General features: G+C 36.1%; 28 protein-coding genes, 1 long non-coding RNA gene and 1 other non-coding gene across 43 annotated transcripts; 9 read left to right on the top strand and 21 right to left on the bottom strand.

Annotated features, from left to right (window-relative positions):
- Nucleotides 1-6,160: 6,160 nt before the first annotated feature.
- Nucleotides 6,161-13,688, top strand: LOC140776406 (alpha-galactosidase 3-like). The gene is made up of 15 exons (XM_073120113.1): nucleotides 6,161-6,396; nucleotides 6,588-6,646; nucleotides 6,773-6,829; nucleotides 6,917-6,951; nucleotides 7,392-7,495; nucleotides 7,654-7,726; nucleotides 7,871-7,929; nucleotides 8,037-8,102; nucleotides 8,174-8,257; nucleotides 8,335-8,399; nucleotides 8,488-8,570; nucleotides 10,160-10,250; nucleotides 11,435-11,493; nucleotides 12,406-12,546; nucleotides 13,350-13,688. The coding sequence occupies exons 1-15, from the start codon at nucleotides 6,218-6,220 to the stop codon at nucleotides 13,455-13,457; spliced, it is 1,263 nt and encodes a 420-aa protein (XP_072976214.1). The 5' UTR covers nucleotides 6,161-6,217; the 3' UTR covers nucleotides 13,458-13,688.
- A 4,237-nt stretch (nucleotides 13,689-17,925) lies between these two features.
- LOC140776679 (uncharacterized) lies at nucleotides 17,926-19,386 on the bottom strand. Its single transcript, XM_073120470.1, has 4 exons — nucleotides 19,293-19,386; nucleotides 18,872-19,003; nucleotides 18,594-18,787; nucleotides 17,926-18,331 (listed from the first exon to the last, which is right to left on the bottom strand). Exons 1-4 carry the CDS (start codon nucleotides 19,380-19,382, stop codon nucleotides 18,274-18,276), a joined length of 474 nt encoding a protein of 157 aa, XP_072976571.1. The 5' UTR covers nucleotides 19,383-19,386; the 3' UTR covers nucleotides 17,926-18,273.
- LOC140775647 (uncharacterized) lies at nucleotides 19,383-23,563 on the bottom strand (the record flags this gene model as incomplete). Its single annotated transcript, XM_073119032.1, has 7 exons — nucleotides 23,351-23,563; nucleotides 22,088-22,273; nucleotides 21,299-21,391; nucleotides 20,965-21,147; nucleotides 20,730-20,832; nucleotides 20,436-20,621; nucleotides 19,383-20,320 (listed from the first exon to the last, which is right to left on the bottom strand). Coding segments are annotated over exons 1-7 (1,902 nt in total), but the record flags the coding sequence as incomplete, so codon positions are not given.
- Nucleotides 23,564-32,564: 9,001 nt separating this feature from the next.
- On the top strand, nucleotides 32,565-36,143 carry LOC140775568 (tRNA (guanine(26)-N(2))-dimethyltransferase). The gene is made up of 6 exons (XM_073118947.1): nucleotides 32,565-33,061; nucleotides 33,773-33,973; nucleotides 34,054-34,153; nucleotides 35,196-35,399; nucleotides 35,492-35,554; nucleotides 35,785-36,143. Exons 1-6 carry the CDS (start codon nucleotides 32,565-32,567, stop codon nucleotides 35,890-35,892), a joined length of 1,173 nt encoding a protein of 390 aa, XP_072975048.1. The 3' UTR covers nucleotides 35,893-36,143.
- A 1,378-nt stretch (nucleotides 36,144-37,521) lies between these two features.
- LOC140775569 (superoxide dismutase [Mn], mitochondrial-like) lies at nucleotides 37,522-40,503 on the bottom strand. Of its 2 annotated transcripts, XM_073118949.1 has the most exons (7): nucleotides 40,124-40,503; nucleotides 39,492-39,538; nucleotides 39,261-39,386; nucleotides 39,102-39,158; nucleotides 38,492-38,569; nucleotides 37,916-38,021; nucleotides 37,522-37,692 (listed from the first exon to the last, which is right to left on the bottom strand). In XM_073118949.1, the coding sequence occupies exons 1-6, from the start codon at nucleotides 40,449-40,451 to the stop codon at nucleotides 37,929-37,931; spliced, it is 729 nt and encodes a 242-aa protein (XP_072975050.1). In that variant the 5' UTR covers nucleotides 40,452-40,503; the 3' UTR covers nucleotides 37,522-37,692; nucleotides 37,916-37,928. The 2 variants fall into 2 exon arrangements, with proteins under 2 accessions (XP_072975050.1, XP_072975049.1); XM_073118948.1 differs by lacking the exon at nucleotides 37,522-37,692 and having other exon boundaries at nucleotides 37,784-38,021.
- Nucleotides 40,504-41,031: 528 nt separating this feature from the next.
- On the bottom strand, nucleotides 41,032-45,169 carry LOC140775309 (UDP-xylose transporter 3-like). Its single transcript, XM_073118528.1, has 7 exons — nucleotides 44,848-45,169; nucleotides 43,818-44,002; nucleotides 43,338-43,405; nucleotides 42,674-42,806; nucleotides 42,267-42,428; nucleotides 41,914-42,186; nucleotides 41,032-41,459 (listed from the first exon to the last, which is right to left on the bottom strand). Exons 1-7 carry the CDS (start codon nucleotides 44,966-44,968, stop codon nucleotides 41,343-41,345), a joined length of 1,059 nt encoding a protein of 352 aa, XP_072974629.1. The 5' UTR covers nucleotides 44,969-45,169; the 3' UTR covers nucleotides 41,032-41,342.
- Nucleotides 45,170-46,504: 1,335 nt separating this feature from the next.
- On the top strand, nucleotides 46,505-51,145 carry LOC140776746 (reticulon-like protein B16). The gene is made up of 5 exons (XM_073120573.1): nucleotides 46,505-46,894; nucleotides 49,519-49,699; nucleotides 49,792-49,933; nucleotides 50,035-50,104; nucleotides 50,751-51,145. The coding sequence occupies exons 1-5, from the start codon at nucleotides 46,744-46,746 to the stop codon at nucleotides 50,915-50,917; spliced, it is 711 nt and encodes a 236-aa protein (XP_072976674.1). The 5' UTR covers nucleotides 46,505-46,743; the 3' UTR covers nucleotides 50,918-51,145.
- Nucleotides 51,146-51,387: 242 nt separating this feature from the next.
- Nucleotides 51,388-55,007, bottom strand: LOC140776747 (uncharacterized). Its single transcript, XM_073120575.1, has 7 exons — nucleotides 54,630-55,007; nucleotides 53,665-53,713; nucleotides 53,494-53,596; nucleotides 53,309-53,404; nucleotides 53,156-53,230; nucleotides 52,993-53,062; nucleotides 51,388-51,532 (listed from the first exon to the last, which is right to left on the bottom strand). The coding sequence occupies exons 1-7, from the start codon at nucleotides 54,867-54,869 to the stop codon at nucleotides 51,464-51,466; spliced, it is 702 nt and encodes a 233-aa protein (XP_072976676.1). The 5' UTR covers nucleotides 54,870-55,007; the 3' UTR covers nucleotides 51,388-51,463.
- Nucleotides 55,008-57,533: 2,526 nt separating this feature from the next.
- On the bottom strand, nucleotides 57,534-62,647 carry LOC140775750 (uncharacterized). 4 transcript variants are annotated; one of them, XR_012106804.1, is made up of 8 exons: nucleotides 62,347-62,646; nucleotides 61,640-61,688; nucleotides 61,469-61,571; nucleotides 61,285-61,380; nucleotides 61,134-61,208; nucleotides 60,973-61,042; nucleotides 60,607-60,698; nucleotides 57,534-57,806 (listed from the first exon to the last, which is right to left on the bottom strand). XR_012106804.1 is itself a non-coding variant. In XM_073119165.1 (8 exons), exons 1-8 carry the CDS (start codon nucleotides 62,608-62,610, stop codon nucleotides 57,686-57,688), a joined length of 804 nt encoding a protein of 267 aa, XP_072975266.1. In that variant the 5' UTR covers nucleotides 62,611-62,647; the 3' UTR covers nucleotides 57,534-57,685. The 4 variants fall into 4 exon arrangements, 2 of the variants coding, with proteins under 2 accessions (XP_072975266.1, XP_072975268.1); XR_012106803.1 differs by lacking the exon at nucleotides 60,607-60,698 and adding an exon at nucleotides 57,904-58,433; XM_073119165.1 differs by lacking the exon at nucleotides 60,607-60,698 and adding an exon at nucleotides 58,408-58,433 and having other exon boundaries at nucleotides 62,347-62,647.
- Nucleotides 62,648-64,002: 1,355 nt separating this feature from the next.
- LOC140776035 (expansin-A4-like) lies at nucleotides 64,003-65,364 on the bottom strand. The gene is made up of 3 exons (XM_073119577.1): nucleotides 65,116-65,364; nucleotides 64,700-65,012; nucleotides 64,003-64,620 (listed from the first exon to the last, which is right to left on the bottom strand). Exons 1-3 carry the CDS (start codon nucleotides 65,255-65,257, stop codon nucleotides 64,317-64,319), a joined length of 759 nt encoding a protein of 252 aa, XP_072975678.1. The 5' UTR covers nucleotides 65,258-65,364; the 3' UTR covers nucleotides 64,003-64,316.
- Nucleotides 65,365-75,116: 9,752 nt separating this feature from the next.
- On the bottom strand, nucleotides 75,117-95,335 carry LOC140775905 (nardilysin-like). 2 transcript variants are annotated; one of them, XM_073119396.1, is made up of 20 exons: nucleotides 94,854-94,961; nucleotides 94,635-94,719; nucleotides 93,888-93,963; nucleotides 93,205-93,251; nucleotides 91,210-91,322; nucleotides 90,941-91,014; nucleotides 90,742-90,837; nucleotides 90,546-90,665; nucleotides 89,945-90,178; nucleotides 89,319-89,467; nucleotides 88,189-88,345; nucleotides 87,658-87,813; nucleotides 86,701-87,077; nucleotides 85,540-85,689; nucleotides 83,617-83,799; nucleotides 83,263-83,466; nucleotides 82,776-82,882; nucleotides 82,450-82,603; nucleotides 80,679-80,800; nucleotides 75,117-75,560 (listed from the first exon to the last, which is right to left on the bottom strand). In XM_073119396.1, exons 3-20 carry the CDS (start codon nucleotides 93,949-93,951, stop codon nucleotides 75,314-75,316), a joined length of 2,754 nt encoding a protein of 917 aa, XP_072975497.1. In that variant the 5' UTR covers nucleotides 93,952-93,963; nucleotides 94,635-94,719; nucleotides 94,854-94,961; the 3' UTR covers nucleotides 75,117-75,313. The 2 variants fall into 2 exon arrangements, with proteins under 2 accessions (XP_072975497.1, XP_072975496.1); XM_073119395.1 differs by lacking the exon at nucleotides 94,635-94,719 and having other exon boundaries at nucleotides 94,854-95,335.
- Nucleotides 95,336-95,932: 597 nt separating this feature from the next.
- Nucleotides 95,933-100,278, bottom strand: LOC140776355 (protein ACTIVITY OF BC1 COMPLEX KINASE 3, chloroplastic). Its single transcript, XM_073120023.1, has 7 exons — nucleotides 99,833-100,278; nucleotides 99,535-99,762; nucleotides 98,170-98,505; nucleotides 97,223-97,778; nucleotides 96,887-97,073; nucleotides 96,415-96,781; nucleotides 95,933-96,250 (listed from the first exon to the last, which is right to left on the bottom strand). Exons 1-7 carry the CDS (start codon nucleotides 100,211-100,213, stop codon nucleotides 96,125-96,127), a joined length of 2,181 nt encoding a protein of 726 aa, XP_072976124.1. The 5' UTR covers nucleotides 100,214-100,278; the 3' UTR covers nucleotides 95,933-96,124.
- Nucleotides 100,279-101,142: 864 nt separating this feature from the next.
- Nucleotides 101,143-105,518, bottom strand: LOC140775360 (transcription factor RF2b-like). Its single transcript, XM_073118606.1, has 4 exons — nucleotides 104,840-105,518; nucleotides 102,544-102,676; nucleotides 102,034-102,118; nucleotides 101,143-101,826 (listed from the first exon to the last, which is right to left on the bottom strand). Exons 1-4 carry the CDS (start codon nucleotides 105,445-105,447, stop codon nucleotides 101,468-101,470), a joined length of 1,185 nt encoding a protein of 394 aa, XP_072974707.1. The 5' UTR covers nucleotides 105,448-105,518; the 3' UTR covers nucleotides 101,143-101,467.
- Nucleotides 105,519-106,443: 925 nt separating this feature from the next.
- On the bottom strand, nucleotides 106,444-117,101 carry LOC140775780 (B3 domain-containing protein Os07g0679700-like). Its single transcript, XM_073119211.1, has 12 exons — nucleotides 116,530-117,101; nucleotides 115,586-115,667; nucleotides 115,388-115,489; nucleotides 114,538-115,280; nucleotides 113,985-114,081; nucleotides 113,210-113,384; nucleotides 111,906-111,982; nucleotides 111,256-111,663; nucleotides 110,117-110,166; nucleotides 109,106-109,219; nucleotides 108,583-108,650; nucleotides 106,444-107,435 (listed from the first exon to the last, which is right to left on the bottom strand). Exons 1-12 carry the CDS (start codon nucleotides 116,643-116,645, stop codon nucleotides 106,663-106,665), a joined length of 2,805 nt encoding a protein of 934 aa, XP_072975312.1. The 5' UTR covers nucleotides 116,646-117,101; the 3' UTR covers nucleotides 106,444-106,662.
- Nucleotides 117,102-123,093: 5,992 nt separating this feature from the next.
- On the top strand, nucleotides 123,094-125,322 carry LOC140776511 (vicilin-like seed storage protein At2g28490). The gene is made up of 5 exons (XM_073120242.1): nucleotides 123,094-123,580; nucleotides 123,757-123,938; nucleotides 124,051-124,131; nucleotides 124,223-124,588; nucleotides 124,678-125,322. Exons 1-5 carry the CDS (start codon nucleotides 123,244-123,246, stop codon nucleotides 125,119-125,121), a joined length of 1,410 nt encoding a protein of 469 aa, XP_072976343.1. The 5' UTR covers nucleotides 123,094-123,243; the 3' UTR covers nucleotides 125,122-125,322.
- Nucleotides 125,323-125,722: 400 nt separating this feature from the next.
- Nucleotides 125,723-131,276, bottom strand: LOC140775793 (vacuolar-sorting receptor 1-like). Its single transcript, XM_073119226.1, has 12 exons — nucleotides 130,359-131,276; nucleotides 129,175-129,867; nucleotides 128,933-129,021; nucleotides 128,759-128,828; nucleotides 128,593-128,676; nucleotides 128,402-128,478; nucleotides 128,224-128,305; nucleotides 126,991-127,073; nucleotides 126,844-126,910; nucleotides 126,582-126,710; nucleotides 126,304-126,410; nucleotides 125,723-126,094 (listed from the first exon to the last, which is right to left on the bottom strand). The coding sequence occupies exons 1-12, from the start codon at nucleotides 130,648-130,650 to the stop codon at nucleotides 125,996-125,998; spliced, it is 1,872 nt and encodes a 623-aa protein (XP_072975327.1). The 5' UTR covers nucleotides 130,651-131,276; the 3' UTR covers nucleotides 125,723-125,995.
- Nucleotides 131,277-136,342: 5,066 nt separating this feature from the next.
- On the bottom strand, nucleotides 136,343-138,439 carry LOC140776073 (uncharacterized). Its single transcript, XR_012106832.1, has 2 exons — nucleotides 138,169-138,439; nucleotides 136,343-136,524 (listed from the first exon to the last, which is right to left on the bottom strand). It is a non-coding gene; the product is annotated as an uncharacterized lncRNA (long non-coding RNA).
- A 900-nt stretch (nucleotides 138,440-139,339) lies between these two features.
- On the bottom strand, nucleotides 139,340-143,326 carry LOC140776780 (rhodanese-like domain-containing protein 7). The gene is made up of 5 exons (XM_073120636.1): nucleotides 142,858-143,326; nucleotides 141,053-141,304; nucleotides 140,850-140,948; nucleotides 140,466-140,756; nucleotides 139,340-139,921 (listed from the first exon to the last, which is right to left on the bottom strand). The coding sequence occupies exons 1-5, from the start codon at nucleotides 143,281-143,283 to the stop codon at nucleotides 139,541-139,543; spliced, it is 1,449 nt and encodes a 482-aa protein (XP_072976737.1). The 5' UTR covers nucleotides 143,284-143,326; the 3' UTR covers nucleotides 139,340-139,540.
- A 2,185-nt stretch (nucleotides 143,327-145,511) lies between these two features.
- On the bottom strand, nucleotides 145,512-146,842 carry LOC140776358 (transcription factor WRKY45-1-like). Of its 3 annotated transcripts, none has more exons than XM_073120032.1 (3): nucleotides 146,507-146,842; nucleotides 146,204-146,308; nucleotides 145,512-146,095 (listed from the first exon to the last, which is right to left on the bottom strand). In XM_073120032.1, exons 1-3 carry the CDS (start codon nucleotides 146,794-146,796, stop codon nucleotides 145,666-145,668), a joined length of 825 nt encoding a protein of 274 aa, XP_072976133.1. In that variant the 5' UTR covers nucleotides 146,797-146,842; the 3' UTR covers nucleotides 145,512-145,665. The 3 variants fall into 3 exon arrangements, with proteins under 3 accessions (XP_072976133.1, XP_072976131.1, XP_072976132.1); XM_073120030.1 differs by having other exon boundaries at nucleotides 145,513-146,119; XM_073120031.1 differs by having other exon boundaries at nucleotides 145,517-146,107.
- A 3,513-nt stretch (nucleotides 146,843-150,355) lies between these two features.
- On the bottom strand, nucleotides 150,356-151,875 carry LOC140776351 (uncharacterized). Of its 2 annotated transcripts, none has more exons than XM_073120016.1 (3): nucleotides 151,530-151,875; nucleotides 151,095-151,199; nucleotides 150,356-150,973 (listed from the first exon to the last, which is right to left on the bottom strand). In XM_073120016.1, the coding sequence occupies exons 1-3, from the start codon at nucleotides 151,820-151,822 to the stop codon at nucleotides 150,502-150,504; spliced, it is 870 nt and encodes a 289-aa protein (XP_072976117.1). In that variant the 5' UTR covers nucleotides 151,823-151,875; the 3' UTR covers nucleotides 150,356-150,501. The 2 variants fall into 2 exon arrangements, with proteins under 2 accessions (XP_072976117.1, XP_072976118.1); XM_073120017.1 differs by having other exon boundaries at nucleotides 150,356-150,961.
- Nucleotides 151,876-156,688: 4,813 nt separating this feature from the next.
- Nucleotides 156,689-157,755, bottom strand: LOC140775646 (uncharacterized). Its single transcript, XM_073119031.1, has 3 exons — nucleotides 157,751-157,755; nucleotides 157,525-157,678; nucleotides 156,689-157,168 (listed from the first exon to the last, which is right to left on the bottom strand). Exons 1-3 carry the CDS (start codon nucleotides 157,753-157,755, stop codon nucleotides 156,689-156,691), a joined length of 639 nt encoding a protein of 212 aa, XP_072975132.1.
- Nucleotides 157,756-162,517: 4,762 nt separating this feature from the next.
- On the top strand, nucleotides 162,518-170,607 carry LOC140776625 (uncharacterized). The gene is made up of 6 exons (XM_073120383.1): nucleotides 162,518-162,846; nucleotides 163,442-164,375; nucleotides 165,736-165,831; nucleotides 167,926-168,062; nucleotides 169,512-169,734; nucleotides 170,302-170,607. The coding sequence occupies exons 1-5, from the start codon at nucleotides 162,629-162,631 to the stop codon at nucleotides 169,684-169,686; spliced, it is 1,560 nt and encodes a 519-aa protein (XP_072976484.1). The 5' UTR covers nucleotides 162,518-162,628; the 3' UTR covers nucleotides 169,687-169,734; nucleotides 170,302-170,607.
- Nucleotides 170,608-173,261: 2,654 nt separating this feature from the next.
- Nucleotides 173,262-183,300, bottom strand: LOC140775414 (phospholipid-transporting ATPase 1-like). 2 transcript variants are annotated; one of them, XM_073118692.1, is made up of 10 exons: nucleotides 182,976-183,300; nucleotides 180,394-182,448; nucleotides 178,634-178,961; nucleotides 177,619-178,477; nucleotides 177,280-177,403; nucleotides 176,820-177,039; nucleotides 175,154-175,612; nucleotides 174,771-175,058; nucleotides 174,564-174,615; nucleotides 173,262-173,633 (listed from the first exon to the last, which is right to left on the bottom strand). In XM_073118692.1, exons 2-8 carry the CDS (start codon nucleotides 182,153-182,155, stop codon nucleotides 174,857-174,859), a joined length of 3,954 nt encoding a protein of 1,317 aa, XP_072974793.1. In that variant the 5' UTR covers nucleotides 182,156-182,448; nucleotides 182,976-183,300; the 3' UTR covers nucleotides 173,262-173,633; nucleotides 174,564-174,615; nucleotides 174,771-174,856. The 2 variants fall into 2 exon arrangements, with proteins under 2 accessions (XP_072974793.1, XP_072974792.1); XM_073118691.1 differs by lacking the exon at nucleotides 174,564-174,615.
- Nucleotides 183,301-188,661: 5,361 nt separating this feature from the next.
- LOC140776293 (transcription elongation factor TFIIS-like) lies at nucleotides 188,662-193,465 on the top strand. The gene is made up of 2 exons (XM_073119954.1): nucleotides 188,662-188,989; nucleotides 192,117-193,465. Exons 1-2 carry the CDS (start codon nucleotides 188,840-188,842, stop codon nucleotides 193,134-193,136), a joined length of 1,170 nt encoding a protein of 389 aa, XP_072976055.1. The 5' UTR covers nucleotides 188,662-188,839; the 3' UTR covers nucleotides 193,137-193,465.
- Nucleotides 193,466-197,001: 3,536 nt separating this feature from the next.
- LOC140775300 (uncharacterized) lies at nucleotides 197,002-218,245 on the bottom strand. 5 transcript variants are annotated; one of them, XM_073118502.1, is made up of 20 exons: nucleotides 218,107-218,245; nucleotides 216,669-217,534; nucleotides 216,084-216,275; nucleotides 214,756-214,817; nucleotides 214,131-214,638; nucleotides 212,143-212,343; nucleotides 209,907-210,162; nucleotides 208,273-208,516; nucleotides 208,046-208,200; nucleotides 207,325-207,942; nucleotides 206,581-206,747; nucleotides 205,868-206,081; nucleotides 205,592-205,783; nucleotides 205,004-205,120; nucleotides 203,573-203,818; nucleotides 201,118-201,322; nucleotides 200,051-200,268; nucleotides 198,660-198,811; nucleotides 197,835-198,096; nucleotides 197,002-197,754 (listed from the first exon to the last, which is right to left on the bottom strand). In XM_073118502.1, the coding sequence occupies exons 2-20, from the start codon at nucleotides 217,472-217,474 to the stop codon at nucleotides 197,482-197,484; spliced, it is 5,088 nt and encodes a 1,695-aa protein (XP_072974603.1). In that variant the 5' UTR covers nucleotides 217,475-217,534; nucleotides 218,107-218,245; the 3' UTR covers nucleotides 197,002-197,481. The 5 variants fall into 5 exon arrangements, with proteins under 5 accessions (XP_072974603.1, XP_072974604.1, XP_072974605.1 ...); XM_073118503.1 differs by lacking the exon at nucleotides 218,107-218,245 and adding an exon at nucleotides 217,997-218,093; XM_073118504.1 differs by lacking the exon at nucleotides 218,107-218,245 and adding an exon at nucleotides 217,796-217,978.
- A 129-nt stretch (nucleotides 218,246-218,374) lies between these two features.
- On the top strand, nucleotides 218,375-218,448 carry TRNAI-AAU (transfer RNA isoleucine (anticodon AAU)). Its single transcript has one exon. It is a non-coding gene; the product is annotated as a tRNA-Ile (tRNA).
- Nucleotides 218,449-219,089: 641 nt separating this feature from the next.
- On the bottom strand, nucleotides 219,090-223,191 carry LOC140776784 (uncharacterized). Its single transcript, XM_073120640.1, has 7 exons — nucleotides 222,543-223,191; nucleotides 220,715-220,795; nucleotides 220,220-220,294; nucleotides 220,053-220,097; nucleotides 219,845-219,934; nucleotides 219,654-219,755; nucleotides 219,090-219,517 (listed from the first exon to the last, which is right to left on the bottom strand). Exons 1-7 carry the CDS (start codon nucleotides 223,134-223,136, stop codon nucleotides 219,335-219,337), a joined length of 1,170 nt encoding a protein of 389 aa, XP_072976741.1. The 5' UTR covers nucleotides 223,137-223,191; the 3' UTR covers nucleotides 219,090-219,334.
- Nucleotides 223,192-226,946: 3,755 nt separating this feature from the next.
- On the top strand, nucleotides 226,947-232,437 carry LOC140776648 (serine/threonine-protein kinase AtPK2/AtPK19-like). Its single transcript, XM_073120422.1, has 7 exons — nucleotides 226,947-227,078; nucleotides 228,493-229,427; nucleotides 230,835-230,917; nucleotides 231,011-231,131; nucleotides 231,221-231,394; nucleotides 231,749-231,856; nucleotides 231,943-232,437. The coding sequence occupies exons 2-7, from the start codon at nucleotides 228,768-228,770 to the stop codon at nucleotides 232,234-232,236; spliced, it is 1,440 nt and encodes a 479-aa protein (XP_072976523.1). The 5' UTR covers nucleotides 226,947-227,078; nucleotides 228,493-228,767; the 3' UTR covers nucleotides 232,237-232,437.
- Nucleotides 232,438-233,502: 1,065 nt separating this feature from the next.
- LOC140775526 (receptor-like protein kinase FERONIA) lies at nucleotides 233,503-236,874 on the top strand. Its single transcript, XM_073118879.1, has one exon. The coding sequence runs from the start codon at nucleotides 233,951-233,953 to the stop codon at nucleotides 236,609-236,611; it is 2,661 nt and encodes an 886-aa protein (XP_072974980.1). The 5' UTR covers nucleotides 233,503-233,950; the 3' UTR covers nucleotides 236,612-236,874.
- Nucleotides 236,875-243,858: 6,984 nt separating this feature from the next.
- LOC140775800 (pathogenesis-related genes transcriptional activator PTI6-like) lies at nucleotides 243,859-245,555 on the bottom strand. The gene has a single exon (XM_073119240.1). It carries the CDS (start codon nucleotides 245,335-245,337, stop codon nucleotides 244,594-244,596), a length of 744 nt encoding a protein of 247 aa, XP_072975341.1. The 5' UTR covers nucleotides 245,338-245,555; the 3' UTR covers nucleotides 243,859-244,593.
- Between the last annotated feature and the right edge of the window lie 3,765 nt (nucleotides 245,556-249,320).

Here is a 249,320-nt window from a genome sequence, read left to right as displayed (position 1 = left end):
TCTACCTTCACATAAGTCACCAAAATGAGGTAGATATCCATCCAATGTCCCGTCCCATTCACACCATCAATTTTATATTTTTCATAATACACTCCAAAGCAAACTCAAGATACATATATCTAAAGGAAAACAATGTAAGATGGAGCTGGCTTCTTAAGGTACAGATCTAGCAGTATCTGAAAAAGAGGGTCTGAACAAGATAAAAGGAAGTGGGGGTTGCTTTTAGAAGCCTTGGAGGCTACCATTCAAAGATTGTAGGGTCTGAACTCCTGCTTGTACTGCACTCACTGTGTCTAAAGTGAGTAAAAGAAGCTTTTGAGAGATAACAAAAGAACAGAAGTAAAGGTAGAAAACCTTAGTTCTTACTCAATGTCTGTGAAGGATAGGGCTTGTAGGTCAACATATTATTTTGCCAATGAGGTTTACTTTTAAGCTTGTTCTTAATTGCTCTCAATGTTTCAAATTATGCTTAAATTTTTCTAATAAGTTTGAAAAACAAATTTATTATTATCTATCAGCTTAAGTTTTTATTGTAGTCGGTGCATTAGAATGATACGAGAAAGTCTCGAATAGCTAGTTAGTGGTCGGCATAGTTAGAGTTTTCTAAAAAAAAAGTACAAAATCCAAATACTCAATAATTTAAGATGTGGAACAAAGTTTTGATGCATAATTAATCATCTCTGTTGTCTAATGTCTTAATGCAAATGCCAATAATTGCAAGAGCAGAATCAACAGGCTGAAAGGTACAAGCTCCTTATTTTTGTACATTCCCTCTTAAAAATCCTCTCAATCATTAATAGAAGTTAACACCTGAACTGGTGCATGTGATCTTAATCACATGCGACACCATTAATCATATATCTCCTTGGTCCAATTTTCCTATTTTCTAGATAATTTGATATTTATTCTTCTTAGGAAAATGTTCAAATATTCCTCTATAGTTTAGTGATTTTGTAATTAGCATCTGTCTTTTACTATCTATTTGTAATTCATATCTACTTGGTCCATTTTTCTAGTCAATTTCCTACAGAACAATGTCGAAATAATAATCTCATAAAAGTTTATCTATTTTAATATACCCAAAAGTATTTATCCACAAGATAATTGCATTTAGACCTCGTGAGCTATTTGTTTATCTTCATAGACTCATTTTCAGAATAAGATAGTCATTTGATATTTTTTTGGTTAATATTATCGAGGGGCGAAAGATATTAGATAGTTGAATAGGTTGAAATACCACAAAAATAAGTAAGAAATGAGCTATAGTTTATAATGTCCCAATGTAATCAACCTAATGAAAATAAATAAAATAAACTGGTCAAATTGTGCCAATTTTTTTCTATCACAATTTAATACTAGAGAACTCTATATGGTCCAATCCATTTGTTAATCTCATTGTCCTACTATGAGAGTCCTATTAGGGATCAATAGTTGAAAAGGATTTGAAGGAATTTTAGGTTAAGGGTCGATGTCCAAATTAATTTCATTTGTTGGAGACAAGGATAGATGCATGTTGGTAGGGTTCATATTTGGCACATCTTGTTTTAATTTTTTTTCTCTTTATTTTTTCTATGGTAGTTGAGTTGGACCCAAATATTAGAAGATGTACCAAACTTATGGCTTAGATCCACCATATTAAGATCTTTCAATAGATTAAGATACCCAGGGTTCAGTGCAAGGTACTCTAACCTTTTCAAATCATCAGAAAATAAATAAATAAGTGCAAGGGGAACACACAATTTTGGCATCATGTGAATCTACAAGGATGTATATATTCAATCTTTTCAAGTACTAACAAGTTTAATAGTCTTGGTTGTACACATCATAAATAATTTAGAAGCAATTCTAACCAAAAAAAAATGTACTACCACTAAACCAAATGCACTATTTTGGGGTCAGTTTAATTTGTTCCTAGATAGAGTTGGGCCCAACAACAAAACTAGTTGAACAATCTTTCTTGGGACTTAGTTTTGAGGTGTAAAACAAGGGTCTGATATGAAAGGACTGGGACACGATCCTGGCCGATTAAGCATTGTTAGGTGCACACTATTATATATAAACCATGCATATTCGACGATCTTAATCATGTTAACTCGAATCCTATATACCTTATATTTACGAGGCACTAGCTCATTAACATATCTAACTAGTGCAAGAGGCCATAGTTTGAGATACATTACATGAGTATGATATGAAGGGTAATTTTATTAGAATTAGTCCGGCCGCTATTAGATGCACGCTAGCATATCGACCATATGTATTTGATAGTTTTAATCGTGGCAACTCAAATCCTATGCATCTTATGTTGCGGGATATGTATTAGATATTAACTTATTACCATATGTAACCAGTATAAAAAGCTCTAGTTTTAGTGTAAAAAATATGGATCCGATGCGTAAGGATTGAGATTTGATGTGACTGATCTTATTAGAGTCAGTCTAGGCATTCTGCCAATCATGTGTATTTGGGACACTAGCACATTGACATATCAAACTAGTATAAGAGGCCAGCCATTTAAGCCTATATAGGAGCTGGGCCAAACCATGGGCCCAGACCATGTCAAATTGTCAACTCATCCTAATGTTCTTTAGGACCTTGATAAAACTTTATCTCTATCTTACCTCTTAATAATTTCTCTACTGGAATAGAGTGAAATTGTCTTGTAAACTTTTGCATGGATGGTGAGTTAATGGATGTTCCTTAGGAACAGCATATAGATTAGATGAGTATGTCTTTGTAGTAATCTGAGAATATATATATATATATAATGAAACCATGTCGAATTGAAATATTCCTCCAAAGAATAGTTGATGATAAGTGGTTATGGATGACACCAATCATATTTTTCGTAGTTATATTGATGCACCATATCCAACTTGATTATTGAAAGAGTGGACTAATTTAAATATCCCAATAGAATCTTTTAGGGTGAAATACATTTTATCTCTTTACTTTGGATTATAATTACTATGCCTTTGGGAATTTTGTTTCGTATCATAATGCCTCGCTAATACAAATGTTGGTAATAGAGATTTAAAAAAAAAATTTAAATGATCATGTTTCTATAAAATAATGTATTCAAATAGAAAGTTTGGAATGACTTAGTAAACAAAATAAAAATTTATAGGGGTGAAGTGATTTTTATAATAATTTTTAGTAAAAAATTATCAAAAACACCATATATTTTATGTTTAATATCATTCACAACCTACCATAAGTTAAGTAAAACACAGTGGATAGTATGATAAAGTTATGCAAGTTATTTAGTAGAATTTATATTAGTAGAAAATTTATAACATTTTGTGAAAAAAGAAAGTGCATGCTAAGGCATGTGCGCTGCTTTCTTCCTTTGTTTTCTCGTCGCACCGAAGTGCCCCTAGAGCTCATCGACCCCGTGACGTGCACTATCAGCGAGTCATCTACACCCTGTAAAATTAATATTAGTTTAATTCATTCTTTAGCATTTTCTCTCTTCCTTTCTCCTTTCGGTTAGCCAGCCAACAACTTCAAGTTGACACTATGCTAGATGTGGCCCTTTTATGGAATATTTTCTTTATTGAGTTTCAACATTGAACACCCCTTTGATTCTTCCTTATGATAGATACCTGCCCAAGCCACCAAAGCTGTTCAAATTAGGAACGGTTGTTCACCGTCTTGGGTTTTAGAAGCTTCGGATATCAGATGCCGAGGTTGGCTTTTGGATGGGCTTTCTACCTTCAGATATTCAGAACCACTATCGTCCATATTGGACTCAGGCCCCTCCTCGTCCTTGGTAAGGCCACACCAAGTGGTCTCTTTCCGCCAGCTTTCAAGGATGATTTCGACCATCGCCATCATTGTCTTCTTCTCTCGGTTGGTCGAGAGCTTTTCTCTTCACGAGATGAAGCTTCTAGTGCCATCGGCCATGGGTATGGGGCTTGATCGTCGTTGACCGTTTCAGCTAGTGTCACGCCACCTTGTGTGGTCTTTGTGCGTCGTGTAGGGTGTGATGGGTTGTGGGTTGGGACAGTCAATGGCGAAGATTGTTGACAACCTCTTGCTGTCAAGCTCTTTCGTCGAGGTGGACCCGTGCTTATCTTTAGTCAGGCTTGCACTTCGTGTGTTGTTCCTACCAATGATGTCGACATTTGCTACTAACGGCGATGTTCGCTGGTAGCCACTACTTCTCTCCCTTAGTTGTCTCTAGTCGAGGGAGGGGAAGGATGTGTGTGGTAGTGTGAGGCTGGGTGCGGCCCAGCTTAGCTTGGGTTTGGCAAGATGCAGCACATCGCATGGTTTGGTGGGTTGGGCTACTATCAACCCAACCCATGTTGAAATTAGGCTACGACTCAGCACATGTTCGTTGTCGATTGGGCTGCTGCCCAGCCCAAGTGACTTGTTTAGCTTATTTTGGGTTTGAGCTTTGTGCCCAACTTCAACGAGTTTTTATGGTGGTCTTTGGGTTGGTTGTAGACTAACCCATTGCTTTCGCCTTTGGCTAACCTAAGTAGATTAATTACTCTTTAATCTATTTTAATTTACTTTAATATTTTTATTTAGTTAATTATATCAAACTTGAGCTATAATATTAATTATTATTAGAAGATAGCTTTGTTAGTTATAATAATTATTGTAAACCGAGATTATTAAATGATGTGGTGTTCTGAGAGTGTTATACTAATGGATCATAATGAGAATTTAGCTCTAATTAGAGTTTGGTAATATTAAACATGCTTTAATATTCAATAAAGTATGCTAATTAAAAGTATCTACTTTAATTGCTCTAAATTGGCAGTAATTGGTGGAGTGATAATTTGAGGTAAATTATTCTAGTTACTTTTAATAACGTATTAGGTCTTAGTATAGCTATACCAGCTCTACCTGATTAATAAAAATAAGAATTCTTATTAATTGATTACTAATAGGAACTTAATGCTTATGCTTTTATTACTTCATTATCAAGGTGGATTTCATACTATGCGAGGATAATCCCATGGCGCAATTATAGTTAGTTATCTGGAAAGCAATGTTAGGCAAATGAAACTTTCATGATATGGGAGTAATGTATATAATGTAATATCGTTTTTTATGACATCATAACATTCGTATCATGCATGTGTAATATTTCTTTACTTTTATTAATGTAAGTAGTACATATTAACTTTACTTACTATTTTTTTTATAATTTACTTACCATGATTCTATGCATATTCATGCGCATGATTATGTATGATAGTATATAATATATAATAATATGTGTTTTGTTATGTTTATTTGTGTTGTATAATATCATGTCATTAGCACATGTATACTACTATAAAGAAATGACTTCTACGTCTTGATAGTATTCGACACCTCCTTAGTAAAAGATAAAAAATATTATTATATTTATAGATTACGCCCCATACTTGAGGTCTTAATATATTAATATTAAACAATCAAATAGTCGTTTTGCTGAGCGATGAGCAATTTACTATCACTTGATGAAATAGTATTTAAATTAGAGAGAGAAGGAAAGGATGATGTAGATCTAGCTCGATGACGTAGGGTGGCGCCAAATGTGAGGGACAGCTTATAATTTTTTACATGGTGGTACGATGATGTGGAGCCGAGGCCTCAGGTGGTAGTATTGATATGAGATGCTAACTCATATGATGGGCTTACGTTAGCCTATGGTGACGGACAATCATGCTATTTGCTAGGTGATGGGTATGTGATTCTATAGCTTCAATAACTATAAATTACGTGATAAAACTATTAATATAATATACAAGTGTCTAATAACTATGAATTATATAATAAAACTATGAACTATAATTTCTTTTTTATCTAGACTCATTGATTGTGGATGCTCTATCTGCCACCCCATCCGATCATAAATATAGAATTGTTGAATAACCGTAAATTAAATTATGTAATAAAATTCAAACTTATTAATTATAAAATGCTTTGACTATGGCCCATCCCATCATAATAGAAAGAAAACTTAAAAATAAAAATAAAAATTAAAGTGGACAAAATAAAAACAAGTGTCTTTTTTTTTTCTTTTCAATGCAAATCACCCGTTTGTAACTTTGGAATCTTTGTGGTAATCTTCGTATCAATAATTCGCCACGTGGTTGCATAAAGCTCACGTGCGAAGCACGCCTATAAGGAAACGGTCGGGCCACAGCTCTCCTCTTCTGTTTACCCTCTCTAGGCTTCCTCTCTAGGCTTCCTCTCTAGAGAAAGATCGGAGATGGAGATGGGTTTATTTGGATTCCTCCTCCTCCTTCTCTTCGTCTTTCCCACGGCCATGGCGGCGAGAATCGCCTCCATTCTGGAGGAGAAGCCCAGTTCAGGAATCCACCCTTTCGACACTTCCAACTACGGGAAGTTGCAGCTCAACAACGGCCTGGCTCTCACTCCTCAGATGGGGCAAGTTTTCCTTTTTCCCACCTTTCTGTATTCTCTTTGCAACTTTAGGTGATTAGTGATCTGAGTTTTTCTTGACAGCAAGAATTATTGCGGCAAAAAATTGGATGTTTTGAGTCCTGTTTAGTGTTTATTAGTGTTTATCAAGAAGTTTGTTATTTAGTTAATTAATTTAGATACTTTATTGGGTGCAGATGGAATAGTTGGAATTTCTTTGCTTGTGATATCAACGAAACTGTCATCAAAGAAACAGGTTTGAATGTCTCAAATTCAAGTATAAATAGGGGATTATTGACTTCGTCCATGCAATTTAGTAAACGATTTGTACAATGAGACTGCCAAATATTGGTTATTAATCTTTGTTTTTGTTCCTGTACAGCTGATGCACTCATTTCAACTGGGCTAGCTGATTTGGGCTACGATTATGTTAATATCGGTAAATCATGCCAATGGCGTTATGTACAACTGACACTGTTGGCTTTTCTTCCGCTTTTTATCTCATTTTATTCCTTTTGTGTTTCAGATGATTGTTGGTCCTTTCTTACAAGAAATGTGAAGGTGAGGTTGAATTTGATGTCTCCTATTTTCTGTTCCTCGTCTGATAGATTATGTTAACAATTCTTTTGAAGCCTTGCCAACTTTTGATTCAATAATGGGAGTCATAAAAGTGTAATCTAAAAGGGTGTCCCAGTACACGAAATCCAATTTAATCTAATAAGAATAAAATGACTAGAAAAATTAATTTCTTTTTTCGGACACCTTTGCTGGATTAGTTGATACATACACTGAAGCGCTCAGGGTCAAAATATATGCATTTTTGGAATTTAGTAGTCAAGGTCAAAGATCAATCCTGCATGTGTTGGTACTCTGTTGTCTGTATCTTATATGAGTGTGTGCATGAAGATTAGATAATCATTCTCACAGACCAGTTTTTTATATGTGCTTGTGCATGTTAAGTTATTTTTAAGAAATTTATAATATTTGCCTTTAATATGTAGGGTCAATTGGTACCTGATCCAAAGACTTTTCCGTCAGGCATCAAAGCTCTTGCAGAATATGTACATGAAAAAGGCCTCAAGCTTGGTATTTACTCAGATGCAGGGTAAGATATCTATAGACTTTGTGACTTTTCATGTTGCTGTTAGTCTTGTGAGTTCATGTTAGCAGAAGAAAAGGCATAACACATCTTTCTGTTTATTTGACATGACTTCAGATTTGATACATATGGCTCAGATAATATCAAATTTTCTTCTCCATTAGGGTGTTTACATGCCAAGTTCGACCAGGATCCCTCTATCACGAAGATGCTGATGCAGATCTCTTTGCGTCATGGGTAAGGAATAGTAGACCTCCCCTCTCTAGTGATAATGGAAATGATGGACGCATGGGAACATGATAATGGAATTAGACATATGCTTTGTTGACAGTCATTGGTTGATCAGTATACTATGTCACCTATTTTCCTGATCTTGTTCAGGGTATTGACTACTTAAAGTATGATAATTGTTACAACTTGGGAATAAAGCCAGAAAAACGGTAATGACTACTCTTAAATTTCCTACACTTCTGTTATGTTTTAGATCATTGAGGTTGCTTCATTGATTACTTTAATTGGCTTTCCATTTGATATATTTTATTTGTAGTTACCCTCCAATGCGTGATGCACTAAATTCAACGGGACGCATGGTATTCTACTCACTGTGTGAATGGTAATTCATCTCTTTGTCATTTAATTCATGATTTTCTTGTCAATCCATGTCTTACCTTTCCTTCTTCACAGGGGTGTTGATGATCCGGCCTTATGGGCAGGTAAAGTTGGAAATAGTTGGCGGACAACGGATGACATTAATGATACATGGGCAAGGTAAGCTTATCTCTATGCTTCTATTAGATTTTGTTCCAAGCAAAGATTTTCATTGTACTAACTTACCTACTATTAAGCATGACCATGATCGCTGATCTCAATAACAAGTGGGCATCATATGCAGGACCTGGTGGATGGAATGGTAATTTGGTATTTCTGGAAACTTTATAAGATCCTTATTTTTTTTTGGTCTTTGTTTATCTACATTCACAATTTGTTTCTCTTTCCAGACCCAGATATGTTAGAAGTTGGCAATGGGGGAATGACTTATGCAGAGTATCGTTCACATTTTAGTATTTGGGCTCTGATGAAGGTATCCATCAGTCCTCCTAACAGTTGGACTTTTTTCCAAAGTTTGAGATGTTAATTTCCATTAATGCAACTAAATATATGTAGGTCACTTTATTCTTGTTACTACTGGTTGATGTAGGACAACCTAAAGGCCCTAAACCATATGAGATGCAAATTATATGATGTAGAGATACAAGGAAAACAAAATTCAGCAATAAGAAAATAAGATAGCAATCGAGCAACTATTTTTCCAAGGAAATCAGAATAGTTACCATGGTATAATCACTATCCTTCTTTGATTAGTTCGTTAAGATCCGTTCCAAAATCTGTACATTGAACATTTAGTAGGTTCTCGGTATCTTAAGATCTACACCTGGCAGTACAGTGTGACAGTGCCCAACAGTATGGTGCTGCAATCGACTGTACAATGCTACAGTGTCAAGCCTCAAAGAACATTGAAGAGCAAGAACGGGAAAGGAGGTAGCCCAGATTTGCTTCGGAGGGTTTCATGTCTTATTCCACGCTTCATGAATAAATTGGAGAGAACTTTTGCGGGCTCTTCTTTTTTTAAGAGATCAATAATATCTCGTACAAGTAGGGTTTGATTTTTTTAAAGAGAATAATAATTCTCATTATGACTAGTTTACCCTTGACTTATATGTCCTATTACAAATAAACCAGAATTGAACCTAATACAACTCTAATAGACTCAAACTAAACCCAAATCAAGTCTACAAGAAAACCAACTTGACCCAACAATGAAATGAAATCTAATACATGATTCTAGGCCTTAATTGATTCAATCAAAGACCAAATTCAGATCCGAGAAGGATTAAATTGATCACCATAAACAAAATTCGTCATTGCACATCTAGAGACATGGATATTTCTTCCAACAATACACATAAGTGTGAAAACCATCTCAATCTTCATTCCTGGTAATCCGAAGAACAAAAGGAATCTTATACTTTGTAATAGTGTAGATCTTTTGTTTCCTCTCAATTACTTCTTGCTTTAGTTTGATTCTAAAATTGGAAATTTGTTTCTTAAAATAGTTTAAGATACTACATCAAGCATGCCAAGAGGGAATGTTGTCTGTAGCATCATCCAGTCCACTTGCTTTTGTTAGAAAAATGTTGAACTTTTAGGATTTCACATCAGTTTCTGGAAATGCAATTTAATGTGAGGTCCCCAGGAGTGTCTGAAAAAGTTAGATAATGTTGTCTTGTAAATGAGAATAGTGATTTGTAGTTTCTACAGCATTATAACAACAACAAAGCTTGTAGGCCCAACTATTTGAGTTCGGCTAATTGAATTCTTCTCCGTTCATCTTTATTTAGTGCATTGGTTAACTGCTTTACATAATGGGTTTAAATTGTTGATGAACATAGAGGAATTAGGTCCATAAGGAGTAGTTTTATAGATATAGTCCTGAATTTTAGGATGTCTGTCCTGCATTATTTTTGGAGAGATGGTTGTGAATAATTATTGTTGTTGGCAAATATTTGATTCTTGCTCCTTACCTTCAATTGGAGAATGTATCTGTATTGCATGCCCTTCAGGCTTCAGCATTTGTCTTTTCTATTTTTGATGGGTCACATATAATTTCAGGCTCCTCTTCTAATAGGATGTGATGTGAGAAATATGACTGCAGAAACAATGGAAATTTTGAGCAATAAGGAGGTCATTGCAGTAAACCAAGGTAGCACTTGCCTATCTCATCACTTCATTTTTCCTGCATTATGTGTAGATGTGTTTCTGTTCCTTTATTCTTTCTGGAAGTAGAAGTTTAAATTCTAATGGTCTATAAAGTCCTGGATGCATGTTAAGCAAACTGATCCCTTTAGCCTATCTAATGGATACAGGCATAATGTTGGTTTGTGTTCAACATGTAGTCTCACTTCTATAAGAGTAGATCATATCATGTTTTTAGGGTTGGGTGAATCTTATATTGCACATAAACATCAATCTTGATAAAGCTGGTAAAACCATGTCAGCCTTCAGAATAACCTCTGTTCCAAACATCTATAAGACTAGTTCAAGATGAACTCATGTTGTGGCCTTTTTAATGATTGACAACTGCAAGCACATTAAACATTCCTGAAGAATGAAGATACATATGCAAATATCAAACTGCCTTTTCCTTTTTCCTTATGATTGAGTAATCTATTGGGAAAATATCTCTGCAAAACCAGAGCTTATCTGGTCCTGATGTGCACCTATATTAAGGTATCACTAGATCAAGCAGCTTGAACTTCATGCTGATCAGGCATGAAGTACATGGCAGAAGTGATTGCCACCAAATCAGAATCTATCAAAATGTAGAAAAGATTCTTTGCTGCCAGATCAGAATTGGTAATTTTGCGTGCAGTCTTTTTTAGCACATGTGAGGTCAATAAATGAAAGGGTTAATTCCAATTGGACTACCTAAATTATTACCTTCTTCCACATACCCCTTGAATTTTTTTTATCCACATAAATTTCCTGAATTAAGAAAATTCTTAAATATAGGGAATACTTGTAGTTAGTTTTTTTCTTAATTCAGGGAGTATATATGAATAAAAAAAGAAGTTTATAGAACACATAAAAAACAATAATAGTTTAGGGGATCTAAGTAGATTTATATGAAAAATTATAAGCTAATTTCTTTTGCATCTTATATGAAGATCTTTCTGTTTAAGAGCTGAATATAGAAGTAGGGTCAGCTTTACCTCTATATAATCAGGATGCAAATTTTTCTTCTTACTCTTTCTCCTCAAAATTGGAGTCTTTGTGTTAATCATAGCTAGAGCTTGGTATCATTTACGAAAAGTTAAATTTTCTTGGAATGGGCTGTTCTAGTTGTTGTATTGCGACAACCAAGATGTATTATGTTGTTTCTTGTAGATCCTCTTGGAGTTCAAGGAAGAAAAATTTCAGTTGAAGGAAATGATGGTTGCAGCCAGGTCTGCTTAATCTCCATTTTTGTTATTTGCCTTTTATGTGCTTAACAGTAATTATAATTCTTGAACTTTAACTCACTTCTTTTTCATTAGCTCAAGCAGCAGGTGCATTATTGAAATTGTTCAGGTTTTATGTATTTTTGGTGTGCATATGTGTCATAAGAAGTATTATGCAGATGTCGAACTTCGTTTGTCTCTTAACCCTTCTGTACTAATCAAAAAGTCATTACACTTAGCTTATATTGCAGAAACAGTTATTTATTATACATATATTTATGTGGATTCATCCATGTCTTTCATCTTTATTTAAAGTTCATGTATAATCTTCGGTATGCTTTGGACAATGTATATACTAAAATAAAATTCATCTCTAATTTGTCATTTGATCTTTACTGCTTGGTTTCTCGATGGAGGTTGCCTCATGTTTAGGAAATATCTCATTTCTTCCTTTTGAAGTCTGTCTCCTCTCCTTGTTTTTGACCCTATTACGGGCAATCTAAATCACATTTTTATCATTTTTTAACTTGCTACAAATGGAAATGCAAATATTCTATTGTACACTTATATTCATTTCTGTTTTGCTTGTGTTGATTTTTTTTTTTCAGTTGCTTATGCTTAATTTTCTACCTCGTGGATTTAATTTTTGAGACATCTTGGCATCCTTGTCTTAGAACCAACTTGCATTTTGTAGTCTGGTACCCTCTGGTGCATCACTGGATGTTACTAATCAGCTTTTGATGTCACTATATAGACAACTCTGACATCAAAGGTTCACACAATAAGCCAGATTATGATTTTTTTGTTTGATTTCAGCATCATATTTCCTCTGATTACTATTGAGTTTTTAGATAATTCCAGCATCATGGAAGTTATTGTTGAAGATTGTCATTCAAATTCTTGTCTTGCAAATTCCAGGTGTGGGCTGGTCCTCTCTCTGCGAACCGCATGGTTGTGGCTTTGTGGAACCGCTGTTCAGAAGCTGTCTCTATTACTGTCAAATTGGAAACTCTTGGTCTTGACACAACAACAAGATTTTCTGTGAGAGATTTGTGGAAGGTGAGTTTCCAGTTAATTCTTTCTGTGGAAGTACAAAATAATATTAGTACAAGAAAGGTTTGGGTTTAAAGTAATAAAATAAAAACAAAATTTTGCTTCCTGTTAGATAACGGTTCGAATTTATCTATGTGGAATACTTATCTAGAATACCCAGTATAGCTTGATCAATATTCCTGGACATGATAAGAGTATGACATTTTACACATGCTATCTCTGACCAAGTATTAATGTTTTTGATGACTTGAGTTCATCCTGATCCACTGTGTCCATCAGCCTTGCTGACATGGTATTATTTCTTCCTTTTCCTTAGCTGTATATGATTAACTTTGATCATGTGTTTAGTAAATTATACTCCCAAGTAATTGTTGATGCAAGTTCAATTGATACCGCTTTATTATTAGTGTAAAGTTTTACATATTGCAACTTGCAAGAAGTTATTAGATTAAGCAATTAGAATTGCTTGTTTGTAGACAACTAATAAATTTGACAATTATGGAAATCAACAGAGCTGGTTGAGAAATACTAATAATGTGAGAAGCAACCCAAAAAGAAGTGTTGGTTGATGCATCTTCTGCTGGACGAATTTGATATTTGTGATATTGGCTGGCTAAACAGCTAATGCTTTATCGATATGATTGCCCTCTAAATAATGAATTAATAATCCATATTGTTAAGAGTTATTTCTGAAGATTTTGAACACCAATGATGTGAATATTAGGTTTGAATCATTTCGTGTTTGTGAAGTCAGTCAACAGCTGTTTCGTGAATTGGAATCAATCATCCTGACGAATTTAATTTTCCAGCATGAAACCTTGCCAGAGAATGTTGCTGGAACTTTTGGCGCTCTAGTTGATGTGCATGACTGCAAAATGTATATCCTCTGTCCTGCAACTTCGCTTTCTGTAAGTTAGTTATAAGAGCAATACGTAAATTTTCATTAATCATTCATCGTGAATACCTGATGCCCTTGTATCATCTACAATGTGAAGAACCCAAAGAACAAAGAACTTATAGTGTAAATGGCAGTCTTCTATGACATGATGTGATCCTCTTCTATGGGGACAATCTTTTCTCCAGAAGTTGTTGTCTATACATCTTATATATAAAGTTGGTGTCTAGAGACCATACTGATTAAAATCTCAGTTTGAAGTTTACACAGGGCAAGAATATGTGGATATTGAGTAACACTTGAGATATATTCTGCTGCTTGACCAAATCATTTGCTATGATGCTCCTATTTCTTGAGAATTATATTTCTAGAAGAAATAACTTATTGTTTCAGATCATTTTATATCTCTTCATCAAATTGAAAGACATTTTGAAAATTTTTAAGTCTCGGTAAGCGTCCACAGGCAGAATCTCGGAAAGATTTCACTTTTCATTTGCTACAAGTGTTTGGGAATACACATCTGCAGGAATTTCTTTCTCAAATCTTCTCTGTTTCCCTTAATGAGTGCATATAAGTTATCTCCTTACAGGAGGTTTTGTAGCATCCTTGTCAGTCTTAATCCTATTTAGCATATGGGACATTAGTACCATATTAAACCTTGTAGAATTTTTGAACTCTCAGATAACATGACCAGCTCTACAAAGCACTCAGAGAAATTATTGGGTCTCTTTATATTTTGCCACTGAAAACTTTTAAAATACTATAATTATAATAGTTATGAATCTAACGTTGATTTGGTCGGGTCATTAGGTATTGGTTCAATTGATAGGTCACCCAAATCTGTTAGTTTATTTAAGAATTTTTTAAATATTTAAATGATATATTTATAGTTTTAAGTAATTCAAAAATAAAGAATGTTTAAATTATATCTAATTTACACTTTTATTTTTAAAAAATATAATTAATTTAGGACTAGAGTACTGTTAGGATAAATAATAAATTAATTTAACATTAATAGGTAATTTTAAAATAATGAGCAACTCAGTCTGTTTGTAGAAATCTCTTTGATGTATAGTTCATTAGTTGAACTATTGGGGCAGTCGATTTTTATTAAGTCAATCAAATTTATGGCCCTAACAAAATTAAACCTATTGGTGGTTGGTTTATCGATTGCTATGAATAAGATCTGGACTGATCTAGATGTAAAAAAATTATAAAAATTTATATGAAGGTAGCCTCTGAAATTAGAAAAATTTTACAAGAATCTGATTTTTAGATGAAAAGATATGAATTAAATAGTAGAGTAAAATAGGGCAAAAACGGTAAATATTTGATGTTGCGGTGGTTGTCAGAGGGTGCTGGGCGGCTGTAAGGTAGGGTAGCTGTTAGAGGCAGATGGTTAGGGTTTGGAAGGTCGGAATATTTCTACTGCTATGATCTACTCCTAGAAAGATAAGGATGATTTAATAGCTACAGTAAAAGATAAATAAAGATAAGATGATGAAATAACTTAGCTTAATCTTCATTTCACGACTTCCCTTAATCAACACATGACTAAAAATCCCTAGCATGCGAAGTATTCGATTTATTTAAAATTTAAAATAATAAGATAGAGTTAACTAACTTAACTTGATTACCCATGTGGTCGGACCGTAACACCGATCTGACTATCCGGTTCAGTCCAATATTGATTACTATAATAATCGTCATATCATTTTTTTTAAATATTGTCACTAAAATCTTTGACTTTTAGAATAGCTATTGGGGTTAGTTTCTAATAAAATATTTGTAACAAATTATTGTTAAAGATAATAAATGCATGTAAAACGACTAAAATATATTTTCTTTTTGGAAGTTTAAAGTATGAAATATTTATCAATAATTTTTGTCTTGCATAAAAGAACATTATACATATTGGGTAAAGTAGCTTCTTTTAAACCATTTACGTAAGGGCAAAATGATATTTTTGAGTCTAAATTTGGTTTAAATCATGATTAGTTAATGTAACTACTGGAATAACAATTGAGTCCGGTTAGCGTATTTAGGAGGGTCAATTTAATGCTAACAGGAACACTACCTGTTTGTTAAACGGATTGAAATTTCTAAACATGATTCTATTTATCAAATAATTTATATGAGTTAATCTGATGATATAGGTTACTTGAATTTATCTAAACTTTATAGAAAAGTGGGCAGAGCCTCCTTACATTTATTCAAAAGCAAGAAATGAACGGGAGAGGAGCAGTAGGGTTACTCAAATTTATATAAGTTATTTGAGTTTGTAAATGAGTTATAAATGGATTATTTGAATGATAAACGGATTATTCGGGTCGTAATAAGATATCACTTCATCGATGGGCTATTGTATTATAAACGAATAATTATTTTATAAATGAGTTGACGGATTAGATCATAAACAGATTAAAAGGTTGAGGTAACAAACACCAAGCCAATCTAATTTTGACTTGTACCTGATTATAGTAAATCCAAACCTGTTCAAAGTCTTTGATTTCCTGTCCGGTTAAAAATTGTCACTCCTATTTCTGGAAGAGCATAATATTTTCGATAGCAATCATAGTATTTAGAAAATGTAGAAGTAAGTTTGATATTTTGAAAGACATCTAAGTTATTTGAGGAGCTTTTAGCTCAGCAGCACTGAGATGTTTACCTGTTCATGTATCACATTTTGCCGAGTAATAATCTTCACATTCTTATATATTATGCAAATGCCCAAGTGCTCCCACTGTATATAGTATACATACTTAATTATCAACAGCTTCATGAAGGATGCTACATTAAGAGTCAGTTATAGAGTATTCTTACCGCTTATCCTTCATGCAGTTCTTTTTCATTTGAAAAAGTACCTGAGTTAGTTTGTTTGTGTTATTTGTGGTTATTATTATTATTATTTTGAGAGTAAAGAGATGGCGATTATTGATTGTATTATTTAGTTAGTTATAAAAAGTATCACAAAGAATATTTTAAAGTATTTAAAAAGCTTTTTTTTTTTTTTTTTTTCTTTATGTGGTTTCATTCAGATCTACCTTTTTATCTTATAATTATCTCCAAACTATGTTCACGTTTCTCTGGGGGTGTCTAAATGGTGCCATCTCTGTGAACACATATTAGCTAAACGCCTGCCTAAAGCGGATGCCACTTGCACTGTGTGCCAATCTGCTGTTGTAAGTATTGAGCACCTCCTCTTGGGGTGCACTTTTGCTCGTGCCACCTGGTTTTTGAGTGAGCTTACACTCAACAACGCGCCGGACCGCCTAGATAGCTAGTTGACGTTTATGATGGAGAAGATGAACTCGGACAAGCTCGCATATATGTTCACGTTGATATGGGAGGTCTGGAAAGCAAGGAATGACACGGTTTTTAGAGGGATTGATTATGCTTTCTCCTTAGTTCGAAGGGCTGCTAAGAGGAGTGGCGTCGGCACCAACACCTTGCAAACTATAAAGTCCCCCTCCACGCAAAGCTTGCATCCCTCAGAGACGCATTAAACTAATGATCTGGTCTGCTGGGTGGATGCATCATGGAGGAGAAACTACAATGGAGGGCTCGACATTATTCTCTACAAACATCCAGACATGTTATGTGTAGCCAAAAGTATCCACCTGCGAAATGTTGTAATGCACTAACCGGTGAGGGACCGGAGACGGTGGCTAATTATTTGGAGGAGGAGGATTGTTGGATCTTTAGTGATTCTCTCAATGTGGTGCAAGCTGTGAATAGGTGGATCAACAACACTGAAAGGTCTATTTATCCTCTAGTGCTCGAATGTAAATGGTGGATTTTTATCTACATTAGGATTAAGCTCTGTTTTATAGAATCGTGTAACCAGTCAGTCAGTCAGGCTTCTCAAGCTTGTATGATTAGAGTCTGGACTGTATGTGACACAGCTCCAGATGAATATTAAAGATCTACGGACATCATTTAAAAAATTTAAAAAAAAAAACCTTAATTTTTCCTCCAAAAATTCAATAAACATTTGCTGCCGTTCTCCAGCATTTGATCTCATATTTTATTGACGTCTATCACCCTTTTGGCCTTTTCGCTATTTGCAGAAATGACACATTTCAGTTTGAAGATATTACTCAAATAATGAAAAGTTAATAAAGGATGAAAACAATCTCTGGAATAATAAAGAGGTTCTCTTTGTATGTTCTTGCAAAATAGACAGCACAACCTTTGGCCCACTGTTTTCTTCTCCTACGCAAAGGAATTTAAATCCTAAAGTTCTTAAAATTTTTTTTTGGTAACAACAGTCAGTTATATCACATAGAATATAATGGTAAATCTTTTTATCTTTTCACGAAATCGACGATCGCAACTGTAATTCTTACAGAACATTCAAGACATTGAGAGCATCTGTTGCAGTTCTTGAATCCTGAGGTTGCTAATGCAATCCACAATGAAACTATGCTGAAGAATTGGTGCGATAAACTAACAGCAGTGTCACATCTTTACCAAAATGATTGCTTTCTTCTATGTATTAGAATATGATCAAAGGATAAAAGTTTTACACCTACACACATTAAAACAGAGACCAGATTACTGTCTAAACTACCTACAAGGGGGAGGAGATGAGCTGGGAGGGTAAGGAAGACTCCTCCTTATGCTCACCTATGATAGACTGAAGACGGGGAAGGAAATTAGAATTCACATACAAGAACTAGACTCGATAATTGAGAAATAGAATTACTCCTCAGCTTGATTATGACTGCTCTGCGCATGGTTATGCTCTGAATTGTTAGCATTTTTTTTCTTTCTTTTTCTCTGCCTCTGTTACATGTATCTCTTTTATGTATGAAAAAAGACATCTCCTCATCGCCTTAGCCAGACAGAGGAGGGAAGTCACCATCATCTTTCAGTTTGTAGCTCTGTCTAGGCCTGCATGTAGTTATTCAAAGAAATTGTTGGAAATAATTCTGCAACAATGGTATTGTCAACACAGTCTGTATTCTGAAATCCTCTTGGTTCATAAAGAGTGTTATTGATAATGATCGATTTTTTTTCAAAATCATTGATGTTCCTACATCATAATTCTAGTACTTCAGGCTGAGGAGATCATTTGATAAAGAATATGAGTGAGTGACGCGAAGCTATATATTTTAATTGTCATGAAAATTTAGAGGTCATAAAGTAGTGTTACCTCTCCTGGCCTGAAACTACCACTGAGCTATAAGGTAATTTTGCAGCAGCTTCTGTAGATCCTTGACATTGGGGACCAAAATTGGATCTTGTGCTATGCTCATTTGGTAAATCTCTCAATGGAAGAGGACCAAGAGACCCAAATTCAATGTTATCTTTGGCTCTCATGTTGAATCCAATAGCTTGAGAATTCCTCTGCAAGAAAAGGCGAGAAAATGGCAAAGCATCAGACAGTGGAACCTTCCTGCGGCCATTGCCACCATAGGGAGAAAGATGAACCTTTGATGAAGGTGGGGGCTCACGGTTCCATTTGTGCCGCAAGTTTTTATCCGAGTACATATCCTCATGCATTTTCTTGTAAAACCTCGGTGGCTTTCGAAGTCCCACGCGTTCTATGTAAGTCGAATAACTCTACAAAATTCATAGATGAAACATGCTGTTTGTTAATTAAGAACTCCTATGAAGCAATTGTTAATAGGCTGGTGAGACATTCAAAAGAGAAATTATATAAGACATGAGAACAGAAAACTGGCTTCCTGAACGGCGACGAGTCTAAATTGAGCTGCAAATTAATCAGATAATTAGACGATAGATAATTGGAAGGAAGAAGAACTAGTTCTAGCCATATTCAAATCATTATGCAGCAAAAGCAAAATGAGAGAAGAGAAGATAAATAACAAAAACTTCTATAATTGCATACCATTTGGGGAATGTATGTGCCTGTTCCGCGCCGCGGCCAGACATATTCCATGTTATAATAAGGGTAATAAACATGAAATGGCTTCAGCATTTCAGCATTAGGAGATGGATATGGTGCAGAGACCAGTGCATTGGCACCCATATGGAAGAACATACTCTGCTGAGGAGATTCACTCGGCTGACAAGATTCATCCACTAAGCTCTCCCTCTCATCATCCAACTGAATGGGAAATACTTCTTGAACAGACTGAAGGAGTCCTCCAAACATGCACTCTAAGTAATACTGCACACCTCGAAGATATCTCAAGTTGGACTTGAGATCCCCTGCGAATTCTGATAAACTTAATAATGGAGGACTTTGGATGGTTCCAAAATGTGAATCAGTTAGTTGGACAGAAAAGTCGAAACTCGATCTTGTTGTTGTCACTATATTAGTTGAACCATTCCTGTTTCTGAAATCTGCTGAACCTACATCACCAAATCCATCTCTGTTTTCAGGATGAGACATCAAATAAGGCCCATATTGAGCTTCTGCTGACGAAGATGAACATGTTTCAGTCCTAGTTGATACGTCACAAACTTTGGTTTCACCACCCAAACTTCTGCCTGATTCAAGATGTTCATCTGTTCTTCTAACATCTGACTCCACTTTGCTTAGGATCTTCACAGGATGTTGGGGACTATCCATTTCATACTCTATATCAAAAGTTGATACCTTCATGCTGGAAATCCTTCGACACAGTGCTTCATGAGGATAAATGGATTGTGCGCATGAAGTCAAGTCATCGCCCTTCTCAATCTCTAATTCACATGACATAGTGCTAAAGCCTGTGGCATCTAATTCTGCATCACCTGAACCAGAAGGAAACCTATCTTTCAAGTCTGGCCTTTCTCCAGTTCCATGTCTCTCCAAAGTGTTCATAAAAAACAGAGAAATTTCGTCGGCGATACGTTCTTGAGGTAACATGAGAATTTGACCAAGTCTTCGAGCACCATATGTGAAAGCACTACGTATACGATAGAAATTACCTACAATTAAAAAAAAATATCAGTTGAGGCCTGTCAAGAATGTATAGAAAGAAATATTCTTTGTTCTATGTCTGTGTGTGTTGTGGTATTTCAATGCAATATTGATGGTAGTAACCTTTGCTAACACTTCTGCCCAGATTATTGTGCTCCCTCAGTGGGTCAATTATGTTCAGATTCTTCTGAACAAATTTGGCAGAGCTTTTCTCAGAATCCCCTGGAGGTACAGAAAACCTTTCCAGAGAGCTTTTAAGGAACTCTTTGCTAATCAGTAAGTCACTACTATCTATGTCTCGCATTTCAACTGCAAAACAGACAAGCAATCAATTACCCTACAGAAGATACATGCAGAGGAGGAGAAATAGGGGGGCAGATTGCTCCATGAAGGCAAAGATTATAGGAAATAACTCACCAACTAAGTTTGGCAAAGAAGACAAGACAACAGGACCATACAAACTGATGCCATAATTATTCCAATCAAATTTGCTAAAATATTCTAAAAACCTGTACAAAACCTGTAAAAAATGTCAGTTGCGTAGATAAGAACTTGAGGGCAGCTTGCAACTGGAATATATATATATATATATATATATATATATATATATATATGCTCATATTTCAGGACACTGTTCTCATTTGAGACTCACCGCCAAAGGGCCATCCAGAGATTTATGGAATAGATGAAATATATAGAGAATCAATGTCTCCAATGCATAAGTAGATATTAGGCCATGATGAGCACCAAGAATACGGCTTTCATAGTAACACCAAGCTTTGATCAATAGAATACTCCTTTTGAAGAGATGATCCTTTCCAATCTGATGGTCAACCTGCAGGAGAACTTATCAAATTGTCTTCTTAAGACCTTGTATTGATGGTACATAGAGCACATAGCAAGTGTGGAGAGTATGTCCAAGGACTGAACCATATATACATATCAATGAAGATTGGAACAGCAAAGATAGGTTTATAGTACCATACCAGCTCAAGAAAACAGAGTGTACAGAGTCCACCAATCTGATTGAATGAGATGTCTACAACAATATTCTGAATAAGGCATTTAATGAGTCTGACCTGCCATAAATTTTCCATTGTATAATGAAAGAGAAAGAGAAAGAGAAACCAAAGAAAAGAAAAGAAAAAACAACACATTACATTGTGCAAGCAACAATAGAATCAATTTAAATCCTCCTTGTATGATGCATGCTTTCCTACTTATATTGAACTAAGGAGAGCTACTGAAATAGAAAACAAACAACTGCTTGGATTTTGGAATGTTTACATCTTGATAAACATTTTCTCTATCCACTTTTACAGTATAAATTCCAAATCATGCCTGGACTGCAGTGAACTTGCCATGTCAATGTCTGACCCGAGGAATATACCGTTCACCGTTTCACAGCACTACTGCTGCAAATCACACCAAACTTTTGCATAAAATGTACAGAAAACTTCCAAGAAAAATTGAAGTTTGCCTTCTCGTTTTTATCAGAAATTTAAGAAGTAAGGTGCAAGATTTATGTTCATTATCAACTTAGAGAGGCCTAAAGTAAAAGCTTGTGTAGAAATGTAAGGTGCATGATGCAGGATAATAGGAGGAAAAGTAAAAAGGGAGAAGTTAGAAAACACAAAAAGAAATACGCAACTAGGCATGGAAAACAGGAAAAGATAAGAAAAGAGATGCTACACAATAAGATTGGCTGAAAATTCAGTAGAAAATTATCCACATAATCAACTAATTTAAGAATGAGCATTGATAGAATAAACGACCTCAGCATTAATGTACTGCACATCCTTTATTTCAAACTCCGCATCCTCGTCATCTTCCTCAGATTCAAGTAAACAACGGACATCACTGACCAAAGTGCTGTCAGAAGATGAACTACCAAGCGCAGTCAGATCAATATCTCCATCAGGAAGATAAGTCTTCAATGGAACAGATCCAAATGGAAATACCTGAACATATTCCAGAAAATATTATCATCCAGCAGTATATGGAGAGAGTAATGTTCATAGAGATAGCCCAGTTGACATATGGAAAGGGGACAGTAATGTGAGGCCTGAGACAGAGTTGCGAATTTCTATCCTGATTGTACATTAAATTACTTAGAATATGCAATCAGAAGATTCAGAATTGATCAAAAGATCATATAACATCTGCATTTTAACTAGTGAGTCATAATAAGATCAATGTGGAATGCACACTGGTGTATACGCATATGTTTCTGTAGGAATTTTGTCTTCAGCTGGATAAAGATACAAACAAAGAGGATGTTTAAATCCCCCATTTGTATGTGCAAGCTCCTTGATACTTAAGAGTGCAATTTTTAGGAAATTCACTTACATAAACGAGATCCGAATACAAACTAAATGAACTACAAAATATAAACAAAGGGTAGGTTTAAAACTATAACCAGACTGGTAGCCACTTGTCACAGACCTCATCAGAATGGAGTAGTGTGCTCTATATATATAAAAAAAATGCAGCAGATTAAAGAATTATTCCCAAGTATCCTGCCACTGTTCTATGTTGACATCTTATGAGTTATGACAAACAATAGAAAAGATGCCCACATCGGTACCTTATTCTATAAAGCACTGCACATCTTGAAGTTTTGGATGCAGCCCAAAATAAAAACTTTGATCTTTGAGGCAAGCAACTGATGACCTTATCACCAGTCCTGTCCTTGATCTTAAGTTTTTTCTATCTAATAATATAAAGACCTTAACCTCTTTGGTCAAAAACAAGGCTCAAGCTCTAGCTCATTTCCGCCTTCAGATCACCAGAGCATGCCATGCATGACTTAAATTATGGAAACAGAAAGCACGCAAACATCATGCTTTAATAAGCTAATAAAAAATATATATTTAAAAAAGAAGAAGAAGAGAGATGGCGACTCCAAGGTCAACTTCTATAAAGAACAAAGAACAAGAAACAGAGACACAAGAATAGAGCGTACCCACCACTTTAGAAATACAAAATCAAGAAACATTAGCAAGAGAAAGAGATAGAGAACAAAGAAGATGTATCACCTCGCAGTCAACAGCAGACCCAATAAGTTTCCGGACGTATTCTATTACTCTATGCCTCTTCTTCTCCGACTCCTTCGTTGGCTGAACGCAATATATGATCTCCTGCGCTCTTCCCTCGCCCACTCGAAGAGCCTCCGATCGCATCGCCGATGGGTTGGGAAGAGACCGGGCCACCGCCTCCGTCAAAGCGAGCCGTGCTCTATACTCCCCCATTGCTGAGGATTACGACAAGTTAGAAAAGAATGCGAGATTTCTAGCAAGAAAAGCGAGGAAATCTTTGATTTTTAGAGCAAAAGCTCATGCGGGTCGATCGGGATCATTGGTGGGGACAATGGGAGTCGATCGCCATGGGATGATTCGAAGGAATTCCCATGTGGGTCGGGAAGAGATCGATGGGCGGAAGCGAGGGGAGGGAGAAAGATGGGATTTTCTTTTTCCGGGGAGGCGGGGAAAGAGTTTTTTCGGGGGATGGGCCCCTACGCGAGTGGCTTGCGTATAGGTTTCAGGACTTGTCCGAGAAACCCCCGGATAAAAATTAAAACAAAATCCTCTCTCCTCTCTCCTCTCACGGACTTATCTTTCAGCAACTGCAGTGGCCATCCCTTTTATAGGGGAGGAGAGAGAGAGAGAGAGAGAGAGAGAGAGAGAGAGAGCCAAAAACTCTTATGACAAATGCACACTGCCCTAGGACAGATTATAGGCATGGGAATATGGAAAATGGAGAATATGCTTTGTTAATTTTTCTTTTTCTTTTTTATTTTAGGAAAATATTATTATTGTGTAAATAGTATAAGAACTAAAGAGATAACAAAAAGGAACAAAAATTGCAGAGCTAACTGCACGTGTGATCGTGTTCTCCGTGATCGAATCTTATCGATAAAGGTTAATTTAATATGGTGCAGTGAAAGCTCTGACACTATCGATAGACGCTAATCAACCGGTATATACCGTTAGACTGTATTAATAAGTCCAAGCTTCAAATCGATGTCGGATATACTTTTTTTGACGCGTGGTGCTCAAAAAACTCTAAATAAGATGGGAAACATTTAATTACATAACGAACATCTTGTGCTTTCAGTTTTTAATTATCAAATTTTGTTATTCTCAAATATGTAACATTTTTCATCTGGTGCGGTGAGTGAGCTGAATAACCCTATATAGAAGTGCACAAAAATGATTAGGGTTCGGAAAGAAGGAACACTTTAATTTTATCTAAATTTAATAATTTTTAAAAAGTTTATTCATACATTATTTTCATAATATAATATAATATATCCATCAAAAACCTAAAATATTCCAGTTATTCTTTCCCATATATATAACGGTACTTATTATCACATCTCAATCCTCCAACAATGATATGCTTATAATAATAATAATAATAATAATAATAATAATAATAATAATAATATTTTAAACAATCGTGAGATTTACTTTATTGTTTTTGATTTAACTAGTATACACATAATGGCATGCATATCCACTGCGCTATCCTCTTGGATAGTGGGATTCTCCGTAAGCAAATCCTCATAAATCCACTAGGATATATACTGCTTGACTTATTTCTCAAAGTAAAATATATAGTGGTATAATATACTTTACTACTTTCCTTTTATAGGACCTCCCCGAAAGCCTATCATTGGCAACTCCCCTCTTGTCCTTTTACGGGACTTTGGACAGCAAAAGTATGGCCAAAGTGCATTCTGACAGGTAACCTCCTCCTCCTCTAATTCTCCTTTACAAAAGAAAAGAAAGAAAGAAAGAAACTCTAACGGCCAAGACGGATGAAATTACTAGAATGCCCATCGTAGAGGCGCTCGCATTTACTAACCAAATCCTCGGCCTTAATGGCAAGGGGGGGAGGACCAGTGAGTCCGACGAGGAAGATCTTCCTCGTGGCTGCAATGCCCGTCGCAGCCGTTTCAAACTGGCCCCCGTCAGTGGGGTTCCGCCACGTGTCCCCAGAGCCTTGTCGAACTCGTGGACCTCGAGGTGGACCGTAACGGCAGTTTCGGCTCCGGACCCACATGGGCGTCCCGGTTGGTTTTGTCCCTTTCGGCGTGACGTGGGGTCCACTGTGTCGGGAGAGCGGTGTTTTGCTGTTCCGTGCCGAGTGGGGGATCGGGAGAGGGGTATTCAGGGAAAGTGGGAGCGTCTGGGGTACTTTTTGGGTAGGTACGAGGCGGAGAAACGTACGACTGACTGCGGCGCGTGTAGGCCGTCGTGTCATTCCGACCGTACTCTCGGTTTAGTCGTCTAAAGTACCTTCCGCCAACCACATGACGTCAGATGACGTGGACAAAGTACCTCGCACCTATTTTTTCTGTCTGAATAAAAAATATTTGACTTTTTTTCATTTTCACTTTCTGAATAAAAAAACATTCGCCTTTTGGTCGGTCACATCAGGTCGTACGAGTTTACCAAGGCCTGTCTGCAATCCAGCAGCACGAACGTGCTCTTTGATGGTGGCTGAGAATGATGTTGATGTATAATATTCTCTACTTATATATGAAATTTTAATCTCCAAATCAACAAAATGTTCTGAAACTATTTTGTCGAGTACTAAGTTTTTTTAATCTATCAAGTAGTTAAATTTTAATTTTTATTTTATATAATAGAAGTACTAAGCATGTTTTGATTATAAAGAAAAAAAAAAGTTTGGTTTGGATTATAAAGTAGTCTTTCAATATATAGTCTACACCGGTGGGCAAATTCTCTTAAAAGATATATTATATTGTTAAAAATTGGTTCAAATTCAGTTTCAGTAAAAATTCAGCAGGTATCAGCATTTCTGTGCTGCGTGTTCGAACGGGCCCTAGAGGGCGTTCGAACTCGGGCTCCAGATAGAGAGCAATCTATGATGCAGCGAGCCAACCCGAGAGCAGACTTTCTGTAAGCGTTCGAACGGCCCTAGTCGCGTTTGAACGCAGACCAACTCGAGAGCAGCTGTTTCTGTAGGCGTTCGAATGGACTCTTCCTACGTTCGAACGCCCCTTGAGTTCTGTTGTATTGACATAGGGCGTTCGAACATGACACTAAAAATCCCATAATCAGAATTTGACTATAAATACTAAAGTGGGTTTTTAGGGTTGGTAGTTGGAAGAACATTAATGAGGGTTGAGCCACCATTGTATTGAGAGTGATTAGAGTTGTTAAACTATTTGTAAGTGAGAGATTTGCATAGTAAAGAAGATTGCTCCGTCCGTGAACGTAGGCATATCGCCGAACCACGTAAATCTTGTCTCTCTCTCTATTATCTCCATTGTTGTTATTGTTGGTATTTGCTTACATTAGGGTATTAATCCGTGATTAGAACTTGCTTAGGGCTTTTCTATCACCATTAACATCTCTTTGGAATTTGTCCAAGCATTGCATTTGTTTCTCTTTCACTATTCCCATTTGGGCTACTTGAGGGTAAAGATCTTGCTTCTGCTCCCTTCACCCACTTGGGTCTTTTGTACAACATATATGAACTCAAACCATATGAGTCCCATATACTAAATATCATTCCTAACATTTATCTGAAAGTTCAAAACCTGGTAGGCCAACTGCTCAGTCTATCAAGTAGTTAAAAATTGATTTTTACTATGGTAAGAAATATTGACATGATCTGATAATCCAAGCTTTAAATAGATTTAGTTTAATGTAATTGAGTTTGGATAATAAACAAGTTAAATCGTCTAACCCAATTGTTAACTAAGTCAGTTCGGGTTTAAGTCACTATCTCACATAACCCGACATGACCTGTTTAATAAGGTCAAATCAGCTTTGTTAGGTTTGTTTGTACTATACGATTTTAAATTTTTTCACATAAATTTTTTTGTATTTGTAATCGTCTTTTCACGCTTTATTTACCGCATATTATTATCAATAGCGTGTGATAAATCTTATTTACTATGACGTTTTTGATGTTTTTCAATCAATATAAGAACATACTTAAGTATTCACGTAAGTTTTAATTTGTTCAAACCCGCTAATTATTTACCCGTGATGTATATACATCTAAATAACTTACCTCACCGTATGTTAATTTATTCCAATTCACAAATCCTAAGTCCTTTCTCTCTTTTTTTTTTTTTAATGTGCTAGGGTTACACGGTGCTTCCAAGTTTTTTTCTTTTGGCTAGATGGCAACATATTTTGTTCAAGTTCTTCTTACTGAGGAAATTGACATTCTTTCCATATGCACGATAAAATGAAAGACACATTTCTTTTTATAGGAAGTTAATGTGGAAACAATTAACATATTGAAATTATACCAACCTAAGCAAATAATCACTTTAAGATTTTTTACGTGAAATACCCAAATTGAAAAGAACCATGGAGTCTTGTCTTAGCAAACTTTTCTACCACATTTAGGAAAAATAAATCTTCTATATATTACACTAGAGACAAGCATCCTTGAGTAACAATCTCGCCATTTGGTAGAATACCAAAGAGTAAAAGATAACTTAAAGAAGTGTATGAACATTGGGATCGAAATCCTCTTGCAAGGTAGCAAGATCTCATCCAATGGTTCATTCTTCTTTTTCTACCCACTTAACACCTCTAGATAGGGGTGAAAATGGGTCGGATTAACTTCGACCCGACCCACTATTCGACCCGACTCGGATCGGATTCAGATAAAAAAATTCTATCCGACTCGGATTCGGATTCGGATACGGATAGAATTTTTGAAAAAAAAATTCGGATACGGATTCGGATACGGGTCGGATAAATTTTTCGGATTCGGATACGGATATCGGATATCCGTTTACCCGCATATTTTTTTAAATGATTTACAGTTTTTAGTTTGCTTATTTAAATAGTAAGTATTAATATTATTACTAATAATACGTTATATATTATTTATATAGATTAATTTCTCTAATTTTATATATTTGACATACAAAAAAAAATTTTGTTGTAAAACTCTTAATAATTTTGTATTAATTATATTTAAATAAAATATTATAATTATTTTAAATTTAATTAATATCCGTTTAAGATCCGATCCTTTATCCGAAAATTATCCGTATCCGTTTAGTTAGGATATGGTTTTAAATTTTGCTATCCGTCTAATATCCGTATCCGAATCCGTATCCGAACTAAAAATACGGATCCGGATATGGGTTGAGCACTATCCGATCCGTATCCGATCCGTTTTCACCCCTACCTCTAGAACAAGACATCGATAAGACCTTTCATTCGAGTTCCTTAGTAGTGTGGCAACATGACAACGTGACCTTCTAACTTCCAAGTTCATTTTCAGCAAGAGGGCAAAACCCTTTCCTCTTGACCTCACTCTCATTCTCACTCGCAAATGCTAATACATTGAGTCTTCATATTCTAGGTAAGATTTAGACTTGTATCCACACTTGATTAATATATCGATAAAAATAGCTACAAGGCATCTAGGTTTTATAAGGGTTAAATATATACCATTATGTACTTATGCCCAAAATTACTTTACCTTCGTATACTTTAAATTTTTTTTAAACAAATCCTTATATTTATGATTAAAGTAATTCATTAGTTTTCATGTAGCGTTTTAAGATAATGCTACAAAATAACCAAAATAGCTATGACATAGTTAAATTTGATGGAAAAACTAACTGTCTTATTTTAGTCATAATTAATTTAAGATTTTTTAAAGTATAGTAGGATAAAGTGATTTTAGTTATAAGTACAGAACGATAAAATATATCTAACTCATTAACATCGGCAAAATAAGCTCACGTCGTGTGTCAAGATTTTAAATGTGAAATCTTACCTCTCATTTATTTATTAAAGAATAAAAGTCTTAGCTCTCCAGCTAAGAAGTAAGAGTTGATGATGAATTAAGCATTTATGCTAGAGTTAGCTAATTATATCTTATTTTTTTATATGAGAATTGACTCAGTTGTCTAATTTAATAATGTGCTCTTGAAATTAAAAAAGAAAAGGATAAAAAATCGTAACCGCAGTGAGGCGAGTCGATTCGAGTCCGCTGCTCATCTGTCTCTCTTTCTCGGCCACACCGCGAGATCAAAGGATCCCTCGTCGCACGTCGTCTTCCTTGTTCTAGATCGCGTTCGATGTCCTCGATTTCGATAATTCTATTGCTCATAGATCCGTCTACATAGTTCGGAAGAGCAAGGTGGGCAGCAATATGATGGGGTGAGAACTCACAGCGGAACCCTAGCTTCCTCTTTACTTACCCCCATTTGATGCGCTTCGACTCCAATCGCAGACAAGATCCCTGCGGTATGATCTTAATTGCAAGGTACAATTGTTAATTTTCTTTTTTTAGCTGTCTCATGTGCTTTTGACTTCGTTCCCGTCTCTGTTTCCATTATAATTTCCTTCTTGACCTGGTACTTTTAGTTCAATTTACTAGTCGTGCGCAAGTATTGATTCGAACACACAAACCTAATCAGTAATTGGTGCAGATATCTATAGATTGCAATCTCTCTTCTATATTTCTTTTGATTTAGTGTTGTGAATTAGAAATCTTGGTGAAGGTAATGATGAAAGCTCTGAAAGATACGAAAATGTTTGGTCCCTAATCTTAAAGCATAGTCTAGTAATTATTGGAAGGTAGGAACTGAAGAGGAAATAAATGGTAAAGAAAATATTTGCTTTGGAGGAAGTGGATGCATTATTTATGAGGATCAAAAGAATTACCGTTCAATAATATGAATGAATTGTTGATGGGTTATACAACAAAGAGACATGTTAATCACCTATTGAAATGTTGATCTAGATGACTAGATGCTATAACATATGTCAGAACTTGGAGAGTTTTAGGTCAAAGGTGATTCAGATTCTTAGAAATGAAATGGAGGATGCAGTCAAATTTAACGGGCACTTGATTGATGTTTGAGAGTGCTTGGTTTACCAGCTTATTCTTTAAAGCAAGTAGCTTGGTTACCAACTAATTACCAAGGAGATTAGTCAAGTTTTCCATATAATACCATGTCAGATTGAAGAAAATGTCTAGACATATAGTCTGTGCTATATGGAGTATATATATTTTGCTGATCTACTTGAGATCACTTGAAGTTTGATCCAACCTGTTAGCTCACAAACTTTGGTAAAAGCTTAAGTTGTTAGAGAACGATGTATTTTATATTCTAACATCTCCTCACTTCTGAGCTGAAATATTTCAATTAGCCTAAAGAATATATTTAATTTGACTATGTATAATTTTATATTTTTCAGGCTCAGATACCATATTAACTTACCAACCATTTTAAAAGCTTAAGTTGTTAGAAAAAAATAATTTTTATAATTTATATTCCAATTCAACAATGTACATGTTACTCTTATAAAAATGACATTCAAATTTTAAACTTAATAATTTCCCCATGTACTTTTCTTAATTGGGCTTTTTAATCAGAGTATAGTTGATGATATTTTATCATTACTGCAAAAAGCTAGTCAAATGGAAATATAGTTGCCAGATAAATAAAATACTTACCTGGCTTAGACTTTAGACATGCTGCTCCTCCATGGCATCTAATGAAACCATATTTTGAAATTTCACTTCTTTTTTTCCAAGATTGTTTTGCACATGGAATTCCAATTAGTAGAAACATAGTAAAAGGCAAATCATTTTTAGTGTACTGTTGTATAAGTACTCAGAAGATTCTGGCATTATCATGCCTGCCTTATTGTAGGTAGGTTCTGCTATTTTGATAATTTTGTCTGTAAGAATGCAGATCTTTTCTGTATGTTTATTCTTGCGATTTATTTCTTCATGATTAACTTATTTATGATACGGTTACTTATATTTGTTTGCATTAGAACATTAGGACATAATATTCTTAGCATTCATGTCAATGCTGGGCTTGTTAATCCTAGATCATGAGTTATTATTTCCATTCAGAAGTGTAAATCTCAAACAATAATATGCTTTGCAGGTTTGAGGGAGAGCGCGTTAATCCTTGCAGGGTTGAATGATCTTTTTCTAGTTGACAGGTTGATAAATTGATCAAAAACCTTGAATACCCAGATCTATCCTTCACCTGAGTCTTATGAGGTACAGCCTTTGTTTAATAGAAATGAAAATTCTCTACTAGACCTTCCATCTGACAGAAGATTTTACTAGTCGAATGAAATTGTAACAAAGTGAGAGAACTCCTTCAAGCATTTAGAATGCCATGGATGGAGCCTCCCTATCTATGATTTCGTCCAAATAAACACCAAATTCGTTACCTACCGAATACATGAAACCATATCGATGCCCTGTAGTCCGGCCCGTCACAAATTTAAATGGGATTACATTATAATTGATCTTGTCAGATGATAATTCTTTTTGTAAATAAGTACTCTCTATGGAGTCACTAATGGATAATAGAAAAGCAAGAAAATTGCAGTAGTATGTAGTTCTCGCCAAACATATTATCTTAGCTTTTGTTAATTGGAATTTTTTATATATATATGTTTTCTTCATTGTTTAGGAAATATAAGATCGCTCATGCCAAAAAGTTTAATTATTGTTGAGACACTTTTTTGCAATATAATAATGATTGATTCTTTCTACCAAAATATCTAGCAAGTAGCAACTGGTTGTGAAAAATATGGGTCTCTATTCTTAATTGGGTGACGAGATATTCCAGTGCTGTAGCTATTAAGCAAGCCCGACGGCTTACAGTACTATCGCCTACTTCTTCTTCTTTTTTTCCTTTCAAAATTATAGGATTCAATTACGTATTTTTCAAAAATATTAAATTATAATATCGCGGGGCATTAGCCCAAAGAAAATATTGATTATTAATAATAGCAAGATTAAGTTCTTGGAAATGGACTGTGCCACATAATTTATATAGAAGGTGCGAATAAAAGTTGTATCTTATTATTAATAAAATTTAGGGGGTTTTAGTGTAAATGTCCCTAATATTTCATCTACATTTTCTACAATATCATATTTCTTTTTTAAAAACTCTATGTTGACGGTTGATTGCTTATACAGAAAATATGGAATTTTTGGTGGAATTTTCGAGAAATAATTTTCAATTTAAAAATATTTCTTTCTTGATAGCTGAATGGATAATCTGAATACGTTTCTTTGAGGTCCTCTTTCTCTTTCGTCTCCACAATGACCGCTCTCTTCACTTTCAAAACCCTATCACCTCTTCCTCTCTCGCCCCACCTCCCAAACCCTAGCCCTAACACTAACCCTCCCCCTCCCCCTCCAAGAACCAGTAGTAGTAGCCACCAACGTCGGCGCACATTATTCGTAACATGCTCGATGGAGGTGGAGCGAGGCGTTGCGTTCGACACCGGCGACTCCTTCTTCCGCCGGGAGAGCGCGGCAGGCCGAGACCTCGGAGTTCTCGCCGCCGCGGTCCACCGCCACCGCCGCCCCTCCTCGTCGGGCCTCCGCGTTCTCGACGCCATGTGCGGCTGCGGCGTCCGCTCCCTCCGGTACCTGTCGCATGGCGTCGCGGACTTCGTCTGGGCGAACGACGCCTTCGAGGGAAACAACTCCCTCATCCTCGCCAACCTCTCCGGAGAGCCACGTTTCGATGCGTCGGGAGAGAGGAGGTGGGTTGTTACTCATCTTGACGCGAATAGGGTTCTCGCCGAGTGCTATCTCCGTAGGAATTTCTTTGATTTGGTGGATGTGGACTCTTTCGGGAGCCATTCCGTGTTCTTGAGATCAGCGATCGCGGCGGCTAAGATTGGAGGATTGCTTTATGTTACGTCGACGGATGGGAGGTCTTCAGGAGGGCATCGGCCTACCTGGTGAGCGTGAAGTTTTATTTGGTCACGTTATTTGCTATATTTGGATTAAATGCATTTCTTGCTTTAGTCTTTTGATGAAATAGTGAGGTACCATGTATTTGTTCTCAAATCTTAAAACCAGCGGAAAATGCAAATGGGTTATGTTCTTGACTTCTAAGTGCAAGATAAACTTGAATTATAACCTAAGTGGGCTTGATTTGAATTGCTGTTCCATTTTATGGCATGTTTGACTGTGGGAAAACATTGTTGATCGTTTGAAATAGTTCATGATATCAAGAGTGGAAAAAGGAAAATAGAAATGGAGCTAGATGTACTTGGGAATGATAGATTATATCCTTCTCATTCTTCTGTTATTTTCTTTGTTAAGCATGTGTGTCTTTAGGGTTATTTGGTGTGTATCTGGAGCTTGGGGTTGGGGGGTTAATTCTGATGATATTACATCAATTCAGTTTTGGTCTTTAATCTTCTCAATGGAAAGGTTGGTGCAATATGCATGCTTTGCCAATACAGAGACAACTAGTAGGAAACTGCTGAGCGGCACCTCTTCCAAATGTTTTTAAGTTCATCACGTCCTTAGTCTTTTTATTTGTACCGTTTTTGTGCATTCCTTTATGTGCTTGAAAATATACTGACTTTGTGTACCACAGATGGGTTGCTAATTTAGTAAGTGTGTTTCTATCATCGTGTATGTAACTTCTTCTTCCCTTCTAGTTCTTTAGCTTCATATGGAGCATATGTTCGACCAATGCCATATTCGAATGAGGTTGGTTTGCGAATGCTTATAGGTGGTGTCTTGCGGGAAGCAGCTGCTTTAGGTTTTCACATATCACCACTTTTCTCATACTACTCATATCATGGACCTATATTCAGAGTGATGCTACAGGTGGATTACGGAAAGGATCATGATGTCAGGTGATACCTCATAAGCTGGTTGTTTATTGTCATAATCAATTATACCAACATAACATCATATTTCTTTCTGATCTTTGCAGCCGTTATGGCTTCATAAGCTATTGCAGCATATGTGGACACTCTCAAACTTATTCCTGGGATGAACTCGGGCAGGTTTCCTGCCCTTGTAGAAACGGAGAGGTATATATGCATATACTTTTATGAATGATTACATCTTGGCCTTTAAACTATTGTCCATTTTATCATAGACTTCTTTGACTAAAAGAAAACTTCAGTTATCCGTTAGATTTTTTCGTTAAAAAATTTCATAAGTGTTAGGCAATCAATTTTAGGCTCTTTAGAGACCATTTGACTCTTTTTTTAAAGGAAAGTTGAGAGTAAGATGAGCTTTTAATGTTTTTATTTTAACACCATCAGGAGGGTGAGAGGCTTTTCATAGTTCTAAAGATGAGACAGTGCACGTGGAAATAGACAACAGATCAGAGGCCATAGTGTGATAATCCCTAAGTAGTTTATCAGAATTATCAGTATATTTGATCAACTTGAATAGTTGGATGTGACATGAAATCATTAAACTGTGTGATTGTCTCTGTTAGTGCTGGTATCTACTGGCAATTTCATTCCTTCACTATTTGCAGATAATCTTTTAAATCCCTCTTCATAAATTCTGAACTCCATTCTATCCCAGCCAAAAGCAGCACACTTTCTTTTATGTTAGATTTCTTGTCAGCATCTGCCAAAAAAGGATCACTTGTACTCACTTCTAACCACACCTAGCTCATAGTGTCATGCAGGGCCTAGATGTCGTAAAGAGGTTGCTGATTATGTTTGTACAATGGACTATTTTCTTTTCCCTCTGTAAAGACTTCCACAACTTAGTGCAATCAAATAATCGATATTCTCAACATTAAATCTCCTATTGTTGAGAATTCTATATTGAGAAGAACTTACTCCTCTTGTTAATTGAAGAGAATCAAATTGCAAAAGTGTTTGAATTATAAAGTGCAAATTTGAAAAATCTATCATGGGGATTGATTACTTTATTTTGTTCTCTTCAACAGAATGTGGTTGTAACTGTACTCTGCAATTTATTAAGTTTGCAGAACCGTGTGTCATAATAAAACATAAATAAAACATTTGAAGTAACTATAGGTTCAAATCATCAGATTGTCAGTTGATTTAGCATAGATAACCTTCAATTCCTGACTATTTTTTCATGCAGGTTTCTAGCTCTGTAAGTGTCTCAGGTCCTCTCTGGATTGGTCCTCTTCATGATCCTGCATTTGTAGCTGAAATGCTACAGTTAGCTGAGGAATGGGGATGGGCACACACTGACAGGAAAGATGTTGATTTAGAGAAGCTTCTAAATAGAATGATCGATGAAAGTGACCCTCAATTGCCTCCTGGATACATCAAAATTGATGAGGTCCTACTAAGCATCATTTTTGTTTTGCCCTTTCCATTGATTTTTGTACCTCCATGCTCTTCTATCAATATATGTTATATTCCTATTTGCAGATTGCTAGCAGAGCAAAACTGAATTCTCCGGCCATCAGCATCATTATTGATACCTTGCGAAAGGTAATCATCCTCTCCATCTAGATTCACCTTTTTAATGCATTGCAGAGTATTTTTCACTGCCCGTACATTTAAATAATCAGTAAGATATGGCAAGGTATGATTCTGTCATGCAAAACTAGCCCATACATGCATCCATTTAGATTGAATTTTACAATGAGTCCTCTGTATCAATTTCCCTAGTTGCCAATGAAAAGAAATAACCATGCGGAATTGTTCGAAATTGTTTGCAGGAAGGGTATGCTGCTTGCAGGTCCCATATTGAATCCAATGCTATCAAGACAAATTGCCCGATGGCTACCTGCATTCAGATTGCTTTGAGATATGGACATTGGAGATGACAATTCAGGAACTTGGATGGCGGGACCATCAAAAGTAGATGGGATTGTGGAGTTGTGCTGTACGAACACGTACAGAACTGAAAGCTCACTCTAGCGCGGCTTCTTCATAAGGTAAGCCACCCCTCTATCCTATCCTTCATAGACAATTGAAGCGAAACGGCAGTGGCTTAGCCAAAAAAGCAGATTTTAATCTAGCACACATGAGCAGTCCTTATACTATAGTCCATTTTTTTTTTAAATTTTAATCAAGTCATTTATATAGATGGTGTGGGGTTCGTAATTGGTTGGTATGCATGCCTCTTCAAGAACGACCAAACTTAGATCCGGTTTGTCTCCATTTATAGAAAGAAATGTGAAGGCCGCCAACTTCCGCTCAAAGCTATTATTTTGGTTTCCCTAGAATTTATATTTTTCTTGGATGCATTAAACTATTAAATTTAGAACAAATAATATATATTTTGTTAAATGTTATCTTATTATTATATGTGGTTAAAAATGCATTACTTCCAAATACTTTTAGGTTCCCTTTTAGAACTGTGCCAATTCTAAAAGAAGTATTTAATTTTTAATAGTAAAAAGGGAGATATAATATCAACTTTAATATATAAAGTTGACATTAAAGTAATAAAAAAATGTAAAAATATCCTTGATATTAGATGTATAGACTGGTAATAAGCTTTGTTTGATTTGAGTTCAGAGGGATCCGTCAACTTGGCCAAAACCCGTAGCCAACCCCTAGCCAAGTTAATAACAACTTTTATCTTTTTTAACTAAATTCACTCTAACAAATAAAAAACAAAATAAAATAAAATTTCTAATATAAATTCAAATTGATTTAAATATTACTGTCGATATAACTTAAATTTATTAATTTTATGTCTTGTTAGCGTTTTTCCTCCTCTTTCCCTCCCCTCTTTAAAAACGTACATCGCGCACAAAAAACAAAAAAAAAAAAAACTTCTGGAAAATTTGTCCGTACGCACTAGTGGAAAAGTTAAAAATTTATCATTTAATGTAATTTACTAATAGGTTTTATATGGGTCTAAAATGACCTGACTTTGTAATTGTATTTGTATGATATGCACTCATATTTTCTTAAAAATATACATATTTTTATTTCAGATCAAAGTAATAATTATACCCTTTTCATCGTCTCGTCCATTTTAAATCTCTCCAAAAAAATTTTAAAATGCTTGCAACCTTGCGGGATTTTAAAACTATAATCACTCACTTTTTAAAAATATATAAAAAGGTATTAAAAGAATAGTCTTACTACCTTCCAGCAAGCCTTAATTCTTATTGGGAGGGTTAGAAAGGCAATTAAGTCAGATTCCATATTTTGAAGAGTGAGACTAAAAAGCCTCTTTGTCTGTGGCCTTCAACTGTGGATGATATTAATACACTAACTCATAATTATTAAAATTATAAAATTACTCACTTATAAAGATGCCAATGGAACTGTTGATTGATTGACAAATTAAGGTATCTTAAAATACAGGTGTACTTGATTAAGATAACGTTGCGATCTACTAGAACTTTTGGCATCCAATTATAAGGGGGCGGTACATTTTATAACCGTGATAACTTAACTTATAAAATTATTTAATTTAAAAAAGAAAGAGGGAATAGTGATCCAGACAGAAGAGGATACCATCATACCACGCAAAATCAGAGGAATTTGAGATAAGCACACAAACCCCTCAATTATTTCTGAGCGACACGTGGAGTCTGCTTGTTGCCTTTCCATTATTAGTGACTCGTGCAGGCTGTCAGGCTGGTCGGTTCGAGAACAGCCGGAATCTGTCAAAGACGTACACCACTTGGCATAGAAAATGGCATAGGAAAGGTGAAAAGCAAGCAGTAGAAGAACAAATTATACGAAACAGAGATGGGGGCTGAAACTTCTACGGGCTTCGTTATTAGATACATTAAAACAAGCAAAGCATCCGTGCTCGGAAAGGCCTCATTATTTATTAGATACAGAAAGTTCCCTTACAAAACTACATGAAGAGAGACAACTCACATTAGATGGCACGTCACGCAGTCTCATTCGCATACACTTCGCCGGCGTATTTCCAATTCATAACCTTCCATATGTTCTTCAGGTAGTCTGGTTTTACATTCTTGTACTACAGAAACCAGGAATTCAATAACAATTAAAAAGAAAAGGGAAAAACAGAACAAAGAGAGCACGTAGAAGATAATTCAAAGAACATATTTTCAATTTGCAACGAGAACGTTAAGATAAGTGCAACTACGTTTCATTAAGTGAATTGGCTCAGAATTTACCAATCTTCCAGTGGCACATAGACAGTTCTATATAGAATATAAGCAAAGGAAAAGCATCATATATCGAAAGATAAGTCTAACATCAATTTCTTCTACAGATATTGTTCTATGATTGTTGCTCCATTTGAACTACGAAATCCAGTACTGACTGTTGGGTTCCCTAAACAACAGTCAGTACTGATTTATTATCCAATAATTTGAACTAAACAAGTGAATAATTCTTTTGTGGAGAGAGAAATAGAATTGATAAACCCAACTCACAGAATAAATATAGATGAAGTTTCAACTTTCAAATGGCAACATAATTTACCTGAAGGTAGTATGCGTGCTCCCATACATCTATACCGAGCAAAGGAACCAAGTTTGCACCTTTCGTCACCAGAGGATCCTGGGGGAAGTATTAGCCAGACATTTCATGTATTTGATTACAGCTTGTTGTCAAGTACAAAATATATGGATGTATGGATGTATGGATGTATGGATGTATGTGTATTCAATGTTGCACAGGCACAGAGTTCGAGTGACTAGAAAAGACAACTACTAGAGAAATAATGCACATATACTTTATTGGTGTTCAAGATCAAAACCAATAAAGGTACTGCATGAGTTCAAATCATGTTATGCCATCTATGACTCATATCCTAAAAATTAAAATCTCTACCATTTAAGTTAATGGGGCATATTAAAATATCTCAAGCACAGGGGAGTAAAAAAGAATGTTCAAATATAAAATATAAAAGATACTATAAAAGGCTAGTTAACAAGTATAAAATGGATGGATTTTAAACTCATTTAACATACTCAGCAGCATAAATAAAATAAAGTGACAAGAAATACTAAATTGTTCACATTTAGAATACAATAAACAAATAATAAATTGGTTCGAAAAGAAATCTTGTTCAAATAAATATATCAAGAACCTGATTAGCAGTAGTTTCAACTTTCAGTTTCTTCATCTCCTTGTCAAAAGCTAACCACTGTTCCAAGCGTAGGAAAGCATTCGTGAGACATGCGCCAAAATAAAGATTAGATATAAATTTGGAACCAGAAGGGCATTGTAGTTGGCCTGACAAACTCACCACCCATCCAGATCCTTGAAGAGCAGCACCTTCTGCATTCATTTTCTGGATAAGAACCTCCAATGAACCAAAATCCTCATCGATTGCCCAACCTAGTGAAGCATGTGGTGGCTCACCCCCACCCTCCTGTAAAATTAGGCTCGCTCTGGTAGATTATTTCATAATTGCCTGCCCAAAATGATGATAATCCAACAAAATAAGGAAATTGCAAAAGTATTAGGTGAAGCTTACACTGATGGGGCTGAGATTTTTCCAGAAGATTGAGTGGTTGACATGTCCTGAGGTAATATATCATGTTAGCTACTTGGATCAGAGAAAGACCTATCAGACATCAAGAGATGCCCAATTCCGAATCCTTTGAGCAATGCTAAGAACTACAAATGCAATAGGCAAGAACGACCATATCAAATGATCATTTTGCTTAAACAACCTCTGATGAAAGCTGCTCGATTGAAAATTTTTGTTAGAACTCCGAATCTCGAAAAACCCCACAAAATTAAGGAGATATCGATCGATTCAACAATCAGCAAAACTCGATGAATTTAATCAAACGACTCCATATACATTTCTCCTCCAAACTTCGAAATCGAATTACCAAGAAATCAATCGAGGTCATATGATTAATAAACGCACAAACCCTCACCGTTAAACTTGGCAGAATTCGCTTTAATCAAACAAGATTTGGTGATTCTCCAAAATCTTGCAACTCTTACAGGAAAGAAATATCAATCAACAGGCATCCATCAGAAAACTCTAGAAACACAATAAGACAACTCCATACATGATCAAACAGAAAAATCCCCAATCCAAAATCCAAGATGCTAGAAACCAATAAACAACAAGAATGTTATAAGCCCACGAACCTCCACCGTTAAACTTGATGGCGCTCTGGAGTTGCACGACTTTGGGGGTATCCCCCTTGGCCATGGCGGCGTCGAGCTGCTCGAGGGCCTTGTTGTAGTTGGTGATGTAGGTATGGTGGTGCTTCTGGTGGTGGAGCGTCATGATCTCCCCACTAATGACCGGCTCCAGCGCTCCGTAGTCATAGGGAAGATCCGGAAGCGTGAAGGTGACGAGGCCACGGCCATGACGGAGCCCTAGATTGCCGGAGGAAGAAGGTTGACGAAGCCCTAGGACTAGGGTTTGGGTTAGGGTTAGGGTCTTCTTGGAAGAGAGGGTTCGAAAAGCCATGGCCGACCGGGTCGAGAAGAGGAGGCGGAATGCTACCCACTCTAGGAACAGCAAAGCCGTCAGTGTTTTATAGGGCGGCAGAACAGAGCGTAGCAGATCGTTTGCAGATCCAGTAGCAGAAATTTGCTACCATCCAGGCTTAAGAGCCAATCATCAGCTGCCAAGTAAATATCGTCATTTTCATGCAATATGGGATGTAGTCTGTAGCCTGTAGGTGATTCCGTGCCGTCCATGAAGTCGCTAATTTTGTACATAAACTCGAGATTAACTAGGTTTAAACAAGATTTACCTCGTAAACTGAGAGGTCCATATAACTTTGGTATATTTATATTCAATAACTTCATTGCTGCATAATATATTGTCCAATAATAAATCACTACACCTCAAAGGTATAAAAGCTCAACTTATCAGTAGGCGAAACGCAACTGCTGGAAATATTAGCTGGTGCGAGAGCAATGATGTAATTATGCAACATAATTTATTAATTTGCATCAGTTCACAATGTGTTCCTTGATGCATAATTTGGAACAGAATCTGCAGGCAAGGTAATTCTCTGGAACATATACATGGCTTCTTGATGGAATATGAACATATATGGATTATATTATCGCGTGTATTGATACAGTAAATAATAACCATGAAGAAGAATACATATACAATACATTCATTTCTTGCATATTACATGAAGATGCAACGAGGGGCAATTCCCCTTAGGAATGAGATTCTTTACTATCCAGTTGGAGTAATAGCCAAATCGCAATGGGAATACATAGTAACGATATGCCTGGCAACTAAGTTGATTTTGTAAAGCAGATAGGGTCATCATCAGAACCCTATAATGATGTGGCACGAACTTATATTTGCATATGATTGTGTCAACCAGGACGAATTTCATGCATGTAAGTCTTTGTTCGCCTTCCACGCTGCAGCTTTTGGAGCAACACCATCAATAACTATGTCTGATCCATTTTCGATGTTGATCAGAGGTTGCAACTCACTTTCTTTTACCTGCGATATAAGCATAAAAAGAGGAGCAAACGAATTAGCAAGTAAACATGATAGGCCAGTCATGAGATTCAGTTCCTTGCACAGATCATCTTTAACTATACATCTTTAGTTCAAAGAATTTGTGTAGTCGAGGAGTATTTTGTTTTAATAGTTTGCATATTGGAGTAATTCGATGTGTTTAAAATATACACCTTATTCTACATGTGATCAATAATTTCAATTATGTTCCATTTTAATGAAGAAGAAATATATTCTAGGTTACACAATTTTCTTTGTTATAAACAAGAGGTCCTGAATTCAGGTGCAACAAGAATGAGATTTGAAGATACTCTTTGTAGATAGGTTTTTTACAAATAAAATAGTTGGTCGGATTATTAAACAATAATCTGTAAGTATATTTTGTAGAAATAAATCCAAAAGTGATGAATTCTATGAGAAATTTCAGTCAGTGTACCTGTGATATTTGAGCAGATGCTTCACTACATTTTTGCTGGCTCTCAGATGTGCAGAAATATGAATATGAGACCATCCCAATCAATGCAATTAAAATTCCAAGTATATTTCTCCAGCTAAATGGATCATGAAGTAAAACATAGCCGAACGCCAGTACAAGGCATGTTTTGAGATGACCTAAGACTTGATAAGTGACAGGAGACGTCTTTCCAATTACAAGAAATGTACTGAAGTTGACCGAAACTGATATGAGGCATGACAGCACAATGAAACACTGAAGCCAAGCAATAAAGTTAGAATTTTAAGCAATAAAGCAAGAGAAAAAAGAGGAATTTCTCATTATTCACTACTCACCAGAACTTGCGGTGTATACTGGAAAGCAAAGACATTTTTGTTTGTTAAGAAGCCATCAAGAAATGGGCCGGTGACAAATAGGGTTAATGCTTGATAAGGGCATGACTGATAAAGCAGTTGGGTTGAAGATACCTTAAACTTTTTCTGAATAGTGTTTGTCATCTGCGAACTGGTTAAGGAAATAAATAACTGTACACATAATTCAAATAGATTGATGCTAGAAAAGTTCCTTAAATTCCTTTGTTTAAGTGGAAGCATGCATAATAATATCCCTCAAATTTCTAAAACAGGCTTCTACACCTTAATGCAAGAGTACATCGAGTGGAAACTCCTAATGTGAAGACTTGGCATTTCTTCTTTAACTTTGATGGTTTAATTGCAAAATTTGCCATCATAATCAAGGATACAATTTGAGCTATGCAAGTTGTAACAACTGCAAGCAGAGACAATACAGATCCCAGAACATTGAGTTGCAGATCTGTCACAGTAGCAACACCAACACCCATAAGGAGCACGCCAAGTGAGAGCTGAATTTTCCTACTGCATTGACAAATGAAAGAACAATATTTCAAATAACTTGACAGAATTTGTATAGAAGAATCAACATGAACTTGATGTGAGTAGTAGTCCCAACAAGGTGGTATTATTACAAGGTAACAGTATGGGAAAAAAAAAGAGGAGGAAAAACATATCCTGCTCCTTGCCGTATATACATGCACCACCCACCAAGTATCTATAATACAGTCAGTGTCAGTTTGCTTTCAGCTAATATGTTACATGGTTATGTTCAGGCCTATCAAGGGAGGACATTAGAAAGGTAGCAAGCTATTCTTTATACAACTGACTGTGGATGAAGTCTTCTAGTTTGATAAGTAACAGCCCTTCATTTAATTATTTATTTATCATTCAACTCTAGGATTGGAACATCTATTCCTGAAAATTGGTTCTGAGGTGATAGAAAAATTAACATAAAATAAATTGCTTCGAAAATGAAGTTAAGAAGCTCTCAGCCAAAATTGTTTGTTCAAAATAATCAAAACTAAGCAATATCGAGATGAATGAAACACAGACCTGAACTTTTTGAGGAAGAAAAGAGTCTCCAACAGAACAGTGCAAGGAATTATAGCCAGCTTTGTCATCTGAAATATAAAGTAAATTTAGAAATAACCCAAAGAGGACTATCGTTAAGTTCAAATATCATTAGAATTATACTGCTAGGTTACAACTGAAAAGAGGCATAAAATGGTTGATCTGATGTAAGTCAAGTCATATATCATCAGAATTATTATGCAAGTTATTATTTTCCAAGAGCATAGGACTTAAGGATATTTCACAATTGATGTGCTCCCACCTTCCATTGTATCTCCTACTAGAGTAGACTAGCACAAAGTAAAAGTTACACAAATAACTGCATTTGGTTGTGAATTTCTTTGATGCAAAATAGGTAAGATTTATTTAATAGTTGCCACTATGATGAGGGAGAAATAGAAAATAATACATATGAAAAATGGTATGCAGGTATCCAGTACAAGCATAAGAAAAGATGTGCACCTGGTAAAAACCAACCGAGTTAAAACCAAGGCTCAAATTCAATAGACCAATAGAGATACCGTTGAGTATTCCAAAGCTGATAACTGTCCTCGCATCAAATGGCTTGTGTTCAAATAGTTTGATCCATAATGCCACATGAAGAGAGCAGAATGTAACTAGGAGATGCCAGCTTGTCAAAGTAGTGGCTGCAAAGCACAGATTGGAGAAGAAGAATCATTATCTCAACAATTATCAGCTTGCTAAATGATTAATATACTAAATTTGTATAGAGAAATGCAACTTCTACGTAAATGCGGTGCAGGATATGGAAAAATGACACGGATATGAGATAATGAAACACATATAATTATGATAGGAAAATTCTTAAGTTCCTGTGGACGATATTTTTGTCATTTTATAATAGAAAGGGAATCACGTGTACATACCATCAGGACAGATATTTTGATCTTTTCATGACTGAAGTTTAGTGCAAAAGTCAAAATTACACATCGAGATAGAGTTGTTAACCTCATTTGCTAGGATTTTTACTGAAGTGATGTTATTGATATACCGTATGAACATCATTCAATGCCAGTTTTATCCTAAATTGGTGGTGAATTGGTATTAAATGAGTATATATAGTTGCCAGAAAAGCATCCCTCATCAGAATCAAAATTTTCTTAGGGCTCATGCCTATTTTTAGTTCTTGCTGCCTAACATAGATGTATCAGCATAAAAGGTTCTCTTTGAAAGGTCCACAGACCACAAAACCACCAGTCAGCTGAAAATTAAGCATAAGAGTTAGAAGAATAGAATTATAGCAAATAAACTAGAAACAAACAAAGTTAACTAGTTAGAGATATCTATCATTGGCTGCATGCTTCAGGACAAATAGCCAATAACATAGATTGGCTAAAACCATACCACTTAATCATCAAGTTATGACCAATTTGATGTCTTACCCAAACAAATATCATTACTCTAAACCCCTATTACAACAAAAACAGAAAAATGTGTGGAATTCAAGAAAAGAAATGATCAGATCTCTCACCAAATGTGAATCCCAGCGAGCTAATGAGCGCTTTATTGCAGATAACGATCGAAACCGACGACACCACCGACAAGCTTAGCGCCCCAACCGTCCCCAACTGGAACCTCTCCCCTTCGCCCATCTCCACTCCAATCCGATCTCCTCCTCCTCACTTCCGCTCACCTCATCCCAAAATCAAATCGAAGTACAAACGCGAGTCCAGCAAGCAATCAAAAGAATGGTGCGCTTTGATCAAAATTAACGAAAATTCTCAAAAAAAATTAATTGAATCTTGGATCCGAGCGGGGGTGCAGAGAGGAAGTGTAAGGGTTCTTGTCCGAGTGCGAGTGCGAGTGAGTGAGGATTGGTCGTGCAATTATATGGTTTTGACGGTGATTTTAGTTATAATCAGAATGACAGCTAAAAAGATAATCTGGTGATATTTTAGACAGTAATAAATTAAATATTAAAAGGTTACGTAATTTTGGGAGAAAGCTAGTTAGGTACCTAATCAGTTATTAGGGGACAGATTAAAGTAATGGGCCCCAGTTCTTTATGTCCAAAGGGCAGCATCGCCAGATGCATAGGTTTACTAAGGTTGCATAAGGGGTATTTAATTATAAATTATAACCCTTTTAAATAATTTTAAAATTAAATAATTACTTATGTATATTTTGATAAGATAAGCTAAATTATCCTTAAAGCCCTTTCTTAATCTCGACCTACAGAATAATATTTAAAAAAAAGAGAGGGCTAAATAACCACTTTAGAATCATTTACTAGTATTATTTTAAATTGATCCAAGCATTTGCATGATTGCATCTTAAAAAATCATGACAAAATACATTAATATTAGTCATATTAAAACAAATGATTTATTTTTTTCAAGCAACTTAGAATAATTAAACTATAAAGCATATTTAGTAGAGTTGGATAAACCTTTTACAATCATAAATCACAGGTAATGAAGGGAAATATATAGAAACTTTATCCAAGCATCATCTTTTGGATTGAGTATAGGATTATTTTTAAATCAGTTTAGTGAACACTAAACTGATTAAACCTAGTCTGCTCTCTCCTCTTCTTATTTATCCAACCTATTTTATATTTATGAACAAAATTTAATTACTATTTTGCTCTTGAAAGAAAATTACTCTAATAAACTATTATTCAATCATTCTATCTTCTCTATCATCTCCTCATTCATCCACTTTTAAATAATAAAAATATTTATTACTCAGACATAAGATATTTTCTAGATCAAATAAAATCTCTTTTGGTTAGAGGATAAGCTTTTCTTATTTAAGAATCTACTCTCCCTTAATTATAAATAATAGATAAACATAATTTCAAACTGTGGACTCAAATTAAATGAGGCTTAAATATAGTCATGACACTATTAAATCAGTTTATAACCAAATAACATAGTTTTGTACACCATTTTAAACTACATTGTTCTACTTAAAAAAATGAGATTAACTAAGTGGAATATAATAAATATATAATTCCTACCGTAGATTTTTCTATTACGCCGAAAGGCGAAAACATCCTTAAAAAATTAAAATAATTAATAATAAAAAGGCCAAAACATCCAATAGATTCTTTTTTAAAAAAAAAATTAATAGAATTATTTTAAAGCGACTCACAGTGAGAGAGACGAAAGAGAAATAATTCAAAGTACAAAAAAGTCGGCAAGTGCGTGTATCTAGATTCCAGTACCTTTCCTCGTCTGCGAAATCGTCCAATTTGCTTCAATTTGGACCCCAAGAAACTCGAATCTTCTCCTTCCTCGTCCTAAAATTTCCCCAATTAGGGTTTATAAATCGACGAGAACAGTAAAGAGGAACTGGGTTTTTGTTGCGCTTCTTGTCTTCTCGTCCGATTCGAGAGCTTTTTGGCTGGGATTTGAAGGCGTAGATGGACGGAAGTGCGCAGGATTCATCGAACGGGGAGGTTGCCGTGGATGCGAGGAAGGAGAGGTCGGCGGATCAGTGTAGCTCGTCGAGCGGCGGGTATCGCCTCTTCGATCGGCAACGGCCGATTCATCAGATCATTGGGGGTGGAAAAGGTGAATTGTCAATCCGTTGTTTTGTTTCTAAAAAGTTTCCAATTTAAGTAGAAATTGGAAGAAGAGACGCTTATTATTGTAAAATTTTGTGTTGTCTTCTAACTTCGATATAGAATTAGCTGGAACTTAGTTTTGGTTGCTGGATTACAACAAAGATCGACCAAATAGTGTGGAGTAAAAGTTATTTATCTCCCTATGGTGTCAGAGATATGAACGCTAAGAAATCTATGTACAGCAGCGATAAGAAAGATACGGTGATATCTTCCAGACTGAGAGGGGAATACCTTATAAATGAAGCTTAATTGTGGAACCGATTCATATCCGAAACCCAAGTAGTTGGGATTTTATGAGGAAATTCTTAGATTATATTGTGAAATTCTTCCTCTATCTACACATCATGTCATATAGTAAGTAGGCAAAGTGACTTAAGTGTAATATCTGGTCCTATTGTACCTTATAGCTGCATACTTCAACTGAGTGAAACATCAGCTTGAATTGCATGCCCATGCTCCAAGTAACACTATATTATGCATGGCCCACATTTCGACGAAACTTCCAGCTACTAGCTGATGACATTAAGAACTAAAGTGGCTCACCTAATTATGACACCTATATTTCACTCTGTCTGAATCCATGTAAATTATGCTTCTCATGAACTATTATTAAAGGAATTCACTATAGAAGAATCAGAACCAGCTGTTCCCTAAATGTATGTTTTTATTTTCTGTATAACAATTAGTGACCATTTCTTTGGGCATCCGAATTCGTTCCAGCACTTGATCCAGATTCTTATCTTTTTCAGCTGTCCACCTTAGTCTTTTTGGTCTAGGTCCATTAACTTAATTTATTCTCTCAAAGTTACATTTTTGCACTTCCACGTAGCAGTTTATTGGCATCTAGTCCCCCCTTAATAAAACTACTGTTGAAGAACCCTTCATATCCAGCTTTCTTCACAAATTCTATGACTTCTTTTTTTTTAACTTTATCACAATTCTATGGGCATCTTATATTCTCTGTAATATTTCTGTAATGTTTCATTATAAGTTCTTTGCCAAAAGGCCATTCCTACTCTTTAAACAGTAATTTGCTTTTCCACGGATGTAGTGTTGCCGTGTTGACAAACTTAAGTTCTCTGAAATGCTATAGAAACTATGACAATCAGATTGGTTGAGCTAGACAAATGATTGAATGACTAATTGCCTTTCTTTCTTGTTTCTTGGATGTCCCAATTACAGTATCTCTTGCTATATCAGTCAACAAATTCTTAGTAAATCTCTAAGATAAATTATGTATTTATGTACGTATAGTGAAGGGCACAAACAAAGGTATGGATGACACAATTGAGTTTGATGGGGTTGATGCTTGATACTTGATAAGCTTGGCAAGTTATCTTCTATTGAGTGCATCTTTTGGACATCCAATCTGAAAAATGATAGGTAAGAACTTGAAGTTATATTGATTTATGATTTCTGATAAGAACTTAAACTGGATACAAAAGAAAAGGGTTGCTTGCTTTGAGACTAACTGTTTCAGCAAGGCATTTCAAAATATAAATGTGTTGTCAGGGAGAGCCTGAAGCAGGACTTCTTCATAGAGAACCTAAACTATTAGTACCTGAGTTTTCTTCTTACTGTAAGAATTATGTAGTGGATGGCTTGACACAAATTTTCTGTTGCATGGTTTCATGCTGATGTGCTTGACCTTTGCCATCCATTCTAAGTCTAATGGATTGCAGGCGGTCACCCCACCACCTAGGGTGCAAAGACGGTATAGTATTTTGATATATAAAAAATAAAAAATAATTATATATGATATATAATATATTCTAATATAGCTAAAAATTAACACTAAGATTACAAGTAGCTAAAAATTTAGAATCATAACTAATCTTTTTTCTCTTTGAGATTCTAGAAAACTAGAAAATTAAAAATCCCACATACTATCCTTCAATACTACTCTCAAATGTCAGCCTATCATCTATTTATAGTAGGGGCAAAATTAGAAGCATAGGAAAAAAAAGTTGGAAAGGCGGGAAGAGAGCTAGAGATAGATCAACATCTTTAGTTGTTTCTGCTAGAGAGCTCGTCGATGACAAGATTAATATCGTCAGAGAGGGAGAGAAGGCCACAGTGGAAGAGGGACGAGGCAAGAGATGTAGATGAGCTCGTGCTCCCGTTGTTGCTCGAGAGATGGATTTAGGGCAGAATAGGAGGATCGATTGAGAGAGGAGATTAAGGAGATCAATTACAATTTTTTTTTAAGTTAGCCAAAACTCTGCTCGCATCTATCGACTTGACCAGTCTCTATTGACCCGACCCTCATCTACCAAATTAGCGGCCCCCTCTAAGCGCCAATGCAGCCTGTCTGCCTTTGGTAGGCCATATTGCTACTTTGCAGGGCAGCCGCCAAGGCGGTTGCTATTACCGCTTTTCAAAACATTGAATCTCCCACATTGTCAAGTATGTTTTACTAATAGTTTCTTTAATTACTCATCAACTTAACTAACTTAGCAAATAATATGGCTTCCACCTTTTGGCTCATGTTTCTTCTTTCTTTTCCTCATTGGTTCTTATTATCATCCCCTGATTATATTTTCTGCTAACTGTGATTGGCCATCATTTCAGCTGCTGATGTCATGTTGTGGAAACGCCGACGTGTTTCTTGCGGCGTTGTCATGGTTGCTACTATTGCATGGCTTTTATTTGAAAGATCTGGCTTGCCATTCCTGACAATCTGTTCAGACATACTGCTTATTTTGATAGTAGTTCAGTTCATCTGGGCTAAAAGCGCTGCTTTACTAGATAAGTAAGCTGATTATATATCATCCTTTGGAGGTGTTATTTGGTTTTTCTTATTTAAAGAAGGCACTCCCAACCGTCCTGATTGTGTTTGAGCAGGCAACTTAAGCCACTACCAGAGTTGGTCTTATCTGAGGAAATGGTCAACAATGCCGCAGCTTCTTTTCGTGTTAAAGTTAATAATATGCTGATGATGGCTCATGATATTACCATCGGAAAGGACTTCAGGCTCTTTTTTCAGGTAAGAAATTTTCAAACTGTCAATATGTACAAACAGAAACAAAATGCTGCTCTCCCTTCTGCCCACCAAGTTTCAAGACTAGTCTTTGTTCTCCTGAACAGGTGGTGATCTGTCTTTGGTTCTTGTCTGTTATTGGCAGCTTCTTTTCATTCTTCACTCTTGCTTATATAGGTACATTCTTCACTCAAATGTCAGCACTTTCCTATACTTCTCTTTTAGGCATGTCAAAATTGTGGGAGTAGTGAATATTTATAGTCAGCCTTCTTTGTTGTTATATCTGTTTAAGATCTCTCCATGATTGACGTCTATATACCCTGTTAGTTGTGTTCTGGAGTTTCTCTTAATTTATATATTCTGCTTCTGCATTCAAATAGCACATATGTTTATATCTACTGGCTGTATGCCATGTCACCATTTATTAGTAGGGCTGCTGGTTTGTAGTGGGATCTGCTTATAATGTAAGTGAAACTATGAACCCAAGGTTATTTGCAGGTGATGGTGATATTTTTCATTGTGGTCTTTCATGGACAAAAGTTGCTAAGGTTATTGCCTACTGTAAACTGATCACTTTATGAATCGTACTGCATCATGTGCAATTTGTGTTAGTTTAGTGCCAGAGATGAATGGACACTGGTTTATAGCAGGATTTTTGCATGCATTATCCTGCAGAATTTGCTCAGTGGGATTTAATTTTATTTCATTTGAATAACATGTTGATTGTATGGTCTTATTTTTGGCATGTAATTGCTTCAACGCTTTGTGGAAAGACCATACAATAATTTGCACTTTGCTGATCTTACATATGGGTGGATCACAGGTACCATCATCTCAATTACGCTGCCAGCATTGTATAATAAATATGAAGAGAATGTGGATAAGTATGCTGGGTTAGTCCACCAGAATTTCTCCAAGCATTACAAGGTAGTGGATGAAAATGTGATCAGCAGACTGCCGAGACGTTTCATCAAAGACAAAGATGCATAGTATATTTGCATGGGAAGTTCGACATTCTTTAAGCAAAAATCTGTGTCTCTGCTTCTTGTAAGGCAGATATTTGACTGTGCTAAACAGTGCACACTAGGGAATTCATGTACTGCTGGAGACTCCAGTTCTCATAGAGGCCATTTAGTTTTATGTTTCAAGATGCATGAGAAACAAATATAAACATAAGTCTTGCATCTTTCTATTATTTCGCTCATCCCTTGAAAAGTATATCGTAGACTAAACTTTTTCTTTTATATTACATCTTATATGTATAGATCTGGTTTTCTCAAATACAATAAACCAATCGACCAATAATATGATCTTTCCCAGTAAACCATTTTATGATGCTGCTGCTTCTATTATTGCCATCAGAGTGTAGCTCTTCACTTCAGAGTTTCTCATTCAAGTAGTAAGTGCAGTTTACAGTAATGCTGCAATAATGAAAATCCCAGTTTGACTCTTCTTCATCAAATGCCCACTTATTTGTGGTAATCTCAAGTCGCATCAAGTTTGATATAATTTGGAAATAACTGTTGATTCCAGTCGTTAAAGCAATTCACAGGAAGTCTCAAACCAAATATTATAAGGTTCATCTTGAAATAAAAATAAATGCACCTGCAAGCAGAGTTCACTGTGAGTTATCTTAATCACTATTTAGCTAGTAACAAAAATTAGCATCCCATGTAGAGTTGCCGGGATAAAAATTCACAAAACGTTTTCAGTATAACATCATTCAATGTACTCTATATAGTGAAGCAGAACTTTTCAACCAAAAGTGGGCTTTAGTGTTAGGCAATAGCAAACAAATAATGGACTGAACTTTTCCAAAGAGCTTGAAACTAAGTCAATCCTCCCCCAAGTTAAAGAAAGAAAATAAAGTTTAACTCCTTTGATCATCATTTGACCTATTTTCATTACTCATTATAAAGATTGAGTTAGCACTAGTCAACCGTCAGTATAAAGAAGTGCACTCATATATTAGAATACCAATTAAACTATGATATTTAGCCATTTAGGTAACACTGGAATATTTTTGAGTTCTGAACAAGAATTACTTCAAATGAATAATCGAAAATCTTCTTTCCAACAAATCTATTGGCTGCAAAATCATGTCAAAGAGGCTAAGACCCTTTAAGGATTCTTCATACATGATCTATGAACAACCTAAAATTGATTTCCTGAGTGCCTTTTGTGAAATATTAGCAACAGTTGGAGTTTGTTCTGTAGCTAATAATATGAAATGGCCACCTTGTGTAAAAGAATTTTGAGGATATACATACATATATATATATATATATATATATATATATATATGCATCCTTTGAAAAATACTTGAATAGACATGGTCTCAAAATTACCCAAGTAGGCATGGTCAGAAAATGCTTAGAATTTCAATGAAAACACTAAAGTATTAAGCACTTTCAGGATGTTTAAGAGGTAGAGAACAGTTTTCACTTTTCACATGAGGTAGAAGTTTTAAATATGTTGATCTTTTAATTCTTTCCAAATTAAAATACATATTATGACATAAGCTCTAAATTTAGTCATTCTCATTGTCTTGGATCATGATAGAAGTTTTTAGCAATCAAAAGATATCCAAAACTCCTAATAAGAAACAGGAAAAAAAAAACATTGTTAATGAACTTGATCTAGGGGTGTCTAGGGAGTGAAGAGTGAAGATATATGCAGCCTTACTCTTATCACTGAACTCTTTTCTATGACTTGAAATCATGACCACTTGGATGTCTCTTTTTGCTAAACATGATTCAACATGTATTAATAAAGAATCCTACGAGTGTCTCCACATTGACTCAGCTTGTGTAATAAAGAATTTGTGCATCATAAATGACATTGAAATAGTGATATTCATATTAAAGACATCACTAGACATTTAAGAAAGCTAAATAAACGTAAAATAAGGCCCTATAACTTCTAAGAAACAAGGGAAGAGTGGAAAAAGGAACATGCACTAAACAAAGTTTATGGTGTGAACAATTGCATGACTGGATAATACGGTACCAAATTTTGTATGAGAATTCAATATTGGATAAAGCAATAAATAAAGTGATGCATACCTCCTTAAAGTCATTTGAGAAATCCTTTACTGTAGATATAGCTATTCTGGATGCTTCTTTAAAAGGATATCTGCATAAAAAAAATGGAAGTAAAGCATAAATCCAGAGAAATTAACAAAATACCATGAGTGAGTTCAAGTTAGTTACTGAAGCCAATAAATACCCAAAAACACCACATGATATTGCCGGAAAAGCAATATACTGTATGTTGTTCTCTTTAGCAAGCTGCAAGCAATTTCTGCAATTGAAATAGGTAGACTTCTTGAGGATAGAGTTTAGTGACAATTTAAAAGTGAATATATGAGAGACAGGTCACCTGTAAGCATTCCTCAAGGAAGCCTCAGGATTCTTATCTGTATCATAAATGGGTCCAACAGTGTGTATTACATGAGAAACAGGAAGCTGAAAAGCTCTGGACATGTTTCAACAAGAAGATATTTTTATCATTAGTTCATCATAGTCAATGTAACAACTTAATCATCATCCAGTATATATACTAACGGAGTAATCCTGGCTTCTCCAGTAGGGCAGCGAACTCCATGTCTAACCTCCGGGACTTTCCTACATGCCTCTACGAGTTCTGGTCCGGCAGCTCTATGTATGGCTGAGACAGGGTGTTTCAAGTCATATTAGATATTTGATGATGACATCAAGAAAGTGCAAAGCAATTACCTCCATCAACCCCTCCACCTCCTAGCATTCGCTCATTAGCAGCATTTACCTGCAAAAACAACCAATCATGTTGTAGCCAAGATTATAGAGAAGATGGAAAAAATAAAGCACGTCAAACTATAACAAGCTGTTGCTGTGAATTATCTAGCTAATTCATAATTGATGGTTTTTACTGGAATTTTGAACAGAACAGGCTCTCTTTCTCTTCACGGCCAGCATTTACCTGCAAGTCTATATATACTGCCTGAGCTATGCTCAAGAATCTTAAAGAAGAAGGGGTTTAGCAGTGCTCTCACATTGTTAACACTAGCTTGTCAGGCCCAGTGAAAGAGTAACATGAGTCATGGGATGAGAAGTCAGCGGGCTATTAAAGTTAGAAGCTATTGACTACAGCCATGCCCGGTTGGCACGGATCCATGCCAACACACACTATGCGGCTATGCCTAGCATGCTTGCGTAAATGCACACAGAACAGTAACCAAGTTCTGAAACAAGTATTGCTACTAAAGGAAGATCTAAGGAGGGAGAAAAGCCTCTCCCCTCCCTTAGCCAGGCGACCGGGTAAGAGAGGAGACGGGAGGGGAGGAAGACGCCGACGACGACAAGGAAAAGCTCTCTAGAGGAGAGGAGAGCTGCGACCGAAATTCTAGCAGAGGTAAGGCCGGCGCAAAATAATCTTTCTTCTGTCACATAGAGAACAATAAGCCGAGCCATGTCAAGATTCAGAATTCCTTCTCTAAATAACGATATCTAATCTTCTTCATATCTGGAAAAACAAATTCTGTAATTCAAACGGCATCTAGTAGCTACAAGAATAACATACATGCATCATGATCAGGAAAATTCAAGATTATAACCCAAAATTCAAGCTAGAAAACACCAATACGACAAGAAATTAGAAAAATCAAGAACTAAGAGCTCTAAATCACAAAGCAATGGGAGAAGGATGCTCCGATCTCACTCACGATCGCGTCGGTAGATCCGTTCACGGACCACTGGGTGATGTCTCCCTTCTGGAGCTTGAGCACGGTCAAAGGAGAGAGCTGGAAGCAACCCCCCGCTCCACCCGAGGAGTTCGAAACCATAGACTGCGCCGCCGCCGGGGTATTGCTCGCTCGACGGATCGCCGTTAGGATTCGCGGTAGCCTGAGAGCTTCAAGAAATCGAGCGGACTTCGTTGAGAGCGAAGAAGAAGCGCGTGCCATCTTAGTCGTCTATCTACTCGAGTTTCGAGGGTGAATATCGCTTATATAGTAGCATGGAAGTGGATATTTCCTTATGGGCCCCACCATTCAGCCCAAAACTCGCACTATTATTTGAATTCGACTCTACTTTATATTTTTAATAATTTTAATATGAAAAATTTATAATTAGTAGCACGTTCAAAACCGCCTCGTCTCCTTCTTTGCTTCCTTTCTCCCTCGTCCAATCAAAACTATCCTTTCTCTCAGTATCATCCAACTCTCTTCCTCTCGTCTCGTCTCGTCTTGTCTCGTCTCGTCTCGTCGTCTTCCATTCCTTTCCCATTCCTTTCTCGCTCTCTTGCACCTACGATGACCATCGGATTAGAGAGAGGGGGAGGAGAAGAGAAGAGGTAGAGGTGGGTGGGGATGGAGTGGCAGAAGAACTTCTGGGGTAGGCGGGAGAGAAGAGATTGTTTTGATTGGCTGGGATAGGGTAGAGAAAGGGAATGGAGAGAGAGAGAGAGAGAGAGAGAGAGAGAGTGAGGAAGATGATAACGTGGTCAAAATGGATGAGGTGGCAGATGATAAGGAGAGAGAGAGACTTAGATATTTTAATAGTTTAGTAGTGATACTATTCTTAAAATTTTATATTAAAATTTATTAATATATAACTAGTAGTCCTATTCAGTCACCTACGTAACGCTTGCAAGTATGGAAAGTTGGCGATACTTTCAAGCATCCAATCAGAAGGATACTGGCTATCTACTCATGATATTTAATAGATAAAATAATTTGTTTCTATGAGTGGAGTGGGGATCCAAGTGGAAGAGAGCAGCTACAACCACTGCAGAGGGAAAATAATGCTAGTACATCATGACGTCTTATTCCAATGATCACATACAAATTAAAGGGAAATCCTTTTAACCCTGAAGCGTTCAAACTTATTTTTTTTAGAAAAAGCGTTCGACCTTCTCTGTAACTAATCTATCCACCAAAAGCCGTTTACATCACCCACTTTTCTTCTATGTTAAGCTCTTGTCTTTTATTTGCAGCTTCTTTTCAGTGTTCACTCTTGCTATATAGGTTTCTATATTTCTCCTTTAGATGTGAACTTTTTTTAATGAGATAATTAAAAATTTAATGCTATACAGTTGAACTGCCGCTAAAATTTGAATCGGAGTATGCTCATATATTATATGCCCCTTTAACTAACTGAACATTATCTGATTTTTAGATTTCCAAACTTCTTAAATATATGAGTTGATCAACGTATAGGTGTAAACAAGCTGAGCTTGAGCGAGCCAGCTCAGGCTCAGGCTTGACTCGAAATTACTTTCGAACCTCATAATTTTGCTCAGGCTCGGTTCAGCTCAACTCGAGCCAAGCTCGAGCGGAGCCTAATCGAGCCTTAGCTGAGCCTGAGCAAAGCTCTAACTTGATTAAAGGATGAGGCGGTGACGACATGGACGGCGGCTTGTCGAAGGAGTTGGAGACGAATGGAGGAGGAGGCGACGACAAGGAAATGGTAAATGAAGGAGGAGGAGGAAGCCGACGGAGTGGACGAGGAGGAGGCCGACGGAGAGGAAGGTGTGGCGCCGTGGTGGTGGCTTACCGACGGGAAGGAAGGTGGACGCGTGGGGTGAAGTTATGAGTGGTGATCGGGTGAATGAGGGTGGGATGGGTGAGGGAATTGATGACGAGAAAGGTGACGTGAGGGTGGGATAGGTGAGAGTGATGAATATTAAATGGGTTATGGGTGAGGATGGGTTAGTGAGGGACACTTGGCAATAGTTCTTTATGTCACGTGTCCTTAGTTATAGCTAGTCAGATTATTGAGTCGAGCCTGAGCGAGTCGGCTTCAACTCAGGCTCAGCTCGATATTAATTTTGAGCCTGTTATAATGGCTCGGGCTCGACTCAGCTTTGACCGAGTTAAGCCAGACTCGAGCTTTACCCGAGCTGCTCGTCAAACTTGACAGTCCTAGATCAACGTCTATAAATACCCGGTCAATCAGAGTGTTCCGAGACTTGATTAAAATTTGATTACCACAAGATTTAGATCAAATTAGAGATACATAAAAATTGATATATATATATATATATATATAAATTCGAACCTTATTAGCCTAAATTTGAGCGAGCCGGCTTATAATTGGACTCAGCTCAAAATTAGTTTCAAGCATAACTATATTTTAGTTTAGGAAACTATTTTTTACTGGAGGCTTTGAGTCAAACCTGCTCGCTTATATTGATATCCCAAAGTATAAAAGCTTTGGTCCTTGGTCCACATTGTAGCGGTAATTGTGGCCTAATCGATGACTGCATCTTTGATGCAAGCTAGTACATCTTCTGAGATTTCTTAATTGGCTATAGTGAGTAGTATCCTGCACTTCATAGAGATGTACAAGGAAAAGTCATTATCCTCGTTCACAGATCGAGTCAGCTTATGATAAGAGTGAAAATGCTTTAATGATATGCTGTAGGGTTACAAGGACTGCTCTCGTCTCTGCTAGGCTGCATGCCATCTTGTAGAATTAGTATCAGCCAGCATCAAAACATGAGCTGAAAAGGAACAAGCTCCTCCACCAGCAAAACAAAAATACTGGAGAACAAAAACAAGATGTAGCCCTTGCTTCCCCAGTAAAACACTATATGATGTTGCTGCTTCTATTAGTGCCATCAGGTGTAGCTTTTAACTTCGTGTTTCTCATTTAAATAATAGGTGCAGTTTACAGTACTCATGCTGTACAAACAAAAATCCCAGTTCGACTCTGTTTCACCAAATGACACTAATTCTATAGTAAGATGGATGTGCACAACTGCAGACTTGTAGTAACCTCAAGTTGCACCAAGTTTGATATAATTTGGAAACAACTGTTGATTCCGGTCATTAAAGCAGTTCACGGGCAGTCTCAAACCAGATATTATAAAGTTCATCCTGAAACAAAACAAAATGCACCTGCAAGCAGAGTTCATTGTGAGTTACTTTAATCACTATTAGCTAGCAACAACAATTAGGATCCGAAGTAGAATTGCCAGGATGAGAATGTACTAACATATTCAGTGTGACATCATTCCAAGTAATATATAGAGTGAAGCAGAACTTTTCAACCAAAAGTGGATCTCAGCTGCTAAGTAATAGCAAACAAATAGTGGACTTTTCCAATGACCTTGAGAGTTGAGACTAAGGTCAATCCTCTCAATTGTGAGATAAGTTTCTGTAATTGTGTTAGGGCTACAAGGATATATCACAAGTTAAACAATGAAGGTAAAGTTTATGTCCTTTGATAATGCTTTGACCAATTTTCAGTACTCATCATAAAGCTCCAGTCCATCATCAGTATAAAGAAGTGTAGTCGTATATTAAAATACAGATTAAATAATGTTTACACTGATATTTAGCCATTTAGGTAACACTGCAATATTTTTGAGTTCTGAACAAGAATTACTTTGAATTGTTAATCGAACATATTTTTGCAAACAAACCTACTGGCCACAAAATCATATCAAAAAGACTTAAGGACCAGGAAGATTCTTCATACATAAGTCTATTAACTTACCTGAAACTGATTTTCCTGAATGCCTTCTGTAAAATATTAGCAACAGTTAAAGATTGTTGTATAGCGAATAATATGAACTTAAACCACTTTGTATCTTCAAAAGAAGATTTGCATATATATATATATATGTGTGTGTGTGTGTGTGTGTGTACACACAGGGTTATAGACCAAAGCAGGCATTCTTAAAAAAATATTTACATGAATAGACATGGCTTGAAAAAGCTTAGAATTTCACTAAAAATATTGAAAGTATTTATCCCTCCTTCCTCCTCCTGATACACATTGCTGGAGTCTTTTCTTATTACATTAGTTGTTTATTTTCAAAAAAGTAAAGTTTCTATAGATCGCGTTCGAACGAGGAAGGGGGCACGTTTGAATGCCTGCAGGCATTCATATCAACAGAGAACGCAAATTGCGCGTTCGAACGCGCTCCGCCACGTTCAAGCGCCCACATGCGAACGTCTGCATACATTCACATCGACAGATGACGTATTTTGTGCGTTCGAACGCGATCGACAAGAGCCCACTATATTTAGGGTTAATAATTATCATTTTGACTTGTTTCGTTAGCCTCTTAAAGTATGGATGGCAACCAAAAATCATTATGATGAATGAATCTTGATTTCTATTTTCCTCTATCCTCTCTCTTATCTCTCTACCATAGCCTCCCTCCTCCCTCTTCACTAACCAGCCACCTCTACCGTTGGCAAGGTCTCATTTATCTTCTAATCTCCCTCGTCCGTCGAGTCCTCCCTCCTCCTTGGGATCTCAGCCACTTATCCTCATTCATCCTTATCCCTTAAACTCCATCAACCATCCACCCTCATCTCTACTATCATCCATAATCATATCATCACTTCCACCCGTCACCGCCACCACTACCATTACCCCCACTCTTACATATTTTCGTCCTGGTTGCAGTCCGAATCTACGAAGGATGTAAATACCAAAAGTGTAGATTAGGAAGTACGGATCGACCACCCCTGGTTTCGTAATTTTTTGACTACGGGAGAATATCTAGTGAATATTTTTTCTTAGTTGCGCGAACTGCTTTCCTGCAACTGATCTAAATATTGAAGAGGACGTTCCATACCTAACACCTCCCTCTTCCATCTTACATATTTTTCCTTCTCTTTAGCATCTTTCATCTCTTCACCCCCACACCTCACCTCAACTAGCTAGTATTAAGAACCTCACTAGAGAATTTCACTAGAGAAGACTATAAGGTGGAGTTGAGATTGTGTAGTGGTGGTGGTCTCTAGCAAGGTTCCCGGTGCTCACGAGTTGAAATGGGCAGGAAAAAGAAGGAAAGCTAGATGCCAAAAATAAGATATGATAAATATGAGTTTAATAGGGTAGAAGAGAAGAGAGAGAAGAATAGAAGATTAAGTATTGTTAATAAGATGATGAGGTGGCTCATGAGGGGTGTTTTTAGTATTTAAAGTTCTCAATATTGAAAGAAATAGAATATTCTATAATTTATATTTCATTTATTATTATTGGGTTAAATTTAGCTCAGCAAGATAGGGTGTAAACAATAATTAAAGCAAAATGTACAGTGTTTTCGAATTTTGATCAATTTCACAAAGAAATTAAGCATTTTCTAGATGTCTAAGAGGTTAAAAAAAGTTGTTTCGTGATGTATAACTTTAAATATGCTGATATTTTAATTCCTTTTATCTTAAAAATCTTAAGGTTAAGCGTGACATCTATTCTAATAAATTTCAGGGTTGTCCCTATTCAAGTAAATAGATTGTAATGCACAGATGCCTTGTTTGGTCAATAAGCCTGTACACATACATTTATGTACACATACAAATGTACATATTTTGTATCAAACCACCAACAACATTAATAGAAAGTAACTAACTAAATAACAAGATATAGGATAAATGACATTTATTTTTACGACACAATGACATAAGCTCTAAATTTAGGCCTTATCATTGTCTTGGATCATGATTGAAGTTTTTAGCAATCAAAGGGTATCCTAATCAAAACATTTTTAATGAACTTGGTCTATCTTAATAGGGATTACCATAACCTAATATATTCACAGCATTCTATACCTGTGTATCGAAGAAATAACATATGATCAGAAAAAAACTAAGCCAAATACATAATTTCTTTGTGTATGCATTCCAATGCACAAGGTTTGCAATGTGGGGGTTTGGGGAGTGAAGATATATGCAGCCTTACTCTTTTCATTGAACTCTTTTCTATGACTTGAAATCATTACCACTTGGATGTCTCTTTTTGCTAAACAACATGATTCAACATGTGTGCATGTCCTGTGAGTATGTTCACATGGAATCAGCTTGTGTAATAAAGAATCTGTGTATCATAGATGACATTGAAATAGTAATATTCATATCATAGACATCACTAGACATTTAAGAAAGCTAACTAAATGTAAAAGACGGCCCTATATCTTCTAAGAGCAAAAGGGTAGAGTGGAAAAAGGAACATGCAGTAAACAAAGTTTATGGTATGAACAAATGCATGACTAGATTATAAGTATGAGAATTCAATACTGGATAAAGCAATAAACAAAGTGATACATACCTCCTTCAAGTCATTTGAGAAATCCTTTACTGTAGATATAGCTATTCTGGATGCTTCTTTATAAGGATAGCTGTGTAAAAGAAATGGAAGTAAGTTAAATCCAAAGAAATTAATGCAAGACCATGAGTGAGTTCAAGTTACTCAGTGAAGCCACTACATACCCAAAAACACCACATGATATTGCTGGAAAAGCAATATACTGTATGTTGTTCTCTTTAGCAAGCTGCAAGCAATTTCTGCAATTGAAATAGGTAGACTTCCTGAGGATGGTTTAGTGACAATTTAAAAGTAAACATACGAGAGACAGGTCACCTGTAAGCATTCCTCAAGGAAGCCTCAGGATTATTATCCGTATTATAAATGGGTCCAACAGTGTGTATTACGTGAGAAACAGGAAGCCGAAAGGCTCTGGACATGTTTCAACAACAAGATAATTTTATTATTAGTTCATCATAATGATGTAACAACTTAATAATCATCCAGTATATATACTAACGGAGTAATCCTGGCTTCTCCAGTAGGACAGCGAACTCCACGTCTAACCTCCGGGACTTTCCTACATGCCTCTACAAGTTCTGGTCCGGCAGCTCTATGTATGGCTGAGACAGGGAGTTTCAAGTCATCTTAGATATTTGATGATGACATCAAGAAAGTGCAAAGCAATTACCTCCATCAACGCCTCCACCTCCTAGCATTAGCTCATTAGCAGCATTTGCCTGCAAAAACAACCAATGATGTTGTAGCCAGATAAAAGAGAAATGGAAAAAATAAAGCAGGGCAAAATATAACAATATGCTACTGTCCATTATCTGGTTAATTCACAACTGACAGATTTTATTAGAATTTTGAACAGGTCAGGCCCAGTGAAAAACTCTAATATGAGATAATGTGATAAGTCAGCAGGCTATTATCTGACTGGAATCGTAAAACATATTTTGTTAATGTTAGAAGTTATTGACTAAGTCTACAGCCATGCCGGTTGGCAGAATAAAATTGTCAACACATAGTGTGTGCCACGACATCGCATGCTTGCATAAATGCATACAGAAAAATAACCAAGTACTGCAGCAACTAGTACTACCAAAGGTAACCAGCAGCAACTACGATTCTAAAACGACAAAACCTCGATCTTCTATCGTATAAAGAACAATAAACTAAGCCATGTCAAAATTCAGAACTCGTTCTCTAAGGAACGAAATCTAATCCGGCGAAAACAAATTCGTGTACTAAATGCTTGCTTATCAGAAAAACTCAAGATAATAACCTAAAAACCAAGCTAGAAAACAACAGGACGACAACAAATTAGACGTATCAAGAACTAAAGAACCGTAAATCACAAAGAAAATCTGAGAAGGATGCTCCGATCTCACTCACGATCGCGTCGGTGGATCCGTCCACGGACCACTGGGTGATATCTCCCTTCTGGAGCTTGAGCACGGCCGATTGAGAGAGCCGGAAGCAACCCCCTGCTCCGCCCATGGAGTTCGAAACCCTAGAGTTCCGATCGGTCTCGTCCATTTGAGATGTGGTCGTTAGGGTTTTGCTCGGCCGATGGATAGCCGCTACGATCCGCGGTAGCCTGAGAGCTTCGAGAAATCGAGCGGACTTGGTTGTGAGCGAAGAGGAAGCGATTGCCATCTTTTAGCAGAAGTGGTTTGATTCGTATATATGAACGAGGTTTCGGAGGAGGAATCCGCTTTTCGAGTCGACCAAAATATCGCCAATTTAGCGTGCAAATGCTAATTTACTTCTCGGCCCAACTATTCGGCCCAAGGACTCTAGCTTAATGGCTCAATTTTATTAAATTTCATTAACTTAAGCACTTAATTTTTATTTTTTTTATGCGATCCTGACTAAATATAATTTTTATTTTTTTAATAATATTTGATAAAAGACAGATTGAATTTTAATATTTTTATTGGAAATTAAATTGCAGATAATTAGATAAAATTTTAAATGACAATGTATTATAAAAAATATACATCTATTTAAATATATTTATTATATATTTTTATTTAAGATCCACTCGGTATTATTTTAAATACGTTGAAAAAATTTCTAATATTTTATAATTATATTTTTAATAAATATCTTACCTCTGACTTAATCAAATATAATAATAAAAAATAACAATTAAAATTGATTAAATCCTGAATCAAGCTAGCCTGATCTAATTTAAGTTTGATCGAGCTCAATTTAAATGTGAATTGATTCAGATTTAAAATTACTTATCAATTAGCTAATTCAAACTCAAATCCAAAATTGGCTGGAAGTAAAATAATTTTGATTAATTATATACTTAGACTCAAAATTAATTTAAATTTAAATTTGATCGGGCTCAATTAAACTCCGTTCGGTTACACTCTTAATCTATACGCATTCCATATTGCTCAAACTGAACTGCTACACTCCAAATTTCAATACAAAACTAGAGATTAAGTCTTAATTCTATCCCTCTTTAGAGCAATTTTTTTGCCCGATCACAATCATATCTAATATGTGTTGGGTAGTGTTATGCAGAAATTGCAGGGAAAATAGGTCTTAGTCATGTTTGATTCACTTTTTATGTTGAGTAATTTAAACTAAACCTATTAGGTAAGTCCTCCATTAAGAAGCACCTAATAGTTAAACTTTAGAGTTCGTTTGGCTTCATTTCTAATAGGCTAAGTTTGGCTCATAAATTCTGACATCCACTTCAACATATTTGGATGTCAAAACACATAATCTTTCAAACTTTAATTAGAAGAATAAAAGAGTTTTATTTAATACTACAAATATTATACCTTAAAACACATATTCTAGCCCATATGGAACTTGGAGGCAATAACCCCTTCCTACTTTGCCACAGGAAGTAGAGTGGAAGTAATATGATACCTTCAAGCATCCAATGAGAAGGAAATTGCCTATCTGCTGCTTATGTTGTTTATTAGATAAAAATCATTTATGCTGTACATCTCAATCATTGTTACGACGAGTGGAGAGAATCCAAGTGGATGAGAAGATGCGGTAGAAGTAGAGAGAGAAATATAATGGTAGTAAATTATGACTTTCTTAATTATTCCATTGATCAAAATACATATAAAGGCAATTGCCTTTTAACCCTGAAGCATTTAAACTTCTCTGTAACTTATCTATCCACCAATTCCATTCACAATACAACCCTATAAATCTACCAATAGTAAACAACCAAATTTACTCATACATTTAGGCCTCAGCGGGTGCTAAGAAACTAAGCTACCTCAGCTTTAGACCAGGCCAAGACTAAATTCTTTCTCTCTCTTCAGATAGAGAGAGTTGCATATAACTTTGTTGACACAATATATATATAGTTATATATATGTAGTTTAGAACTGGCCACCCTCAAAGGTCTGGCCAAACTGCCACCCGGCCGGCGCGACGTTGTTGCTCATGATGGTCCGGCCGTCGCTGGTGGTGACCTGGAAGGAGAGGCTCTGGCCGTCGAGGTTAGCGTTGCTCTGCCAGTTGGCGCCCCAGTTGCGCGACATCGCCTGCCAGCCCGTCTTTGACCCCTTGATTGACACCGACCGGACGTCGCCGGCGCCGCCGACGTTGGTGATCAGCACCAGGTTGAAGTATGAGTGACCGTTGATGGTGAACCTTATCCCTCCTTTCTTCACACATGGGACCCTGTTATTAACATATACAAAAGTTACTGCATCATTCTAAACGTAAACAATTACTGACATCAGCCGTTAATAAAATTTACCTGCGGAACGAGATGGGCACAATGCCGGCACGATACTGAGCTATCTGGAGGAAGGCAGGCTCCGCGAGGTCGAAGTGCGCAAGGGGAGGATTGCACCACCCACCATTGTCGTTAGGTAGCGCATAGTTCGGGGGGCAAAAATTGGTAGCCGTCACGATGATGGAGCCCGGGAGGCACCACCTCGGATCGTCGGCGCATCGCATCTCGTAGCAGGAGCCGCAGCTAGCGCCATCATTGAACAGTGCGGTGCTCAACGCCGCGGTATTAGTCCCGTACCCCTGGCTGTAGAGGTTGCCATATCCACAAGCCCCACCTGCAACCCAAAAAAGTGGTAATCCGTTAGATAACAGATCGATAATATATATATATGTATGTATGTCATACTTTAATGCCTTGAAAAAGAAAAAGGAACTAACCCATTGTTCCAGAGGCATCGCCGCCGCCGTAGAATGTAGCGTGGGCAGTTTGCCATCCATCCCCCAAGGCTCCTGACACGAAGAAGAGGAAGAAGGAGAGAAGAAAGAAGAGAGCATTGGAGATGCACTTGGTGGTTGCCATTTTGGATGATAGAACGAGTAGTAGTAGTAGTAGAAGTAGTAGTAGCTAAGCTAGCTAAGAAAGGGGAGAAGGGGGGGGCGGGGGTGTGTGTGTGGTGCTTGGAGGAGTAAATGGGAGGGAGCTAGGTGGGTTCTATTTATAGAAAAAGGGAGGGAACTTAAATTGCACAAAGGGACGATCGAGTCCAAAATTGTTCTCATGCTTAATTGTCCCAACAACCGTAGGATTAGGGATTGTGGGGGCCCCTTCAAACTAGTTGATTCGATTACGGAATCAGAAGCACATGCAATTGTTTCGGTTGAAGTACCCAATGGGCCCTCACTCACATGCATTTCTATCTCTCTCTCCCTATTTATATCTATCTATCTATCTATCTAATTATCAGTATGTCATTTTCTAATTGCGGCCAAGATAATGGATGACGGTGGCACCCAACATCCCTTTCAATATGCGGATATATTTAGAAAGAAATGTGTCTGTGATTTTCTACAATGTAATAGGGGAGATGTTACTTTAAACTTACTAAAATAAATACTGGTTTTTATTCATATATATATATACTCTTGTAAAATATCTTTTTCTTTTTTCCATGAAATTTAACCTAATGAAAAGACTTAACGTACTCTCGATTAAGGGCATTCTCTATCTTCTTATCATCTATTATTAAATGGGGCCAATGCTTCAATGCTCTTCTAAGAATTAAAATCATAATCTAATGGTCATAATCTTTCTTTTCATGCTCGATTTCAATATCACATTACGTGAAAGAAAGGACATATTAATTTTTTTGGGGATAATTAAATAATTACCTCAACTCAACGGAAGGTTACAGGAGGCATCATTCTCCATTCATTCTTTTGAATCTCTCCCTCTTGGACTTTAAATGTCATATAATGCTTTAGAAAATAACAGTTAGTACTATGAGATTGAACTCCCTCCAAAATTCTTTATTTATGTTGATATCCTTTTAAATTTCATATTTGTATGTATGTAAATATTAATTTAAAAGGGTGTATATACAAAATAAAAAAACTATTTTTTAAACTGTAATTATAATTGAGAAATGAATAATATCTGGTTGAACTAGTTATAGCACTTAATTTTGTTAATATTTCTATTATATATATCGAACATCGGATCTCTTTCGCAGAATAAGATAGATAGGTATGACGGGCAGGAAGGATTAAATTTTACTAGTTACCAAAATATAAACAGGAGAGTATCTATACAAAAACAATAGGATTTTCGAATAACAATCTAAATAAATTCAGTGTGAAACATACATTTGGTGGAGGCAAACAGAAGGCTTGCTAAACTATTGAGTCTAGTTTGATTCCTAAATCAATCCATCATTTTAATTAAATTATTGTCCAATTATTTGTTCCTCATAATTGAATCACTCGAGAACTGCACTTGATTATTATATGTAGCACTTTTTAGAAGAAGTTGTGAGATCCTTTCAAGATGTCCTTGCAAACTTTTCTTGGTGTGGTGATCGGCATTAATGAATCCTTCTACAACTTTGTGGCGTTTTTCTCATGTGAACTTGCCAGGCTCTGGAAGACTTAACGTGGCATGAGCTATTGGCATAAGAGTAGTTTTTGATCACATGAAGCACCATTTCATTCAGTTGGGAGTGGTAGGTGAATTAAGTGATCAGTTGGAAGAGCAAATAAATAAATAGAAGTGGTTGGTCATATGTAGAATAACTCTGCACTGTTTCATTGAGGCTAACTCTTGTGCATAAGAAGAGCTCTAAGGAAGAAGGCAAAAGCGAGAATAATAACATTTTATTTACACAGCATATTTGGGCAATTTGTAGGAAATTATATCTATATATATATAAGGTTTTAGTGATAGTAAAATTGGACTCTTTAAAACTGAATACACTCATTATTAATACTAGATAGACACCATTTTAGATCAATAGCTTTAATTTTTAGATCAACTAATTATCTGTTATCCTTGTGTGATATGCAGGGTCGCAGATCTATTATCCTTTATTTATCCACCTATTAGGATGTTATCATATAGGTTATTAGTCTTTTTTTACATAGTGGGTTAAGCTATATTAACTCGCAATAGATTCTTCATTTGTTTATCTAATCTTAAGGCTTAGCCTAATAATTTGAGCCTCCATTCTTCTTGGTTCTTCACCTATTAATTGTCGTCTTCTTTTTGCTTAACTACTATACCCCTAACCAACGTTAGTTGTATATGAAAAGCATCTTGAATGTATCATTGTCGTTAAATTAGTGTTAATTTAATCTCACCAGCTTAGGAATCTTATGTTCTGGAATACTAAACAAGCCACACTTGTCCATTAGCAGATAATATTATAACAAATGAACTCTATTAACATATAATACTTCATTTTTAATGCATAATAATCGGTTGATGCAAATTCTTCTACAAGCCTAGGAAGAGAGCTAGAATTAAACCTACCAAACTAGAAAGTGATACATGACCCACCACGTTACTAGCACATGACAACCCGGGCCTTATGGGTCGTTAGAGTCATAGAGTTGTGATCAAATCTTCTCTATGCTTCCTAATTCTTAGATCAATTAGGATGTGAAATTTGTCTACTAGTTGATGAGCTATGCCGAGGGGAGACAAAGGCAACCATGTCTAAATTGCCATACAAAGCTAAACGTTGGGAGACCCCCCCCAAGTCAAGAGATTCTTTCCCCGTATCGGTGCTGGTACAATTCATCGAACACCTGGCATGCTCTAAAGATTTCAAAGGATATGCAGGGAAAATGTGTTAATAGTGAGGATAATGTAATCTTCATGAGCTCTTCTTGTGTTCATATTTCTTTTTCTCACATATAAGTGTTTGGACTTTGTACTACAAATATAGGAAGTCCACTTTGGAGGGAGGAGAGAGAGAGAGAGAGATTTGAAGAATAGGCGGAGCACATGTTAAGTGTAGAAGAGGGAAAGGGAAAATGTGTCACTCAACTGTGCTCATTGGAGCGGTGCAAGTGGGTCCTACAATCTTCTTTCACGGAAGATGTAGTAAATTTTATTTTTTGGTCAATTTGTATAGAAAGGAGTCTTCCATGACATTTGATGTGGCTTTGTGAAACAAAAATGTCAATATTTGTGAGGTAAAGAACAAAAGTTATTGTAGTTTATTGTGTAGCCTCATAGGGAAAACCATATTTTTATCCATTAATCAGAATATATATGGATACAAATAGTGAATGAATAGTGATAGTTTGGTTTCATTTTCTCTACTAGGTTTTTTTTTTTCTTGGTGCTATATTCGCCATTTTGAGTTTATTCCACCTAGGTAGTGAGGGGCTTCCGTTAGATAAACAGACTAACTTATATAGAGTGGCCGGTGGTCAAAATTTTCAACTCGCCTTTGTTTGCTGTATGCATGTTAGAGTGTCGTGCCTTAGGATATTGGCTGTTATGCACGAAGATGGTTATGTTTTAAAAATTCGAGGGGTAAGGTTACCCAGCTTGCAAGGTATAGAAGTTTTATTCTAGCTCACAAGGTGTAGCTAACGCTCTCCTTGCTCTATCGAGGTTACTATTTAGATTCTCTCTTAGAGAAAGATTTATTTAATGGATCTCCTCTTATTCCTCAATCTTCGAAAAATGTGGAAAAACCAAAGCCAAGTCTAGATCAGTCTCCTTGATCTTTTCGAGAACTGAGCATCAAATGAATGGAAATCAAGATGATTCTTCTATAATTATCATGGCGATTTCTAATAAAGAAACCTCCACCTAATAGACCCTAGTTTGAGAGACAAGTTCTCTAATGTGGACTGAAAAGGTCTTGTGAAGCTGATCCCCGCATGGTCTAAGTCCCTCTCTAACTTGAAGAGCTATAAAACTCATCATGATCTTTCCACTCCAGTAGAAGTGAAGAACCCATTTTAAATGATGGTGTAGTGCGATCCAACAGTCAATTCGCTAAGGGGCTCTTCTAAGATAACAAAAACTATACCAAAAAGTTTAGCTTGGAATGAGTCGATCCCTTCAATGAATCCCCTGATTGGGGGTGGGGAAGAGCAAGTGAGCAAGCAATGACCCAATTCACATAAAAAGAAGTACAATGCTATGTGTTTGACTCTATTGGTCATAATTCCTTGCTGTTGCAGTCCCTTATCCTATAGAAATTTCCACGAAAGTTCGGTGATGTGGTCCACCATGACTATTGAGATCTAGGTTGAGAAGAAAATGTGAACTGACATGAAGTCAAGAACCAAGTTAATGAGCATAAAGTGCCCTACCTGAGTAAGCTAGGCTCGCTTTTAGCGCACCAACTTGGCTTCAACTCTAACCATAAAATCTTCATGATCCTTGATCAATAGTCATTTAAGGAAAACTTTAGGTCCCAAATACTTAAAAAGAAAGGACCTTGCTGGCATATTTAGAATGAGCAGGATGTCCTCCCTAATAGAAGTAAGAAAACGCAAAGAAAAGTGTATTGTATATTTGTGTCTATTTATTTATAGAGTAGTGATGCTTTCATAAGTTGGTTTTGAAAATTCTCGTAAGAGAAGAGCGAGAATCAACATAAGCATTCATTAGGAATTAACAAGTCAGCATTGATTGCTCAATTTGAAAATAATAATTTTTGTGTTAAACCTCCATTTATGTTTAAATGGTTTTGGTTTGAATACCCCGATATTAAAATATTATTGATAATGTGTGGACCACAAATTTAAAGTTACATATTTCTTCCCCATTCTTTGTTAAATTATGACATATCTCTTATTCGGCATAAACTTATTAATTGGAACCTATCAATGCAATGCAGAGTTTGAGAGAAGTATGAAATTGCATATACCTTTAGAGACCCAACAAACTAGCTTACAATAATACATCTTATTGCTCCATTTCTCAAGACAAAAGTCCCCTTCCAGGTTGGTCTCATTCTGCAGAGAAAAAAAAAAAGGGATTCAAGCAAATTAAAAATATCTGGGGAGTGAGGAAAGAACACTAACAAAGATGAACAACCTTCCCTTATGGATATTCCTCTATAATTCCAACTAAGAAGATGCATTATTCCACCATAGGTGTGATTGCACTAGGGTCTTATTCCCTAACTTCCAAGCTAGTCCAATGCTTATTCGGAAGCCTTAAAGGCTAGCCTCTTCATGGTCATGGTCGCTAAGTTAGAATTTGCAACCCTACTTCCTCCTTCTTGGTTTTAAAAGCGTGACAACTTGAACTGGGAGGGGAACACTTAGCCAACCTCTTCTATCAATAGGACGTCAATTATGATCTAAGTCAAGAGGTCCCTCCAGGATGTGGATGTCTTTTGCCCTCGCCTATTCTTGTGCTATGAAAATCACAATAGAGGCGAGGTAGACCGTTTCTTCATGAACGAGATCAAGAGCGGTGTGGTCGATTAAGGTAAGGGAAAACCCAATATTTAAATATGTTGAGGGATCCGAAAGACGGGGAGCGGCAAGAGTATCATCTAGATCTTGGGCACCACAATGCTGAGCAAGGTGAGGGAAAAAGTCATTAGAGACAAAATCAAGTGATTACATGGGATGGGTCTCAAAACGGGTATGTGCCCTAGAAAGGTCATCACTGGCAACAATAGTGCTAATTTCATCTCACGCATGGATACAAGTGTCAACCATCGTTACCTCAGGATAGGCCATACTCATTAATTGCTCGTGACTCAAGGAGGCCTTTGCTACAACCACATCAGCCAACTCAAGCGAGCCAAAATTTTGAGTCATGTACAAGAAACATAAGATAACTTCTTCCCAAAGAGACATGGCCAACTCTCTAACCGAGGCATTAGTGGGCTGAGCTCAAGGAATGACGTCAATAGGGGCATTAATAACTCTCTTACCCTTATGGAGATGTTGCATCCGAGAATGGATGCGAGCCCTAGCCACATCAATGCTTGGGATGGAGTAACCAATAGGATCATAATGGTCAGAAGAATGGGTGTCCCCGTTAGTAAGTTTCATCCCTTTGGCGGTGGTGTGGTCACCTTCCCGTTCTAGAGAGACATTTGTGGTAATCTTATTACCAATCTCTAGAACCGCCTTTGCCATGAGGTGGCCCCCAACCTCCTCAGCAGCACTAGTAATAACAGCAAGCAACAAAATGTGCTATCTGCATCCCTTGCCTTGTTCCTTTCTTCCATATGGCCTTCTCTCCCTCTTTGGTGACGAGATGCTAATCTATCTCTCGCTCTCTCTACTTCCCTCTTTTCAACATTTCTTTTCTATGTCCCCAATTTTGCCCCAACTATAAATAGATGACAGGCTAGAATTTACAGTAATACTGAATGATACTATGTAATTTTTAATTTTCAAGATTTTTAGAATCCTAGTGATTGCTAAATGAGAAAAATAAATGTTATTTATGATTCTAGAATTTTAGCTATTTGAAATCTTAGTATCAGTTTTTAGCTATATTAGAGTTTTTTTATATATTATATAATTATTTTTAATTTTTATATATTAAAATACTATACTGCCGTTCAATAGCCATATTCAGAGGTATCGGAGGCTCCAAGGAAAGAAGGTTTTCATGAGATAGCGAGATAAATTCTTCCATTGAACATATAAGTATATAGACTCGATAATATTAATGATTGTTTCCTACAAGCTTTCCTCCTCAAAAAAAAAAAATAATAATAATAGAATAAGAAAAAAAAAACACGTAAACAAATTTATTTTGTCGAGCCATAAGAAACAACAAACTACTCATATTTCTAACACAATTAATATGCACATAACGTATGAAAAATTACATTTCCTAAGTTTAGATGAAAAAGTAAAACCAGATATCTTCTTCTACTCTCATTTCATTTCTTGTATAATAAATATAAATGTTATGGATAACCGGACATTGATTCGACCAATAAAACTCGAATACGGAGCCAAATCGAATCTGACTCTTATATGAACCTTTTCCGTTTCATTCTGCTCTGGGTCAAATTTATCACTTCAAAAAAAAAAGAAAAAAAAAAAGAAGTACCCATCAAGCAATTGAAAGCTAGGGAGTCGCCCGCAGGACATGTGGGATTCCTGCCACATTCCCTGTAGGATGATGGCGTCCTTCACAAGGGCGTGTCTCTTCTCTTAGCCCCACTATCAAACACCTTGCGCGCGGCCCAAAACCGAGGCAAATGGGTCTACGAAGGGTTGCTTTCTAAGGAAAGGATTAGGAAGGGGGGGGGGACAACCGCATGTGTATCCTGTCGGTGGGACCACATGGCCTAGCGGATCCTCTACGGACCCAGTTGTAGGAATTTTACTCCCTATCTAGACGATCCGAAGCCGACGGTGGAGGCATACAACTGCTGTCTGCTGTTTGCCTGTTGCTTGCAACCAAGATATAATTGATGTTCTTTGGCTATGATAAAAAAAATCCCCCAATTTTCTTATGGGTCCGAGCAGCCATGATGGTGATGTTGGATTTAGAAGCATGCAAGAGAGAGAGACAGGGACTTGGTGGGGAGGTATAACTAACACTTTGTTGTTTTAAATTGACAACTGCTGCGGTTGGGCTGTGGCCCATTTAGTAATTAGTAGGTGGTTGAAGCTTCAAGCTCGGTGCTTTTTCGCCTACAGGTTTGTGGCTAAAGATTTCTTTCAATAAATTATAGGCATAATTTCATACATATAGTCCTCTAAACTATTACCATTTTCTAAATATACTATAGTTACTCTTTCCTTTTTAGTTCAAGAAGAATAAAAGTCTAAGTGAAATTAAGTGTAAATTATATGAGGGCTAATATTAGAGTAGGTGAAGTAGATATATCTATTTAATAGTAGATGGTAACATCATCATGATATGTTGTCTTAAATTCTTAATTGGGTGGCCTCTCTGGGAACCACTTTTAATACACTGTGCTAGATTGGATATCACAAATTTTGGCTTTTATTACTTAGTGCAAGAAGATAATATGGATTAGATCTTTGAGATGCAAAGCACTTGATAGTTACTTAGATGAACTTACCTGGAATTGGATTTTTACTTGCATGAGCAGCAATTCTTGTACGCCAGTAGAGATTGAGTTTATAAACAATATCTTTAGCTTTATCTTTGTAGGGATATCTGAAAAGTTTTGAATATTATGGAATAAGGCAAATACTTTTTGATGAAAATCCAACCTCAGATCAGCAAAGTCTAACCTGGAGTATTGAGTTCTCAGACGTCTGATTTCATAAATTATGAATCTTAAAGCATCCACTTCATGAAGATGGCTTGTGTAAAGCTTGTATATTCACTATTCACTGAAAGAAAGATGTGCAGTAGATTGGCTGCCCAACTCCAGGATAGTGGAAACTGCTGCTAAGACTTCCCAACTTTCCTGACCAGCTCTTACTGTTAGCTGCGTGTTAAATCTCTGACCAGAAGAACGGCATAAAATAAGAAGATTAGCCATATAAGATGTTACGTTAGATGACATAAAAGTAATCCTTTTTACTGGCTGTATAATAAGCTCATGAAACCAAGAAGTAGATCCTCTCAATAGGTCATCTAGACAAGGAAATATTCTGGTGAGGAAGGATGACTACTACTTTTATGATGTCTTCTTCTCTTGGGTGAACCTTATCCAATACAATTAAAAGGGCAAACTTTGGATAGAAAATAGATTACAACTCTCTCTCTCTCTCTCAAATATAAATATATACAGAGAAATTATATTTTAACCATCTGTGGTTAGATTTAAATTCACTTCAATCCCCTATAGTTTATTTGTACTGCTTTACCCTCTTATGATTATATCCAAACTGAAGCAGTTATTTTTTTCCATCATAATTTACAATATCACTTGTCGAATTTAAAAATACTCATTAAAAACAAAGCTACAGATGATTAAATAAGTTTTGCAATAAATTCAATATTATATTGATTGAATTTCAAGAAGTGCTGCCCCACCTACGAGGGAGTTTTTCCGAGGAGAAGAAATGATATATGGACTCACATAGACTAAGCCCCGTGGCTATCCAGTACTGCATATAAAGCTCAGCCTGTAGATTGTCCGACCATGGAGTCTTACCTCTAGGCATGCTCCAAGCTCGGCTTTGTTTTTCTTAACTGTCACTAAGATTGTCAAACTAAAACTGTTACTTTTCTTAATAATATTTGACTATATCAAATGTATAATTTAAAGATTCTAATAAGACAAAGTTATAAAAAATTAAATAAATTTTCTAATGCATTCAAAGTAATATCGATCGAATTTCAAATAACAAAAATATTAATAAAATATACATATATTTATCATATCTTTGTTATCTAAAATTAGATCAATATTATTTTAAATACATAGAAAAATATATTCAATTCTTTATAACTTTGTCTCTAGTAAGAATCTTTAAATTTAACATATAATTTAACTAAATGTGCTGAATAAAAAATTAACTGTTACACTTTAATCTAAACCACAAGAAAATAAGTCGATACAAAGAAAATTATTGGAATTGGAGTTAATTTAAGCCTAAAAACAGAAGAGGTAAAATATAAATACGTAGCAAATAGAGGTATATATACGTATTCATATTTCATACAGGATAGAAAATTCAAGTATATGAACATAGGTTCGACTGATGTATCCAAAACAAACTGATGTATAACCAATGCCAACCCAGTCTGAACCTAGGTTCGACTGGAATGTTTTTTCCCTGGGTCAGACTGGACTGGAATTCATTCTACAAGAGTAGGGAACAATACAAAACTCATTAAACAATTTTCAAGCTACAATATGTGGCCGAAGCTGTGTCAACTAATGAGGAAGACAAGTGCATCATTACTTCCAAGGATCACCATCAATTAACTGCTGATGCATAAAGTGGCACATGCATAATGTCTCCCGTTGATTAAATCACAATAAAGCACACATGGCACAGAAATGTACAGCAAAAATGAAATAAAACTCTACTATTTCATTGAAGAAAATAAAAATTTCTATGAATGTATCAAGACAATAATAGGTCAATATATCAACAAACGAATGCTTCCCAATTTTCCTTTTTTCTTTTGGCTTGGGAAGAAGCATAACAGTAAAAATCATCAAATCAATTTTCGATATACTGAACCACCTATGATACCTTAGCAGAGGCTAGAATAGAAGTTAGATGATGTCTTTAAGGCATTGATGTCTTCAATGACTTCCCAAGGTTTCTCTTGCAATTTAGCCTCCTCGGTAATATTGGTATTGCAGCCCCACACATGAATGGTAAGTTGTCTGCATTTCGATGATGATGGTTTTAAATATGTATTGTACCAGTTGATAACATCATTCTTTTGAACTGTCTTGAGCTCTTCAGCTTCCACTTTTGACATATCAAATGAGTACCTGTAGGTGGAAGTAAACTTTTAAGACATTTAACAAAATACAGATGGAAGAAAATTACATTATCATCACTAAAAAAGAGCTTGCAGTAACAAGTCATCATAACCTTGACTATAAGCAAAGAGAGCTTGTGTCTAGTGCACAAAGAAGAAAAACGAGCCATATTTCTTGCTAAGTGAGCATCATTCACCTTGACAATCTTAATACTAGAAACATCATTTCTAAACCTCAGAGAGAAATGAATGACTTATCAACTCCATCTGCTCATGGCAAAGCAAGAGAACAGAGAAAGAAACAAGAGCAGAAAGAACGAAAATTTAATAGGGCTATTGCTATACATGCTGGTGAGATTAATCGTGCCGAGTAGTGTTTGTGTGTCTGTTTTTTAGGCCCATTTGCTGGATCATTTCTCACAGATTCCTGTACTTTTCCTACTCCATCCTTGACACCCTTGCTACATAGGGAAAGCAACAGTGAACATTCACTGCTAAAATCAAGACTAAACACATATCCTTGAAGGTGTCAAAGCATGTTCATCATTGCCTTTGTAAGAATAATTTCCGATGCTCATGACTAATGAATAATGATGTATTTTCAAATAGTAGAACACCTACTTATCCCACCTAAATTGCATCATTTGGCAACTGAATGAACTCAGGGCAGTTATCCTACCACAACACTCCAATCCAATTGATGTTGAAATTTTATTTGATCAAAGACCTAATTGATTCTTCTGACGGAATACCCTCCAGTGGTGATTTGCTAACACATACAGGCTTAGTGGAAAGATCTGTAACTAACATAAGAAGCATATTGGTCTCAAGCCCATCACAACTGTAACATCCAGAAAAAAACAAATAAGGAGAGGATTGCACATGCCTGGCACGTGCGGCATTGTTCTTCTTTCTCCCTTTCGGAGACGGAAGGAGCAAAATCTTTTTATATCGTCACCGAAAGAATCCGTAATCTCTAACAACTCTTTCCTAATATAAATTGGGGCTTATTCTCCTCCAGGAGAGTCATCGGATCTAGACATCGAGGAGTCGCCAGAGTGAGAGATTAACACCAAAAGCATCACAGGTAAGTCCTCCCCCACCCCACATATTTAATTAGAGATTAATAGGTTAGATTATAAAAACCTAATTTTAGTGTTCATGGCCTTGTCGAAGCAATCCATTGGCCAACCGGCATTATCTGGCACATTCAATCGGAAGTATTATACAATGCTGAGATCCAAATCTGTTCAATAGCTTCACGTTGACGACCTCGTATCGTGGGTGTATTTTCTTCTTGTTCTAGAAGCCCCAATAGTGCTCCACCATGGACGACGACCATTGTGGTGATTCACTCCCCATCGACCAGTTGGAGCTGTTTTTCCTCCATTGTGGGTCCTCGAGATCATAGGGCCAGTGTTGGTGTTGGCATCGATGGTGTAAATGCAGACAGTGAGGTCATTAGCAAATATCTTCCCTTCCTCTTCATCTTTCTCCTTTGAAGCAGGAAGAAAGAACATGGGTTGGGATCCGTGTGTGAGTGAACTTTAGTTAGTGGGTTAATGGGTTAATGGGTTAGTGAGTTAGTGGTTAAGTTGGTGAATTGGGCTTTAGTTATTGGGCCATATTAAGGTCCAATTAATAAAAGTAGGTGGGTTGTGACCTTTTAACCAAAGGCTCTCAGTATCAAGATCGGAATCAGTATTGATCGTCCAATAAAAAAATACGTATTGGAAATATCGATCGTATCTGCTGCTTATATTGGTTCAAATTATTTTTTAATTACGTAAACTTCTAAATATTATTAAAAAATATAGAAAATTTCTAAAAATTAAAAGAAAAATGAGAAATATAAGAAAATAAAAATTACTCACATATTAAAATTCAAAATGGATATCAAGTTTTCTTTCTCTCCTCCCCCCTCTCAAAATTCGAAAACTTACTCACATAGACAAGGTTTCCATTTTTTCTCTCAGGCTCTCAGCAATTGATGCTGCTACTTCACCGCAGCTATAACAGTAGAGGTCGTCAGATCTACTCAGTGCAGGAAGAGAAAAAAAAGAAGGAATGAGGAATTAAAAACTGAAAAAATTTATAATAATAAAAACTTATCCGACGTCGTCGAATCTTCGTCGAATAATGTCGTCGGAGGTCAAGGTCGCCGGAGATCTACTCGAGCACCGATGGAAAAGTGAGAAAGAGGAGAAAATGAGAGAAGAAAGAAAAGAGAGATAAGAGAGAAGAGAGCAAATGGAAGGGCAAGGTCCAGGTCGGATCCCACCCGTTCTTGCTTGCTTCGAGCAAGATTAGCCGATACAGCCGATCCCGCCTGAAACTAGCCAACCGACTGGTTTTGGCCAAGATCAAAATCGGCGAAAACTGGGAATTATGCTTTTAACCCAATCCATTTTGGTTTGGGTTAGGTCTTAGCCCAACCAATTGTTTAATATTTGGGGCTGTGGGCCAGCCCAAGTATTGGGTTTTGTTTTAGCACAATTAGGGGGATTTAAGTTGTTTTAAAATTTGAAAAATACCATTTAAGTTTGGAATTATTTATGGAAAAATATAAAGATTTATACTTGTACTTGAACTGAGAATTGAGCTATCCCACGCGGAGTTATAGTGAGTGAATTTACTCACATAATTATCGTCTCGTATTTCATACTATGATTCCTTTGTATTATTATTTGTGTAGTATTATACTCCGTGCATTATCATCTTTTTATATTGTGTTGTATTTCGTGTCATACTCTACTACATGCAATACTTTAGTTTCTAAAATGTTGATCTTCGTGCAAATAGTAAAATATTGGCTATAGGTTAGTAAAACTTTAAAAATACACATACTAAATATTCTTCGTGTATTTCTCTGTGGTCACTTAAGTCTACTTCAAAGTCTAGAGAATAGATCTATACCTGATCAACAAATAATCCATTTAGGTGATTCTAGCATAGTTAGAGAACAGTCTAGATAACAAACCTATACCCGATCACCATATGATCCGTTTAGGTGACTCTAACATGGTTAGAAAAAAAAGTCTAAGGAATAAATTTATACCTGATCAGCTTATGATCTGTTTAGGTGACCCTAGCACAATTAGAGAACAATCCAGGGAACAGACCTATACCTGATCAGCTTATAATCCATTTAAGTGGCCCTAGCGCAATTAAAGAACAATCTCAGGCTAAACTAGGAGTCTCCCTAAGGTGATCTTAATCTCTATGGTTAGTGGAAAAGACAGGTTGCGTTTATCTCATAGTGACACATCCTGATAACTCTAACTGAATTAGTTATGAAAAGACTCGAGCACATCTCGAGATGGCTTTTAGTTGACATAGACCCACAAGATATTAACCTAATTGAGACATGACATTTATTATTATTAAGAAAAATTCAGTATATTGATGCTAAGCATTTTATGAGATATAACTTACTCTGTTATTACTTGTGTCATTACTATTGTTATCATAAGAATGCTTAGTAAGAGTTTCATTTTATATTATTAAACTTGTATTTACTAAAAGTTATGTTTATGGATTTAGATTTATTTAACTTTTGAGTGGATTCCATTCACTAAGCCATAGATATTGGCTTATGAGATCCCTCTTCTAATATTTCAGATACTAATCAACGTGGCAATTGAGCGTGACGCACCGGGACCTCACCTCCACTAAAGATTTACCTCTTTTATCTTTTAATTGCCATAGTTTTTATATTCTTAACATTCTATTATTTTAATTTAATCGGAGACACATTAGTGGTGACATTGGTCATTTTCCTTATTATTGGATTACATTTATTGAAATCAGATATTTATATTAAATTATTGTCATAATAGACTTAGGAAATTATTTATTAAGGCTTCGTTATCTCAAGTGTATTGAGATACATAGTCGGTCATGATTAAGGGTATAAACAAGTTAAGCCTGAGCGAGCCGGCTTCAACTCAGGCTCGGCTCGAAATTAATTTCGAGCCTTAGAATTGGGCTCAGGCTTAGCTCAGCTCAACTCGAGCCAAGCTAGCCTGAGCCCATACCGAGCCTATCATTAAGCCTCATTCAAGCCGAGCCGGACAAAGCTAAATCGAGCCCAGACCGAGCCAAAAAAGGAGGCGAGGCACCGTGGGACGGGGCACTACAGTTGCTTGCCGCTACCGAAGGAGGAGGCAGCATTGCGGCAACTTGTCGCTACCGAAGGAGGCAGCACCGCAGTGGCTTGCCGTTGCTAAAAGATGATGAGGCGGCGGCACTGTGGCAGCTTGCCACTGCTGAAGGAGGAGGCGGCACCACGGCGGCTTTTGGCTGCCGCAGGAGGCGGCGGCACAACGGCGGCTTGTGGCTAAAGAAGAAGAAGAAGAAGAAAAAGGAGGTGGGGCACTACAGCTGTAGAAGAAGGTGGAGGCGACACAGCGACGACGGCTTGGCGAAGGAGGACGAGGCAGCACTGGCACACCGCGGCAGAGGAGGCGGTGATTTGGGGATTGGGGTTTATTTCACCCCTTTTATACCGAACTTATCTAGCCGAGCCTGAGCAACTGGCTCTAGCTGAAGCTCGGCTTGATATTAATTTTGAGCCGATTTTAGCGGCTCGAGCTTGGCTCATCTCTGACCGAGCCGAGCCCGAGCCAAGCCTGAGCTGCTCGTCAAGCCCTAGTCATGATTCCAATTTCGGGTTGTGATTTGGGTTCAATGACATCGAAAAACTAATGGTTCTAAAAAATCAAAAGCACCCAAAATATTCTATGACACCATAATTCTTGGATTTAACCAATAAAGATAATGCATATTATAAAACATATAAAATAACCACAAATAGATCAAACCAGTGCGTCCTTGTTCCCCAAATTAACCTTACACAGTACAAGACTCTTAAGGTTTCAAGAAACCTGAGATAATATAGGTCTTCCACAAGCACACAGTGAAAATTCAAAAATGAAAAAAGAAACTCATGGACTACATACATGAGTAATGCCAATACTTTTTATGAAACATCATGCAACCTTTATCAATAGAAGTAATTACGAATGCAGTTTAGGCTGTTATTATATTTACTCTTATAACAAGCTCTAGAGGCATTTTATAACGATTATTTGGAAAACTCTGATAGTTCAGAGAATAGAATTGCTACCTATTCTCAACGATTTGACTCCAGTAATGACCAGTTTCATATGAAAGTGATGGGTCCTTTTCCAGCTTCTCAGCTATCAACCCACTTCTATGATTCTCAAAGCATTCATCATCAAGCCCATCCTGTAAAGAAGAAAAATAATATTTGGAATTCCATGATTGATTTCAGTCACACAGAAATATAATTTACTTGAAGATTTATATGCCAAGTTTTGCTCTCACGACGGGGAGAGAATGGAGCATTAGAACTGGGGTGAAAAAAAATTCGAAATAGCTTTATCAAACTAAATGGAGACAAGACTAGGGCTTAATGAAACAATAAATGCAATAAGTATTCTGAAAATATCCAAAGCAAAGAGTATCATCAAATCCAGTAATTTATCGGTATAAGTATCATCATCAATTATTCAGAAAGCTAAACCTTTCATTTAAGACAATCAACAAAAGTAATAACATTAATTGAGCAACATTTTAGATCTTTTGACTCATTTCTGACAGTGCTGTAATAACCATGAATTAGAAATGCAAGGGAAACAAAGAAAAGGTGCTAAAAAACCAAAATCATAAGATCATGGAGATGCACCCACTGAATCATGATTGTCATGATGAAAGGATAAAAGTAACAGTCAATATTCACAAGTCACAACGATTGAAATACCATAAATATTCAGTTGATAAATAAGAATATAGTATAGATAGCAATTATAAACAAAATGAAAGAACAGGTTCCAAGATGAAAATGATGACAAAGATACATCACTATTCATTATTTTGCAACTGCAGAGTGGTGAACAGAAAGGTGATGTGACATGGATACAGAAGGTGGACCAAATACTGGGGAACATGTTTTGAAGATGCTGAATGTGAGGGAACATCCTAAATGTATGGTAGGCATTATTCATTCATTACTTACCATTTTAAGTTTTTGGGTCAACAGATTATTTAATACAGTTGAAATTGGCAAAACCATTGAAACAGCAGTAACCACCAAAACCAGTGCCCACACCAATTTCGAGGTGGGTTTGATCAGTCATGGTCAAAACCTATCCGGTTTGGCCGAAACAAGTTTGTTTCGGCCAAAACTTCAAACACATTATGAGGGCCGACTCTTGTGATGCATGGCATTCCAAATTCTTAGGAGATACTAAAAAAATACTAATAAGTAATAAGGACAACTGTCAAATGGTTCAGATAATTGACAGCTACAAAATGTTGAGATATACAAATCAAATTACAAGACATGACCAAGTTTAATAGGCCTTTGATTAAGCTAGTACTGAACAAACCTACAGAGGGAAGACTTCAGCAGCCACTTTGCGCTAAGAAGTGCTAAATGAAACATAATGGACAAGGTAGAATTCCAAAATGACATAAGTGGCAGCTATGGTAATAGGACCATAATGAAACCATCTTACTTTTGCATTGAAACCAAGTATAGAGATAGAAGAGAAAGACTGACTGAAAGATGGTCCCACTGGCCACTAATGCAGGGTCTGAGGAGAGAAAGATAGTACATGTTTCTTTTTCAAACCAATACATCCATTTTCTTTCAAATAAAACAACCTCCATTCTCCTTCAGAAGATTCAAGGTTTCTTTATCAACTAGTCGATACTTTAAACTTGACCATACAATGGATACCACTAGGAAAAAATTGTTGATGAATGATGAGATGAGTATTGCTTGTTCAGTAATGGAAACATAGTACCAGGTAGAAATCAATAATAGAAAACAAATTATAATATCCACAATAGGAAACAGATATGGAGCATACCAATAACCCTTGCAGACCACCGATAAAGTTGTCAATTCTGTTTTGCAAATACAATGGGCTATACTTGGAGGACTGAACACGAAAGCAAAATCCTAACACACGATATGACATTCGTGGACCGCACTCGACAGTATAACCAAGCTGCTCCTTTGTCCTACATTCAGCACAGACAAGAATATCCATCAACTGATAGCTCATTGCACTAAAAAACTGGAATTTAATGGGAAATAGCTATTTGGACTAACACAAGTAGAATTCAACATCCATAGCATGCTTTAGCTACAAAAAGGTATTACATAAGAGAGGTTTTATATAGTCCAATATACCTTAGCTGATTAAAACATGGTTCTTCAATAATGTTGCTGAAAAGATCTGTGATAGCTCTCAGTCTCGTTGCCTCCAATCCAATATCTTGCTCAATTTGAAAATAAAGCTGTGAAGAGAAAATTATACTGATGAAAACAGTTCATAAAGAAAAAGCCTCTTGCAAATTAGCCTTCTAAGGGGTTCAGTTGTTTCAACATGTTGCAACCTCAGCCTACCATGTGATGGGCTCTATATGACATGCATGTCCCTGGAGTCAGCTACCTAAGGACACTAATCCAATATATACCAAGCACGAGCCAACAATAGGAGTCAAGGCTTTCGCCTGCCGATTAATAACAATAAGTAGTAGCTCATTGCAGTCTGGGGGCACAAAGGTGAGAACTGAGACACATCCACTTGCAGTCAATTATTACATATTGTGTCAAGGTTGGAAGATATTAGGAAATACATGTAAAGCATAATTAATAGCCACTGAGACAACATTACCTCAACAACAGAATTCATTTCAAGCTTGTTCTTCACATGCACACTTCTAAGGAGGCTTGCACCCAATGGAAAGCATAGAACACGTTCTTGATGCCTAAGCTCCACTGGCAGTGGTTGTACATCAAATATATTTGTAAATATATTTGATAAGCTAACTGCCTCTTCTTCTGATAAATTGCCATGGCAAAGGCCCTCAATATGCAACTGCAAGTTTGCAGGCAGATGCAGGTTTATTCAAATACAGAGCAGGAGACAAAAGTACATTTGAGCTATAAAAGGGAGATCCAGAAAAGGAAAGTAGAACAAAGAAAATGCTAAAAAGATAAGGTATTAAGATGAATGTTCTTTATTTACCTGAGACAGAAGATTAGGTATGAAGGCTGTTAAGTCAGAAAGACTTAATTCCAGGAGTGTAGACAATTTGTCATCTATATCCCAGAATCTTTCACGCAGTATTTGTAATCTCAGGTAGGAAGAATGACTTAAAGGCTTCATGTTGGTGTTTCTATAAGCCCTCTCCATATCCTCTTTAATAACCTATTGAAATCCAAAGTAAATTGCACATAACTAGGCATGCTGAATTAATATTACACATCTTAAACTACTGAGGAAATTTGAATAATTCAATTAGAGATAGATTGTATATGCCCACTTTTGAACTTGCATAAATTAAACAAAAGCATGTATTTGAGAAACTATCAACCAATCCAACTTATGTTCATGTTCATTTGAATCATTTATCTACCAGTAAAAAAGCTGGCGCTCCCAATTTATAGTATCTTTTATTAGTCATTAATTACTAGAAACAGCATGCAGCTATTTACAATTCATCATCCAGAAACTCATTAGTAGTTTCACTGCAATGGATAGAAAAGAGAATCCAACATCATCAATTCCATAGGTAAGATGTAACTCTTCATCCAGGAAGCCATTAGTCATTGATGTGCAACATCACCCATACTCTAGCTACCAAGGTGAAGCAATCTAGAAAGACCAATTAATGGAGTGCAAATAGTACTTAACTATTTCGAAAGCACTGACATAAAATCCTCCAGAACACCTTAGACTGAGTGTAACAAGAGAAAGGGACAAAGTAAAAGAACACATTGACATAATTCCTCTATAAGAAAAATAAATTAAAGATGTATTATTCACCTCTACATACAAGCTCGTTAACAGAAATGGTTATGTTAGATATGATTTAATACAGTTGAGCGAACAACCATTTTTTTCATGGCATTTTGAAATCTTCTTATTAAACTATGATGAAAGAGCAAGTTGCTTTTCTAGCATCGCCATTATTTTTGTTGTCCAACATTTTAGATGAAACAGAGGATCCATGAAAAGTGATATCAAAGGATCTATATTTTGTTGTTGTTCTTTATTTATGACAAAGAACAAAAAGGAATAAAGCTATTCTAAATTGTTCATTCACTTCAATGAACGAGACTGGTCTGTCCAATTCAGAGCGAAACATTGTGAAACCAGAATTATTCTTTTCCTCATGTAATAACATTAAAGATATTACATATTTTATATAAAAGTAAACCACATGGTAGATTCTGCTAGATGTCCGATAAAGTATTAGGGACCCTTCATATTAGAACCTCAAACTCCCAATATACCCAAATTGTGTCCTTCTCTCAGTGGATTTCACATGTTATACTGCTGGTTTACATTTGAAAAGATAATTACTGAGTTTTAACTAGTAATAACTCCCAAGAGCACGGATGCAATCTCCAAGCAAATCTTTCTCTTACATGCAAGAAGTTAGCCATAAATTAAAAAATTTATGTTCATTGTCCACCATCAGATTAAGTTTCAAAGCTAACTACTGATTGATGTCAATAATAGACCCAACAACGCCTTTAAACCTAGGGATAACTATCCCTTCTTCAAACCAAGATTTAAATGTTTACAGTAGGAAAAGGAAAAAATTGTGTATAGCTCCAGTTTTATAACTTCAAGGGCGTAATATGGCCAACATAATAGCAAGGATGGAGAGGAAGCATTCTTATTTATTCTTGAGCCAAGAGTAATTTAATGATGGCGAAATGTTTCCATAGTTTATCTAAAGATAGGACTATTTTCAGTTAATCATGGATTAAAGGTATCCTGCTAGTTAGGAAATCATGCAATTATTTAGATGCTGCAGCATGACCAACCCACAAAATATTACTCTTTTCCTTCTCAGTTCCTATTTAAGAAAAATAAACAAGTATAACTTATCTAAGTTCACATAACAGCCAAAAGTAATACACTTGGATATTATAGTACCTTAAACCTATCAATGCTTGGAACAAAAGATTTGGACAGAGACAAAATTTTGGAGAGCAAAAAGGGAAGTTTGTCATTGAAACCGTAAAGCTTTAGCTCAAGCTTGTCACCAAGTATTGACAAAGACGTCTCCAATTTAGCCACTTCTGCCTGAACATGGATAAAAAGTTCGAGTAAATATCAAAATCGGAAGGTCTGATTATTCAAACAAAATAAACTCAAAAAATTGAAATGATAGTCAAAGCTATAAACAACACATCTATGAAATGAATACCAAACACTCTTGGAACCATGCACTATAAACCTAGACTACATATATCATGTCTTGGACGAGTAAGCATTAGGACAGTATCCTATTTGGATTGTTTGAATCATGCCAACTGTTTCACAATGACAGAATGTATTGGAAAATCTCATCAAAAAAGGTTTATCCTTGAAATTCAAGCTCCATGGATTAAAGGGTCCACAAGGAAAATCAAAGTCTAGCTTTCCTTCTCAGTTGGTAGAATGAGCCTTCCTTTGGTCAGTTCTGAATTGTTAATATTGAAAAGCAAGGTTACTGTTATAAAATTATCAAGAAAAATAGAAAATACAAATGTAATACGTGATCAAGGGATTTCATAGTGCATATGCACTTATGCAGTACATGGTCGCATATGCTGGTGCAAACGAATTCAATATATGATACTATTTAAATTTGATAAATGTATGCAAAACAAATTTGAAACTAAGAGTAACAAAAGATCTTGAAGAAAATTACTGAAAAATAAAATTATAGATACCAGGGCCTTTGGGTATATTTAGCAATATGTATTGTTAAAAGAAACAATATACACTATGACTCCCCAAGTCATATGCAGTTGCTAGGAAAGTGAGCCCTTTTGCTGAGGCAAAAGGACAGAAGAGAGCAAAACATATTAACAGCTTCCTATGTAGGTACACAAACCACTTTTCAGAAAAGTGGCAAATAGGCATGATATATTGCGAAGTTAAATCACAATCAACCAAGATAAAATAAAGGACCAAATGTTGAAATAAGAAAGAGCTGCAACAAGACATTTAAAAAGAAAAAAACATGACAACACAGACAGGTAGACAACGAATTAGTTCACAAGCTTTTTAGAAAACAATGAATTTAAATGTTCAACAATGATAGCTTACCTGATATAAAACTTCATTTAGCTCATCCTTAAGAAGCTTTACAAAGAGCTCTGTCAATACACAATTCTTCAGACTGTTGTATCCATCCTTAACAGTTATCAAGAAGTACGTGTTTGCACGAGGAACATTGAATGTCAAGTCTATCTTGTACCAGAATTTCATCATTGGTTGGTTCACAATGCATCTAGGATCATTGGTATTAGGAGACTTTAACATGTTAGCACCGCGCAGAGTAAAATCACAAGGAATAAACTCATTCTTTGCAGGTAAATGCAGAGATGGATCTATTTCAGCAGGAATTCTCCAGCTATTGAAAAGAGAGGGTGGAATGTCTTCCTCAATGTACTGTGAACCAAACCATGGCTCATACTGAATGGCTGCAATGGAAAGTATGTCATCAGTAGAATTTTTTAGCATGAGATATTATCTATCATATAAGCCTCTGAGGTACCATTATGTGTGTGTGTGTGTATATATATAGTTTGTCCTAAGTGGCTTCTTCTTTGCCTGTCTAACCATATAAACATGCATACAGCATAAATTGTGCAAATATGACCCACGTCATGAATGATTTCATGAACCAAAGCATGAATTACTAATTTAAATTCATGAGGATGGATAACTTGGTGAGAAAATACCACTTAATTAATCTCAAAGCTGCGGCACTCAAATTTGAACTCAAGGTTGTGGTACTTAAGTAGCTACAATTTATAAAGGGCACCATTTTCCACAATCACTGATCAGCTCTAATCTTAAGTCTTATGATGTGCAATTCCGGTAACACATTGTTAATATTACTCGCATACTACTGAATTCTTCCATCAGCATGAGCTTTCTACAAATTTTCTTTTAAACAATTTCCTCAGATTTATTACTCACAGCTCCTCATTGTCATACAATGAGGACAGAGCATACAAATATTGAATACCCAAATGAAAAAGAGTCTGCAAATATTACCTTTTGAATGCTTGTCAAATGACTTGGTCAATAAGTCGATCCTCATGTTGTCCGGGGACAAAAAGCTCAAAACATATTCAACTAATTCTGGATCCCACTTTTCAAAAGCATATTCTCCATAAACAATGTGTTCTTCAGAATAGAACAGCATATTCTCTGCAGCAAAATATTTTTTTATTAGTTTTAAATCAACTGAATCACAACAAAGAAACACAAAATAACCTCAAATTTGCAATCATGTTCTGTCATTCAGACATAAATGAGCCAGCCCACTAGACATTAATTGGTGAGATAAATTTTGTGCCTGTGATAACATTGCCATATATTTTAGGAATAATTAGTGCAATCATAAGAAACAAATAAAGAGGAAAGGTCTGCTGATTCTCGATGGTGATAAATAATAACAGGGCATCAAGAAAGATATTTTTCATTTGACTGACAGTGCCAAATGCCGTTTGATTTAAATAATTGTGCGCATTCACTATGAAATTCATGCTAGAAAAGTGAAAAGAAAATAACAAAAGAGAAAACCTGAAAGTTCTACTGCATAATCATCCTGGGGTTGCTCCTCTGCAAACCTAAATTCCATGTTTCCAATGTCCTGGAGTTCCTTAAATATCCACTCTTGCGGCTTAGATTGCTGCAGTAACTTTATGTATTGATATACAGCAGCAATGACTTCATACATCTGCCAAAGCATTCTATTAGAAAGATCAAGGCGAAAAAATTAATTTATAAAAATGCCAAATTACAAATTTAATTCAAACAAATGAATCACTAAAGAAAGCAGCCTGTTAGAGGTGATAAATCTAAAAAAATAAAAAAGAGCTTAATTTCACCCCCATTAAAACTCAAGATGAAAAAAAGCCTCGATCGCCAGCTTGATGAAAATAATTTAAGACAGAAACCTTAATTTCTCCAGCTCAAATTGGCTCAAATTGAGTTTAATTTAGTCTAAGTCAAGTTGAGTAAATCAATATTCAATGGTGTTATATATATATATATATATATAGTATATGAATTCCAAGCTTGCAGATATATGCAGGTTCTCAATTTCTTTTTCCCTCATATAGAGGGAGCTTGATCAGGGCAGCTATCTTTCATGCTTGGCTTGAAATTATTCTTGAGCTTGGTAAGACTGATCCAAGCTTGACCAAGTTACATGTGGTCTGAGCTCAAGTCAAGCTTGATTATCCTTATTCTGCTTGATATCTTAAATTTCTGCTGCATCTCTCGAATCACTTTCTGAACTCCAAATTTTTCTTGGTTGCTCTTTTCATGTTTTACCCTACACAATTTGAAGGTCCAACTAAATTCTAAAGTAGTTGGCCACTATAGTGCTAAATAAATGGATGTCATAATTGTTTAAAAATTAACCCTACCAATACTAGTTATTTAGCAAAAAAGCATGCATACAGGTACAAATTAATAAATATCTGTGTTTGAGTATGCCTCTGTATATGTATGCGCAACTGTGTGTTTCTCCTCTGAATTGTCTTATGATGTTGCCAATTAATAATTGTAAATTAAGTTAAAATTGTGAAGATAATGGAAGCTAATGTTTGTCTTTACATGCCAACATGCACTTAACATAGAACAGATGTAAAGCATCAAGTAGGTCAGAGGTGAACAGAAAAAAGCATATAAATGGTCTAGCATACCTTTTCCAAACCCAAATCAGTCAGGTAAATAGACATGACAAAGATGTAAGCAACAGAGGATCGGCGCATTCCTTCATCACCAACACCAGCAGATAATGAAGTTGCTAATCCTTTAGATTTTAGAGAGTAAAGCAAGCTTCCCTTTCCCTCTGTAAATTAAATTTCAATATTCATAAGTTTAGCAGGCTTTAGTAAAAGACATGGTAGAACATAAGCAAGTAGTGATTAGCTGATACAATCTAGTAACATTGCACATTTAAAAATAAGATATGATGACTTTAAATTGTTTGGCTTTATCAGGAAAACAAATAAGCACGAGTTTCCTTTACAGCCATTGAGGATTGGAAAATAAGTAACAGTTGGTAGATTAGAAAATAAAAACACTCAGATTGTCAGCAGAAAAATGCTAATTTTTAGTTTCCCTGGACTACACTACATATTTTATTGGTGGAAAGATGTAAAGAAACTGCATTATGCAAATGTAGTAGAGGGGATCAAAATTAAGAGATATCACTCTAAAGGAGCAGCATTGAGAAAAACATATTATCCATTTCTTTGAAAATTTTCGAACAATATCTTGCATATCTTACAAAAATGCAATCTAATAACAGAAGTCAAAATTGTACCATGGCCCAAGAGATGTGCCAAGTAATCTTCCGGCTTCTTCAGATATTCTTTATGTAGACAAGGCAACGTCCAAGACAAATCAAGAATATGGACATCCTTAACAGCCTCCAACTTGTAAAGTTTGCCTACCTTCCAGATAGGCATATCAATCTTAGCAGTCAACTTTAATGGAGGACCAGCTTTAACAGGACTGAAAAGCTCAACCACCCAATCTTCTAGGATGTCAAGGGGCTCTGCAACAAGAACAACTGATTAAGCAATGTCAAGGACCACTTAGTAATATGGCATCTCAAGAATAACTCCAACACTAGTCGTGTAGTTTTGAGACAAAATTGCCTTCAACAATATATAGCTACCCAAATTGAAGCAGGCTACCTGCAAACATGGTAATACTACTGCTACATCCTAGTGCACATAAATGCATACCTGATCTGCAAGCACAATGTAGTGCAGTTGCAGTGAAAAATTAAAAATAAGCAATCTCCAATATTTGGCAATGGCAGCATGATATTGCTACTGGCTGAAATAGCTAGCTTTCATGTTCTGATAAGGAAAATAAATATGATGTGAGGCGGGAAAATAATTACACTATAGCCTCACCTCCCCCAATGATAACTAGCTTCATCATTCCTCCATGATAATTTCCTCTATAAATTTGTAAAATTTCTTCTCGCAGATTGACACCATTTTCCATTGCATCAAACAAGCTTTTCTTGTTTCCTAATAGTAGGAAATTAAGTTAGAACTGCTAACCAAAATAATGGGAGACTAAAGTTCATGCTGCCGAAAATAATACCCCAGAAGAATCTGTTGAATACATGCCCAGGAGAAGATGTATGGCAGTGAAGTTGCAGTAGACGACAACTATCATTTTGCAATACTTGGTTGAATTCTAAAGAAACCAATCAGAATATATACATCAGCAAACATCTTGTATGATTATAGAACTTAGGCATAAGGAAATTAGAATGGAAAAATAAAGAACAACTAGATACCTGAGTCAACTGCTAACACTTCACGTTCCATTGCTTCAGCCTTCACAAGTGGCGATATAAAGAACTGAGAAAATCTAAGCAGATACTGAGTCAACAAGTCATGTATATATGTGAGCTTTATGGTTTGCCTAAACTGTTGTAAGGTATATTAGAAAGAAAAACTGCAGTCCTACAATTCAAGAGTCTCAAAGCATTTATCAGTGCCAAAACAATAAAAAAGTTGAAGTGCACACAGAAGAAATATAGGCAATGCAAGATCCAATAGTTACCTATTCAAGGCCCCTTTGAGATACTCCCGATTAACTTCAAAGTAGTAACAGGTATATTCAGCTTCAGTGAAAGCATTTGATGAACCGCCATGTTTGGACAAGTAACTATCATACTAGCAAAAAGAGAAAAAAAGATTGTAAGTGGGCTTTGATATGAATCAGAAAAAGAAGCAAGACACTACCTAAACCAAGCTAAAACTGTCTAATGCTATGCTTCAAGTGAAGGACTATTGAGTATCAAACTCCCTTTAGCCAAGCATAATATAGTTACCTAAAAAATAAAAAAAGACACCATCAATTTCAAAATATACTCCGTATGACCAATATCACAAAATTAAGCATAAACAAGAAATTATAACACACAAATCAAAGCTGATCTTAAGGTATTATCAGAATACGAACTACGAGTAAATGCCATAATATAACACTTTCAAAGATCACTATAAGCCAAAACTGTGCAGTTGATCAACACATTGACATTGATTCCATTTACTGATTAGATTAAAATATTGAAGCTCAAAGCTTTTAAATTATGGCAGATACTCAATACAGAAGAGGTTCAGATTTTATCCTCTTATATTGGCCATCAGGTGGCAGAAAGAGCGCTATTTTATCCTCTTATATTGGCCATTAGGTGGCAGAAAGAACAACCCCATGGATTTTTTTGCTTTATAAAATATCAACATCTACAACTCCAGAAGGCCAGCTTGATTTAAAGTTCAGACAAATCATTAACAAGTATCATTGCTTTATAACTACTGTTTATTTTTTTCAGTTCTGTCATCGTAAGAATTGTCGCTATTGTGTACTCCACACATTCATTTATCAGTCCAACCTAGCACAAGGAAAGCAGGAGTGATATAGAGGACTTATGGTTATGAATGCGACCTGATCAGACTAGCCCAAGCCTGACCCAATCATCAAGATTTGGGAAAACTTGGGCAAGCTAAATATATCACACATTAATAAACTATTAAAGTATTAATCAAGGTTGCCTGTTTCAGCTGATTCTGATTAGGATTGGTAGCTGAAACGGATAACCCCATCCTAGCCAAGAGGCTATTTTGGGGCCAGAAATTCCGGTCATCTTGGCCAAAACAGCCTAATACGGCTTTAAATGACCAGCTTGGATCCAAAATGGATCCAACCCAAAGGGACATCAATCACCCACTAAGCTTATCAAAGGTCAAATGGCCGATCCTGATCAAATGTCAAAGGGACATCAATCAGCCTTACTTTCCATCATTTTTTCCTAAATTTTTAGAAATTTTCCTACATTTTTATAAACTATTTATTATTTTAGGAATTAAAAAATAGTCTAATATTGTATCGATCGATATGTATCATTTTCTCTGGTGGTCGATCCTGATCTCGATATTCAAACCTTGCTATTAAGCTCAACTCCATTTACAAGCTAAAGCTATGACACTATATTTCAACTCTCAATCACAATCTATAATTGATCCTATAATAACTTTCTATTCAATATTTATTGGCCTAATAAACATCTGGTAGGAGACCTCCATGATTCCAATGATCTGAGAAAATAGTAGTTGTTGAATATATTATTCATTTAACTCCATTTTTGGGGCCAGAATTCTTTACAACTTGGGTTACAGGAACTTCCTAAATGCAGTTAACTGGCTAATTCTTGTTTGTCAAAAGATCTGAAAAAAGAATATCTTTTTCATTTGACACCAACCAACCTGAATAATTTAGATGAAGTGACCAACTGCACAAGTAATATAAAGTTATAAACTTGCTACACGCTCAGGCCTCGAGAAATTCCTAAGACCAGATTCAGGATTAGAAGATTAATAATATTGTTGAACCAAACTAAGACCAGATTCAGGATTAGAAGATTAATAATATTGTTGAACCAAACTAGCACAGCAAACAAAGGAAAAAGGAGAGAAAAAGTCATGCAAGGGAGCTCATCTAGCTCTCGCAGCCCAAATAAATATATTCTGAAAAAAGATACAAGAATGCACAAACCTCATTTTCATCTGGATACTCGGAGCTCCCCATGAAAAGCATATGTTCTGTAAAATGTGAGCTCCAATTCAGATAAATAAACAGTCATAGGCAGGTGTTACAACAAGGAGATTCTACTGAACACTTTCTAAAAAGTACTTAAACTTTGACATTCATACAGCTTAAAAGGGTGCCAGTAAATAGAAAATAAAATATTTCCATTTTCCAATGTACCAAAAGAACAAGGATTCTGGTGCTTGTCTGTCTTTTAATTGATCTTTGTTTACATACAAAATGGCAGTTCCTCAAAATAACATGGAAATTAAGATTCAATGATATACAGATTATTTCCAATAAGTTCAGTTGTCCAGACCATGTATCACACTGATAACAAAACCCTTCTGAATCATTGGTGTTTTGTGCATGAAATGTTTCACAAATATACTTGTTGGCTGTTGAGCAAGACTGACTAACATCCCATTTTCCTTACATGAGCTCAAGTTCACATAAAATATAGTTATAATAGAATGCAATGACTACAATATTTCTAAAGAAGTCTGTAATTTGTTCATCAGATTTCCAACCTTCTGAATTGTAGTGCAGAAATAGTAAACCACAAAAGAAAGTCAGCTATAAAGCAGTCATAGAATAAGAAAGTATAATGAAGTGAAACCTGGAAAAGAAAAAGGGAGTTGTTTGCACACCTAAAAAGTGGGCTAGACCTTGAGCCTTAGAAGGGTCAGAGAAGCTACCCATTCCAACACACATTGATGCGGCAGCCTGAAATATGAAATGAAAATCTAGTAACATTAAGGCTCAACCGCTCAAATGAAAGTGTTCTACACCACTACAGAAACCAAAATATCGAGAGGGGCAAATTCTGCATCAATTTGCATTGGATTTTTTTCTCTGAGGAAGTAAGGTGGAAATGGAAAGTAAATTATCCCAAGTTGACAACAATTAAGCAACGAAAAGCTAAAGCTTCTCAGGAAACCCATATGTAACTTTATGTTAATAGAAGATGAATAATCACCAAAATATTCGGCGTACAAATCAAGTACTTTTGAAATATTAATCATCATTAAGTCTTATATGGTTTTCTCTTCTTCTTCTATTTTGTGCTAATTTTAATCACCTGGAAAATACCTCAAGAACCATCAAATAATAATGAAATATCATGCTAAATTCACAGTCCAAGTATCTCAGAATGAGCTCCTCCTTCGTCTATGCATGTCTCATGTTCTTACCAAGCATTGTGCTTCACAATTTCCAAATATCTTCTTAAATTTATAAACATATCGTGGATGGTAATGTGTGTCAAGAGTATCAAACAAAATATTCAAAAGAATCTCGGAAAGGTCAGAAACCTAGTAATTTAGCCTCGCTTCATCAGCCAAGACTGCAGAATAACAAAATTTTCTTAAAATTGTTGAACTGAATACTTTACTTACTTTATTGATACAACATCTCAAACTTCATCAAGTATCAAACTTGGGTGATCACTTGTCATATGATATACAGCAAGGGGCATGCTTCCTATGAATCAGCGCAAAAGAACGCCAAGAGGTCAAGAGAACCTAACAAGAATCTCCATACACTACCCCAAACCTCACTAGATCCAAAATTACCGATGTTGGCAGTACTTGAAACAATATAAACGAAACTATCACCTTTTTAGTAGGCGACACCCCCTTCTTCTTCTTCGGCTCACTCCCATCTCCATCCGCATCTCCATCTCCTTCATCTTCTTCTTCCTCCTCCTCCGAGCCCTCTTCATCATCTCCTTCCAAATCAGACCCATCCTCATCGTCGTCCTCCACGTCCTCCTCCTCCTCCTCATCGTCGTACTCCTCTCCATCGCCTTCCTCCGCATTCGTTGGGGTTCCGGATTCATCTCGCGGCTTGTATCCATCGGGGTAGATCTCCGGGTCGTGCACGAGAAGCGCGGAGAGGCCATTGTCGAGGTGAAGGATCCGATACGATCTCCGGTCCATCGGAGACTTGATGACAACATCTTCGTAGGACTCCACGCGCCCCATCTCGCCTCTGCGCTTCTTCTCTCGCTCGTTCTTGAAGAGAGCGATGAGTCGAGACTCGAGACTCGAGAGTCGAGAGAGTCGAGAGAGAGAGGATGGAGGGGCGTCTTCTTTTATTTTCTAGTTAAAGAGAGAATAAAATGTTTTAGGGTTTCTATATATTTATTTTTGAATGAGTAGTCCAGATCGGACGACGATGAACCAATTTAGGTAGACGGTTCATTCAAGCGGGGTTATTAATGGCATAGAATGGGAGACGGTTCATTCAAGAGGGCTTATTAGGCTATTAGCTCGCTCCCCGAGTTGACCACAACGTTAGTAGGTTTCGATTTATCCTAAACATGGGATGGAAAAGATCAGCTAGTTAGTTTGTCTATGAAACCTCGATTTTTTTCCTTCAATTTTTTCCTCTTTTTTATTTATTTTTGCACAGTAAGACATTTTTTATTTACTAGAGAAATATATAATAAGTTAATAAGTTTTCAGCCTTTCGGATGAATCGATTGAATCTCAAAGTCAAGCATGTTTAGATATGTAAATAGGTTGCACAATTTTAAACTATTTTGAGGAATAGGTGGAACATTCTCAAAACTTCATCTTTTATCTGCAGCATTCATGTATTTTACCTTGGAACCTGAAAAGTTACTGCCAGACTCCAGAGTCACAGTTACATAAGAAACCTAATTCTTCTATTGCTTAGATGTGCTGATGAATGATGAAACACTAATCTTAAGATTCAATTGAACATTATTGACAAGTTTAGCCATGGATTCCTAGCTAGTCTGTGACAGGAGACAATAACCAGAGAGTTCCCACTTACCATGGATGAATAAATAACTGGATCTCATTTTCTATTGAGATATTCTGTAAATTTACATGTATTACATGTTGAAATAGCAGCTCATCTATTCTGGAGCTGCCAAAGGGGGAGGAGACCTGAGAATTTGTTGTAGCCAACGAGCTGCAAATCGTTGCGTAATCCCTCCAGCAACACGCCCACCGAGGCTGCGGGCTTCAGGTTCTTGAAGAACCTGGAGATAGAATGCTTGCTGGTTAAAATGTAATAGGCATGTAGAAACTAATTTGTATCATATGGAACAACAAATATTGAAGCATAGTAAACTTGACCACTGTATAATACTGCTGCTCAGTAATTAATGGAATAAGACAAAAAGAAGCAATGTAGATATGATACCTGCAAAATTGGTTGCAAAAGACTAGGATCAAAATTATCTGAAGATCTCAAGAGATTCCAAATCCTGAAAACTCGATCTCGAAGCTCAAGCATTTGTTCTTGTTCACCATCACGCAGCTTAAAAGGTCCAGCTGCACTGCCATTAGAGATAAAAGGCTTCACAAAGTCGGGAACTGAATTATAAGTATCAATCAATGTGCCAAAAGTGATAGCTTCAGAGACACAAATAGCTTCTTTCACAACTAGTGCTCGAAGCTCTTCACCACCAGGACCCAACAGTAGCTTCAAAACAGGTTGTAAAGCTTCTTTGGTGGTAAAATCTCTATCCTTGCGCCCTTGAACAAGAAGATTCTCAAGCCTGTTCCACCTGTAAGTCAAGCAGAGGAGGCATTTATTGTAACCCCGGACAGATCCAAACTTTTAGTTGCGTCAAACTTACTATTATAGAGACCAAACTAATACATGCACTTGCCTGAATCTGCCATCTTTGAATAACAACTCTATAAGGGCATCCCTGAGATATGGATTAGGATCAGTGAGAAGCCTTTTAGCAAAATACGGATATGAGGCAGCAAGCACCTTGAATTTTGGATCAGCATAAAGGGCTAGACCCTCCAGCACAGTGAGTGATCTCAAAATCAATGCATAGTATGCTGGAACTGTGAGCAGAAAAGAGCAAATCATATTAATAATCCAGTGAGGTTTTTCATAAAGTTATAGAAAGCAAATCTGCAGAAACAATTTGATACTAGTATAGTAAGTAAAGTGGAAAAAAACTATGGTTGCAGTATATACTGCAGTAACTCACCATTAAATGGATATTCGTAAAGAACATTCCCTAAACCATCAACTATGGTTTTGAAGTTTAACTCGCTTACTGAAGAATTTAATGCATCATCAAAGAAGTTCTTAAGAGCAGGCACAATAGGAGAAACATCTACTTCAGGTGACAAAAAATCCAAGGCATAATAATCACGAGCCATAGCTTCATAATCTCGATTAACCATGTGAACGACATGACCTATAATAGCTACTCTTGCGTCTTCCGGGGTCTCACTCATCATACCAAAATCAAGAAAAGCAAGCCTCCCATCAGGTGTAGCAAGTAGATTTCCAGGATGAGGGTCAGCATGAAAGTAACCATACTCCAGAAGCTGCCTCAAGCTACACTGAATTCCAATGTTCACCAAATCCAACAGCTTAAGACCTTGCTTCTCGATAGCTTCTTGTTGATTCAGTTTGACACCATCAACCCAATCCATTGTCAGTACCTTGGCACTTGTGTAATCCCAAAAGATATCAGGGACTAATACATCTTCCTTGTCAGCGTATAATTTCTTGAACCTGCGAGCATTCTGGCCTTCCTGCAAACAGTGTACAAAAGATAATGTAAGATATACTTTAATTGGTCAAGCAAAAGAGAGCTACACAAAAGATGGATATTTCCGTACAAGTCCAAATGTATGTATGTATATGTATTCACACACGACGGGACAAGAGTATCAAGTTTTGTGTACTTTTCTCATGTTCAACAGATAAAGCCCTTGCATCTGTACTCCATGTTTTAGTACTCAAAAGTAGATCGACGGCAAAAATGCATCAACTAGATCATTGCAGTGTGAGATGGAATATGTAACATGTTCACTCTCAGCATATTTTACATCTACAGATATTATGCAATTATTTAACTGCTACTTCTGTAAGAAATTATAAAGGCAGATGTGTGGATTTGGATAAATCCAATATGGGATGTACCTGAACATAATTGAGTTCCTGGTAGACCCTCCTCGCAAACTCATCAATTAGAGAAACAACATCACTAGAGATGAAGTCAACATATTTATTTATGAGGAAACCCAGACCTCTCAATAGATAAAAGTCGAGGCCAATAGCCTCTTCAATACCAGGCCGTTGAACCTTAACAGCAACAAGCTGCCCAGAATACTTTAGGCGGGCTTTGTATACTTGTCCCAAACTGGCTGCTGCAATTGGTGATGGTGTTATTGATGAGTAAATTGAATCAACAGATAACCCCAGCTCCCTCTCAATGCATGAAAATGCTTCTGCATCAGGAAATGTTGGAAGAGCATCCTGAAGAACACATCAGGGGTTAGCTGTCAACCTTTCACAATCACCTCAAGTTTATTTAAAGTCAAGAAATAAAAAACTGTCTCAGTACTGGGATCATTTCATAAGTAGACGATGAAGATAAAAAGATTATTGCTGAAGGATTAAGCTATCTTCACAAAGACAATCCCGATTAACATGCAGCTAAAGAAACGTTAATTTGAATGCAGCTATGTATGAGCACTAGAACAGGTTGCATAAAATAGCAAATCAAGTAATCAACATAAAGTCATAAACAAAACAATATCACATGATTAATTACCAATTGCTAATAATGCCGTTTATGTAAATGTTTACCTGTATCAGCACTTAACCAGATTGCAAAAAGTAGCAAAGCAGTGCAAAACCATTACTGCAACAATCAAGTACTAAAATGCAACTTTACAACATAATGACAAATAACTGCAAAAGGAACTGGAAACCATGCAACATAGTATTTAGAAATTTTATACTAATAGAGAAAAAAGGAACATGTACAGCCTATTGTATGGCAATTCCATTATTCACCATAATCATCATCAAAGTGAAAATTTGATAAATAATTGGGTTAATCTGCTAGCCTTATGAAACAACACAAATAACATATCAAATGGTCCACGGGCAGTGGCTTTCTGCATATATTTTATTTATTTTGCCTCACTACCAAGTTTCACATTGCAGTTTTTACCAACCTCTTTTCTTAAGTCCTGGAGAAGACTAAGGAATTATGATAATTCACCGCCATAAAGTTCCTAATACTGCACCATTTTTCATGTGAAAGAATCTACCCATATCCCAGTAAATTATAAATCTTTATATTCATAAATTGTTCAATACGGTAATTGAGTACAGATTTCAATATCAAAGTTCAGAACTTTTAGCCAGATGAAGTGAAATTAAGGGCATAAATTGGAGCAAATCTTACGGATACAAGTTCATGACGACTCTCCGATTCATTCAATAATAAAAAAGGAGCATTATCTCTTATATTATTTCTTATCCACTAAACTATACCTGCAACTCGGCGAGCTCGTCCAAGTACTCAGGCGGGCAAATATCCGGCCTCGTGCTCAACCCCTGCCCAATCTTCACAAACGTTGGTCCCAATCTCGTAAAAATCCCCCTCAGTTCCACCGCCCTTTTCCTCTTATTCCGATCAAATTCCCCTCTTTTCTCATCCAGGTACACATTGAGCGCAAACGCCCCCAACGCCGTCAAAATCTCCACCGTCCTCGACGCCACCTAATCCCACATCAAAACCTCCACTAGTTCAAACCCTAAAAAAGAAATCTTCAGAACATTTCGTTACTACCTTAATTGGGCGAGATCCATAACGTTGGGAGAGGAGCTGCGGACTGTAGACGGAGGCATTGGCAGCACGTGCCATGGCACGTGCCTCGGCTTGCATGTCCTCTGCGCGGCCTTTGGAGGCGACTGGGGAGAGAGACGCGGGCGAGCTCTCGACCAACTGAATCGAGTACTGTCCTCCGCCAGCGCCGGCGGAGGAATCGCCGGAGCGGCTAGGCGATGGGACTGGTCGGGCCTCGACGATGGCGGCGCGGGGACGGATAGCTCGCCGCCGGGAGGCCGAGGCGGTGAGACGAGGAGCGAGGAAGGAGCTGGTAACGGTGGCCATCGGGTTAGGTTCCCGGGCGGAATAGCGGACCGCGGTGGGAGGAGACGAGAGGAGCATTTAATTCCGTAGGCACCAATACTAGAGGCACGCGAAAGTCATGAGAAATTTGCAGTTCTTCCCCTTCAAAAATATCTATTTATGCTTTTTACGACACCGTAAAATAATCTCACGCAAATCGCAAGCATTTTAGAGGGCGTATATATAAATAACGAACTTTAAGGTGGTACGAGCGAAAATAAAAAAGCTTTTCTCTTTCTTTCTTTCACGCCACAGAGAGGACGGTAATCGAGTGGAGGCGGGTGGGGAAGCGTGCGTGACTGCATGTGCTGGTGATTTCGACACGTGAAATGCACGTGAGATGCGATTGCCAAGCAGTTAAACCAATGGAGGGAGGCGTTCGCGATTGCGCGGTCGGAGCGGTCTCATGTGAGGTGTGTTTGCTGCCAAGTGCCAGCACGAAATGCATGGGAGGGAGGGAGGAAATTTGTATGGAGATTGGAGTTTTTAATTTTAACTACCCTTAAATTATGCGTTTCGTACACTTAAATTTAAATAAAAATCTAGGTGAAATCATCTACATCAGGCAACAACTTGTAAATATAAATTAATTTTTTTATTGAGAGGAAAATTAGTGGCAGACTTACAGTAGTCAAAAACTCTTCCCTCGTGTGTGTGTGTGTGTGTATATATATATTGTCTAGGGCTAAGATCTTTCCTGTGTACAGGGAGATAGAATTGTATAAAGTTTGTGTCCCGGATTTTGGATCAAAGGTTACAGAAAAATTTATTAGGAGGACCAAAGCATCGGATAATTCCCTAACTCCTTTCGGACTATCTGATTTCCACCTTGCAATTATCGTACTTGTTGGATGCTTATCAAGGAAAATAAAACTAGTGAAAGAGACTGAAACAGAGAACCGTAGTTTAATTTAACAAGTAAATCCGTGATAAATAAGTTTAAACAGCACGAGAATATTATCCAAAGGATGTGATAGATAAGGTTATACAACAAAAGAATACATTGTTGTTCCAGGAAACAATTCTCAGACCACCTAATTCCCAACGTCACAACACTCAGAAAGAACTCAAACAAGCACCAAACTCTTCAACATTCTGCAATTATACAGCAAGAAATTCTGGGGTCTTGTCTACAAAGGGAAGAAAAAATTAGTCCTGGGATTACAAACAAACAACATCCTCTAAATAGAATGAATTGAATAAAAAATAAGCACACAAAGCGAAAGCAGCGCAATGGTGTCAGGCTATAGACAAATAAATGCAATGTAAGCGTTGCTTGTTGGGTAGGCCTGGTTAGAAGGTGCTGCTGCTTTCACTTGCAGAGATTGAGGAGCTCTCTGATTTCACCACTATAGAACCCTTACTGATGTCTAAGCCTTGTAGTCCTCGAAAGGGCTCTTGCTGCATCATATCTGGAAGGGCATTTGGGTGGGGGAGTAACTGGTGATTTGGAATATTAGGCTGCGACTGGTGAAATTGGTGTTGCAGCTGCATGCCTTGGTGTTGTACTTGCTGTTGCTGGGTGTGTGTGAAAAAGGACTGATTAAAGGGGACATGTTGCAGTCCCATGTTGTATGTGTCACCTAGATTTGTCATTTCACCAGTAGCAATCTTCAGCCTCTCAACTTCCTGCTTTAGTGCCTCATTTAGTGCTGCAAGTACATACAATTATTAGGCACAATTTACATCATCTCGTAGAGCAAGCCCAATTATAGATGCTTCAATTGAAATATGTTTCTGAGAATAAAAGAGCTACTCCGCCTATATGGGAATCAAATCAATCAAAACATGAAAAGGAGAATGAGCTCCAACACAAGAAAACCCTCAAGTTACAATAAGCTTGAACCAAAGATTCTTACCATCACGCAGTTGGGCTTGCTGTTCCATAGCTTGTAACCGTAGCTTAAGCTCTGAATTTTCTGAAGAAAGTCCAGTAGTGTCTCTCTGCAAAGGAAGCAACAGCTAAGAAGATGCTTGGCCATATTTGCACAAGTTCAAGAATTCAATAGAGCTTAAACAGGTATCATTTGGGTGACTTACATCCCAGTTAGACTGTTATTTGCATCAGTTACGAAATGCTTAGTATATATAACTAAATACAAGGGTTAAATAGCAAAGCCTCCAAGTTGTCGATAACAACAATTGCACTTATCATGTTATTTATGGTAAATACTGTAGGTATCTAAAGTAATATGTTAAGCAGTTACAACTAGAAAGCTTTGATATAAACTAATCAAATAAGTGTTTGAAACATGGGAATATATTTAAGGAGATTCTGGACAAAGACTATTTAATGTTGTTTCTGGGAGTGTAAGATTGCTAATTCAGTGACATTAGTTAGAGACCTATCCAAGACTGACAGATCTTACCTGAAATAGTGTGAGTTGTGCAGAAAGAGTTGTAGCTTCAGTCTGAAGGGTTTGAACTTTCCGCTCTAGTTCTGATATATAACGAGCCTTTCTTTCTTTTGAACGAGCTGCAGATTGTCGATTGGCCAATATTCTGCATATCTTTGAGTGAGTGAATCAAAATATCGAAACAATAATAATATAACCATCAATGCCAAGCTAGCAAAATGAAATATATATCCATCCAAGATCAGGCAGAGTATTAGATATACTATATGGTGCAGGAGATGAGAATGAACAAGACCCTGAAAGTGATATCAAATAAAAGCTTAACGTCTTCAAAGTAATGCAGAAAATATTATTTTTTCTCTACCCATAAATGATTCATTTAGTATTTTCCCACTTAAGAATGGGTGGGCCAAGGTTTTTAACAGTAGAAGATGTCCCCAGGCAGCATAAATCAGTAAATCACAAAAGCTTTGGAGTTTAATTGATCAAACTGTGACTTAAGTGTAAAACATGATGGAAAAGAAAAGTTGAAAGTTTAACACATCATATAAACAATAGTAAGGATAGGCAATCACCCACGCGGCTAGGAAATTGCTCCAGGTGAATCAGCAAGAGCATTTATTGCTTAGTTATGCAAACTCTGTATTTCGCTCCTCTTGATGTTGATGGATTATAATTTTGTTATGAAAGATCATATAGCCTAGTTTACACATGGTAATTCAACAACCTTGTTTTATCACAACATAAGAAAAGTTGAGATTTATCTTCGGAAATAAATGATCCAATTGCAGAATGTTCATCAAGAAGAAGAAAAAAAGGTACTAAAGCACTAGAAGAAAGAGAGAGTAGGCTTGCACAAATTTTTTCATAAGCACCTTTGCTCATTAAATACTACACAAATGTTGCTCAAGTTTGTCATTTTTTTAATTCTTCATGTAGAAATGCCTAAAAAATATTTTGAAGCTCTTAAATATAAGCCAGACTCTAAATTACATGTCTGAACATGACATGAAATGTCTAGGGGTATGGCACTATGTTTCTCCACTGGGCATAGAAAGATGTCTATAGGACTTGGAATCATTTGAAACTAGGATGTGCACTCATACCATTAAATGCTCCTAGAAAGTCTTATCAACTTTTGATAGATCAAGATCACTTATAGCAACTAAAGACCACTGGCCAAGGTATGTTAGACTAATAATCCCCCATATAGAAAGGTCTTCATACAGGATCTACGACCCACCAATGCATACATCGGCTCAGGAATATTATAATTGAACTATCTACCTTATAAAAGCTAATGGTATTTGCAACATCATTGAGAATACCGCAAAATTATGTAATAATCAGCTACTTCGAATATAACAGCTGTATAAAATTTAGACCCTAGAGCTCCACCAATTATGCATTAGTAGTTGATATAGAGACACGCTAAGAAATAGAAAGTATATACTACATAAGGCTACTACTCAGCTTTCAATTATAACAATAAGAGCTTTACTAGATTCCTGACTGGACGCAGATTAAGACAAGTTTCTTGATTATTCACCTCTCATTCAAGTATCTACAAGCTTAATATAGCTTAAGAAGAAAAAAAAAATAGTCATAGCGTGAATAAATTAGATTGGACAGTATTCTGTTCAATCTTGTCGAACCATAACAATTTGCCTTCATGTTGAGAAAATTTTAATACACGCATTTCCTAGAATGCGTACATCATATCGTGAGTGCAACAGTAAAGTAGTAGCTCTAATAATATGTATGAAGCAAGTCATGGTTTTTGCAGCAAGGGTGATGAACTCCCAAACCTGACCAATTAGTGAGACCCTAATGATTGGCAGATGTAAAGCGAGGAAACATCTAGGAAATATCTACTCCATATGTTTTCAATTGTCTGAAACCCTTGCATCAGAAAACAACTAAATTTGTAATCGAGGAGCATGCCAATGTGCCGATCAAATTGACTAAATATTTCCTACCCATGAATTCCACTATCTATGAGGACCCTTCATAGGCACTACAATTGTTTGTTTTCATCAACATACGGTAGTTTGACGGTGCTTATAGCTCCATAATTTCCACCAAAATTCAAAGATAATAGACAAACAAAACGATTGTCTGAGTGAAGTACCTATTCAACCTCTAAATAAAAATATAATTCTAGAATCAAAAACATTAGCAGCTACTTTTCCTTCTCTGTGTAGATAACCCCCTTTCTAAGAAACGAAATATATATATATATATATATATTTAACACAGGCTTCTAAACGCAACGGGAGAAACAGAGATTTTGGTAAGAATGCGTCACCTTTTTGCTCGTTTCGGATCAATCGCAGCGAGCTCCGCGAGCTGCTCCGCCGTCATCGCCTTCTTCGCCTCCATCACCTCTCCAAACACTCCTTCTCCCCTCGCGCTCACCGACGATATCATCAAAGACCCATCAACCGAGCTACTATGCCGATGCTTAGGCCTCGGTGCCGGTGGTCCGGCGGCATTACCAATTTCCCGATCTTGCCCTCCTCCAGAGCTCTCCGCCGTCCGATCCCTGCAAACTCCACCCTCCGATCCCGATCCGCTCCCCTCTAGCTTCGCCCCAATCTTCTCAATGTCCATAAAGGTGCAGAAGAGGTCGTCTTCCGATCCAATCTCCTCGAAGCTCCCCGTCGACATGGGATCCCCGGAGCTCAGGTCGAGATCCTCCGAGATCCGGAACGCCACCTCAGATCTGGCCCTCCTGTGGTGACTCCCACGCAATGTCGCGCAATGCGAGGGGTTAGGGGTCTGGAACAGCGCCGGAGCTCCGGCCGCCGTCGCCGGAGGGGCATTGGGAGGGAAGGGGAAAGAGAGGGTAGCATTAGGGTCAGGGTTGGGTTTTCGATTTGGAGGCTGCGGTAGATCTGAGGGTTTGGGTTGCATCGCAAGGCTTCGCCTTCGTCTTCTTCTTTAGCTCTCATCAGAGAAGGAGGGGGAGGAAAACGTTTTAACAAAGCGAGATAGAGAGCCGGGATAGAAACCATGTGAGTCGCTACAGGTGAAAACATTTGTGGCGAATGTTACACAAATTATTATTATTATTATTATTTATTATTATTATTATTAATGTATCTCGTGTTTATGGGACAAAAGAGTCATTTTGTGGATTTATTTTTGGACGTGACGTATGCGGAAGTGCTTATTGGATAAGAGTATATTCTTGTCCTTAGAAAAGCCACGTCAGAATTGGGTTGGACGCCGAAAAAAAGTATTTGGATCCGATATCTTTAAATATCCAATACTGGTTACTGGATGTCAATAATGGGGTCTAGATTCTCTAGAACCCCTTATGTCAGATTCGAACATAGATCAAGTTAGTTGTAATCTTCAGGATTTGAACTTGTTGGATCTATAAATTGTATTTATTTACTTTTAGATTATTCTCATAAACTAATTATAAATTAGACCCAAAAAAAATTAATCTTTATATATATATTATATATATATATAAATTAGGCAAGGATTCATATAATGCATATGTAGTATTCTAGTAGAAAATTTATTAAACATCAACGTCAACGTCGACAGAAAGAAGTCAATTTATGTTCTCTATCACGAGAGACAACTACAATGATGCTTCACATAATTGATGCATTTATTTCTTAATCCTTTCATCTATAATAAGTTACTATAAATGACTAAAAACCATATTTTTTTTTGTCATATGTTAAATTGCTAAATCATTAAAACTGCTCCTACCATTCTCAAATCAGATTACTTTGAGGTAATTGAGCCTTTTTACATTCTTTAACTAATAATTGCAACAAAGTAAAATGCTCAAGTTTGAAGCTAAATGATTAGAAGGGTTTAAAAGCTATAATTTACCCTTAAATCATTAGAGCATACAGTGATGTATTAAGAATCTACATGGTGCATCACTTCTTATCAAGCATAACTTAAGTTTAAACATTAGTCTCAAGCCAAATAGCCAAATGCAAAGTACATTCCAAAAATCCATGTAAAAAAGGTGGAAAAATGTCGTCCTAGAACTAGTAAAGTCATAGAGCTATACACAAATTAAACTCCATGTCACCCTCCGTTCTTTTTTACTTTTTTCCAAAATTCACTAACCTTTCTAAACGAAACACTCGTACATTCTCAAGCAGTATCACTTGCAACCTTCTCCTGATTACCGCACCCTTCATCGGCACCGCTGTCTCGTTCCCGTTCCACAGAGGAAAGATGGCCTTCATTGGATATCCTTCCTTCGCTCTCCACAGGAGCTTGTGGAACTGTAATGGTACTGGAGCTCCCTTGCTCGCATGTCAGACTCATCAAGCCGTTCTGCTTAAGATACGTCTCTAAGGGACGATTTGCCACCTTAAGAAGGCTCATCATGCTCAGTCGAGATTGGCCTGTTTGCAAATCCTCGTCACGCCCGGGGTGGTAATTCAAGTCTATCTGGCCCTTGCTTGTTTCGGGGATTTCAATGACAGTTTTACTATAATCAGACCCCAGATCATTCTCCCTGTGGAGATCTAAAGGTTGCGCACCACCTGATAAGTTACTCCCTTCGACTTCTTCCTTGTTGCCCCAAGCCATCTTCTTACTGGCCTCAGCTTCCTCTCGCTCGGATTGGCGTTTCTTCTTCCGCATCATTAGTGTCTTGAAACGGCGTTTCACAGTCATACATACATTGCAAGTGCATGCTGGGTTGTGCTTGGGGCCCTTGCCACTGGGGGGTTGGATGCATACAATGCATGTGCAGCCAGGGCGGTGCCGCGGGTGCTTGGTGGTTGTCGCAACAGAGGAGGTAGCTTGGCTCCCAACCTCCCCAAGGGCTGCAGCAGTAGCCAATGCATCAAGACCAGATGCATCCAGCTCCGATGAATTCGGTTCCAAACTACCGCCAATCCTCCGTCTCTTGATATCTGTAATAGATGGAACAACGGGATAAAACTGATTGCTCAAGAAAGGAGAAGTTAGCACAACCACAGAATGCAAAAGCCTATGCCATAATTACAGTACAGATAGGCATATATGCCCTACCCTAGTGAAGAACTTACTGAAAAAGCAGTCCTACTCCTCTCCTAATGGGGAACTTTATTGAAAAAGCAGTCCTACTATCATAAATTTCAGGACAACATCACTATATCATGAAAACTATATCGATCTTTCTTTCACACAAGGTGTATATTTCAGAATATTTATGAAAAAAGCCTAGGAGGATCGAATTATGAATTTACTTAACTGACAGATCGACCTAAAATTTGAGATAGACAAGAGTATTTCCATTCTTTCATCTACATGATTATTTCTTGTGTTCCTTGACCTGACTATTCCTAGGATGAAAGCTCAGATAGCTAAGACCTTTTTGAAGTGCTTTTTGAGAAATTACTGATGCAATAAATAGATCGGTCCAGTAATACTAGTTCTTTTTACACAGTTTTCACAAGGACCAGTTTTATGAGAAAGCCATTATTTGTAAATGCAGTTATTCTACTACAAATGAACAGTTCAAATTCAAAAATACTACGACCACAAAAGATACCCATAGGTGTGCAGGAAGTTTGCACAACTAAATTATGAACAAAAAATTATTCCATTAACCAAACTGGATGACGACGTTAAAAATTGCCAGCCCATATGCAACTACAGACAACATGAGTTTAGTTCTTAATTGACCAATTCTAAGAGAACAACCCTTCACGAATAGATTCAGTATCCAGTCTGAGTAGGCTAGTTGTCACCTATTAATAATTTTTGTTCAAGATCTTCTATGCTAATATGGACTACAATATCCTTGTCACCAGCCAAAAGAGAAATATTCTCAAATAAAACACATGTTGTTTAGCCACTCTACAAACTATATACAATTGCCTAGTTCAAAAGTAACAATAGACACTGTAGTTTGATGTAAATTAGCCCTAATGTAGACTAAACTCAAAGCTCCATGGAATCTGTACAATTTAGTAGTTTACATCTGTTTGGCGATAACTGAGAATATCCATAAAGAAACAAGAATATACTGTGAAATTCTTTAAACATTACAATCAAAATGAAAGAGAAACTGCACACCTGCATATTGGCGAAGAAGATTTTGCAGCTCTTTTGGGTTTAGTTCATCTGGCACAGAACATGAAGAACTGCAAAGATTGCCGTGATTTATGAACAATTATAAAATAAAACTGGAATATATAATAAGAGATGAAAAGAGACTTTAATGGATTGGAAACTAAATGAGACAAAGTTTACCCATTGACATCAAAAATCAAATCATAGAAGACTAGAAATCTCAAGACACAAAATAGAGAATAGCATTTGACATTGCTTTTATCAGGAAATAGTAATTCATCAAGAATCCAAAATTCAAGTTGAAAGGACTACAGTTTGAGCCTCATGACAGTTATATTGTGCAAGGAGGCATGTATGCTTAGTCGTGCAGTTTACACCACTTCAAATTATCAGCTGCCAAAATGAGCATTCTTAAAAGTTCTAAGAAATAAGAACTTTTATTTTACATGAAAGTTTCTAATAGATTGACCTCTGATATCATCCATAATGATTTTCACAACATTTTGTGTGAACAGGTCTCACATACCTCTTTTGGTCCCAAGAGTTGTCAGCACATGTCCATCTTGAGGCAACAACAACATAAACAGGCAATCGACGCCACTTGAAGCAATCATCACATTGAATCCATTGATCTTGTTCCCTATCAATATAGAAAAATGAAAAATAAGATGCACGGAAGCTTTGTCATATTTTCATAATGAATAGGTTGAAGCCTTGAAGGAAAAGTTTATAATCACACGGTAGTAAGGAATAAGGTATTCAACAATTGAACTAATTGATTTTTGATTGAATGGATGTGTAGGACAAATATATATGTACTTTACTAGAATAAATTTCATAAAAGGTAAGATTAGCTCATTGCATGCACAAAAGTACAGCAAATCAAGCATGTGCATAGAACCAAGTGAAAATCATAAATCTGGGTTGAAGAAAATGGATTATCCCACTAAATGCAGCATACGATAATAAAAAAGTGAGCACTAACTAGAGCCCTGGGGATAGCTCCCTTAAGGAGGCTTATATGGACGGAATAAAATAGACTTAATGATGCTAGTAAGTCAAAGGTCCTCAATAAGCTTGTTCAGAAACAAAATTTCAATTGTTTAGACTGAAAACTCGACCAGTTAGTTGAGATATTATATAGAGAGCTCTACAATTGACAGTTAAGTGTTTTAATCTCGATATGGTCAATACATAGTCCAATCGAGTCCAACTTGAAAAATGTTTCAGAAAATTGAAGTACAAAAATTCATGTAGAATTTCTGGATCTTAGAGTTAACAGAACAAGACATGGAGATTTCAAATGAGAAGCTAAGAAAGCAGTCAAGAAAGGCAAATACCAGTATACAACATTGTTCAATAGCCAATAACTTGAAAGAACTTTTCTGTATAGACATATCTTTGTGCATCACAAATTGCAGATGCATATATGGATATAACAAGACTAATAAAACTTTTCGCTAGATGTGTGTAAGCATGAATTTGCTTTGTACAGAAAGTAACGTAATTAAGGCTTATGTATTAAGGACATCCTTACCCTGAAGCTCGAATAGTGAAAATAGTTCTCTTTCCAAAAATAGGGGGTTCCTGCAGGCAATTAGTAATGGATTAGCTGCAGGAATTGCATGGTTATTAGAAACTAGAAAAAATTGAGAGACATCAAATACCAGAACATTTTGGCAAGAAATATCCATAACAAACTTAATTTAGAAAGTGCAGAATGATGAATGATCATGGGTGGTGCACAATTTCTAGAATTCTATCAGGTACATTTTCTATGTTATTCTTAAATCAAATGTACCTGAAAGTTTTGACATGATGGGATGACCATTATGAACCAGTAGAGTGACACTTAAAATTATAGGTGTTATGGAGATGAAGTAAATGCATTGCAACCAACAATATCAACAATCTCTGAGACCAACAAGTAATTATGCCCAAGAAAACAGTCTGTATTCCGATAAAGGTAGATACAACAAACTTGACCTAACGGCCTGGATGTAGTCTTTCTTTTGAGGAGACCAGCTGCAGGGCATAGCAGTGCCAATTTCTGTGAGACGGCATGGATCAGACTTGGAGGAAGGGGTGCTTCCTTGACCGAAACTAGCAAACATGGTCTAAATGATATGGCTCATATATTTTATAGGCTGTTATAAAGCTGAAAACATATCGTAAAAGACCATATTGTCTTCATGTAAACTATCATTTGGCATCCACATAATTGGCCACATTTTGTCACAGTGGACAGTTATAAATGTTAGAAGTAATCATGCAAGAAACTTTCCTTTTATGTTAAACAATCATACGGCATTAGCATCTGAGTGCACCAAATACTGAGGTACGTAATCAAGACATAGATGAGCAACTGCTAAGGAACCCATCAGCAACGCTGTACACTAATAGTAGCAGATTGGTCAAGAAATTATTTAACAGAAGGTTGACTATCAGGACAGCAAGAATCATATGGATATGCCAAAAATATCGTGTTAAGTAACAGGACTCAGTTTGTTTGTTATTTGATCCTTGGATTCAAATCAGTCATAGGCAGAATGACAATTTGTTTAATACATAAACGAAAGAAGAAAATACCATTAATATTTGCATGTTAGAGGACAAAATGATATTGCAATAACTTGCAGGAAAATGTGCTCCAACTTTTTATCAGGGTTGACTTACTTCATATTCTTCAAATTCATGATCCTCAATCATAACAATGCTTGGTTTAGCACTTGGAGCTGGACGTAACAAATCCTGAGCCTCCTCCCAGGTGAGCTTCAGTTCTAAGGCATCTTCATTGTCCATAAGCAGTCTCCTGGCACCAATATTGCGGCTTCTTTTCTGCAGAGGCTGCAACGATAGTGCTTCATTTGGTAACCCCCCAAGTTTATCTGTCTTAAGCCAAATACCATCTCCATCAGCTGAATTCAGATGCTCAGCTAGAGAGCTGGAATGGAGATCTGCAGCTCCCTTTATTGACTGAAGAATTCCAGTATAACCACTAACTATCTGTAAGTTCTCGTTTGCCCCCGAAAAGAATGTTTCGTTGACAAAAGAACCATTTGCAATTGCAGATATCTGAGAATCCTGTTTCAGGTGACATTAGCCCTTAAGTCAAAGTAGGCGATACGAGGCAACTTCATGCAGGCTGTGTATTATCACTCAAGAAGTGAAAATTGAAAGAAATGTAGAGTTATAAGTTACATCAGAAATTATAGAAGGAAAGGACCGCAAGATGTTTCCCTTCAGAATAACAAGAGAAAGACAAGGTGCAAAAGTGTATACTTGTGACCACAAATTTAAAACAGGATTTCTAGTAAGCATCTTACCTGCAACGTCATAGTGTTTGTCGCTTTCCGGAAGCCCATAACAAGTTTCCCTTCAGGTTCTATTCGGCTGAAAGTCACTGACGAACAGAAGGGCTCATCATTGAAACATCACTAAGCAAAAAACTTTAAAGAAAGAAGAACAAAGCAGTGCTTTGCACAATAGTAAAAAAAGGACCGACTGACCATGATGGTTTAGCTAAAAATGTAACAGCATCAGAAAAAAAAATGTTGAAAATCATTTGAACCCTCTATCAATGGTAAATTAAGTAGTTCTTATAGGCCTATAATATAACACTCAATGTACAATTTTATATATCAATAATCAAACATTCCTAATTTTCAGGTAAGGATACCCAACTTTGCCATTTAAATGTAAAACAAACTATTTCAAGTTGGCAATAATATTCCACTACAGGTATAATAATCAGTGAACAATATGCTCGTCACTTGATCTAACAAATGCGGCGCTTAGATCGTCATTTATATGGCATCATTAAGCCAAAAAAGATATACTGCAGCATAAAACAGCAACCAAATCTACAAAATTTGTAAGCAGAAAAGTTTACAAATGTTAAATATTGAAGGGACATAAACCACGTTAACATACAAATGGTTTTCAAGAATCCAACCCAAATACAAAATATGAAGGCAGTAAGAAAAATTCATATTCTACAACATGATGTAACAAGTGATGTCAATATTACATATATAAGGAACAGCTGAAATTCTGGGAAGCAGGAACCACATTGATGTACCTAACTACTGCCCTAAAACATAACAAACAGATGAAATTATGTATCACCATTAGCATTTTCACCGCAAGAGGAACACCACATATAATATAATAGACTTGGGTGCACATGGACAACTAGGAAAACTTGAAAACTTTGACAGAAAAGGAGCAAAAGCAACACAGGAGCCAAATCTTCTCAGAGATCTCAATTGTGTCAGCAAAGCTCATAGAAAAGGTTCCTATTAAAATATTTCACACTAGTCTTCAGCTGAAGGGGTTTATTGCACAAAAAGCCCAGGGCGCTGGCTCCCGCACATGGACAACTAGGAAAACTTGAAAACTTTGGCAGAAAAGGAACAAAAGCAACATCAGAAGCCAAATCTTCTCAGAGATCTCAATTATGTCAAGAAAAAAAACAGTAAGCATTACATGCGATGCTCATACAAAAGGTTCCTATTAAAATATTTCACATGCTTGGACTAAAAAATCTGGAAAGGATTGTTGCAGAGGAGGCATAAAGAAATTGATCCAATTTTGATAGCAGAAAAGAAAAAGAGGAGTCTACAAGTACCTGTATCACCGGCTTGTAATTGCAGGGACTGTATGCACGGAGTAACACCCTCTAAGACATACATTCTGCTGTTGTTATTTGGCCAGAATCTGAACTGGAAATGCCACTCTTTTCCTTTTGCATCTTGTATTGTCAATGGAAGACCTTCTGGTTGAGAAATTGGAGGAAAATATGCCTGGATAGATATCCGAAACTTTAGACAAATGAAAACTTTAACAAAGAAGCACTCTGAAATTGCATGAAAATAAGCTCTACATGAGCAGAGAACATGGAAATAGCATAAAGGAAAGCATAATAGAAGAAAGAACGTTAAAAATGCGGCTATTTACAATAGAAACAGCAAAGAAACCAAGTCTTCAAGTCTCATGCTAAACTGAGAACATGAATCTGTTTCTGCAAGAAAGACTAGTTTCCTTCACAATGTATATATGGGAATAAAGTAAGCCAATTGATCTAAGGTGCTCAACACAACTTATGACTAAAATTATCATTTGGAACTGCTAAAGGTCGCAGATTGCAGCTCTTTAAAGTCTGAAGTACAAAAATAGTAAGTTAAAGTTTTCAGATAGAAGATTGTGTCCTAATGCACATGGATTAAAAGCTATCTGGTGGAAATTGAAAGAAAAAAAATCAAGTTCCTGCAACATCACAGCAAATGTTACATCAACTCTTAATAATGTTGTGCAGCAATGCACGGACTTTATTTACCATTACCAGATTAACAAAATCAGAGGTAATGGTGGAACCAAAGAAGTGAAGAAAACTCGGAAGTTACCTCAGCACATGCTTTTGGAAGAACTAAACGCCCAATACGTCCTGCATCGCTGGCACTCAAAACCTTCTCAAATAATGGAACAATGGTTGAATTTGAACTTCAAGAAAAAAGAGTTAAGGAAATGAATATAAATGAAATTTTAGATATGGAAAGTTGGAACCTGACAATGCAACTAGATACGAGCCAAAAAAATAAGCAAAATTGAATTCTTATACTATTAGATAACCAATTGATCTAGAAACTTAAGCCATTAGGTAATAGACCGATAATGCATATTAGGTCGTAACACACCCCCTCCTGTGCGGACATAATAGTCTACACATGGACAGGATGTGGCTCCTCCACACCATATTAATATACAATAGAATAAAGGACTAAATTGGGCTTGACGAGGTTTGAACTCATGACATGACACTTAGAATAACTGGCTTCAATACCATGTTAGGTACCTAGTGGACCGCAGACTTAAGCTATTAGACAAGGGGCCAACCATGTATATCATGTCTCAACATGTACATATTATTTGTTTATAATGTTAACAATGAAAGGATACTCCCCGGATATTTGCTGAAGTTCTTGGTCTGTAATCCTTGGCCAATAACGTGGAAGCAATTGATTTCGGCCTCTTCCTTCAGCAGGTGGCCTTGCAACACGCATATGCGGCACCATATCCTTCGTTGTATCATAAGGAGCACTATGGCCTGCCTTTGGGGGTCTGGACAGAAAATGGCGAGCCCTCTGAACCTGCTGCGGAGATGGTGTTTTGCCCACATCTCTTCCCTCAGAAATAGCTGTCGGTGGGGCAAGCATAATATGTCTATCTGAATTGGAGGTAGCTTCCAGTTTGCTGCCTGAATTAGCTATTCCCAAACTCATGCTTAGGCATGCCTTGGCGAGCGATTCACACATCACATTATCCCCCATAGCATTTCTAGCTTCATCTTGTTGGTCAGTTCGTGAAGACCCAACGGGACCTTGGTTTCTATTATAGAAACACGTCCTTCCCATCTCCCCTACACTAAGGTTCACTTGCTCCCATTTGATTAAACCAATTGCATTCTCAATCTCTCTCTGCTTTGAAAATAGACTGCTTTGTCCAGCTTCGAAGTTCTTCGCCAAGAGCATATCACTGCCCTTCCCAGCAGCAGCATCATCAATTTTACCATTAGCAGAAATGGCTGGCAATACAGAGGAACTACCTGGTACTGTTTCATCCTTTAAACTTGTGGCAGAGAGATCAAAAATCCTTTGATTATTTTGAGGCGGTAAAAACTTTGGTGTCATTTGACCTGGAATCTGCAAAACAGAAGTTTAAGGTGATTCAGATTAGCATGAAAGGAAATGCAGTATATGCTACACATCATGCACGCAAGCAACTCTGCACATAAGACCAAGGATCTTACAAAAGGAAGTCCTGAATTTTTCATGCAGTTGATGCACTGAACTCCTCCACTATCAAGTAGATCAAATGAATACTTCGAAGCAATGCATCCACAATGAAGACGCTGCAAATACCATTTTTTTAAAGAGTCAATGTTTCGAGACCAGTTGATGAAAAAGGAAAATAGAGGTATAGGTTTTAAGGTTTTATAGACACTTACCTTTCCACAGTAAGAGCACTCCCTCCAACCAGATTCTTTTTGGTGAAATATGTCACAGAAAACAAGCTGTTCATACGCAATCCTAGAACCACCAAAAAGATTAAAAAGACATAGTCACATTATTCTACTACCAAGCCATGTTTAAGAAAAATATTCTAGGCTTCATGGTATTGCACTGACGTGCGATAAAGGAAGAGTAATTGTACTAAGGTAACCCAATTAATGTACTATCAAGAAAGTCTTGGATCAATCTACTCAAACGAACTCTGGATAATGACATTATAAACTGTTTCACTCCTATTTGGACGTAATTCTCAAATAGCCTCCGTTTTTAAACAGGACTAATAATCACATATGATCTGTGTACTATTTAAAGCAATAAGCCACCTCAGAGTATATCCCGTGTTTTGAGTTACAGAGTATAGAAAACTACATCCATATTATAGGGTACTCTTATTCATCATCATTCAAGCCTTCTCCAAAATATAAGGTCAGCGAGAGTACAAATCAAAAAAGACGCCAAACAGGGTTAACTGGCGTCAGATAAAAATCCACGACAAATCCCAGCCAGCCCAGGGATGCTAAAGGCTTTCTAACATGAATATTTAGTTGTAATTCCTAGAATAGCAAAACGAAACTTAAAAAAGAAAAAGCAATGCAAATACCGAAGTATTGAAATCCAAAATCCTGTGTATAAGACCCAGTAGCTCTGTAAAAGTAACTGATCAGTTCCACTAAATCCAAAATCAGAAAAAGTTGAACAAGAAAACAAATTTCTAACGTCCCAATTCGCTATTAAACACAAGAATATAGTGGAATTACCGCCGACCCAAATAACATTCTACACAACACAAGTCCCCCAAATCCCTCATGAAACAAACATCAAACACTACGCAGACATGGAAATCCAAATCAATAAAGTGGAGAACAACGAAATCACATACCCGCACTTGTCGCAGAGGAGAGCAAACCCTCCCGATCTCAACCCCCACCCCTTCTTCCACTCTCCTCCCGGTGCCGGCGCCCCACACGCGGCGTTCATGCACCTCTTCGCCGCCATTTCCCCTCAACCAACGACAAACCCGACCAAACCACTTCGCTTACAATCAAAGATCAAACCTTTCTCGCTTCCAAGCTACGGCGACGCCTCCCCGTATCACTTCCTACCCCTCCCAAGAAGACCCATCTCTTCGACCATCTCCCCGGCCCTCGAGTCAGAGGCTACCGGGCAACCCAATGGGCCGAGGGTTTCAAAGGGTTTGGGTTTTAGAGATGGCCGATTGCTTCGGGGATTGGCCAAGTAGGAGAGCAGAGGAAACGCCTTTGCATGCCAAGGAGAAAGAGATGAGTCTTAAGGAGAGAGGAGAAGAGACGAGAGAGAGAAATGAATCCAAAATAGTAAAGAAATGAAGAGTGAGAGAACAAGAAAGGAAACGAAATTTAAATGCATGCACGACACTTCACGACAGCCAAGCTCTCTCTTCTTTCTTTCTCTTCTCTTCTCTTCTCTTCTCCCCCTTTCTTCTCTCTCTACTGTCCGAAATCAAATATAAAAAATATAAAAAATAATTTTCACTTCACACCTTACCTTTTAACAATTTTATATCTCTTCACCAATCACACGTTTATTTCTTTATTAACTTCTTTCTAAAACCAATTTTACATAAGACTCATCCAAACTAATATAAATAATAAATAAGAAATAAGTACGCTTTTAGACACCCAAAACTATTACACCTTTTCATATAATATATATATATATATATATATATATATATATATTATACCCTCTTATTTATTTTTCGTATCACATTAATATCTTAACTATATAAAAAATTTTAAAATAATCCTTCTATTAGTAAAAATTCGTCTAATTATCATACGATCAATTATAGGCAACGCAGAGCCATTTTATTTTTATTTTTAAAAATAAAAAATAATGATAAAATAATTATTTAATATTTTTTTGCTAACACCGTCGAATGATAAGGAATATTAAGCAATTAATATCTAATGGTTCGATTAAGAATAAAATACACATTTGGATTTTTTTTCCCGAATTTATTTGCAAAAATAAAATGAAATAAGAACCCGGAGAGAGGAAGGAGAATGTTAATTACACAATTTGTTGAGGTGTAGGATGTGAAATGAAGAATTTTAGTCGAAATATAAAACTACGAGGGGTTAAAGTTAAATAAATTAGTCCTAATCGATTTCAACAGTAGGATGATGTGAGCCAGTGGACAACTGGGGTAGCGTCACCCCCAAGTCAAACGAATCACGATAGTGCGTAGCGATGTACGTACAAGAACGAAGGGACTCGTAAAGACGTGACCGGTAAGTGCTGGAGCGGTAACCGCACCGAAGGAGAGGAGGGGGGGTGGGCCCCGCACGGAGGTTGAGTGATGGTTGGTGCGCCAGCGAAACGGGACGGGTCGTGTGGTGCGATGGGGACACCGCACCGGTGAGATTAGACTCATTAAGATTTTTTTTCACTTTTTGTGGAGACTAGATTTAATTAAGAGTAATTAATCACCTTAGAGGGGGGTAAATGCGTAATAATCGTGTTCTCATAAGGCACACGGATTGTAACGTAAGGGTAAAATTAGAAAACATAATTAACGCAAAGTAATATTTAAAAATAAGTAAGTGGAGGACATTTTTTTTTTATGATTTAAGCTCATGACTTTTTCTTATATATTAATTTGAAATAGCAATAAAATAATATAATATATATTTTTTAGAAAAAAAAAAAAGGAGAGAAATTTGTGGGTGGACAGTGGAGTGTTGATGGAATCATTATGGAGTTTGACAAGGGAGATGGAGAGAGAGAGAGAGAGAGAGGAGGGGGGAGGGAGAGGAATAATACTCTTTCTGGTGGTTAGAGAGAGGGGAGGGGGGGAGGGAGAGGGAGGAGGGCACGACGAGAGGTGGGGATTGGGTAGCGGTGGGTAGGTTATTGTTAGTTACGGGGCCCAGCGGTGGAACACGGTGAGACGCGGGTGTATGAGCGAGTGGGGGGACCGTCTGATCGGATTCGTGCGCTTCCTGATGTCGACTTCCTCTTATTTCCTTGCATGGCGAATCACGTGGGGCCGCCTGTCGCCGTCCGTAGCCCCCGCGTCGCGCTTGGACTGGCCTCGATCGTGGCCGTCCATCGCATGATCACGAGAGGAATTTTGGGGGCGGAGTAAATGTTCTTTTTTTTTCTTCTTCTTTCCGGATAGATTCACCATCTATATTTGAATTACTAGATTAACTATTTCAACCTAAATAAAATAAATTTGGACTTCACCGCCTCCCAATACTAACATTAATGAGGAAATCGAACTTATTACATTTGTCATTGACCAATAAAATTAAACTACTGCACTACAGTTAGTAAAGATTGTTTATTTGACTCTCGAATGGAGGCATTTGATTCAAAGTAGACTATCTTCGACACCTATTAAACGATTATAATAGTGCTTGAAACAAAATATAAAGAGCTTGTTGGAACTAAAATGCTATGCGATCATGATCATCTAATGTAGAACAAGAATTTTAATATGATACCTATTAAGTTGGTCATGGCACATCTTTAGATGCGTGCCAGTATATCGATTATATGAATTCGATGATTGTAATTGCCCTTTCTGACTGAAAAGTTGGAGAGTCGAGTGAACGATGTGTTAGCACACATCTAATGATGCTCTTAAACTAATCGAGATAGGATCAAATCACACTATAGATAGAGCAACTTCATATAGAAGGAATTATCTTTTGCACTCTACGTTAAGATTCATTATGATTGAAAACTAGTCAAACTATTAAATCTCACATCTTCTTCAAATAACTATTTGTCTGTCTAATTAAGATGATCTAATTCTATGACAATTAAATTAGAGATTTTTCTAAAGTGGGTTAAAATTAACAAGTCACTCAAATATAAAATAATTATATTTTTAAATATGGTGTCAAGTTTTCTTCTTTTTTTTCTAATGAAAATTATGAGTGACATATTTGTTTCTTCTAATTTCATATTGTATATTTGGATGACAGTAAAATACCCTTGATCTAAAACTGATTAAGATATTTTTCATATTAGTCTCTCAATAAGGTTTTTAAGATGCATTATATTAGTATCTAGATGTTAACAAATGAAAATTATAACTATTTGTAACTTAGATTAAAAGCTTTAGTAGTGCTATCATATCCAATTCTAGTTTCTCAAAACACACTCTTTAATCATATATACAAACCTAATCTATTTCTTCGTAGTAAAGACACACTTAACTTAGATTGGAGTGAAGTTTCATATGTTAGAAGTTAGAAAACATAATTCAATAGTTTCACAACTATTCTTTAAAACACCGTTGAACTACAAAGCGATCAATTGATCGATGGCAAGAACTCTAAGTTTAAGACCACAATTTGTAGATTAAAAGAAGCTTAGTTGATTGGTACAATTGGAAGCCCTAAAATTCCTTCATTGACCTATCGAACAAAGCCACTACGCTTAACTAGTGGCGCTGCACTAATATGAAAACAGGCTTTACTAAGTAACCTCTCCACCATAAAAGCGGATCCTTATTACATCAAATATCTCATTAAAAGAAAATTCATATAACTTTAGTAAATAAAAGAGGAGAGATCCATCCATGATATGATGACATTTATTCTATTAGAGCATTGAAGTCAAATACTTCAGAAAGCTTAAAGTTGTTTTACCCCACCGCCCACCGAAGAGAAAAGAGAAAGCTAATAGTTCGATTAGAGAACCAAAGCAAAAACAATAATGAGATTAGTTGATTAATAATTATCACAATCGAATCTTACCAAGTGAACCGACTACTAAACATGTTAGATTTTATTATCATACCAAAAAAAAAAGTTGATCCAGAATGAATCAGCAATCTGTGCAACCTGATTATTTTTTAGCTAACTGGCTGTAGTTACAATTATTTACGCTCTCAGTGTGCCTATGATCTTTTCCTTCCGCAAAGTTACACAAGTACTTTAATTATTTTTATTATTTTTATAAAATAACTCAATAAAGAAAAATAGGAGATGATAAAACATATACTTATAAAATGGCCCAAGAGATAAGGAATAGGAGAGAAGTTACAAACATATTCTTATATACTTTGTATTGACCCATGAGATAAGCTATAGAGAAGTTTATACGCAAACTTCTCTTCTATAGCTACAATAAATAACATGAAAAATATAATAAAATAGTAATAAGAATAAAGTGCAATCTTTCTTCTATACCTTATCTCAATCTGTCAATCAACAACCACAGAGTAGTAGGGTTTAGAAATAGTGAAGAGATAGATAAGGTTTACATCATAATCAAATAAAGGCACCAAGAAGATATCAATCATCATACATACTCGGTTTATTAGGCTTAAATTTATTTCACTCCTTTTAATTTTAATCTTATTTGTGTCACTATTTTTCATCATATTTAAGAGTCAAATATGATAGAAATAACAACAATTTTAATCTGAATATAATGGAGAGTAAAATGATAGGAATAAAATTATCATATCAAGTAAATTAAAATCTAATTACACGAGCAAAGTAAAATGTAATTTTTCCAGTAAGATAGTAAAAGGATTGCGATCTCCAACGCACCGTCCAAAACGATTCAATATCCATTTGATTTCTGACTACAAAGATGCTTTTTGGTCAATAATTTTGATACCGTACATGCACCATTTTTGTACTGGATAGAGGTTTTTTTTTCTTCTTCTTCTTCTTAGACTTATTATACTTATTATTGGTGATATATTGACCTTATATGTTTATTATTTATTGTCCCTATTCGGAAAATTGGAAGTACGTATATAGAATCTCCTGCCTCTCCAAAAGCTTGTCACATGCCCATTAATTTCGAGGCATTTATTTTTATCTGGTACTGGAGAAGAGAGTGAAGACTGAGTTAATATGATAATTTATCACCATATATATATATATATATAGGTTAAATATATTTTACCGTCTCCTTGTGTATGCCTAAAATTATTTTATCATTTTATACTTTAGAAAGTATTAAATTATGATTAATATAAGGATAAAGTAATTTTAGACGTAAGTATAAAAAGGTAAAATATATTTAGTTCTATATATATAAGAAAAGATTAGACCACTATCAACTTATTTCATAGATTATGAATTTATCGATAGAATACTATATGCGTATGTTTAATATGAGAGTCATATAATTTTAAAATATCTTGATACTAATAAATTTTCATTGAGTATTTTCGAAACTATCATTATGTGAATCTAATTTAGAACTGGATTTCTTTTTTTTTTATATATATATATACTAGAGTGGGTTTTCGCATTGACTTATTTATTCAAAAAGTCTACTCTTTAAACTTAATGTCAAATGGGGGCATTATTGAACATGCTAACTGCCTACTCATAGTTCTAAAATGAAAAATGCTGAACTTATATTATTATATGTAAGTTGTAAAGCATTAAAAGATTCATATAGATATATATATCAAAAACTCATCAAGCTATACTTAAATTTTGGAAAGATTATTTTACTCTCATATAAATTAATTGAAATGGTTTATAGAAGGATTCTTTGTTATACATGACAAAAAAAAATATTCATAAATATTTAATTCTAAGTCACGGAATAAGCATTAGGATATTCTTGTATAAAGTGGTTTATACTAATATATGAATTAAATAATATTTATCTCCATACTAGTTAACTAATTCCTAATTCTCTCTTCTTATCCATCCCCTATAAAAAAATAAATTTGAATCATTTATCAAAATATTTCTATTTTTCATACCACAGCAAGTATAACAATTACATTATTGTAATGCTTTATAACTAAACACCATAATTTTGTTATACATATTTAAAAAATAAGCATTCCTAGATTAGTCTAAAGAGTGATATTTGGCATCTGTATACTCAAACTGTCACATCTTAGGGATGTTCTAGGATTTCAATCTAATAAATTTCAGTGACAATTCTATAAAAGAAAGAGTTAAAGGACTAAACAATAATACTGACATGCTAATTAAATAATAAGCTGCAAGTGACATTATTTAATGTGGCTTTTAACATCATCCCTTCATGCGGAAGCAATACCAGTACTTTATAGAATTTATTAGGAATTGACAACTCACTCGTATTAAATATCTAGTCACTTTCTATTTGGATTTTACTAGATAAGGTGTGGTGTTTGGTGCACATTGTGCCTAATTTGCATCATTTAGTCGTTGGAGAATTTATTCTTGCATGTTGGATTAAAATTACTTGCCTTATATACATGTGGAATATATTTCTTTTTTAAACGTTAGGTTGGGTTTCGGTTCTCGATCCGAGAGAGGGTATATTTCCTTGCAAACTTGGTATTATTATCATCTATAAATCTACTTTCGGGAGCTGGAATGAAGAGAAATCTAACTATGGGCAGTTAAAGAAAAGAAAATACCACTCGATCCAAACTCAACGTAGCAACTCTCACCTACCGTCAATGCGTTCCCATCTCCCCACGTATACCCGGCTCACTCATGCATGCCGACACGTGGCACGTCGTCCATCTCCACCCGGCTCTTTCTTAAGGTCCTACCCGTGCCGCCGCACACAAATAGGAGGAGATCGTCGGGAGAGAGGAAACCACGGCAGAAGGCATCCCACGATGGGTCGGACGGCGGTGGTGATCTTGCTGCTCGTGTTCTCGTCATGGCGTATGACGATGGGAGAAGGAGAAGGAGAAGGCGAAGGTGGAGGTGGAGGTGGATCGCGTAGGGGGCTGTTCATCCTGGAGAAGGCAGAGCAAGTGGTGAGGTCGGAAGGAGGGGAGGTGAGAGTGGTGAAGGGATTCGGGTTCCCGGAGGCTTGGCCGGAGGGGTGGGGTTGGGGGCTCGCCGGAGGCCGGCGAGGGCTCATGCACATTGGCTTCATTGCCATGGAGCCCAATACCTTGTTCGTTCCACATTACTTGGATTCGAGCCTAGTAATCTTTGTCAGAAGAGGTACTTAATTACCATCAAGTCTTGTTATAATTGTTCATAATATAAATATATATCAACTAAGGAGATACCCTTATCTTTATACTACTAAATGCTTCTTTTTTTCCTTTGATCTTAATGGGCTAAAAGCTCAGTAATTTTTTATTTCTTTTGACATTGCCATGCACAATGATAAATAGGAGACGTGAAGGTTGGATGGATCTACAAGGATGCATTGGTAGAAAGGCAACTAAAGATGGGAGACATCATTCACATCCCCTCTGGGTCCACCTTCTACATGGTCAACACTGGCAAAGGCCAAAGGTTGCAGATGATTTGTAGCATAGATGCTTCTGAAAGCCTAGGATGGAGTCCTTATCAGGTTTATTATAGAATCCAAAATTGAAAAGAAAGAAAAGAGAAAAGAATAACGTCATGATATTATCTTGCATTATCAAATAATATTGTACTTTATTTGCAATATTATTTTGCAGGCTTTCTATGTTGGTGGAGGAACGCATCCACAGTCGGTTCTCGCCGGCTTCGATTCCGCAACACTGGCGGTTGCCTTCAACGTAACGCTTAACCAATTTGAACATAAGAAAGATGAATGAATTCTTCTTAGTTTGCTTTCTGATAGATGGCAGTTTAATTTGATACTTGTAGGTCACCACTGAAGAATTGCACACTTTGTTGAGGAGCCGAACCGCCGGTCCTATTGTTTATGTTACCGGCGAGGCCGCAGAGCGACAGCCGCGCCGGGAGAGAGACTTGGACCGACGAGGCGAAGGCGGAGAAGAGATTAATGGATCATGGACATGGAGGAAACTTCTCAATGGCATTCTCGGAGGGAAGTCTAACGCCGAGGATAAGGATAAAGGTAAGGCGGTCCGGTCGCCGGATCCTTACAACCTCTACGACCACGATCCCGACTACAGGAGCAAGTACGGGTGGACTATCGCGCTTGGCGAAGATGACTACCATCCTCTCAAGCACTCCGACATCGGCGTCTACTTAGTCAACCTCACCGCGGTTAGTGATTAAGCATGTTTATCTAAGACCTTCACTTGATATGTACCTTTATTATGATTACTAACGAAATGATTCCGTATCAACCTAAGGGATCGATGCTGGCGCCGCACGTGAACCCTACGGCGACCGAGTACGGCGTTGTACTCGGAGGATCCGGGACCATTCAGGTGGTCTTCCCTAACGGGACGACGGCGATGAACGCTGAGGTGGCGGCAGGCGACGTCTTCTGGATTCCTCGATACTTCCCCTTCTGCCAGATCGCGTCCCTGAGCGGGCCGCTGGAGTTCTTCGGGTTTACAACGTCGGCGAGGCGCAACCGGCCGCAGTTCTTAATCGGCCAGAGCTCAGTGCTCAGAGCCATGGTCGGGCCGGAGCTGGCGGCCGGGTTCGGAGTAAGCGAGGAGCAGCTCAGGGATGTGGTGGAGGCTCAGAAGGAGTCCATTATATTGCCTTCCTGGCCGGAGAAGGAGAGGAGAGGAGGAGGAAGAGGGGAGGAGGAACTTTTACTTATTAATAAGATAGCATTTGCTTGAGCTTAATTTAGGTGTTGCTTTGTGAAGTCTATATATAGTGTGAATATAGTTTGTTTGTGAGGTCTTTTGTAGTTGTGTTTTATGGTATTTTGAACTCTTGTTAGTTAATAAAGGAGGGAAGTTGGGCTTCTTAACCTCAACTTAACTTCACCCTGGAAGAATGAATGTAACTTTATTTGGGAGTTTAGTATAGTAATGCAGAGCAGAGCAATCTCCATGTCTTCTATTTTTATTCAGCATTCAACAACAGATATTGCTAAACTAATGAAGAATATAGCAAATTTAGACTTCTTTTTTTTTTTTTTGGTGGGAGAGTGAAGTTTTAGTTATAAATTTAATATAATACATTAAATAGGAGAGAGAATTTTCCAAAAATTTCGGAATTTTGCAGAATTAATAGAAAAATAATAATCTAAATTTCACCCCAAAGTGATGCTTAGAAACAGATAGATTTAGAATTTATTGTCCGATCTATGACGTCAGCGACTGTCGTATATTATCAATGACGTCAGAATGACTGCGAACGCTGACAAGCTCACAGCGCTTGCTGTCACTTTCACATGCTTGGAGTCAAAACGACAGCCTACGCTGACACCTGAAAGCTAATAATCCACATATTTGAGATATTTTGATATCTACTTTCTTGAACTACCAAAGAGGAAAAATCCCCAAGATTTATTTCAACAGACAATGGCAAGGATGGCATAGGACAGCTAAAATATCTAGAGCACAAAACTAACTACAGATTACTATAATCTACAAAAGAAGTAGCCAGAGTTCTAGTATAGAAAGATTAGCAGCATTGCTGGTTTCAGTGGGCAGTGGAGATCATTGCCATCTTTAGACTCTTCTAGTATTGGGAGGCTGTGCCAATTCAAATATCAGCAAGAGAATTATGACTCTGTGCTTCTCCTTGACTGCCCAGTGGCATGTACTGAGCCATGATGGCACGAATCTCTGAATCCATGTATCTCTGGGTTCATACAACAAAGAAGACAACAGTAAGTCTTGCAAGATTAAATGAAGTACAGAATCTAGTATGTGATAATGTGATGTATATCAAATTTTTATATGGAAATTTGGTGGCAAAGTAAGTGCATGAACTCAAAGACTTAAAGTTGTTCGTCCTCGTAACATTGCAGGACTAATGAAAGAGAGTTCAAAGAAGAAAATTTTCTTTACCCTTAGTCTGTACTTGTACACTGCATATGCTCCAACTCCAGCTATAGCCAAGCCAAAGAAAATAACCCAGAGGAAGCCAAAGCCAACCTCCGAAGAACCCTCTTTGCCTATACAGCATCCACAAGGCAAAATTAGCTTCTATTTGACATGATCAAAACTAGCCAAGCGGCATCGAAGTATCCCATGATAGTTAATTAACTCTTCTAATCAAGGATTGCTATATTTCTTATTCTTAGAATTCATATTACTTTGACAGATTACTATCAGAAGTTACTCACTTATACAAGTGTCATGTTCTTTAATGTATAGCAGATCACCGCTGCAGCTGCATTCATAACTACCCCATGTATTAATACATTTGCAGTCTTTGCACTGGCAAGCAGTCTTTTCCTTGCACTCATCAATATCTGAAACAACTTGCTGTTAGAAACTACGACAGAGAGAAGGAATTCCGTCAAATGTAGCAACAAGTATATATTTTTTAAACTATTTTCTTTGCTCTGCAAGATTGTCAAAGGAGGAGTATCATCTTGTTGATACCTTCGCATGTGTTAATGCCATCACCCTTAAGACCGGGTGGACATTTGCATCCTTCAGACTCTTCATTCTACAAGAACCATATAACATTCTCAGTATAGAAGCATACACCCACTGCCAAAATAAAGGTACTGCCACCTTTATACTTACTAAGCAAGCAGAGTATGTCTTGTTATCTCTGGTAAATTTCCAGCACCCTCCATTGTTAATCACACACCTGCCAGATCCAGAAGCTGCCGAAGAAAGCAATGTTAGTCAGACGCATGACTATAGACAAAAATAAAATAAATCTGCGATGAGGTACAGAGACATGGAGACGGTTGTACATTTTGAAATAGATATATAAGGTAATGAAACACTCCTAAATTTATGTTAGACGAGAAAAATTTGTGTAACAACACAAAGCCATCTTGATGATTTTGGGAGCAGGATTTGATGATTACTTTTTTAGGAGTATCATAATATGCTGTGAGTTTCTTGAGGGTTCAATATATGTCAGGATGCTCAAAATATGGTCTCCTACTGTCTCTAAACAGAGAACTTGAAATACTACGAGTCGAGTAGGATTTCAATTCAGACCATCAGTTCTGATCTCAAATGCTTATCAGTTCCCGTGATATTGCAATCCTGACACTAACAAAAGATCGGACCAAGTTGGGCTGTTTTACCTAGTCAAGATTGAAACAAGATGACAAAAGCTAAAACCAACAAAAGGAATGCTAAAAGCACATAATCTTTGGCAGAATATTCGGTGATCCCTATGAATTTTCATTTATTTCACAATGCCATCTATTAATTAATTAAAGCTTAATTTCTAGCTTAGAAGTATTTAATATGGAATTGGGAGATTCCCAAAATGGTGACCACTATAGTGACATATGTGTACTAGAAAAAGACTATTACCAACTTTTTAGTTGTTATACATCTATAGTACAGTTGTTTTGTATGGAGCATAGCCATCCAATATCTGGATAAGCTCTCTTCTTATGTTAAAAGGTCGAAATTGAGCTCCTACAGGCTATTTGAAGAACTTAAAAGTTGCTGCATTTCAGAGAACCTCAGGTTAGAGGAGATGATGACACAAAAATTTCAAAGGAAGAACTGAATTGGACTACAGAATGTGATAGATATTATGAAACACTCAAAATTTCAACACTCCACAAATATGAGATTTATATAAGACAAAATGAAATTAAAAGAAAATAATGCTCAAAAGACTAGATTATTAGGAGAAGAAATTTATTCTCATACATGTAATACTGCCAAGCCTGAAAGCATCTAGATGATGCTCAGATCTTTCCCTTTCAACATTTCAGCTCAATTAGCATGTTACAATCACTAGTAAATCATAAAACTTTAGGACATTAAATATCAAAAGTGTACCTTCACAATGAGTATATCCATCACCGACAAACTTTATGCCTTGGACAACAGGACACTCACATACTCGTCCACGAAAAGTATCCTAGAGTGATAAGCAGAAGTTCTAAAAAAGTTGGCAAAATGATGGACTTCACAATATCATTTAAACAGCATACAAAAAAACAAAATAAAAAAGTACCTTGCATGCACTAACACCAGAAGCCTGATCATGCCAGCAACCTCCATTATTTTCCAGGCATTCATTTGTTTCCAAGTCTAAGTGAACAAGAGTCAAGTACAGTTTAGATAAATGCCAACAAAAGATGCTCCTTATACATGTAGATCAGTGTAACCAAGATTAGCAAAGATCCAATGAGAAGTTCCACCGACCTTCACTGAGACAAACAGCTGGTTCAGTGGTCTCCTCAAAACCTGAACATAAAGCTTTGAGCACTGCACTTTTGCCCAGCTTGCCTGAAAAGAAATAACTTGCAAACATTAATAACAAAATTCAGCAACATAGATTTCTCACAAGGTTATTGAAGAAAGAACAGACCTCTGTATTGTCGGTTATTAATGATAAGTGTTGGCAAGATAGTGACATCACCTCGAGAACCTTGGCCAATCTAAAGACCAAACCGTCAATGATCAAAAGAATTAGAACAAACAGCATAGATGTGAATTCCTATTTCTCACGGGAAAATCATCATAGGTTAAAACAGTATTTAACCTGTGCTTCTTGCTCAGCTTTAAGAATTGGATTCTCTTCATCTGCTTCAGGATCTCCAATACATTTATCTATCTCTTTTAATTCTAGGCCTGAAAAAAATTAGCTGCTACCATAAGCTATTTATTTTCTATAATGAATTAATTGCTCACCAAATCAGTAAATGGATAGTGACAAGACAATACATTCATGATACAAATGCTAAAACTCATCAAAGCACATGAGCCAAGTGTAGTAAATCTCACCCAGTGATTGAATTACTTGATCAGCACATTCCTTGTTGTATTTATTTTCCTTCATCGGGCATCTAATTGCAAAGTCAGTTACATAATCCCACCACAACCATGGCTTCCCAATTTCATTAGCAACCTTAAACAAGCAAACCTGGCGTAAATTTTGAATCACAACTTCTCTTCCATCATACCCTGTGGTAAAGTCCTGCTCTGGATCTGGCGCACAATATCTACCATTGTTGATGCATTGTGATTTGCATTTTTTGCTCTGGATAAAAGATTCAGGACAAAACCAAGTGATATAGTGAGGAGTGAACTGGGTGTAACCCTTTTGCTCAAGTATTTGTGCGACTCCTTTAAAGCTCTTCACAAATTCCATCTGCATGTCACATTTAGGACCGCATTCGTCGTTGCTGTTTGTCCAAAGCTCGTACTCAACACGCTCATCAGGATGAAGTATAGACTCTCTCCAGTCCAAATAGACATTAATCATGTCACCATTCTCTACAGCCTCTTTAAGGCTATCCCCGAGTTTTTTCGTTATAAGTGCTGCCGGAATAGTGATATTCTGTATATAGTTTGCACCGCCGCTGCCTTCTTCAGGTGTATCCATTGTTAATAAAGGTTCCACCTTGTCATCAGTAACAAGGACTGCAGCAGCTCCAGCATTTTGTGCATTCAATGCCTTAGTGGTGAAATAACAGTCTGCTCATAAGACAAACAACATTAACCAAATAAAATGAATGCTCATGATCTTGTTACTTTCGTTTACTGAAAAGTTTCTATCTCTACAACTTAGCTTCAATCATAATATATTAATATGTATCATATCAGTAACTTAGCTAACTAACACACAAGTATATTTTAACTAGAACCAATGATTCTAACAGTCATAGTTGGAAATATTTCTCCAGGAACACTGCAAACAACTATCGAAATCATAAGAAGAGTTCTACTATGACGACATAGTGATGGAATTCCTTTAGCCTAGTCTCTCATGGCACCAATTAATTGATTTACTAACAAAAAGATCACACCAAGAATATAAATTGCATTCTCAAATGAATTGAACTTTATAGATGTTCAATTAACAGATTCAGAACACCTGACTGTTATATCTCTAATAACAAACAGCATAATTTTCTATATCACTGATTGATGAGGATCAAAGCAATTTGAAATACTATAACACTCACCTCCTCGATCGACGAGTAGAAAGGTTGGGAGATCTCCTGATTTGGATTTGAAGGATTGATCGAATTCATCAAAGCTTCTACAACCCTTTCGATTAGCTTTGGGGTAAACCACAATCCCGCGCATTGTTCCACCATACTGAGGAATCCCAAAATTCCCAATAGCGCATTCATAGACATCTTCCAAGGATTTGGGCGAGGTTATTCTCAAGCTATTCTTCTCCACCAAAAATTTCCCATCACCGAGGCCCAAAAGAAGCAATACGCACAAAGAAACCCATAGCTTTCCTATCATTCTCGCTCCAATCAAAGAACCCAATTGCTCGTAGAGAAGAGAAAGTAAAAGAAGAAAAGACTCAAAGAAGCCAATCCCCTGAACAAAACTCTACTGTTTAACAGAATTTTGCGGTCAAAATTCTCTAACTTGAATCGAAAAATTCCCTAAAACCTCAATCAAGGAGACAATCCAGATCAACAACACTGTTGTTTCTCCGTGATCTAAGATCAATAGGAAAAAAAAAACCCAACTCGAAAACCAAGCAACCCAAGCCCAACTTTAACTTGAAATCCAAGAAACCAACGCCACCCAGATGAGAAATACTAGAATTTCTTCTGTCCAAATTACGTAATTTAACGGGAGCCCAGATAAAAAAAACTGCACAATTCTCACAAACAGGAGGCCTAGGTGACGACTCGATTATCCTTTCCGTATGAAATTATCCAGGGAAGAGGCCTAAACGATGGTTTACTACAAGAAGCTTCGCCTTCCTTGGAATTGTCGGCCGCCCTCTTTGTTTGTTTACCAAGGAATCAAAATGCATGAAGAACGTGTGCTTGGAAGCCATCAGAGCCGTCCATCTTTGAATCTTGATGATTGCATGGACCAAAATCTCTACGTGTACTTCTCAAAGCTTGGTCTTGCCGTTGCCGTGCACTTTGAGATCTATCTAATGTTTATAATTAAAGTGTGGGGTTCCCAAAGGAGAAGATTTTAAAAACAAGACTTTTGGATTCGGTAGTGGTAGTGGTTGACCAGTATCAGGAGGGTTTAATTATATTTACACCCTCTTACTATGACTTAATATCACATGACACTCCTGAAAGGATAAAATTATACAATTTACTCCTCATGAGAGAGTAGAATTATACAATTTACCTATAGAAAATTTCAACAAAAGTTTGAAACAAAGTTTAGAAGAAATCCAAAATGGACTTGCTTACTTTTCTAATTACATGTTTAACATTTTAGTTTAGTTTATTGGAGTTGAAGATAAAGCAACTACCTCTCTAGTTAGGATTTGTTACTTAAGCCATTTATCCTTATTCCTGTGCACTTTCTGTTACGACTTGATTTGATCCGAAACAATTATAGATTTAATTAGGCTCGTAATTTTCAAAAGAATCTACGAACAATCTAATCGATGGATCTTTCTGAATTTTAGATATGTTGTCTTTCTTAGAAAGAGTTTTCCAATAAATCCAATATCGCATGATTTGGATGGTTAAATCTTGAGATATCGATTGAATAGTTACCAAATGTCAGATAAATACTAGCTTGATAGCCTTTCAATGGCTAAATAGGTGCTAGATTTTCTTGATGTGAAAGGAGAGAAGTTGTTCTAGAAGAGAGGATTAAGAGTTAGAGAAAGTCGACCAAAGACTTAGGCGATAGAAGAAAGGAGATGAAAGAGAGACAGTTAAAAAGAAGATAAAAGGCACAATGCTAATTTCAATTATCAGATTCTTACTCCAATTAGGTTTCTTCCACATATTTATAAAGGCTCACCTAGGTAACCAAACAATTAAGTTAAAATCATAACAAACTAACTAAACCAGTCTTCATTATCCTTTCGATTAACCCTTCGTTTCGCTGTAGATAGATTCCAAATCTGGAGAATTAATACGAAAGTTATAGATCTAGATATTGACTATCTTATCCAATTGGTTTGGTATTATCCGAATATCTGTAGAATATTCTACAAATATTTTTCCGAAACTATACAGAATTAGATTTAGCTAATTAAATAAAATTCTAATATATTAAGACTCTAATTAAATTAAATAACTAAATAAGATAATTAGAATTAATCTATTGAGTCCAATGTCCTCGTTATGTAACCCTATCCGACCCATATGACATCACTTTCTGACCTAGCTCTATATAAATCAAATTTATAAAAATACCCCTGAGAATTTTCTTTTGAATAAATTTGAATTTTGTAACGGTAGTTTAGGCCAGGATATTTTGTAAGTTAAAGAAAAAGATGTTTGTAAGTATTTTAAAAGGTAAAGTTAGTATCCTAACATAATATTCCTATTTAGATTTCATTTTGTTGGAGTGCATCTGAACGGAATGTTTTATAATCGTGGGAACGAGCAATGAATTTATTCTTTTCTTTTAACAATAGATATTATTCATTGGTCAAGTTAAGTTAGCTTATAATATGATATAAAAATTGTAGGCAAAAGAAGGGGTCAAATTATAAATAGCTTAAGGTCGAGATATTAAAAAAATCACAAAAATATAGGGTGTTAATTGGAAATTTTCCTGTGAAGAAAAAATAAGTGAGCATTGTTAGGGGGAAAAAAAATGATATTTACTGAGTAATAATTATTGTGTACATAGCAATTTTTTTAGGGAAGGTATGTGGGTAGGTATCTTCTTTAAATCCAAGACTAATACAACTATTGCAACATAATACACAGAATGAGAGTGAAGTAGGTTGACTGATCTTTTGACATAAGTTCTATACTTAACCACAGTAAACTACACACAACGAAGAATAAGATATCAAGCCAAAGGGCTTAGAAAAAAAATATATATAGCAGATAGATTGCAATTTAGGTAGGATTGAAGGTGCAAAGATCTTAAGTTAGCATGCGTTGCCATCATGATGTAATAGTTAAATTAGAAGATACTGATGATAATGCCGATGAAAGACTCGCACTCTCAAACATCAACCCACTAAGAAAAAAGAAGATACAAAACATAATCGATGAAAAGACCATCTCTTAGAGGAAAGCTAAGCGAGAAGAGGGAGCACATACATCGTAACGCAAGCTAGCACACCAACCTAGCACGAAGGTAACCATAAAATCTTTACCCAAACCCGCGGCATAGTGTGCAACACACCCTTACTACTACTCCCTTGCCACTATAGTCGCTAATAGTTGAGGCATGAGGTTAAAAAGGTGGCAACGAGGAGGAGATGTCAGCGATGATAACAGTAAGTAGCAACGAGGATGGTTGCAACGACATTGGTGATCATGGAGGAAAGAAAATGACAATCAGGAAGAGAGAAAAAAGCAAGAAGAAAGAGAGGGATGAAGGAGGAGAAAGAGAGAGTAAGATCTTTAATCACAAAAGAGGAGAAAAAGACTTCTTCCTTCCTCCTAGTCAAAAGTAGCTTAGGGCGGAGAGTAGGAGGAGGCTACCGGCAAGGAGGATAATAACTCAATAGATAAGAAGAAAAGAAGAAAAGAAAGAAGGAAAAATCCTAGCTAAAATGGTTGCTCTCCTAGACTCTGCCGAGAAATCTTTTCAAATTGATAAAATTATCCACCTAAGATTTAATGGAGTTGAGGAGTTTAATAGAAGGTAAGACTATGAATATATATTGGTTATTTTACTTACCTTTGGTCATCAATAATAATCTTTGCTCTCTAAATATCAGTTCCGTCTTTGAGTATAACAGCTACACACGCAAAAAGAAAGCTTCATTAACGCGGAAACAGCAATTAGTTTTTGGATACCCGTTTACCAATAAATGCCAAAATAATTGTCACACATAAGTATTAACTACATCCATGACACCCATACCTTAATAATAACACTGGCTTAATAATTAGTATTTATCATTATGAATGTGTGTATGTGTGTGTCTGAGAGAGAGAGAGAGAGAGAGAGAGAGATAGAGGGAGAGAATATAACGCATCTAAAACTGGCATCTTTCTTGTTGGACTTGGCCACCATTGCAAAAAGCTCTCTAGTTGATTTGCTCTTCTCCGCCACGCCATATAAAGAGAAGACCTTTCAAGGACTAAACAACCTTTGAAGGCAATTTAACCTTCCTAACATTTTGGCCTTCTTGTGTCTCTTCTTCATCTGGAAACACCCAAGAATCAAAAGGAGCTTCTTTGCAAGGTATGGGAAATCTCTGTTTCATGTGAAATATGACTTGGGTTTTGTTGATTTTTAACAAGATCTAGCTCCTTATTTCATTAAGGTGGTCTTTTTTTTTTTTTTTTCTTTCTCCAAGCTAATTTTTCACTTTCTTGGCTCTATTGATTTGTAGCAGGGACAACATGGGTGATGACCATGAAGTTAATAGCCCACCTGATGATCCATTCTTAACCTGCTGTTGTTCTTGCCCTTGCTCTGTGTTTTCTTCTATCATTAGGGGGTTTGGGAGATGCCTCTTTGTGGCTTGCTTTCCTCTACTCCACTGCTGTGGGCTGGATGATTCCCGGCACCATCACTGCAGCCACCACAACAAGCACTTCAGATGAGCAATTCTTGGATATGTTGATGGTATTTATGCCGATTCAATTGGATGTAGGCATAAGAGTGTGCATATATGTTGGGTTTATTGCTCTCGGATTGATAAATGAGATGGCTTAATTAAGGTAATTCATTGTTCTTATTTGATATGCAGTATTTATTGGGTGTTTCAGAATGAATTATTATGCATGCAAATGTAACATCATGGTTGTAGATTCAGCAGCTAATAAGTGGGATGAGTTCATATGATCTGGTATTTCAAAAAGGGTGCAGAAGGATATGCCCAAAGAATGTCATATTAGTATCAATTTATCTTTTTAAAACATTGAAATGAGGTGATGAAGGTCAAAGATGGATTTGTTATGGGAAGAAGAAAGAGAACAAGGAAGGATCAAAATGAAATTTTGAATGCTAATGAAGATATTAATCCCTAATCCTCCACTAGCTATTATTTGCAATCGAAATATTGTAATCCCACTTGGAAACCGTCAATTTTTGGATCCAATTTGTATATTTTTAGGGCTTAATTATATTTTGCCCTCGTATATCTAGCTCCGTACACTTTTATCTTTTGTATTATAAAAGCGTTCAAATACATTCGACCCATATTAGAGTTTAGGATGAAGAAGAGGGCAAACTCTTATTTTAATTCAGCTTAAGGAGGGATAGATGGCAAAATTGTTCGGATAGAGTGCAAAATTATTTAAAAATTAATTTTTAACTTTCAGAAAAATAACTTAATCTATATAAAAATAATTCATTAATTTTGTGCTTAACACAATAAGTTTAAGTTTAGATTTTTAATAGTTTATTTATAGTACATAGAGTACAGTAGGAGTTAAAATATAGGGAGTAATGCCAAATAGAGGTAGAAGCCAAGACTTTATGCTTGTAGATTTTTTTTTTCCTTTCTTTTCGAGAGAAATAGAAGCTTTATAAATTATAATGTCTGAGGCTCTGAGTGCAGCCCCATTGGCTAGGTTTAAAGGAAAAGCTTGTCATCTTGCATTAAATAGTTCAAGATATTAAAGCAGGCTCAGAAAGTCTCTTGAAATTTGTGAACATGATTAACCTATATATTCCAAGAATAAAAATCTAGAAAAAGATATAGATAACAGCCTAACAAGGCAACATTATTTCAAAAACAGATATAGCTAAGCAAGAGCACGATTATAATCCTAATTAATTAATGGGCAAGCCCAAAAAATCTGGCAACTTGAGTTCTATTCTGCAGGTTATCCTTGCAGACCTTGTATCATCCAATGGAGCAAATGCCATCTACATTCTCTCCCACCTGAAACAGCCAGCTTGGGCTGCCCTCCAGAACTTGCTAAAAATCACATGAGAGTGGCATATACCATCTTAAAAAACACAAGGAAATCTTTGAACAAACTTTTATCCTTTCAAAGAAACTGATTCTGAAAAATAGAGTACCATACAAAGAAAATGACCTCCATATGTATCAGGAACCACACATGAGAGTAAATGAAGCAAAACAAAATAGAGTGTATCTTTATTTAGCTCATCCAGTCTTTAGTTTTCTTAACTTGGAAAACTGATCAGAGAATGGACATGTCTATTTATCATAAATTTCTACCCAGATCTGCGAGTAGGATTTCACGCATCTGCTTCTGGTTTCTCAAAGAGCTTCTTCAGCCAGTCAAAAGGCTGCAAAATAAAATCGAGCATACAAAGGTTATACCCCCGCATAATAAGGATATCATGAATAATATAAGGGAAGAAGAAATCAGTACAAAGACCGATGTATTGTGCAGCATGAATTCAGTTAGAAAAGTTTACATGAAACTTCTGAGGAAATTTTGAAAGAGAGTAAAAGTTAAGATAAGAAGTAATTGACCATAAAAGTTCAATATCCAAGTACAAGATACAAAATCGAGCATCCAGAAATTTAAATGACTAGGAAGCACCATAAACTCTAGCGTCTGAGCTTAACAACATCGTTACTGTTCTTACTCCATTCAAGTACTAATGAGTACAATGGCACTACAAGCTACAATTTCTGAGATGGCTTCTACAATCAACAAGAATGCATGCAATATGCTCACTAAGTATGCCTTACAGCTCAGCTCACTAAGCCACTAAAAAAGTGTTACTGCACTTTGTAACGAAAATGAACTGAAAGAACAAAAATAAAAAACTCATTAAGCAACCTATTCATCCATTGCAGTTGCTAACCAAGTTGATTCGATCGTACACTTGGGTCTACCCAGTTAGACAACTATTATCTCAGGCTCTCAAACATGACAGTAACATTACGTGTACCACTGCTATAAATGACCAAGGTTTTTAAATACTATAGGCGGTCGACGAGTGAACAACAGATCATGTAAGCACCCATGCACCAGGCGTTCGCAGATGCCCATAATTCAAGATGGTTAAAAAATAAACAAATAATAGGAATAACAGTTAGATAAGAAGTTAAACTTAATACCTACAATCTAAACATTATATCAATGCGTTCTTGTTAAGAACTATAGTAAGCTATTGGAATCCACCATTTCATCAACATGTACTATAATTTTAAATTTCATAATCAATCTACACACAAATATATAATATGAGATGTTAAGGCGGTCAAGTAAGCAAATCTAAGCGGGGCCTAGTTATATTCTATCTAAGACGGAGACCTAGGCATTAAGATGGAAGTATTTTAAAACAAAGTAAATGGCAATAGGAAAAGTAAGCATAATATGTTGTCATTTATTTATGGCCAATATAAATGATCTGGAAACTCATAAACACAAGCATTGCATGCCTGCAGATTGTTTAAAAAAATCAATTGAGAATTGGAGATTATCTCATTAATTCTTAAGCCAAACAGACAGCAAATGGTTTTCTACCAATCATTTTTAAAACCAAATCTAACAGTAAGTTGACGCTTAAAGAATTAAGCTTTTGAAACCTTTTAGAACACCACCAAATTCCCATCAAAGGTATTCTATTAAGTCATTTAAATCATTGGACTAACAGGATGCATCAAACTGTTAATCTAGGATCACTTCAATCAGTCAAAAGAACTATATGAAAAGGACATCATAATACTTGAAAGAGATATACTGAAAAAGATCCACATAGATTAAACCAAAAAATTTAGGCAAAAAATGTCTCCTTTTTTTGTATATCGCATTAAAACAAGATCAATAAATGCAGAGTCCTCATCAAAGAGGAAAACATATCAGAGGTCACACGGATGCGAGGAAATCAACCATTTAACCCCAGATCTAGGGACATCGAGCAAGCGAGACATAGATCAAGCAAATCGGAACATAATAGATAGAAACTTTGGTAGACCTGGACGAGCCAAAGGGCTGCGGTGGTGCCGGCGACGCCCCACGTGGCGGCGGAGGTGATGTCGGTGAACTGGGGGCGGAGACGAGGCCGGAGGAAGGTGAAGAGACTCGAGCTCGCCATTGCGACGTCGATGGACTGGGGGCCGGGGTTTGCCCTAATTGCCTTTGACGAAGAACGAGGAGGAAGGAGTCGAGGAGGTGAACTTTTGTGAGCATACAATATACAATTACTTCAAGGATGCTGGATGCAGTCACCTCCGTGAGAGTAAGGTAGCTTTAACCGGTTATTACGATGCCGCAATCGCACGCATTAGACTCATAGCGGTCAAGAGGATCTAAACCCGATATATGATGGTTGAGCACTTGAACTGCTTAGCCTAACGGGTTCGGATCCTCTCCAGTGAAAAGTTTTCGTTAATCACAGGAAGAGCACGAATTACAATGCAGCTAAGGTTGCGGGCCAATAGGAGCCGTTGGATTTTAATTGGATTAAGAACATAATCAAGTAAGCTCTTAGAAGTATAAGTACATGATAAGATCTCCTATTAACTCTTTCTTGTGCTAATCTTTTTTTATTAATGAGCAATGTGGATGTTCTCCCTAAAATCAAAATATCCACCAAAACTTTCATTTATATCATTTTGTCGGTTTAGATTAATATGAAACTATTAATTTTTTCATCTAAATTTAATAAAATAAATATAAAAAATATTTGAGAAACTTTTTTCACCATAATAAATATTAAACTTTTCTATTTATTAAATTTACTTAATTTTTTAATCATATTCTTCGATTTAAAATATAATACACTTTCACCGTTTTATATATTCTTCTACCTAAGATTATAAGCCTCAAGTCTTAGTTAATTATTATCTAACTATCATAATGCACTTCTATAAATATGTGATTATGATTAAAAAATTTCAATCATCTATTATAAAATTATGAATCTAAGGTATTATAGTAATTTATACTTTCTCTATTATGTCTGGATGAAAAAGCTAATAATTTCACATTAGTTTAAACTACATAAGACAGTTATGTAAATAAAAGTTCAAAGAATAGTTTAGGTTTAGGCATAACCATGCAATGAGTAATTTGGAATTTACCAAACCTGCATGAATAATTTTCAGCAGAAAAAAGAAATATACTGAACCAGAAAGAGAGGGAAATGAAGTACCATATCATGCCCATTTTTTTATTCAATCAAACAACAGTACAATCAAAACATAGTGCGACAAGCAAAGATGGTTTGTTTGTCCAAGCTACCTCCTTGCCCTAATATGGCTCATGGTTATTAGTATGCAAAACAATAATACAACATAGCAAGCAGTAGGGCATTGCCTACACCCACAAATCTCTAAACTGACAAACTAAACCGAGTTAGGAAGGCGCTTAGCCTCCCTGTCTATTTTACTCTCAGAGGCAGCAGGATTTCGACGACCCTTATCAGGGCCACCAATAACTCCCCATGTCTCAAACTGCCTCTGCCGTGCCCTTGCCCTTTCTTTCTCTTCCTCAGACTTTGTTGAGAAACAGTATGGGCAAGATACACCATACTCCCATTCTGGAGATTCCATGTCTTCATCGCTCACGGGTTGCTTACAACCATAGCAGAGCTTATAGGTTCCTTGATCCAAACCATGCTCCACGGAGACGCGTTTGTCAAAAACAAAGCACTCCCCTTCCCAGAGGCTCTCCGTCTTTGGCACTTTCTCAAGATACTTCAATATCCCGCCTTCTAGATGGTAAACCTGGAAAAGATAGCATAACATAAACTTAGGAAGGACTAAACAACATATAACCTATGAACAGAAAAAAAAAAAAAAAAGATCATATAAATAAGCCAACCATAAAGTACACCTACCTCTGGATGTTTTACAAATAGATGCAACAGAGACGTACTCTAGAAAGACAAGCAAGAAAGAATCTAAAATCTCATGATATATATGTGATGAGTATGAAAAGTTTTTCAAAGAAGAGCTAGCCAAATAACAATAGAGACCTATTTGTAAACTTTTTATCCATATTAGAAGAGGACCAAGGCTTACAGACTTTAGACTTACAGTAAATAAACTATGATGGCAATAAAACTAAATGAACATAAACTAATGATTAGCGATATAATCATTAGCAATCTCGTGTTAATTAGACTACCAAAATAGTAGTGACATGAGGTACTAAATAAAAAACCAGGAAGACCCTTTCGAAATTACTAACTTCTAAGTAAACAAATAGCTATGCAATGGCCACTTCAATAGAACAAGAATAAATGTTGGTAATTCAGGTGTACTGTACCTCTTTAAAACCCTTGCTGAGGAGAAAGCTTGAGGCCTTCTCGCATCTAATTCCACCGGTGCAATACATTGCAACACGAGGTAGTCTTCTAGACTCTCCATCCTGAATTTTCTCTTCAATAATACCATTCAAGCTACTGTTTGATTGTGACAGTTCATTTTCAGATTCAGTCAATTTAAATTGTTCATCAACCCAAGATGGAAACTCGCGGAATGCTGCCGTACATGGGTCAACAGCTCTTTTAAATTTTCCAATCCGAATTTCATATGTGTTACGCACATCAATTACCATCTGCCGAAGTGCAGGAGAGAAGCAAGTCAAAGAAAAGAATCGAAAAAAAAATTCAGAGAAATACATGCTGCTGTAGGTCTTTAAACTACTTACAGTATCTGGATCACTTATTAATGCATTCCAATCTTGTGGCTTTACATACTTCCCGACCATTTTGGTAGGCATCACACTTGGATCTCCAAAGGTCACTATCTATTTATACATATGAAAGGCATAGGTAACATCCACTAAGAACATTAAGTTTAATAAAAAAAGCCCCAGCAAAAGGTACTACCTTTTAAGTTAACCAATAATACCTCTTTTTTCAACTTTACTCTCACATGATCCCATCGAAATGGTGCATCTTCCCCAGCTCCAAGGGGAGAATGACTAGTGTGACCATGATGAATAGCCTCGTCCTCTGGAGTAACAGGTGACTCCACTTGTCTTAGGCCTTTCAGGCGCTCATCAGCTTGAATAAAATTAAGAACTTTGTCCACTGACTCTCGTGTTCCACATAGGCTGCCATTGATCCCCTCTGGTGCAAGAATAATACCGCCTGAAACACGCTGAACAAAATCAGACACGTGAGGATCAGACACCAAACAATACAATTTAACAAAGCATAGATGTAAAAAAATCCAGCAAGACGGTTGAAAAAGAATCCATCCTTCAACTGGATATTAATACAATATTTATATAAGAGAGGAACAAAGAGGGAATTCATCAATTGAAGATGAGGTTGACTGGTGTATAGAGAGCAAAAGTTTTCCTCTGAACCAAAACCACGGTGATATATATGCGATCCAGCTTGGTTGGATAATGTTGTTATCCATTATCTCCTTCACTAGCCTTGCAATCTCTTCCTTCTTCTTGTACGGGCATAGATACAGCTACACGTTCACTAGTTTAGCCCCTAACACTATCTCTATGTGGTTTCAGCATCGTTAATGAGCACGTAAACATGCTTAAATTGAGATACTCAATCAATTCAAATCAAATTAGATGCACATCAGCCAACAAGATATGCCATCTAGAATTTTACTTTCAACCATCTTATTTTAGGATATATAATAATATCAAGAGAAGGAAAGGAACTATATATTCTGCACCTCTAAAAAAAAATTTCTAGAACAAAGCCTGTTTACTTCCAACAATGTTCAACAGATTTGTAACCTAACTTCCTAAACTAGGGTGTCATGATTAGGGCTGTCAAAATAGATTGCTGCGGCTCGCAGCTCAAGGCTCGTGAGCTCAATTTTTTGGCTCAAAATAATAATCACGCTGAGCCAAGCTAGACTCAGTTCGTTGAGCTCAGCTCGAATTAGCTCTCTCTCTCTCTCTCTCTCTATATATATATATATATATATATATATATATATATTCAGTTTTAAAACATACAGTAACGTGTTGTAGTATAATTGGTTATGTGTTCCACTCTCAAATAATATGATCTGGGTCCGAATTCTAGGTTTTACAATGTAAAGGAATTAGTTTTCTTAAATTAGTTGGATCATATCTCCCACACTTGGAAACTAAGAGATATGAATATAATAAAAAAATTTGAAAAATCGAGGCAGCTCGATACTTGGGCAACCCGAGCTCGATCCCACATTAGTCAACTTGAGCTCGAGCTAAGCTAGACATTTCCCAATTTCATTTTCCAATTTCATTTGGAAGATGTTCCTTTCATTTCCACCTGCCATGAGAGCCATATCCAAGTTATTCGTTATCTGTCATCTGTACTATTGACTCAAATCTTCAAATCTCTCTTTTCAATTCTTTTTGCTAAAGAAAGTCCAACATTTTCAATTATCAAACTAGTTTTCCATTACACAAATAATTATAGGGCAAGAAGCTAAAAACTAATCCTGCAAAAGAAGCTTGGGACTTCACAGCATAAAACCAATAGACAAAATACGAGAAATTCTAGGAAAGTAAGTTGTCAAAAAGTATTCGGTCTAAACATAAGCACGGTGCTTCCACAAGTGTAGCAAAATGCAGTCAGCTAGACATCACAACTAATACAAATCAATTCAAAATTAACAAATAACTACACATAAATTCAAAATAATTTCCAAAATCGAAGCTTTCCTCAACCAACTGAAACAACAACGCTTACCACTTCCTCGCACAACTCTTTGAGAGGCTTCCGCATCTCCGCGTGGTCCGGGAAATCCGCGAACCTGTAGAACGACACGACCACAAGCGCCGTCGGCGCATCCAAGCCCGCCTCTTCGGCGCCCGAAACGGCGATTGAGGAGCTCCGACTCGGAGCTCCCATCGCACGAATGGTGAGACTTGGCGCCTTAGCGTGGAGAAGCTGGGGTTTTAGAGGGTAAGGACTAGGGCTTGGGAAGTGGGGAAGGGGTTGAGCTAGGGTTTTCTCCGTGGTGGTTCGAACGGAGCGAAGGAGTTGAGGAGGGGTAGGGTTAGGGTTAGGGTTTGGCGATGGGCGAGAGAGCATTCTTAGAGCCGTGGAAGCCGTCCTGGTTTTGCTGGTGGAGTAGATCTTGGACAGGGAGAGAAACGGCGGGGAGAGAAGCATTTGCCCATGGAAAAGGATGACGGCGGCCTAACGGGAGTTTATTTTACCAAACTAAACCCCTTTTCAAATTCTTTTTTATACGAAAATGAGTCTTTTTAACTGTAGTCCTAAATAAAACATTAGACTATTAAGTGTTTTACTTAGCTAAAACCTGACCCAAAGTAAAAATATTGATCAGATTAGTGTTTTATCAAGTACAATACTAATTTGATCAGTATTTTTAATAAATAAAAAAAATGCTGAATATTTTAATGTTTTACTAGAATAAAAGAATATATATAAAACACTGAAAAGTTAATCATTTCATTATTATAAATATTAACCAATGAAGATAAAGATAAAAATATATAAAGAAATTTATGACGTTATAATTTTGTATTCGATTATCTATTTTGATCATAAAACATATAGTTGTAACAATATAAAAAATTCCACGAGCTGGAATGTTGTAGTGATTTTATTTATTTTTATTGTTTTATGTTTATGCTGAAGAGTTGAGCGTCTTATAAAATGAACTTTTTGATATTTTAATTTAAAAGATAAAATGCTGAACTGCTATAATATTATAGACCCATTTTGGTATTAAATTTAAGAGGTAGTTTATTTAGGTAAATAAAATATTATTAGTTTAGTAAAAAAAACTCGCCTAATGGGCGGCTATATTCACTATTCAAGAATAAGTTTTTTCTTATTTTAAAATAAAACTTCTTATTTTAAAATGATAAGTAAATATTATAATAATTATATTTTAAAAGAAACATATTATTTATCAAAATTAATATACTCTAATATAAAACGATACATTTAGAAGGAGGATAAAATCTAAGATAAAGTAATAACAAACCTGTTAGAAAAATAAAACCAATCACTATCAACCACGGTCAACTAAATTAAAACTAAAACTTCTCTCCCCATATTAAAATTGATGCACTATAATAATATATATAACATATATTATAACCTGGCTCACAATACTTGCGGTTAATAATTAAAGTTTTTTTTACTCGTTAAACCCTACGATAAGCTACTCTTCATACCATAGTTCGTCAACTATGCTAAAATTCTCATATCTTAGTACTGTCTTAAGATGTTGATGTAGGTAGACATATGCAATACCTTCAAAATCTTGAGTTGAAACTCTATTTCCATTAATATAGTTATCTCTTCTCTTTTCTCTCTCACAAATAGCCCCTCATGGATTTGTAGAAGAGATCCCTCAAATGCCTCCATAATGATCTCCAATATTCTCAATCACCAAATGACAAAGGATTCTAACTCAATTTCTGTAATTTTAGTTCTTTCAAATCCATTCTCACTTTATTTTATCATATTCCTAAGTTCTAGGTACCCAGATTTCTGCACTTCAATAAGTTCTTTGGCCAGAATTCACTCAAGTTGTATGTTATAAACATATTCACATAATTAATTTTATTTTGAACACACACTGCCAATTATAAAAGTTCTTAGAGAGAACACAATACCATTGATTTAAGATCAAGTAGTTTGATTCCTTTGACTAGATATTATTGTCTTGCGTTGGCCATGATGAATCCTGAACATTGTACACATGAAGAAGTGATAGTTTTTTAGTTTCTAATGGCTCTTGGGTAAGAGAAGGGATCCACCATCAATACAATGATGAATGGCGAGTCTAATTAATACTACAAAAATTAATGCCAGAGAATATTTTGGTACTGTTGATTATGAACTGTTCTAAAGAATATTTAAATCTGTCAACTCTATCCACATCAATGGGTGATTTGCATCTGGTGGTGATCATTTGACTGAAATGAAAGATGATCATTTCTGTTGAGATATATCTTATAATTAACTTCCAAAATATTTGGATCTAAAATATTTGATAAATTACAACAACATGTTTGACAAATGACAACTAATATATATTAATTAGTAGAGATATCTATATGTAATTTTCTGTTGGATGGAGATAGTGCGTAGTGATCTAATTAAAAGTATTTTAGATATAAGACAAGGAGAAAACATATATAAAGTTTTCTTAATTTGTAAATTCTTTGATTTTTTTAAGTAAGTGTTCTAATTTTTAATACTAAAATGTACTTATTTGAAGTCGAAAGAGTTTATAGAAGGATTATTTGGATTTAACAGGTCAATTAGTGCTATCTCTAAGAATTTATTTAAACATTCTTATATATAAAATAAACAAATAGACTGAGATTTCCGCATGTTGATAGATGATATAGACTTTGCCACCTTCACACAATTAAAGAATAAATAATAAAAATTAAGAATTAAATAAGACTAAAGCTATTAAGTAATGCATCAACGATGCATATTATGCATTTAATAAGATGATCATAGAACGAACTCCAACCCAGCTAGTCTACTCCAAGAGTACTATAATTATAATTGTGAGAAGTCCTCAAGCTCAAAATCAAATAAGGAGCTTGCCGTGAAGCCCATGTCTAGATTTCCAAAAGAAGACTCAAAGCTCGCCGTAAAGAACTCCGCCGGCGAGCCGCCGGGAGTCGGATTACTTGCTACGTCGTCTTCATTACAGCAGTCATGCTTGGCAGAGCTGGAGGAGGAGACTAGTTGGGTTTCTTGTTTGCTGTGAACAGGAGGAGGAGGAGGAGGAATAGTGTTTGATCCAAAACTAATCAGATGAGAGTCTTTTGGACTGGAAGTAGTCTCTATGATTTGGGGAATGGTAGATGGATTCCCACTGCAAGTGTGTTCACCTTTGTAGATGATCACAAACTTGGAAGGGTCTTCCTTTGATTGCTGCACCTGCCTGGTTGCCATGCAACCTTGATCATATTTATGGGTGCATCTAAAATAACTCCTGCAAACAAAACTAGCATCAAATTTTAGCCTTCATAGATGGAAAGGAAATATTTGTATTAGTATAAGATCTCATAACTATATAAAGACTACGTACCTTGGGTATGTAGAGTTTTGGATTTCTTTTTCCCCATACTTCCGCCATGCTAGGCCATCTTCTGGAGTTATAGTCAGAACTTTTCTCCAAGAAGATGATGGTGATCTTTGATGAACCAAAAAAAGGAGGGCAATAGAAACAAAAAAAGAATTAATCTATTAGACAGGCATAATAAAAGATCTAATGATTAGAAAATAGAAGATTTAACTCATGAACAGATTAATAAATTTTAATGGTGTTACGATTAAACCAGTGCTATTGGTATTAGAACTCAAAAACACTCTGAGTAGTACGAGTGCTCACCTCTTCCTCCATCCTCCTCTCCTACTCCCACTTGATATCCCTCTCTTCCGATCATCTGAAAACTTCGAGGTACCTCTCGAGCCCACCGGGCTCCGGCCGGGTTCCGACGTCTCGCCATAATCCAACGCAGAGATAGCTTTAGAGATCGAGCTCAAGACCTCATTCTTGAACTCTACACTCATAGGCTCCCCTACGTGGGATTCTTGCATTAAGATCCTAATACGTGCCATCTCCTGGATCGCCGCCGCCGCACGACCGACGGGCAGGTATCCGTGGATACATGATGCCATTTCTGCGCCCCCCTTTATTCGAGTCAAAGTTAACGAAGTCTGTGGCCCTGGGAGGAGGAGGGGGACGAGCAGTTTGGAATTTTATAAAGGGATAGGGCTGTGCGAGGCGATCTCTTATTGGCTAGAAGGAAAGAAGTGATTGTGATACATGGGTTAGGATTTGCTTGCATACGGCGTTGCAGGGGATCTTTTGTGACAAAATGCATGTCGTCATTGGATGACACTAGGTATGATGACGTCACGGACACCACCCTGGCAGGTGGCGACTTCGTTTAAATTATTATAAGCATATTATTTTATAAATAAATCATTTATCTGATATTTTCTTGCTTTTTTAGATGTAACATTACTAATTAAAATTTTGAATTCAATATTATTTTATTATTTCAATTTTATGGTCAATATTATTCTTCCTAAAATATATATATATATATATACACGATCTGAAAAAGAATTGACCGCCTTTTTTTAAATATAACTTAACATTTCAATTTCTTTAAAAATATTTAAGTTTAAAAAATAATTCCAGACCATAATATCAAATGCTTTGAAATAATTTCAAGCCCTTGGAGTCCAGGTAGAGATCATGTATGAAATTCTATGGAAAATTTTAGTGGTTTCTTTTATCATTGGATTATATTAATAGTAATTAGATTATTTGTTATAATTAAGAATCATTGGTGGAAATGGCTATTGATTAGACCTGGTGGAAATCTTTTTCATAATTAATCTGTGTGTTATTTCCTCTCTGACCTTAATTTCCCATTTAGGTTGATGCTTCCTATGCATGCAGAGATGATTAAAATTTAGCTTTCTTGGGCCCATAGTTAGGGCCCAAATATATTGGAAATAGGACCATGAATCTATTATTATAATATTAGTTGGGCGGGCTTTATACAAATTTAGCATCCAAAGAGTAGTTTATTTGAATACATATTTTGTGATAACTCGTTAACTGTTCTAAAAACTTAAACGGTTAGATAATATTGTTTTATGCAAGTGAGTATTGGTAGTTGTATAAGATTCGATCTGATCTACTCACACTATGATATATGTGTAATATGAGAGAGTGTTGTTATTAATTTGAGAATTCAAATTAAAAAAATTAAATATCACAATTGTGTTTCAAAATTTTAATAGCTTGGTGAAATGATCTCATAAGGACTATATTTTGATTACCATTGGATGAACTAATAGAGGGATACTAGAGTTTATAAATATCGTTTTAGGGCAGCTACATTTTGACATGCTTCACAAACTAAAATTTCTAACCCTTTATTCTATTTATTATTTATATATAAATGTTATATGCTAAATGTAATATTATATACATAAATATTAATATACGAGTAACTTTTCTCATATATATGGTGCAAATTTTTTTAGGTGATACAAAAATACATGGGTCAAATGGTGATACTCATATAATAGGGTGCTACTAATAATAAAATCAAAAGATAGAAAATTCTTTCATAAATTTCTCTCAAAATTATTATTGTATCTAGTACATTATGTTTTGTTTAGCTTGAGGCTAAGCTTTGAACTCGATTAGGTAGTCTTTTTTTTACTCTTAATTTTTTAAGAGTAAACTTAATTAGATATGAAAAAGATTAAAAAAAATATATTTAGTTACTGAACCAGTTTAGATATCCCTAAACCAATTCGGGATACTCCGAAACTCAAAGCAAACAAAGCCTTAAACACACGATGTAGTATCTCTAGCTAAACAAGACCAAGTAAAACATACTGACAAAATCTACTGTCTTAGAATGGTTTAAGTGCGCTTAGCAAACACAATTAGCCAAACTTGACACCAAAACTAAGGAGCAATCTAGATCTTCAAAATCCTCACACTAGATCTTCAAACTAGACCTTTGATAGACATTGGCAAGATGACTTATTAAAGATTTACGACTGGATACCTACCTGAATATCCAATATTAAGAGATAATAATCCTGGTAGATATTATATTTTTGGTGAAAAATATATATTTAAACCCTCTCTTTTTATTCCCAATTCTTTCACCTATATGAATCGACCCTACTTTTCACCTTGAGGAAGAATAACATTTTGTCATAAATATCCTTTTATTTTAAAACCTAATTTCAAGAATATTAAAATTGCATGACAGATTTCGTTGAGTATTTTTCTTTTTTATTGTTCCTTCTCATAAGTGGAAAGAAAAAGGACATTTTTCATCTTATACGAATAACATTTTGTCTTCTTAAGTTGGGGAGAAAAACCTTGAGAAAAGTTTTGGAGGATTTGTTTCCTTCTATTTTTTCTATGGTGAATGAGTTGGGTTTTACTTACGAGTATGAATATTTAAGTGTATGTATTATTTTAATCTAATCTTAGACATAATGTGATATAAATAAAAATATAATATCTAAACCTTAGGGAGTAAATAATAGTAAAACGAGTGAAGATGGTACCAATTGGAACTCTAATTTACAGCGTCTACATTGTCTTAGATTGCTCATGAGGTAGTTGAACTCATACTATCTACCAGGGAAGTAGGAGTCTCAACTACTGAGATGCATTACGAATTGGAGATTATTATTATTTATTATTATTATTTTCTTTAAGAAATGGTCGACAAAACAATTCTTGATCAAAGATAGCGTAATCATAATAAGATTCAATTTATCTTCCAACTATGTGCCTCTTTCTCCTCCACCAAAACAAATTAAAGTACTAAGCTAACTTATTAAGGAGTTAATACCATTGACTTAAGGTCAAGCGTAGTTTGATTACTTTGACTGGATACTTCTGCATTGCGTTTGCCATGACGAATCCTTACAAACGACGAAGAAGGGATTCTTAGTTTTCTTTTTAAGTAGTTTCTAATGGCTCTTAGATTTAGTGAAGAGTTCCAGTATTGCTGAGTCAAGGTTTTAGAGTCTTTATACTAAGTCTATGGATTATGGACCACTCTAAAGAATATTCAAATCTATCACAACTCCATCACATCAATGGGTGATTGCTTGAGGTGGTGATTATTTGAATGAAACGAAAGATGATTAGATAAATATATATATATTAAGATAGTTTCTCATTTCTGTTCAGATATCTTAACTTCCAAATTATTTGGACCGGATAACAATATCAGTAGACAACCACATTTTTGAATTATATATATACATGTATATATAACAGTACTTGTGAAAATACTATCCATAATAGTATAATCCAATTGAAAATGTTTCAGGTATAAGAATTAAAAGTTGAATTTTCTATTATATGGTCTAGTCTTCAACACTGAAAATGCACTTGTTTGGAATCAAAAGAGTATATACGGAAGGACTTGCTAGATTAAGGAGGGCCAATTATTGCAATCTATGCATAAAAATTCATTAAAAAAAAATTCTTATACCCACTAATTATTTTCTAAATTTAGATGGAATTAAGGGTCCTCATTAGTATTTATGACTTCGCTTATGCATGAATGCAGAGATCCAAGAGTAAAAGGAAAGTTAATTTGTCACAATATGAGCAACATGCATTTAGACTGGGCAACCTTTACATCATGCACAAATAAATAATAGAAAATAGGGATCAAATAAGGCTTAAGCTGTTATTATAAAAGTACTGAATCAACAATGCATATGGTACCTTTAATCATATAACAATATATTTGTTGAGGTAGCCCAAGTCTCTCCCTAGGTGGAAAACAAAAAACAAAATATACTCCAAAGCTCTATCTAGCTTAGTGAGAAGTCCTCATGCCCAAAATCAAACTCAATGTCTTCAGCCTCAAAGGAGCTTGCCATGAAGCTCATGTCTAGGTTCCTAAAGGAGGACTGCAAGCTCGCCGTGAAGGACTCGGCCGGCGATCCGATGGGAGTCGGATTACTTACTACTTCTTCACTGCACAAGTCCTGGTTGAAAGAGTTAATGGAGGAGGAGACTAGCTGGGGATCTTGCTTGGTGTGAGTAGTAGTAGTAGTAGTCGTCGTCATCTTTGATATTCCAAAGCTAATAAGATAAGAATCTTTTGTACTAGGAGTTGTCTCCATGATTTGGGGAATTGTAGATGGATCCCTGCAAGTGTGTTCACCTATGTAGGTGATCACAAACTTAGAAGGGTCTTCCTTTGACTGCTGCACTTGCCTGGTAGCCATGCAACCTTGATCATATTTATGGGTGCATCTAAAATAGCTCCTGCAAATAAAACTAGCCTCAAATTTTTAGCATTTATAAAGAGGAAAACTATATATATATTTGTATACGATCTCACAATTAATTTCAAGGAACATATATAGTTTCTTATATATATATAATATATATAGACTACCTTGGGTATGTAGAATTTTGGATTTCTTTTTGCCCATACTTTCGCCATCCTTGGCCATCATCTAAAGTTTTAGTGAGAACTTTTCTCCAAGAAGATGATGGTGATCTTTGATGAACCCAAAAAAAAAAGAGAAAAATAATAAACAATTAATCCATTAAACAGGCATAATATAAGATCTAGAAAGAAAAGAAGAAGAAGAAAACAAGCCACTAACACATGCAATATGGCAAACTAGAGCTTGTTTTTTTTGTGTCAATTAATTCATATTTAGCTCATGAATAGAATCTTCGATTAAATCAGGGCTATTGAGATTTGAACTCGAAAACACTCAGAATAACTCATGAGTACGAATCTTATTATTGATATTATCAAATGATTAAACTACTTGTACATACGGAATCATAAAAATGGAGCTATAGACAAGTGCTTGCTCACCTCTTCCTCCATCCTCCTCTCCTCCTCCCACTTAATCTCTCGCTCTTCCTATCATCCGAAAAGATCGAGCCGCCTCCCGAGCCCGCCGGGCTCCGGCCGAGGTCCGACGTCTCGCCGTAATCCAACGCAGAGATAGCTTTAGAGATCGAGCTCAAGACCTCATCCTTGACCTCTTCACTCATAGGCTCCCCTACACGGCATTCCTGCATTAAGGTCCTAACACGAGTCATCTCCTGTTTCGCCGCCGCCGCACGATCGACGGCCGGCAGATCTCCTTGGATAGATGATGCCATTTTTGCCCTTTTCCTGGAATCGAGGTTACAAAAGTCTTCGGCCTTAGGGGAGAAGAAAGGGGAAGACGAGTTGTCTGGGTTCTTATAAGGGGAGACGCGAGACTTATGGGTGGGGTGTTAATGCATTGGGTTCGTGGCGACCTCTAGTTGGCTGAAACGGCGAAGTGACTGTACGAGGAGTAGGAATTTCTTGGACATGGGGGCTGCAGGGGATCTCTTGCTACGTAGGAGGACGAGATCCAACTCGTCATTGGATTACATTGATGGTGACGTCATGCAGTTGGCTGGCATCCCCTGGCAACTTCCTTTAATTTATTAAAATAAGTGCAAGTTGGAGATTGTTGTATAGAAAATGAGAGTAATTATGAAATAATAAGGTGGATGCCCTAACTCATTTATATAGGATGTTATTAATGTCTAATGTGTTATATTATTGGGATAATTATATTTTACCCCTTCAAGGTTTGAGGCAATTTCAAAATATTCCTCTGATATTTTAACACAATTTTAAAATATTCATACGTACTTTCAACTTAAGCACTTAACCTTCTTACGATCTTAATTAAAATATAATTATTATTTCTTTTTATAATATTTGATTAAACTAGAGATTGATTTTGAAGATCCTAATTAAATATAAAGTTATAGAGGATTAAATAAATTTTTCAATGCACCTAAAATTATAACCAGCTAAATTTTAGATAACAAAAATATACGTCTATTTAATATATTTTTTATTTTAAATGAGTTGGAAAGTTTATCAAATCTTCAAATTCGGCAACTAATTTGGTTAAATATAATAAAAGAATAAAGATTATGTTTTAGTCAATACTATAGAGGGGTTAAGTGCTTAAATTGATAATATATGAGAAATTTTGTGAAATTAAGCTAAACTATATATACCAAAATTAGTTAAATTTCTCTTATATTATTTTTGACAAATGAGAGTGAAATTTTGCTAATATCTTCTCCTATTGTGTAAACGAGCAGAGCTTGAGTCAACATTAGCTGGCTCGAGCTGAGTTCGAGGCAGCTTATATATAGAATGAATAAATATATTATATATGGTTAAATATATTTTATCATGTACTTATAGTCAAAATCACTTTACCCCCTATAATAGAAAAAGTTTCAAACTAGTCTCTATACTTATAACTAAATTAATTAATTTTTTTAATTTAACCAAGTACTATGGCTATTTTGATCATTTTATTATATTATATCAAAATTTGAATATCTTCTCAAACAAATGCGATAATGGCATTTTGATTATTTTGATATTATTCAGTTAAGTTTAACAAAAAATTTAACGATTTTATTTTAGTTATAAGTATGATGACTGACTTGAGAGTTTTTTAAGTACAGGAGGGTAAAATGATTTTAGTCATAAATACATGACATTTAACCCTATTATATATATAGTCAATAGTGTTGTAGATAGGCATCAAATCATTATTGGTGAATTGTATATTAATTTCTCTTTGCTGTCCGGCTAAACCAAGTTGAGCTTGAGCCAGCCCAGCTCTTCTTCTGTATTCTTCTTTTCATATAAATGTGTACTATAAAATACAGATCTAGAAGGTTTTGTACTATTACCTTCTAAATTAAATTTAAATTAAGCTTTCTGTTAATTTTGAATCAATATATTATATTTGAATCATATACTTTAAAACAACAATTGGATTCAATTTTTAAGTATATCATGAGACAAAAGCAATTTATATTGATTGGAGATAGAGTTTTGAATTAGTCTCTTATAATTTTGAATTAGATAAGATAGATTTCAATGTAATTCGAATCTAATCTCTTGTTGAATGGTTATCCGAATACTGCTCACTGACCTAGTTCTTAAATTCATAAATAATAAAAAAAAACTAGTAACAAATATGAAAGAGAGAGAGAGAAACCGAATGTATTATCCATCATATTAATTAATATTAGAAATCAGAATGAGGTATTGAAGTATTTGCTAAGACAAACCGAGCTAGACTCAACCGGCTTAAGCTCTATTATTTCACGCCAAATAGATAAGTGGTATAAGAAAAAGCCAACAAATCATTTGGAGTAACTGAGTAATACAAAGAGTATCTTAGAAGGTACACGAGAATGTTATTAATATGTATATAAATGCACAAAAAAGTAAGAGTATTTGTATCAAAAATCTCGAGAGAATGATATTGATAAGTATGTAGATGAAATCTCTAGAGTTTTGCTGATAGTAACATTGAGCTTTTGAAATTAAGTAGCATATATATATATTTTTTTATAATTTACATAAAAAATTCCTATAAAAGCTTAGTCATACTTTTTTTAGAAACTTAGGATATTTTAAGTGCAAATACTCTCCAAAAACAATGATTATCAATTATGCTATATTTGTAGGTCAACATCTCTACCATCTTAAGAAATCCTATCCAACAATGGCATTATTATATATCTTCTTAGTTACTGGAAGAAACTTAATTTTATTGGTATTAGCTGCAATAGGTAGATAAGTACATACATAGATTACTAGCTATAGAATCTAGCTCCTAGTAGGTGATATATTCTATAATCTATGGGTCAATGATTGCAGGAAGTTGCCACCTTTAGGAGAAGCATGCCATACACTCAGTGAGATTGTACTCAGTGAAATCTTGGTTGGCTGGTTTGCCAAAGCTGGATGGCATCCCAGTGAGAGAGATAGGAGTTGCAAATTAATCATGAAGGGTAGCAAGAAGGAGAGAGAGGTTTTTGTTGTTGTTGTTGTTTTATATATATATATATATTTATTTATTTATTTGTGGCTCTTTTATGTTGTTGGAATTGAATTTTTACAAGTGAAATGTTTTGCAGATAGTATCTTAATATTTAGGGCCCAGTTATGCTCTACAGGTTAAGGAATTTCTGAGCTAGCTTTCAGGAGACAGCGAGGGATCTTTACAATGGTATTATTATAGAATTTGACTCTAAAATACTCATAAAGGTGCATACGAGGAGGAATCATTCCCCTCGCACACAGATAATAGACTAATAGTATTATTGTGTATGACTATTTTTCCATCTTTTTCTTCTTTTGAAACTGTAAAATCTTTCACACATATAGAGAGGAGAATTTTGGGGCTGACTAAACAATAAATTCAGATAAAATAGCTCCTCCAGGTATCTTTTGGAGAGGCACTGTCTTTATACTTCATGAGCTAGCAAACATCATTTTTGTAGGCCTCAACTGAGTTCTTAGCTCTTTTATATGTGTAAAATGAAAATAAAATTAGGGCTCACTTAAGCACAGAGGTTAGGCTTCTTGTTTTGTGTAGTTATATGGAGTTTTGTTTTTTACTGGCTATCCTATTGGTTTTTTATTATTCAATATCTATATTTTACTTTATAGTTGTCTTAAAGAAATACTTTTATGTTATATTGTTTTGAAAATTAGAAATATAGATATTTAAAATACATCTCAGTAATATTGCCTGGCATAACAATAATATTACTCAAGTGAGTTAACTTAAGGATATGTATTTATCCTAATTCTCACATAGGATTAGTTTAACAAATACATATGGTAGTGACTGGTCCAGTGAATTGACCAATAATATAGTGTTTTTAAAGTAACTAAAAAAAAATACATGAATTGAATGATAAATATTTATATGATAAAGTGTTTAAAAATAATGAGGATAATAGCACGTGACTGTAACATGGGGTAGATATTATATTTTTAGAAATTTTATAAATCATATTTTATATTTTATCTATTTTATAATTCACACTCGTTTTTAAAATTTTTATAACTCGATCTCTCATTTTTTTAATAATTTTATTTAACACCCTATTATTGTTTTAAATAATTAACATTATCTAAATTACTAAAATATCCTTACCTCTCTATCGCTCGAATTTCTCTAATCTTTTCCTTCCTCCTTTTCTACTTATCTTATTGGAAAGATCGGAGAAAATGAGATGATGAATGAAAATATATTTAATATATTATAACACAATATTATTTTGTTGATACTGCTCAGATTAACCTAAGGTGTTAAATAAAAATTACAAGAAAAAAAGAGTTAAGTTAACAAATTATCAAAGACGAAATATAAATCATAAAATATAGAATGTGATTTACAATACAAATAAAAATTACATATAAAACCTTGCATTTATTTTTTTGAATTCACGTTCACCTTTTTGTTACTCACCGTAAGAAAAAGATATTGGAAAGTAGAATATATTGTGATTTTTTCCAAAAACATCCTCCCATATTTTAAAGAGGAAATTCTCTTCCGAGAGACATGGTGGAGGTGGAGAGTAACATCTTTTTAACTATAAAAATTTGCATCTAACACTCCGATTTTTCGTATTTTTACAATGTATAACCTATATTTCTAATATTTATAAATTACATCTTATATTCTTATCAAATATTTGTAGAATCACCATGAGTTAGATTAACATCAGATGGTATAAAAATAAAATATTTGGTCTAGTTTAAGTGCTTTTTTTTTTTTAGAGTACCCTGATACATTTAGTTAAAATCTCAAAGCTGGAAGAGGAAGGAAATTGGGGCTCTTCATTCCTCTCTTTTTCACTAGATAATTCTTCATAAGTATGCTTTTAGTGCTTTTAAAAATTAATTAGATCATTTAAATTAGACCGTACCAATTTCTAATCTTAGGATCTATTGTATTTTATGTTGTAGATGAGATAGATTGTTTGGTTATATAAAGATAGTTTACAAATAAGCAAGGTGCGATTTCTTAAAATAAAATAAAAAATAAAAAAAGAATACCGTGTGTAAAATATCACATGTACGCGAATTCGTGAAAATACAGGGTCTGAAATATAAGTTTTCTATAAATGTTGCATATGTTAACAAAAACGAGGGGTTTATTTGTTAAATCCATGACATTTGAAATCAAGGTTATACATGGCTAGAACCATCACCAACGAGGACACCGCCAACGGCACTGGACCAAACAACCATAACAAGAAAGGAAGGGTGGAAAACAGCAAACGGTTTCCAACGGTCGCCAACACCCACCCCCTCTTGAGCATCTTCTCCGTCTGCTCGTGCAACAACTCCCCGGTGGCATTTATGAGGAAGTTCGCGTCGATGATGGTTCCCACCGCCATGGAGCTACACAGGAAGCTGAGCAGCAGGAGAAGGGAAGCCGAGCCGTACTTGACAAGTATGGTGGAGCCTCCCTGCGCCCCGAATACCTCGCGCCGGAGAAGGTGGGAGGAGTTGTAGGCGTTGTTAGCGAGGGCGGCCATGGCGGTGTTGATGAGGATGGCGACCGTCGCAGAGAGGATGGCAGACATTAGGGTGTTTCGGAGGCTCTGGACCCCCAGCATGCCTTTCTTCTCCTGTATTACGTAAAAGCTACCAAATGATATTTTTTTATAGGATAAATTTTATTATCTTTTTTGTATTATTATATAGCTTAATTTCGATCTATCTTAAGCAATTTAAACAAGAAAGAAGTAGTATTTTTTTAATCTAAGTTTTAGAGTTTAAAATATTTATTACTAAATTTCTTTTCTTGCAAAAAGATAATAATTTTCTTTGTTCATACTATGATGCCATGTAATATTTGATAGCTTGTGACCCATTTAAGCAATCTATACAAGGGAAAAATAGTGTTTCCTGTTTTTGAAAAAGCTCAGTAATGAATCTAAGTTGAACTCCAATAGTAGAAGACCATCCTCATGACTTCTCTCACCTGCAGAATGGTTCTGATCCATTTTGTTCTCCTCTTGATGGTGATTCCAATTGTTGTAGCTGGGTGTTTGGCTTTGGATCTTTGCCAGAGATAGGCATGGTAACCTGCAGTGAGGAAGAGGCTCAAGGGGACTAGTGTGATGTCCAAAGGATACCTGCACAAATCCCACATCATGCAAATGAATGAACTATGAATGCACAAAGTCCACTACTACTCTTTATAGAACCCCATTGTAGTGCAAGAAGTGGGTAGAAATATATTGGTTGGAGTTAGGTCATGGGCATCATATGTCAAATAAATAATAAGTCCCCTTGTCTTAGTGCTGTTGTCTTAGTGGTCAATGTTCATTGTTCTTCTTTTTTTTTTTTCCTTTGATCACTTAATCAAAACCAAAAAAGCTGTTCATAGTTTTTTTCTTTCTTGGTCAGATAGTTGGGTTTTCTTTTTTCAAATATAATAATTGCCACTAAATTTGTCAAAGTATCATAATTTAAGTGCAATCTTTTAGTGAAATATTTGTAGGACACTTTTAAAAGATAATTATCAAAGGTTTTAATACATATAATCGAGTAAATTAGATATCTTTCAAACTATTTTAATCAATTTATACAAAGGTAAAATAGTCGTCTGTTTTCCAATATATATAAATCAATTTTAATAGTTATTAGTTAGATTTAGTTAATGAGATAATATTTTTGAAAGAACTCGACAACTATGATATTTTAACGGCAAATATATAAATTTACCTAAATAATTTTGTAAAGAGGAAATATATGATGACTTATACTCTAATTAACCACAATATTTTTTTTTGGCACTTTGGTTAAACTCTTTTTACTAAATTATCATTAGATGCAACTTTATGCTGTGGAAAATTGACGGCCATATAATGTTAGGTAAAGTTGAATAGAAAAGTACTCATAAAAGTCTTAGCCAAATCTAATAGAGAGAAAGAACCTTCAAGAAAGTAGTGCATTTGTAAACTAGTCATGGCCTCTCAAATTTAGATCTCTAGGTGGAGGCCATGTAGCCTAAAGAGATCATTCTGTGGGTATGTGGTAGTCTGCTATATAATAACACAAATTGATCTAATAACTTTGTTTGATGGCTAACATTTAAGTAGAATAATTACATTAAGACGCTCTAGATTTTTGACTCGCTAAACTATACAACTTATCGCTAACATTTCGCTCGCAACTTTACTCTTTTTATTTTCACCTAGATAATAGTAGAATGGTCTCCATGTATTTGTCGCGAAAGCAATATCTATTGGGGCTTACTGCTTCTCCAAGCCATTCTCCGCTCACCAGGCTCAGAGCAAATTTGATGCTTCTCAGTGTGATCAATCGTGGGGATCTAATAACTCTGGTTGCACTGACTCTAATTCTATGACTCATGTATTCGTTTTTTGGCACAATTGGTACCGTCGAAGGCCTGACTACATATTGAATCCTACTTCAAGAAGATTAATTCCAAATATCTAATAATTTCATGAAGAATAAGCTCTCATTTTTAACCTACCATTTCACCTTAATGTAAAATTCTACCTCTTGTTTGCAATTTTATGCATCTAGCCATGAATTTATGAAGAACATATCTAATTCATTAGGTTAGGTGTCATTTAGTTGAAGAAAAACGAACTCCTGCTCATGAATCATGGATTCCCTATTCCCTATTCACGATTTATAGCTAAACAGTACCAGAATTTAGTAACTAAAAATTTGGTTGCAGTTCCTCCTGTGATCCCTTAACTTTATTTTCCTATTCTAACTTGGATTTTAAAATTTGAGAGGGATAAGTATCCTACTTCAACTAAGTTGAAAAAATATAGGTAAAAATCAAATTTATTTCGGTAAGACATATAAATAAGATTTACTTACGATCGCTCTCATCACTTCAATACCTAAGTATCCTCTTACACGCGTTTTTGCAATAAACTAGTCTTATAATGTAAAAAGATTTCGTCTGAATAGCACATGAGCTATGAATTGATCTTCATAATGTGTCATTATAGATAGGCAATGAATTATCAACTAAAAAGTTTTAAAACATCTGAAGATTTAAACACTCAAATAACTGAAATAATTCACATCACACTTTGGTTAAAAAAATATGCTCCATTAAAGAAACTATAACCCTCTAGTGTATTCCTCTTGTCCTCTTTGATAGATTGGGATCATCTCTAGTTCAGACTAAGAGATTTAGGTTAGGAAAACCTGGATTAGCAATTGTTTCTAAATTTTCCTTAATCAGTTTTGCCATGTGTTACGAATTCTGCTTTTGATATGATTCGTAACGATTCTGAACCGGTTTAAGCATGTAATGAATATCGGAGGATCTAGCCATTGGATCTTATGAAATTTTAAATATATTATTTCTTGAAGAGAACTTTCTAATGAATTTAAGATCACGATGTTTTAATGGCTAGATCTTGAGATATTAGTCGAATAGTGACTAAAGGTCGGATGAACCATAGTTTGTTAGCTCTTCAATGACTAGATAGATGCTAGGAGAGCTATTTTGATGTGAAAGGGAAGAAGTTATTATAGAAGTGGGGGATTAGGAGTTAGAGAAGGCCGACCAAAAACTTGGACGATGGAAGGAAGGAGGTGGGAGAGAGCATAAATGGCTAGAGCAAAAAGGAGGGAGATAACGACAACAATGTCGTTCTAATTATTAGATAAACTATAATTAGAGTTTTCTCCACATATTTATATAAGCTCACCCTTGTGACCCAAATAACCAAATTAAAATCCTAACAAACCAACAATTTTCACCGCGGTGCGTTCGAACACGCCCAATCGCTTTCGAACTATTGTTTGGTAAACGGGATGAAGACCTAGGCGCCTCCGTGTTGCCTAACCCTTTGGCCGGACTATTGTTGCGAAGATGTGCAGGTGTTTGAACGGCCGCATTTGAATGGGGTTCGTGGTCGTTCGAATGCGCAAATCACTTTTTCTATTTTTATGAACGTGTGCAGGCGTTTGCATGTCCCGTTCGAACGCGATCATTGGTGTTCGAACGCCCCCCTCGGCAAAAAGCTTTTATTTCTATAAGCAAAAATTAAACTACATAAATAGGCTCATCCTAATAAACCCAATATTATGAGTAAATCCAATCTGACCGAGTCGTATCACCATAACGGTCTGCATTTGATTACCTTTCATTAATTGAATACATGTGATTCTCATGTATTTTTTTTTACCTAAATGAACAACACTTCAAACTTATTATCAAATGGGGTCTAATTTACTGTAGCCCTAATAAAAACATTGAATTGATTAATATTTTTTCTAAGCAAAAATACTAATTACTTCAATATTTTTGTAGTGTCCGGTGATAAAAATGCAGATCAATTTAGTATTTTTGTTAGAGGTACACTGAATTAAACTCCGTTGGTAATAAGTTTGAGTGAGTATATTTCGGTCAAAAAATAAATATAAAATGGGTCTCGGTCAAAAACTCGTTTATATCCATACTACATAAAATTACACTTAGAAGAAAAATTGGACTAAACTTTATTCTCTTTTAACACATACAACACCAGTTTTCTAGAAACATTGAGAGCATTTTTGATATTTAATATTAATACCCCTATTTACTTATATTTTAACAATTAAACACCTCTTTGTTTATGGTTAATATTACATTCACCACCCTAGTATTGAAATTAAAAAAACATCAATAAGTGTAACTAGACTTGATCAAACGTCCTAGCCCGCCCGTGCTCGGCTCAGACCTAATTTAGGCCCGGCTCGAGCCCGAACTACCCATGGGTGGCATCGGCCAGCCTTTTGCCTGCCTGTTCAACCCCCCTCGTTTGGCCCACAACTGGCCCGCTCATTCTACTACAATAGCCCACTCGTTCTACTACAGTAGTCTGCCCGTTTTGCTATAGTGAAAACCAACGAAAATTTTGGTACTGTACTATTTTACATTCTTTTAAGCACACTTTTAAAATTTTTAAATTTATTATTATTATTTTTAAATGGAGGAATATAAATATTTTTTTTAAAATAAGCTAAGGTAAAAAAATTTCTAAAAATAGTTAAAATGTGAGTTGGCCTGAGTGATTGGTAGGTCGGGCCGGCTCGACTAGTCTGATCTCTCACGGGCCGACGGGCGGTAATGGGCTAAACTATTCTAGCACGGCCTGAACCCGGTCGGGCTCGAATGATTGGTGGATCGAGTCGTGAATAAATAGTTAAGCTCGATTGGCCTGAAAAGCCCGACCTGAACTCGCCCCGACCTGCTGGATGATCATGTGTAACCACAATCCAAAACATAAATAAATAGAACAGGGTCCCACTAAAAAATACACTCTCTCAAATTTTTTAATATTTATATATGAATCACTTGAAGAGTGGGGGCGTTTTAAGTGTTTCTACATGTTCTCGTGAATCTCCTGGGATCATATTTTATTTTATACTTTTTATAAGCTTAGATTTAGTTATAGGATAATTTTATTTAGACTCTTCAACTATTATTATTTTTTACATGCATTTTAAAAATAAAATTTGCTTTAAAGGTTAGGATAGTTATATTTTTATAATTATCGGGTATCTTATTGTAGTGACAAATTTGCATATAATATTTAGTTTTTTAATAAAATTATAGTTAATATTCTATATTTTTACTGTTTAAATCAAGTCATTTAATTTAGCGAATGCGTGCAAAAAATATCCTATCATTAGATGAGTTATTTAAACTTAACTAAATCTCTAAGTTAAGTTAACTAAACTAAAAAAAATTATAAAAATACTCTCAATTAAATCATACTAAGAATATTTTAATTATTTTAAAATAAAATATCTCTACTTAATGATATATTCTGACCGCGTTAATTTAAATTTAATTCAGAATATTTTCTATATATATTTGCTAAATTAAAATAATAAAGATGCAGGGTATAAATTATAATTACTTTATAAATCAAGGTGTTGCTTAGAAATATTTCTCGCCTACTGCTTTCCTTTTATATTTTTATATTTGCCATCGGTAACCGATCCACGGAAGTCGTCTCCAGCGATCTCTCTCTCTCTCTCACTTTCGAACTAAAAACCCTCTCTATCTCCCCCCTCTTATGTAAGGAGAGACTAAAAGGATGCGTCGCAGAAGCCATCCTCTCGTTCGAAATCTAGGGTGTTTACTAGGGTTTCTGCTCCTCTTGTGCGATTCCGCCTTCCAAGCTCTCGCCTCGATCCACGACTACTCCAATGAGGTCTTCGCGCCTCGATCCAATTCCTACTTCTTCCACGGGGGAAGCGAAGGCCTCTACGCCTCCGTGGGATCCAATTCCTCCGAGGGCAACTCCTTCATCCAGTAAGTTGCCGATCTTTCTAGATCCATTCCTCTTCTAGCTGTTTCGATCCGATGTTCCCCATTTCTTGATAGCTCGTCTAATTGATTGACTTGATCCTCGTAGCAAGTTATGTTCTTATTTTTCCAATTCGGAGGATATTAAAGGATTGTGCTGAGAATGTGTACTTTGGGAATGCGAGTTGTGATTACTGACAAAGATTTTTTATTTTTATTTTTGTAATTAGACCTGTTGTTTAAAAGGTTTTATAGGTCTTGTTTACGATCATTTGGCAATGTGGAAAAGACACCATCTTGCAAAACGTGGTTTAGAGAAAACAGTAATTGTATTTCTGTATATGCTTTAAAGTAGCCACTATATGTTGATTACATTGGACTACTACTGTTAAGCAATGTAGGCCATTCTATCTGTGGACAACATGTAGAGTCTGCAGTAAATTCTTTCAGCATAAGTTGAAAGAAAGCTTCTTTTTTTTTTTTTAAAGTAGGAAAACTAGCATCAAGGAGCTTATTTAGATGTCTGGTGGAGTATATGCTGTTATAAATGTGCCACTACCATAGGAAGTTAATGAGCTATAATGTCCTTTTGTTCTTTCAGGTTTGATTCTATCACATTTCGGAGGACAAAGCAGTCAGCATCCCGGCATCATGACATGCAACAAAGTACTGGATTAGTGGAGGCTATAATAGTTGAAATCAAGGATAGGGATAAGATTGGCGGTACATACTTTGGTTCTGATGCTATATGTTGTAATCGATCTCTTCACAATGAGCAGTCTTGTAAAGTAGGGGAAGTTATTATTCGTCCAAATCTGGAAAACCCAGGTTGGCCAAAACGGATTCAGACATTCTTTGATGGTGCAAATGAAGAAGCAACTATGGTAACTCAGGCTGTATTTATAAATACCACTGGAATGTACTATCTTTATTTTATGTTTTGCGACCCTCAACTTGAAGGAACAATAATCAAAGGTAGAACAGTTTGGCGGAATCCACAAGGTTACCTTCCTGGGAAAATGGCTCCATTGATGACATTTTTTGGTTTCATGTCACTAGCTTATCTTCTACTTGGTCTCTTCTGGTTTCTCAAATTTGTGCGATTTTGGAAAGATATTTTACAGCTTCACTACCACATCACTGCTGTAATTGCTCTAGGCATGTGTGAAATGGCTTTCTGGTACTTTGAGTATGCTAACTTTAATTCAACCGGAACAAGACCGATGGGAATAACCTTGTGGGCTGTCACATTTACTGCTGTGAAAAAGACTGTATCTCGTCTTCTTCTCTTAGTTGTTGCCATGGGTTATGGTGTTGTTCGGCCAACATTGGGTGGGATAACTTCTAGAGTTTCTCTTCTTGGTGTCGTATACTTCATTGCTTCAGAGGCACTTGAATTGGTTGAACATTTGGGAAACATCAATGACTTCTCTGGAAAAGCAAGGCTGTTCCTAGTGTTGCCTGTTGCTCTCCTTGATGCAACCTTTATTATTTGGATATTTTCATCACTATCCAAAACTTTGGAAAAGCTGCAGGTAAATTTTCTTAGTATCATGTTATGGAACCGTTGCTAGTGTTCTGTTTTCTTACCTTGTCTTCATTTTTACCTGAGTACACTTTATTCTTTTCTATTTTATTTCTCTTTGATGTGATGACTTATATAGTCTTAGTTCTACATCTAAAACTGAAAAAAATAGCAAAAGGGAAAAAAAGAAGATATAAGTGTGGGACTGTACTTTAACATGGAATATACCAAAAGGTTGCTAAACAGTACAGAATCAGATATGCAATATATATTTTTAGTACTGTCTCCTTCTATATCATATTTAAGCTCAAGTTCTATTCTCTGGTGATGTTTTATGATTCATACTATCTTGTCTTCTTTAACTATCCATGTACATGCTTTCTTCTTTGAAAAGGATTAGCAGATACAGATATCTACTTCATTCCATTAGCTGTAAAAGCTGTTACAACCTAACGTAAATGATGTTAAGTACAAAGCAAGTTGTTGTGGCGCACTTTGCATGGCTGCTCTAATCTGCATGTGATTATATATGTATGTGGGAGCAGATGAGTATGATCACGTTGTAAAATCTAAATAAAGAATCTATGTAATCTATCCAAGTTCTTTTAGGCCTTTTTAACTTTGCTTAAGATGTCCAATCACCAATTCATTCACACTCTTGCTCCATATTGTACCTCGATTAGTTGTTTAGTTATGGCATGATGTTAACAACTAGACTTCTATTTAGGTGTTATTTATTGATCACAAGGAAGAGGAGGTAAGATTTACTTTTATGAGGGGATGAAATGATGTTGGGGTTAGGTTACGGCCTGCAGGCAAATGAAAAAGCACGAGTACAGAATGAGTGGTATATTTACAAGAATTGACCCTTTGCCTTTGGAGTAATTGCCTTCATGTTCTTTTTGTAGTGTCACTTTAGAAGTTATCAGTTCTGGGTTACTGATGTAAGCTTAATACTAAAATTTAGCTTGTTGAGCTATATTTATATATTGTATATGGATGTACTGAAGAGTTTGATTGCTGACGCTTTACTGATAGTTTTCAGAAAAGATACATTTTGTATAATATGGGTTGAGAAATAATGACTGTTCTTTTCTCCTCTTTTAATAGTTTTGCCAAGGTTGGAGCTGTTTAAGCACACTAGATGTTGAAGCATAGAAAGAAAATATATATGATTTAACTTTTGATAGGCTGCTCTTCATAATGCTTCTTGTTATATGGCTCCAATTTTTTTTATTTGCAACAGCTTATGGATCTTTCACCTGTATATTATATCATTCATAGATGGATTTACACCAATCTTTTATAATTTTATTACTCAAATTGTCCTGTGTTCTCATTTCCTTTTCATTTTTTGAATGATATTTCAGTCACGAAGAAGCATTGCTAAGCTAGATCTGTATCGGAAGTTCACCAATTCCTTGGCAGCATCTGTACTTATCTCTGTTCTGTGGATTGGTTACGAGGTATGTTCCCTGTCAATTATTCTTGAGGATGTCCACAAATGCTTAGCTTGCTGTTCGCATGTTATATGTTTATCCATGGACATTTCAGCTTGAAACTAACTTTGCAATTCTATTAGAAGGGAGAGTTTGGTTAATCGATACTTCTATCCACCTCTCATTACAGCAATATTGATAACAAGAAACGGATATATTTGCCTCCCAACTGTCACACGTGACATCTATTATATATTACGGAGATGCTAACAATGTATATGCATGTAAAGTTTAGTATATAGTGGTATAGGATATGCTTAGGACCTAAAATTGAAGCAATTTGCACTTGTAGTCATTCTTACTAGGAGGTTGATGTACCTGCCATTCAAATCTCATGTTATCCTCACCCTACAAATGGAGTTCCTAATCAATTAAAATTAGATTCTTTATGCCTTGGTTAGTATCGACTCATATAAACCTTGAATTGGGAAATGGCATTGGAATTCTCACTAGTCACTATTACCATCTCTCTGCTCACATTTTTCACATTGCGTGTCAGTTCAAGAAAATATTTGGTTCTATAAGGTTTGATTATTCAGGTATGCTTCTAGGCATATTTGTTGTGATGGAACGTAATATCTTGGCACAGACTCTGTGATTGCTATCACTTTTAGTGGAGACATGCTTCCAGTTCATTGTTGGGTTTCTCATATCTGGGCATCATCAGCATGTACTTTATAGTTAGAATTCCAGACTAGGATGACCAGTTTCTCTTTGAAGGCAGTTTGAGGTGGGCTATGGTTTTATTGGGTTCCTGTGTAGACTTTGTATTTGTCCAGTTGTATGACAGTAAAACATATATGGTTATACACATAGGGGCCGTTTTGTTTCTTGTGTTTCAAAACACAATATCTAGTGTTAAATGAGAAATCAATGTAAACGAAAGTCTGATATCTTTCCTCTTTTCTTCCTATTAAAGGTTTGAGAGAATGTATTTTGACATCCACTTAATTAAGGTGGATGTCAATATGCTGCATGTGAGCCCATCCTAATCTTTGGAAATAATATTTCATGGAATCCGTAAACTTTTTTTTTAATATTATACTTTATATGTTTAGATGCGTTTTTTCTAGATATATGAAGCCAAATGACCTCATATACTTCGCCTTCTTGGCTCTTTCACTCTGCAATCTCATCTTCTGCCTTGAAACTGAACTTTGAGGTTTTACAACTTGCAGGGGGTTGAGATTCTACATGTTAATCTAGGACATATTAGATCAAGATGAAGGCAGTTTTTTTAGTTATGAGATGAACAGTTTCTTGGAATGAACATTGTAAAACATATGGATATGAAATATAAGTTCATACTTTACCCAAAAAAAAAAAAATCTTATTCTACTAGTGTAATGCCACTGCAATGGGTTTGTGTAATTCCACTGTATGCTAGAACTTTCATGACTTAATGACCATAAGGACACCTAAGCTGCACTGCTCTCAGATTCCAAAAGCAGTTGCTTTTAGCTAGTTAGGGAGACTACATAAAGTTAGAAGGCTTGTTTTCAAGTTGTAGTAGAAATTCCATCTATATCTCAGTACTGCTATGCTTTAAATACATGCAATTAGGGAAGCCAAGGAGTTCTTTTGAACTTCAAGTTTCAGTTCATAAGTTAGTTTACTCCTTATGATCACAGCATACATTTTGCACATTCAGTTCCTTAGGCTATGGTAGTCCTATCAGAATCTCCTGAATTTGAATCATCTTTCTTGAATTATAAGATTACCTCCTAAGAATATTTTGCTAAACTTGGTTTCATAGACAATAATTTTACAGGGCAGATGAACTGGCTGGTGGCTGCAAACACTAATATCTAAAATTGAGGACAATCTTATGACTTTTTCTTATCACCAGAAACAGATTCATAATTTGCTAACAGCTAGTCATATTTTCTTTTCTTTTTTTTTGTTTTTTTGTTTTTTGTTTTTTGTTTTTTGTTTTTTTTTTGTTTTTTTTTGCAACAAACAGATGCACAAATTGGTTATAATGGACACTGATATTTTTAGTTACATATGCATCTGCTTCAAGTAGACAGAGTACCTGATGATTTGAACTATGAAATGCAGCTGTACTTCAATGCTACCGATCCATTGAGTGAACTGTGGCAAAGGGCTTGGATCATCCCAGCATTTTGGAATTTACTCTCATATGCACTCCTCGCAATCATTTGCATCCTCTGGGCTCCATCTCATAATCCAACAAGGTACAATTCTCATCATTTCTCGCATTCCTGAATCTTATTCATAACAAAATTGTCTTTGAATTGAAACTTATTTTTACTTTGCACATTATAATCTGGATTGATCACAGAAACAATTTTATCACCAGCCAAGATCTCCGCTAAATAATTTATATATTTATCTGGAAATATAAGATCACTGCAGCTACGGAAAATTAAAGTTACCTTAAAATTAACTGTAACAATGATCCTTTACTTTAATTAGGCAATTTTAATTTTTTCATCTATAGCGTAAATTGGTTTAGGGAAATTTTGATGAAAACGATATCAGTATAACTATTAAAAGAGTAACTTTTATTTACTGCACAGGCAAACTTAACATTATAGTAAAATTTTGGATCAAAGAGTATTCAGAAAGTACCACAACATTTTACATGATTTGCATATGAAGAGTACATATTGGAAGAGGGAAATTGGATTCCTTCATATGCAAGCCATTACATTTGTTCAAGAAATTATAAGTTTCAGGCTTCAGGCTTTACATATTCTTTTGTCTAATACTATTTTTTGTTTCTCTTTTCAATGTTGCTTTCTAGTTGATATTCTCTAGTTTTTTCTGAAATAATTTTCCCACATAATTCATTCAGTTTCCGTCTTATGTTCCATGAATCTTCGTGGAACTTTTGCTAGATATGATAAATTGTATCATAAATTTTACATTGTTAGCTTCTTATCATATGCCTATTTACTCAGTTTCTGGATAACAAGTCTCATCTTGTAGGCAGAATGGACTTCCCCCATTGGACTTCATATAGCCATATAGGTTTTCCTAATGTTTGATTTTTATTTTTCTCATACAACAGTATGGGATTTGACTTCCTTCGACGGATGGTCAGCCCTTTTCAGGAAGTATAATTTCTTTTAATCTCAGTGCTTGATTGAAATAATTGTATTATATCAAAATTATACCAGCTTTTTCTGGCCTTTTATGTAGACCTTGATGTTAACAGAACTACAGAAGTAATTTTATGGAATCTGTAATATAGTTTCTCGTTTCTCTATGCTTAATATCTGTTGATAACCTACTTGAAATGCCGGGAGATTTGATTGAGCATGATTACCTTTCATACTGAGTTAGATATGATTGCCCCAACGATAATGTGTAATAGCTGATAGTATTCAATGGGTCCTTGCTATACTATCATTCTGGGTTGTATGCAGATAAGTCTTAGTTATTCTCTCTTTCTGATATCAGTCAGTAGATCTTTCCATCAGAAGATAGCGCAGAACATAAGCATGCTATTTGGAAAAGTAAATTTTGTGTCTTATTAGGAGTTAGTTTTAAAAGTGGAACTTGGCTATACTGCAATTATTACTATGACAATTAGGAAGTGGCAAAAACTATCTTCTTTCCTCCATAATCAAAATTTTGTTTTCTCTTGTGTTGTAAATGTTTTGTTTAAATTTCTACAGATATGCATATTCAGAAGATACTGGTGATGACTTTGATGAGGAGGGAGTTTCACTCACAGGAAGTGCAGCCAAAGGAATAGGAGATATTGTAAACAAGCTGGAAAGAAAGGAGAGGAAGGCTGCAGATCATGTGTTTGGTCTTGGAGATGACCTTGAGGAGGATAAGCGGGAGTGAAAAACTTCTACCTTTAGATGGGATTCAAATTCTTGCATTATGATGCAGGTATGTTAACATCATATCTTGTAAACCATGTTAACCTAGAAAAGGATTGATGTAGTTAATCATCACACTTGCAAATAATGATTGTTTCTTGTACAATGACTTTTTCACAATGGACAAATTAAAAACATGATTAACATCATGACACCTTAGCGAAGAAGCACAGGCTAATATGTGCATGTGAACACACTTTGACATGGGCACTGAAAATCGCACTTCTACTACATTTCTTCAAATTTCAATTAATTCTGACTAAATCTTTTTTCCCCTTTTGATTTTACTACAAACCATTTATTGTAAAATGCTTTGTACTGTTGTAAACTTTTTTTTACTATTGGGATTCTCTCCTGATCTATTTACTCCTTTATCCAATTGTGTTAGTTGTGTGATTAAAAATTTAATATTTACTTTCCATAAACCAGTGCCTCTGTAAATCATCCATGTAAAGAATCAAGCACACTTCCAAATGCTCCAATATCATCTGTTCATGTCTATTAAAGGGCAAAGCAGTTGTATTTATTCATATCTAATATATGAATGTATGATTCATTTTGCAATATCCTCTTCCAGGAAATTGAACTTTCATATCAGCTGACGTGGATATGGCTCTCCTACTAAATCTCTGGAATCTTTATAGGTGAATGGCATAAAAGGATAGATGTGTAAGTGAAACCTCACTCATAGTAGGAAACATCCATCCCTCTTCATATTTTCACATGATTACCTGTTCACTAGGAATATATGAAATAGAAAGAGTTTCAGATCAAGAATACAAAATCTGGAGAATATAAGTATTATACTTTCAGTGTACTTGTTGTAATGCTTGGTACTGTAGATTGATAACAATATTCTGTGTGTCAATCATCCTTCCCAGAAGTGCTTGGAATTGCCTCTTGATGATTTACTCATTTTGATTAGTATGCACTCAGAAAGTTTGATGTAACAAATTTGGAGCAGGTCGGGTTCAAGAACTCCCTTGTTCTAGACGCCATTTCCGATGATTTCCCTACGTTTCCAGAATGTATCTAATTTTGGGCTCTCTATGAAGGCGACTAAGTAGATGAGTAATGGGTCTGGTAAACGAAGCCAGGCAGGTAAAAGATGGATTACATGGGAGGAGGAATAGCAGGGGAGATAATTTGAGAATAATGGATAGTTATGTGCTATTTATGTTTACTACTTGAAATTTAAAAAAAAAAATAGTGAGAAAAATTGATTGGCTGACATTTATATGAAAAGGTGTACAAAAGATTGACACATCTTTAATCTTTCTCCAAAAAAAAAAAGATAAATATAGTTACTATCAAAGAGGATATTGGAGTTCAACATCTATATCATATATCTTGAAAAATGTAGCACTCGGCATGGGAAAAAAAGTTTTTTCCTGGTTCCTTGATTCACATGCAGCATTATTCTCTTAGATGCGTTCTGTTTGAACAATAAATTGTTCGTTATTTAGTTTAATTGGAGAATTAAGTTCTCACTTATCTATTTTAAAGAATAAATAAAAATAAAAATAAAAGAATAAGAGGAAGTATTCTAGTTGGGAATTATTTTCTTAATACAGATTGATGGAGTATTTTAAGCCTATATTTATAATAAAAATATTATAATTTTAGAAAAAAGAAATTATTACTCCTAATTTACATCCAAATTAAAGTTATTTTTATCATTTGGTGTATAATTTTATTAATTTTCTGTACAAATTTATTATTCTTTAATATTTTAATATTAACTTTGTGTCGTATTAAATATATTTTTTAAAAAGATTTATTCTAGAATAAGACTATTCTTATTTCAAATGTGAACAGGGACTAAGAAATTAGGTCTTGTTTGGTTTGATCCTAAGTTTTGGACTTGATTAGTTGGTCTCTTTTTTATATAAAAAAGATAAAAAGATGTTGATTACTAAACCAAATTAGAGTTACCTGAACTTGCTTAGGAGGAGAGTTCATAAACTTAAAGCAAATACCTTATATATTTGCTCCTATTGTTAAAATTGAGATCCACGTACTTAACACTCATTTACTTCTTTATTATTATTATTATTTAAAAAGGCTCATTTCCTTTTATTATTTTCAAGGTGAACAATTGAGATTTGTCACAGAGATTAGCAATGCCAGCAGTGCCCTAAATAGTTTACTCTGCTAGCCTGGGGGGTGTACAGAACCTTTCTCGTCGATTGTCTCTTTGTACCACTGCCTTGGCATCCAAAGGCAGCGCTCTCTACCATCATCGGGCCATTCATTCTTCCCTGCATAATAATCAAGATACAAATACATAAAACCAACACGGACTTTGTCTCTTAAACTCTCGACAAGGGTCTCGCTTGGTTGTAAGTTGCTTAGCATGGTAGTCCTATGGGGTTGGGTACATTCTTTCCAATGCATTGGAGAGGCCCGTACTTACCCCAGGGAAACCTATTGTAATTGTTGTCAACCAAAGCCTTTTTTTTTAAAAAATAAAAAGAAAAAGAAAGAAATAATGAGAACTTTTGATGTCTCAATTAAACCACCATAAACTGTTATTGCAAAGGGCTATTACTCTTGATCACCTGGCTCTTTTCTCGAGAGAAATTGGGACGTAATGATGCATACTTAGTTAAAAACAACATTCAGGATTACTCATACGATTAAGATTATACTTCTCTCAAGGGAAAAAAGAAAAGACGAATCACTTGAATAATCCTAGCACGATCACATTCGTTATGAGCTATGCCTGTTGTAACTATCTGAGCTTATCCCATTAGGGCCCATAATAGCAAATTGAAATTATCTGAATGATATGAGTCGGATACAATGTAGATATTTTTTGCATGTATGCTTTATAATGTATCAAGACCCTGGGGCTGGATGCAGCAGCAGAGTATTCTTAAGGATAGATGCAGTAAATACAAGGAACTATGATAGCAAATCCTGTGGCAAGTTGCTTTTAATGTCCATTTCTATCACCAAACTGGTCAATTTGCAATGCCTAAAGCTAAACAGAACACAAGAGAGAATAAGTTTGACGTGATTGCTACAGTCTGATGCTCTACATGTATAAATGAATGAATGGTGCATGGAGCTGTAGATCCAATCCACAACATGATTTATCATATTATTCAATAAGAAAAATGGCTTACCCATCCATAGACAGTTGTAAACATTCTACAAATACAAGCAGTATAGAAGTGGTATCATTATGTAGGTGGATAGAGAGATGATTGTAAGGGGAAAGAGAAACTGCCAAGATTGATATGTAGTAAGTAGTAGCCATGTCACGATTCTAGACAATTAAACCGATTTTACTTACCCAGTGTCTCAGATCCGATCAGTTTCAGAACCAATCCAAAGAGAATTTTGCAATGTTATACTGCAGCTAGAAGCTATAACAGCATAGATTCCTGCACTTCATCCATCAAATACACTTGGTTCTGCAGTGAATTCAATGATAGGAGCTCAAATAATATATCAGTCCTCACTGCTCTTTCACTATAATAGTAAGAAAACAGTATGGTGTCTTGACTGCCATGCTACCGCACAGATGTATAACAGTATAACATTCTTTTGCTTTCGGAGTTTCCGAAGCTTGAAAATTTTCATTCTACCAGAACCGTATAAAGCTTAAGAAACTAAGCTCAATTTCTTAAATAAAATTTGAATATACAAAAGATTGAAAAAGAATAAGGGGGAAAATATTGACGTAGAAATATCCTCACACCTAGGTAGTTTACTGCCTATTTCTTCAAGCTTTCCATCCGTGTTCACAAATTTGTTTTTATCTGTACACTATCATGTGATTACACCACCTTTACAGCAATCGCAATCCTAAATATCCCGTAGGTATTCCTGGAAACCTTCCATCCTGTGAATTGAGTGCCGTGTTTTCAACCTCCAAGACACCATTTATTCTTTCCTCTCCTGCTTGGACACATATAGCAATTAAATCTTCTAGTCAAATCATAAATCAGATTCAATTTGAATGTATGAGATTGACAGGGGCATGTGGATTGTCATGTAGATGTGTAAAAGACTAAAAGATACTCTGAGACAATGCAGCTGTAATTCAGGGCCAAAAAGATAATCTCTAGGTTCATGTTGCTCTAGACATCAGACACCCCTCCCCCATTTTTATTTTTATTTTCTTTACTTGGTTTCATCATATTAACAGAAATGACAGACTTCTGCATACATAAATCATCTAAACAGCCAGTAGATCACCTAACATATCAAATTGTCAATGGTTAGATAATAGACAATTTAGATCACCCAGAGGTGACTTCTGATGGACCCATGATTAAACAGAGCAAAAATATAAATTGCAAAGATCTAGGCAATATGCAAATTGGTGTAGATATTCTACTAATATCCTTGCCTCAAAGGTCATTGGATGAGATAGGGGTATAATATACTTCCTTTTTGTTATATCACGAAAGAGAGAAAAGTATGAAGACAAAAATAGTAGCAAGATATTTTCCCTTTACAGTTTTCCATGAATTACTTGTTTTTTTTTCCAAAAGAGGTTAATATATTTGATAGATGATGATCAATAACCCATCAGTGAATTGATTGCAGGCAAAAAAAGAAACTTCACATTGTTATATCGATATAAAGAACCCCCTCGGGCATGGATATCTTATTAAATGCAACTCATCCAGCAATTTCAATAATGTCAGGTCCTAAAATTTGTCAAATTAGAAGAAAATCACTAACTATCCTGTTAAGTCATCCTACAATCTTTCAATTATGATTTGGTTGCTCGAATGCATTGGGAATGGTCAACGGAAAACTGTGAATCCAACAACTCCTATGCAAAATAAAAAGACAAAATTAAAGGGAAAGAAATATCACATGTGTAGTTATGTGGATTCTGGCCAACATCTTACAATCTCTCTGTTTGATCCTACATAACACAAGATAATTCTCAAAATTTACCTTGTCCAATTGAGGTAAGAAGCAAAAAACGACAACATGGCAAATCATATTTGACTATTGACAGGAGATAACAAAAAAATAATGCAATAATATGAGTAAGAAAAATGGACGAAACACGCTTACCATGAATTTGATGGAGACAAGCTCAAAAATGAAGAATCTCCCATTTTAAGCCCATCAAAAGAATTAAACTGATAACATCATATTTGTTAGCTGATATCATTTTTAGGATTCAATCCCAACTGCTTTGGCAGCTTTCTCAGTATTTCAGCTTCCCTAGCTATTTGAATATCAGAAGGCCAAAAGATCTGATGGATCAATTTGCAAAGAAATCGAGGAAGTAACGCTAAAATTGTTATAAGAAAAATATTCATCCAATAAGTCCTTGAACTGGCGAAATTGTATATTGTCCTGCCACAGGTCATAAGAATGTGCTGATTAGTAAATTTGTTTGTCAGACATATAAACATATACACAAGAAAGGTATAAGATCAATTATAACTTACCCATAGTTTGGGAAATTCGGAATGGAATCTATCAGCACCATGCACAAGAATGTGATAATTATAGACCCCCATATTGCAACATGCGTAATAAATACCCATCGCCGAATGTCCATTGCCAAGTGAACATTGACAAGTATAACTACCGCAATGGTCCACAGATTTCCCATACTCCATATGTCAATTGAACTGTTTCTATACGTGAAGAAAGGAACATAAAAGAGAACAAGACTCTGCCACAAGGTATCCACCATCATTATCCAGAAGAGTTGTAGATTATAGCTCTCATGTCTGTGACCTGATTCATAAAGTTTTGGATAATAGAGGAGTGTCTTATGACTCAAGTCCTTGTCAAGAATACCAACCACTATTGTGGGTACTGATGTATATATGACAGAATAAAAAACACTACTCCAATCTGTCAAAGCAGAAGTCGCAGAAAATCCTGTGTACAAGATGTACCTGCACATTTATGTCATAGAGATAACTATGACCAACTTGAATTCCCAGAAAGTAACATGTGCTAAAATTCTGTTATTTAAATCCTGGTTCTTAGTGCTCTCAAGAGTAGCACTCAGTGTGACAGATACATATAGTTATCAAAGAAGAGCTTGGCATAAGAAAAGAGTGAATCAGGTGATGCATGAAGGAAATTTCCAACAAACATGATATATAAGGAACATCTTGGAAAAGGGGGACCATATGATTAAGATAATTGCTTATTTGAACCTGAAATCATTATTTTCAACAAACTACTAGAGTCAAAACTACTATAATATAAATACTAAATAGGAACTACAAAAACAGAGTTGAGAAGCAAAGAAGGATAATCCTTTTCATGATGGAACAGGTGGTGAAAAATTGAAACTTAATAACAACAATGTTTATACTGCCAGTAGTATTAAAATATTCAGCAATACTGAAACTAAAGCCATCTCAAACAACATTTAGAAACTTTGGCAACTACAATGATGTTCCAGAAATAACCATCTGTACTCTGTACAAGTAGACCACTGTACCCATCAGATGATTGACCTATCGTAAGGCACACCGCACATGTGTGCATGTCTATCACTTAACAAAAGCTGACCATGCACTAATTGCAGTAAAATTGTTGGGTGAATTACAAGTGCAGTGCTTAATCATACTATACTCTCCAAAATTGATCATTTGAAATGTTTTAGTTCCAGAGAATCCACTTGAACAATAAAGAACCTACAAGTAAGAATGCAAAAGCCAGAAAGACAAAGATTAAAAGGAAAATGTCTTGACCTAATTCTCAATGAAATAGAATTGAAATTCTCCTACAAATTAAAAATAAATTTCGTTACTTTCTTTCTGGTCAATTAGAAGACAAATATCAGCATCATTTCCTCTAATCTTTATGTCCACTCTAGCCATTTCAAGGTGATTCAAAATCAAAGATCACAAATATGAAATATTAAAAGAAGTATAATAAACTATGCAAATCATCCTGCCTAAACTGCTAATTTTAGGCTAAATTATATGTTTGGTTATTCAATTTGTTTCTAATATATATATATATATATATATATATATATATATATATATATATATATATATATATATATATATATATATATATATATTTAAGATGGTGATCAAACAAAAATCAGGATGGTATAGATGGTTAGCTCGACTTGCATACCAGAAGAGCATTAGTACGAATACAGCATTCCGGTAGAAGTTGTACAAAACCAAGTACCCAACACGTTGATAATTCCAGTGGCCATGTACAAGAAGTAATCTCTTCAAAAAACGGAACTGCCCCATAGCAAAATCTGATGCCATCACTGCTTGACGACCTTCCTGACCACATATCCCTACACCAACATCTGCCATTTGGATCATTGAAACATCATTTGCTCCTGCAAGAAATCAATCAAAAGAAAAAAGAACAAATTCATATTCAGTTCAATTAAGGAGATAAGACAATATTGTCAGGCTTATATCTCTTCTGCATGACAAAAGAGAAAAAAATTGATCATTCGGAGTCAAGATGGATGCAATAAGTAATAACAGCATAGAAAATCTTAAATGAACCCATAGGATGGGAGAATTGAAACCATAGACTATTTAGGTGAAGAATTAAGAAAGTATGATCTCACCATCACCAATCGCCAGGGTCATGTCATTTGTCCTGCTTTTGATTAAATCAACTATTCCAGCTTTTTGCAGAGGAGCCACACGACAACACAGAACAACTTCACAGGATGTTGCCAAATCAAATAGCTGCAAAACAGAAAATACAATATATAAAACTATAACGCCATATCAGTATGAAGCACTTGTTGTTCTAAAATAGAATAGGAGAAGCAGAATGCCCTATTCAAATGAAAAATGCAACCATGCATCATCGCTGCTAGGCTATGAAGCCAGACTAGCAAAGAGTTCAACATCTTTGAAAAGCAAAATTACTGAAAATTACTATGAATTAAATGGCAAACCTCTGACTCAAGATCTTTCTCTAAAATGTACACAAGGCTGTTCCCATCAATTATGAGTGCTAAGGGGGTATCAGAAACTGACACTTCCTCTCTGCAGAATTCAGACATGTCATTGACAGCTCCAGAAAATGTAGGGGCGTCTGATCCATTCTCAGGCATTAGAACATTGGAAGTCGTTAATTTTGGAGCATCAGCAAACCCATAGGTGTCTTTGTTCACAATCATAGACTCAGTTCTGTTTTCTGCAGACTTTATCCCGTATCTGGCTTTAGCATCAACTAAAAGACGTCTGCACTCACCCTCTGAGGTACCATTTATTATAACCTGGTGCATACATTGGGTCAGAAGTCGACAAGAGAGACCTATTGATATGGCAGTCTCTTGCTTATCTCCCGTGAGAACCCAAACCTTGATTCCTGCTTGCCGAAGGGATTCGATGGCTTCAGGAACACCATCCTGTAATTTGTCTTCAATAGCAGTAGCCCCGAGAAGATTCAGATTGCACTCAATAAGAGATGCTGCCTGACGAAGCTTCGCTGATCTATCAATAAGTGACGTGCTGGCTTCTTCATACTTCTCTTGCCACTCAGCAAATTCCATATCATTTAGATCCCTTGAAGCAATTACCAATGTTCGTAAGCCCGTAGATGAATAACTAGTCAAATGATTCTCTGTTGCGTGTCTTATTTTTGCAGGCACTGAATTGCCAAGTTTATCCTCACTATGCCCTTCCAGAATACTAAGCATTGAACTGTCAGCACCCTTAACAAGAACCTTCACAGCATTGTCAGGGAACTTTATGACCACTGACATTCTTTTCCTCACACTATCAAATTCATGGAGACCAAGAACATGTAACCTGATTTTACAGTAAAATTGTTTAGTCATGAAAAATTGATGCTTCATTTCTGACATTAACAACTCATGAATTTGAAATCTGTTTGATGCCATAAAATGGCAAGATATATATGAACGAATCAACAAATAGACAAGTTTTACAAAACAAAAAACCTACCTTGTCTTCTCCCCATTAATATCCACAAGAATGTGACCAGTTGTCCGCTCAATGAGAGTATATCCATAAGCAGAAGCTGCAGTTACTAAAGCTTGCTCATCAGGAGACTCACCTTGGTAATTTATTGCTTCTGTTTCATGATCTTGGGCTGAGCTTGCAGAACTTGTTGTCATCATTGGAATGACAGTGTTGCAGGCTGCCAAAGTAAGAAAGAATTCATGGGCAGCAAGTCTTTCCATATCAACTAAACCTTTACGCAACAGTGCCTTAAGATTCAAATCAACATTTATTTCTGACTTGAGCTTCCTATTCTGTCCTCCCAATGATTCTGCATGGCAAATCAAACAATGAGACTTAACCTCACTTAATAACTCAGTTGTTGCACCATTCAGGAAACAACAAGCACCGCAATATCAGAAGTGCAAATTCGAGGATAAATAAGATGAAAGCTCTAATAGTTAAGGAATAAAGTGATGCAATGGATATATAAAAAAAATTCGAGGTACAACATTCTTGTACTTTTGTCATGCTAAGATATATTGCAAATAAGAGAAGATCGATGAAAATTATTCTGTAATGAAAAATATCTGTTGCACTCATGCTTTGGAGTTCAAAGCAAAGAGATACAACAACATGGTATACCTCTGTCCGCATGAAGAAGTTGCACCCTTGCAGGTTTTCTTTCTAAAATTTTGATAAGACAAAGGATGTCTCTTTATAGCGATACAAATGATAAAAAAATATATGAACTTAAGACTCTTCTCTACCTGTCAACGTCCATGTGCCAAAATATATAAAAATTTCTCAGATATTACCTTGGATCAAGTCCAGGATGTAATGCTGAGAAAATGTGCAACAATTTGATGAAGCATATAGGAACCAATAGTAAATTCTTACAGCATTATGTTGACCATGCATAGTGAGTAACTAGTAAGTCTAGCTAATAGGTAGTAAACATTCAGAAGTACTAGTGGTGGCCAGGTGTTCCTTAAGGATAGCTACAGGATTTCACATCGACTTACCATCTCTGGTTTAACAAACCAGCTTAAAAGGAACACAGACCTTAGAGAAAGATAACAAAGCATTTGGAAACATATCTATGCCTAAGAGTTTGAGGCAACTTGTAAGGACCGTATATACCATGAATTGGATCATAAGCTGATATTATTGAACCACACTTATGCCAAACTATATTATCATCACCACAAAATCCATTTGACCCATACTCCATGTCATAGGATCAAAACCAGACAAAAATCAGAAATAATGAAGGAAGAAGCACAATAGAGAGGTCTTTGAAGGTGAATCATCTGTCAAATGTTAAGATAGAATGATAAAATCCATAATAACTAAATCAATTCGGCAGCAACTAGAGGATAGATATCAAGATCATACTAGATTATAGCATATACCCATATTGCGATTCGTCATCAAAACTTCAAGCATGATAAATGAAAGATTTACTAATTCTCAGTCAATCAACAACAATCAGAGTCTTGTGCTCCAATTGTTTAGCAGCTATATTATACTTTTTTTTACTCTCCATCAGTCAATTTTGGATTTAATTAATGATAGAAGAAACCAAAATCCACATATCATATGGAGCAAGAGTGATGTACTAGGGTAATGTTAATATCAAACAACCAAAATATCGAAATGCTATCTATATTCCAGTAATCCAAATTAAGTAGTAAGGTCTAAAATTGAAACATAAGTACATAACAATTCAGATGAGATAAACATGGAACATATAACCTTGCCTGCATCGCTTATTTCTTGCAATGTGTCACTAGCGACATGTAAGGAGTTTCCATAATCCTTCCCATAAACACTGGCCCTCTGGAATTCCATCTTGTTTTCAGTCAGTGTACCCGTCTTATCTGAAAATACATAACGTATCTGACCTAAGTCCTCATTAATATTCAATGATCTGCACTGGAATCTTGAGCCTGAGCTACTATCATACATCCATCTATCCTCAATCATGAAGTATGACTGCCCCAACCGAACTAGCTCCATTGTGATGTACAGTGATATAGGTATCATTATTTGGAAGATTATGACAGAGCTTAAAAATGAGAAAAATATCTCCATAGGAATACCATAAAATTTGTAATCTTCTCCAGTTTCTTGACCTCCAAAATACCTTCTCCTGTAGTATGGCAGAACATCAAGCTGATCTTTGTGACCTATAAGCCATATCCCCATTCCAGTAGCCACAACTGCACACATAGCAAAGAGAAAAACTGATAACCAAAGGGTCTCTCGGTTCATGTAGCTTTCCAACCTGCTTCTTTTGGATTGTGATGCTGTACTGTTCAACATTGCTTTTGTTTCCTGTCCAGCATAGACTACAACTCCAATAATCCAATCTATGTTCTTAAGCTGACAGCCACGTAAGATAATGTTTGACTGACCGAGTGGAATCCTGTGCTCATTGAACTCCATATTGGCTGTAAACTCATAAATGTTCCTGTTTGGCTGCTCACATCTAATCAACCCTGTAAATGAACCTTCGGAAGCCATAAGAACAGTTTCCTGCCGAGCATATCTTGTCTTTAGATTTGACTCACCATCTAAATTCATTGTTTGGATATATGCTATTCCATTTGGATCGCTAGTCCCTAACAGGACCATGTCACAGGGAATAGTTTCATCAGAATGAACTTTTACGACCTCTCCAGCACAAATCATTTTCCATTTCTTCATTCGGAATTCACCGCACTGAAGAACAAGTGCCTCTCGGTTGTTTTCTTTTCTATCCGATCTGTGTCGCCGCCAGTCTTCATAGCCATCTTTGATAGCAGTCACGAACAGCACAAAGAGGAGAGGGAAAAGAGAGACTGTTCTGCCAAATACAGCTAGAGGAGGAAGCTGATTCAGAGCAGCAATAGCCAGGAAATACAAATAAGCTAGTCGGTGAAACTGGATGAATAGATTTTTTGGGAGAAAAGTTATCAAGGTATACTTGCTAGTTCGAATCTCATTCCCTGTGAACTCATATTTACTATTCGTCCTCCTTGGATCATTAATATATATAACTCTCGGATCGCACTCAGAAGAAAATGGGTCTTCAAACTGAGCACTCTTATGTCGGACCTGCTGAGATTTGTTTGGTCTTTCCTTCTCAGCAGACAACATGGAAATTCCTAGGGATGATGGGAAGTGTTGTAGTTCCATCATACCCCAAGATGCAGATTCATTTCCTTCTCTTTGAGGGCATTCCACTGAAAAACGCTGAAAAAATTGAGTATCTGCAGACTGGAACTCACATGTTGTCTGGCTCAAAAGAGAGGCCCTTCGATGTCTTGGCAAGACATTCTTATCACTAAAAGAGACGGCTTCTCTTCCATCCAATACACTCGAAGAACGACTCTCACAGTCCTCATATGTAGAAGAAGAGAACGAAGTGGAAGAGCAAAGACAGCCAAAAGAACCTAATTTTGAGACTTGTGGTGCCTCTGCTTTTGATGACTCTGCAAGGGAGGATGGTGACAAGAGCAAGGGCTTGCCGGAAGTCATATATATCCCTCTAGTCCATGTATCTGAAGACAGAAGTTAGGCACCTGATGGCTCCTCCACATAGCTTCCAGATAAAACCCCTTGCCTTTCTGATTTTGACCAAGAAAAATTGGACAGAAAATACCCCATTTTCCTATTCAACAAACTAAACCCATCTAAGATGCCATAAGATTTCAGCAGCACAAGACAACCAGCAAAACGTCATTATTTCATGCCATGGTTCATGACATCTTATAGCTTGAACACAGTGGTCTCAGAGAAAATAACCAGAAGCCCAGCCCACTGATGAACTCCTGCCACCAGAAATTTCAATAAATATATGAACCATCTATTGTAATCTCACAAGCATGTTTTCAAACTTACTGTAGACTCAAATTTATACCATGAGAAAAATCCTCGACCCTTCATATTACTCAAATATAACGTCACAATTTTTCAACGAGCAAAGAGCTTTCCTGATAAGCATTGTGAACTAACAAACATTTTACTGCAGAGTATGTAACTAATCTAAATACAGCAAATCTCTTTCATTAAAATTACACCTTCATAGAAATAACAAGTTACAAGGATTACAAAATTCACAAATAGAGCAAAGAAGAATCAACCTAAACAGCTCGATCAGCGTGCTATGAAATGGGGATAAGAGACTAAGGTTTACGCATGATAAGCGTCACTTCAAACTCTAATCTACACAAGCCACCCTTATTCCTCCAGCAAACCAATGCCCCATCAAAATTACGACTTAAACGACCAAAGAAACAAGCATAGAAAGGAAACATGAACAAAAAAAACATCTGGGGATCAAACAAAGGTCGCAAACCTGTTAATCACCAATTGAAGTGAAGCCGCCGCCAAATCGAGCCCAACCCTTCCAAGAACGGCGACAAGATCCAACCAAGAACCAGACGGGCAGCTCCGGCACCAGATCTAACGGCTTCCCGGCCAATTCGAGATCAGATCAAGGCGAGATTGAGATCGTCGGTTCGGAACTCTACGAGATTACAAGAGGTAAGACTTCTAGGGTTTTGAGAATGAGATGGATGAGTTCTCGGTGTTCTACCCTTCTTTTTTCCCAATTCCCACAACGGAGATCGGGAAGAAGAAGGGGAGAGAGAGAAGAGAGAGAGAGAGAGACGTGAGACGGGTGGAGGAGCGCGAATTATTCTCTTCCTCTCTCCCCTCAAGGTCTTATACGGTATTCTTCTGTATTTCCTCATTTTTCCAAAACTGCCCTTGTTATATCCGCTGGCATTATCGGAGCAAGAAGTAGGATCCGATAATTTTATCTACAACCAATAATTAATCAAAGGTTTCTTTTTTTAATTAGGTGTTTTAAATCTAGTTTTATTTTGGTAAATTAGAGCTTTACTCATCAATTAGCTACCTCTTATTCAAGAAATACAGCCAAGCAACAGGTTGTATAGGTCATAACTCACGTAGTTAATATATAATTTTTCAATATTACAAGGTCTTAATTGAAAGAAAATGGCATCTAACAGGGTTTGTTTTCTTTAATTATTAGAGTATTAACAAGGCATTCTAAATCACCAAATTTGCAACCCGGATCCGATTAACCCGCAGACCCGGTGCAGGAGGTGGGTGCAGGGGCGATTTGGTAAATAAGCAAGCCCCCCCCCCCCACCCCCTCGCCCCCAGAGCACAGTGCGTTTTCGAAAAAGTAGTAAGCGTTTGGAAAGAATAGTGGGGTGGGCCCCACAGTTCTTGATATCATCGTCGCCACCTTTTCTTTTCTCTCTCTCTTTTATATATAGAAATATAATTTTTGGAGTTTATTCTTGGCTGCGGCCTGTGGAGTGTGGGTGGACGGGTAGAAAGCGAGGTGGTGCAGTGCACGTAATAGAAAATAAATAAATGAATAAATAAATGTAAGGGGGAAGAGGAGAAGCGGATCCGTGCGTGCGTGCATGCACGGCGTCCGCTACGTGGGGTCACGTACTTCGGGGGTTGGTGGTGGTGGACGTGATGACCTCGATACCAACTAAGCTTTTGTCTATTGGACCTCTTATTTGTTTGTTTATTTTTTTATTTTATTTTAGAGAAAGTGACGGCTTAACTATAGCAAATCTTAATAACAAAGGCATTATTTTCTTTTCTCTATTATTGCTCTTTGCCATGGCATCGCACAGGGCAATCTTTTCTCCTTCTTCCCCTCTCTTAGAACACTTGCCCTCCTTTTATGACTCCTCTCTCGTGAGGTGAGATAACTTACTTAAGATTGAATCTTATATGAACTCATCTCCCACCTCTGATTATGTTTACTGTGTACTTTTAGAGCTAAGTCGTCTTGAATGGCAATATGCTTTATCCTGGTAGGAGATGTGCATCAGACCACGGGCAAACTCTCACTGTAAAAAATATAGGCTATACCAGTAGTCACGAAATGGCATTAAAAGTGGCTAAAATATCACTATAGATCAACACCGGTATTTACTAAAATGCCGTTTAAAGTCGTGTCGATGTTAGACAACGCCGACATTTATAATATATTTAGCGATATATGTTGTTTTAAACAGTGAGGTCTACAATACTTTTAGTGGTATTTTCGAACGCTGGTAATAGCTTTTATCGGCAATCAATCAAAATGCCAGTATATGCTGTAACATTTAGTAACATTTTCTAAGTACCGGTGTAGATGTAATTCGTGATATTTTATTAAATAACGGTAAAAAAAACTAATAATTAGTGGTATTTTTCGAAATGTCGGTAGATAATTAGCGGCAATTACATAATTGCCGATGAAGATGTTTGGCTATACAAGTGGAGGTCAGACTTTAGAGCATCTCAGTTGCTAACATGTGTAGAATTATAATATTATATCAACCACTCTTCAATGTTTGAAGAAAAAAGAGTGATCGATATAGTTACTTATAGCACAATTAGCTAAGCAAGAATTCTCACAAACTTGAATTAATAGTTACCGAGTTCCTTCAAAAATATAATTTCGAGCTAAATTCTCTCGATTTATCCAACATTGTTAAGCACATCGCAGCATTGTGAATTTGTGGTAATCTTAAAAATAAACTAAAATTATAATTCGAATAAGCAACATCATCTAATTATTATGTTAAAGCTGTATAAGATAGATATCTAACACTTAAGTGGATCCCTTAGATGGAATAACACTCAATTTATTAGTCATATAGTCCTATAAATTTAGCATCACTGTCAAAAATTTAGCACACATATCTAGTAGATATCCAAAGTTTTAATTAATAGCTAATTTGGGTTTATATACTTCTCACAATAGTTTACTAAGTATGTAACTTCTCAAACTAGCCATACAATTAATCACTCTATTATGTGGATGTCACTAGAATTAATTATATTTTGCTACATATATCCTCTAAGTCATCTACAGCAACTCATATGGATAATGTTTTGAATAACTTACTAGATAATTTGGTGAAACTAAACTCTGATACTAAGTTAAAACACCTATGATTAAATACACAAGTCACTCATATGGATGCATGGAACCCACGTGATTATCATGTGATATATTGGTCAATATTTTTATATAGTATACAAGATTGAAAAAAAGAATCAAAATTTGCTGAAATAATCTAGAAAAATAAGTCCAAAATGTATAGTACTATAGATCACAACAAGCATCCGAAGATCCATGTCTATTAAAAGAAAAACCAAATGTGCAATACCCACGTAGAGGTTATAATTGAATTAGTTCAAATCAAAAATAATTTCTCCTTGATGTCAACACCAGCTCCCTTATATCTATAAAATATTCTACTAAAATATGATGAGCACACAGCCCAATAAGTATAGTCTTAAGTAATATATTTACATGTGAATAATATGATGCATGCTCATAAGTACCATAATTAAATCATATTTGATATTATTACTAATAATCCTTAGCGCACACCTTGTCATATATCAAAATCCTCAATGCACATATAATACGTTCTATATAATCATAACAATATATGCTCATACAGGATTATAAATCACATAGAATAATATGTTCAGACAAAGTTATAAATCACATGATATTATATACTCACATAAAGTAACAAATTATTATCTAACTTTATAGGTCAAACAAAACCTCACACTTTAAAGAGGGATCTATCTAAGTGTAATATTTCTTGTGCATATGTCTAACAATGTCGTTGCATATGATCAACCATCTATGATAATTAGATTAATGACATTAGTTGTAAGCCTATATCGCCCATTTCATCATCATCACACATAATAAAATTAGCGCACACAATGAAATCACAAGCATATATCTCAAATGACACCCTAACCATATGTCATCTGATACCATTAAAGCTATAGTCCCTATCTCACAATCATCTATTTACTATTTACTAAGTGTCTAGTCTCTATATAAAGCAATATGAATGCTCAAATGTCACATAAGCAAAACAACTTTAGGCATGAGTAGATGATAACAATGTAAGTATATACAATACATTATGCCCTTAACCCTTGGTTGAATGAGAAAGAGAGCATTGTCGAGATGGGATTCGACTACCTAATGATATGTGTATGTGGTGCGGTGTCCAATATCATAATTACTATAACATGATGATCATAATTAATATACACGCTATATGAAATATAAATACTACCATGAGTGAAATAATAAAAACATAAAATTTGTTATCAATAAATGAACATGAATCTGACTCTTGGGAGTCTTACTTCTCGAGTGAGGTTTAACATCTCTAGTCTCTTTATAGTAATCACTGTCAAGGATTGCTTTAGATGTGGCACAACCCGTTTAGATAATTAGGTTGTTAAGTAAACTAGTCAATTGACTTCTTTAGATAATAAAGTTTAGTTTTGAAATATTCGTAAGTATACTAAGTTGTGCATTCCATGATAATTTTTATATAAATAATTTTCAAGTAACCACCTATAATTTTTATTGATTTAACTAAGATAGAAACGATAATACTCAAGATGAACCAATTTTTATTTGACTCCTCTTTTGAACAACTATTTACTTTTTCTCTGAAGGAAAATCAATTCATTAGTATTCAAATGATTATAATATGAGCTTGATGTAGAAAGGAGAGAAAATAGAGTGATAACTCTTTGACACAAATCTTGTACTTGATTGCATTAAGCAAAACCACGAATATGGACAAAACATCAAACACGTGAGCATCAAGAGAACCAACATGAAGCTTGGCTGTAGCAAACTCACATGCGCAAGGAGCCTAGAGTGGTTTGTGGTTTCATTGCAATCCAGAAGTCAAAGACATGTCTCTATAAATTTTCTGAGGTTGAAGAGCCAATTATCACCAATAAAAAAAGATATGCAAATTGCTTAGTAAAGAAATACACCCACTACCATTGCCATCAACAAGCTTGTTGGGGAGGAGGGAAGGCCCCCTCCCCTTCTTAGGAACAAATTTCAAAAGAAAGGAGCCACAAAAGGCCTCCCATCACTCCGCATTATGCAAACCCATAGCCTTGGTTAAAAAAAACACCTTAGCCTAGCCAAGGAACACAGGGAAGGAAAGGCCCAACCTCCTTCTCGGCTCTGACCTTCCACAACCACCTCTAACAATAGAGGAGCAAAAGAAGAGCGAGAGAAGACAGAGAGCCCCAATCTACACCTTGCTGGAGATCAGAGAGACTATCCCTTTCAATAATGCTGAATTTAAACAGAGAAAATAAGAAAGTAATCTCTCCTCCCCTAGCTAAAAGGCTAAGGAGAGGAGAGCTAGAGAGATCAGATATTGTTGTCCTAGGCAATGCAATGAGTGAGAAAAATAGGAAAAAAAAACTCCTGCGCTCTCTCTTAAATTCGATTATCGTTATATGTGATCCATATTTATTATTCTTTTAATAATAAATATTTTTAATCTAAAGATTAAAAATATTCATTATTCTTTTAATCTAAAGATTTTTTGGTAATTAAGTTCACATAGTTTTTGTTCTGAGTTTATATATTTATATATTTATTTTCTATTTAATTAGAGCAAAATAATAAACTCCAATTAAAACATTAGAAAAACTGTTGATGGCTAGGATTTCTCTCTAGTTAATTATTAATTTATTATAAATTGATCTTAACTAAGGTTTTTTGTGCATCGTACTCTTAATCTAACAACTTCGGGAATTTCACTCATTAACAGCATTTTAGATTCCTTCTAGAAGCCTAGCTCAAGAGTCAAGATTGTGAAATGACTGTATTCCGGTATGGAAGCCAATCACAGAGTGCCAATCACTCGGTGCACAGAATTCCTGCAACCGGTCTAGCAGACGATCTGCTTCCGAATCCAAGCATTCTGGAATCTGCCCGGGTCACGCGCCTGCCTCGTACCTCGCACGTGTCAACCGCCACTGCCCGAAGGACTAGCTCCTACTGTCCTACAGACCACGTATTAAGCCTAGGGGACTTAATCTGTGGCCACGTGTCACTGCAATGGCCGTACGATCTGTTCGAAACCCCTAGAAGGCGAGAACAAGTGTTAGTCTCACTCTTACCGCGCTCTCGCTCTCTCTCCTCTGTCCTTCCGACTCTAAACCGCGAGCTCTGCCTCTCTCTCCTCTATATTTACCCCTAGATCTATCCTCATTTCTCTTCTTAGATCTATTATTCTCTTATTTCTTCTTTTTCTATAATTTTTTCCGATTTTTTTCATATTTTTTTCGAGTTTTTTGAGCTCTGATTCGATCGAGATGGAAAAGGAGGAGCTCCTGGAGACCTTCGAGGCGGCGAGAAAGGCGGCGGACGCGGCGGGGGATGCGGCGGAGGCCGAGAGATGCGTGGATGCGCTGCGGCGGCTGAGGAAGATGCCGGTGACGACGAAGGATTTGGTGGAGACTCAGGTAGTAATGCCTTCTGATTTGGTGGTTGTGTGCTTTCAAATGTTGTCTTTTGGAATACTATTAGCTTGTGCGCTTCCAAATCCACGCAATGCATTGCTTTCTGACATCGAATTTGGTAGTTTTTAGTAGCTACCATGGCTAATTTTTTTTTAACTCTTTGGCGAGATGAAATCCATGCTATTAGGATGTAAGTTGTAACTCAATTGTTTCACAAAATAGGGAAGTTAAACAGTTTCTTTTATTTTTTATTTTTTGCATATAACTACCTGTATTTTGTTATTGTTGTGAAGGATCTCCTCTTTTTATCACAGTTGCATGTCGATTCCTTGTTTATATATTTTAGAAAAAATACATTCCATCAGATTAGAAGGGGAAAGAGTTGATAGAACACTTGGTTGGCTGTTTAGTGAAAAAAAGATTGTACCGAAAGTTAATGGCTTCATGCAATGGTACCTGAAAAATGTAGGTGTCAATTTGAAAATATGTCAAAAAAAGATGAGGTTTCTGCAAGAAGACTGAAATTCTGGTGGTGATATGCGAAAAAAAAAAAAACTAAAAAATTGCATGCACAAGGCATACAAAATTCTCGCAAGTTCTAATTACAAAAACAGAATTTAATTAATCATAACAAATTTTGAGTTTTGCATTGCATATATTTCTGGGTTTAGATATTCATACCTTTTTCTTTAGTCTATCCACCTCTTAAGTTGCTGCATACCTAACACCAAGGATTTATGTGCCGCCTAGCATGTCTTGATTAATTATGATTAGTGCAGTGCATTTATTTTGTAGGAAGATATATTCACACCTTAACTTCAGTAAAATCCATCTCTAGGTACCTAATAACAAGGATTTAATTGTAGCCTCATGTGCACTGGCTCTGGCATCACATTTTCATGGCCTACAATGGAAAGAGAGAGAGGGAGAAGAAGATAAGAGGAGAGAGAAGGGCATGTGAGAAGAGAAAGAGTTAGGAGGGAGGAAACCTCCATGTGAAGTTGCAATCTGCTGTGACTCATTGTTGCCGCTTCCTTTGCTTCTATGGTTCATGGAGATAATCTCTAGATTTGATACATTGTAGATATGTGAACTCCAATCTGATATGGTATTAAGGTGAATATTGGATCTGGAGTTTTGAGATGAATGGGAACTTATGATGTGCGCATTATATCATAAATTAACACTTCGACCTGTTGGAATTCCCGACCTCTCAGGGAATCGAGTAGCTTAACCATGTTTTGAAATTTTGTCTGGAACCAAGACATTTCGCCAAAATGTTCTTTCCAGTCTGAAAAAGCCCCCCAAACTACCATCCAACCGAAACAACCCTGATAACATAAGTTGTAGATTTCGAGCTGGGTTTGACTTGAATCAAACTTATACCTAATCTGATATCAACCTCATTGATTATAGGCTATTGGATCTTGTGTAATGCATTTTAAATACAATAAAGAAGGCTATTAGCAAAAGCAGTTTGAAAATGAGATAACAAAACTAGAATGGAAACCAATCGAAATGATTCATTTTCTAATGGAGATGAAATTGAACCCGAAAATGGAACTTCAAACCATGATCTCAATCACGGGTATACTAATCAAGAGTTGTATATAGTGTCTTGCTGACTACCTATTGAATGAAGATTTAGTTCCATTATGGATTCGGTCCAAATTTGAGCTACCCATGTAAGGCAGCTACGAGTGAAGTGAGTTGATGTTTGGAGAGCTATTGCATGAATTTATTGCCAAAGAGCTATTTGCATGGCAACTCTCTTTTCTTTTTTTAATCAAAAAAGGCGATTCCATTCCCTCAAAATGGGAAACAAAAAACATTAGGTATTATAATCGATACCCTCTCCATCCCTATATAGTAAACTAGTTAAAGAAGAAGGGATAGAGTTAACCCAAAAGGAAGAGAACCCCTGTTCCCTACCTAGGTTTGCCAGCCAATTTGTCGCTTGGTTGGCTTCCCTAAAGCAGAGTCTCAGAGGCAGAGGTAAAACCAGAAATTAAATGGAACAGATCTCCAAAAGTGTGTTTGAGGCACCAAGGGACAACCTGGCGATGAAATATAATTTCGGTAAGGACTTCGGAGCTCACCTTGTTTGCTATCTTGAGAAGTATGGCCTTTCTAGCTTTGGGTAAGGCAAGCTTGAGGGCCTCAGCTTCGGCCTGCAGTGGTTCATTGGCAGAGACAGGCATAGCCCCCAGGAACAGTGGTGGGCCAATTCTGTCTCTGGCAACGAACTCGGCCCAGGCCTTAGAATCATGGTAGGAGTATGATCCGTCAGAATTGATTTTAATGATGTCGTCGATAGAGGCCTGCCATCTGGCTCCTGATCTTGTTGTTTTGTTTTATCAACTCTCTTTAAAGGAAAGTGATATAAAGAAAAGGGTCCTGTGAATATTTTTTTTCCATTTCAGTGTTTGTGTATAAACTTGTTAAGCAACAATAAGATGCATATTAGGAATTATGTACTTGATGTTCATAGGTACTCTCATGTGACAATACTGCTGATTCTCATCTTTGTAACTGGACCAAGTCGTTGTGATCACCTCAAATGTCTAGTTGAGATTGATTTGGTTCATGGATTTTACTTAAAGCACTGTAAGGATGCCAACTACCCCTTGCTTTAGCTTAAATGAATTTTAATTTTGTATCTGTTTCTGAAGTTGTTGCTTTAAGAGGCATAATATCTGCTTCTTGGAAATGGAAGGCAATTTATCTCGAGGCAAAGTGAGCATAACATGGGACCAAATTTCTTTGGACCACTAATTCAGAATTAGTACTTTTCTGGATGACTAAATTTGAGATTGATATTGACATTAGAGTGTTATTGACTATTCAATACAAATATTTACATTAAGTGTGTCGCATCATATTCAAATGCTTAGGATTTATTAAAATATGCTAGCGTTGCTTGACAAAATAGTATTCTCTGTTGTTTCTTCTGGATTCTGTGAAACATCTAACATTATGTGGAACATTACATTTGGAGTTGTTATCGTTGAAATTCATAGGCACTAGTCTGACAATCTTTACTGATTCTGACCAGAACATTATTCTTTTACTGGTCTGATTATCATTTTCCACATCACTCATAATAAATGCTACTCTTCTCCTTTTTCAGGTGGGGAAACGCCTTCGATATCTCACCAAACATTCTGAGGAGAAAATTAGGACTGTGGCTTCTGATGTATTACACTTCTGGAAGAATGTTGTTATTGAGGAAGCATCAATAAGTAGTGCGAAGAAGAATAACTTGCTGGATAAGAAATCGCGGACGGTTGTACAGAAGTCTGAAAAGGTAGAATCTATGAAGGTTGAGAAAACAAGAAAAGGTGGAGTTGTCAAGAGTGTGGTGGGCTCAGAATATGAAAGTCTGAAGGTTGAGATATCAAATGGTGAGACAGGAATAAAGGCCGAGAAGGTGTCAATGTCAGAGAAAATGCAAATTGATAGAACTGAGTCAGGGAGAATTGAGAAAATCTCTGCAGGTGAAACTGCAATAGTTGGAAAGATAATTAAGGAAGAGAATCAGGTGTCTGGTATTAAAAGACAATCATCAGACTCCATTTGCCCTCCAAAGCTGTCGTCAATCATAAGATGTAACAATCCTGCTAGGGATAAGTACCGGGAAATTCTTGCTGAGTCTTTCTCTAAGGTTTCAAGTGAAACTTTGAAAAGTGTAAGACAAGAAATAAGGGATATCTTGGATGAAGTTGATGCATGTGATCCATTTCGTGTTGCCGTTACTGTGGAGTCTGTTCTGTTTGAAAAGTTGGGCTCTCAAACTGGCACTCACAAGCAAAAGTACAGATCTATAATGTTCAATTTGAAGGACAGCAATAACCCAGATTTTCGGAGAAGGGTTCTTCTTGGACATGTGTTGCCTGAAAATATAGTCAATATGACACCAGAGGAGATGGCTAGTGATGAGAGGAAACGTGAAAATCAGCAGATCAAAGCAAAGGCGTTATTTGAATGTGAACGTGCAGGTGCTCCTAAAGCAACGACCGATCAGTTCAAATGTGGACGTTGTGGGCAGCGAAAGACAACGTATTATCAACTGCAAACACGGTCTGCTGATGAGCCAATGACGACATTTGTTACTTGTGTGAACTGCAACAACCACTGGAAGTTCTGTTGAGTGGCAGAACCACTTCTACATGAGTTCTGGCATGTTAACCCTTGCATTTGAGAAGGTGGGCACCTTAATGACCTCTTAGAAAGCAGCTTCTCATATCTTAACAGTAGTGCCACCCTTCTCCCGTTAATATCTACAAACAATGATCCAGATAGGATGTTGGATTTCCCGTGTCTTATTTAAATGGGTCCAACAAATTCTAGTTTAACCTAGTTTTCTTTGGATTGGCTGATGATTATGATCTTAGTATGACTGCTGTTCTCATATGTATATGTAAATGCAGTTCTTGTGTTTTACCTGATGTTTTCAATTCAATTCTAGCGCATGCTCTTTAGTTTTGTTCTCTGGGCTACTTCGTTAAATAGCAAAGTGTAATATGTTTGGTGTATGTCTCCAGGAAGCTTTGATGTTGCCTTACTGTGAAGTGTTACATGTTAGGAGGATTATGGACAACAGCTTGCGATATGCTGAGTCATTTGCTTCTTTTTATGACACAGGAGTTCAAACAAGCAGTTTGGTTCCTTTCCTGGTCTGACAGAAAACTAAAGATGGATTTGTCCACTTTGCACTTTGCATCTATCAACAGAAATTATAGTTGCTAAAAGGAAAGGAAACAAATATAATTTCATGAGTCCATTTGCACACTAGGAAGCCATCTTCTACTGTGGAATTCTTGCTCTACTTGCAGATTTTGCCTAAAGCCTTGTCCCTTGTTTTCTATTTTGTTTCATATTCACCATCGTTTTCCAAACTCGACCATAGTTTTGTTTGGCCTCATAGGGATTCCCAATATATATAGGTATTAAGGTTAGCAAGATACGTACAAAGTAGTAAGTGTACTTGTGTGAACCTTGAAGTCAGATATGATATTTCTCAACAAAAAAATAGTTCATATTGCGATTTTATATCTTAAACAAAGAAAACAAAACAAAACAAAATCCTAATCACCAACAATAATTATACTGTAAAGATTTGAACTTAAACTCTTATAACTCTTAACTGCTCCTCCTCGTAAGTAATGAGTCAGCCCAGCTCACTCATAGAGCTCCTGTTTTCTCCCACTCTGGCTCACTACTCCGCCACTGCCTACCCTCTATCCCATCACCAACAACCATTTTGTCCATGCCTCCATCTTTGGTCTGTAGTGACAAATCTAGAGTTTTTGAACAAAATAAATTTATTTTTTTAATTTATTTATCAAAATAGATGACTCCCAAACTTAAATACTAAAAGTGGTCTATTTTATTATAGCACTAACTAAAACGCTTAACTGTTACGAATTTTTATAAGCAAAGACCTCTTAGGCTAAGTGATATGAACTAATATTTAAAGTGTATTAATAAAATGCTGCTGAAATTAGTGTTTTTAGTTAAGAAAATGCTGATCTTATCAAAGTTTTAAGTAAAACGCTTAATAGTTAAATGTTTTACTTAGGGCTATTCATATCGACAGAGCTCAATTAAACCTATCCTCAATCATAAATTAGCTTCAAAGATCGTACTAGGTGATCGAGCGAGTTCGACCATGCCTATCTAAGGAAGCTAAAATTCACCTGATCTTTCATGTCCTGAGCCTCAAGATTCAAATCCCTCTTGCCAAGCCAATTGGAGCAGTTCCACCCGAGCTAATAGGGGCTGATCTACGCAAGTCAGGAGCTAAACCAAGTACCCCTATTCCATCTCGGATTCTAGCAAGGAGACACACACAAGTCCACAACAAGTTGGTGACAAAGGTATTGTTGGAGTGGCGTGGGCACATTATTGATGAGACAACTTGGATGCCCAAATCGGACTTCATTGATCACTATCTAGATTTGACACTTTAAGGTCTAGATGAGTAGAAGCATGGTGGAGTCATATGACTCGGTCGAATTGAATCCATTCATGACACATTGGACTCATATGATCGTGCATATTTATCTTAGTTTAGCCATCTACATTTTCTATATAAAAATTTAAAATCCTCTAAAATAATTGTGTCAAATCTCATGAAGAAATTTCTATATAAATCCTTAATCTAATCGAAGAATTATATTTAAAAGTTGTTAAATCAAAAAATAATTTATGTATAAATATTTCCTAAATTTTGGTAAATTTTATAGAGAAATTTAAAATTTTCATATAAGTCAACGACGCACAACTACTGTTATTTAGAAATCGCCAACTATGTTATAATTTGAAATCAATAAGATGCCTAAAAAAAGTTGGCAGACCTAAAATAATAAAAAAAAACTCAGTTCTCCTTACCAACTAAGCGAGTTTCAAAATTTCTTTTAAGAGAATTAAATAACTTATATGAATGCAACTTAAAATATCAATGATTTATAATTGAAAGCCGATGGGCCAATAATATTTAAAAACACTAAGTTTTAGAAAGTAGTGAGCACGTAAAATAATTTTTTGTGAGGGCTAATTTGGATAAAGACCGAGTGTGATGTGATGCGAGGAATCCTTATACGGGCCGACTCATTCATACCGATGACTCTTTCCGTACACGTATGCCATCCCCTGAGTCGCCACATGACTCCATGATCGCCACGTGGCATAACAGCCCTAACGGTCGGCAGCATAAATTCCAATCCAATCCAAACCCGAACTCCTCCGCATTCTCCACCGCGAAGGGAAAAGAAAATGCAATCAGCGGTCTCTCGTTTCACGGCCGTTTCCCCCGTTCCCCTCCCTCCCAGCAAACCCCCGCGGGGCTCCGCTTCCCCCATCCGACCGCTCGGGCCGCGCCGCGCCGCCGGAAGGATCGAGCTGGCACCGCGAGCGCGCGCGATCGAGCCCCGACGGCGCGGGTCGGATCCGGAATCGCATCCGAGTCGGGCGGTGGCGGAGGAGGATCCGTTAAGCGGGGAAGCGGCGGAGGTGGAGGTGGGGTTGGCGGAGGAGCTAGAGGGGTTGGAGGAGGCGGCGATGGCCGGGAGCGACGAGGGACGTGAGCCGACCGATTACGATCGGAGGGCTCATATCTTCTACGAGAGCTCTAGAGTGTTCCAGGCTCTTAAGGAGCGTAGTAGTAGTAGTAGCAGCAGCAGTAGCAGCAAATGATGGTGAATAACTGCGGTGTTATTCGTTTAATACTCTTGGTTTAGTTTATATATCTTTATTCGATTAGTAATTATTCGATTGTTTGTGGGTTAGAAGAAAAAGGAAGTTCTCTTCTCTTTTGTTCGTTGGATACATAGGGAGAAGTGAAAAAGACTTTTTTAATTTAAATCTACTATTTTTCTCTCTTTCTTCTCTCTTTTTAAATTTAAATCTACATGGAAGAAAATTATAAATAAATTGCTTACTCTCTCTCTCTCTCTCTCTCTCTATCTAATGATGTGAATAAATAGATTTCTTAGCGAGTGATTTGTTTGGACTCCTATTTGCTGATATAGTGTTTACATAATAATTTAGAAATTAATAGTAAATTATAATTAATTTTTCCAAGTGATAGTAAAGTGGTAATAATTACGATAGACATACATCTCATAAGACAAGGTAATATAACCCCTTGATTTGCAGCTCAAAATTCTAAAAGTTTAACCTGCATGGCTTTTTAAGCTCAAAGGAAGTATATACCAAAGCTTTCTATTTATTTATTTTTAATAACGCATTGATCCTCTTAATTCCTTAAGACTTCTAAACTATCCTTTCTGTTATTCTTTTTAATTAAAATATCATGTAATTATTTTTAAACTTTCTAAGAATTATATTACCAGAGAGAAGAGAGAAAATTAAAAAGGTAAGATAATTATTTAATGTTTTTCATTACCATTATCAAAAGGTAAGAGATACTAAATAATTAAAGGAGTCGAAGTATCCAAAAATAAAATAAAAAAAGAAAGATTTATATGAAGATAAGCTATATTTCGGAGCCTCTAGTATGATTAACTCTTTATTATATACAAGAACAACTTCCACCAATCCTAGATTTGCAAAACTACAAGATTACAACAAGTGAATTAAGCAGCATTTGATCAGTTGCTGCATGACGCAAACACATCAACTTGCGTCGGAATTAGAAGAACTACTCTATATGATATTGTTATAAAATCACTGAAGGTTACATGTAAACTGCTTTTATTTTTGATGGAAAAGCCGAAAAGGTAATATAAATATATACAGTTCCTGTCCCTCAAGTCCATCAAATAAAAGGACATAAAAAAACTTGCCATATCTACATGTCTTCCAAGGAAAAGAGAAGAAAACCAAGACTATTTTCACCTTTCCAAGTCCCCCATTATTACCTTTAATCCACAAATGCCTAACAATTCAACCAGCCAAGTAAGATTAACTGCTCTTGGAAATCTCTATCCACCTTTTGCCTGTCTTAGAGAAAGAATGGGCTGCTTAGCTACTTATTGCTGCAAGCTGTTATAACGACTCTCCAAGAATCTCCTCTCAGCAGCCAGACCAGCAGCAACGGATGGAGGCAAATGCCTTAAACTTTCTACTCGATTATTTTCTTCTTCCTGAGGGTCAGAAGGGACTGCCACAGGAAACAAGGACTCGACGTCTTGAAGAGTCAAAACAGGCTCATCCTTAAGGATTTTAGCTTTGCGGCTCATTGTGGAGCAGGCCGCCCTTCTGCTATTTAACATGTAAATACTTTCTTCTATGGTGCTCTTTACCTGTGAAGAAAAGTAACACATGATCAGATACTTAGCAAAAGATGGGTGTGGGCTCTGGAAATAGAAGCTCCCGTGCATACAAGAAAGCGATGAACAAATGTGTTCTTGTCCTGTCCGACTCTGTGGATACGACTGATCGCTTGAGCTTCAGCTGCAGGATTCAATAATGGCTCCACTAGAATGACATGTTGTGCTTCCAAGAGATTGAGACCATTTGCGCCGTGCTGGATTAACATCAAGAGTACTTGAACAGGCTTTTCATTGGAAGGATGGCCCTTGGCTTTCTCCCCATCCTCAATCCTTCTCTGACCTTTAAATTGTGCAATTGCGACTTGTGATTTCCTGCAGAAAGTTTTAGTTTACCTAAGAACATATATAGCAACCCCAAACCAACAATATAGTTCCAATAACATAAGTCCTGATGAAAAGATAGAATGGAAAAAAGAAAGTCTGAAAGCAAATCTAATTCTAATGATAAGAACAAATAGAAGAAGATGGGCACCTTGCACATTTTCAGGTAAGACAGAAAATCAAACCTATTAAAAATATTTCCATATGAAACTCCAGGTCCTAGATAGTCAGTCATTACATTTATATCACAAAGCTTATTAAGAAAATTGCTCACGAGCAAGCATATTCAATGGCTAAATAAAAGTCTAACTGGGGTTCCAATTCACCACCAAGAAGAAGAAGAACAAAAGAAAAGAATAAAAAGGTGAGCTTTATCATAGATCTAGAGGCGTGTGGGTGCAATCCTAATTTTCTTTCTTGTTCCATCACTCCATTACATTAAAAATGTTGAAACAAAATGAAAGACTTCGGAACAAGTAAATTCCCTTTAGTTCCTTGGTGACCAAAAAAAAGTTTACGAGACTTAAATAGGATGCCTGTAAACAATATTTTACCTGCCTCCCTTCATCCGAACATATGTGACGCTGTTAGAAACCAATGCATGCTCTAACACATCAAGCACATCATTCCAGCTGGAGAAGACAAGGATTTTGGCCTCTTGATCATTTAAAATTATCCATAATATTCTTCTAGTGACAGCTTCAATCTTGACAAGTCAAAAACCACAAAATAGAAGATAAGTAGACTAACTAGAAATGCAAAAAGTTCTTTAGCCTACAATATAAAAAACAGATCAGGATAGTTATCAAATCAAAGCTTAAAGAAGATTTCATTACCTAGATATTCAAGTGAATGGCTAAATATTTTTTGTGAATATAGACTCAGTTACATATCAAACTAAAGCTGAAAGATACATTACATAGGTATTCAAGTGAATGGCCAAACCACTTTATGTGGACATCTATCCATCTACCAGCCAAAACAATACCATGATGGCATTTGTGCAGAATGCAAGGCATTTGTGTTTACTTAGTACTGTACCATATAGTCATATTGAAGCTCAAGTGAATGTGATATTAATTAGTCAATTAAATGGCAAATATTTTGACTCGAACATCTACTTGTTTGTATTTGTCCATCTGCCTAATTGGACCCTAAGTGGACGGGCAACAACATCAAATAAATGAATTTTGCCTAAAGGACTGTAGATAAGGTTATGTCCAACTAATTGGCCGAGGAGTCCAACAAAAGACCATTGGAAACTTTTCAGCTTTTCTCTAGACAAAATTGCTTCCCCTAGAATCTAGATTAATGAAGAAATATCTGGTGAAAAACTTCGGAATTCAAACAATGTCGTCATCAGGCCTGACCTGGTCAACCTGGTCATGATATTTCACTGATGATCTGGCCTGGACGACCCAATCATGATATTGAAGGACGCGATTTCATATCTCCATGTAAAACTAAATCTGCATCACAAAGTATACATGTGGAATACAAAAATGACATTGCATAGTATATCTTGCATTACTTTGTGCAGCACTTACTAGTTTTTTGGCTGTTATGCTGTATTTGCCTACATATAGAGACTAAATGCTTTAGCAATTTGGGCATTCCCATACATTTATTACTCTCATATTTTACTCCCTAAGATATCCAATTACCCCTCTTTCCTAGATAGTTTCTGTATTGGGTTATCCATATAGTTGAACTACAAATTGCCAGTCAGTATCTACTTTTTTCCAAGAATCAAAGCATGGACTGCGACTAAAAAAATCTAATGCGTATCTTTAGGTAATAGCTCTCGTACTAAAAAGTAAAACAGACAGAGACTGATGAAAACTGGTACTAAAAAGTAAGGAAATAAGGGCCAACCCAAAAGGTCTTTCCAGATATCATATAAATTGAGGACAGGTAAGGTAGAATAGGAAATGAGAGAATATACCTTTGTCCCATATGAGCCTTGAACAACAATAGAACTTTCTAACAGAGTCTCAGCTTGAAAAGCACCTAAATTTGCAACATCACCATTCCTATTTTGTTTCTCAACCACATAAGCAATGTTTTCAAACTCTGTACGTTGACGGCATGTAGGACAAGTAATCCATTTCTGACGTGATTTTCCAGAATGTTCAATCGCCCTCTCCGACATGTGGAGACAGCCTGTGATGTGACATTAAGCTGTTAGATCCATTTTTCTGAGTAACAATAAAAGTAACTAAGTACCAGTCAATGAATCAGTGAACATCCATGTAGCTCAGCTTTAAAGCTAATGTCTAATGCAGAAAATATCAGGAAAGTAACAGAATTGCAATTGTAACTATATTTATGCATAGAAAGTTTCAAATAGAACTGGAAATATTTTCCAATAATAAGTCGTCTTTACAATTGATTGGCAAAATAGTAGATAAAGTCAATTCCATCTTCTTTCTCCTCATGATCTAGACCCACTTAATCTCCATGTGGACCCTTCTGAAGTCAATAATATAGATGAGCAAGAAAGTGAAGTGATAGCATGCAATAAATAAAACAAAATTGCCTATCAAAATTATAGAGCATATTAAGTATCTAATCAATTACTCGGTGGTCGAAGTCATGCTTATGTGGGAATCTGCGAAAAGAAAATATATATGCAGGAAATTCCAACCTCTACTACATGAGACCGCATTTTTATTACCGCCATTAAAATGAGAATCCAAACCCTATAAGACTAGATATGTATAAAGCTTTATAGTTCTGAACTAATTAGATACAACTCCTATCTTGAGCTAATATAAGAGAAGTGCAGGTGAATTAAGTAATCATATTGTAAGATACTGCAACTAGCCTCATCACCAAAAAAGATAATCATTTACATGGCATGTATCTTACAGAGTCAAAAAAACTGGGCTCGCAAAAAACAATAAAACTACAATAATGACGCTCATTCTACTTCCATTCCAACTCATACTGTTTTAACAAAAATGGATAAGATGGAAATAATTTACTCTCAGAAGTTTCAAAATTACTCACATTTGCAGCATATAAAATGACCACACTGAAATACCATCTTCTGGTCAAAATATCTCTCCTGACAGATGGGGCATGGTTCATCATCAATATTCTTTTCAATTTCTTCCTTGGAAAGGGAAGGAATTGCAAAATTAGTTGTATCTCGAGTCTCGTATGATATATTGTGGTGCTCATTCTGCGTTTTCTGTTTCGATAACACCATTCCCTACCATAAAAGGAAAGCAGCATTTCAGTATAATCATAAAAAGTCACTACAGCTGTTCAGAATAAGATAGTCAAACAACAAAGAGGTAAATTGCAAAGAAGATTCATGCTGGAACAGACAACACAGAGAAGTTTTAGTTATAAAGGGTGGAGAAATATGGAAGTCACAAAAAGCCAACTGTATGAACAACCCAGAATTTCGAAAATAAATATATATAAGAAATTAGAGATAATTATTTAGATAATGAGAGAGTTTGTTTAATCCTTGATTATTTAGTATTTAGATTAAAACAAATTAATATTTATATTATGTATATAAATAAGAAACTATTAGGACTCATATATCTTTGATCTGTAAAAGGGCTTTTAAAAAGAAAACAAAACCCCAAAGAAATTTTTGGCAGCAGTACTGTAGCAGTGCCACAGCACCGCGGAAAAATAAATAAAAAAAGTAGGTTTTATGGGATGGCACTGTATCAGTACTACAGTACCGAGATGAGGAGGCCATTCATCTCCTACTTCCTCATCTAAATTCTTTTGTTACATCTTTACCTCATCGGAGCTACTATTGTCGAAGTCAGTCTTCAGGGAGTCACCGAAGTAAGCGAATAACACCAAACAAATCGTATGTGAAGAATTTTTTACTGGAGTCACTGAATTGAGTTATTCCACATGAACCTTAGGGTGAATAAATTCATTCACATAATTATTGTCTCGCATTTCATACTATGATTCTTTTGTATTAGCATTTGTGCAATATTATACTTCGTACTTTATCATCTTTTTATATTTTGTGTTATACTCTACTTCGTGTAATACTTTAATTCATAAGATATTGATCCTTATGCATTACTGTTCTTCATGCAAATAATAAAATATTGGCTATGGATTGGTAGGACTTTGAACAAATACATGCTAGATATTTTTTGTTATATCTCCTTGTGGTGATTCAAGTCTATCTTGAAGTTCATGAGACAGACTTATCTCTAATCAATACATGATCTATTTAGGTGACTTTAACGCGGTTAAAAAATAGGCCCAGAGTGGAAATCTTCCTAAGATGACTCTAATCTCTTTTTATAGTTAGTAGAAAAGGCAGATTGTGTTTATCACATAGTGACATCTCCTAGTGACCCTAAACAGATCAGTTATGAGTAAAAGACTCGAGTGCATCTCGAGTTATGAGTAAAAGACTCGAGTGCATCTCGAGGTGACTTCTAGTAAATGTGGACCTATTGGCACAGTCCCAAGCTGAGACAATTGACACTATTGAGATTGAGAAAGTTTGCATAATAATATAGAGCATGATATTAGCTTGCTAATTACATTTTTGTAGCTTATACTTAATATGAATATTATGAGATTGCTAATTATTGTTATAAATTATTAAGCTTTGATTAATGTCTCATATTTGATAAAGAATAATTTCCTAACTTTTAAGTGGATTCACTCACTGAGCTAAAGGTATTAGCTCATTAAACTCTTTAAATTTGTTAAATGCTGGTCAGCGTGGCGAGTGAACATGAACATCGAAACTCTACCTCCACTTAGGAATCTAGCTCTCACACTTTTAAATATAATAGTGGTTCTTAGTTTCAAATTAAAAAGCTAAATGTTCCCTCAGTAATGTTTAGAAGACATTGATTGTATAATTTAGATATTTTATTTTTGAATTGGAGTTACTAAATAAATTTTTGACTTCCATTATATTATGGATAATTAGTTAGGGCCTCGGGTATTTTAAGACTATAAGGATACATGGCCGGTCATAGATTCCTATTTCGAATGGTGACAGTATGTAAATAATCCTACACTCAGAATTTTCCGTAATATATTGACACTTAATATTTATTAATCAGACAAAACAATGATCTTGAATATAAAATAAGTAAATAACATGCTATTTATTGGAATTTAGAAATCAGCGCATCTTAGACAATATAGAAACCAAAGGATTATAAAAAAAGATCTTTTTAGATCTACTCCGGCTTTGACAAACCATAATCTAAAGTAAACAATCTAGAAAAGTATAATAGCTTTCCACATCCGAGTTGCTTCCATAACTTCTCCAGTCAGATGTCTACTGTGTATTTAAAGAAACTTCCATTTATTGCACCATCTTTATGACACCTATTTTTTTATGTTTGCCAAGCATCAGACATTGTTATAATCTAACCTGATGTAATGAAGATGTAAGATTCAGCGGTAGTTAAAGATGAACAAGAAATGATAAAGATCTATGTAGACTCACCTTTAAGTAACGGAGTTGTCCTTTTATACGTTCCAATGAGGACAAAGACAAGAGCTTATCAGTTGATAATTGAAATTTGGTTGGAACCAACTCTTCCCTAATGAGAATATTGATGGCACTGGGTTCATCCTCTGACTCCTTAAGCCGCAATCGTGAGGTAGACATTTTAATTTCATCATGAGCGCGCAGTAACTGAGTTTGAGCAATTGACAATAACCTTGCTTGAGTGAACTCCTTGCGCATAGCCTAAAGAAATACGTAGAAATCATCTCACTATTTAAAAGAATAGCTCAGATTATTCAGTCTTGAATACTACAGTCAATGTTCAAAGGAAAACAAAGGAAGAATGATGGAGATAAAGCAATACCCGATCCTAAATGGTCTCTCTTAGTTTTCTTTACTCCTAGAAGGTAAAAATTCTGAGAGAAAATATGATTAGAGCAGCTATTCATCTATTACTCCATGTTATTTCAGAAGTGATGCCATTAGTATGTATCATCTTGTCCACACAATTAGTAGAGAACTTGTAACCTTAAGAATTTAGGGTGCGTTTGTTTGAATTTATGATATGTTTGTTCAAGGAATATAAAGATTAGTTATCCTGTGGGCCCCACATAAACTCATATTTAATATAAAATTAATATATGAGATTAGAAGTCTGGACTAAATGTCATATCTCCCAAAAGAGGGGATATTGCATCTCATCTAAGGAGGGGGATGATATATCCTGAGTGGAGAAAAGATGGTCTTAGTACTATACTACTGTTAAATATAAATAACAAACTAACAATCATAATTACTCAAAATTTATTTTATTTTTTAATATTTTTATTAGTATTTTATATTTAATTAAAGTATTGCTATATTAAAAAAACTTTTCATTTTTTTTCATTTTTATATCAACTTATTTGTATTACTTTTGAATTTAATTATGATTATTTTGAATTGGAAGTGATTAATTTTGATAATTAACATAATATAATTTAATGATATAATTAAAGTTTGAGATAATCAACAGTTGTTCAAAATAGTAATTGACGGTATTAATTTTCTTTATCGAGGATAATAATGTAATTATGTTTACTTATCCATATATAGTCTTGTATAAACCAAACAATAAACTAAAATTGTAATATGGGATTAGTGATCCTAGGGGATATATTATCCATTGGGATAAGCCTAGGGTTATCTTCTCTTATCCAATTCTACAACCAAACACACATTTAGAATATTAACGTTCACAAGAAAAAGAAAAGAAAGTAAGGTACCAAATGTACGTAAAAGTTTATGCACTTAAAAGACAGCAATATCTCCATTTCATTCCTTTGTAGAACAGTAATAGATGTGTCTCAGAAAAAGTTAAAGAGTATATACACTGAAAAGATAATCAATCTCTTTCATCATATTCCTATTGAACAATGATTGGCATACCTCAAAAAGAAGTAAGTGCTTCTTAGCAACACCCATTCCCTTCCTTCCTAGGATTGACTTGGAATGAGTTTTGATGACCTTTAGGGAGGTCTCAAGTGCAGAAGGATGTCTGTAAACCTAAATCCAATGTTATCCAGAGAGAAGAAAATGCAATTAGGATCAGAAGAAAATGCAATCATGGAATATCCTAACTTTCCAATATCACCAACTCAAAACCTTTGGTCAATTATCTATTAGAGTGCCATCATACTGCAATACAGTAGGTAACAATAACATATTAGTCTATTATACTATTATGAGCTCCAGAAAAGGCATTAAAAAATCAGTTCAGTCTGACCGCCTACAAGAGGATTGTGTAGTCTAATTAGGAGTTAAAAATGACAAAAGAAAAGGAAGTTACATTAAGAACAAAACCCTGTCACTACTGACAGATGACTACAACAACAATAAACCTAATTAAAGGCATAACTAGTTGCAAATACAAAAAGCAGCCACTCTTCCAGAATAAATTTGAAAGAAATCAGCCAGATCAACAGACATAAATGTAGAAGAATACCCAAAAAGGGAAACTTCGATGATAAGATTTACCTGTACGCTTTCCCTAGCCGACCTTTGTTTATTTTTTCCATTATCAACATGAGATTCATCTGAGGTCATCTTATTACGGAAAAAATGATTCAATTCATAGTAACGGTTTTGCAAGTTCAATGCTTCCTCAACTGATGCAATAACAGTATCATTAATTGATCTTTTTACAAGAAAGAGCTGGGCCTCATATACCTGAAAATTTGTATAGGTGAGAGAACAAAGATATAACTTATTAAGGACTAGATCATATGAAAAAGTTGTACTAGATCCACCAACCCGAAAGTGTTTATCTAGTTCACATTGCACGCATAAAGAACCATTGCCGTCATAGCAGTTTGGACAATATCTCTGACTTTCAAGATCATCATCTGTTGGCTTCTCCATCATTTGGTTAACTTCCATAAGCCTGTCTATCAATTTTTTTCTAGAACTTTGCAAAGAATCTACACCAGACTCAATAGTATATTTCAACATGCTTATACTTCGGACCCTGAATAAAGAACAAAAATAATTAGAAGAAAAAAGCAAAGATCTAACAAAACAACAAACCTTATTGGTTTATTTTATCAATTTAATTTGTTTTAATCACTATATACGTGATCCAATTCCAAATTATCAAATAGAATTGCACTAGTAACTTTACCAACTCTATAACATCACTTGCTGTAGATCTTTTGCAACTTGAGGAAACTTAAAAGGACTCCAACAGACCGGCAAAGCTTTTTATTCTATTTTATCAGAGAATGTAAGATAGTGGAACAGTTAAAACTCATCATATGCAAAAGAAGAGCAAATATGGAGAAAAGATATTTCTAATAATCCATGAAGTTTTATCCACCTCCTACGGATACTTCAAAACATTGACATCTCAGAAAATAGTGCTATAAGTTTGATGCAAAAAATATTTCAGGCCATCTGATGAGCACAAAGAGAAATCAGCAAAGTAATTAAGATTATAAATAACAAGAGCATAGAACAGTATAACTTACCTTGAAGCTATTCTCTTCGACCCCATTTCATTGGTAATCCTAGTGCAAGCATCATCGATCTTTCTAAGTAGTTCCTCAGATGAATCATTATTCTGTTCAATGTGGTCAAGGGCGTCCAACCACCAATCCATTTTATGCTCTTCTAATTCCTGTGAGATAGTGGAAACCTAGAAACAAAAGCTGATTAATAAATAATGCAAAAAAAAAGTGAAAATCCACAAAATATACAATGACAATATAGCAATAACCAGTGATTTAAAAAAGCTGGTAATTTGTCATTGGACGATAGTCTGTTAATTGCCAGAACATATAGCAATATTCGTGAAATTACTAAAAGACAGTTACATGTCCTTTGTGTAAATGATGAAACAGCGGTCAGCAACTTCTTTCTTCTACAGGAGAAGGTAGTAGAGATTTCAGCAATATTGAATTCTATTATTCTTCATGAAAAACGTGATTTTCATTCTACAAAGTGGCATAGATATGAAAAAGAGAGACGTTCAATTATTAAAATTATGTCAGCAAGCAAGAGAATTCACATTTCATGAGGAATCTATAGTTGAACAGAATAGATGGAGCAGTTTCTTGTCAGGACTAAGATCAGTCAAAATACCACTCTGGATACAAAAAATAGCTTCATTGCAGCATGATACAAGAAATATGACTTCCAACGTAGTTGGACAGATAAAGAAAATGGGTATAGAGCACTTCCATGAAGCAGAAGACTACATTCAGCATGAGTACCTGCATTAATATAGTTTGGAAATCCTGCTGTGCAAGCGATAGCTTAGAGTTGAACATAGACAAGTATTTTTGTTTAATCTTTTCACAAGTCTTTCTCAAGCAGCCATCAGAATAACATCTAGCAGATGCCTGACACTGACTGCCAGTTTCAACTTGTTTCTTCCCACTATCACCATTTGTACGTATTTGTGTGGTGACATTTTCAACATTCCTGCAGTTCTTGAGAGAATTATTCTCAGTGGTTGAAACTGATTTGCTTTCCTTGTTAGTTTTCCTTCGTTTTACATAATAGTAATCAAACTTGCCTGCACTTGTTGCTTTCCTTTTTCTTGTTTCAGCGTCTTCAAAACAATGTGCCTCCATTAGGGGACATAGGGGTAAATATTCGGAACTAGTTCTAAGCAACTCAGCCAGATTATGATTAAGGTGAAGGTTCAATAAAGGGTCCAGACGGAAATCATCAGAGTTTTCATCAGCCAAAACCAGTGCTTCCTTGTACAAAGATATAGCAAGTTTGTTGTCTTGATCTATCACAGCTATTCCAGCTAGACCATTCAATGCAACAACAATTTTTCTAAGCTCTTCCTCTCCTTCAATTTTTGCTTTACCTATCAGAACCTACAGGGAAAACTCTTACTATCAGAAACTTAATCCCATCATCAAATAAGACGCAAATATTATGAAGTAATTTGCAGCATAAGAGTTTAATATGGTGACTCACTTCTAATATTTCTCCCATGGACAAAGGAGAATTCTGTAAAGAACATAGACCAGAACTTCCAACTTGAGGGTGGCAGCATGCTTGACGAAGTTTTAGAAGTGGAACGAGAAGCTTTGCAACCTCACTGTGGGGAAGAACACTGGACGCACTAGAACCTGGAAGTAAATGCAGAAGAGCATTAGAGTTGAGTTTTTCCTTTTGATGAGATGTGCCAATATGAGATTTACCAGAAGGTGACTCTTTTCCATAGTTGTCATCTTTCAGTTTCTTGATAATTGCATGTGCATGGTTTACGCAAGTTGCATGTTGCTTCTGATAGAAATGCTCTTCAATTGGTGAGAGTGATAGCCAGGAAATGCATTCTTCCTGTGGTGGCAGATGTAGCTCTTCTGACACATGGATTTTCGATGAACGCCACATAATTTGTCTAAATAGGGTTTGGATGAATTTCATAGCCACGATATCTCTTCTCTGCGATGCAATGTGTGAAAAAGTATTACAACCATCGGTGCCTCATTTAAAGGATGTATTTGGGTCTATAGAACGATCCAGAACCATCAGACAGCAGATTTAGCCAGTAGATTATATTTTCTATAGTTCCACAATTTGGCTAAGAATATTAAGTTACTGGGTTCAGAACAGTCTGTCCTCATATTTTGATACTTTCCTGCATGTCAAGTAAATCTTTTTCTTCTATCTTCACTCATAACAGCATCCAGAACTTAATATTCTTAGCATGTCAAAACCCTTTTCTCCCTTTCCTGCTGGAGGGAAGGAGATGGCTCTGAGGGAAGGAGATGGCTCTGAGGCATGTCAAAACCCTTTTCTCCTCTCCAACCTCAGAGCCATCTCCTTCCCTCCAGCAGTGGTGGTTGCTGTTCAGCCTCCGCCTCTTCACTAGAGCTCTCTGACCATTAGTGAGAGAAGAGGATAAAAGGCTTTTGAGGTGGGAGAGGACGAATGAGAGGGTTTTTGAGGTGAGAGAGAAGGTTCCCAGATGATAGGAGGGAGGAGGATGGAGAGGAAGAGGACAGGTGAGGGAGACAGGAAGAAGATGATGAGTTGTCACTGGAGACACCTACATCAGTAAATACTTTGATTCTAATATGTTATTAGTATATCTTTATTAAAGCACTACAAATTAGGAAAAATAGAGCCTGATTATCGCCACTGAGATGACAGGGCGACAACCACTACTGCGACCTGGCATAGCAAAGTTGCAGTTACTATTCTCATTGTGATCTGGAGCAACAAAGCAGCTACTGTCATTGCTGCAAAATGTAACAGCAGCACTGATCACAGACTCACTATCACTCTTGCCTCCAGAGATGGCAGATATGGCAAAAGCTTCTGCTTCAGGCACGCTGACTAAGGTCAGAATTAGCACCTTGCTACCACCTCCCACAAGGACGGTGATGCTGGCTGTTGCAGCAGAGGCAGCAGTGGCTGCTGCCACTGAAGCAAGAAGTAGCTAGCACCACTCTCAGCTGCAAAGGACCACCACAACTAAGGGGAAAACAATCACACATCAAATATTTGGGAAATACTGGGTACAGGATAGGGATGGAATGCTAAAGGGAAGTAGGCAGGACATTCAAGAAAGTGGCAATTGGGACAGATAGCTGAGTTAACGTTTAGTAGCCAGATATCAGTTGGTTTTGTAGCTGATCAAGACCAGAAATCAATTATCCAATTTTGAGCCTAGTTATGGACCTGTTACAACAAAATCCATTTCAACTGAAATAATCAGAAGTTTACACATTGCAAATATCATTGACTGACTTTGAGAGAAATTGAGAGCTTACAAGATCAATTATTATGTAAAAAGGAGCGATCAACGAAACAATGCTAATTATCATACCTCATATGGATCTCTAATCACTTCAACCCACCATCTATAAACATCAAACGGGCTCGCCCTAAGGAAACGCAATAAACCATATAGGTCATCAAGCCTGCGCTGCACTGGAGTTCCTGTGATGCACCAGCGATGCTGAGCATGTAACCTCATTGCCATCTCTGTCACACAAGCTTTACTGGACTCTACCATCTGAGCCTCATCCAAACACAGCCTCCACCAATGGATCCTTGTCAACAAAGTAGGAACAACAGGATATCTATGAATGAAGAGACAGGACAATAGATCAATAGAAACAATTTTGAACACATTTTTATTAGAAGTCCACAGATTTGACAAAACCCATACCAATGCTTATAGGCTTAGGCTCATCACCAAGCATCTACAATGTGGTGCAGGTTTCAAATAGAGTTGAATTAAAGCATCGTTTCAATCCACTTAAATGACCAAAATACAAAAAAGTTAAGAGAATCAAAATGTTACTATATTGTGTTCTACCCAACCTTCACACTAAACTTCAATCTGTCAAGTAATGGCAATGCCGTGTAGATTATGGCATGAAGAAAAATAGATAACTAATGAAAGCGCAGAATATTCTTATTCATGGTTCGCCATATCGGCCAAACCCGATTCCGATCCAGGCCCGATCTGAACTCTTTCTCTCTTTTACGATTTCTTTTCACTCTCTCTCTCTCTCTCTTTTACTGTTTTTCTTTCTTTTACTCTTTCTTTTTTTCTCTCTCTCTTTACATATAATCATTGTTTCTCGTACGGAGTAATCTAGCTCCGGTGAACTCCAACAAACTCCGGTATATGATTTTTTAATTTCTCTCTCAGTTTTTTTATTTCTTCCACTCTCTCTTTTTCTTCTCTTTTCTTCTTCTTCTTCTTCTTCACTGCATCATAATTTTTTTTGTTTGATTTTCTTCCACTCACGCTCTTTTTAATCTCTTCTTCTTTTCAATTTTTATTGCACCATAGTTTTTTTTTCTTTTCTTACTTAAGGTAAACTTTTTTCTAAATTTTTTTTTAAAAAATTTGCATTTTTAAATAATATTTAGAATTTTATGTAATTAAAAAGTCCGATCCGATCCATACGACCGATACAGCCAATATGGCCTATCCAACAGATAAGTATTGTTTTTTCAAAAGGCCGATCCCGATCCCGATTTTTCGAACCTTGTTCTTATTCAAATAAAAGAAAGCAGGTTCTGAATATCGGGATCGGAACATTCGGAAAAATGATATGTATAGGCATTATCGGTTGTATTAGTCGTTCGTATTTGTCGATACGGTATCAGATTATTTTTTAGTTACATCAAATTACTCACATATAATGCCTAAAAAGTATAAAGTAAAAAAAATGATATTTTCAAAATCATGATGAATAACAAGCAAGATCTGATAAATTTTTCTACTCGTAAATTTCTGCTATAGAAGTAAGAATGTGAGATGAGGAGAGAAAGAAATCTCTCTCTACACTATTGTTCTGCAATAGTAAGAGAGGGAGAGAGAAAGGGAAGGTTAGAGAGTAAGAGAGAGAAAGAGGAAAAATGGAAAACAAAAAACAAAAAAAAACAATCATCTGAGTTCACCGAAGTGCAAAGTCTCCGGATTGGCTATCAGATGAGCTCAATGAAGTATAAGGGGTAGAAGGAGAGAGTATGAGTGTGTGTGTGAGAGAGTAAAAGGTAAAATCTTGAAAAGAAGGCAATGAAGACATCATTATCGATATCCCCGAGTTTTTGATTTGGCCCAAATATTTAAACAACCCGCATTGAGCCGTTTCAGCCGATCCCACCCAGAAATCAGCCATTTGGCAGGGATTAGGGCAGAATCGGGATCGGCCGAAATTGCCATCCATGAAAGAAAGAGACAACGAAATAGTTATATCTAAGAATGGACAACTCGAGCACATTGAACACCCCGGAGCATGACTTCGCTGCATGACCAAGACTACAGGTCTGCTAATTCATCCCCAGAAGCAATGCTTAGAAGTTAGAAATCATTAATAGATTTACATATACACTCCTAAAGAATTTTATTGATAAAATTAATTCTCTGCGCCAAAAGATAGACTAGCTCTTAGATTTTAAAAGTATTGAGAAGTTCAAATATTAAGTATGAGTTTATATTGTTATTCTTTCTTAAAAAAATAAAAGATTTCACTTTATTAGAAGGTAAAGGCAAACAAGAAAACAGAACCATGGAAAGAAGCAAAACTTATAATGGATTCGACCTCTTTTGGAATCTCAAGAAGTGGCGGTCAGCACCCTCTTTATCAGGATCATGTGACAAATCTTCTTTCAACACATCATATGTTGTCAGGACGATGTCAGCAGTTACTAGCTCAGTCATATCAATCTTCAATTTGTCTGAAGAGTCCGAATTTCTTGCACCTTCATAAATGCAGATTCTCAGGGATCCCGGCCTTGTATGACTAAAACAAGCAAACAAATAAATAAGCAGCACAATCATGTGGAAGTACCATATCCAGATGAAAGAGTACCGCATCCAGATGAAAGAGTACCGCATCCAGATGAAAGAAGAATGATGTCTTGTTCTATATTATCACATTTTTGTATGAAAAGGATATAATAGGATAAGTGACAGATACCGCTAAAAGCCTAAAAAAGGTGGACATGATAAATAAATAAATAGAAAAATGGATCTCTGTTTCATGACATGTAACAAAGAGAAAGGATGCAATATGGTAAGTGGCAACAAACCAAAAAGTATAAATTAATGAGAAAATCAATCAATTTTTAACCAAGGTTCTGAAAATCAGTAACGGAATCGGGATCAATTGTCCGGAAAAACGATAAGTATCGGCCGTATCGGCTATATCGACCATCTGTATTGGATCGGACTATTTTAATTAAATAAAATTCTAAATACTATTTAAAAATATTGAGAAATTTCTAAAAATTTATAAAAAAATTTACAAAAAAAATTAAAATAAGAATAATTAGTCATATATAAAGCCTGTCTGCTACAGTGTCGAAACCAGCAGATCTATGCTTTTAACCTCATTACATTACCACATTGATAGACCATAGATCATAAATGATTCTTTTACATATGATGCAGATGCACAATCAGCGAGTGATTTTGTTGGTAAGAAATCTAAAGATTCTAAACAATCCAATAATCCTTAACCCAAGTGAAAATTACACATGATTGCAGCATATCTAAGCATGCATGCAAATTCCATGTCATGATGCTATATTACAGTAACCAATCAATCAAGGTTGCAATTTCCATATAGTATCTAGTATCTACAAATCCCCACTTAAATGCATAAATAATTGAGAGACGCAAGAAATAAAAAATCAACTTCACAATTCACATGCTTCTGCAACCACAAGATGATCTATTGCTATATAAATTATGACATGCTTGATAAAACTTAATGCCAACCAGATGTCTTCCTAGTACATTCCCGGCCAACATATATTTTTTTACAAATAACCAAGCATTAATCATAACTTGATCACCAATTACTTCCAAATAGTAGTGCCCTTACAATGTTGCATGCTACTGCCAGACAAAGAAAACCATAGTGGGAATTGTAAAAAAAATAAAGTCCATCTCTATATTCACAAAATTGCTACAGAATGCATGATAGCAACCAATTCTTTTCTTTTCACAGGCATAAGGACAGCAAATGTTCACATATGTGCAGAAAATCAATTTCCTAATATGTTAGTATGCACAGAATAGTACTAGTATGCAAAAAAGTGAACAAAAGATGCTATAACATTAATAAAATATTTGTAGCACCAAATTACTTTAATTAAAAATAAAAGCCTAAACAAAGCTCTATCATATTATGTTCAACAAAATTAGATTAACTACTCTCATCACCAAACAGAGATGCATGATGCGATTTTGAAAAGATATGAATTGACTCTCCAATAATACCATTTTATATTTCGCAAGAAAGCACTAATTAAAAATTTAATGCTATATCATGGAATATAAATCTGTATAAAAATTAGATCTGTAGAATAAAGTCAATAAACGGAGATGTTTACGAAATAAGGCAACCAATTAAAACCAAAAAAAAAAATTTGTTCGCAATATTGTTATAGACAAGCTCATTTGATCTAGCAATAAAAGTTTAAATAATGTAAAGTACCTATGCAGCCATATATCTTAAATTTAAAAAAAGAACTTCCAACATACTGAAAAGGGCTAAAACATGGTAGAGCATAATGTTAATACCGAATTATTTCAGAATGCCATTGCACTAATATAGGAGCCGGGCATACTACAAGAGTTGCATGAGTATATATCTTGGCTTTAGCAGCTTCAATAAGTTGTGAGCAAAATGAGCATATATACTCTCCATCACTCTCTATTATGTGACAATCTTTCTTTTTAATGCAATGCTTCGACTTAGTGGATGAGTTCTTCTTCGCTGCTGACTTCTGGTCAGAGTCTCCTCTCTTGTCAACTTCATCGGAAACTAAAGCTTTCTTGTTAGGTGAGTAACCAACACACTCTGCATGCTGCCAAGCATCACATAAATCGCATTGTACCCATAGCCCCTTGTACTTGGAACTTTCACTTGCAGCTCCACAAATACACTCGACACGTTCTAATTTTTGTATTTTTATCTTCTCTCCTATTTCATCACTACCATCAGAGAGAATGACTTCCTCTGATGAAGTCTTCTGATGGGCAAATATGCAAGCTAGCAGCTCAACTGTTTTCCCCAACCCCATCTCATCTGTAATTTGTAGCTCATAGACAAAAAGATAACAACTATATGTCAGTGGGATCAAGCTAGTAATGCGCATAAAGGTTATTGACTTATTTTGACATATTCCAGAGGATATCTACTTACCAGCTAAGATCCCACCATAAATATATGATAATGAGGACTCTGGAAGCAATGAAACATTTCCGCTGCAAAGGAAGACATTGCTAATGAGATAAAAGAGAATATGTCTGCACACAAAGAACTTAAGACTACAGAAATGCAGTATGATTTATCTGAAATATACATACGAAGAAATCAAATATGCTTAATAGAAGAAAGACTCTTTCGCCTGCTAAAGGGTAGAAATTTCTATCTAGGGAACAAAAAATTGGATGACCTTGATGTGTTCAAGCTCAAGTTATATATATGATAACAATGCTCTTCATCACGTGCTTTTCTTTTTGAAAATATTTGACAATTTGGGAAACTAACGAGAAAAAAAATATAAATACTTCACGTGAGGAAAACCTGGTCTTGCTTGGGATCAACCAGTAAACTACATGTGTCTACTGCACACATAACTATTAGGAAAACCTATATGAACATTGCATACATTAGGATCTTTCTCCCCACATATCAAAAAAGATCACAGAAATAGTACAATGATATAGTTACCAACAAAACAGTGGTATTTCGAGGAGGAACTAGAACCCAACTTATGAAATGAGACTTCAGCCTAAATTAAGCATCAGGCACAGCAAGTAAAAGTCAAATAGATATCAAAACCAAATTCGACTGTCTAAATAAAAATCTATAGTTGGACCCTTGGTCTTGCATCATGATGCGAACACATGTTGTAGAGGATGTACAAACATGAAAAGTTTCCCCTGCAATTAATATAAAATATGTGTAATGCACAATGAAGATTTTGCTTTTATCGAGTAAGACAGAGCCTCATAACAAAGTCAGACAAAATTAATATGCATCATTTCAGTTAAGGTGACAATAACGAGAAAACAAACAACCCTCATTTCAGTTAGTTCCTATTTAAGATGAAGAGGTTTAAACCCTTTAATAAATATGGAACAGAACCGCTATAATTTGTCCAGCTCTAGTGCACACAATATGCTGTAAGAAGGCTGGAACAAGGAATAAGGCGATGACAATGTAAAGTACTACAATGCACTGCCATAATCTACAATTGGAAGAACTAAAAATACTGAAATTAAGGCTGTCTGAGTTTTTGAATTTCTGGATCACGCCCACTGGCTTAGCATGTCAATTCCATTTCAGCAATATAACTGTAGTTGCAATACCAAGTTAAGCATCTTATTAATGCATAGCTAAGTTTCTGATACCTACTTCTTACAGTGTATGTTGGCCTATAGGAAAATATTGTTCTCATTCTCCTTCTATATCTGAAATGGGCACACAATGAGGATAATAAAATTACATTTGCTCAAAAGTCTTACCTGAATGGATTATAGAACATTCTAGAATTTTTATGAAGGAAATCAACTGGCACACAGTAAGGAGCCGGTAACTCAGTTTCCTTCCCTTTCACTCCCTTCTCACGCTGAACCATCCAATATGTTGCACGGCGCTGATATGGTCTAAGATGAGGAAGCAAGTCAGGTAATACATCTTCCAACACCGGCTCCTCCCTGAAAACCAAAAATTATAAAAAAAAAGTGAAAAGGCAAAAGGTAATAAATATCTTATACCAATAGATAATTCACCTATGAGAAAAGCATAAGTTGTGTCAAGATATAGTATGACAATGCCAGAAATTTTGACAGTACTAAAAGAAAAAAACTCATGAAAGTTCTTCTTAATCAAATTAATTGAAGAGATTTCGAATGAAGAAGAGAAGGTGAGAAAGACACTCAAATAACTTGACACATTATTTCATTAAAACCTTTTCGACTGTGGTAATTCAGGAGCTATCGAAAATGGAAAGACTTGATTTGATTGTTATGTGAAGAAAGAAAAACTTAAACAAGATAGATTTATGAGATCTTAAGGAAACAATCACAAATTAGATGGAGCAAGCTCACCTTGAAGGCTTAATGGCTTCATAGAAGTCAGCTGTATCAAACGGAGTGTCGTTCTTCGCAACAAGTTTACAAGGCCCATCAGGTTGCACATCAATTTCCCCAATCCCATATACTGCTTCTGAGGATGTCACTTCAGGACGTAGCCAAGACATTACATTCATCATACTCTTTTTCCATGGCTTCCGTGCAGTCTCTAACAGAGATTCACATGCATCAAAAGCATTATTCAGTATCTCAACTCTAACCCTAAAAGATGGAACATCCACCAAATCTCCAACTTCAATAATGAGTCTTAGCGTCAGGAACTTCAGACTAACCAAGTGAGCAAGACCAGAAACACTTTCACCCGGGCCATCAAAGGTACCGGAGAAAAGCACAGAAGAAGTTCCCATATCTTCCGATCTATGTTCATCAAGTATAAGATACTCTAAAAAGATACTGCTAGACGTTAATGAAGGCCATTGACCTAACTTAAAACTACCTTCTTCCACATCACATAAGCAGATCCGAAGACAAAAATTGGATCGCCTGTAGCTATCTTCCACCACTCCATAATCAACTGTTCCATCAGAAAATCTGACATCAGTAAGAACAACCTCTGCTATATCAAGATGATTATCAGAGTCCCAGTTGCTCCTATCTAAATCAACATAAGTTAGTTTGCTTGAGTCTTTATCGACCCGATCATTATTTCCATTAACAATTGAAAAATCACTGTCCTTCTCTAGCTTCCCAGCTGTACCACTACTCCTATCTGTAAAATCAACCTTTCCCGCCTGATTTGGGCGGATTTTCTTCCTACCCATTTCCCAAGAGAAAAATTACATGCAAAATGCAGTTAACTCGCTCGAATCAGAAGCCAATTGCTGCAAAAATCAAGAAATAGACAACGTTAGCCTGTGAGGAAGGGTTCTTCCTAATGCTGTCCCAAAAAAAAAAATCAATTTTACAATCTTTTTCCACGGAAAACGTACGAAATCTTTCAAAAACAAACACTAACGTAATGTAACCGGATTTATTCGGAAAATCAGAAACCCAGTAGCAGCAAAAGATCAACGATAACCAAAGATTCTTTGTAAAATTGTACAAAAATCTCAATTTACAATAATTTTGACAGTAAAACCCACCAAAGCATAACGTAACCGCATTTACGGACAAGTAACCGAAAAAGAAAAAAGATTCTCCATACGGCAATCAGAAAGGAAACAAGACAGCAAATCTCTGGACATTGGATAAGAATGGGAAAGAAAACTTTTTCAGGGTCTCAAAACAAGAAGTGAGGTCCTTCTTAGGGTTTTCCTGGCGAAACAAAGTTGTTAACCATAAACCTTACACCACCACCAAAGAAAAATGAAATCTCGGATGACCCGAAGCCAAATTCGATCAACAAAAGGGAAGAGCTGGTGAAATAACCCTTAAGACTTTTCTTGGCGCCTACCTTGAAAAACAAATAAATAAATAAATAAAAATCTCCGCTGATAGACTCCGAATTTGGATGTGTGTGTGTGTGTGTGAGAGAGAGAGAGAGAGAGAGAGAGAGAGAGAGAGAGAGAGAGAGAGAGATGGAGGGAGATGACGTCTAAACTCGGAAGAAGACGGCGAGATGATCTTGGCTTTATACCGCCGTGATGGAGAAAATTTGCAAGGGTAATTTGGTCATATTGAGTAACCTAATAAAATATTTAATTTTGGAACATTCACAACCTGGCCTATTAGCTCAGTTGGTTAGAGCGTCGTGCTAATAACGCGAAGGTCGCAGGTTCGAGACCTGCATGGGCCATTTATCTTTCAACTATTTTTTTTCATTTAGCTTTAAAGGATTAATTATATTTTAACTCTCAACTATCATTCCAATCAATCTTACCACCTTAAGAAAAATAATAGATATGTATATCCTCTGAATTATCTAATTATCACAAAGTCTCTAAGTTAGAAATAAAAAAAATTAAAAGATTAGCTAACTAATTAGATGGACAAAAATATTCTTAATTCTTTTTCTATCCTATTACAAGTAGATTTTAAAATAATTAGAGAATATCAATTTAGAATTTAATATTTAAAAAAATTATTATAATACTTTTATCTATTTATTAAATTAGTTTAGTTTTTAACATTATTTCTATCAAAAATTTTAATAAAACATTAATGAAAGAGTTTTGGCAATATAAATAGACAAATTGGGAGTCATATGTGTCTACTTATTGGGTTGAAGTGAGAACAACTGCTATAGTTAAGATGGCCAAAATATAATTAACTCTTAAATTATTAGGGTATGAATTCGATTTCGAACATGTATCCTTGCAAATAACATAATATCATTGTAATCTCCTTGTAAATAACACAATATCCTACTTAACAGAAGCAAAAGTGTAATATCTTAAAGATGGTGAATAGTATTGGACATGAAAAAGAAGAAGAATTACTTACAGAGACTGAGCACTATAATTGCTCCAAACAAGAGCATTTTGAGAGGGCGATTAGAATGTCTACAAGGGCAATGCAATAACTTACAATGGTAGAACATCTTAAAAAGGAAACTGCCTGCTGATAACATTACTTATGGACATGCTATATTCAAGCTATTACATTTACATCAAACAGAGGTATGCTAAAACAAAAGAGAAAAAGAAATAATAATCAAAGTATAAGATTGCGATATTGTCTCGTCAGTAATCCATTGGAAGCTCCCAATCATCCTCTATATCCCTCATTTTCCTACGGAACTTTCTGCCACCAGATCTTTCGCCACTGCTTTGCCGCTCGACAGGCCAAGATTCTCTCTTTCCAAATTCAGAGTACTCATGCATCTGATTTTCAGGCCCATGCATATTTTGAGAATTCCATATGCCCTACGGTTAGCAAAATAAACACAATTTAGAAAATAAAGCAAACTAGGAGTTCATTAAAATCTAAAATGCTGATTTTTTCGAGGTGAGCATTACATTTTTCATGTCATTTTTAATTGGTGAAGTTATATATATATACCTTCGTTAACCTTTGGACTCGAGAAACAGCACTTTCATGCACTACAACTGTGTCAGACACTACTTCAAGCACATCTTCGACAAATAAGCAGTATGTGCTCACCTGCAAGAAAGAAACGGTGATGTTACATTAAGATGCCAGCATAAGATCAACAGGCTCATATATGAGAAAGAGGACATTTTCCAATTTACCAAACTAGATGGGATAATGGAAAATCCAAATGAATCAAGCTCGAGTGACTCCACCAATCCGGAGTTTATGTTAAAAGTGTAACCACGGACCTTCATAGCAGAAAACAATTTATAAGAAACAATGATTCAGAGAAAAGAGTAAATTCCATATATGAAAGATGTGAAAGTCATAATGATTTCACCCAATGTGTCCAAAATAGAAACTAACCTTACCAACGTTGCGCCTACCTGAAGTAACAACACTGTATCCTACCTAACAAACAACAATTAATAAGCATTTTTTAGATAATCAGTGACAGAAGACTTAAAAGGAAAAAATATAATTCTCATGCACCAATGAAGTCAATCAAATTGGATGAAGCCAAACTGCCATACCAAACTGTCAAGCCCAATCATTTTAAATTCATTTTCTATCACACTCTCGTCTTGGACAAGCACAACATCGCCCACCTACAAAAATAATAAAGTTGAATATCATCGTAATGTTAATAGTACATTAGCATCAAGTGAATAAAAAGCAGAAATGAAAACATGACTACAAGAATGAAAATTCAGAAAGAAAAGATGACAATAATTCGCATGTAAGAAGCAGAAGCCAGCATGTAGATGTTAAAGTTTACATTATAATTGATCACTAAGAACAGAAGCGGTATTAAGCCTGCTAGGTATTCCATTCTCTGAATCAGCTCATATCAGTAATTGAAAGAAGTCATAGATGATAATAATGATGACAATCAAAAGGTTACTGCAACAGGACTGTATACATTTCAGCAGAAGAAAGCTCAGAGGACTACAACTCAAAGAAGCAAAGAAAGATAAGTCACTATGAAGAATTGAAGATTATCGGCAAACATCTGAAAACAGTTCTACCTGGCATATATCCTCGAGAAGGAATTTCTCAATTTCTCCTGAGAGCAAATTTGGCCTCACTTCAACCAAAGCCACAACCCACTGCATAAAAATGGCGCTAATGAAGAAATAAGTTACAGAGCCTCAGGGAGAAGAGTAGCAGTAATTTATTAGCCCGTCTTAAGTAATTGACTACAAAGAAGTTATGCGTTATGTATGAATGAGTAAGCGTTCTAAATATCATGCTGAAAAGGAGATAGAATCATGTATATACAGAGAACTTTGCCAAGAATCATCGTCAAGCATTACAGCTTTCAATGTAATTCTACCCAAAAAAGATCTAGATATACTGATTTAGTTGAGTCACATTGCAAGGGTCAAGGGCACTAATTCCACTTATAGGTTCAATTTGAGCAAACTTGAGATCAGTGCCAAGGAAAGGTTGATGAAAGTAAACGAAGAAAGTGAAAAGAAGCAACAAAGACACCAACCGAGTAGTATCATGATACTATCATTCTCAATACTTTGAAAAGAAAAATTAATTAATATCCTAATGTGAATGATCCATGTTAAAGGTTTGATATGCATTATCGGTATGTTATTTAACATCTTTAACTTTTGAGTCAATTGGTTATCTAACATGGTAGCAAAGCCTGATTTTCTAGAGTCTAAAGTTCAAACTTCATTTAGCCTCATTTAATTACTATTTTCTATCATTTATTCTCATCTGGTGTAGAGGTTGCACCATTTATTGTCTTTCATCTATCAAATTGTGGTATATAGAGGCCATATATTAGGGGGCATGTTAAATATTAGATATGCATTATTAACATGTTATCTAACAAATTAGGTTTTTTTAATCAACTAGTTATCTAATAATGCAAACTTTTAATATACATAGTATGCAAAGAGAAAAACCATAAATATTTCATCCATCTTATAGAAAATCAAATGGTTAAAGAAAAGTGGGAGGAAGAGAAAATGACGGTTCCTCTCAGATATAGAGTTGTTTCCTGATAAACAAATAAATGCACCTACGTTTTGACTGAAAAAACTAACTAAGTGCATCTGTTTTTATCGTAATAAACATTACACAGTGAAAGGAATGAAGCAGCATGAAGGAGGAAAAAGGAAATGATATCTAGTCACTAACAGGTGGAATACCTATATCAGATCATAGATAGTGATACATAGAGGGAGCTTTCTGCAAGTCTTGACCACAATAAACACAAACAGCAGTTCAGAGCATAAAGATGAATATGGCAATATAAGATGAGATATACTATGTCATCGAATACTCAATATGCTAACTAAACATGCATCAGAGGGTCTAATATTCACCAGGAATGTAAGCAGGTTTTGCGAACATGCCTGAGATAGAGTTGTTTAGGTGTACTTCATTTTTAGCATTTAGACAAACCGTCTTTCAATCTATTTGGTGAATGGTTAGGGGTTTGATCTTCTTTTACCACATTCCTCTAGTATATGTAATAGCTAAATAATTATGAAATTCACCAGAAAATATTTCATCAATATGACACAACATACCTTCAACACCAAATAAAATGAAGATATACATCATCAGGCTTAATATGCCTCATAATTTAGCAATATAACTTTTAGATATTGTTTAAGATATAAAAGATTAGATCGATCATTTTCTATTATCTTAAGCTCTTAAAGAAGATGCTGAGTTGTTGTGGTACTGTTGATTAATGTGTGAAACTACTGCCCACTTAATTCAAATCCGTGCCATTGGCATGCAAAAATTTCTCTAGCTCAGACTTGAGGGTCAATTTTTGCAGAAGATGGTGATTTAACTGATACAAATACTAAAAAAATCGCTTACCAATCTGGTGTCCACCCAGAGTTGTGAAACGAAACCCAAGCTCCGAGCTGATCGAATGCTAATTACCTGCTTTGCCAGCAAGCTCGACCTCTTCACCATCTGCCTTCCACCTTCGATTCTAGACTTCTCGACGATCTCACTCCCCAAGTTCCCGCTCCCTCCTCCTTCCAATGGAATCAACTCCTCCTCCTCCTCCTCCTCCCCCTCCCCCTTCTCTGAGGCCCTCAAACTCCTCTCCTCCTCTTCCAACTCCCTCTTCAGCTCAGCAAGATCGAAACTTGAAGCATCACTTAGTTCCGCTTCCTGACTAAGACCAACTCCGCCACTCGTCTTCAGATCAAGGAACTCGTCGCTAGAACTCGATCCAACTCGCTTATCGAAGGGCCGCTTAGGGTTTCTAAGAAATCTACCAAGATTGAAACTTCGAGAAGGGAATGCACTTCTCTGTAGGCTGAGATGTTTAGGTCGAGAAGGACTTGTCGGATGTGGAGGGATTCGGCCATTGATGATTCGAAAGGGAGGAGAAAGCTGTGGTTTTCGAGGTCTGATTCCGAATTCGTGGAGCGAATTGGATAGAGGCGCGCAAGCACGCATCGCTAAACCGATTTCGAGTCGGATGCTGTCAAAGACGATGAGGTGGTTTTGGTAGAGATTTTATAGGTGGAGAATAATTTCAATAATTCTAATTAAGTTTTATGCCATATTCAAAGTTAACTCCACTCCCACTCACTCAACCATAAACTATTTATCTTAGAAGGGGAAACTTTGACCCTGCTCTTGGGTTTCAAAGAATTACGCTTGAAAAGGGGAGTCATATAATAGTTGACTCTTTGATGACTCGCTGACTATGGTAACCCTATTGGATTACACAAGTTGAGAGTGTAAACTGTTCCATCTCTTCACTTGTTCTAGAAGACTAGAATGCAAAAGGTGGATCTTTATGTCACATGAGTTGTCTTAAAAAATTCACCTATTTTTTAACCAGCCTAACCATTTAAGATTATTTATTGAAAGAATGGACTTTAGATAATAAAAGTAAAGAGAAGATCGAAGTGTAACTTTTGGTATCTAAAGTGTAAGTTGTTTGGTAATTATTCTCTGTGAGAAAAGATCGATGAATGTGAGTTATCTATCTATAGATAAAAACCACTTTAATTAGAAAATTTTAATCAAAACAATAATAAATTCACTGACTATAATTTGGCGCAAGCTTCTTCTCCCTATCTAAGAGGTTTTTATCTCACTGTTGTAGACTAATTTTCTCTCCATTCCCTCCCTCTTTCAACCTAAACGGCTAGGGTGGAGTAACCCTCTTTGTCTCTTTTCTCTCTTCCTTAATATTTACTCTTTTTTCCTCTTTCTAAGCCTCTCACTGTTTTCTTTTCTTCTTCATCTTCATCTCTCACTTGTCACCGTTGTCATTCTTGATGCCACATTCATTCGTTTCTTTCTTTGTTTGTTGCTACCATCTTCTAGCTTACCGACACCATCCCTTCCCTCACCCTTCACAAGCTCTTTTGCCCTCTAGTTCCATCTTGTCGTTAACCTCTTCCTCGATATGCATTCCCGTCCATACTCCCTCTACCCCTTGATGCCTTCTCATACTCCTCTCCAACCTCTTCTCTGTCAACCTCCGCGTCAAGCTCTACTCCACCCTCGTCCATCTTGCCCAAAAGCCCTCTCACTATCTTTTTCCACCTTTGTGTTGCTGACATCCTCCTCAATCTCAAGCCTTTAACCTTGATTATACTGCAGCTGGTGGGGAATGAAGTTGGAAGTGATTTTTTAGAGGCCATCAGGCTTCTTTTTTTTCCAGTATTATTTCCTCTTTCCTAATTTTCGCAAAGTCATAGTAGCTACAATACTTTAGAGTTATTTGGCCAATGATATTTATGCTTTGGGTTCTTCCACTGGGTTTGATGCTTATGTTTTCATATTATATTGGTTGTGCATTCTTAAAAGAGCTCTACTTCATATATATATATATATACCCTTCTAGAATTAACAATTATAATATTATTGTTATAATAGTCGGTTTTAATATTCGATATCAGTTCCAACACTATGTTAGGTAAAAGAATAAATATTAGTGAAACAGATTAGATTATGTGCACCTAACTTTGGGGTTATACGTTCTTTTTTTCGTTGAGATTTTCCCGTTAGATATAATTGTGAAAGATACAATTAGACCTTAATTATAAGAAACTAGATAATTATAGGAGATAGACTTCAATATAAATATAGTTTTCTTTTATATATTATCAAATTTTAGTTTAAATCAATTTTAAACTAATGAGAAATAATCTAAGAGATAGAATTTAATTATATTTTCATCAAATTAACTATAAAAAGATATTAATTTACTATTATTCTAATATATATATTACTCGGGTATATGTATGTTTTATTTGATAAACTATTAAAGTAATATAATTATTAAAAAAAATAACATGAAGGGTATACATATAAATATAAAAATTTAAAAGATATATACGTAAATGAATAATGGTCTATATGCAAACAACTTATTGAATAGTGCTGACTTATAAATTATAATTTAGAAATAAATATTCACATGTTGAACCGGTTATAGGACTTAAAATTCTAATGTTCCTATTATACAATTAAGCATATCAATTGTTAGATCTCGCTTTATCTTGAGAGAGGAAGGGTATAGAAGAAGAGCTCATCTTTCTAAGGTAAAGAGAGATATAAAGATTAATATTAAGGATATAATAGGAACAAAGTTTAGTCCTATGACCAGTTCAACAGGTTATTACTTATTTTCAAATTATAATTTCTAAGTCAGTACTATTTAATAAGTTATTTTTGCATATATACCCTTAAAATTTTTTTATTTACCTCTCTATATATATTTTTTAATTTTATATTTATATGTATATATTTTCTCTTATTTTTTGACAATTATATTATCTTAGTAATTTATCGAATAAAAGACAAATATTATGAGAATAAGAGTATTGATATTTTTTTATAGTTAAGTTGATAAAAATTTAATTAAATTATATCTCTTCGATTATCTTTTAATTACTTATATATATGTATATATTTTTGTATATAGGGGTGTAAATAAGTTGAGTCTAAGTGAGCCAGCTTAGCTTAGCTTAGACTTAGCTTAGCTCAAGCCGAGCTAGATTAAGCCCGAACTTTGGTTAGAGAAGGAGGAGGAGGCGAAGGAGATGGCGAGACGGAGGCTTGCTAAAGGAGGAGGAGGCGGTGGCTTGCCGAGGCCAAAAAAGGAGGATGAGGAGGAGAAGGGAGCTGATAGAGAGAAGGCGGCGGCAGCTTATCAATAGAGGACAATGAGGCCGGATGAGGAGGTGAATGAGAAGAAAGAGACGACGGGGCGACGACTTGTTGATGGAGGATGAGGAGGTTGGATGAGAAGGTGAAGGACGAGGACGACGGGGAGGTGGCAGCGGAGAAGGAAGATAAGGAAGCAGTAAATGAGGTCGACGTCGTGGTCAAGGCTAAGCCCATAGAGAAGGAGGAGGAAAAGGAAGTGAGGAGGAGATTGAATGTTGGGTTTGTTGGAAATTTTTTTTATTAGATTTAGGGTTATGACTAGATAGGATAATAATAACCATTGAACTAAAAATCTAATGATTATATATATATATATATCTATATATATATATATATATATATATATATATATATATATTAAATTAGCCGATCAAGCTTAGCTTGAGCGAGCCGGCTCCGACTTAAGCTCGGCTCGGTTTGGCTCAAGCCAAATTGATTTGAGCTCAAGCTTCAGCTAAGCCAAGCTCGAGTTGTTTGTTTATTTTGACACTCCTAATTGTATAGTATTAAGTGATATCTTTTATAATCAAGACCTAATCATATTAATCACAATCATATTTAAGAGAGGAATATTAATGAAAGAAAAGAACGTGCGATTCGAAAGTTAGGCTCATATAATGTAATATTCTCGACTAATATGCTCTTTACTTTATGTAATGTAGAGTTGGAATCGGGTCTGAATATTAAAACTGACTATTTTAGAGGGGTATTAAAGTATTTATTTAGTTTGGATCATGGAGGGGGAGGGAGGTAAAAGTCGTGCTTAATGTATCACTCTGCTTACCCTTTGTTAATGATCAGATAATTATTAATGGATTAATTAATTACGTATCCAACTGCAACTTGCTCGAGGTGTCATTATAATTATGTGACTGTCATTAGCTTAACATTATTCGTATGCGTGATCTCGTAACCGCGTATTAATCCCCGAAACCCACGATTAAGCTTTTAAGGTTACCTCCCTGCGTTCGAACCACGCTGACCGGCGAATCGCATCCGCACGTCCGAATCCGACGGGGCAGAATTGTTCCCTCGCGCTTTACGTGGGCCCCGGTGTTCCCAACCAATCGTGTTTCATAGCGCGATGCGGTTTCGAATCCACCAGTCGGACATCGACACGTGCCGTGTTCGCAGATCGTGTATAAGACCTAGCGAGACGAGCCCCTTCGAAGAATCCCGCTGCTCCGATCCGATTGTCCTCCTTCCAAGGTGAGGGAGTTCTCGTTCTTCTCTTCTAGCGATTTTTGATTTGGTTTCGCAATAATGTATGATGCTGGGATTAGGGTTTGGGTCGCGAATCGGGATTCCGTGGGATCGGAAGGCCCCTCGAATTAGTTAGATCTGCGAGAGATATGCTGTGATCCTATTCATACTAACATAATATTGATCTTTCTGCCCTTTGTTTGTTGATCTCTTCTTCAATTGTGCTGTATTATCTTTTACGGTTTGGCGAATATATTTTACGGTCGGATTTGGGAGCTGTGAGTAGGGTGATGTTATTCTCCACATCCAATTGCCACAAGAAGTGTTCTTCTATCTCCTTTGTCGGTAGATCTTGTTTGCTTTCTTTTCAACACAAGGAAAGTTGAGTGTTTTTTGTTGAAATCTTGCGAGTGAAATCAAGGGATCAGATATCATCGATGTAAGTATCAGAACTAGTTATCCTAAAGGTGTGAGTTTTGTTTTGGGAGAATGGCTCAAAGGTTGGATTTGAACATACAGTCATGTATCTGAAAGCTAATAAGGACGATGGGAAAGAAACATATGTTTGCGAGGTTATCCATAATCTTATAAACTGAGCGTAAAATATGTAGGGTCCTAAAAGTAAATATCGATATGCAACTACTTAGTGCATTTTATGCTGTGTAGAGAGCATCTTGAAGCCTCGTTAAACCATCTATCTTGATCTTTAAACTTATTGAATCATTTCTTATACTGATTAATAACTAAGATAATCGAAAAAAGCTATTTCAATTTTTTATGCCTTTTAGATAATAGTTCATAATTTAGCCTTGTGGATCTTCAGATTGCCTGGTCCCTCATTGATTTAGCACGTATTAGTTCCACTAGTATAACCAAAATGCTATCAGATAGTCAAAAGTGTCTAAATAAATGGCTAGTTACTGCTATTTACTTGGACAAATTTAGATACCATTATTTTATCTTGATCTCAATTGCTTTTCACTCTTCAATCAATGTCGAGTTTATTTGTCTTGATTCTTGACTTTTGTCGGCATATGTAAGCATAGTTAATCTTATTAGCATTTTCCACTTGCACCAAAACACAACATGATATGTGTCGTTTTTAGGTTGTGTTGCAAATTCTTCTTTTGGTTCAACATTTCTTTTCACAACATTAAAGTGCTCATTCCGACATGGTTGAACCATAAATTTGGAAGTGATCATCAAAGATGATATATAACCTATGGGGCCACGGGGTCACTAGAAGAACTACAGTCAAGATATTTTAATTATGCGTCTTTCTTCACATATTAGACATTTTAGTTTATAAAATGCTAGACCACAACACTGTTGTTCTTACTATGTTTGACATAATGCCACTTTTATTGTCACTTAGTTTTTTTAAAGAATCACACTAATTATTATTCTGTTTTTCCCCCAGAGCTCTAGATAACTTGATATTCATGAGTTCAAAAAGCACTGTGGCATCTTGTGTTTCCTGTTCGTCGGGAAACAAGGGAAACTTCCAGAATTTGGCTTGCTTGCTACCAGGATTCCTTGGAACTCTTGTTGTCTACGTAAACTTCCACTTATTTAAGGCCATTGTTAGAAATCCATCTTCATCAGTTGTTTTGGGGACTTGTGGAGCGAGCCAGCTTTAGCTGGAAGAGCAAACATAAAGCTAAGCATCATTTAATCTGCTTAGCATCTGAAGATATGGTTTCCTCTCAGATATCTACTCTGAACACAACCCATTGCCGCAAGTCCTTCAGGAGACAGATTCTTCTTCCTGTGGGGCCCCTTAATGTTGTAACCTCTGACAATGTTGAGTTTGACTTTTCTGATGTTTTTGGTCCTGCCCCAGTTCAAGCTTCGATTGAGGTGAATGTTGTGACATCTGAGAGTTCCGCACCTGCTTCACATTCTAATGATGAAATTTATGATGACCCAATGGTGATTCATAATCGGTCTCACTCTCTGGTAGGACCCACAGCTCGTGTTAGTCAATCCTTGAAACTCAGGAAGCTCATACTACATGAAACTGACGCTTCACTGGAACTTGAAGAATGTTCCCATGGAGAGACAGAAAAAGATCAAGGGGCATCACTCTGCAATGCTGAAAAGCTTAATAGTAAATCTGAGAGGAATGAAGGTCTAGGACTTGATGACTTTGAAGTTATGAAGCTTGTCGGCCAAGGGGCATTTGGAAAAGTCTATCAGGTGAGGAAGAAAGGAACTTCTGAAATATATGCCATGAAGGTTATGAGGAAGGATAAGATTATGGAGAAGAACCATGCTGAATACATGAAAGCTGAGAGAGATATATTGACAAAAGTTGATCATCCTTTCATAGTCCAGCTGAGATACTCTTTCCAGGTTTGATGTCTTTGTGAAATCATTCTCTCTGTACTTGAATTGATAACAAGTGGAGATCTTTCATATTGTTGTAGTATAGATTGATGCTTGGTGTTTGTATTGGTGTATTTCTTTGTGAATTTGGCATTATCATTCTGTATATATTTCCTTTATGGATGTATGGGATAGGTTGCTATTTTGTACAAACTGTAACATCTTACTTGACATGCAATATTTTCTAAAGCCAGCTTTGATGCGACACAAGTATCATGCTACACTAAAGAATTAAATATGATTTGTAAACTCATATTTGCTTATAGTTAAGTGCTTTTCCTAGAGATGGCGAATTAACAATGTAAACCTTATCTTCTTGGCTGTCTGCATCTCTTATGATCTGTGAGCTCATCTTTGTTTATTATTAAGTACTGCTCCTAGAGAACAGAGAATAAAAAATAAAAAAACCTTATGTTCTTGGCTGTTTGCATCTCTTGCCTGTTATTGCTTGCTAAATGTTTTCCTATGGCACCTTTTCACCACATAAGAATAGTCTACAGACAATGCAAATGATCTCTCAGTATTTGGCCATATCCTATCAAATAACCATATTGCTTTTGCCCTTCTTCTAAATATATTAAACCATTGCTTTCTTGAAACATTGGCAAGTCTAACAATCATTCAACTTTTTACTCATGATACTGATCTTGATTTACTTACTGGTGACTTCTTGTTCTTAACAGTTAATACAATTGGTATGTTATGCCTCAAAATAGCAAAGGATTAGATTATCTAGGGAAAATGATTACTGAAAGATTCTTCATGTTGAAAAATGAAAATGAAAGAGGAATGAAGAAAGCCGAACATATTAGGAGTAGGAGGTAGAAGGATATAATTTAAAAGATTGTCTTGGTGCTCAACTTCCTTGATATGCTCTTAAATTCATTACCTTACATATATTTGCATAAAAGTCCAAAAGCCCACATTCCGAGTTCCGACCTGTCTGTTTGACTCGTTTCTAGGAATTCTACTTGGTTTCTGATTAGTCGTGCCTTGGCCTATGCATCTATCAAGAAAGCATGCAAAACCCATTTGCTAGCGCACATCTTAAAGCAGATAGCATGTTGTCTAGAACCATAATTAAACAGATTTATGCCCAACAGTTCTGTTTTGCAAATTGCAAACAACTAAATGCAATCAACAGATATTACCTAAAGCAGACCACTGTGATCAAAGTTTAGGAAATATTTCCTTCAAGCACATTACATTCATACAATAAGTAGGACCTGACCATATTAAGATGTCTATGCACTCATATTTAGATTTTATATTTGTGCAAGGATGATATTAACATTCACTAGATGATATCTAAGTACATGTCAAGGTGTTCTTGGTCTCACTCTTGCAATTACTTCATCCTACTTTATCTTGCAGACAAAGTATCGTCTCTACCTTGTCTTGGACTTTACAAATGGGGGTCACTTATTTTTTCAGCTCTATCATCATGGTTTATTCAGGTGAGTCCAGCAAGATTAGTTCCAGATAGTTCTTTTGGATATTTTGGTGCATTAACTCGATTGATCTGGAAAGTTAACTACATTTTTTAACAGAGAGGATCTTGCACGCATATATACTGCTGAAATAGTGTCTGCTGTATCCCATCTCCATGCAAGTGGTATTATGCATAGGGACCTCAAGCCTGAGAACATTCTTTTGGATGCCGATGGCCATGTAAGAACATTTGGTCATGTGGCCAGCTTTTCTTTGGCCCCCTGGTGCTGTTGTTTAACATCTGTTTGATATGTTCTCCTTCTCATTAGGCCATGTTGACTGACTTTGGGCTGGCAAAGGAATTCAATGAAAATACTAGATCAAACTCAATGTGTGGGACAGTGGAGTATATGGCTCCAGAAATTATCCTTGGAAAGGGCCATGATAAGGCTGCTGACTGGTGGAGTGTAGGAATCCTATTGTTTGAAATGCTTACTGGCAAGGTGAGTCTCTTCTCTATTATCACAATTTGAGAAATATCAACAGGACTCATTCAAAATCTCCACATAATAAGAATCTTCTTTAGGATATCAATTCCCAGTCTTTATGTAAATGATATTCATGGGAAGTCAGGATTGCAGTTATTAGTAGAAATTCCAATCTTGTTATGTTGGTCTAGATATTGGGCTGGTAAGTTCTCAATATTAGGAAAACCCGATAGTATATATATATTTTTTCTAAACTTCGTACATTCATTTATTTCCGGCCACTTTGCATATGTAGTTTTACATGTAAGAAACACGCACAGTAGCCCTTCTCATTCTTGTTCTCACATTTCTTTTCATATTTTCCTGCAGCCACCATTTTTTGGCGGCAATAGGGAAAAAGTTCAGCAAAAGATAGTGAAGGACAAAATAAAGCTACCGGCATTTTTGTCATCTGAAGCTCACTCTCTTTTAAAAGGCGTAAGTTCCCAGGCATCAGTCCATTCTTCTTTTACGTTTATTATACAAGATATTCTTAGACACTCCTATTTATTCTCTTCCCCCAGTTGTTGCACAAAGAAGCTAGCAAAAGGTTGGGCAGTGGTTCTAGCGGCAGCAATGAGATAAAGAATCATAAGTGGTTCAAATCAATTAATTGGAGGAAACTAGAGTGCCGGCAGATCCAGCCAAGTTTCCGGCCAAATGTTGCTGGCAAGAACTGCGTTGCCAATTTCGACGAGTGTTGGACCAGCATGCCGTTGTCGGTTTCTCCAGTACCCAGCCCAGTTGCTGGAGACAGTAACTTCCTAGGATTCACTTACGTGAGGCCTGCCCCCTTTCTTCAGAAGCCTAGTCCTTGAAGATGGTGAGACTTTATTTATGGGAATGGGGTTGTGGAATTAGTTGCAGTCGAGAGGAGTTGCTCTTTAAGCCAATGTAATTTTCAACCTGTTATGTATGCTTATGTATGCTTTACCTTTAGTTACCTATGTTTGTACTAGTGACTCTCCAAGAGAACATTAGGTTCATATATGACACTCCTGTTTCAAACTATTTTAATCTGCATTCTTCTCCGTTGATCTTCGTTGTAGTCAGTTTATCTGATGGTTGATAACGTCAAAAGTTGCTGACAACGTTGCTAGGCGATATATTATGAGTCCTATTGTTAGTCATAGCCAGAATAAAAAATTAACATTTCTCGATATATAAATTAAATAATTATATCAATCTTTTTCAAAAGATAGACTATGACCGAGTACAAATTACATAATATATAGCTACATGGAGAGTATTTATCTAAAATAAACAGATAATGTCATATTAATTTCATTTACTGAACATTTTCTTAGGAGAGGAGAGTTGTGGGTGGAGCTTCAAATCCTTGGAATTCTAATTAAATATACAAACTCAGTCCAAATTTATTATTTCCGGGAGGCACAGTTGAATTTGTCCAAAGCCCTTGAACTCGGATTTTCTTGGGCCTAAAAGGATCCGTAACCCATTAAGGCCCACCCAATAAGATACTCTGGTCCCCGCCTCTCCTAGTTGTTTAGCAGTATAGTCTTTGACCATGACCAACCGCCAATCCTCTCCTGTCAGACAAAACTCCCACCCCTCTCCTTGCCAGTTGCCATCCAAATCCAATCCCTCTAACAGCCGCGCACGTTAGTGAACGCACCGCCCGGGACCACCAATCAATCAGGGATGCCGTCGGCCCCACCCCTCCGCGTCTCGCAATCCGACGAACTCGATCCGACGTCCCGTGTCGAGCCACGTCGTCTTATACCAACATCGCGGCGGGCCCCACATCTAGGCTGTAAACGGCTGGCCTGTGGATGTTCCCAGCTCGTTTGGGCAGCTTCTCCGTAACATTAACTAAACTTCTTTTTAATCACATTAAATTAAGGGGATTTTTCCATGTACACCCTCCTGAAGTAGATTATTTATTTTTATTTCTCTCTATATTCCAGCAACAAATAGTATGTTTTTTTTTAAAAAGAAGAGAAGTTCTGGTGAGAACGGAAAAATGTGAGGGGTATATTTGCAAATATCAAAGTGTAGAAGTAAATAACGATATAATAAAGGAAATAAATACAAAAGTTTAGTAGTTGGGTGCACTTAACTCGCTGTTTATTCTTTACTCAATCCCGCGTCTCTCTCTCCCTCTTTCTCTCTCTCTCTCTGTCTCTCTCTCTCAGCTTCCAGAGCTCTTCTCCTCCTAAGGTAACGCTCCCTTCTCTTCTCCATTTCTCCAATCTAGGGTTTGCTCGATGGGTATCTCATAGTTGCTGACTCCATCTTTAGTTTTATTGTCGCATTTTTTTGTCCAATTTCTTGGAGCAAATTTCCGCGTTTTCGCTTAGATCTGTGAGTTTTCTCTACTGATTTCAGTTCATGCTCACATTTTTCTGCTATAATTTGTACTCGATCATCGTGCTCTGCTGCCATTTTCCTCGTGGATCCTCTGATCTTGCTGGATCTAGGGTTTCCCTGTTGATCTTCCAGTGGAAACCCCAATCTTGCTTGTGAACTTCATTGTTGCCCCCAATAGATTCGTTTTTTACTCCATTCCCTATGAAGAACAACCCAGGCTTGCTGTTTATTCTAGTAAGTGCTTTATTTTTTATTTTGCCGGCGATCCGCCTGATCTCGGCAGCCGGAGACAACTCTACTTATGTCCCTAGAGATGACATCCTCTTGAATTGTGGCTCATCGGGCCGGGACAATGACACCGATGGCCGTACGTGGAGTGGTGATGCTGGATCCAAGTACGCGCCCTCGATCAATGGCATCGGCTCTACGGCCCCCTTTCAAGACTCCTCTGTTCCCCAAATCCCTTACTTGACCGCCCGTGTCTTCACCTCCCCATACACATACTCCTTCCCTCTAGGTGCAGGGCACAAGTTTATCCGTCTCCATTTCTACCCCTCGAATTATTCCAACCGTGCTGCATCTGATGCCTTCTTCTCCGTCACTGCCGGCCAGTACACACTTCTTAGTAATTTTAGCGCTTACCAGACTTCTGAAGCCCTCAATTTTGCCTACCTTGTTCGTGAATTCTCTGTCAACGTCTCATCCTCTGGTCTTAACCTCACCTTCACCCCATCCAGTAGCCATGCCAATTCCTATGCCTTTGTGAATGGCATTGAGATTGTCTCAATCCCTGACATCTTCACGATCTCAAATCCTCTCCTGGTCAGTGGCGGGACCCCTACGGAATACCCTGTAGACCAGGACATGGCCCTTCAGACAATGTACCGGCTCAATGTGGGTGGGCAGGCAATCTCCCCAGTGGGAGATTCTGGATTGTATCGCTCATGGGATGATGACTCACCTTACATCTATGGGGCTGGCTTTGGTGTGACATTCTCCAACGACAACAATGTCACCATTGAATATCCAACCACATTGCCGACCTATATTGCCCCAGTAGATGTTTACTCGACTGCACGGTCAATGGGGCCGAATGCCCAAGTCAATCAGAATTATAATCTCACCTGGATCCTTCCGGTGGATGCTGGGTTCGCCTATCTTGTGAGGTTTCATTTCTGTGAGATCCAATATCCCATCACCAAAATAAATCAAAGGGTCTTTGACATCTTCCTCAACAACCTGACGGCCCAGGAGGGAGCGGATGTGATTGCTTGGAGTGGTGGAATTGGCATACCTGTGTACGAGGACTACGTTGTCATAACATCAGGATCTGGGTCGATTGATTTGTGGGTTGCGCTTCATCCAGATACTGAATCCAAGCCAGAGTACTATGATTCTATCCTGAATGGGCTTGAGGTCTTTAAGATACAGAATAGCAACAATAGTCTTGCTGGACTCAATCCAGAGCTAATACCGCAGCCAGATGTTGATGTTAACAGAGCTTTGGATAATGGAACCAAGGTTAATATTCCAGCAATTGTTGGTGGAGTTGTTGGTGGTTTTGTTGTTCTTTTGCTTGGGTGTCTCTGCCTGTTCAAAATTTGCAGAGGTAAGAAGGTCGGGAAGGATGCTGGCAGCAGTGATGGGCCTTCTGGTTGGTTGCCTCTTTCCCTATATGGCAATTCTCACTCTGCTGGATCTGCCAAGACAAACACCACTGGAAGCTATGCTTCATCACTGCCTTCTAATCTTTGCCGTCATTTCTCATTTGCGGAGATTCAGGCTGCCACAAATCGCTTTGATGAGGCTCTCCTTCTTGGTGTTGGTGGTTTTGGAAAAGTCTACCATGGAGAAATAGATGGTGGATCGACTAAGGTTGCAATTAAGCGTGGGAACCCATTGTCTGAGCAAGGTATCCATGAGTTCCAGACCGAGATTGAGATGTTGTCGAAGCTGCGCCACCGCCATCTTGTCTCTCTAATAGGTTACTGCGAGGAGAAAAACGAGATGATCCTAGTCTATGACTACATGGCACATGGGACTCTTCGTGAGCACCTATACAAGACGCAGAAACCTCCTCTTCCATGGAGGCAGCGACTTGAGATCTGCATTGGGGCAGCTCGTGGTCTACATTACCTTCACACTGGCGCTAAGCACACCATCATCCACCGTGATGTGAAGACAACTAATATTCTTTTAGACGAGAAATGGGTTGCTAAGGTTTCAGATTTTGGACTTTCAAAGACTGGCCCAACAATGGATCATACCCATGTGAGCACGGTGGTGAAAGGCAGTTTTGGCTATCTAGACCCCGAGTATTTCCGGCGACAGCAGCTCACAGATAAATCTGATGTGTACTCTTTTGGGGTTGTGTTGTTTGAGGTCCTCTGTGCTAGACCAGCACTGAACCCTACACTTCCAAAGGAACAAGTGAGCTTAGCTGAGTGGGCATTGCACTGCCAGAAGAAAGGTATTCTTGATCAAATTGTGGATCCCTTCCTAAAAGGTAAGATTGCTCCTCAGTGCTTCAAGAAGTTTGCAGAGACAGCTGAGAAGTGTGTGGCTGATCAGAGCATCGAGAGACCCTCCATGGGTGATGTCCTGTGGAACCTTGAGTTTGCCCTTCAGCTGCAGGAGAGTGCAGAAGAGAGTGGAAGTATCCTTGGTGGGATGTCTGATGAGGGCACACCGCTCATGATGACAGGAAAGAAAGGCCATGATGACCCATCATTGGAATCGAGCACCACGACAGCCACAACCACTACGATGAGCATTGGGGGCCGGAGTGTCGCCAGTGAAGACTCTGATGGGCTAACACCAAGTGCTGTCTTCTCGCAGATCATGAACCCAAAGGGGCGGTGAGATCAAACTGCAGATGAGGCCTCTGTAGTCCTTATAACACGTCATCTATCTTCAACATGGGAATTAAGGGAATGTTGTGATCATTTATCTTCGGTATAGGGACTAGCTCTCTCCGACTTAATCTATTTATTCAGTATATTTGCTTGAGTTTGTGCTGTAAGCTTATTGACCTGTGAAATCTACTGAAGTTTATTCAAGACATTTGGTTTTGGTGTTGTATCTTTACTTGTAATAATATCTTCCAAAAAGAGTTATATTGGTTATGTTCATGATTCACTTAAAGATTTGGTGCATGCTCTGATCTCAGACTGGATAGCTCCAGCTATTCTTCTGTTACCTATGAACTTTGGTCTGTGCTTTTTGAGTATTTTCCATGGAATCTTGTGCAGAGGCTATTACTACGACGGTTTGATGATGTGTTGGTCAACCTCAATGTTCCATTGATGTGGAATCTCTTCATTTACATCTCCTCTGGAAATATGCAAGAGTTGTAATATTTCTTTTCTCATCCTGAAACCAACCCTGTTGGCAATTGACTTCACATGTGTGAGAAGGCCACTAGGTTTTGTATTAAAATGCGAGTATTTGAACAGTTTCTTCCTGTTTTTTAGGTAAGCTTTGTCGTGGTCTGCAACCCTACTTCAGGAGATTGCTGCTACTGGGTCTGTAAGACTTAGCCCAGCTTAACGGCTCAACAATGTATTAACTTAGTGGAATAGTTCGTCGGCGTGGCCACTAGGAACAATAGCTTAGCGATATAATAATTTTGAGCTTATATTGGATGACTATATTTGTTAACTAAAATCTTAGTGAGCTTTTTTAATGTATTTGTATAAAATAAAGAAACTTTTTTGGTTCAACTCATATTGAGCTTTCGGGCTCTCAAATAATTAAAAAATATTTAGAAAAATTCATAGCCTGCATGTTCAGGACGAGATCAATGATCATATGGCTAAGTTGGCAAATTGTTATATTCGACCATTCTTGGAATCATTATTATTATTATTATTATTATTATTATTATTATTATTATTATTTAGCAGGATTTTGGAGAAAAAAGAAACTAAAGCTTTGGCATCCTATTCTTTGACTTTGTTGCCTCGATGGAATTCAGATTAATTACTACAAGAATTAAGAGATAAGGGTCAAGTCAACCCTAACAAATGGGTATTAACTATGGTACTATAAGAAAGAATGGGAAAAGTTATATTTTACTCCTTGTAATTTAAAGTGTCTCCTTGGAACTTTTATTTATATCATTTAGCTCCCTTAGTTTAAAGTATTTGTAATGTCCAAAATGTTAAAATGAGAAAATTAAGATGAAAGAAGCACGAGAGAGACTTTTATTCAATAATAATTATTATTGTTCCATAAAGCGTATTTTAATATTTTATATTAAAATTAACATTCGTAAGGCAGTTGCATATAAGTTAAAACTAATATAAAGATTAAATGACAGAATGAAAGTTTAGTGAAGCACAATAGATTTTAGCCTAATTACAGTCATGTAAGTTGTACTTTCCCCAAAACCTTATTACATTATAATGTCTCTTTACATCTAATTGTTCAAGGATTAGGTGCTAACAATCTTCCGGCCATCATTAGCATATCTTAGCATATCTTCTTTTCCACCAGCTAAATATTTTCATTAGCATGCTTGTCTTTTGTCTGACTGTTTCTTCTTCGACGTAGTTAAAGAGATTATTCAACTATTATTGACTGAATCCAACTGGAATTAGTTGGAAAAAAACAAAGGAAAAAACCAAGAAGCACGGGTGCCTTGTTTCTTAAAACTTTGAATGTCTTGACCTCCATCTTTCTTTTGAAGTTTGACAAGTTATTTAACTCCACAATATCATATTTTGAGGAAAGCCATCACCTAATTTGATAGTTACAGTTAGCCGGTTAGGGCAAACTAATTAGGTCGGCTCGAGCTCGAGGGAGCATGACTTGATATTGAGTTGACTCAAGCTTGATATGTATAACCAACTTTAAATTAATTTCGATAAAACTCAAGAATAATAATATAATACTTAATATTATATAATATGTAATATGGATGACTAATATAAACCTTTGGATCAAAGATCTAAAGGCTCTTAGTATTACTATATTAGTTCTTATACTTTCACTATCAAATCAGGTCTTATTTCAAGCATGATTATGCTCGATTTACACTTGCATTTTGTTCGCATTTTAATTCCATCAAACTAATTTATTATAACAACCCCCACCCCTCTCTCCCCCCCAAATTTTTTTTTTAATTCTGGACGCACAGATGACTAGCCACAATTTGTTGTGATCGGCCAACTGAAGCGCACGTACGTGCTATGACGTCTCCCCCCCCACCCCCCCACACACACACACCTAGCAATCGGTTAAGAGAGGTGAGATGGTTATACACCATCAAATTCAGATTTCACTTCCTATTATGAACCAGATCTGAATTGGATGTAAAAAAATTATGAAAATTTATATGGAGGTAGCTTTGGAAGTTAGGATTATAATGAATTTAGCTTCACGAGAATCTGACGTCTGGATGAAAAATATTAATAAAATCGTGGAGCAAGGTCAAATAGGGTATAACAATAATTGTTCAACATTACTGCGGTCGTCGGAGGGTGGTGGATGGCTAAGGGTGGTGGTGGACAGCTGTAAGATAGGGTGGCTGTTAGAGGAAGATGGCTAGGATTTGAAAGATCGAAATATTTTTATGGCTATGATTTACTCCTAGAAAAGACGGTTTAACGACTACGATAAAAAATAAAGACAAAAATATTAACTTGGCTAAACTCAAATTTATTTAATAATAATAATAATCAACATATGTCCATTCCTATTTATAGGAGTAAAAATTTCTAGCGAAATGGATCTACATGCGGATTATCTAATTTTATTTGAAATTCAAAATAATAAGATAAAGCTAACTAACTAACTTGACTCGAATTAACCATATGGTAAGATCGTAACACTCCCTCCACATCACCGCCTCCCATCTTTAAAAGTCTAGCCCTCTCCTTCCTCCTCATCTCATTTCTCTCTTCTCTATTTCATGTCGTTGAAGCGTTCAGCAAAGCTTGCAGACAATCGGAGCATCATCGAATCAAGTTGAACCTTCAATTAAGTTGATTTTCGTCTAGTAATTGTAGTTATTTTCTAGTTTTACTATTTTCAGCTTACTAGAAAAATTCGCAGGCCAGCAACTTCGAGTTGACCACCATTAGTCCGAGAAGCTCCACCTGTTCATCCTCTTGTAGTGGATGATGGATTTAGATACCTACATTGTGCATGGGAGGCTACACAATGTCACCTCTCACTGTCAGCCTTTTGGCATGCATCCGATCGTCCTGGGCAACCTTGACTGCATCCCTCTAGTCAGTTAGGTTCCTTTCCTCTAGAGGGAGTTATTGATATCTTCAATTAGGATCTCCAGTAGAACTTTTGACCGACTATGGAGTGCCCTTCTTTTCACCATCAACCACCTCGACCTCACTTTGTAGTGCATTGCAGTGTAGTTTCTAGACCCTTTTTCACCTTCGGTTTATAAGTTTCTTTCTTCCCTCGTCGATGAGCTCGATCCTTTCTTTCTGTTTTGTTTTTCTTCCCTTTTTCTGACCAACTACCCAAAATATCAAACCAAGCCAACCTTTCAACTTTGGGAGGAGTAGCTCGGCCGATGACGATGGTGATCACTAGTAGCAACACCCTCTGTTTTTCTTCTCTAGAAAGAAGATGGTGAGAAGCGAGGGGGTTGGTCTTACCCCAACCCAGTTCTCTAATTCACTACGGGATAGGCCGCAGCCCACACTTGCAGCCAGCCGTAGATTGGGCCTTTGAGCCCAGTCCACCCCTTTAGTTTCCTCAACTGGTGTTAGGTTGGGCCTTAAGCACAGTCCAGACCATAGGCCATGAGTTAGCCCAATAGTAATTTTTATTTTTATTTTTATTATTTTAGTTATCTTTCTAAAAATTATTTTCCATTATTATTATAAATTTAGGATAATATAAAAACTTAATTAGAAGTTTAGACTTGTTAATCCTTGTAATTTTGGTATTAATGCATTTGCCATTTGTAACTATGTAAAATTTAAATTCTACATGTGATGACCCAATTTGATTAATATAAAGTAATATTATAAGCATGGAAGAATAAATGCAAAGACCAAGTCAAACCTATCTGAATGGAGTGACAAGCTTAATTTATGCAATAAGGTAGCTATTTTTTTTTAAAGTTCTTCTATGTTATATATATTTTTTGTTTTATAAATTAAAAGACTCCTTATCGTATGAAGATGATTTTGAGACACAAGATGAGCCTAATAGTTGACGAGAGGTAGTCGTATTTTAGATATATTTCAGGTAAATTAGATCTTATATTAGTCTATGGATCATGTAAGTGTTTGATCATATGCTTTCCATGTATATATGGATCATATGCTTTCCATGTATATGTGCATTTTACTTCTTATTAACTCTTAATTCATGCTTATGTTTTGCAAGAAATACTCCTTTGCATTTGTATGTGATAAATGTTTAGAACTTGATGACTATGACATGAATTGCATCCTCGAAGATATTGCACGTATTATTAGTTAGTTAAATCCTGATTAGCCAGTGCGCTCCACTCACCCAGCTTAGGATTAAGAGTGAATTGTTAGATATAATACTTATATTATTAACGGTCTACACCTAAAGTCATGAGCCTATGGGGCATTCAAGTAATTATTCTACCTTATTTGGGAGACTAGACTATGATGATAGTAGAAAAATATTTGTGAAATAAGGTTATAACTCTAGTGGTACTTAATGATGTAGGGTTAGGGAGTCCATTGTGCTATGTGCTCGTGTACCCACTTTATGCGATAATTTTACGATGATTTACTAGAGCAATACCCACTTTATGCGATAATTTTACGATGATTTACTAGAGCAATAATAATAGAGATGGGCTTACGATTGAGTTCTTTAGTCTGATGGTCACAAACAATCAATTATATACAATGTCGTCAGATATATACGAACGATATTATCGTTGAATAACTATTCTTTCTTGTTCTTATGTTTGTTATGTGAATTATTTGAGCATGTTGATATAAATATTTATGACTCTATGTAAGCTTGTTTTGATAAAACGGGGAATTGATTTAAGTTATGATACCTAGTATGCATTCCATGTATCTTGTGATTATGTGAGAACTCATTGTAAATTATTTCAGATATTTTTATTTTATTATGTTGGTAATTATGAGTACACATTAAAATATTTATATTATATTTATATTATTCATAAAATATTACTAGATTATATTTATTGACTTGTGTGCCCACTACCTTTTGAAGGAACATTTCAGAGTGAGATAGGGAGGATGAAGATCTGAAAGGAGCAGTTGATTTATTACTCTACTAGAGTTTATTTATTCTGTTGTCCAGTTAAACTTGACCCTAGCGAGGATTCTACGTTTTGAGTTTTCATATATTAGATATGGATCTTCGGAGACTTGTCGAGGCAAGTGGTACTGCTTTTTGGATTTATCTGCTTGAATTATTTATAGCATCTTTCATGTATACGTTGTGAAATTATTCTACCGAGAGTTCTACTTGTGCGAAAGGCACGTATATTCGGACGTGGATGTTTCATTTATTTATCCTCTCTATCTCTCTTATCTTATTTTAGTGGTCCCCAAGTGTGAATAAACTGGATTAATTGTGCACTATAAAATCTTGTGGAGGTACTTTATTATGGATTACTTCTTTTAACATTTTGTGGAAGTTAACATCACGTAGATTTCCTCTCATGACTCCAAAGTACATTTATAGATCCATACCCTCCATTACCTCCCTCCTCTCCTTGTGGGAAGCTCACGTCCCACTGCTCAATGGATGAGCCAAAACTTTCCGAAGGCCCATTTGGGCCCACTACGAAATGGACTCCGTGGGACGTGGTTTTTTTTAACCTTTATTTTATTTATTTATTATTTATCCACACGAGATCCACTATTTGTTGTTCAACGTCTAATGTCGTCGTCTCATAGAGGAGGGAGAATTGCATTTCGCACCCTGTACTCCTTTTTATTTGATTTTATCGAAAGATTCTCTCATATTTCTTAGAGATAGGAGGAGAGAAATCTAAGTGTCTTTGAAAAAAAATCGAGAAGTAAAATATAAATACTGAAAAGATGAGGTGCAAAGCGTAAATTTGATAAAGAAAAGGTCCCCCACTCTCCTTCGATTAATGATCTCCGGAAGCCCGTGACCCTCGCAAGTTTGGCATGTTTTTCAAAAGAGATAAAAGTACTAAAATACCCCTCTACTTATAATATAAAGATAAACATATCATAACGGAATAGGCACATGAGATATTTTTAATAGCTCATAATCGATGTATTTTGTAAGAAATAGTGATAATTTAGAGAGTCTAAGTGCAATTATTCTCCTTAAATATGGATGTTATATAATATTATTTTATTGTAGCAGGCCTAATCTGCAAAATGATTGTTGCCGCGAGTGGGAGGAAGAGAAGCAGCTTAGGCCCCACGAAAAGGAATCTCTCTTAGAAGCTGCAACGCTTAAGGGTGAAACTTCAACGGCATCTTAATCTAATAGTAGTGCTATGGGTGCTCAACAACCTCCTTCATAATGCTTTATACGGCTAATATGTGGTATAGTAGACAAGTAAATGATGGTGATAACTAGAGATATGGGTATAATATATGTTAAACTAAATAGTAAGTGTTTATTGAGATCTAATATTATGAAAACTAGATGATAAATAGATAAGTGCAATTACATAGAAAGGTTTTAGTAAGAGGTAATACTACAATATATAGAAAGATGTTTGCGACGGCCCTTAAATGATGCTGCTAATAAACATAATAATATCTTAAGTGATGAGGATGAAATATAGAGTTTGTTTTCTCTACATAATTGATATTAAGTTTTTTTAAAGATATTATAATTGTTATTGTATTTTTTAAAATATCCTAATTGTCACTAATTTCTATTGTCGCCTTCAGAATTGTCACTATGATTTAGGTTTTCTTTATTAAATTTAGTAACATAAATAAGTGACTAAAAATCCTTTTTTTTCTTGAGTTTTTAGAGGGTAAAAGATTTTTATTAATGATTTTTGTGTTGCATAAAAGAATAGATTTTTTTTTTATTGTACTATAATATTTAGTAAAATATTGGATAGTTTTTGAACCATCGTCATCTAAGTTCAATTTTAATCATGATTAACTAGATTTAACTAATGGAATATTATGTTTAAAAAAATGCACAATAAATTCAGTTGCAATTATAAAATAAAAAAAAGTAACGCCAATTACATAAAAATCCCTTTAAACTAGAGATACTGGAATTTTTTCATGCAGTTATAATGTCATCAGAATCAGAATAAAATAACCTAATCATCGACAGCATTACATTGGGACGTTGTGAACGACTCAAAGAATTCTCTTGGATGGGAGAGACCAGAGAGCTCCAAAGTACTACTTCAACTACACACATAGTAGCGGCCAGCCACCGGACGAGGAGACAAAGTCTCGGTGCAAACCACCCACGTCACTCTCCCACTTATCCGACGGCCCAGGTGCTGCCACGTAGAACCCGTCCGTATCGCGTCGATACTGCGATAGGACCTTTCAACGCCGAAGGAGATAACAACAATTTTAGATATGTCACACTGTATTCCAAAACTACCCCCCGACCATATGAGAGGAGGGTTTTATTTTACACGAATTTCCAAGAAAACAAGAGGGAGGGAGGGGGAGGAAAGAGGAGATAAATATCGGCATCGCTTTCCACGGCTAGTGAGTAGCCGTGGAATTTTTTTGGAAACTGGCTTCCCACTCCCACTATCTAGTCACGCGAGTGCCACGAGAGCACTAATTATTGGTTTTACCTCAAATATTGGTTCATAATTGACGACTAATCTCCGGCCGCGAAGGGAAAAAAGGAGGGGCGCTTTCGTCATTTGGATGCCGCTAGAACGTAACGAATTCGAGCGAGAAATCGCGGGCGTCGAATTCGCCCAACTCCTCCTCCACGTCCGCCGCCCAAGACGGACGTTTCGGTAGCTCTGTTAGAGGTAACGGCGAGGGGTCGATTCTTAAGCCGAAGGCGTCGACGTCACCGTAACCGAAGTCGAACGGGGCCTCGTCGTCGCCGTAACGTAGGACGGAGGTCGGGGAGGGGAAGGGGTTGCAAACGGGGTCTCCCTCCGTTAACGGCGTCCCGCTTGCCGTCGGGAAGTTTGTGATGGCGTTGGCGCCCTTTAGCTTGACGGCGGCGTTGTCGTAGACGGAGGCGGCCTCCTCGGCGGTGTCGAAAGTCCCGAGCCAGAGCCGCTTGCGGCTTGACGGATCGCGGATCTCTGCCGCAAACCGACCCCACGGCCGCCGGCGAACGCCTCGGAATCGCCGTATACCGGCGAGGTCCGGCGGCCTCGCCGGCCGTTTCTTTGCTATCACCTGGCGAGCGGCGATCTCGATCGCGATCTCGTGCACGTGCCTCCGGACTCGCCTCCGAGGGGCGATCCGGCCGATTTCGTCGTCGCTGGATGAGGAATCGGTGGCGTCCTCGTCGGCGAAGTAGATCCGCACCACTTTCCTCTGGAGACGGTCACCATCACCGGCAAATCTTTGATTTCCAGCGACGGAGGCCATCTTCCTCGTCGTGGTAACATGATCGGAGAACTTTGCCTCGAACCTCTCAATCGGGCGATCCATCACGCGGAAGCGGTACAGATCGATCTCGCTACTAGCCGATCCGAGGTTTCATCAACCTTAGAAGTAGACGCAGAGAGCTCCGTTACCCTCTTCGTAGGATCGATCTTGAGATGGAGAAGAGCTGGGGTTAGGGTTTTGTCTAGGGTTTTAGAGTGGATCTAGAAAGAAGTGCAAGATTAAAGAGTCACAGGAGTGAGGAAGGGCTGAAGGGGGGGAAAGAGTCGTGAGTATATTTAATGTAATGAGAAGGGTGATGTTTATCAAATCACGTAATTACAATATTGACCTCGAAGTTTGATTATTCACTGAAACGTGCCTGCCTACAGTGATGAGAAATTAATGGCTCTGATCGGTTCAGTCAGCTGTGCAAGAATCTCGCTGGCGCACAGCCACAATAGTGTTTGCTGTTTTGTCCGATCCCGTAACAAACTTCTATCGGACACGTCATAGGCCGAATGGCAGGTGGAGTGGCGTTTCGGTAAATTACGGGAGTTCTAGCCGCCGCCACGGTGGGGACCACAGAGACGGTCGAATCATCGTAGTCCCCATCCTTGGTGGCGCCCTTGCAGACATCTGTCGGACGGTTGCAAATAACGTCCTATACTTTAACCTTATTGCAAAACAAAATTTGTTTTAATATAGGGTGTTAGGTGCAAATACTTTTCCCCGCATTCCTCCCCAACTCTACGCCTACTCTACGCCTACTCGGTCAGTTGCTATCAGAAGGGTAGCTTTGTCTTTTCAAGCTGTGGGGAGTTAAGCTTCGGCCACCTCAGCGCTTATATTAGCAATATCGGAGCCGTAAAAGGCGAGGTGCGAGATATTTCCACGTGTTATTATGTTCCAATCGCGGCCGTTCAATCTTGTCGTGGCTCTTCGGAAAAGATTTGACCGAGACCAAACCACGGCCCCGTTAACGAAAGGTGATGGCGAAGCAACGGACTGCTCTCCCACTCCGTCCTCTCTCTCTCTCTCTCTCTGCCGACGCACGTGCTGTCCAACCCTTGTGTCGAATGCTATAGTGTCTAGAGATTTTGTTTCTTATTTCAGACCCTACATTATGGCTTTATTTTATTTTACACCTTTTCTCTTTGAAACCATTCTATTTGGGTGTTTCTAAAAATTCTAAGGAAATATGCAACATAACGTCTGAAATAAAATTATAAAAATATCTACGATATAATATAATTTTGTTATGTCCTTATTAGGCTTTTTCAAGTGTCAAGTATTTTTAAACAAAAATATGACTAGTAATTGTGCTTCCTATTTATAGGAATGGATATTAAAAAGCATAAAAATATAATATATAAAAGAGTTAAATATATTGTATCTTCCCTACTTATACCTAAAGTTATTTTGTCTCCTTATATTTTAAAAAGTCTTAAACTAGTTTTTATATTTTGATTTGACTAATCAATTTTTTAATCAAAATTAAGTCGTAGCACACCCAAATAGCTAAAATACCATCATGGTGTTTATTTTGTATATATTTTTTTTGACCCATATTTATTTTATTTCTAGATATAATATAACTATTAAATTTTATAAAAACCTACTATGGTGGTACAATCTTAGAGAGTTAGAAAATAAAATATATGAGTAATCTTTGAAGAAAAATATATATTTATATAAGAAAGGAAGGACACTTTTGTTCGTAAAAACTTAAAAAATGGGGACTATTCAGCTCGCCATTTATTTTTAAAATTCTTTAGCCATACTCCGTTAAGGTCTCTACTTTAGTCATAAGTATAGGGAATACTAATATGAGATTTTTTAAAATACACGGTGATAAAATAATTTTGGGCACAAATACAGTAGATAGTATCTAACCCCTATAATTAAGGAAAATGATTCAATAAGAACTATTAATTTCTCTCTCATAATCGAATGATTAAGATTAAATGATACTAGATAAAATTAGTCCAAAGTATCAACCGGAAGTACCGGACACTTTTTTAAATTGCATGGGTAAATTAGTTATATCTTATTTCTCTCTTAACTATCCAATTTTTAATAAAAATAAAATTAATAATCGATCGTTAGAAGTTAACACTCCTATTATTAAGGAAACAGTTATAAGGATAAGTAATAATAAAATACTTAAATTCTAATTTCTTTTATGGATTAATCTAGTCACATATGTAAATTATCTTATATACCCTTTTAACTATCATCAAATAAGAATTATTTTTAATAACTAATTGGTTATTATGGAATCATTACTCTATAATTAATTACAAAAATCTGTCACATAGCTAGGAGGGCCATGGCACTCTTTGCTTCTAGGTTGCTCCACCATGGAGGATGGTGATAATACCATATGGTTCACATGTAAGAAATGTGAAGGTGGAGTTAAAGGAGTTCATCATTGGAAATCTTAATCTCATTATCTTTTTGGATCATTTGGTTTTGTGGGCTTCTGAAATAGAAGTCACCTAACTTGTTAGGTGTCCTTTTAATAAAAAAGAGTAGTTGTTAAATTTAATATAGTCTGACATAGTTAAGAGTGTTAATAAAGTATAAAGTTCTACTATGTAATAATGATGGTTATGATGTGGAATATATCTATCTAGAGAGGGCTATTACAACATTCACAACATATTTATTAACAAAAATTAATTCTGTAATAAAATCTAGATAATAAATGATCAAAATTACTGTAAATTATTGTTCTTTATCAATTTAAACATTGTAGGCTCTGGTTGGTATGTTGAGATAAATGGATGAACCCCTTCTTTATCCTAAAAATTGGATAAAAAGGGGATAAGCAAAATTATATATGAAATTATAATGTGACTATAATATACATAATGATGCTCATCCAAATTATTTTTAGATTTTTTTTTTGACAAAATTCTAAAAATAATAATATAATAAATATCTATTAATATTAAATAAGGAAAAGAGGAATAAATTCAATACCAAACACCATCTTAGCACATATTGTTATCCTAGCACTAATAATTTTTTTTATCCAACTAAACACCTAACAAGAAATTAGGATAAAACTTTGTTTATCTTGAGATAAGTTCTCATTGTATTCCAATCCCAAATTTTTCTTATCCTATAACCAAAAAGACCATTCAAATAGTCTTATGTAATTAATTGGTAAATTAATATGGTGTAGGTTATGAGTTCAAATCTTTAAAACAGGTTAATTTCCCTATCAATTCCCTAGAGTAAATAATATTTAAATGGTATGGAGAATAGGTTAAAGAATTTTGATGGAAATTAGCATCATAAAGTTCTACCATGTAATAATGATGGTCATGATGTGGAATGAATCCAGAGAGGCCTATAAAAGCATTCACATCATATCCTTTATTCCAGTCGTTACTCTAAAAAATTAGAATAATTACTCTTATATTCGGGTAAATTGTTGCTCACTATATATATATATATATATATATATTATATATATATATATATATATATATATATATATATATATATATATATATATATATAATCTTTTTAGTAACACATTGACCCTCAAATTAAAAAAAATTAATATACCCCCTAATACTAACAGTAGTTATTCGCTAGATTTTCTCATTAATAAAATAATACGTTAGTGTCACGATTTAATTTTAATCCTTCTAAGGACCATTTTATCCTTGTTTTAAAGAAAAGACCGAGTTAATTTGATGAAATTAATCTTAACTAAAAAGAAATATATATATATATATATATATATATTATTATTATTTATGAGTCCGAATACTAGATATGAGCTGGATAAAAGATCAACCTTTCTTAGATATAGAGGTACTTAAGCTAGATATGAGCCGGACAAAAGACCAACATTTCTTAAATATAGATGCACTTAATCATCACCAAGTTTTTAACTGTTTAGTCTAGACTTCAAGTCATATGCATCATCGAATAATTACTCCGAACAAAATGTCGCCTATCTATGACCTCTTTGGTCATAGGAAAGGTACCTAGAGTTGATTAATATATATTAATTTTCTAAATTTGAA

Source organism: Typha angustifolia, chromosome 14 (genome assembly GCF_048772165.1).
Source record: "Typha angustifolia cultivar Huaian chromosome 14, ASM4877216v1, whole genome shotgun sequence".
Lineage (NCBI taxonomy): Eukaryota > Viridiplantae > Streptophyta > Magnoliopsida > Poales > Typhaceae > Typha > Typha angustifolia.
This window is presented reverse-complemented; position numbering and strand designations above follow the sequence as displayed.

Excerpts from the sequence above, each read along its gene's own strand:
- LOC140775905 (XM_073119395.1), bottom strand. The coding sequence starts at position 95,222 with ATGGGGCGCGTGGAGTCCTACGAAGATGTTGTCATCAAGTCTCCGATG. Across the intron at positions 89,468-89,944 it reads GGCACATCTCTTGGGCCATG|AGGGAAAGGGAAGCTTGCTT; the intron begins GTACAATTTTGA and ends TTTAATTTACAG. Across the intron at positions 75,561-80,678 it reads AGTCAAATCGTTGAGAATAG|GTACTCATTTGATATGTCAA; the intron begins GTAGCAATTCTA and ends TTCCACCTACAG.
- LOC140776747 (XM_073120575.1), bottom strand. The coding sequence starts at position 54,869 with ATGGCACGCGCTTCTTCTTCGCTCTCAACGAAGTCCGCTCGATTTCTT. Across the intron at positions 53,714-54,629 it reads ACGGATCTACCGACGCGATC|GTAAATGCTGCTAATGAGCG; the intron begins GTGAGTGAGATC and ends TTGTTTTTGCAG. Across the intron at positions 53,405-53,493 it reads GGAGAAGCCAGGATTACTCC|AGCTTTTCAGCTTCCTGTTT; the intron begins GTTAGTATATAT and ends AAACATGTCCAG.
- LOC140776358 (XM_073120030.1), bottom strand. The coding sequence starts at position 146,796 with ATGGCATCATGTATCCACGGATACCTGCCCGTCGGTCGTGCGGCGGCG. Across the intron at positions 146,309-146,506 it reads AGAGGAGGATGGAGGAAGAG|ATCACCATCATCTTCTTGGA; the intron begins GTGAGCACTCGT and ends GGTTCATCAAAG. Across the intron at positions 146,120-146,203 it reads CAAAACTCTACATACCCAAG|TTTTGTTTGCAGGAGTTATT; the intron begins GTACGTAGTCTT and ends ATTTGATGCTAG.
- LOC140775414 (XM_073118692.1), bottom strand. The coding sequence starts at position 182,155 with ATGACTTCCGGCAAGCCCTTGCTCTTGTCACCATCCTCCCTTGCAGAG. Across the intron at positions 177,404-177,618 it reads AGAAAGATCTTGAGTCAGAG|CTATTTGATTTGGCAACATC; the intron begins GTTTGCCATTTA and ends TCTGTTTTGCAG. Across the intron at positions 175,613-176,819 it reads TTCGTACTAATGCTCTTCTG|GTACATCTTGTACACAGGAT; the intron begins GTATGCAAGTCG and ends ATAAATGTGCAG.
- LOC140776511 (XM_073120242.1), top strand. The coding sequence starts at position 123,244 with ATGGGTCGGACGGCGGTGGTGATCTTGCTGCTCGTGTTCTCGTCATGG. Across the intron at positions 123,581-123,756 it reads AGTAATCTTTGTCAGAAGAG|GAGACGTGAAGGTTGGATGG; the intron begins GTACTTAATTAC and ends AATGATAAATAG. Across the intron at positions 124,132-124,222 it reads CACTGGCGGTTGCCTTCAAC|GTCACCACTGAAGAATTGCA; the intron begins GTAACGCTTAAC and ends TGATACTTGTAG.
- LOC140775646 (XM_073119031.1), bottom strand. Across the intron at positions 157,169-157,524 it reads GGATCAGAACCATTCTGCAG|GAGAAGAAAGGCATGCTGGG; the intron begins GTGAGAGAAGTC and ends TACGTAATACAG.
- LOC140776355 (XM_073120023.1), bottom strand. The coding sequence starts at position 100,213 with ATGCTCCTCTCGTCTCCTCCCACCGCGGTCCGCTATTCCGCCCGGGAA. Across the intron at positions 97,779-98,169 it reads AGGAACTCAATTATGTTCAG|GAAGGCCAGAATGCTCGCAG; the intron begins GTACATCCCATA and ends CACTGTTTGCAG. Across the intron at positions 96,251-96,414 it reads TTTTGCAACCAATTTTGCAG|GTTCTTCAAGAACCTGAAGC; the intron begins GTATCATATCTA and ends TTCTATCTCCAG.
- LOC140776784 (XM_073120640.1), bottom strand. The coding sequence starts at position 223,136 with ATGCGTGCTTGCGCGCCTCTATCCAATTCGCTCCACGAATTCGGAATC. Across the intron at positions 219,756-219,844 it reads CCATTATCCCATCTAGTTTG|GTGAGCACATACTGCTTATT; the intron begins GTAAATTGGAAA and ends TCTTTCTTGCAG. Across the intron at positions 219,518-219,653 it reads GAGTCCAAAGGTTAACGAAG|GGCATATGGAATTCTCAAAA; the intron begins GTATATATATAT and ends TGCTAACCGTAG.
- LOC140775568 (XM_073118947.1), top strand. The coding sequence starts at position 32,565 with ATGGAGGTGGAGCGAGGCGTTGCGTTCGACACCGGCGACTCCTTCTTC. Across the intron at positions 33,062-33,772 it reads GGAGGGCATCGGCCTACCTG|TTCTTTAGCTTCATATGGAG; the intron begins GTGAGCGTGAAG and ends CTTCCCTTCTAG. Across the intron at positions 34,154-35,195 it reads GCCCTTGTAGAAACGGAGAG|GTTTCTAGCTCTGTAAGTGT; the intron begins GTATATATGCAT and ends TTTTTCATGCAG.
- LOC140775526 (XM_073118879.1), top strand. The coding sequence starts at position 233,951 with ATGAAGAACAACCCAGGCTTGCTGTTTATTCTAGTAAGTGCTTTATTT.
- LOC140775309 (XM_073118528.1), bottom strand. The coding sequence starts at position 44,968 with ATGGGCGAAGGGGAGAGGTTCCAGTTGGGGACGGTTGGGGCGCTAAGC. Across the intron at positions 44,003-44,847 it reads CTCGCTGGGATTCACATTTG|CCACTACTTTGACAAGCTGG; the intron begins GTGAGAGATCTG and ends TGTGCTTTGCAG. Across the intron at positions 43,406-43,817 it reads ACTCGGTTGGTTTTTACCAG|ATGACAAAGCTGGCTATAAT; the intron begins GTGCACATCTTT and ends TTTATATTTCAG.
- LOC140775360 (XM_073118606.1), bottom strand. The coding sequence starts at position 105,447 with ATGCAACCCAAACCCTCAGATCTACCGCAGCCTCCAAATCGAAAACCC. Across the intron at positions 102,677-104,839 it reads GATCCGAAACGAGCAAAAAG|AATATTGGCCAATCGACAAT; the intron begins GTGACGCATTCT and ends AAAGATATGCAG. Across the intron at positions 101,827-102,033 it reads GCAAGCCCAACTGCGTGATG|CACTAAATGAGGCACTAAAG; the intron begins GTAAGAATCTTT and ends ATGTACTTGCAG.
- LOC140775793 (XM_073119226.1), bottom strand. The coding sequence starts at position 130,650 with ATGATAGGAAAGCTATGGGTTTCTTTGTGCGTATTGCTTCTTTTGGGC. Across the intron at positions 128,479-128,592 it reads AGCTGTTTGTCTCAGTGAAG|ACTTGGAAACAAATGAATGC; the intron begins GTCGGTGGAACT and ends TTGTTCACTTAG. Across the intron at positions 126,711-126,843 it reads TGGCATTAACACATGCGAAG|ATATTGATGAGTGCAAGGAA; the intron begins GTATCAACAAGA and ends AAGTTGTTTCAG.
- LOC140776293 (XM_073119954.1), top strand. The coding sequence starts at position 188,840 with ATGGAAAAGGAGGAGCTCCTGGAGACCTTCGAGGCGGCGAGAAAGGCG. Across the intron at positions 188,990-192,116 it reads AGGATTTGGTGGAGACTCAG|GTGGGGAAACGCCTTCGATA; the intron begins GTAGTAATGCCT and ends CTCCTTTTTCAG.
- LOC140775750 (XM_073119165.1), bottom strand. The coding sequence starts at position 62,610 with ATGGCAATCGCTTCCTCTTCGCTCACAACCAAGTCCGCTCGATTTCTC. Across the intron at positions 61,572-61,639 it reads AGGTGGAGGCGTTGATGGAG|CCATACATAGAGCTGCCGGA; the intron begins GTAATTGCTTTG and ends TCCCTGTCTCAG. Across the intron at positions 58,434-60,972 it reads TCTCAAATGACTTGAAGGAG|AAGGCATTCAGGAAAATCAG; the intron begins GTATGTATCACT and ends AATATTTTACAG.
- LOC140776625 (XM_073120383.1), top strand. The coding sequence starts at position 162,629 with ATGCGTCGCAGAAGCCATCCTCTCGTTCGAAATCTAGGGTGTTTACTA. Across the intron at positions 164,376-165,735 it reads AAACTTTGGAAAAGCTGCAG|TCACGAAGAAGCATTGCTAA; the intron begins GTAAATTTTCTT and ends ATGATATTTCAG. Across the intron at positions 165,832-167,925 it reads TTCTGTGGATTGGTTACGAG|CTGTACTTCAATGCTACCGA; the intron begins GTATGTTCCCTG and ends TATGAAATGCAG.
- LOC140776679 (XM_073120470.1), bottom strand. The coding sequence starts at position 19,382 with ATGCTGAAGCCATTTCATGTTTATTACCCTTATTATAACATGGAATAT. Across the intron at positions 19,004-19,292 it reads GCACATACATTCCCCAAATG|AGTTATTCGACTTACATAGA; the intron begins GTATGCAATTAT and ends TGAATTTTGTAG. Across the intron at positions 18,788-18,871 it reads AGCCCCCACCTTCATCAAAG|AGGAATTCTCAAGCTATTGG; the intron begins GTTCATCTTTCT and ends CTTTTCTTGCAG.
- LOC140775780 (XM_073119211.1), bottom strand. The coding sequence starts at position 116,645 with ATGGCGGCGAAGAGGTGCATGAACGCCGCGTGTGGGGCGCCGGCACCG. Across the intron at positions 115,668-116,529 it reads CTCCTCTGCGACAAGTGCGG|GATTGCGTATGAACAGCTTG; the intron begins GTATGTGATTTC and ends TGGTGGTTCTAG. Across the intron at positions 115,281-115,387 it reads AAAATTCAGGACTTCCTTTT|ATTCCAGGTCAAATGACACC; the intron begins GTAAGATCCTTG and ends TCTGTTTTGCAG.
- LOC140776746 (XM_073120573.1), top strand. The coding sequence starts at position 46,744 with ATGGACGGAAGTGCGCAGGATTCATCGAACGGGGAGGTTGCCGTGGAT. Across the intron at positions 46,895-49,518 it reads GATCATTGGGGGTGGAAAAG|CTGCTGATGTCATGTTGTGG; the intron begins GTGAATTGTCAA and ends CCATCATTTCAG. Across the intron at positions 50,105-50,750 it reads CTTCACTCTTGCTTATATAG|GTACCATCATCTCAATTACG; the intron begins GTACATTCTTCA and ends GGTGGATCACAG.
- LOC140776780 (XM_073120636.1), bottom strand. The coding sequence starts at position 143,283 with ATGCTTCTCTCCCCGCCGTTTCTCTCCCTGTCCAAGATCTACTCCACC. Across the intron at positions 140,949-141,052 it reads GAGTAAAGTTGAAAAAAGAG|ATAGTGACCTTTGGAGATCC; the intron begins GTATTATTGGTT and ends ATGTATAAATAG. Across the intron at positions 139,922-140,465 it reads TCAGCAAGGGTTTTAAAGAG|GTTTACCATCTAGAAGGCGG; the intron begins GTACAGTACACC and ends TATCTTTTCCAG.
- LOC140776648 (XM_073120422.1), top strand. The coding sequence starts at position 228,768 with ATGGTTTCCTCTCAGATATCTACTCTGAACACAACCCATTGCCGCAAG. Across the intron at positions 229,428-230,834 it reads AGCTGAGATACTCTTTCCAG|ACAAAGTATCGTCTCTACCT; the intron begins GTTTGATGTCTT and ends TTTATCTTGCAG. Across the intron at positions 231,857-231,942 it reads CTCACTCTCTTTTAAAAGGC|TTGTTGCACAAAGAAGCTAG; the intron begins GTAAGTTCCCAG and ends CTCTTCCCCCAG.
- LOC140775800 (XM_073119240.1), bottom strand. The coding sequence starts at position 245,337 with ATGGATCGCCCGATTGAGAGGTTCGAGGCAAAGTTCTCCGATCATGTT.
- LOC140776351 (XM_073120016.1), bottom strand. The coding sequence starts at position 151,822 with ATGGCATCATCTATCCAAGGAGATCTGCCGGCCGTCGATCGTGCGGCG. Across the intron at positions 151,200-151,529 it reads AGAGGAGGATGGAGGAAGAG|ATCACCATCATCTTCTTGGA; the intron begins GTGAGCAAGCAC and ends GGTTCATCAAAG. Across the intron at positions 150,974-151,094 it reads CAAAATTCTACATACCCAAG|TTTTATTTGCAGGAGCTATT; the intron begins GTAGTCTATATA and ends ATTTGAGGCTAG.
- LOC140776035 (XM_073119577.1), bottom strand. The coding sequence starts at position 65,257 with ATGGCAACCACCAAGTGCATCTCCAATGCTCTCTTCTTTCTTCTCTCC. Across the intron at positions 65,013-65,115 it reads CGATGCCTCTGGAACAATGG|GTGGGGCTTGTGGATATGGC; the intron begins GTTAGTTCCTTT and ends TTTGGGTTGCAG. Across the intron at positions 64,621-64,699 it reads GTGCCCATCTCGTTCCGCAG|GGTCCCATGTGTGAAGAAAG; the intron begins GTAAATTTTATT and ends TGTTAATAACAG.
- LOC140776406 (XM_073120113.1), top strand. The coding sequence starts at position 6,218 with ATGGAGATGGGTTTATTTGGATTCCTCCTCCTCCTTCTCTTCGTCTTT. Across the intron at positions 6,830-6,916 it reads CTACGATTATGTTAATATCG|ATGATTGTTGGTCCTTTCTT; the intron begins GTAAATCATGCC and ends TTTGTGTTTCAG. Across the intron at positions 11,494-12,405 it reads GAAATGATGGTTGCAGCCAG|GTGTGGGCTGGTCCTCTCTC; the intron begins GTCTGCTTAATC and ends TGCAAATTCCAG.
- LOC140775569 (XM_073118949.1), bottom strand. The coding sequence starts at position 40,451 with ATGGCTTTTCGAACCCTCTCTTCCAAGAAGACCCTAACCCTAACCCAA. Across the intron at positions 39,387-39,491 it reads AAAATCTCAGCCCCATCAGT|GAGGGTGGGGGTGAGCCACC; the intron begins GTAAGCTTCACC and ends CTAATTTTACAG. Across the intron at positions 39,159-39,260 it reads TTCAAGGATCTGGATGGGTG|TGGTTAGCTTTTGACAAGGA; the intron begins GTGAGTTTGTCA and ends CGCTTGGAACAG.
- LOC140775300 (XM_073118502.1), bottom strand. The coding sequence starts at position 217,474 with ATGGGTAGGAAGAAAATCCGCCCAAATCAGGCGGGAAAGGTTGATTTT. Across the intron at positions 206,748-207,324 it reads TCCAAACTATATTAATGCAG|GTTTCCACTATCTCACAGGA; the intron begins GTACTCATGCTG and ends TTTTGTTTCTAG. Across the intron at positions 205,784-205,867 it reads AACTAGATAAACACTTTCGG|GTATATGAGGCCCAGCTCTT; the intron begins GTTGGTGGATCT and ends ACAAATTTTCAG.